This window comes from Coturnix japonica, chromosome 4, assembly GCF_001577835.2.
Source record: "Coturnix japonica isolate 7356 chromosome 4, Coturnix japonica 2.1, whole genome shotgun sequence".
Taxonomy (NCBI): Eukaryota; Metazoa; Chordata; class Aves; order Galliformes; family Phasianidae; genus Coturnix; species Coturnix japonica.
Window position 1 is genome coordinate 30,909,287 of NC_029519.1, and position 282,025 is coordinate 31,191,311.

Below are 282,025 nucleotides of genomic sequence, written 5' to 3' on the forward strand. Positions count from 1 at the left end.
CTTTTGAGCAAATCCATCAGGCATGCACTGTTTATTCATCCGGACAAGATAATCTCAGGACCCAGACCCACATCCCAGGATGGCAACCCCCCTATGTTTACACCACACATTGCTCTCAGAGCCCATCCACTGTTTGATGTGCCTTGAGAAAAGACATACAGAGCAAGTAGCTGTCTAGCAGTCAGCAAACTATGAACAAATGTTCAATGCATTTATGATTGTATATACATCTCTGCTAGGCTGGAGAAAATGCATGGTTTTTTTTCTTTGAAAAAGAAACCCAGAATTTAGTAAGCATTAACAGCCACAGAGTATAAATATGTACAGGTCAGAGTGATGTGTGTTGTTTGATGTTAAAGAAAACAGTTCCCTGAGAACTCATGAGGATTTAGAGAGCTTGGGGTGCAGGAGTGAGTCCCTAATTTGGGCTCTAAGAGTACTATACCAGCTATCCAGCGGTAATGGGCGGTTGTGGAGGCAACAGAAGTACACATCCTGACAGAGCAACTACAAATTCTTGCTACTGAGCAATGTTTGATTGCACAACTCATGTAAGTAGCTGCCTTATTTTGCAATGACAGCACTGAGAGCGTGTAGTTTGCCCCAGCTGGCCAGACAGTCAAAAGATAGCAAGTTTATATCTATTAAAACAATCCAAGCTCAGAAAAGCAAAGGACAGAAGGCATATGACCTCTGGATGCACTAGACAGTGATTCTCACATGAAGGCAAAGCTAAATTGGGAAAATGGCATTCCAAGGACAGGAGTGTGCTACTGTGCTCTTTTTTACAGATCACGTTCTCTGTCCTATTCATCTGACAATGTGCAAGTGTCTTGGGCAAGGGGTTGGCATGTTATCTGCACCTGGCTTCTTATCATCTCCACCACAAACAGTGAGGCTACTGGCCATTGCTTTTGTAACCTTGGAATGACAGAATGCCAAGAACAGAGTTCACCTCAAGTCTTTTTGCCCCTTAACAGTTAATATTCAAGCTCTGGATGAAGAACAGTCCACAGATCCCTGGCTCAGACACTGAGCATGAGAAGACAAATGCAACCACAGTAATGTTTTCCGAAGTTCTTTGGAGACTTGGGTTAACCATTGAAAAATTGTACACCCAGCCACATGAAATTCTCACAGAACAAGCATACAGGCCCTTGTAAAGCAAACAGAGATGTTGCATGTCAGCTGTTGCATAACTTGAACAGCCCCTCATTAACTTGGTGCATGTGTAACACACAGTGGATGAAGCTCTAGGTGCACATGCAAAGCTGTTGTAGAAACTGTACCCTTGGAACTACAGCACAGAACCTTTCTTGCTACCACTGGGTATCCGTCCTTACAAAACACTAAAGGATGGATCACCTTCGCACCAGTCAAGGCGAAGGCAGGATTACAGCTGAGTGTCCTGGAATATTTTTACACAGGAGCACCTAAGTGCCCCACTAGGAAGAAAGTGGCGGACTAATTCCATGCATACTACATTAGTAAGCTCTGCTTTCTCTTGGATCCTTACACACGCTGCTTTTCCACGACAGTTTTGCAGTTCTGTTTTCAGCTTATTTATCCTTGACAAGAGATACATAGTAGGGAGCTATTCTTATCTTTATTCCACTGGGGAGGAACAAAGGAAGTGAGAGATTCAGAAATGCACAGAAGGTCAAGGAGGAAGCGTGAGACAGAACAAGGAGCTGAATTTGCCTTTCTAAGTCCAGGATAAGGCTTCTCACCATCTTCTCCCATTCACTTCACTGGGTGGGAATGAAGCCAGCACCAAGTGCTCTGGAAATCCCATTGTGACTGCCTCCTTCATTTGGATATTTTAATAGTGTTTGCATCTCCAATGAAGACGTACACACTGCAGCCAAAAAAAACCCACCAGCACCCTTTGAAGGAGAAATGAAATGCTTCATTAATTCAAAAATTGTTGAGATTGCAAATCGGGAACAGAACATACAAGTCTAGAGGCATGATTGCTAATAATTCATGAGCAAAATGTTATGTTTATGCAACATTAAGGATGAGATTTTAATTGCTTATTACTCTAATTGATTTCATTCAGTTGTTATGGCAACTTTCTTCCTTTAGTATATGCACTATGCTAGATTGCTAGAAGCTTAAGCCATAAAACGAGGCTATGTGACACAACACAGCTGCAACGTGTACTGCAAGACAATGATTGTTTACTCATATGATACAGAGTAGATGAAGAACATAGTTAAGACTGTCTGGCAACTTCTATTCTAATATTATCATTTCATTACATGCTGATAAATTCCAGTTCTGTCCATCTGTCCCAGTTAACATCTTATATTCTTACCTCCAGCACTAACTATTCTTGGTTTTCACTACTTGGTGTTCTGCTTGAGCAATAACAACCCTGCCATTTTGTTAAGCTACTTAGTACCAGCAGTTTTGTCAGTACATGTTAGGTACTTAGCTGTATTTTGATGCTTATCCAGTATATTCCAGAGCTGGAAACTTGACAGTTGAGATTGTAAGTAAGTCAAGTCACACCTTTTGCCATCTAGGAGAAAGTATTAAGTTTAGTTGAACAACACCGACTGGTACAGGCTTTGCACAGCTTCCTGTGATGGTGAAGTTGCTGTTTGTGTCTAAAACATACCCCTACTCTTGTGCATTGCAAAACAGAGCTTGCTCTGTGAGCCACAAATTGCTGGTCCCTGCAGTACTGGGACTTAAAATCCCTTCAGTATCTCAGACTCTCAAAATCTCTTGTGACTTATCGGTCCCAGGCGCATCAAATTTTAAGGGAACTGAATACAGCAGCTGCAAGCCAGACATTGCTTGGAAATGGAAACAGAAACGTTTTCTTTTTTAAAGGCCCTGTGTAACGTGCATTGAATGGAGAACTGCAGAGGCTGGCTTCTGCTCTTGCCCCCAGCATGTTTCACATTTCATTGAACTTCAAAGGCTGACATGTATCACAGTCATTCATCTAACAGTCCTGTCCCTGTTCAGGGCCTGAACATACTGATTGATGCTACAAGTTTTTGCTCTTCCAGGTAGCTTGCTGTTCAATTGTGTGGTAAAGAATTGGAGTTTCCTATTTAAAAACCCATTATCATTATTAATTATTATGTGACAATTCACTAGAATAGAAACTCTTCCACTGCTAATTCCTTCCGGCCCACTCCAAGCCACAGGAGAGCGGGTGTGAAAGGTGAGCAGTGTAATAAAGTGAGATCCCATCAGAAACCAGGGCTGGTCCATGCTGCCAGCTCTACCCTTGATGTAGGTTAGGCAATACACTATTTCACAAAGGCTCAAGGCTTTGTGAACAGAGGAACGTCCTGGAGCTCATATAGAAACTGCACAGCCAGAATTAGTCCAACAGCGATGCCTTTCACACAGAAACGCTTCCTTTCAGCCTTCTGCTCCCACCCAAACCTGCCCTAGTGATAGTGCGGTTAGGAAAACAAGACTGCATTTAAACCCTTGAGGTGGCAAGCATTCAAAGCTTGATCTGATGCAAGAAAGCCTAAAACAGCATTTTAAATGTATACATTGCTCTGCTGTTAAAAATAGACCAACCACCAAAAGCCCCATTCTTTGAACAAAAGCAGGCAAACCTCCTTTGAGGGATACACCTCTATCTGACCCAGCAAAATCAAAGCGATGCCCAAATTATCAGACCACAGAAGTAAGCCTAGCAACATTCTCGAGCAAATCTCTCCTCACACTGGGGGCCTGTTTGAAAGCAGTTGTACGGCACACCCCAAGCTTTATTAAACAGACCAATCTCATAAGCTGTTGTTCACCCAAGGCCCGTGGCCTCCCACACTCACAACAGCTCACCTATGTGCTGTGTGCAAGATCTGCCAGCTCCCAAGCAAGGCGTTTGTTGTACTCAATCGACCTGAGTGGGCACCTTTGAAGTAGGAGCTGAACATCTTTGCTGCAGCAGCTTTCATGTTCAAAGTTGTCACAGCTGACAGCAAGGAAGCTTCAAGTGTTAGAATGAACATTGCCAAGATGAACAGTTCCCATTATATAATTAGCTTTTAGTGGTGTATGTGAACTACAGAACATAGAAGGGAATTTCGTACAGAGCTCTTTCAGATATATCAGGTGTCCATTCCTCTTCTATTATATGTGGGAAGTGAGAATCCTCAGCATGCTCCTGTATTTTAAGTAACGATGAAGGCCGTAAAGAATCTGAGAGCTGCCATTACTCTCAGTGGATGATTTTAACAGTAGCACCAGCCATATGCTTCCTACACACACATCACCAATAAGCATCCTATTCTACTCCAGCCCCTACCCACATAGAGCCCCAATACTGAACAACTCCAAGGTCACGTATCTCCCCCACACTCATCCCCTACAGTATTTAGGGCTGCAGGACAAGCTGCCCCACCAGAAGGAACACCTTTGTTTTCTCTATCCCTTGTACGGGAAAGGACAAAGAACAGGGAAGCTCTGGATCAAGCAGCATACCTAGATCTCAGGCTCCCCTTTCATTTCTTCCAGCAAGAGACACTTAGGGCCTCTTACCCATTATTTTGGGAAATATATATATATTCAACTATAACTTAAGATAATTAACAAATACAGCCATTTATTTTTGTTCTCAAGTGAAACAAGACCCAGTAGGTTTATTACACACAGTCAAGGTACTCTATTTCAGAAGTGAGCTTCCAGGTACAGACTTGCAGTAAGAAGTTTGAGTGTACAGTATTTGTATCATACAGAGTACACAATAAATTAATATCTACATGCAACATACCTACAAAAAGTTACATACAAGGTAAAAAAATACAGTATTTTCTGCTCATTTTTTGTTTTAAATTTTTTTTTCCTGTACATTTTTACATTTTTATTTACATTTTTTTGTAAACTTTTTTTGTATTTTTATGAAACTGAAATCATGTAACAGTTACAAACTTACGGCACCGCTCAGATCCTAAAACAATTCTTACATCTACAAGACAGCCTTTAGTTTGCTCCTTCATTTCTACTTTGGCACCACCACACTTCACACCATTATTCTGAGTTAATTCATCCGCTTACTACCTAACCGTATTCTCAGTACAGAGAAATGCAATCACACTTCAGTTCGTGTGCTTTGATAAGTTCAAGAAAACCCATTACATTAACTACTTCATCAACATCACATTTACCTGATATTACTGCATAATATCAACTTCTCCTGCACTAACTGCTTTACATAAGCATGCAAACAGGTCTGATTATGACTCAATCAATAACATGAATATACTGAAATAAACTACAAGGGTTAAATATTATAAAAGGAATGTAGACATATCAAGATTTACCGTGTCAATAAGTCTAAGCTAATAGTATGGACTGACATGTTAACACTAAGTCTAAACACACCGTGGGTTTCAGCATAAGCTAATTTGTATTAAAGAAAATATGAAAAGTAAGCCCTGTCACACTATCATTTTTAGTAAAAGTTTGTATTGACTAGAACCTTCCACTCCTACCACACACACTCAATTCAGAACAGGGGTTCCTAAAGTCCATGAGAAACTAAGTCTTAAAGAAACACTTGAAATACACAAGAACCTGCTGAAAAAGAGCACAGCACATGAAGTGTTAAAGCAGTTTCACTATTCAAAAAGCCCATTAGACTGCGAATCATCACTTCAGCATGGTACTATATATGCAATAATTCCACTCAGCCAATTTGATTTAACCACAAAACACTGAAGAGTGCAGGGACCCTCACAGGAGGGCTCTGTGCTAATAATCTGCTCAGAGAAGCACCAATACTGAACTTTGATCTTGCCACTCAAGATTTTGTCTCACCAAGTCCTGAAATCCTCCTAAGACAAAAACTACTAAAGACTACACAGAGCTCTTCTTAGTCCATTCCATGCTTGACTGTATCCATAGAACAAGTTTTCCATTGCTTTAATTGAAAGCCTCCTGTTACAATCTGTACGTGGCATTGCTCATTCTTGTTCCATGCATCTCAGTCAAAAACCCTGAATTGACCTTCTCAGCAGCCCTTTCTACTTCTATCAAAAGGTTGCTGCTCAATCCTACCACACGCTCTCTTTGCCAAGCTGCATTAAGCCCACACTTCCCTCAACCTCTCCTCACAGGCCCTGTGCCTCAAAATCCCTTGAGCATCCTGGCAGCTCCATGGCAGGTTGGAACAGGTGGCCAATATCTTGGACCAAAAACTGGACAGTGTTCCATACAAGAATGAATGCCAAGGGAAGAAAAAACCCTGCTTCCCTCAATCATGTTCACCTGTTCAAGTAGCCCAGTAAGCCATCAGCTTTCACTGCTGCCAGGACACTGCTGCTTAGGTTAGCTGTTAAGCATCAAGGAACACCAGGTACAGGACTGTGTTTATCCCCAAAGATGACAAAACTAGACATCAACTTCTGATCTTTTTTTTTTTTTTTTTGTTTTGTTTTTTGCTGAAATGAGACCTGAATGGAAGTTTTTCCTTTAAAATTAGAACACAAACCACAAGGCAGGCATTCAAAGCATTGTAGTATCACAGCAACTCTTGCTTTGATACAATTAACAGAATACCACAATCCCATTTATTATTGCCAAAAGACTAGGGTGCATTAAAAATCTTAACCTACTACAATCAAGACTTAATGCAAAGACTGAGAATTAAGAGTCTGCCACTTTGTTTTAGGTTTGAGTTCAAAGAAGAAGGTGCCTTCCAGATCACTAGGAGGAGAACTGCTAAGGCTTTCTTCTCCGCTGCTCATATCTTCACAGGAGTCTTCACTAAAAGGAACATTAGAAAAGATTAGCATTTCCAGATAATGAGAACACCCCACAGTTTAAACACCTGGAAAGTAGAACCAACCTTTCGCTTTCCTTGAAACAGCCACCCTCTGGTATTGTTGGCAACTCGGGAACACTGTAGTAACTGTTCTGTAGGTTCTGGGCTGTGCGCCTTGAAACAATCCAAACTAGCTTTTTATGATCAGGTTTGCAACATTCAGGAGAAGAATAGTCTGCCAGGCATTTTGAGACCAGTTCCCTCCAGTAAAGCAGGTCACAATCACTTATCTGAAAAGCGGAAAAAAAACCCACCAAACTATTTAGTATATCAAATCATAGCCACTCTCTCCACTTTACCTTAAGGAAGTGACTGCATGAAAACCCATTCCTAACTCTCAAAGCTGTGCTGCTTTTGAAGCTGAACTCCTATACAACTCCTAGAAATGCCCCTGTCTAAGCTTGAGTAACAGTTGGCCTGTCAGCAGTTGTCAACATTTTCATCATTCCCAAACAAAAAATATCCGATGTTGAATGGAGACCAAAAGTATTTTGAGACTTTACACTAACATAACACAGCAAAACTAACAGAAGACAGTGTAAGTGGGTCCTATTTGGAGATGTTTTACTGCCATCTTTATAAAATGCTTTAAGGAACTACTTCCATCCCTCAAGGCATTGGGTTAGTTCAATTTGATTACAACAGTTTCAGACTACGGCCGGTTACAACATGCAGCTAGAAGCTATAAATTCTGTTAGTTACTGGGGCAAAGAGAACCAGCCCAGCAGACATTCTGGTCATACAAATGGAATGGAAGCCTCTCCAGTACAAGAAAAATCAGCTGCCTGTTAGAACGTGTTGTGTATTAGATTAACACTTCTCATTTTATACATTTAACCTAGTTTTTAAGCTATAATCCTTTTACATGCCAAGTAGCTGCCAAGGTTTGCTGATGAGAAATGACTATTTGACCTTATTCACTAGTAAGCAACAGTTACTTGTATTTGGCATTCTACCAATGCAACAGTATTAGAAGAGTTTCAGACTTGCCTTAAAGGCCTGTTTTACATTGCTTGTTTCTGCTGATGCCAAACACTACCTGTTGAAGACTGCATGCTGAGAGGTGCCTTAAATGTAACACCAAATATAGCCCTACCAGTCCCAACAACTGCAAAATTAACCACAAAACATTTACCTTTGAGTGCTTTTGAACACGCAGAAGTATCTCAAACAGCTCAACAGATTTCAAAGATTGAACTTCAAGAGTGAGAAGGCACAAGGCCAAGACAGACGGCTAGAATGACAAAAAAAATGCTACTCAGCATTCTCTAATTGAAGTCCAAATGGAAGTCAAAGAAAAGCTGCTTTTACTTACTTTTGCCTTAGAAAAGACAAGACGACAGTTGCAAGCTTTTAGCTGTGCTTCCAATTTGTCAAGATTCAATACTTCTTTCCTATAAGACATCCAAGAGAAGGAGCATTCATATCAACAAGCACCAGCACATCAAGAAGTCACAACTGAGCAGTAGCCTCCTCTGCAGCCAACATCATTTTAAGATGCAGTTGAAGAGAAAAAGGCCTTTACAAACTGTGTATCGACACACAATTCAACTCACCTTTCTGAGGTATGACAGAGTACAATAGTATGGTACAAGTGCAAGAAGGTTAAGGCAGTAGTAGCTTTAAATTCAAAGTGCAGCTTTTCTGAAATTATCTTTTCCATCCGTTTCAGGTCGGACACAGTGCATTTACATTGGCTGATTCGGATAATCTCATGAGCAGATGGAATATTGCATTCTTCTTCAACCACCCGGGCAGCCAGTTGAAAACAACAAACTCCAATGCAAGACAAATGCTTCGGTTTCACCTAAAAACAAGAGGAAACACTGAGTACCTCCCACCTACCTGTGCTTATCAAACAGGTAAATAAACAGCTCACCCAGCCTAGGGTGAGTAATATTGAAATATTTACATTTCAACAGAGAGATTTAGTTCCTCATCTAAACCCGATGAGGTGTTTGAGTCGACTGCTGTCATTACTAGTTTCACCACTTCAGTTTCAACAAAACACAGCTGGCACAGCCAATAAAGCAGCACCAATCTGTTACAGGCAGATTGAAGGCAAGATCAACAGCCGAGCACCCTCTATCGAAGTTGCTCCTCCTCACTACACGTCAAAGAAATTACAGTGAGAACTGTAATACCTCCCTTCTCCAACCGGCAGTGCTCACCTACCCTCTTCTAAAGCCTACACAAATCCGGTCTGAGCTTGTTCTAGGCAGTCCTAGCCCCCCACAACTCATTCCTACCTCTATTCTCTGCCATATAAGAGGATGGTGTTTCGCACAACCTGGAAGACTGTCAGGCCAGAGAACTTCAGGCATTCAATTCTGCCAGCTTAGTAATTGGCAACTGATTTCTGTTGGAACTGTCTGCCACAAAGCAGTGCAAACAAAAGAACAACCAGAAAATTATCTTTTGGCATTAGATCCAGCTCTAAGCTAAGCACTGGCACAGTGCCTATAAGTTTTTAAACACAATTTGCTTACTTTGCTCTCCATTACCTCCTGCTCTCTTGGTCTTCTACATCTATCTGGTGAAGGCTACAGACTTAGCGGGGCAAACAAGCTGTGCTACTACTTATCTTTAAAGACAAGGCGAAGCCATAACAAATAACTTAATATGTCACCAAAATACAAGCTAACATTTCACGCAACTGCTCTTAACTTCAAACCCTACACAGAAGCACTTGGTCAATAGTATAATACAAATAAATACACAGAGCTCTCTTCTAACTCCCAACTTCTCCCCCTTCTGTTATAAGGAAAGCTTAGATGGAACCTCTGTGTCACTGGGAACACAACAGCAGGTCCTCTTCCCCCCAAAATACCTTCATAAGAGCCAGGAACCTGTCCAGGATGTTAACAGCCAAAACAAACGTTTCAGTTGCAAATCCAAAGAAGTTGGTCAGACTCCAGAGATCTTCCACCTTGGCATTCCTTTGTCTCGGACACAGAGTGTTTTCATTCTGCAGCAATCAGAGTCAAAATGCAATAGCAGTGACAGTGAGGACTGACAGACCTCCCAGAGATAAGCTTTACTTAGGTCAAAGGTAAGATTTCCTTAAAATCTGCCCGCAATTGCTTTCTATTACTTTCTTTTAGCAATAAAATTCCACTTAACTCACTCAGGGCTCGTTACAGCCCCGAGGTGCGCAGACACTACCAGGTCCCATCACATCCACACCGCTGGGCACACACTGCTTATCAGATGCCGGTTCTCACGGCTGTGCCCACACTGACTCCCAGCCTTAGGAAAAATGCGATCAAATCCAGCTTACCCCCTCCCTGTCTGTCAAAGAGCGAGAGGTTTTGCCTTCCAACCCAGCCCCCACGGCCCCTCACCTCGGCCGCGCACTCGATGAGGCTGATCCCCCTCTCCCGGGGCTGGTAGCGGCCCTCCAGCTCCAGGTGCAGGTTCAGCTGCCGGAACAGCCGCAGCGCCTCGCTGCCCATCTCCGGGATAGCCGGGCGGTCCCCGGCGACGCGGACAAAGGGAACCGGGCGCCCGCCCCTCGCCGGGGAACGATCCCACAGCGCCGGGAACGCGAACCGCGGGCCCCGGGGGGCTCCTGGGCGGCAGGGAGAAGGAGCCCGGTTCCCGTCACCGCACGGACGCGGGTGGGCTCCGCCGCGGGCACCGCATCCAGGCAGGGCGGCCCGCGCCCGGCCCCGCTCGCCGCCCCGCAGCGAGTCACGGCGCTGCCCGCGGCACCGACACCATCCCCGGCCCCGCCGAGCTGCCGCCGCCGCCCCGGCCCAGCAGCAAAATGGAGGCGGCGCGGCCCCGCCCCCGTGTTTTTGTTCTGCCGGCCCGCAGATGGCCCCGCGCGGAGCGATCCCGGCGAGGCCCGGCCGGTGAAGCGCCGCACGGAGGTAAAATAGTCCGCGGGAAGCCGCGCACCCTAGCGGAACAACGAGAGGATCCGGAGACCAGAACCCGCCGTGATCAACCAGCGGCTCCTCCGGTCACTGGAAGCTGAGCAGGACAGCTCTCCTGCGGAAGGAAGGCTGGGTCCTGGCGGATGAATACATCACAGAGCCGCAGCACTCCTTTAAAGGGCCCCGGGACCTTTATGCCGCCTTCTCTGCTTTTAAAAAGTCCGCCCGAACCTTCCCCCATCCTGATTGGCCAGCGCTCCTCCCCCTCCCCTTCTTTAGCCATGGCGTTCTGTTGTTTACCGTCAGCGATTGGTCGTCGAGCGAGGGTGGGTCTCGTCTGATTGGTCGGGAGAGTGCTACCTCTGCCCTGCCTACAGCTGAAGGCCTTAGCAACCGGCACGGGGCGGGAGTGTGGGGGAGCGGGAGGAGGGTGGTTGGTGGATGTGATGGTGCCTGTCTGACCCTGAGCTGGCGGCTCAGAGGCCTCAGTGCTAGTTTGGCTGCTTAGTAGAACACATGTGCTTGTGTAATGGTTGGTACAACAACAATAACAGCAACAAAAGGATTAAAGCTTGAGGCAACAGGCCTCCTGCACAGCAGGTCATCAGGAATAGCTGTGGGAGGCTACATACATACATACATACATACATACATACATATATATAAAGCCTGATAGCAGGAGGCCCAGAGTGTATATATATATATATGAAATAAGATATGAATGAAATGAAATGAGATTACAAACGTTCCCAATCAAGGGACATGTGGTAACTGGCTCCCCAGACAGCACATAGAACCTTCCTGCTCAGAGCCCCAGTCATCCAGGTCAGAACAAAGGGGTCGTTTGGAGCAGTGGTTTGCTCTGAAGCACTTAAACAAAGAGCTCTACACAGGTAGCAGGCAGTAATTAACCTAAGTGCCCTACTGCAATCCGTTACACTGGTAAGGGGGGATGGTGACACCAGGAAAGCAGCAGAACTGCTAAACCTGGCCAACAAAAAACATTGGAGTTGTGACTCTCTCTAAGACCAAACTGCTGCTGTTTGATGAACAGGAGCTTAGCCTAATTCCGGGGAAAAACATGCCCAGTTTAGCCAACATGCATTTTTCTGCAGTGACGCAAGAGGCAACTGCTCATGCATGACTTAGTGTATTCATCAAGCATAATTCAAGCTCATTTGAGAATATGAGTAAGGCATCAAATGCTAAGAGAGCCTGCATCAAATGAAATTAGCCCTAGAATCCTTCCCTGCCTTGAGAACTGCTTGTTCTTTCTTTCACAGTTCCTTAAGAAGCATCTTAGGAGAAAAGAAAAACCCTCCATTTTAATGGCATGGGATGATGTGACAGTTGTGTGGTTGGCTTTTTTTAGCAGAGTGGAGTAAAACAGGCCCTTTAAGGAAATAAAATACCCTCTACGGAAATAAAATACCCTTAGTGTGTACATTGTTATACATATATTAGAAAATATATCTAAACGCTTTGTGTATGCAGCTCAGAAGTAGTTTGCAGATTCTTTTACTTTGAGAATCAGTGGAACCAGTTTCTGGTGATAAAAGATTTCACTTTATGCCTTGTGATAATGGCATTTAGTCAAGCTCAGAATTCACAAATAAATTTATTCAGATTTATTACATGCTTGCCAATCAAAGCACTGTGATGCTGGTGCTAAGGAAAAAGTCTGCTGGCAACGTGAGCACACATAGAGACAAGTAAAGATAGTGATATATAAACATAGATGCCTCATTGACCCCATCCCAAATTCAAAATAGCTGCTGAAATTCGGAAGGGAGGGTGCAGAAAAAAAGAGACCCAGCTTATTTGCTCAGGAGAAGGGAGCTATACTTAGCAGAAAATATTTTGAGCAGACAAGATCCAAACACAAACCAATGGAGACAGGATAAGTTTAGAACAGACCAAATGCTTTTAACGATGGTGATTTTGTTTTGCTGCCGCAACATATGGCAGAACATCTAACAATACTAATGGCTGGATGAGGGGAACTTTCATAAGAGGAGGAAGCTTACCGCAAAGGGAAATGCAAGTTGGTCTATGCAAGAGCACTTATAGCAGCATAGCTCTGTTGTGTAGGTGCAATCGCTTTGTTTTGCAAAGACAAAGCTCACGTGTTTTTGGATGGGAGTCCTGTCATGCTTTCCAGACCCATCCCCACAGTGATTCTGGAAGCTTATTTTCTTTATTTGGCCATTTATCTAAGCTGTAGGGCCTGACATGCACGGCTGACTGCAGGGCACCTTCAGCAAATGAGCTTGCATTTCTGGGACAGACCAAATGCAAAGAATCCTACATGTATCCAGAGCTGGTCATATACACCCTAGAGCTCCGGTATACATATGCTGAAGGCCTTTGGCTATGGCTTTGCCTATGTCTGGCATAGCACTTGTAAAACCCAAGTAAAAGCTGAGTTGCTTGTAGCAAGTGCCTAGTGCTAAAATCTTGTTTCATGAAGAAAATTCAAGTCCTCAGTTTATAATTTTCACTGATGTGAAAGGGTTTTGTTCCAGGAATAACTCAGTGGATAGGTATCGGTTGTTTCATGGCTCTATGGTATGCTGGTATGGTATGACAGAAATCTGTTGTCCTTAATACTGCAGCACTAGAAAATGGCCAGACAAGGGGAAAGCTACTCAGTGATCCTGGTTCTTTCCTATGTTTCCATGAAGTTATCTCTATGCGGAGCTGTAAATTCCATACTGGTGTTAAGGAGACAACTGCCAACCTTACAAGCACAGCGCCCAGTGCAACCTACTTCTGCAGTGTTATCTAAACTCGTTTCCAGGGCCTTAAAAATGGCTCTGACACAAGAAGAGGAATGTGGAACCGCACCCACTCAGCAGGGCAAACCCTCAGGTAAAGATGAGAAGGGGAAGGCATATGATGATGACTTTACCCTTGGCCACATAAAGAGTATTTGCACTTCTGCTGCTCACAGCTGCTCTCTGCTGCCCCACCTTGTTCAAATCCCCCTCCATGTAAGAAGGAAAATGGAAGGAAGGCAGGAAGACTCCCAGTCTGTGACACATTTGATTGCTTACCCAGTTAGTAAAATTATTATTCACGATCTCTGCGCTGAGTGAGTTCAGGCGCTCTTTGTATTAGTCCCCTTGCAGCTCCTTTTTGAGCCAGCTCAGTCTCACTGATTTCCATTACAGCTATTGTCAGAAATCTATATTTCATCTGAAAGTCAATTAAAATCTTGCTTCCTGGTGGGTTTTGTTTGTTTGTTTGTTTGTTTTTAATAATAATATCAAATGCATGCATCAAAGTCCTGCAGGCAAGCAGCACAGGGACTATTTGTAATGGCAGCTGAAGATGTGGACCTGATTCTGCTCCTGCTGACATTGCTGTGCAGCAAGGGTAATCTTTCAGGAGCCAATAATTACACCGAATGTCTGAGCAATGTGCTTCAGTACTTTTATGGCAATAATTTGCCTTCAGTGCAAGTTAAATTGTCTGAAAGGAAGCAGTATGTTTCAATAACCTTGTGCTTGTCTAAGCATGACCACGTAACTAGCAGTTTGCTTAAAGGGCTCTTAATAGCAATTTGTAACTGGAAGGTGTGTTTTATTCACCATATATCCTTGTCACTTATTTCAAGTGGGTTCTTTTATTTAATTGACAAGATAATTCTAGGCAACGTTGTACTTAAGGCTTTTAAAAGTGTGGTGGTATTTTTCTTTTTCATTTTCTTTTTTCTTTAGAAAGGTGGTTGTGCATAATTTCCAAAGGCAGTTTCAAAATCACGTGGATTCTGCTTAAATGGAATTTAAATTAGTCATTACAAGTTAAGCCAAGAGAAACGAGCAGTCACCTTTCTGACTATTGCCAGAGAGTTGTTGAGTTAAAGGACTTGCCAGGAGGCACTCCGTTATAGTCCTTCCAGAGGGTTTCCTAAGCATACCTCCTTGTATGTCTTTGGCTAGAATCGAATTGTTTGAGGCAGTGTCTTCTATACTTTGCATAGAGATAACCATTAGCTGTAAATCACAGAATTACAGCATGGCTTGGGTTGGAGGGGACCTCAAAGATCATGAATCTCCAACCCCCCCCCACCACAGGCATGTCCACCAGCCTCCACATTTAATACTAGTTCAGGTTGCCCGGGGCCTCGTCTAACCTGGTCTTGAACACCTCCAGGGATGGGGCATTCACAACCTCTCTGAGCAGCCTGTGCCAGCACCTCACCACTCTCATAGTAAAGAACTTCCCCCTGATATCCAACCTAAATCTTCTCTGTTTCAACTTAAAACCATTTCTCCTTGTCCTGCCGTTATCTACTCTTTCAAAGAGTTGCCAGCAGGAGCAGAGAGGTTCCCCTGTACTCAGCACTGGTGAGGCTGTATCTTGAGTACTGTGTCCAGTTTTGGGCCCCTCACTGCAAAAAAGACATTGAGGCCCTGGAACGTGTTCAAAGGAGGACAACAAAGCTGGTGAGGGGTCTGGAGCACAGGCTGTATGAGGAGAGGCTGAAGGAGCTGGGAATGTTCAGCCTGGAGAAGAGGAGGCTCAGAGGAGACCTTATAGCTCTCTATAACTTCCTGAAGGGAGGTTGCAGTGAGCTGGGGGTTGGCCTCTTCTCGTGTCATTAGTGATAGGACCAGAGGGAATGGTTTCAAGCTGCAGCACGGGAGGTTCAGGCTGGACATTAGGAAATATTACTTCTCTGAAAGGGTGGTCAGGCACTGGAATGGACTGCCCAGGGTGGTGGTGGAGTCACCAACCATGGGAGTGTTCAAGGATGTTGTGTTGAGGGACATGGTTTAGTGGGAGCTATTGGTAACAGGTGAACGGTTGGACTGGGTGATCTTTTATGTCTTTTCCAACCTTGGCAATTCTATGATTCTATGATCCTATGACTTCCAAATAACAAATGACGTCAACCTGTATTTTCTTCCCTTTACCAGACTACTGCTGCACCTTTATTCACTTCAGGTTCATTGGTGCATAATGTCATTCTCATATTTCCCACTAATAGTTTGTAGTGGTTACCACAAGACTGACTGCTGTGTGCAAGCGTGATCAGAGATGTACAAATTTCCATGCATGGAACCACAGATGTATTCCAAGTAACAGCTGCAGGAGCATTTCCAGCATAGCTCTATCCTCAGCTTCTGAATGCAGGCACATTTCATTAACATTCTCTTGGTGCTTGCCAGAAGAAGTAATACAGATGTACAGTCAGTATGTAGCTGTGCTGGATATGTCTAGCTCAAGAGTTCAGACTGCATAAACTTGTATTTAGGATCACGTATCACACGGTCCCATCCAGCACCTTGCTTGACTGGCATCTGCTCTCCTCCTGCTGTCACCGCAGCCCAGGGCAAAGCTCCCATCGCCTCCTGTGGCAGAAAAGTCGGGATGTAGCAACTGTGGTTCCGGAGCTGGGGCTCTCAAGCCACTGCCATTAGCTTTCCTCACTCGGCACCCCCCGCTGCAGGCGGCGGCGGGCAGGGCCAGCCGAACACGGCCGGCTTTCGGTTTCCATTTCCCCATCGGGGCGGGGCGGGGCGGGCGGCCCTGGAGCTGTCCGCGGGGAAGCGAGAGCCGGGCTCCGGCCGGTCGGCATCGCGGGATGGCGGGGGCACGGCAGCGGCAGCGACGGGCCAAGCGGCGGCTGAACGGGCTACGGAGCGGGACCACGCGGAGACCGCCTGATGACAGAGATGAGCGGCAGGGTAACCGAGGGGACCGGGACGGGGCCGTGATGTGCCGAGGGGCGACTGCTCTTAGAGCCGGTGGCACGGCAGGCGGAGATGGAGAAGTGTCTTCTAGTGATCGCCGGAGGGGTCTGCTGGTGTGCAGCAAAGTAGCAGGTGAGATGCTGAAGCCCCAGGGGACGTGAAAAAATACTGCTTAGGTGGGAGCAGAAATGAATCAGGAGCCCACTGATGTGCTCACCTCTGCTTGGACTACAGAATGCGTGTGGTTAGAGGGAGAAGAGGAGGTGCGGTGTTGGAACTGTGATGAGACACATGTACTTGTTTGCTCCTGTGACGGGAAGCTTTATGAATACTGGACCACGGCTCCAGGCAAAATATTTGAGCCAAGGTAAGAGGCTCTCACAGGGCAGTGGTCAGAGAACATGGGCTACTCTTCCTAAAGGTAACATTCAAGATACTTAGGCACACTCCTACTGCAAAGTAGAAACTCTCCAGCTCCTAGAACCCAAAACTTTATTTTTGTTCAGCAAGAAGCGCTCTGAGTCTGAGTTTAACACCAAGGTCTGAGCTGACTGAGATGCAGTTGGTACAGGTTCCTCTCAAAACACAGTAACGATTGCTAGCTGTACCAGTCCCAAAAATGACATGTAAATGACACATGGCTTGGGAAAGCGGTGTATGAAAGACCCAAACTCACTGGAACCCTGCCACCATCTCACTGATCTATGAGGTTAACTAACTTGTAAAGCTGGCACAGCTGCTGGTTGGATGTTCTGTTAACTTGCCTGATGCTCTTCAAGCTTCCTCTGGTGCAAACCATAATGAAATCAGTTTGTGCAGATGAAGGGGGATGGAGTAAGAACAGAGTGAACTGACTGAGAGATGACCAATGCTTTTCTATGTAAATACTTCTAAACATGCTAGGACATGGTGAGCAGAATATTTTCTTCTTTTACTTTGTCTGATGGCACATGGTCTATTTTGATATGGTATTTTTTCCTTATCTTTGTAGGCTGGTGAAAGAACTGGGAAACCACGATATTGTTCAAATAGCCTGTGGAGACCATCACTCCATGGCACTGTCCAGAGGTAGCCTCTTTTATGTACTCTTTTCTTCCAAATGGAAGTTGAATTTGACAGGCTTGTTCAGAAGGGAATGCTTGAACTACACCAGTAGTTAGTGGCACCATCTGTGAGTAATTAGCAGCAGGCAAAGGACACAAAGTGTGATTGCTGTCAGCTACCTTTCCTTCCAAACGCTTAAAGGACTTGCAGTTCTCTCTCTCTAATTCCTTAGTACTACTTCTCCTGAAAGGTTTGTTGTGGAGAGAAAACGTGGCCACCTCTCTCTACACTCACCAGATCTCGTTTATAAGTCTGAGCTCCTCTCTGGTTGGAAACTTGTTGAAAATTTGGGTTCAGAGGTGGTAACAGCCTTTGATGAACTATATAGGCTGCATGGATCTGTCTTGAAGGAGGTGGAAGGACACAGGGAGCTGTTAATACTGCCTGTGGTCTCACCTAGGAGCTAGATCTCTGAAACCAGCACTGATTCTCACTCTTAAAGTACCAAGACTCAAAGAAAGCATGATACAGAACTTTTTTGTTGTTGTTATTGCATGCATGAAGGAGGTAATCTCTTTACCTGGGGCCGGAATAACCGTGGACAGCTTGGAGTGGGGAGCCTAGACCCAATCATCTCTGAACCACGGCTGGTGAAAGGCCTAAAGGGCATCCCACTCGCTCAAATTGCTGCTGGAGGAGCTCACAGTGTTGTTGTGTCACTCTCTGGAGCTGTTTACTCGTGGGGAAAGAACGATTTTGGACAGCTGGGACTCAGACACACGTATGGTAAGAAAAGAAAGCAGTATGAGAGCAAAGCAGTGGGAAGATCTATGGGTTTTTTTGCAGGCGCAGGAATGGTTCGGGAATGCTAAGCCTGTTTGGAACAGCAGTGGGCAGCAGAGACTTGGGAAGAAAGTATAGCTGGTGAAGTTTTTTGTTCTGAAGCTGTTGCATCCTGACCTGGAAATGCATGCAGGGATGAGGGATTTATGGGTTATATCTCTGCAGAAAATTTGACAGCTTCCTCGCAAGGGCAGCAGAGGGGCAGCACTTATCTCTGCTTTCTGGTGACAGCAACAAGACCCAAGGGAACAGTATGGAGCTGTGTCAGGGAAGGGTTAGTTTGGGGATTATGGAAAGGTTCTTCAGCAGAGGGTAGTTAGGCCCTGGAGCAGACTGCTTGGAGCTGTGATTGTGGGGACATGCTCAGGAAGGGATTACACTTTCTGATATGGGATTTGATTTTTGAGTAGTCCCATGTGGAGCCAGGAGTCAGACGTGATGATCCATATGGGTCCCTTCCAATTTGGGAGATTCTGTGATTCTATTATCATTTTATAAGGATGAGTGGGTAGGCTGGGACCATAAAACTATACGTCTCAGAGATCTCTTTTCAGGCCTATTGTATCTCCAGGCAGTCTTGTGCAAAAGAAATGTCTTTAATTTTCTGTGAATAGAAGCTGAGAGAAGAATTTGTCTTCAGACCTAGAAGACTACTGTAGAATTGCCTTAGACAGATAGAACCTGAAGTTACTGGAATATTAGTATGTCCAGCTCCTTGAAAATTAGATATTTTGAAGCCAAGTACCTTTTGACAAACAAACGTGAAAGCGCTGCATTTTATTTCAGACTTAATTGAACTGAATAGAAAAAGTGCTGTGAACAAGGCAGAACATGATGAGAAAGGGTTTGTTGTAGCGGAGGGTAGAAAACAACTCAAAATGAAGTAATAAATACATGAATTGCTGTAAGACAGCAGTGTAAAATGCTAAAAATGGATGTTCTAAATCTTTATTTGTGTGAGACACCTCAGAACACCTTCACTTTAGCTATATGGTATTTTCTTTCCAGACAGGGACCGCCCGTCATACGTTGAAGCATTAGAGCACTGGAAGGCTGTATTTATCTCATGCGGGGCAGACCACACTGCAGTTCTCTCCATGGTGAGCCTGAATTTGAAACTCAGCATCTGAGAACTCACACTGGGGGAAAGAAAAAAAGATACACTGCCAAAACTGAACACAGAGAAATTGAAATGGCAACTCCTATTTGCATCAGTCTGGAGGCAATCAACAGAGTGTGCTAGCTATGGTAGTGGGAAAACTGGCCTTTGCTCAGATTCTTGTCATCTGCATGCAAGCTCTCACTGAGAGATGATGAGTGAGAATCCTGCATTAAAGGGGTGCAGTTCAGCTCTCCATGCTTTTTGAACGTACTTTCTTTTTACATGACATGCCAGAGACTTAAGAAAATGTCAATAATAACTAATTCACTGGGGTTTACTAATAGAAGGAAGATTCTGAAGCAACAGGGAGTCATTTTCAGGAGTTAAATGGCTTTTCTGGGAAGTTAAAGGATTTGGACATATAAACAGTGTAATGTTTGATGCAAAGTGAACTCTGCTTTTGTTTGAATTAGGTATGTTTCTGAGGCCAGGCCTATATAACGTATTATGTATTGCTGGGTCTCATTTTTAAAGTTGATCGTTTGAATGCCATTAATAATGCAGTGATCCTCTTATTTGTTTCTTTGCCTACAAGGATGGCTTGCTGTACACCTTTGGAGCAGGAGGGGCTGGCCAGCTTGGTCACAACTCCACCCGGAATGAACTTAGTCCTCGTGTGGTGGCTGAACTGTGGGGAGCAAGAGTTTCACAGGTTGCCTGTGGAAGGTGGGAAGATACCTTAATAAAATGTCTTCCTAGGTCAGAGTCTCAAATGAATCACCGAAGAACCGTAGGGAGGGAAATTACCAAGTTGCTTAAGTCCCTGTAGTCTAGTAGGTCAGTTCTGTCAGTGTATCGTCCATCCTTCATGCACAGCTCATCCTCCTGTCACAACTCATGTGAAAGCAAAACCTTTAATCAAAGTGAAGTGTGGGGAAATGGTTGGAAAAAACACCAGGAGTCCTTGGCGAAACAAAGGGTGCACTGGGTTCCAAAGGACTATTGAAAAGCTGAGTGGGAAATGTCACCATTCACTTCAACACACACGGATACTTAGAAAGAACCAGAGAGTAGTGAAAACTATTATTTCATTCTACCTTTCTGGAGCTGAGATATAAAAAGTCTCTTGTAGACTTTACTGGGTTTTAAGACTCAGCAACACAGAAGTTTCACTTGGAAAAAAAAAACTGGAAGGAAGCTAGCAAGGCCTAATTCATTACTTTTGTATGCGGAGCCAGGGTAAATCACAAACATTAGCGGATAGTATAGGAAATCTAAGTCTATATTTTTTTACTGCAGAGTGTTTATGCAAGGAAGGGGGTTCTATGACTTCAGTTAAAGAGATGATAGCTGGGCTACCCCCACTTTTAAAGACAAGCCTCAGCTATCCTTTCTGAAAATGTGTCTATAAATCTTATTCTGACTGTCTCAGTGGTATGAACTTATTCTAACAATATTCTTTTACTGAACAGGCAGCACACCCTGGTCTATGTCTCATCTTTGGACAAAGTCTATTCATTTGGTTCTTATGAAGGACAGCTGAAAAGTGAGAGAAAATCTAATCACTTGGTACCACTGCCCATCGATTCACCAGTGGATAATGGGGAGTTCTGCCAGGGTAATGATGGCTGTAGATGTGTACAATCTGTATTAATTTCTTCCATATCAGGCAAAGTGAAGGTGTTTGCTCTCTTGAGTTCTTGTTCACTTTGAAAAACTGATGGCCTCCAGTGACTTACACTATATCTTTTGCTCTCTTAATTGTCCTAGCGCAGTCTAGCAATGTGTAAATCTACTGTAGTTTGATTTATCATTGTGAGTAATGGCCACATAGTATGAATTTTAGACAAACAGCTACTGTCTGAGTTGGGTTTTTTTTTCAAATATGCCACATCTGTGCACTAACCTCCATGAGGTGATGTCTGTCTTCAGGGGTTCATATGAATTGTTTTTTACACTTTCACAGAAAACACGTCACAAAACATGGCAAAAACTACTGCAGAAGGAAAGGACAGTATCACTGGCCTTCTCTTTAAGAAAAGGGTACGTGTGTATTTGTTCACAACTTCAGTTTTTTGACCACGCTTCACATTTCTGATGGAAGCTTTTGATTTTTCCATACTGCCTTTGGGGCTCCAACTGAAAATATGTCTCTTCTCACTTCTTTGCATGCTTAGGACCAGAAACTGACCAGTATTGCAACTATAAAATTGTTTTCTGCATCTGGATCATGCTGGATAACCATTAATTTTTTCATATTTAGGCTGAAATGTTATTGTGGCAATTAGCTTTAAAAAAAAGAATCTAATCTACTAGATCTTTAATCTCAATCGTATATTCATGCATTTCTTGCAGAATTCCTATCCTTTGAATGGGATTGCCACTCTGGAGAGGAAAGAAGTGAAAACATGGATTAATAATTTCAGTTCACGACACTGGGGGAATATAAAAAAGTAAGTTAGAATCCTTGTGACTTTCCCCCCCCCCCGACACATGATTTTTGATTAAAAAAAAAAAAAGATAAATGAAGTTACTATTTGTTGAAGACTTCTGGAAACTAATAATTAATCATTTAGCCAAGACCACATCTTGTACAAGCAATTATTACGTAGTTTTGGCAGTAAGAAAATGCATAAGTAATGGCTCTTCAACATTCCTTTTGCAAGAATAGAGCAGATGCACTGTCTGGTTTTGGAAGTCAGTCCTTTTCTCATTGTGTGAATTGGTTGTTAAGCAGATGAAGAGCTCACAAGTTAAACCAATGGCTCAGTCTACACTCTGGGGCCTTATGCAAAAGCTGTAATCCATAGTACCCAAGATGGATTTGTTTTTTCTCGTGTCAGCATTTGAAAACTCATGATGTCTTCTCTTTCAAAAGCAGTAGGTATTACTACTCTGGGAAGCCTAACACTTACGGGTAACATTTATGATTAGGAAGTCTTTTTTCAGACCTTACGTGGGCAGTTATTTTCTTTAGGAAAGTCTGACTCCAGGTGCTGATTCTGAGTATTTAAAAATCTTGACCAATTCAGATCTGGATATTTCTCTGACCACTCTTAGTATAGCTCAGAACAAACTAAAAGTGGGTGTTTTGCATAAAGAAGAAAAGTGAGGGAGACAGGGACTGCTTTCCAGATGTCAACAGCAAAGCTCAACAGTGAATGCTTGATTAAGAAGCTGTTTTATTCAGATAGAATAGAACTAGGAATATTGGTGATGAGTAAACTTTAAACTTTACCTCCCTACTGAGAATCCAGCTTTCATGCAGCAGCTGAATTTCCCCTTGGTGCACTGCAGATCCCATCCATGGAGAGGTTCCTCCTCTCTTCCATGCACTGCCTTTTACATTGTGTAACAAACAAAATCATGTCCTCTCCTGACCACCGCCTGTGCAGAGTGTGGACTGGTACAAGGCACTCAAGGAGGTTTCCTACAACAACTATACATGCTAACATAATGACTGTTCCTGCTGTAAGCATAAGGCCAAGTATGGGAAACACAGTTTTCTGAAGATCACTAACTCCATGAGTGAAATATCTTCTGCAACACTCTCAATACAGTGCTATTAAGAAACATTTTACATGGTCAGGTGCAGACAGACTTGTACGCATGTTTTTCGTTCTTTCAGAATTCATGAACTGAAGGTACTGCCTGTGCTGAAAGGGCTTGCTTTGGTTTATTTTTTCTTTTTCTTTTTTTAATCCCAGATATATCACACCGATCTTTTCATCCGAGGCTTGCATCAATGGAAGTTTCTTGGATAAAAGGTGTGTACTGACTAAAATTAAGTTTGTATCCCCTAGTCCTTATAAAACTTCTTGTAGAATCATAGAATCATAGAATTCTACTCATAGAATCATAGAAGCTCTTATTCTAGTAGATTATCCCACAGTGACATTTGACAGATTGTGATAATGTCATTAGGCAATGTTTCAGTTCCCAAATGGTCCATGATAGCTCTTCCCAGCACTGAAGTGCAAGGCATTTTAAGGTGAAATGCAGGAAGTCTATTATTAACTGAGCATCACTACACAAGACAGGAAGGACAGAATATTAATCAGGTCACTCCACATTGAAAATATTTTTGTAGTACAGATGAAGCTGTTCTACCCCCACTGCAGGTGGGGCTTAACTCTTCTGAATGTTTTCAAATGTTGGGATGCTTCACTGTTCACTCAGGAATTAAAGTAGCTCGTTTGTTTGATTTAATTTTTCATTTATTCTTCCCTTCATGGCAGGGGCAAACATTTCAGGACTTCCAAGGAAAACTCAGGTGTAGACATGGCAAAAGTGCTACGCTTTTATAAGAAGATCAGCAAGAATGCAGAAGTCTACCAGGAGGTAAGGATTTGATACAAGAATTCTAACTGCACAGACACCAACAAACTGTAGGTCTGACTCATTTTCTTCAGAGGTTTAGATTTTTTCCTGTCTTTTACAAACAAAGCAAAACCAAACATAACCAACAAACTTTCAGGAAACTTCATGAAGAGAAGGCACAGTTTGTTTATTGTTCCCACTGGAGCCGTATACTGAGGAGATGGGATTGTGTGAAAGCCATAGTGCGGGGAACAAGCCCTTTTCCAGAAGAGCTGATAAGCTTCTCTATGAAGGGGATTTATGGGAGAATTATCACAGCCCTTCTTCTAACTATGCAAATAAATGAGTTACTCAGAATCAGTCAGGAAACTCTTATTTTGAATTGGAATTGAATTTGAAGGTAGTATCCTGGGCTTAGTGTGTGATGGGAGGTTAGTGAACAAAATCTAGGAATTCCATACCAACCTAATTCATAGATTATTTTGGCATAATACAACTGTATTTTTAATCTTTTCCTCTCTCTCTTTTTTTTTCTTTTGAAGGTGCAAAAGGAGATTAATAATTTACTGCCATCATTGTCTTCTTCTCCTATTTCACCTGAAAATTTCAGAGTCTACTTGATCTTGCCTTTCCTCCTGCAGCAACAGAATGCTTTCTCTACTCTCAAGCAGCTAGCAAAAGCTATCCTGAGGCTCCGGCAGAAGGACCTGCAAACTCTTGGTAGGGTTTGAAGTTGATGGAATTGAATGATTTAAATGTTTGGCCACTTGGGGCTGTTGAGCAGGAGATAATACAGAGTTCAGACTGGAAGAAATGTTTCTGGTAGAAATATAAATACAGGGTCTACTACACAGAAAAGCCCAGTGTTTCTCAGCTCGAGGCTTACTAACTCTTAGTAGTAGTGTGAAATTAAGCATTTTGTTAATTTGATAAGAAGGGAAAGTGCAACTTCATCCAGGAATAGTAGTTATTTGCACGTTCCCTGTGGTGGATATCTTACTAGCTGTTGTTTTATTTACAGAATGCCTGTGGTCAAATCTAGAAACAGACTATTTCAAGAATCTGGTTGTTATTTTTAAGGAGGTTTCCCTGTACTCTCTAAATCAACTTCTCAACTGCTTTGTCCCTGAGCAATATCCACAAGAGATAGAGACACTGCAAATACTGCAGATTCTTTACCAGGTGAGAAAGCGCTTGAATCCTGAGTAATGATGTATCAGTATAATTTAGAATATTTTAATCCTTTTTCTTTGTTGAATTTTCTGGGTTTCCTTCTTACAAGGAAACATGGCTCCTTGACATTGCTTCAGGATTCTTTTTGCTCTGCATCGGCATGGCTTTGAAATAACTGAGTTGTCATGCTACCTACCCTGGGTTTTGCTCTTGAACTGTGCCTGGCTGATTGTCTACAGAATTGAACAACTGAGGCCCCAGGTGGGGATGGGACACTTGCAGGAAGGAGTGCATACTTTGATGTGCACAGGGCTATGGCTGTGCTGTTCATCACACAGCATGCCTATTCCACTTGTGAGAATCCCTCGAGATCTCTTACCCTAGGAACTGCTCACAGTATCTAAATGACAGGCCACCAGTTTCGCACAGCACAGCAATAGTGTATGATGCTTTTAGAGTCTGCTACCTGAGAAATTATGTGAGCCGGTAGAATTTTAGTATGTTTAGCTCATATGAATAAGGAGAAGACAGTGGACAACAGATGTATTCTTCTCAAAAAACATCCTTTCTCCTGCTAAGATTTTCAAAATTTAGGAAGGAACTCAAATGTACAGTTAGTAAGAGTTGTTGAATTTTGTTCAGTATTCAGCATCCTTTTGGCTGAGAATGCAGAATTGGCCCTCAATGTTCAGACTCTTGAATGTATTTATCCCCTGGATAATACTTGAAAGTGCGGGAGTGTATAGCTTAGTAAGCAACATCATTCGCAGCCTTTCATGGTCGCTGTTGCCCCCAAAATCAGATCTTTGCCTGGCAACAAATATGAAAACAAATGAGAAATTTCAGGCTCTCCTGCAAGATGACAGACAAAAAATACCTTTCAGGATGGTTCTGTTATGGGATCTGTGATGTAAATGAAAATTGCTTTCCTGCAAGTTTTTACATGTTTCTTTGTGACTTGTCACCACTGAGTGCTGTGCTAATTGTTGTGTTTCTATACTTCCGTTTTTGTGCTGGGTCTCAGAGCTATTTCTGCTGAAATCCCTGTTACTCCTTAATCCTGTCCTTGCATAGCTCACTAGCTCTGCTGCCAGTCCCATTCATATTGTGTCTGCCAATACAGGTGAACTCCAGAGCTGGTTCCAGGCTACAAGACAACCATTTCTATATACCTGAAACGATAGACATTATCCGTCATATTAGCACCATGGGCATAGAAGTAAGTATAAAATCTTAGCAGCAGTACAAAATGCTTATTTCACTATTTTGTTTAATAAATCAGTATGAATTGAAATCAACTCTAGACTTCATCCCAGTGACAGTGCCTTTCCCCACCTCTCCAGCTGTTCTAAATAAAGGAAGCCATTTATGATCTCAGTATTTTAGCAGCTACAACAGTGCTTTTCCATTGATGAGCCCCTGGTGCTGAGTGCCAGAGCTATTGCCAACACGACCCTGCCTACAGCAGGGGTTTAGAACTAGATAGATAATCATAAAGGTCCCTTCCATCCCAAACCATTCTATGATTCTGTCATCTTAAGTAGATCTGTTTGCTTCAAACTGGCAGCGAGTACAAAATAGCACCACCAAGCGTTGTTACTATGCTTTTTGTATACTTTTAGATGTGATGCCATTTATTTAACAGAATTACTGTGAGGGCTCTGTGAGGGCTGTGTGGGGATGGCAGTTCAGCCTCTACCCATACCCTGAAATCTGATTTTGCAAATGAAAATCAACATACCTTTTGCTTTCATCTTTGTAATTTCAGCTGACAATGCTGATCAAATATCCGTGCATTTTTGAAGTGAAGAACAAGATGCTGATTCATTTTTTAGAATGCAACAGACTGTCTTTGTATATCAACATTGTAAGTATGGCCTTTTTCTTCTTCCCAACGTACAATAGAGAAACACACTTCTAACAAGTCGTTGCTTTATTCTTCAGCATCCAAGCACAATACAAATATTTCAGAAACAGTGGGCTTTTCCTGTCAGAAGAGAATGCCTTCTGGATGACATTTGGGATCATTTAAGAAAGGCGAAGAAGAACCAATTCACACATTTCTTAGAAGTAAGACATCAAACCATGGTTTTTTTTTTTTTTTTTCCCAGCTCTAAATATATTACTGCAGTGTTCTGAAGTATTGTTAAGAAAGTTCTGTTGGGGACATAAGTAAATTGGGAGAGTAGTATCATACTTTCTTATTCCAAGTAGCTAATAAGCGTTGTGGGTATAATTTAAACAAAACTGGCAGTGCTATTTACTGTGAACTTGTTTTGGAAGAATGTAATAGGATTGCTCAGAAAACCAGTTAATTGGGGAATTCCAGTACTATTACTGCTAGACTCACTTTACTAGGCTAATTTGGTGAGCATGAAAACCTGGTGGACAGGTTTTTCTTGTCAGCACTAGAGGCCAGCAAGTGGCATGACCAAAAAGAGCATGGTGATGTTGCCTGAAGGGAAAGGAAGAATAATGCCCCCATGAGGGAGGAAAAGCTGATTATAATGCTGCTGTTTCTCTGTGATTTTATTTGTGGTTTCCCCTATACAAAGGTTTTGGTAGCCAGATCTTCAGGTATTGCAGTGCTTGCCCTTTCCTGCAAAAGTAATCAGGTGGCTGACACAGGATCCAGGCACCTGGGTCCCTGCCCAGAGCTGAGCTCAGCCTGGGGACCACGTGCCTGTGTTCTCTGTCACTGACACAAGGGCTGTCTGGTATCATGCCTGTGCAGCAAGATATTACCCAATTCTGGTTTTTCCCAAGTAAGCCTTCTTGCCAGTGCTTTGTCAGAGCTTTTCCTTCATTTACATCTAGGCAAAGATTCACAAATGGCTTCTAGAGCTACCTTTCCTTTTTTCTTTCTCACTAGGTCAGCTGAAATAGGTGTTTTTGTTGTTGTTTTTTTTAAAAACAGTAAGGCTTGTGCTCTGTACTATGCTCTCTATGAACCTCTCTCCACTGACTGCACGAGGAACCCTGACAGGTAACTGCGCTTACCTGGAGTAAGCCCTCCAATACGCCTTTCATGCATCCCAGCATTATCTGTGCAGCCGTAGCCTGATCAATGCGATTGCTTTATTAGTTTCTTGTCAGTAGACACTTAAGACCTGCAATGTTTCCAACACAGTACTGCAATTCTGATTTTTTTCAGCAGTTACAGGATATAAGTGCCACTCCATTCTCTAGCGTTGCTGTAAATGGGAACAGGGAAAGCCTAAGTGTTCAGCACAAGTATCTGCTGTTCCCTCTCTACTAAGGAGGACATAGTGCTAGGGAGAAAGATACTCTATGCGTACACTGAGAGTATCCATATGGAATTCTTCCTTCAACTCCAGGCCAGTTATTAAACATCAAACTAATTTATCTTACGTTCCTCTGACACTAAGACAAATGCATTTCAATACATGAGGTCAAGAAAAACAAAATCAAAGCTCATGAATCAAAGAGAGATTTGTACCACCCCATATTGCCACCGATTATTTGATGTCGTTTCAGTCAGGCTGCTGTTGTCTAGCACAGATGGTTACCCCTTAGAAGATTTTCAGTGGCCACTAGCAACAGAGCTTGAAGAGAGACACTAGAAAGAAACAGTGTTTGTTATTCCTCCTCTTCTTCCTTTGCAGTAATTAAGTAACAGGCTTGTTGCGGAGGGCTGCACACAGTTCAGACACCACCAGGAAAATGCTGACAGTCACCAGTGCCACGACACAAACCTCAGATCAATTGCGAGACCTGGCTAAATTACACAAACTGTGCCGCTCTAGAGAACCCCAGGGGTTAGCAGAGACACTGCACTAATTGTGTCTAAAAAGCTTAATTCCCATCCAGGTCCACAGGTGGAAGAACACATAAACCGGTATGGTGACAGGGAGCAGGAGGCTGTAGAAACATAAGCTGTTGGTGCTGGTGCAGCCCTGGGGGAAGGTTTCATCCACGCTGGCCGAGTAGAACAAGCCCGCTAGGGAGAGGAGGGGAACGAGCACGGTCAGCGTGGGCAGGGATGGGAGCAGGCCGCCCGCCGCCATCGGCACGGCGCCCTCACGGCTGCTCCGGGTCCTCCGCCGGGGGCCGCTTCCGCGTACTGCGGGCTGCCTCCGGGATCATGTTGGGGATGCCATCGATGATGGGGTAGGCGATGCCCAGCTCCTCGTTAATGAGCTCGTTAGTCGATTCTTCGTACCTAGGCAGCCAAGCAAGAAAGCAAAAAAGAAAGAAAGAAAGAACAGTAAAGACAAGGGAGGTGTCAGCAAGCTGGCTTTGCCTTCAGGCCCTCACCTCAGCGGCCGCTTGGAGAGCGGGCACACCAAGAAGCGCAGCAGCGACGGCTCCAGCGGCTGCCCCGGCCCGTGGTCCTGCTCGTGGCCGCTGGCCCCGCGGCTCCCAGCCGCCCTCCGCAGCAGGGCCGCCGCTCTGCGCCCGCAGCAGCGCAGCATGGCGGCAACCCCGGCCGCCGCTCCGCCTCCGGTGCGCGGCGGAGCCGTGCCGGGCTGCGCGCCGCCGCCGCAGCGCTGTGGTTCCGGGGCGGCTCAGCATGGCTGTTGTGTGTCTCGCAGGTGTACTTCGAGAACGAGGAAGGGCTAGGAGGCGGGCTGCGCCGGGAGCTCTTCACCGTCGCCGCCAAGGCCCTCTGCGATCCCCAGAGCGGCGTGTTCCGCCACTTCCCCTCCAGGCTGGTCTGGTTCCCCAGGCAGGTAAGGCGGCTCGCCTGCGGCTGAGCCCCGGACGTGCCAGGATGCTCGAAGAGAAGCGTAACTTCCCCTGTTTTTTACAACTCGTGTTTGACTAGGCGTCAAGCCACGGTGACACCTTCCTCCTGGTTGGCACCCTGTGTGGAATGGCCCTGTATAACCACTGCTGGACTCCTTTCCCCTTCCCCAGGGCTCTCTTCAAGAAGATGCGGGATGTCGAGCCGACCCTGGAGGACCTGGAGGAGCTGATGCCAGCAGTCGGCAGGTATGAAATGTCAGTGCCCTAAGCTGGGAGAATCCTAAAGCAATTCTTAATTTTCTGTGCAGCTACCGCTAAAGTGGGTATTCTAGCTGGGTGATTCATGCAGCAGTCTTGGAAGTGGTACTTTAATGTATTAACTAACAGTTTCCACTATGATTTCAAGGTAGACAGATCTTAGTGCAAGCACAGTTTGAGCCTATACTGCAGGCACATCAAATCTGGGTGCCCATATACTGGGTTTCCACTGCTGAGATATATTTCAGGCAGATATTGTAGAACACGTTGCTGCTGCTACAACATGGAGCTTGTAGGTTCCTGAAGCACAGCATTCCACACAAGTGCTATAAACAGCCCATCAGAACCTCTTCCTTGGAGCCTGAGACTGTACTGAGGGGCAAGAGCCCTTGGTAGACTGAAATGTGAGATTGCCTGCAATGCTTTGAGAGACACTGCTCAGTTCTTCTAGATCACCCCACTGATGGACGTGCGATTCCTTATTAAATGATCTCTGAAAGAAAAAAGCTGTGGTCTCAGCCCATTTGCCACTGGAATTAATCTCTGTGTGAAATCCCAATGGAGCATGGGGATAGTCTTGCTTTGCATTCTTCACTGTCAAGACATTTCCCTCAGATCATGTCATGAGAAGAATACAAAGTCAGTTTAGAGCTTTTTATGAAGGTCTGGTGTGAGTACAGGTGTTATGTACATATGTGCATTTAAATACAGCTTGCCAAAGAATGCTTTCCAGCCAATTTGAGACTGTAATGAATGATCTTTATATCCTTTATCTTTTTCCCCCTCTGCCCCCTTTCTTTTTTCTTTACAGGAGTCTTAAGAATATTTTGAAGGAAGAATCTGAGCGCAGGCTTGAAAGCCTACACATGACCTTTGTGGTAAGACTTCACTGTGTCATTCAGATGTGCCATGCATGTAACACAGGCAATACAGTATCCCCTCACAAGCGATATAAAACCTTGTTTGTAAACTCCAACTGGCAAGGGTACAGTAAGAAAAAATGATAGATATAGCTCACATATGCCTGTCACATATGTATATATATATATATATAAAGTACTGATTTAGTGTCTGATGTTTTTATTTGCGTAGCAAATGGAAGAAGGAGGTTCTGTGGTTGAGCTTAAAGAAAATGGTGCCAACATTCTTGTCACTAAGCACAACAGGTCAGTTTTATTTTTCTTATCCTGTTTCTGTTATGTGTTCATGAAATATCGTATCTGTAGAAATATCTATTAGTAAATACTGAGTGAGAACTGAGACTGTTGGTCTCAGTCCAGCAGCAAGAGCTGTGTGCTTTCAGATCGTGCTGTACATGCTGTATATATGCCAGACATTAGCAGTCTGTGCAAGCAGTGGATAAGACAGGGATCCCGGGATGTCCTGGCATTGTCATGCACTGTCATACCAGGCCTTATTTGGGAAATTCTTAACATATAAAGTATCACTGAGCAACATTTGCATCTTTGTAAAGTTTTATTTATGAGCAAAATATTTCCTCCTTAGTTACATGTATGAAACACATCTTGCACATAACGGAAGAGGAGCAGTTTATCAGTGAGGTGTTGTGTCAGTATTAACCTCAGCACACAGTACAGAAAACAAGTCTGTGGCTTGTGAGTTCTGCATGTAACAGCTCTCAGTAAAGCTTATGTGTTGGCATGAAATAAAGAATAAGGAAGAAAGCTCTCTATATTTCTCCTTTTCAAAATTCACCTCTTGTGTTGCTTGTTTGAATCAAAATATCTTTGCAGGAAGGAATTTGTTGACTTGTATGTAAATTATGTGTTGAATGAATCGGTACAGAAGCCATTTGAAGACTTTATGCAAGGCTTTTTAAGAGGCTGCCCAGCTGAAAGCTGGAAGGTGTTTCTCCCCGCTGAGCTCCAGGCTGTTCTTCTGGGACAAATGAATTATGACTGGCATCTGCTAATGAAGGTATCAGTTACAAGCAGAGTGGCCTTCTGCTGTTATGCACAAGCTGTTTGCTAAGCAGAAACTCTTTCTGTCCTGTTCTATTCTTGGATGCGTAGGTTCCAAATACAAAAATAGTAGCTCAGGAGAATGTTTTTATCAGTTGTATCATTGTTTTGATCAGTACCTACCCTAGGTACAAGAGTAGAGGGTAATAAAGATCAGTCTTTAAAAAAGCAATGAACGAGCAGATTCCAGGCATGAGGAGGATTTGAACATCTGTGAACGAGATTATGGAACTGAGAGATGAACTGTTGTTGCTTTCAATAAAAATGGAAATAGCGAGGCCAATTTTAATTATATCTCTTCAACAGAATGTGGCATATGTGAACTACGAAGAGTCACATCAAACCATCAAGGATTTTTGGACTGTGTTTCACGAGCTCCCAGAAGAAAAAAAGAAAAACTTCCTTGGTAATATTTTAACATTCTGAACTTTCTTTATAGCTCACCCTCACAGGACAGATTTAGATATTTGTGTGAGAAAAATACTGTACTTCCAAACTGCTTTTCAGTGTGCTTATGACTTCCCCGCCCCCAGAATTTCTAGTATAAGCCACAAAGAATTGGCACAAAGAACAGCACAGTCACAGTTCTGACCCTTCTCCCCTTCCCTTAGGCTTGCTTAAACACACCCGATACTCCTGGACCTTGCAATTAGTTTATTCCTTGCTTTTGTGGAGATTGGTTGTTAGTCAGAGGGCTCAACTTTAATGCTGACATGAGCCGCTGAGCTTTCTCAGAGGATGACAGAAGCTGGCTCATCCTTTTAATTGGGGAAGGTCAAACCTTGGCTTTTCTCATTCACAAAGTCTGTATAAGTAAAAGTAAAAGGTTTATACTTACTATAAATAAGAAGACTATTATATTCAGGTACAAATTCAACAATGCCAGATCATTAGCTTATATAAATAGCTGTGTTTATACTGACTTTCCTTCATGTTTTTCATCTTCCAATAGCATTTTCTTTCTTGTTTTGTTTGTTTGTTTTAAATTTACTAATTTGCTTCCCTTTCCCCCTCTTTTGTTTAGCTTTTTTAACAGGATCTGATCGAATCATTCCCTATGTAGAGTATTTTGTATTTACTATTGAAGACCCTCAGTATGAAAATCCAGATAATTTATATCCTTCTGCCCGAACCTGCAGCCGCGTTCTCATCCTCCCCAGGTACAGCAGTAAGGAAATACTTGAGGAAAAATTACTCTTTGCTATAGAGCATAGTGAAGGTTTTGGCTTACTGTAGCTCCTGGTCAGGAGCATGTTAAAGCACAAATAAGGAAGCAAGTGGTTGTTTCACTTGTAATATTTTTCCTGATTTATTCTGGTGTAGTGATTTTTTTTCTGCCTTATTTTTACTGCACTTTATAAAAACACTTGAGTGTGTGTATTCAACTGAGAGTGTTTATTGATTATAAATCCTTACAAGAAGCAACTTGGTAACCAATTATATTTATATAGATGCTCATCCTGCACTTTAGTGGTCTTGTTTAGTTGATGAGCTTTCAACAGTGAAGTTTTTGTTATTTGTATGTTACCAAACACAACCAGCACATGCTAAGCAGTAATCACTGCAAGAGGGAGCTAGGGTAACATTTCCATCTGTATTAGTTAAGGATTCTTTTGGAGAATAACCCAACTCTAGAGAGCCATGTTCCTTCAAACTGTGAATCGAGGAGCAGCCTGTACTTGCCTGAATACGGCCTTTGAATCATCCGAGGGAAGTTCCTAGGATGAGGACTTGATCATTCCTAGAGTTTGTCAAGACAAATCTGCATTAATGGATGTTCTGTTAGTCAGTGTGATATTTGTTGTATTGATTTGCATCTTCTAAAGTTGGCTGGTAATTAAATAAAACAGAATTTTAGGCCTGCAGAACAGCTCTGACTACAGAACCTTGTGAACATGGGGCTTGTGAGGCTGCTGGAAGCTCTCTGCCAAAACTGACTCCTAGCAACAGCAGGCAGGGTGTAAAGGAGGGAGGTTTATTTATTTTTCTGTATGTTTTCCTTTATGTAAATGAGATATATTTAATTAGAGACAACAGTAATGATTTTTCAGCAGTCCTCTTTCATTTCTTGTATTGTCTGTGGACATACATGTGTAAGGAAGGCTTTTACTGTGTTAAATTGATTAAATCTTCTCACTCGTGGTTGTGTGTTCCTCCATTATGTGACTGCTTATGCATGACAGCATATCCATTTTCTGTCCTTTATATAGGTGAGCCCCTCACAAGGGGAACCAAAGGCTGGTGTAAATGTGTTTCAAACAAGCGTATTGCATACACTGAACAAGTCAAGGTCTTTTACGTTTTAATACAGATTATTCTTTATATGAACGTAGAAATGCAGAGCGAGAAGATGACATTTTCACATCCTCCTCTGCCTAGACCCTGTACATTACACAATGCCCTGCTCCAGAACCAGTGCATCTTAGTGATGAATAAAGTGTTCTACTCCCATGCTGCAAAAGGTAGATGCTACAACCTCTGTCACTGTAAGCTTCTCCAAGAACACTCGGGGAACTCGCCTGTTACCATCTGCCAGACACACTGGTACGTTTGTAGGTATGGGTATCACAGCAGTGCCCTCACAGTGCAAGATCAGGTTGCACTTGGAAGTATGTCGTTTGAAGACAGGTGAGAAATGTACAGGGAATGCAGAGAAAATAACTTCTTGTTTTTTAATGCTACTTGTCAGGGGACGGTTCAAGGACACTGCTCAGAGCTTTCATGTGACAGCTCCAGCAGCCTTCCCTTCTGTACTGTCACAGCCTGTCTCAGAGCAAAATGTGCCTCCAGGCTCTTTTTGCTTCTCTCAAAGGCCCAGAGGATTGAGCCTAGGTTCAGAAAGAGGAACCAGGCTTTCTAAAGGGCCTCGCAGCCACAGTCACTTAGATGTCACACCTTTGCAGCAGAGCTTTTAAAAATACGTGTACTGATAGACTCAAAGCCATGGTCCATGTGCATCCACAGGGAAGCCTTTGCAATGAAATAAAGTACAAAGCCTGCATAATGAAAATAGGCAAAACACCATAGCAGTGATTCCCTTTGTCAGGTATAAGGATATTCAAATTACAGGGATTCCTCCAGGAACATATAATTTTCCTGAGGATACATATATGTAAGGGTGAAATATTCAGTGCCTCAATAGGCAAAAAGTACTGCTGCAACATAGCACCTATCAGTGAGACCAGTAAGGAAAAGGAAGGGCCTCTTGTACTAGGGAGACCACTTCTTCAAAATGCCTATTATATATAAAAACAGTAAACCCTTTTGGCAACCCATCAGAGATTAAATGATAATAGGTTTATTTAGAGCCTGAGGGAATTTCCTTATCACGTATGATGCAACAGCACACGGGAGATTAAATCCCAGAGTACCATTCAAGGCTATTTTTAATTTGTCCTCAAATAAGCCCTGCTTTTATTAAAGACTTTCCAGAGGAGCAGAGTAGAGCACTCTGTCGTTTTCTGAAATGACTTTTGAGCACTGAGCTGCATCTACATTTTCTCAAGCGGCGCTTATTATAAAATACACGAAGAAATACAACACGAATGAGCCTGATACCCAGCTACGAGTCTAAAAGGCTTCACACGGGCATCACAAGTATATTGAATCTGCAGTGGGGAATTTTTTAGGCTGCTCTTCTGCTCCAAACATCATCTGTAAAGACGTGCAGGAACTCGGCAAAGCAGCAGATGCAGAGTGGATATGGGATGACCCGGATAAGAAAAACCACTTCCATGGCCAGCAGCCAGACCCCACCTTGGCTGCTGGCAACTGGCATGGGCAGCTATCCCTGGCTAATCCTTTCAGCAGAAGGCTGACAGTGGCACCTAGAAAAGGGCTCTGGTGGAAAATACCTACCAGAAGAGGGTTTGCAGGACATCCATGCAGCTCTTGACACTGGGCAGGTGCCTAGCTGCTTGGGACAGGAGAGAGATGATTGATAAATTAAGATAAGCTGTAGATTTGGGCATCCCTGGATATTTTTCTGACAGTTTCACTTTGAAGGAGCTCCTTTTTCTCAGCAGGATCACCTCAGCCATTAAGGGAAGCTCCCTCTGACCTGCTGGGGCAGCCATGACCAGCAGTGGAGCGTAGGCCCAGCCCTGGCTGCCTGATTCCGCCTGTAAAACCAGGGCCGGTAAAGTCGGTGTCGGTACCAAAGGGAGCCCTGACGCAGGGACTGCGGCGGAGCAGCCTCCAGAGGGAGCTGCGTGCAGCCAGGTTAGCGAAAGCCACCAATTCACGGCGGGTTTGCCGTTGTACACCATTATGGAGGACGGCCTTTGAGCGCCCTCCGCAACCTCGAAACGTGCGCGGTTAGCAGGGGTTTTAAGCAACAGACTCCCTCGCGGGGAGGGGAAGGGCCCGGCAGCCGCAGGGAGCCGCCCGCCGCCCCGCCCGCCGCCGGCCATTGGCCGCGCGCAGCCATTACTCCCGCAGGCGGCGGCGAGGGGCCGGACTTCCTTGTGTCGCCGCGGCGGCAGCGGCGGGGCCGGTGGTAGGTGAGCTGGGGGCGGACGGGTGGTTGTGGCGTTGCGGAGGAGCCCCTTGTGGAGGGCTCGAGCGTGGGGTGCCCCAGCAGGAGCTCTGTCCCCACGGGTGCGCTGCGGGGCGGGCGGAGGAGGCTGTCGGCCGGGGCCCTTCCTGTGTAGGGCAGCCAGGAGTGCGCAGCTCCCGGCCGGCCGAAGCAGGAAGGGAGCGGGGCTCCATGGCAGCAAGCGGCGATAAATCGCGTCGCTGTGCGGCCGTGCTGGTACAGGAGCGCTGCCGGGTGAGCTGCCGCCTTGGCCGGAATGGGAAACGGAGCGTGAAGCTTCATTTGAAGCCTGGTGTTTCGGGACGCTGCCCCTCGTGAGCGTGTGGTGTATTGACTTGTGTTCTGCGTTTGAAGAGGGGGCAGTAATCCGCCCAAACGTTAAAAAATTCGTGGTTTTAGAAACGTGCTAAATCTTCGGCGTAACTAAATTAAATACATGGCACAGCAGGCCTTTGGGAAACGCCTGGGTGTGCTGGTTTTTGCTCCTGAGTGGGAAGGGGTGCTGCTTCAAGTCGTGCCTTAGCAGCAGGAAACATCTCTGTTAGCTCCCCCTGCTCAGTGCAACAGCTTCTGGTGTGTGAATTGAACACAATTAATTTAATTAAAGTATTTTTAGCGTTTTAAATGAAATTAGCAGCTGGAAAGGTGACTGGGGCGTGTGGGGAGCAGCCTGTTCAGAAACTCTTCTAGAAAGGTATCCTAAATTACTATTTGGCTCGTGATGCACAGTGTCACTGTAATGGTAGAGAGGTACGATCTCTTCAGCTCTGAGGCAGCGTCACCTTGCAAGGAGTGTGAGGTGGCTGCTCTTGACTGTGAAGCTGCTTTTATCTTTTGTAAGGTGATAATTCCTCAAGTTGAGAGGTGTCAGTCTTTTTTTTTGAGGCAGGTTATGAAGTTCTCTATAAATATAGCTATTGTGTCATTTAAAGCATAAGCGTGTGCATGACTAAAGTGTTACTGCGTCCCTATTCTTGGTGCTGGGAGTAGCGTAGCCAGTGGTGACTTCCATTTGGCTTATGTGCCAAGGGCATCTGAGCACAGCCATTGGTTTAACAGAGCCCTGTAACCTCCTGCTTTATTAATTGGAGATGCTTTGGATCTGGCAGGTGACAGTCCTGAAGTGTGGATGACTTGAGTTGTGCTTGAAAGGAATGGAGGCTGTTAGAAGTAAATAAGTTACAATGCATGCTTTGGAGCACTTAGTAAGAGACCTTAGCAAGCAGTTTGTGAGAGAAGATGGCATTTTCCAGCTTTAGTGGTTCCATTTTCTGTCTCTCTTGGTTTGGCTCTGCCTTTGTGAAGGTGAATACACCTGATGACAGGACATGGCCACAGGTGAGGGCAGCTGGTAAGGAGACAAGCACCCCTTGCTTAGGACTCAGATTACGGAAGGCTTTATGGCTAATGCAGCTTGAATTAGCATCAGGCTTTGGGAGCTGCATGCGTGTGTTTCCTGTCTGAGTGGGGAAATCTCCTTTTCCTGAGGAATCTGTGGTGATGCCTCAGAGGTTACCTCTGGTTTTAGATCCTGTGCTGACGTAGTCAGTGCTGCTGCAGTAAATTGCCTTAGTTTAAAACTTGCCATGGTGAGTCATGAGGCTTGATGTCTACAGTAGTTCTTTTTCTCCTCTGCTCTCTTTCTGCTTGCAAAATAGGGAAGGCTTATAATCAGTTCCTATTTCAAGCAGAGGAATTCTCCATGTCTTATTAATACAGCGTATTTAATAAATAACCCAAACATAATGAGGATGGGAATACGAGGAAGCATCAATAAAATCTTTCAGATGCTCATTCTGGAGCGAGGGCTGATTGCCTAGCTCTTACATATTAGAAAGCTGTTGTCATTACTAAGCTCGGTCTGTGCCATGAGATGGTCCTCTCACCTATTGCTCTTGTTGTTTTTTTTTTTTTCCTTTCCCATGTTGCTGTGTTCTCTGAAATCTGAGTTTCACTGAATACAGCCTGAAAGGCAGTGACATGGGAGCTACCAGTGTGCTGCTCCATGTGAACTGCTTCTTAATAGAAAATCTTGCTGTGGCATAGGGGTATGTGCTTGTAAACACACACATTTGGGTTGGAGGAATGTGTTGAGTTGTTCAAACCGTTTCTTAATGCGAGTTTATCAGAAATGGTACGGTCCTGCTGTACTAAGAACAGAACTGCTTGGGTCTGCAGGATATCAGGGCACTTCACTGCCTTAGAGGTGGAGGTGGCCAGTGCTTGAAGTACTTAACTGGGCTGTCCTGGGTCCTCCTCGTGCAGTGCCAAAAATGCCTTCTTATTGTCAGTTCTCAAGCAAGATGGCTCTACAGGCTGAGTTGTTTGTTTGTTTTTCTGATTGTTTGCCCCTTCTGCTCAGAGCATCTCATCTGTGTAGGATTACTTGTTGAGTATTTGCTTCATCCATGTTCCTTTCCCTGTTTCTTTTTCCAGGAAGAATACATGACTTGTTGAAAAGAGAGAAAATGCTATGCTGGGGTTACTCATCTTTTGGACAGCCTGGGATAGGTAGCAACCTCCAGGTCATCATTCCTGAACCACGGGTGTACGGATTCATTCACGACAGAAATGTCAAGGAGGTGGCGTGTGGAGGAAACCACTCAGTGTTCCTGCTGGAAGATGGGGAAGTGTACACCTGTGGCTTGAACACCAAAGGCCAGCTGGGGCATGAGAGTGAAGGAAGCAAGCCAGGTAAGTGCGTCTCTTGTGTGCTTTCTAACTGGCTGAGGCTGGTAGGCTGAGGTGATGGAAGCTGCTTTGTGCTGATTGACGTGAAGTTGGAGCAGCTGACAGAGCTGAATGTTGTGACCTAACGCAGCGATTCTGGACTGTATCTGCTGCCTCTGGAAACCTACAGCTGAGCCTCATGGGTGGGGAGACAGGTCTGCTCACTTTGCCTGGAAAATGTATCAAAAAGCAGAATGGAGATGGTGTTGGGGCATATTTTGTTACTTGACATTAGGGTGCCATACTAGAAAAGCCCCAAGTGTCTTCTGCTTTCTTTGCACTTGGGTTGCATCCTTACACCAAGGGCAAACAGCAGTTTGACAATGTATTTATTTTTTGTAAACCCAGAAGCTGTTCTTATGGACTTTATTTTAAATGTTGGCCTTGTAATTTGCTTTCTGTTAACTTACTTGTTTTGGCATGTGGCAAAAACAGAGCTATCTCTGTTTCATAATAAATATCCTTCCATGAGTAATTAGACTTGAGTAATCTTTACTCCTACTGTTGGTTACCCTTGGTAGGCTTGAGGCTTCTGTAGCCCACCTTGTTATTTTGTTACTAATATAGGAAATGTTCTAAATGAGAAGCAGTAGCTATTTTATATACTTGTAGATCCGACCTGGCTGATTCCAGTGTCTCTTTTTGGAGTATCTTTTGACCTTTCCTCTCAATCATGAGGCAGTAGATGTTGGTTGCAGGATTAGAGGAGCTGACCTAGACTTTTTGTCTTCTTGCTTTTCCTGCAGCGCAGACAACTAAAGAGATTGGGATGTTACACCAACTCCTAGTTATCCTACCTGTTTCATTCATTCTGAGAGTTCCTGCAGTGCTGGTTTCCGAGGAGCCTGTGCGTGTTAAAATGTGTTTCTCCCTCAGCTCAGCACTGCAGGCTGCATCTGTGATGGAGTTTTGCTGACTAGGGCAGGTGGGAGGGATGTGCTAAAAAGGAACAGCTTCCCATTTTAGCTCCTGGTGAACCACCACAGCAGCTTTGTTAATAACAATGAACTGGCAGAGGGTTCCATCCCATGCATGGCTTTGGGGGTCTGCTTTGGCTTGTGGCATTGGGAACTGATTATTTTTTTTCAGGTCTACACAAATAGGAACAGGAAGAGTGCATACCTCACTTTTCAGTTTTCCTTTCCCTGTAAAGAATAAAGACAGTCTGCACCTTCTGTATAGGAAGATATGCCAAAGATCACATTTCTTACCCTCTGTTAGTTGCACAGAGAGGGTCCTGAGCTGTTGAAGGTGATGGAAAGTTTCTTGTGCCCCTCTAAGGAAGGGAAAACTTGCTGGTTTTACCCATGACTTCAAGTAAGGAAGAATTACATTTGTAGTAAGTGCTTTTGAAGACTTTAGTTGCTTTTCTTCCCTTACTATGTATACCAAATACTTAATTTACTTTTCTGCCATGGCGCCTTCTATTTACATGGAAGATACTATTTCATCTGTTTCAGGAGCTCCTCTTAGTGCAGTCCTTTAGCACCTTTTGAAATGAGACCCTTCTTAATTAAAAAGCTGTGTTTATTGTCACATTTGCTGAGATTGAAGATGTAATGCTGAGATAGAATGGCAACTGGTTAGGTGTGGTTCTTTTCTTGTACCTCTCCACTGCAGGAAACAAATTACTGAGTTGAGTGCATTCCACTGAATGAGTCAGTAGAGGCTTCTCTTCTGGAAGTGGCCTTTCATCCCCTTTTACTTTTTAAGGGAAGCAATTTGAAGTTAAAGTAGAGTTGACTGTTGTGCAGAAGCTGTCTGATTCTCAGGAAAGTCATACTAACTCATCAGGTGTCAACATGTGTTAAATTTCTTGTGTGGATGCAGATACTGCAGGGTGGCCTTACCTCAGTTTATGTTGTAGAATCTCTCTGCTCATGGCTGCAGCAGCAACAAATGTTATATCAAATTTCAGTAGATGATGCAGATCACCTGGGTTGCTCTGAACTCAATGACCTTGTACTTTTTAAATGTAAGTGCACGTGAACTTCAGCATGGGGCTGAAGTGATCAGAAGCATCAACGCTCACTGTGGTATGCTTAATGGTAAACTGTGCAACAACTGAGAATTCAGATGCGTGACCTGTTTGTAAGGACTGTCCGTATGGATCTTCTTCTTTTCACCTCTTCCTCTCTGGGAGGAGGCCATGTGGGAGACCTGGATTGCTCTGGTGCAGGAGGAGAAGTGGCAGAGTTTGTGTTTGTTGGAAGTAGCCATGCAAAGGAGCAAGTCCAGCCTTTCCAGATCCCTATCGACTGGCAGCATGACCCATTGGTGTCCACTCATTGGAATGACCCATTGGAATGACCACTCATTCCAATTTTGTGTTGTTTTCCTTTTTCTGCACAAAGTTTGAAACGAGACCCAGGAAATGCCACAAAATAGATGTTTCACAAAAGATACGAGACGCTTCTGTTCCCATCTGGGCGCAGAGCTGAAGCTCAGCATGAATTTAACATCTCAGAAATCAAACATTTAGACACTTGTGGCTGCTAGCTGAAAACAGCTGCTCCTGCAGCAGAGCTCTGAAGAAATACTTACTCTTAGCACCTGACCTGCATTTTAAGAGCTGGCTGCCTACATAAGCTCCTGAAGAAGAAATGGAGATATGAGCATCTGTACTTTTCTGCATTTCTCCAGTGTGACATCACTGCACATTTCTGATCTTTCTGCCTGTGTAATTCTTTGGGCTTTGACATGCCTGTTGTGCAGGTTACCCTCTGTTAAATGACTTAATTGCGTGTCCTTGAGTGGAGAAGCACAAAATATTTCATTTTTCCCAATGTTCCCACTCCTGGAGTGTTCAAGTGGGTCACTTGTACAAGCCCCATATGAGCATGATACTCCTATTCCTTTTTTCAGCTAACGCCTTCCATTTTTATTTCTGAAGCACTCTTGCTAAAGCATATGTTTTCAGGAAGAGCTTTCTTCAAAAGCTGTCTTATGAATTCATGAGTTGGGCTTAGACTTGTGTGTACTCTGTAGACATATTATTATCCTAAAAGGTGGTATGCTCAAATGACATCAAACTGCTGTACTTCTGGAAGTTACTAAGCCTAATAATAAATAAAAATGCTTTTGTAAGTGTTTAATAGGACTGTTAATTTCCTCCCTTCCCCTATCAGCAGACTTCTCAGGCAGTGCTCGTGGAGTAGCTTGTAATGTCATTGAAAGCAAGGACAAGTGTGGTGTGTGGAGTCTGCGCCGTGCTAGTGTGACTTTGTTCTGTTCCTGTGCAAATCACTGCAGGGTGGAATTAAGCAGGAACTAAGCAAGGAACACACCGGGTGCTTTTGAACATTCCACCCTCCTTAATCAGCCTGGGGCTGCCAAGTGCACTTAGAAGATCTAGCCTCCCTTCTGGAAGAAAATAAGAAATGCTACTTTGAAGGCAAAATACGTCCTGCTGTGCAGGACTGCTTCAATAACATGAAAAGATGGGAAAATAGCACCTATCCAGTTGTGAGAGTGGCCTGCAGGATTGAGCACAATGGGTGGATAAAAATCAGCTCCTGCTGTACCTCATTTCTACCTCCTAGGGCAGTGATTTGAGCTGCAAGGATAGCCTGGATGTATTCTGGGTTGTCGAGCTTCACCAGTGTGTGTATTGCATGTGTCTGCATTAGGGTTGCTAGGAGGGAGGTGGTGCTACGTTTTGGGGAAGAAATAAACAGGTCTCTCTTCCTTGCAGTGCTGGGAGATGGGAGTGTTGCTTTCTAAGTAGAGCTGCCAGTTTTATGTTGGTTCCCCTTTCTTTTGCCTTTATAAGGTCTGTTCAGGAGTTGCCGCATGATTACAGTAACCCCTGTGTGGGTATGATGAGCTATAGTGAAGGGCTTGTTCTTCTTTCTCCCTGGCTTGCTGTCCTTGCTTACTGCCCTTGATGCTTGCCACTGTTACTACTTGTGTGGCCAACAGCATTCCTTTGAATTTCATCTGCTGCAGTCTGTACTCTGCTGTCTTTTTCCCCCCCCCATTTTTATTCAGTAAATCAGCCATGTATTTACATTCCTTCCTCTGTAACCAATGATCAGCCTTACAAGCACCGGTGCTGCTGTTGTCAGTCCCTCTCATGGAATTCCTGGTGTGAGTGTAGTAGTAACAGGCACGTGTAGGAACTGAGAAAGGCCAGATGTCCTAAGAGTTTCTCATTATGTGTTTTGGTTCTGATTAAAAAGTCTAGGTTTGCTCCTTTCTCTCAGTTCACAAAAGGATGACCTCACTATTTGCAGTTGGACTAGTAAAGCCCAGTGTCCATAGTGGATTTAGTGAACTGCAATTAACAAAAGCAATGAAAGGTTGCATGCTGATGTAAATATTTGCTTGCTCCCTATTTCGGAGCTTTTGCTCCATACCAAGTGAAAATGGAAAACAAAATGGATTACTGCACACAGGTGAGAACAGCGGGCAGAAAGGGAGGGCAGATCTACTTGTAGCCTAGAAACAAAGCCAGGAGCTCCTTGTGCATAAGCATCTCTGCAATGCCCTGTTGGGGCCAGGACAATCAGAGGGGTCTGCTCTTGTTCTGTGTGGGTGCAGAGCTGAATTCTTCCCACGCCCTTGCACGCAGAGACTTGTGCTGTCAGCATGGTAATTCCAGCTGCTTATGTGTTGCATGCATCATGCACCAAACCCCAGCAGAGGCTTTCTGTCATCACCAAGGTGTGTTCCTGAAGCTGTTCTCTAGGCCTTTCTCTAAGCCTTTCTCTGTTGTTGCTGCTGACAAACAGCAGCAGAGTTGTGTGAATGGAGCTACAGAAGCTGTCTTGACTCTTATGCTTCCTTATGTGCTGACAGGATTAGACTATACATTTGGGCTGTATTTGCAGTTTCATGGAATACCTGTTGAATGCAATAGCAGGATTCTCATGGGGATTTTTGGCTGTTGGATCGGGAGTCCATAAGTACTAATAATGCTGTTAGTGTCACCCTACTAAATGGAGGAATGTGTTACTGTTATGTATCTTCAAAAGAATCATGGAATGGCCTGGGTTGGAAAGAACCTCAAGGATCATCAAATTCCAGCTCCCTGCAACAGAAGGGGTTGCTAGCTGCTAGATCAAGTACTAGATCGGGCTGCCTAGGGACCCATCCAGCGTAGCCTTAAACACCTCCAGGGTGCACTCAATCCAGTCAACTAGGTAATCAATGAAGATATTGGACAGGACAAGCTCCATTACTAACCCCTGGGAAGCACCATTCATAAGCAGTGACCAACTGGATTTAACTTCATTCACCACCACTCTCTGGGCCTGCCCATCCAGCCAGGTCTTTACCTTGCAAAGAATATATCTGCTCAAGCCATGGGCTTCCAGCTTCTCCAGGAGGATACTGTGGGAGATGGTGTCAAAGGTTTTGCTGAAGTCTATCCACCAGGTAGGTCACTAGATCATAGAAGGAGATCAGGTTGGTCAAGCAGGACCTGCCTTTCATGAAACCATGCTAGGCCTGATCCCCAGGTTGTCCTGCACAGAGAGAAGCACTCAGGGTGAACAAATGCCTATTGTCAAGCTGGGCAGGGCATGAGAGTTCGGGGCAGGTATCTGAGAGAGCTGAAATCACTTGGAACTCTTCCATCAAGAGATCCATCAAGAAACATCAGCTTCTTCTCACTAGGGAAGAAATCCAGATTTTGCCACTGAAGCTGTCACCTCAGGGCTCTCAATTGATTTCAGACAGGAGAAGCCATCTGGTGCTGTCCATGTACATCACAGTTCTCATATGGCTGAAGGATTCTGCCACATCCTCTAGCAAAAACTTGTCTTGCAAGGAGCTGGAAGCTATGTGTTGGAAAGGTACCAGCAGTCTGATAAGCATATTAGGAGACTGCAATCAATAATTCACTGCCTATACATCCAAACCCATGCTGTGTAATTGAGTGCTTTGTGCTTCCAGTAGTCTTAGACACTGAAGATGTTGTAGCATAGCTTTTCAACATCATGGGGACAAAGTATAAGCCCTCTTCTGTAAAGTGAGAAGCTAAGGTCTGAAGATGGGTTTTTCAGTCTTTGCCTTGCTTTACTGCAGTTTCCAGTGCTGTCAAGAGCTGTGTTAGAAAAATGTGTGTCACCTGTTTCCATCTTTTGCTGGATGGAGTGTGCCTACAGTCCACAGGCAGGAAATAAAACAGCCCTTGTTTGTTGTGATGCAGAGGAGTGCTGTCCTGAAGGAGTTTTGCCTAGATTTTGATCTTTTATCTGTTTTTGTTTTATGATAAGATCTAACAAGGTTAAGATCAATAGAAGTCAAACCTTGATATGTCTGTTTATACTGACAGAAAATGGACAGAATAAAGAAGGGAAAATGGGAACTCCTCTAGACAGGAAGATCTGATGGATGATTTCTGAGTGTTGGTGCTGTACTGAAACAGCTGATGGCTTTGGAAATAAAAGATTGGGTCAATGTTACATCTCAAAACTGGTTTTTCTGAGTTTTATGATACATTGCACAGCTCCTGTAACCCTTCCCATTTGCTCCCAGAGTTTTGTTCTGCTCAATTTTATACTGAAGTCACAGTACCAAACTTCACTTGTTGTGCCTTTCCTCTGAGTGCAGTGATGCATTTATAAGGAAAGAATAACAATGCTATGACACTCTGGTAAATAACAAAAATTTATACCAACTACCAAAGCATCTCCTCTTCTTAGTTTAAGACCATGCCCCCTTGTCCTATCGCTACCCACCCTTGCAAATAGTCATTCCCCCCTCCTGTTTATATGCTCCCTTCAAATATTGGAAGGCCACAATGAGTTCACCCCGGACCCTTCTCTTCTCCAAGCTAATCAAACCCCAGTTCTCTCATCCTTTCTTCACAGGAGAGGTGCTCCAGCCCTCTGATCATCTGAGTAGCCCTTCTCTGGACCTGTACCAAGATCTCCATGTCTTTCTTGTGCTGGTGGCCCCAGGCCTGGACACAGTACTGCAGATGGGGCTTCACGAGAGCTGAGTAAAGGGGGACAATCACCTCCATCTCCCTGCTGGCCACCTGTTTTTTAGTGCAGCACAGAACACAGTTGGCCTTCTGGACTGCAAGCACACACTGCTGGCTCATGTCAGCTTCTTGTCCACCAGAACTATGCCTCTGTGGCTTTTAATTGAGTGAAAGGAAGTGCATGTTATTGTAGCATTTTGTTTGTGTAGAAAATATGTTCATTTGCTCCCCATTCACACTCTCAGAAGGCAAACCTTCCTAGGAGTGCCTAGGAGTTGTCCCCTTTAAATTGATTTATGTCATTTAAATCCATCTGTGTGCAGATTTTGGTGCCAAGTATGTTAACAATACATATCTAGGTGCCCTTGATGTGGGGTGTCATTTTATATAATGATAAGTGGGACGTCAGTGTGGGACTTTTAATAAAACTAATCATTGCTTTGTAGCACAGAGCGAATCTTTCTTGTCTACTCTGAAACATTCTTTCAGGGAAGAAAAATTCCATCTTCTTTTTGGCTTGTGAGGACTTTTTCCATCAGATGTGTGCTGTTTCCAGTGCTTTGCTGCAAGACAGGACATTTCCATATCTGTTTATAAATAGTCTGCATAATGAATAAAATTTGATGGTTGATGTTGTCGGAGTAGTTGTCAAACCTACTTCTGTTGCTTAAGATGACATAATAATGAAAAATAAATGATGGACAATCTTCCAGAGGAGGTTTTTTTCCCCCTTTTACTCTTCTGTAAGGTCCTCTTGCTTTTTATATTACTTTTTTTTGGTGAGCTTTTGACTGGTAGAAATAGTAATAGGTTGATAGGTTAGGACCTGTTCCAAGCTTAGCACCAGAGGTATTGTAATGTGTCTGTTTTCATCCATCAAGTAGTAAAGCAGGAGACAATTGGATTGATTAACTTTTTTGGATGACTTGTCTTCATTAGGCATTTGAGGTGTGGAAGGCCAAATGTATTTTACGGGGTTTTTAAATTCAGAGTCTGTGTTGATCCCTACATCAAGACGGAGTTAAAACATCACATCTGGAAAGTCTGTTTGATTCCGTGTGTCTGTGAGGCTGCATGTAGAGTTCTGTGCTTGAGGACATGCACTTGCCTTTGTCCTATGATTTACAGATCAGGTTTTGGAAGAACTCAACTGTTATACATTTTCAGTAAAGTCTGGTTCTTTGCTTCTGTAGGATAATGTTTTATAGTTAGATTGGGCATCACTGAACCTATCTGAATGGCTTTGCTTACTAGACCTGCTGTCTGCATGTCGATATGAGACAAGTTCTGTGATGGAAGTGTTTTTCTGTTTTTTCTTAGAACTAATTGGAGCCCTGGCAGGGCAGCACATAGTGCACGTGGCCTGCGGAGAGTCCCACAGTGTGGCACTCAGCGACCAGGGCCAGGTCTTCTCCTGGGGCGCAGGCAGCGATGGACAGCTGGGCCTCACCACTATTGAAGATGCAGTGACAGTACCAAGGTAAATATTTAAGTGGTTTGAGTTTCCTTATGGCACCCACTTGGAAGTGTTGAATCAGGGATTTTTCACTTGCCAACCTGCAGTTGGTGGGAATGTTGCTCTTGCTCAAAGGGCTTTTAATTGGGCACTTTTCATGTACCAGTACAAGCCTGATGGTCCTCCTTTTCCCTCTCATCACACCTTGAGAATTAGACAAGTGCTGAAGAAGTACAATTAGAACAGCCCTTTGATCTTCATTGCTTGAGGCACAGAGAAGAAAGTTAGAGCAAGTTCGGCTTCCTCAATGAAAAATATAACAGTGTTTTCTGCAGGACAGGAGGTACATGAGGGAGAACCCCAAAATAGAAGTGCTATGTGGTGTGTTTGTATTGCGTTGTATCTTAGAGATAGGAGCCTCTTTTCAAGAATGGGCAAAAAAAAATATGGACAGGTGAACTGGTGCCTTGACTCTGGAATTCTTGCATAATTTGTATCTTTTGATCAGCAATGCTGCTAAACAAGTCCATTGCAATTCTGAGTAGTGAAAGTTGCTCAGAAATGTTAGGGAAGTGCTCAGTTTTCTTCACTGACTTGCACCTTACCTGTCTCAGAGTAGTAACAGTGTTAAGAAGGATGTATAGATGGTGCTGGGGCCAGTGACAGACACCAAGACTCCTCCATCCAAGGCACTTCACGGATTATAGGCCTCAGCTCACTACCATAATAAAGATAACCGGTCTGTTTGTAGTTAATGATGCTGTATCATGCTGCATTAATAACAGATGTGTTCTGTCTCTTATTCCGGCTGCAACTGTATATTCAATGCAGAGCTAGAAGAGGAGGTCTGGGACACGTCTATGGTGGCTGTCATTCATGGGACAGTATTTAAAGGATGAGTTCCAGTTGTGAAAGAATACTCGTTTGTTTGATCCGAAGGCTCTGTAAGAAGAAAGCTTGTTATTTGCTGGCAGGTCTGATATAAAAAAGAGAGACAGGCTCAGATGGCAGTGCAATAGTGCCATTTAAAAAATAACATTTTTGTGAGCTAACTTGAACCTTGATGTGCTGTTCTCTGTGCAAAGCAGTGAAGAAGCTGTGGTGCTGTAGCTCTTAAAAACTTTTGTGCCCCTGGCATAAATGGCATGAAGAGTGTCAATGCCTGAAAAAGGATATTAAGAGAGATGCTGAGAGACCAGATTTTTTTCACCATTTTCAGATGTCTAGAGTCTTCTTTATAGCAGTAAAAATAGTTGCGGTTGGTAGTCTGATGTCTAAAGCTCTTGATAGATTTGCATCTGTGATCAGTATTACCTCCAAGATTCTGTTCCTCTTCTCAAAACCACAGGTTATGTGTCTGTCTAGAACAAATACACAAATGGAAATGATAATTTCACCTAATGTGATACTGTATTTGTAGATGATTATTCTAAAATAATGTCTTCTTCTTTAGGCTGATAAAGAAACTGAACCAACAGACGATACTGCAGATTTCCTGTGGAAACTGGCATTGCCTGGCTTTGGCAGCAGGTACTGTAGTGTTCATTATTTATTACTAAGATTGCTGCTCTTGTTTTGCTCCATGTCCAAGATGGCATATTTCCAAGGACATCCCTACCTCAACTGTTCTCAGGACAAATGGGAGACAATGAAGTAGATCAGGTACAACATATATTGTAGAACAGTGTTGCCAATACTGTCAAGAAGGGAAACATTACACACAGGCCACCCACTGCTGCACTGCTGAATGATGGCAAGAATACTTAACAGCTTTCCATCTTGATGTACATGGGTCACTCTAAAAATAATACCTTGTACATATTTTCAAGGAAACTACAACAGATACAAACAGCACAATTACTCTGTCTGATAGAGCAAATTTTCAGTTACAGAAAACTGTTTTTTATCATAGCCACCACCATTAACTATGTATTTCCAACAGCAATAAGCAAAAGCCTGCATGCCATGCTTGTAAAAATCTGCTTTCTAGTCAATGGATTATTAGTGGAAAAATACTGAGTGCATGTATTAGAATATAAAAGGCTTGCTTAGCACAGATACACAAGATGATGCAGATACACATAATGATGATAATCATCACAGTAATAAAGAAATCTTCCTGGCATGAGAAATATCTTCTTTTTTTCTTTGTTTCAGATGGCCAGTTCTTCACATGGGGGCAGAACAGCTATGGTCAGTTGGGCCTGGGGAAAGAGTGTCCCTCCCAAGCAAGTCCACAGCGTGTCAAGTCTCTTGATGGGATCCCTTTGGCCCAGGTTGCTGCAGGTGGAGCCCACAGTTTTGCCCTCTCTCTCTCAGGAGCTGTGTTTGGCTGGGGGAAGAACAGCTCAGGACAGCTGGGACTCAGTGATGAACGAGGTATTAAAATTGTGCTCCTAGGTGGAAGAAGGTTGTGGTTTTTTGGCTGAGTGCCGCTTTTATTTCCACACTGGCAGCCTGTTTTTGCTGAGCAGATGTGTAGACCTCCTTTGGAAGGAGAGGGCAGAGAAACAGTCTCTGGGGGACTTAACGGGATTTTCATTCTTAGGAAACACATTTTCCCCTGTGTTTGTTAGTGAGAATGAAGGAATGCAAATTCAAGAAGAAAAAAAAAGAGAAAAAATGTATGTGAAATGTGAATGTTGAGATGCAGACACCCAGGGAAGTGCTTTGATTCTTTTCTTCCCTCCAAAACACTGTGTCCATACTTCATTTGAAGTTGGTGTGAAAAAGGGTCTCCAAGTGGAGCAGGAGACTCAACCCATCCCCTGATTTGCCAGCATATTTTTGACTGGCGAGCATCTGCATGTGACAAAATGACGGCAACACAAATTGTCACATTCCTGTAAAATATTGTATTGTTTGTTGGTTGCACATTCTTTTGGACACCCAGGGCCAGTGGGATGCTGGCTTTTTTTGCATGGTCAGGTTCAGTGAAACCTAGTCATCAACAGACTTGAAGACTGATTCAGAAAGGCTTCAGGAGTAGATATGACACATAAACTAGACTGAAAAGCCCAAATTCCCCCAACTTGTTGTTAATATATTTGTTTCTGTTTGTAAAAGTAAGTGAAAGATTTTCTTTGAAGCTTCATGTCAGACTTCATCTTTTTCTGCGTAGTTTCTGAGTAGCTTTAGATATCTAAGCAAGTTACTGTCTGTAGATAGACATGATATACAGCATTCATGGATAATTTATTTTGCATGAGTGAGTACAAGAGGTGTATATATTTATAAATGTTAGATTGTGTAGGAGCTTATAAACACTGTGTGTTGCAAGAGAAAAGCATTACCTCATATTTTGTCTATGTATAATGAAATGATGCAAGTTGACAGCCCAACCTACCTACTGAAACATATATTTAAAGCAATTACACAAAAACTGCCTGTAGTTTAGCACAGGACGTTCAAATGTATTTAACATCATTTCACCTTGTTTTGCACTTCTGTGAATATCAGACATAGTTGTAAGACTTGTAACATATTTTGCAGCCTCTCAAAAATGCTCCAGGTCTGTTTTCTTGTGCTGTGTGTCAGCTCGAGTATTGACCTAATATATGACCACAGAATCACAGGATGACCCGGGTTGGAAGGGACCTCAAGGATCATGTAGTTCCAACCCTCCTGCCTAGCAGGGCCACCAAACATACACATTTACTAGATCAGGTTGCCCAGGGCCCCGTCCAGCCTGGTCTTTCACACCTCCAAGGGTTGGTTCATCCACAACCTCCCTGGGCAGGACCAACTGTGTTCTTTCCTTGTAAGCTGGCAGATAGATGCTTCTGATCTCAACACAGCACTGTTAGAAATGCTGTAGTTTATCTATGAGGAGGTTTACTTTGACATGGGGCTATCTTAAAAACATAAGGGGCATCTGCTTGTGGAACTGTGTTGGTCAGAGATGATACACTGATAATGCTCAGTAAGTGATGCTGTCATAAATACTTGGCATTTGTGGTGAGTGAGTCATGGTAAGACAGAATGCTACTCAGTGAACATGAACAGCAAAAATTGTGAGCATGAGTATTCTGCAGCACTGTTACTTCAACAATTATGCTGTAGAGATAAATGTAGTTCCAGTCAGAATAAAAATGAGAGTGCTGAAGTATAGAACAATGTAAATGAAAAAAATCCGCTCTCATTTCTAAATCCATGAAAATGTGACTATTTTCCTTTCACTGCACAGAAAAGCAGCACCTGTCAAATCCTTCAGTCCTAAAAAATGATCGGTTTCCATAGGAAGGAACTTTGTACTTTGTTGGTACAAAGGAAGCAGCTGTTCCCTTTATTGTCTAAATGTTTCGGGGTGCCCACTGCTCCTTCAAATGCAAATTATTTTTATTTTTTACATTGCAAAACATATAACTTTGCTTAGTGCATTCATCCTTGGGAGAGCCCTGCTGATTAGAATGTCATAGTGAAGGAGGAAAGCATCATTTAACTGATGGCAAAGATTAGCCTTTGCAAGTACGAGGATCTTCTTAAAGGGTGACAGAGGAAGGAAGGCTGGGCATTTAAATGCACCTTGGGATTTATCTGTCATGTGCTCTGCACTTGCGTCTCCCATGTCAGGATTGTTTTGTCTGAGAAAAAGGATTAAAAATGGTGTTGGAAACAAATGTTAGCCATCATCAGCAGGGAGCTGAAGTGGAGCATGAGGCTGAGCGTGGGTGTAACTCAGCTACCGTAGTCATTTGTGCCACATTGCAAGTGCAGGCGGAGTTTATATGAGATATTCAGGATTTGTGTCCTCACTTTATCCCACTTTTCTTGAACCAGGGCAAATCTGTTAAAAATGGAAGGGGAAAGCAACAGTGGACTAATTAAGGATCTGCTTTTTTTTTTTTCCGTGTTTGTTAAAACTTCCACTGTGACCCGAGTTGTGGAATATGTCTAAAATTCAGACTGCTGGTGGTTTTCTCAGGCACTTAGGACTGTATTTATGAAACAGCTCCTTTATTTTGTTCTACACAGACCGAGAATCCCCTTGCCATGTGAAGCTATTGCGGTCTCAGAAGGTTGTTTACATCAGCTGTGGAGAGGAACATACAGCAGTTCTAACAAAGGTAAAGAAATTCCAAAAGTTGGGAGCCCTTGCTGCTGTCTTGCCTGAAGGTTTCGCATTATTTTCCTAGGAAGTGATGGAAAAGAACAAATCAACATTCCTTATCTTATGTAACACCTGTAAAAGAGACTAAGTGCAAAGTAATGTTATAATTTATTCTGAGATTCATTTCCAATGCGAACCAGTGCTACTTTTAAAATGAAGATCTTAGCAATCCATGATGATGGTTTGCTTCATGACAGTGGTGTTAACCTCAGGTGAATCACTTAAAGAAATGAGCTTTGCGCAAAAAAAAAATTAACTAATATCCAATGGGGTGAACATAATGTTGTATTGGAAGATGAAGTTACTGTGTCTCAGAATAAAGGGCAAGTCAGACAGAATGCTCTATTAAACAGAGAGTTACCAGTCACTCACAGCATTTACAAGAGGTTTTCAATTCCAAACCTACTGCTGTTTCCAGATCGTATGTAGTTTAGTAGACAGAAGCTAGGTCTAGTATATGGAAGATCAGTGTTCAGTTCTTGCCTCACCCCAGCCACTTCTAGGTGTGTTGCTTCCTGGGTTGGTGCCTTAATGTTCTCTGTTGTAGACTGAACTGAAAGAGCTGATTTTGAGGTTCCTGTAAAAGAAAGCCACTGTGCAAGACCAGAGTGTGATTCTTATTCAGGGAAAATGGCCACAGTCTTTGAATGGCAGCTGACAGAGGTGGAAATGGGTGCTGTTGAACCATGTTTAAACCTTCTGAGATTCAGGCTCATCTGTTGATGGTGGGGGGAAGCTTGTCTTCTGTAGGCATACCTAGAGATAATTGTGACACTGATGAATGGCAAGGTAGCTATTCGGAAGCTGTGTTAGCAGAACACAAGTTTATTTCCTGAATCCTTTGTAATCCCCAGCAATGTCTGCTTAAGCTTGAGCTCGTAGTAACACTGGAGTCAAAGAGATACTGCTGGGATATGGGTCCTAAATGGAGAATATGCTGTTTGATTTGCTAACAGAGTGGAGGGGTGTTCACGTTCGGTGCAGGTTCCTGCGGGCAACTGGGACACGATTCCATGAATGATGAAGTGAACCCCCGAAGAGTCCTTGAGCTGATGGGCAGTGAAGTATCCCAGATTGCTTGTGGCAGGTGAGTACTGTGTGCAGTCAAAAATTTTCCCTCAATGGAGGTTAATGTTGACACCGAGTCTTGTAAATAGAAGGAATAGTCTTGCTTTCGCATCACCTGTGTCAAAATTAAGTGAATGTAAGTTTTTCTTCCCTGGAAAATTTTAAGACCCTCTAATAGAGATTGGTTTTTAACTGAGACTGTTGCCTGTGCCCCAGGCAAATGGCACCTTTCTGTTTTAATGGTCAAGACAGACTTTAGGGCTGCAGCCCCTTTTGGTCACAAGATTCCAGGCTCTGTCAGGTGGAGTTAGTAGCACAGGTGTTATGTTATTGCCTTTTATATGTGCAGGTTTAGCAAATGACTAAGCTAATTCAGTCTGTTATCCTGATGTGAGCCATGTTCTGCTCCTTGTCACTTCCACCTGAAGAGCTGCATCCTATAAAGTGGTGCCATCAAGTGGCAAAAGCTGAGCATTGGTGCTTTGTACCAGCTTCTGACCTGGGGGAAGTCAGAATAAATTTTAGTTGGGTTTTTTTTTTTTTTTTCCTTTTAATTGTTAAACATGGCCCAAACTTTATACCCATCTCTGTTACAGACATCACACTTTAGCCTTTGTGCCTTCTTCAGGAATGATCTATGCATTTGGCTGTGGAACAAGAGGCCAGCTGGGAACTGGGCACACTTGCAATGTTAAGTGTCCCTCCCCTGTGAAGGGTCACTGGGCAGCTCACAATGGGCAACTCTCAGGGAAACCTGGTATGTAACCTGAATAATTTGAAGTAGCAAATGGGCATAAGTCACTTATCTCACCCATGTTGATCTAAAACCACCTTGACATTATTCTGTAAGTTCTTGAAATAGCTAAAGAAACTCATTCATAGTTTCATAGTTTCGTGCGGGTTGGAAGGGACCTTAGAGATCATTCCCATGGCCCAAATTCACTGTGGAATTACTGTGTGACCTCTTGCTCTCTGTTAATCTGTGTGATCTCTCTCATCATGGCAGAGCTCAACATTTGGTGATATTGAGCCTTCATTATATCATTTTAATGCTGATAATGCTGATTTAATGCTTTGGTTTCTCACCTAAATAGCAACCTTGTATTGTTTTAATACTGATTTCTGAGCGCCTTGCTTTCTCACCTAAATAGCAGCCTCATTGCTATTTAGAAATCACAGATTTTCCCTACTGCCAGGTGCTATGTCTGTCTCAAACAAGGTGATGAAGTGTCTCAGTTCCTTCTCTTTTCAGCCTTGCCCTCAAAGAGCCAGGTGTTCCTTGTGGTGTAAAGTGTGAGACAGTGGCAGTGCAAATGTTGGCGGGGGGAAGGCAGAGAAGGATTAATCAGCTTCTAATGCAACTGCATTTCTTTTCTCAACAGATGCCTGTAAATATCACATTGTTAAACATATCTTCTCTGGAGGAGACCAAACGTTTGTGCTTTGCTCCAAATATGAGGTAAACCAAATTTAGTATCTTCTTGTATTTTCTCAAATCTGTTTTCCTGCCCCAAGCCTCAGATCACACCTTTGTGGTTTTATAATTTTTATTTTTTTTAAATTCATCCCCTGAAAATGAGACGGTGTTTTGGAGTCTGTTCTACCTTACAAACCTTATCAAGGACAACACTTATTTACAACATTAAGGGCATTTACAACTTTTTTAGTTGCCTTCCTTTTGAATCACATCAAAGAGTGATTGGGAAGACGCTGATATCAGTTTGCTTATCAGGGAGGGGAGTTACTTCCTTGGCACATGGGAAGCAATGGACTGCTTTACTCCTGAGACAGTGGGGTCTACGTGATGAGAGTGTAAGGAAGTGGAATACCCACTGGGATACTGTCAGATCAGCTGGATGGTGGGCAGTTTTTCTGTTTCTGACATCTAATTCTTTTTCAGTAAGCATTTGACATTTACATTTGAGGGATGGATAAAGCTGTAGAATATATGTACTAAGCCTTTGTTTATGTGCAATGTTATTTGCAAGGGCTTTGGTACATTTAAGGAAAGTATATTTTCTTTTGTTTTTTTCTTTTCCTCTTTTTTAAAACATATTTGGTGATGATCTTGGTTTTTTTTTTCCATTCCTTTCCGTGCCTTTCCTTTTGGCCTTATTAGTAATGCTGCAGCTTCCTAATCTAATCTGTTCAGAGACCACACCCAGAAAACTATCAGTTGTATATAAAGAACAGAAATTTTTAATGAGAAGGAATTGTTGTACAAGCCTTGTCTTTGCTGAAATCTGTATCTTCTCACAGAATTCCTTGCCTGCTGATGATTTCCGGACCATAAATGAAACACGTTACACCTGTTTAATAAATGATGAAACTATAGATGTCTGGAGGCAAAAGCTTTTAGAAAAGAACAGTTCTAATTCTGTCAAGTAGGTATTGTGGCACTGGACAAGCCTTTTGTTGGAAGTTTTATTTAAATAATTTTGTTGGCTTCCGTGCCATGTTTTCACTTGAAATTCAGCAGCCCTTTCAAGTGTGTGGTTCTTGGTCATATCCAATGGGAGAACAAGTGCCAGTCACAAGGATACCAGGTTAGAACTTCCTAGAAAAAACAGAGGAATTTAAGGCTGCCTCAGAATACTGCAAATAGTGGGTGGGAAAATGATTGTGAAGTTGTTCTTCATTATGTTCTTAGAGTTCATGTAAAACAGCAAAACTGTTTAAACTTCTTCCCCACCTGCTGTGAGAAATGGAGAGTAGGTGGAAAGGACTAACATCCCTCTTTTAAGGAGGAATGTTACATGATACTGAGTGAGCCCCTTAACCTCTGTGCCTGTGAATAATGGGGTGATCTTGGCATTGTTTCCCATAGAATGAAGGGAAGGTATCTGAGGAGATTTGCTTGGACATTTGTTTATACCTTCTATCCCTGTTTTCTTTTGTCTTCCTGCTGCAAACAGTAATGTTGTTCAGATACTGTCCTCAGCTGCCTGCTGGAATGGAAGCTTCTTGGAGAAGAAGTAAGTGAAAAACAGAGTCAAGAACTGTAGCTTTCCCTTGAGGCAGACTGGAATCTCTTTTTGTTGCTCGCCTGTTGCAGTGGGCTTTAATTGTTCTGATCAAACAGGAGATTGGGCAAAGAGTGTCTACGAAAGAGGTAGGTGGTGAGAGCTGGGTCTAAGAAAGTGCATGGTGAGTGTACTGTAAGTGGCGCAGATTCTTTGGAGTTGTCATGCTTGTTATTTTTCCTTGTGAAATGAATATGAACTTTAAAAGACAGGGATAGTAAGGTGACCTTAAAGGAAATTATTAATGCCAGGTATTGGTGTAGTCTCATACTCAGCTGAGCTAGCTGGTGAAGGCTAGTGGAACTGTACCTCAGCACAGCAGCTCAAAAAATACATGCAGGCCAGTATGGAAGCTCTTTCCTTTTAGGGGACATCAGTTGTGGGAAGTTTTGTGCTTTTGCTTACAAAAGCAGGAGTTTCAGATGAGTGTAACTAACAATAGGTTGTGACAAGGATGTAATATGCATAGCTGAGTCAAAGGCTGTGGGTTGGGAAGGGCTGTGTTGGCTGTGCCTGTAAATGTTGGGGAGGTAACAGATGAGATGAGGTGGAGGAGGAATTTTTATGGTGATGTGATGAGTAAATGACCTGTAACTAGGTGAAGATGACTTAGTTACTCTGAATAATCTTTTGAGTAATCTTTTCCAAGAGCAGCTTGAAAAAGAAAACAAGCTACTCATCATTCTTGCATTTTTTCAGCTGGTACAATGGCTTCTTCTGTCATGTTGCAAGAAGGCAACATGTGACTGTGGCAGGAGAGTTGTGTCGTGTTGGCTTTAAACAGTGAGGTCTCCAAGTATTTGAGTCATTGCAGATAGTGTCAGAGCTCCTTTGAACGTGGAAAAGAGTAGTATGTGTAATTTATTCACCTTAGTGCAGTTCTCTTTCCACCTCAGTGATGCCTTGGCTAGTGCAGGCTTTACTTGCGCAGGTCTGTGACCAAATGAATGATAAATTTGATACCCTACTGCATGCCTTCGTTACCCTATTGCCACGTAGGCCTGTTTGCAGTACAGCACTGTGGTACACGGGGCTGAGTAGAGAAGCAGTATTTCTGTGTCTGTGTGACTGGGCGTGCTGCAGTTCTACTACTGAAGCTGCCTGTACAGCAGTGTGACTCTGCAGAGCTATTTCCAGCCTGGTGCTCACGTTGTTATGGAGATAAGTACTCCAACAGGCTATGATTAACATCTGATTGCAGCTGCACCAGCAACCTGACAAATGCACCCCATGTTTAATAGGTGCTGTTTCCTTCAGAGTGTGTCTGATGAAACACATTCCTAGGGATAAATAGTGTCATACTTGGGATTCTGTGAGGTCAGTGGAATTGTAGCAGTTATCTTTTAATTTTTACTGGCATCTGTGAAGTTATATCAAAGAGTTTGATAAACTTTATCTGCCAGAATCCTAAATCTAAACAAGGCCCAGAGGAGTTCTAGAGGGGGAATTGTGCATCTTGTCCTTAGGGAAAAGATTTGAAACTCTGCTTTGCTTCTAGTCTGATTAATTCCGTGGGGGTCAGTCCTCCATCAGTTGCTCTGAGACAAAGCCAATATAAAGGTAGTGTTTTCTCTTCCTTGAACTTATGTCTGTGATCTTTTTTTTTTTTTTAATAGAATTGATGAACATTTTAAGACCAGTCCAAAGATCCCAGGGATTGATTTGAACTCCACCAGGGTGCTGTTCGAGAAGCTGATGAACTCGCAACATTCAGTTCTCCTAGACCAGGTATTATACTTCACAGGTTTTTGGTACTCCTAGGGGGAATCAAAAGCTTTGTCCCTCTGTAACACGCAAGAAACAACATTTTCCGAGGAGCGTTTGTATTTGAAATCTGCAGTCTGGATCCATCATTTTATCAGTGAATACATCTCCACTGACCTGGATGGATTTTGATGTTCTCCAAATCTGCCTCAAAAACTTTGTTTGCTTGAGTAATAAAGTTACACTTGCTGGCTGAGCTAGTAAGTCACACCAAATATTATGCTGTGATTTTGCTGCTGAAATCTGTCTCAATTGCTCTTTTAATACTGCTATTTCCTCAGGAGGAAATTGAGAAAGGCCTCATTATAAGGGTTCTGGCCTGAAATGGAAATTCTACTGAGTGCCAAATATTAGTAGGGGTGAAAAGCTTAAAGTAACTTAAGAAACTTAAAGTAACATTTAAGAACCGAGTATGTAAAATGTCTCTTCAGTTCATCCGATGTGCTGTACTCCTCACAGCTCTTTAGAATTTCTTAACTTCACTTTTGCTATTTATTCATTGGTCATATCTAATGATTGTTTTCAACCTCCCTGACTTCCCTTCAGCAGAAATGACTCAGTGTGTTGAGTAGCATTGTTGACTATGCAGTCCTTGTTTCAGGCACAGTGGGACCTTTGTACACTCACCTGTGATATGTTGAATCTGTGTATTATAGGCATCAGAAAGACACTGGTAGGAAGATGGTGTGTGACATTTTGCCGGGCTTGAACTGCAGCAGGTGAAATTTTACGTGTTACCTGTCTGCTTCAGACAGAATTATTTCTGGAGAGCTTTATCTATAGGGTTTAGTGTCTGTTTTGCTACGCTTTTAGGCGCATAAACCACTATTTCAGAAGTGTTTCCAGATTGTTAAATTGACTGGGCTTCCAAAGAAAGGATGTGACCTTGAGCAAGAGGGGTTAACAAACCTAGACACCCCTGGAAAAAAACATACAAACATTTATGCATTTTGAGTAAATGAGTTTAGTTGTGTCCTGTGGAGTGTTTAAGGGATCGGAGGCAAAAGCTGATTTTGCTCTTTGTGTGCTGTTTACAAATCATTAATTTTGGAGGATCTCCGTCATCCAGGATAAGTTGCCTCATTTTGTCTTTTTTCCCTCTAGATACTGAAGAGCTTTGAAAGCTTTTTGATTCCTCAGTTGTCCAGCTCACCACCAGATGTTGAGGCAATGAGGATCTATCTGATTCTCCCTGAATTCCCACCCTTCCAAGATTCAAAGTATTATATCACATTAACGCTTCCTCTGGCAATGGCTATTCTGCGCTTGGACACCAACCCTAGCAAAGTTCTTGGTAAGAGACTACCATTTAGATGCATGTTACACTCACCACCCAGTCGGGACGCCAAGTACTGTCTTCTGACTTTTCAGTCACATTTCCATGTTGATTTAGTTTTGGTGATTTTGTTAACTGTGGCTGCAATGGTAATGATAGATTAAGTGTCTACCCCTTCCTCTGCTCGCTTTCCTATTACAACAGGCAGGAAGGAACTAGGGAGGTGTTTTTGAAACTGTTTTCTAGGTGTGTTCCTCTATTTTCAGCTTTAGCTTCCCTATTTTCACTTTTGTTTAAGGGAGTGCCCCGAGGCATCCAATTCCAGATTAATTTTGATGTTCCTCTTCTTTCCAGATAACTGGTGGTCTCAGGTGTGCCCAAGATATTTCCTCAGGCTGGTGGATCTCTATAAAGGTGCAGTGGTTTACCTCCTCAGTGGAAGAAAAACGTTGTTGATTCCAGTCTTGTTCAGTAGCTACATTACAGCTGCTCTCAGGCTTCTGGAGAAACTCCATAAAGTAAGCCTGGGTGTGTGTGTTGGCTCAAGATGATTCAGTCTTGTGTGCTCTTTGTCATTTGGGGAACAGCTCTGGCATGTTAGCTGTCTCACTGTTCATTGAAGCTCCACAATGGCGAGGATGTTACCGGTTATTCTGAATTCAGTGTACCTTAAGGCTGCTTAGTTGTGACTCAAACACTAAGAAAAATTCACTGTAAAGAATGCTGCAGCTGAGCCACAAGACCACATGCACTGCTGTGATGCAAATGCCCTACTACACTTCTGTTCCCAATGTATTTGTGCTCTTTTGCCTGGATGAGGAGAAAGAAGAGCTAAAATAAAAAGAAGTTCTTCAATTTTCTAGAGCCTTTTTGTTGCAACCTGCTGTATTTGATTTTATAAAAGCAAACCTGCCTGTTCTAAGAATGCTGAATGCATCCAGATTTTAAAAACTGTCTGTTTTCTTCCCTAGGTAAATCAGAAAGTTAAACATATAGAATACGATAAGTTTTATATCCCTGAGATTTCAAGCTTGGTGGACATTCAGGAGGACTACCTCATGTGGTTCTTACATCAGGCTGGCATGGTAAGAGCTTTCACATGTACGCTGTCCACATCTGTGTCTCTGATGAAAGAGGTCTATGTTTTTAACATCCTCTTATTAGAGAGCATACGTGAAGGAGCATCTCTGCATTAAGTCTCAGATTTGGACAGTTGGTGACTTGATGAAGAGCAAACGCTGACAATACTTAACTAATTTTTGCAACAGTTTCTGTGATTATCATTTCAGTTCCTTCACAAACGGGTTGATTCAGTCACTGAATCCTTTTAGTGTAATCTATACCTTGTGAGTGAAATAAAGTGTTTCTAAAGTTACAATTTTTACCCTTTGCTTCTGTTGTTTAGGCAATATTGTGCATAAATGCAGATGATGATCTCAAAATATTGCTTTGTTAGAGTGGGCAGTGTAACATGTAACTGGATAAGGGACTGAACCAAGACTCGAACCAAGACCATCCTAAGAAATGCACAACACATTCTATAGAGAAAAAGATTTTCATTGATCTCTCCTTTTTTTTTTCTCCTTCACAGAAAGTAAGACCATCTATCATGCAGGTAAGAAAACTGCTTTTATGACTCTTATTTGAAAAAGTGTTTATAGAAGCTGTAAGTGGGCACAAATCTGTCTGTCTGTCTGTCTTGCAGGATGCTGTGACTCTCTGTTCTTATCCTTTCATCTTTGATGCTCAGGCTAAGACCAAGATGTTACAGACAGATGCAGAACTACAGATGCAGGTAATCATTCTCTCTTCCAGTTTTCCTGCCCTATTACTTTTTTTCTTGTCTTTTGCATTGGTGCCTGCAAGGAAAGGAGTTTACAGGAGTTACTTTGTACCTCGTTTTATTGTTTCTGTGTTACAAGAAAGCAGATTAGTTGGAGAAGCTGTTTGCCCATGGCAGACACATTGCTTAGTTTTTTTGAACTTCAAGAAGTTTGGTAACATCAGAATTGCAGATGGTGGGAGTCTAAACTGTGTAGAGAAGGAAGTCTTGTGTATTATGAGAGTCCAAGCATATGAATTAATCTGAGGTCTCTGTTAGAGGAGCTGGTGGGCACCTTTTTGCAGCTTCTGCCTGGCAGAGGAGTGGTGGTTGTCAGAACTTGAGAGTTAAAGTCTGACTTCTGGTTCTACCTGCAAGCTTGGCCTGCAATCACTTAGCAGCAGGAGTCAGCTTCTGATGCTCTTATTTTGCCACTTTCTTCTGTGTATTTCCAACTCCCCAAAGTGCCATTTGCACACTGCTGTTAGGAGTGTGTCTGCTGCGTCTTGGCAGAATGGCAGGCTTGCAGCAGTTGTGTTGTCCTGTGAGACAGAATCTTTATGAATACAATCACTTAGAGGTCAAAAACAGTACTTCTGTTAGTGCTGGAATGGAAGTTTGGTTTCCAGTGGATTTCTGTCTCGAGGTCGTTTGAGTTTTTAACTGAATTTACTGTATGAATTTGTTGCTTATAACAGCAACAAACTCTAGAATGAATGCTCTATGGGTGGTCAAAACCTTTGACTGGACTTTGTATCTTAACTGACACCTGAAAATCTACATAAATGAGGGCTTTCGATTGCCTGCAGTGAATTCCTTGGTGTATTTTCACCCGGTGAGTTAGTAACACAATTTTCCTTTGTGGACTGTATGATACCATTTCAAGGCCATGTTCACGCTATTTTAGAAGCTTGAGGAAAGTCCTTTTCTTCCATCTGCCTGTCACTAACATCAAATAGTGTCCAGGAATTTAATATCTCTGCTTAATATCTGTTTCTTAAGTTTGTGAACTGACGATCTCAAAAGGTGTGGGTGTGGAAGATGAGGGTTCAAGCAGGCACGCATACACACAGTCCTGAATAGTGCTCACACAATCCTCATACCCTGAGGAAAACAAACTGAAAGGAAGAAATGAACATCAGGCATATATCTGTTTTCCTTTCAGCTGTTTCTCATGCCTTTCTTGTTTACAGGTGGCAATAAATGGTGCAAATTTGCAAAATGTCTTCATGCTTCTCACCCTGGAGCCTCTGCTGGCCAGAAGCCCTTTCCTGGTCCTTCATGTTCGCAGGAGTAATTTAGTTGGTGATGCTTTAAGAGAGCTGAGTATCCATTCAGACATTGATTTGAAAAAGCCTCTTAAGGTGAGTTTGCCTTAAACCTTCTCATGCAGCTGACGCTTCCATAGCCTCACTGCCCTTTGCATTGCCACTTCAGAACTGTGCTACACCTCTTCAGTGGGGGAGGTGAATCTTTCTCCTCTCTGACTCCAGGAGTCTTTTGGCAGTATTTAGTTCACAGGAACCCATTTAGAGGGTTTGCTCTCTTTTCCTGGTGGCCCTTCTAGGAAAGGGGCAGGAGGGAAGTAATGTCTGTGATAGGATGTGTTTTCTGTTTTGCCATTCTGTGGGAGCAGGGCACTTGTAATAAAGTTTCTTTTATCTCCGAGCAGTTGCTGTGAGGTTCAGTAGCTGCTGTCATGCTGCTTCTGTTGCTGAGGAGGCAGTTGATCATGACTTGATTGCTATCCAACAGGAGAAACATAAGAAGTTAGTTTATCTAAATATCATATTTGCCACTCTGTGATCCCTGTCCTTCCCTGCAAGCAGAGTGCTTGAAATTGGCTCAAGAACTGTAGCAGGTTGGGGCGTGTCAGGCAAGTTGCTTTGCGTGGTTTTCAGTCAGAAAAGTGTGTGATTCGTTCTGTCTCAGCTCTGCATCCTTGTTACTGACCTTCTGTTTCTGCAGGTCATCTTTGATGGTGAGGAAGCTGTTGATGCTGGAGGGGTGACAAAGGAATTTTTCCTCCTGTTGCTAAAAGAGCTCCTCAACCCCATCTATGGCATGTTCACTTACTACCCAGAGTCAAACCTGCTGTGGTTTTCAGACACGGTGAGCCCTTGCCCCCTGTGCACACAGGTTGAAATAATGTACTGCTTTAAATGATTATGAAGCTAGTGGCAAATGATGGGAAAGAAATGATTTTCCTCCTATTTTCCACCCACGGCATAACGTGAGCTTTATTTTCAGTCCATGTAAATTAGTATAGGTCCATTAACTCTAATTATGCCTGTTAAGAAACTGGCTCTTTATTCATACCCCACAATAAAGCTTGAATTAAGTATCAGATGACAGTTAATAGAATGCTCAAATAGCATGAATGTGATGATCATGTGCTGTTTTACACAACCAGATGTTTAGGTCATACTGGCATTAAAATTCAGTACTTCCGTTGCTGTTCACGTAATTGCAATCAATCTACTTATTCATGCATCACTATCACCTTCAGGTTCAGAACTTGTTAATGATCTATGTGTGGAAGCTCTTAAAAAGCAAGAATGGTGTTGTGAACACTGGTTGGTTTGGGAAAGATAGGAAGTTCTCAGTCTCTCAGATAGCTGGAGGTGATTGTTTTATCCTTTTTCTTCCTAGTTAGGAAATGTCCTAAGATGGAAAATGATGTTATCAATGTTACCCTGAGGTACAGTTGCCCTGGTGGGGGGTCCTTTTAGTTGATTAATTACGTTGTTGAAGGAAGGAAATTACATGGTGCCTTTTGTAATTTGTAACAGTATTACAGAGCAATTACTCTTTGTGTTAAAGCTGTAAAAATATCAAATCTTTTGACACTTAAGAATAATGACAACACGATCACTGAAAATATCTGAGTCATGTATTCATTTATTTACAACATTTAGCAAATCCAGGTAACGAGTCTATGACTGACCTGGCAACGTGAGAGTAAATACGTGAAGGAATGAAGCCCTGGGTACCAACAGCTGCTTGTGTTTGCCTGGGTGGCACTGTGCTTATGCATAAGCTTTTTAATAGACGATAGAGTGGGTGACAGGGAGAGAAGTGCTAACAAATTTGCTTGCAGTACATAGGTGGCAAACGCTGAAGCTTTGATAATGTCTGGATGTGGCTCTGAGCAGCCTGGTCTAGTGGCTGGCAGCCCTGCACATAGCAAGGGAGTTGAAATTAGATGATCTTTGTGGTCCTTGTCAACCCAGGCCATTCTATGACTGTAACGTCTAAACGCAGAGGTTTACAGAAGTAATAGGACTCTTTTTCTGAAGCTTCATTTCTGTGCCACACTCCAGCGAGGTTAGGATCAAGGAATTCACCACCAGACTGGGACCTGAGGCACTGTGTTTTTGTCGCAGTTGAGATAGCAGGGGCTGGCTTCTTCATGCATGGGATAAGAGTGCAATGCATCGTGCCAGAAATGCTGCATCTCATCAGGCTTTCTCTGTGTGGTCTTAAAGTGTTTTGTAGAACACAACTGGTTTCATTTGATTGGCATCATATGCGGTCTTGCAATATACAACTTCACGGTGGTAGACCTTCACTTTCCCTTGGCTCTGTACAAAAAGCTCTTGAATGTGAAGCCATGCCTAGAGGATTTGAAGGAGCTGTCCCCTACAGAAGGAAGGTAGGAAAAACAAAATTTGCAGCCTGTCTGGGAAGGGAAACCATCCATCTGAGACTGAGAAATGCCAAGTGGTGAAAAGCGCTCAGCACATCACCCACCTCCTGGTCCTTCTGAGTGACACATTATTTTTGGGGCACCATGTGAATAGCAGACTGCTATGGTGGATGTCACATAAGCCTTCTCTTCCCTGGGCTGTCAGGTCTGTCTGACCTCTGTACCCACCTTGCTGACCCCCAAAAGCTCGACATCAACACAGCCAAACACTGCTGCTCCACAGCCCAGTTGTGTGTATGATCTCAGATCCTAGCCTCAGCTTTTTTCCTCAGGCTAGGCTTGGGCTTGGCCCTGAACCAACGTAACTCTGACCTGCTCCCATTTTCCCAGAAGAAAGGGAGCTTGACTGGGTGAAGGAATGGCTTTTTCTAAAATATGTTTTATCTTTTCTACCTAATTGCATGGGGATGTTTGTTTTCTTTGACAGTGAGAGGTTAATATCCCTCTGGGTGACTGCTGTCTTCTGTCTCTTTTGAGTTACTGTCTTGTTTACCAGCACAAAGCTGCAGTTGTATTTCACTAGAATTAAGTAAAATGCTGTGAAGACAGCAAAAGGACTTTGAGGGATAGGAGAAGAATATCTACTGTATAATGGAGATAAAGACACAGTTTCCCTGTTTTCTTTCTATCCCTCAGACCTTTATGTCTAAATATCTAGCAGCCCTTGAAAATTAGCCACGTAACTCTGTTCTGAGGCCAGGATAATTACAGGGTATCCATGTACTGGGTATGCATGGACTGCATGGATACTTTGTGTGGACTAGCTTGCTTCTAGCAAAGCATCTACTCCCTTGAAGCACATTTCTTACCTTTTCAAGTGACTCAGAGGGCCTCTTTTCTTGCTATCCTCTATACCCAGATATATGATGCTTTTTCCTTTTGCCAGCTTTCTTTTTCTTTTTAAATGTATGGCTTTTTGAATATGTTTTTCTTTCTTTCCTGACTCAAATACAGGAGTCTTCAGCAGCTTTTAGATTATCCTGGGGAAGATATAGAGGAGACATTCTGCTTGAATTTTACAGTAAGATGTATTTAACATACAAGTGCTGTGTGTGTATGGCTGAAGCCCATTTGTGTGCATTATGTGTTTGTTCTAAAATATGCCTATAGTGAATACCCTGTGTTAATGTTAAGATGTTAAAATGCTTTGTTGTCAACTCTTGTTCTCTTATATATGGCAATGAAAACTAAGCTAGTAAGCAGGTTAAATAGAGTGGTTTTCATAGCAGCTGTGTTGTCACCGTGGTGTGTGCCATAATGCCAGTGACTGACTTCTTATAGAAGAGAGTAATAACTAGATTCCTTGCTTGTGAGCAGCTTTCCTGTGCTTTTAGAGTAATATGTATTTTTTTTCTTTTCTAGCTAGTAACCTAGAGACAATAATTTCTATTACACAGTGGAGGTTCCCTAGAATTAAGAGTTAGATCTTCATGTACATTAAGATATCAGGTAGGACTTTCCTCATATGCAAACAGATCAATACTCATGAAGAAATGCAGCATCATTGTTCTCCAGTGGTGTTTTCCTCTGCTACCCTCAGGCAGGTTAAGGGTTTCCATGTTTCAGTGCCTTTGCTTTGAAGTCCTGTCACTTTAATGGACTGTGAGTGGTAGATTGATCTTGAGTGTGATTTAGATTCTCGGCTTTCTGTTCAGGTCCAGCCTGGGGCAACAGCAAGGTAGCAGGAAGCTCTGCTACTCACTGTCAAGCTGGGAAAGTGTTGTTTATTTCTTGTTTCATAAATGAGAACACAAAGCTTCTTAAGTCCCACTTGTCTCTTGCCTAAGTCAGACCTGAGTTTGCCTTTATGTCAAGCAGATAAGAGCTGCAATTTGGGATGAAGTAATACACCCATAATTATGATCAGTTTGTATTGGCGCCATCATAGGCCAAGCAAGAGCTGCAGTTTGTTTGTGGTCATGCTGTCTTGCAGTGAGAGCAAATGAATTAATCTACTGCTCTTCCATTATTACAATATTGATAATAATAATAGTAACAAAAAGTAGTCCTGTTCATTGCCAAAGCATGTGGGCTTAATTAAATATCCTTCTTACAGTTCGCAGTCTTGTTTTTTAAGTTGACCTAAGAGGAGAACTTTTTCCCATTCTGAACTTGCTTTTAGGCTTAATGTCAGTTCTGCAGCAAATGTAAATGATAGAAAGCGGTGACATTTATGGGATGGAGAAAGTGTTCTGCATATACGCTCTTCTCTGTCCCGCCATTCAAATGCCACTCATCAGCTGTGAAAGAGAGCCCTGTATCTTTCTGCAGGTGCATGGTCTGAGAAGTACTTCTAGTGAAACTAATTTTGTTACTTTACATAGATCTGCAGGGAGAGCTACGGTGTGACAGAGCACAAGAACCTGATTGAAGACGGAGACAAAATTCAGGTGCAGAAGGACAATAGGTAAGCAGGGTAATATGGGGGGATGGGCTCACACTTGTGCTGAAGCCAGATGCACTGCCACAGAGAATTTGGCTGAGATGAAATGTGCGGGACAATTAGAAGTCACTGAGAAGTCATTTGTGAAGAGATTCTAACACCAGTTGTTCAGGAAATTATTGCATGCTGTGCCATTCAAATACAGAACGAGGTTTGCATCCACCAGCGTTTGAGAAATGTCCCACAGCTTTTTGAGTGGGTATCTTCTCTACGAAAGGCATTAATGTAGTCCTCTGTCACAGCTTTCTCATGGTAAATAGGGATCACAACATGATTTTGGCCCTTGGAGGTTAATCTCCATGGATGGTATAGACAGGAGCTATACCCGAAAAAAGTAAGAGACTGGCAGACTTGTTTCTGCTGTTAATTCTGGAGCAGGAAACATTCCCTTAATATGCCTGGCAGAGGACCACCATCCCTGATCAGAGCCATAAGGCCCAGCTGTATATAAACAAATAGCTTTGCATTTGTCTGAAACCTTCAGAGTTATTCAAGTACTGCTACTGTTTACCCCCCCTTGATTTTCTTCCAGCTGCTAAAGTATTTTCTTCTCATAATCCTGTAATTGGATTTCTACAGATGCCTTGATTACTTGAAACAGCATTCAGATTCTTTCCCTGCTGGCAAAATGGTGTGATCCAGTGATTAGTCAGCAGGATGGTCAGGGGCTTGTGCTATGACTGCTGAAGACCTTACTGGCAATTCTGGAGATGAAATCATTTCCTATTAATCTGATTATTTAAAATGGTTCTGATTGCGTCTAAAACCAGGGCTGTAACAAAAGCTCTGTCTGTATTAACTTCTTAGCTACTTCACTGCAGTTTTACAGCTAGGTAGCTGTCTCCATATGAAACTCAGGTAGAGGTGGAGCAGTGTAAATCTGTCTGTCTTCCTCCCTGTAAAGAGAAGATGGGCAGCAAGATGAGCGTGGGTGAGTTTGAGACAGTGAAGATGAAAATGCCAGTGCTGGTCTTCAGTTTGCGTAGGCATGTACATTCAAAAGTAAAATAGCCTTTTTACTGCTGTGTGCTGCATTGGCTTAGGGGAAGGATCTGCTGTTTTAGCTCAGAGCAAATGCTTGGGAAGAACATCCAGGTTAAATCCTGTTTGTTTAGTGAGGAAAGGCAACAGGAGGAGTAGATCCTTAAAGAGAAAGGCACGTCTGTGACTGCACCACCTGAATGCAATCCACAATGCAGTTGCTTTGTCATGGCCAGAGTTTTGAACTCAAGCTAACCTCTAAATCCAAGTCTAGACATGGCTGTCAATTCATCCACCTTACTGCTTAATGACTTCCTCTGTTGCTATGTTTAGAGGGACCAAATTGCTGCCCTGCTGGCCTCAGAAGTGTGTTGTGTTTATGTCTTTGGACGTTGCCCTTCTCTTTGAGCAATGTTCACTGGCAACTGGAGGGTTCTCAGGATTGCTTTGACTGAACAATGCCGAGTAGGAAATGTTTGCTTTTTCCCCTTCTCTTTTGAAGTTCATATCGGATATCACGGCATAAAATGTTTTTGGTAAATGCTTTGTGACTGTAACTGCCAGGGTGGTATTAAGCAACAGTTAAGTGCTTAATCAGCTTGGGTTTCCCTAATGCTCAGGTGACCGTCAGCAAAATGATGGTAAAACAAATGCACGGGAAAATAACCCCCCCTTTGCAGCATGATGTATTTTTCCATGTTGTCATTTTTGACAATCTATTTCCTTGTTTTCTTTTTTGAATTTCTTACCCACATTTTGCTGCCTTTACGTGGCACATGCACTGAGAATGCCTCTGCCAGAAGGTCACAATGCTTCTTCCAAGTGTGGCCTTCTCTGCTAATGGTTGATATACCAGACTCTGCTTGGTTGCTCCATCTGCTTCTGAGTTGAATTCTATTTTTATGTAACCGGAGTGTGAAGGCTGAATAAGAGATTCCTAGGTTTATTTTCTTGTTCTGTAGTAAGAGAATTAATTTGAGGAGGAAGTTAATGGGCCACGTAGTTTCAGATCAAGGCTTTTCAGCACAGGATTTCCTCAGTCTGGACTCAGCGGGGACTGAGTTTGGAGCAGCTGCCTCTGCAGAATCCCATTGTGCCTGGCCAGACTCCCAGTTGTGGAAGTGGTAGCGTCTCAGAGGTGAAGCAGACACTCGGTGCTACCTGCTGCTTTGGTTCTTTGTTTGCGTTGTAGTGATTGAGCTCGGTGGTGGTGGGACAAAGTTGCTGAACGCTGATTTTAGTCAGATGCACGACAGGCAAAACCAGGTAGACACACAGGGCTGCTGCTCTGGCGTTTCTGTAAAAGTGCCTTTCTCTGTCTCTCAATGTCTTAGGGAAAAATTTGTTGAAGCCTATGTGAATTACATCTTCAACTGCTCCGTCCACGAGTGGTACACAGCTTTCTCCACTGGCTTCTTGAAGGTGTGTGGTGGGAAGGTCCTGGAGCTGTTCCAACCCACGGAGCTCAGGGCCATGATAGTTGGAAACAGCAACTACAACTGGGAGGAACTGGAGGAGGTAAAGCTTCCCTTGTCTCTTTTTTTGTCTTTTCAATGAGCACCAGGAGGGTGAGCACAGTGGGACATGAGGTGTGGTGAGCCACACTGTCCTTTTGTATGTCTCTTGTTCATCTTGTTGCCATTCACACAAAATGTCTCATTGTCCTGTTACTAAATACAGCTCAGGGAGGAAATCAGGGATGAGAAAGAACAGAGGAGAAGGACTTCAGTCTGGTTTTTATCAGTGTGAAGGCTAAGACTGTAGGAAAGAGACAAAACCTAGAGAAAAACTCACTCCAGTTTACAAGGGCAAAAAGCCCTACTGAAAACACTGACAGAGTGTTCAGAAATGGTTGGGAAAACGCTTTGCTGCATCTTTGAGCCGTGCTGTTGCTCACGGTGCTTCCCATGTTCCTGGCACTCTGATGCTCCGTTTCTTAACTGCCAGATAGCAATGTGATGTCAGACAACAGGAGAGATCAGGGCTGGTTTCTGCTTGGTTTTTGATTTCTGTTGCTAGATGCAGTGATGTGACCTTTTGCTTTCCTAATAGAGCGCTGTTTATAAGGGAGACTACACTGCGACGCATCCAACTGTGAGAATGTTTTGGGAAACCTTTCATGCATTTCCCTTGGAGAAGAAGAAGAAATTTCTCTGTAAGTACTTTGCAGTGGTGCAGGCTGTCTGCTGAAAGAAAATAATTGGGTGAGGAGTGTCTAGAGCTCCAAGGTTGTGGCACACTGCAGTAGCAGTTAGTGACCAATGTGCTGGGCTGGCTCCTCAGTTACCTGTTCATCAGATAATCATCTGCTTTCTCCCTGTTAACCCCCCCAGCCTCAAAACCACTGTGTGATTGAAGTGGGTGGTTATCCCAGGGCAATGTCTGCAGTGGGAGTACAGTATCCATCTGTTTTATTGCTAGGTGGTGGGTTGTGGCAGCCCCCAGTACCAGTTCTAATCTGGTTGCTTCTTCTGCAGGCATTATAACACTCTTATGAGGGGCACTGGGGCAATTTGGGGGTGACAACCAAGTAGAGAAGCTGACATATATTATGTGGGAAAATGAGGCCACACTGGTGTGAGAAGGTGTTGTTTATCACATCTCCTGATGGCTTTCTCCATGTGGGAGGGGAGTGGTGTACTGAGAGGAAATGCCATTGAGAAACAGCCTTGAGAAATGCATCTGTGTGTGTTGCTTCAAGCAATAGATGGCGTTGGACTAAATGACCTCCAGAGGTCTTCTCCAGCCTCAAAGGGAGGTGCTTGCCCTGACCAGCCTCCCTTCTCTCTGCTTCCAGTGTTCCTGACGGGCAGTGACCGCATCCCCATCTATGGAATGTCGAGCCTCCGCATCGTCATCCAGTCCACCACCAACGGGGAGCAGTACCTGCCTGTGGCTCACACCTGCTACAACCTCCTGGACCTGCCCAAGTACAGCAGCAAGGAGATCCTCAGCGCCCGGCTGGTGCAAGCCATTGATCACTATGAGGGCTTCAGCTTAGCTTGACTGGTGTGGGGGAGGCACAGACACTTGGGTACGCAGTGGGCTTGGGTTTATTTTTGTATGGGAAGGGATTGGAGCATTTTCTGGGGAAAATTAATAAGAACAGATTTGGACAATGCAGTCTCAACCTGACGCTGCCAGTATTTTGTGAGGCTTTAGCAGGTGGGAACTGTTGCTTTGGATTTTCTGATCTGCTGAACACAGTTCAGTGAGCTTTTCTGTTGTTTCCCCTCCAGATTCACAGCAGTGCCCTACCAGCAACTCCTTGTAGTTTGCTCTTATTGCCCCTACACGCACTGACTTCTCGTTTTAGATCAGTTTCTGTATTTGGTGTTCCTTGCACTTAGGCTATGGTGGTAATTCAGGATGAAATAGCCATCACCTTTTAAAAAAGCTGTGATTCCCCCCCACCCTTTGTTATTTTTTCTTCCTTCTTTAAATGCAAGCTGGTTCTTGCTTACTTGGAGTGAAAGTATCCCCTCTACCCTTTGGTCCTTGGCATATGGTACGGGGTTGAGGTGTCACTTGTTATCCCCAGGTCACTTATGGTACGTGCTTTGTCTTTTTGCACCAGTGTATCTCATGGAGGATCTCCTGCTGGTTGCAGGGTTGGTTTGTTCTTCCTCTGTTGCGTCAAACTTTGTTCCCAAGCAACGTCTTCTTAAAGGATCATCGGATTCCTCTGTGTTAAGGCTGGTGGATGGACAAACCGTGCCGTTAACAACAGGTTTCTTGGTCTGTGTGTCTCTGGTGTTGCTTTTCTGTCCCCATGTTAGGCAGGGGGGCAGAGCCAAGTCCAGTGTTTCTGTTCTATCAGATGTGTTCTTCATTACAAGGAGACTTGGCAGCAATTACCACTGCTGCCTTTCTCCAGAGGAGTCCTGCGTGTGTGAGGGTGTGTGTGAGCTCTCCAGCCTCATCAGCTCAGAGGAAAAGAAAGCAGCATTAAATCCCTGTTGGTGCAGCGTCTCTCTGCTTGGAGGCTGGTGTTATTACTGCAGCTCACGGTTGGAGTGGAGCCTGTGGCATCTGTTGTGTTCAGCGTGTGCTGGGGGGAAGGCTGAAGGACAATCTGTTATGAACTGCAGTGATAATGTAAAGTAACTGTACAGTAAGAGTTGAGCAGGCAAAAGTGTGAGCTGTATCCTGTAAGGTTGGAGAGCCCCCATCCCATTAATGATAAGTAAGTAAACGACTACCCCATTTTTAAGGTGTAAATCTCATTTGAAGCCTAAGGTTGTTTTGCAATTGAATTGTTCTTAGGACGTACCCTTTATGCACCACGTTCGATATATAGTATTGAACTTTGCACCTTGTAACAAAAGGTTATAGGTTTTGTCTTGGCAAATGGAGGAGTGGAGCGCTGGTAATGGAATGCAGCATTGAAGAAAAATAAAGAAGCATATGAAATGTTGATAATGGCTGTTTCTATCAGAGGGAGGGAAGGAGGAAGGAAGGAACTCCATGTCTGGAAGTCCAAAGCTAATGTGGAGTTTTGTCACCCCCTTCTTCTCCCTGCCCATCTTTCTTACTTTCTTTGCAGCGGTGCAGATGGTGGGTTTGCTTTTTACCGGAGGGAAAACAGCACTGCAGAAATAGACAGGAGGCAGCCAGGAGTGTCTTCGTTTCTTTTTTCATTTACAATTTTATTGAACGGATTCTGGTAAGCTCAGCTTTCAAAGTTCAAAAATATAAACTCTCTAAAGTGCAGAACTGTACTTACATCTCATAGAAGCTATCTGAAATTCTAGCAGTGTGCCACGTGAACTGCGGTCACTAAGCATCAGGAAATGCTACCAGCTCATCAGTTCAAACAGTGCAACCGACTGTTCCCTACGTGTCCTTTATCAAGATTTGTTAGGGGCAAACCTCAGCAACCATCGTTTATTGGTAACACAGTGCAAACAGGCTTGGAAAAATCATCAGAGAAATCAATCACACTCCTGGGAAGCGGTCGGCACACTGCAGCATGAGTGAGGAGGAAAAAGGGGCAGGATCTACACCAAGAGTCCCTTCCGGTCAGTCACCTTCAAATGCAGTTTCTGAGCCCAACTATTATGCTCACCTCCCTCATGATGGACACTCAGTGCCTCCTGAAAGCCACACCCCAGTTCATCATATGAGCCCTTTGAACCAGGGAATTCAGCCTTTACTACTGCTCTATAGGAGCGGGCAATTCTGCTGTCAGTAGAAAAACTGGCCCCAAGCTCCCTCCTAACAGAAGCACATCAAGGTCTTATGAGGCAGACTGCCAGTGCAGAGCCCTGGGGGAAAAGGGGGCAAGGCAGCCTCCCGAGTAGCTGGGGGGTGCCAAAGAGACCTGCCCTCAGCACCAGCTTTGGCAAGAATCAGCACAGACAGCACGTGAAAGGGTGCACCCCTTTATGGACCCTCCTGCCCACAGAGAGAAAGGAAACGAGGAGCTTTTCTGTGGGCCCTGCTCCTGTATGAAGCCTGGCTGTGATGAGGTGCACTGCATTCATCCTCAGCTCTTTGGCTCCTGTACTGAGATAAAAGACAGCATCTCCTTGTGATACCAGGGCCAAGACCCCATAACCGAGAGCATCCTGCCCCAGGGGCAGGGGCTACAGGGCAGTGACTGCCTGCATGTGCTCCTGGAGTGCACAGGGCTGCAGAGGCGTCAGCTGCTCACTATGTTTCTGAGCTTGCTGCCTTTCACTCCTTCAGGCAGTGATTGTCCAATGCAAGAACTGGAATCCAGTGTCCCAGGATCCACTTTTTTGATGTGACAAAGTTTAATTGCTCAATCCTGCACCTGAGACGCATGCGCAGCACTTCCCTGCAGTATCCCCTGCCCCAGCATACAAGCTACACCCAACAAAGCCACAGGGAAGAAAAGAACATCCTCTGCTGCTTCAGCCACACTCAGGCTAATGGGTGTGCATGACATCCATGTGGACTTTCACCTCTGGCTCTTACACCCATTATCAGAAGTGTAAGGGCTAATGTGGTGTGTCTTCCAGATGCTTGATAGCCGACACTTAGCTGAGCAGCTACCAAACTCTCAAGGCATTCTAACTTAACTTGAAGCTGATAAAACCTCTTCCCATTTGCCCAAACATTGTCATAATCTCACAGCATCTCCTTCCAAGGGGAACAAGCAGGCACAAACCTTGCTGCACACCTCTTGTGCTATCCCAAACAGATGTAGGTACTTTCTTCTTAATTGAATTGGCAGTCAAAAAAGAAAAGTGGGAAGAAAACCCAACTCAATCCTGTGCAAAACTGTAACTCAAACAAGTACTGGGCTATGACCAGGATACTCTTCCAACATTTCATAAAGGACTGGAAGATACTGAACTCCAAAGAGACTGGTCAAAAGTCTTAGCAAATCTTTACTGTAGCTACAAGAGAACAATCTGGGTGCTATCTGACCTGTGCCGTCACATGAGATCGGGTCAGGTCTGGTAAAACAAAGTGGAAGCTGTTGATGATTTAATCACTATTCATGCTACTTTGCCTCTTGCTATGATATCCTGGAAAAAAAAGAATAATAGCATGGCTGGCTTTCATATTCTAAATATTACAGGATCTGTAAGCAAATCAAAACAGAAGGAACCCTTCAGTGCAGTCACTGAGGACAGCATCATGTCTCCTACATTGGCAAACTCCATTTTGGGCATCAGGCCTGGAGAAAGAGTGGACAACAGCAAGTGGAGAGAGTGATGGAAAAAGCCACCCTTTCTCCCCATCCTGCCTCCGGTAATGGCCCTTCAGTTCCCAGGGAGCTCCTCAGCCCTCCCCAGCCAGGCTTTCGATGCATCCACTTCACGCACTTGTCCGCTTGGTGCTCTCTCTTCTTAGTGTGTTGGTAAAACCAATCTCCTCCTTTACATGATCTTTGAGCTAATATCTCTTTTACTGATCAGGACCTCCAGCAGCCTCAGCTTGGCCTTAATCTGCTTGTATTCATTGTATTCTTCAGCCATAGGAGTACGGTCTTCTTTTTGCACATTCCTAGTGGGAGTAAAAGGAGACATGAAGATTTTTGTATCAGTAGGTCTTTCCTCAGAAGCTACTCTAAAGCAAAGCCCTTGTTGGACTTCTGTCTAGATACCTCACAGACATGCAAGATCAGGACAGAGAAACATATGATGTCACTGGGGACAAAGACCAGATACTCTATCCCTAAGGAAATATCATTCCATCATTCCTGTCAGTGTTGCTGGAAGCAGTTGGATTTTCCATACTTATACAGCTTTCCACAGTTAGCAAAGGGGTTGTGGTCCCTCAAGATCTTTGGGGAAAAATATAGATCATTCATTTCAATGGGCAACTGTAACAAATGTGACAAGAGATATAACGATGGCAACTGAATATACAGCAGTGAATTCAGGTAACTTTCCATAATTGGAGGTGCCAAATTGATTAAGAACAGTGGAAAGACAGAGGAAGAGCTGAGAAATTACCTCCCATTTTGTCGGAAAAAATTATCTTCAAAGTCTCTCAGTTTTTTTCTGATCCGCTTTTTCTCTTCCCTGACTTCTTGCAGCTGCTCTAACAGTTCAGGGCTGTTGGGTTTAAACACAGACACGATTATACTTATGAGCACAGTTACAACTGGGAACATACAGTACGTGTGCAAATGTAGTGTCATATGGATGCCAAGCAACTGAACTGCTCTACAAGCAGCCCCGGAATCTGGAGTTAATTGCAATGAAAAGGTCTCTGAATTTACTTCAACAAAAAGACTGGGCATGTAGGCTTAGGTTAAGTGTGCATTTCACAATTGATCACTAACTACAGTGAAATTTACTTGCTGAAGGTAGATCTGGCTTTGGTGACTTTTATGGGATTGAGGTTGGATGGCCATGAATGAGGTCTGACACCTGGGTTTGTACACAGTGCATCTGGGTGCTTCGACCTAGAAAAAGGAGTTCAATGGGTGCCTCCAAAAACAGAAAAGCCTTGGAGAGTACAGGGCTTGTTTCAATGGTAAAGGCTCACCAATGATGGCAGCTCGAGTGGAGGTACTATTTAGCCCAAGATTCCAAAGGTTATAAATGTCAGATATCACTCTGAGGACAGGGGAGTTTTCTCCCGTACCCTTTCATACAGGGGGTCTACTGCATTTAAAAATGAAGTGCAAAAAAAATTGGACAACATACATGGATGCTTCATGGAGATTTGAAAGCCCCATATCCTGGTTGCTCCTTGATGGTATCTTATCGTCCACTGGGGAAACAAAGCCGTCGGCATCATCTTCTAGTTGATCCAAGAAGCTACGCACGCTGAAATCTGTTTTCATTGTAATTGTGAAGTCTGGTTTCACATTGCTGTCCTCCTCAGAGCCCTCCTCTTCCTCCTACAGAGAGGGACAGAACACCCCCATCACATAGTAAGTTGCTTCTCATCTCAGAAGCATCTCCTTTCACCGCATGCACTGGGAACAGATACGAAAAGAAGTGAATAAGCAGAGCAAGCAAGCACTTGAATTGCTAAGCAATACAGTACACCAGGATATCACCAGGAAGACGCGCTGTACCCAGAGCATATCAGAGAAATCAACTCAGATTGGTTACGGAGACCCAAAGCAGCAAAACAGAGTAGGAAAAGAGATCTAGCTTTCTCAGCAACCTGTTGCTTTAATTCTTATATTCTGATACAGGTAAAACCAATTACAGCTGTAATGCATACAGTCTAAAGCATACCTGCCATCCTCTGCTTGTCTCTACCAGGCAGCATACGGACCATCAGGTTAAAACAAGCACTCTTTCATAAGATACATCTCAACAGCTCTCTCTAAAGGCTGAGTTCAAGACCCCAGATCTTACAGTGCTACCAATGAGCTCAGAGGGGTCTTTTTAAAGCCAAATACTGGATATAATTGACTATAAAGGCCCCCTGTTACTAACATGGTTCCAACTTCAGATCTATGCCATATAACTGCAGCACACTGAAAACTGGAGTGGAAACACTTTGTCCAGAGTCATTTCCCCAAAGTACATGGACAGATGGGTCACGTTCAGTTTTTTTCCCCTACAATTTAAAGGCACAACTTTTGGAAGTCACGTGCTGTTTGCTAATCTGTAGAGTTCTCAAACATAGGCCTTGTCATGTGATACCATCCAGAAATCATTTGTATTTTCAGAAAACAGGACCCAGTTTTCTCTTCCTTTCAGAAAACTTTCTAAAAGGCAGATTTCAACTTTAATTTAAGGCATGAGGTTGGAATAAAGTAATAAATCATTGAATGGTTTGGGTTGGAAGGGAGCTTTAAGACCATGTGGTTCCAACCTGCAGCTGTAGGCAGGGACATCTCCCATAAAGCAGGTTGCTCACAGCCCCATCCAGCCTGGCCTTGAATGCTTCCAAGGCAGGGGGCATCCATAACCTTGCTGGGCAACCTGTTCCAGTCTCACCACCCTCACAGTAAAGAATTTATTCCTGACATCTAGTCTAAATCTACCAGTTTAAAGCCATTTCCTCATCCTGTTGCTACTTGCCCTGTAGAATTTCTTCTTGTTCCTCTTTGTGTCCCTGTCTAGATTTAATTCTGTCAGGGTTTTAGCTCGCCCACCCTGATCCCTGGCTGCTTGGACAACTTCTCTGTAGTCCTCCCAGGTAACCTGTTCCTGCTTCTACTCCCTATAGACTTTCTTTTTGAGCTAAAGTAAGTCCAGGAGCACCTTGCTTATTCATAGAAGCATATTTTTCCCAAAGAGAGAAGCAAAGCATCCACATAACTTGAATCTGCATATCTGGTAGTAGTCTCTTCCCCAAGGACACCCATAAGCCCATGGCAGCCAGCCAGGGCTGGCATAATAAGCTGGCTTGCTTGTCTCGCTCCAGGGCACATGGCCCACAGCTCAGGAATGAGCCTCCTGCCAAAGAAAGCCCACGGGAGGAAAAGGCAGTGCAGAAATCTCACTTGTTTAGATAAAACAAAAACACATCTGGCCATTACAAGATCTCTTAAAGCATTTCACTATTTAAAATGAAGGAGCAATTAAAAACAAAAATCTCATCGAGAACCATTGCTTAGAAGGTGTCCCATATGGAAACCTTATTTTAAGCCTACAGTGCCATTTACATTCTAACCAAAATTATCTTCATAGACTAGCTCCGTTTGGCTTGCATCTCTAAGGTTCTTTAGGCAGTTGTGAGACATATAACGCTTCCAGAGCTACAAATATAAAACCTCCAGAGTAACCGCACAGCACTACTCCCAGTCTCTAAACACAGACAATACGCAAGATATTCGGTCCAAACATACATACAAAGTGGCACCTCACACCGTTGTTTAAGCTTTTATCCAGCTCTCCCAAATGCCTTACAAAACACACCAGGAAAACAACAGAATCAGGTGCTCCTCAACACCGGCAGTGCTCAGTCCATGATGGACCCATAGAGGGGGAAAGTTTCCTCTGCTTAATTCCGAGTGAACTTCAGTGAAAAGCTGCTGCACGCAGCTACACAGGTCCCCCAGTAAGTGTTAATTGGCATTTCAGCGTTAATGGGCTTAATGAGAGCAACACCACAGCTCTCCACGTTTGTACTCTCCGTAGGAAACCAGTGAGTTGCTGCCCTGCTGCAGCATTCACCTCGCTAGTCACCACAGATCACCACACTTGAGAGCTTTGACTCCAGTTGCAAACACAGGTGAAAGACAGGAATACCGCAGTCAATCAAATAACCCAATCCAGAGCACTGCTGCAGACTAGAGAGAGCTCTATGTTTGTTAACCAGCCTCTGAACAGCAGTTCTACGTGCTTCAGTCTGCAACCCAGCTTCAATGAACACAGGCCTTGGGTAGTCCACTGATATGCAAACTGCTGTAACTGCTTCATCACAGAATCATCTTGGACGTCCTCTTCTGCAGTACCTACACCAAACACCACCTATGTTTGGATAAGCCAACTCTACTGAAGCACTCCTACACTGTAGTGGTAACAAATGCAAGGCAGGGCCCAGCCCCATGCTGCCTGTCTGGGCTGACAGCAGGACATCCCTTCTCAGAGGAAAAAGAACCAATATTGTAGCAGATTCACCGCCACAAGCTCTCACTACAGTGGAATAAGAGCATCACAACAATTCCATCATCCAAATCTGACAGCATTAACAAACATGACTGTGTTGTTCCTTCCATCCTTGTATGACTTGGTTAGAAGTACTGCCTACAAGGTGGTGGAAGAGCCCTGGATAAAATAAGTATGTGAGCAGCAGAAGATACAGAACCTGTAAATGCCTGGTTGGCTCCATGTGTGTGTGTTAGTTTTGTGAGATCTCATTCCAGCCACGGTGTTGTGTGCAAGCCACAGAGCGTTGGAGTGAGAGAAACTATTGCAAAATAAGTTAGTGTTGTTAAAGAGGAAGGAGAAAGCAAGGGGAAAAAAACAACAAACCACCAAGCCAAAGTGCAAAGGATAAGTGTGAGGTTTTTAGCAAAGTAAAATACATTATGTGCAAGGAAGGGAGAAGGGAAAGAAGACAAAGCCAAGGGAGTATTGTAGTCTTATCTACAACAAGGGAAGAATTTGATCAGAACTGGACAGGCTTAAAGCAGCTACTGATTTTTCAGGAAGACACACTGCAAAAAAATCAACACTGATGGAAAAAAAATAAAAATCAATCATTCTCTTTCATTGATATAAGGGGAAAATTGATGCAAACTGAGCAATTAGTTAGCAGCTGGAGGTCTTCACCTTTATCTCCTTGAAGAAGGAAGCAGTTTCGCCCTCGATAATTGGTTGCAGCAAAGGGCTTCTCCGCTTGCTGGAGGGGGAACCCTGTGACAGGTGTTAACAAGTACGTTACATTATGAAACCCTTTCTCTTCCGCCACCTGCTCTCAGATCATTCTCACCCGCTCATTCGCTCAGCTCACTGCCAGACCATCAGGAGAAATCCATTTCTTAAAGAACAAAAATACGCCTGGCAAACACTTTGCATCTTGGACTGTTTTCCCTCAAGATGTTGCTTAGCAAGGGACATCACTGCTAAACACGCAAGAAAAAAGCTTGGATGCTGGAATACTGGCTGGGCAGGAACTACAAAGAAAATAACCCCCCAACCCAAGGCCTTTGCACAGACACGCACACACACACAGACTTGCTTGGCTCTCCAGAGCTACCATGTAAGCCCAGCTGGACTCTCCAGCTTTGCTTTCCAGGAGGCTGACTTTCCAATCAAGTGCTTCGTGACAGACTTTCAAATGTATTCTGCCTCTGTGTGTGAATCTCTCACTCTTCTTATTATAAGGGACTGGGGAAAGCCAGTCTCATCTCTCTTGTTCTAGCCAGTGTGCAACTTCAGTTTCGTGCCTAACAGGACATGAGCTTTCTTTTGTGAGCTTTGTCTTAAACTGCCAACACACAGATGAAGGGTTTCTTCCATCTGAGAGACAGCACCATCTTTACAGTTCACATTTTGGGGAGTACTTTGCATATTCAAAGAGGAGCAGCTTTCGTTTTAAATGCAGGACCACCTGCCACCACGTGTGCAGAAAAAAACTCACATGTCAGTGTGACTGACTGCACTCAAGTAATGCTCTGCCAGTCCATTCAGTTCAGGAAGCAGCGTACAAAAAGCAGCCAGGACATCAGCAAGAACAGTAAGAGATCGCACATGACAGGGTAAAAAGGAACCAAGATCAAACAATTCTCTTTCTTTAGACAGGCCAAGAAGATTCTTGGTATATACTTGGGTTGAAAAATTCTTTAAAAATGGCCTACACAAGCTGTCCAGAATTTGAGATACCGTGTTTGCTCCCTAAAGGAGTGCTTTGGATTCCATGCTGGTGTCAATATTACCTTGCCAAAGCACCACCTGGATGGAGGGGGCATCCACTACTTGCAGGATCTCTTCAGTATCAGCGTATTGTCCCTTTCTCTCAGCCAAAGAGACTAGTGCCTGCCCTGGGACTCACACAGGTCTGTACTCCCAACATACAGCCCCAGGTAACCAAAAAACATGAAGACCCAGAGTTCTGAATAGAGCAGTAAGGAAAGGGAAGTGATGCTGTAGCCAAACATAAGATGATGAAATAACAGCAGCAGCCCAATGGAAAAGTGAGAAACAACAAAAGGTGAGATGTGTCTCATGGCTCATGAGCAGGCACTAGAGACCCCTGACCAGCGTTATCTGACTGTAGTACGTCACCGACCCGCTCCTTTGCTTGGTCTTTGAGATGTAAGGGAGGAATTGGCCTTATTGATTGCACCGTATACCTCAGCTCTAACGCTAAGCAAGACCTCCTAAAAGAAAGTTCTACTCACAATGATAGGGATGGTGTTGGCTCTGGAGAGGATCTGCTTGACCAAGCGATACCTGTCATACAGTGGCTTCATCACCTGTCGTTCATTTTTGGTAACCTGTAAAGAAAAAAGAAATGAGAACCGTGAGGGCTGCAGCAGATGCTCCATTCTACAATGTACGTGCTTGTGATTACTGTTAGCCAGAGGACTTAAGGGAATTTCATAATGATTACATGCTAACAGCACTAGTACGGAAACTGGAAATGCAGAAGTACTTGTGCTCCCTCCTTAGTCTGAGTGCTGCAAACTGCTAGTGTTGCTTTCTGGTTTTCATTCAGATCCATGCTAAGCCAAAAACCTCAACAATATTGTGCAGAAGAGAAGGCTTAACAGACAACAGCTAGTGTGGGAAAGCAAAGGCCTGTCCAGCTACGTAGCAGCTGTAAAGAAACTGGGATCTTACTTCTTCAATATACAATAATTCCTTAATAAGAAAATAACAAACAAACCTTCACTTCATGACATTTCAAAGTAGGTAAATACATCTGTTCTGTATGGGGAAATAAACATGAGCCTTGGAATGGATGGAGATTCCTAAGGCACGTTTAGGAATAGGAAAATATAAATGACGGGCTTCTGACTCTGAATATCACTATGAAGGAAGAATACAAAGAATTAATTTAAGCAAGGAAGTTCAGTGCAAGGGGCCTGAGTCAGCCTTGCGGACGTGCACCAGAACATTTAACCAGAAAGCAAACTGAGAGCAAACATTTTGCACATGGGCAAACTGTCTCCCTAGTTAAGCGTAATACCAGCAAAACCTGAATGTATTTTTGGAAAACATCAAAATGCAAAAAAAAAGCTGTCAGAATAACAGAGCCTTTGACATAACTGTGGAGCACGCTCTGTGCGGCAAGCGGCAGCAGCCAAGGAAGAGATCATTGCCTGCATTTGTGAGAGCAGCTCAAGAATTTCTGCAGAAATGAACTTTTTGGCTTAACTAAAGCAGTTCAGTTCTACCTCTCCAGGTTTGCCTGTCACTGGTGCAGAAAGACCCAGCTGCACTAAATCTGAACTCCATTGTTTGTCTTGTTTAGTTAAATATCTTAAAAAAAAAAAAAAAGAAAAAGAAAAAAAAGCAACACAAAAAACAACAACCCAACTTGGCTGAACTACACCCCATTCTCCTCAAGCTTTCAGTACTTTTCCACTGCTGCAGTGCCAGGAGCTGGGAACAGCAAAAGCTGATCAGCTGCAGTCTTTCTTGTTACGTGACTCCATGTTGCTTGGTATAGACTGCTTATTTAAAAAGCAAATTAAAAAGTGGCTGTATAAATAAAGCATCAAAAAGTGCTGGGAGGAAGCTATGCTGATGTGACAGCCTTTTAAAAAAATATTTAAAGTGAGTTTTTAAGCAGATTTAAGTGAGTTTACTTTAACAAGATGTCACCTGTTGATTTACATCATTGTGATACTAAAAGCAGACTTCAGCTCTGGCTCTGCTGGACAAGGTTAAGTGGATGCGCTGGCCTTTTGCTATTTTATACTGTAATAAAATGTCACATCCTCTCATACAACCATGCTGTTTTCACCTACTGGCATATGTGCCTATGCAATATTAGTACTTCATGAAGAATGTCTGCTAAGGCAAAGAAAATCTCAACCTCTGTCATGGCACTCAGGAGACAAACTGTTTTGTGAATCCTCTGGCATAAAAGGATTGTGCAGATACAAAAATACAGGTGCCTCCTCACAAATAGTGTGGTACTTAGGGAACGATATAGCTTCTCTGAGAAGGTGCAGTGCTTGCACACCTGTCTTCCAGTTAGTCATTAATAGTAGCAAATGGACAAATTTTTGGCACGATGGGGGTCCATGCAAAGCCGTTCCTGATTATACTGGATCCCTGGTAAAGCTGGTGAATCAGCTGGGCCTCAGACTGAATGTCTGTGGATCCTGGCAAGCTTGATGCAAAAATAATGCACATTGAGCTTCATTCAGGCTGTAGACTCAGAGGTATCTTCCACATCCAGCCCTGTGTGCAGGCACCACCTTGCCAAGAGTAACATGTCAGTGGTAATGACGTGGTAATTGGGTGGTAATTAAATGATGTATTTATGTTTAGAACAGCAAGAAGTTTAGAGTTTGTGACAGTGAAGGAGCACTAGGGCAGTCATTTACAACAGATAAAGACACACAAAGATGCATTTTGAAAAAATGCTGCTGTACATACCGGTCTGCCATGAATGCTTTCATAATACAGCAGGGCTTTCTGAAGAGCCACTTTCTCGGCTGCTATCTGATCTCTTGTCATGTCCTATAAAACACAGTGCAGAGAGAGGAGGAAGAAAATGTCAGAGTTCAGGACACAGACAATACTAATTTACAGCCTAACCAAAGTCATTATCATTTTGTCATTAATGTTTTGAAGACTCATCTCTGCTTTCTAGTTCCTCTTACCCAACAATATTGCTGGAAAGACTTACCATGAGTGGAGCCCTATATACAATGCAGGCAAACTGAAACTAAATAACCTTTGTGTGTGAAAATGCTGTAGGTACATAAGGGGGATTCATCTTTTCTGTGTGCTTTGAACAAACAGTGTTAAATAACTTCTAGTGACGGTGGCTGTTCTTCACTTAGAAGGATCTGAGTCGTAAGTCCAGCAACAAAATGCATGCTCCTCCTTATCTTCCAAACCTGAGACAAGCTCCAGTACCTCTTGCAAAGCCTGTCGTTTTTGCTTTGACTACTACAAACACACTTAACAGAAATGAAGCGCAGTCAGACAGTTTCTTTCTGCCAAATTCTGCTATCAAGTGAAAAGCTCTGGCTGACAGGCTGAGGGGATGAAGCCAAAAAACAACAACAACAAAAAAGGGCAGGCAGACAGTTGGAAGACACTTCCCTCAGTTTTCCAGAGCTCATCCACCAAACATGACTGATACCAAACCTTCTCTCTCTATTGCTGCACCAAATACTTTCAGAGACCTTAAAAAGCTCAGGCTGTTGATTCTTGCTACCTTCAGAAAACAGCCAAACACTTCTGTAAATCCAATAAACAATGATATTGCTGTCTGCTCCTCTTTCACGGAGTACTGCACAATTCACACGTCAGCAGACTCAAGGACTTCATTTACAAGGCTGCCCAAAACCAGAGAACCAGCAACATCAGACACAAAGAACTCTCTGCCGACAACCCTCAGAGATTACAGGAACTAGCTGAGCTCAGTGTGGCACTCAGAAAAGCAATGATAAAATGCAATAATAAAAAATGATTAAAAAAAAACAAAACAACCCACAAGAGCATTCAGCTTTGGAATGATCTAGAAGAAAATCAGTGACCTAATCTTGAGAACCTCTGGAAGACTCAGAACTATGCCAAAAGCTTTTGGGCATAACAGCAGTTCAGAACTGTTACATGGAGTCTGTGAGAATCAGAAAAAGAACACAGTGCCATTCTGTAGAAATAGAACTGTGGGAAAAAACCCAATATAGATAGCAAAGGCACTGGGAAAGAGGTGAAAGCAATTAAGCCCAGAGTCGAGGTTGTAGACTTTGTGATGAAACGTAAAAGATCACAAGACTTTCACAACTGACAGGGCAGCCATGAGTTACAGGCTTGTACTTGAAAGGCCTAAATCTGATCAACATATATCGTACCTTTATATCCTCGGGTCGGTTTGTCTCTGTTCGTTTTTCCTGAAGCTTCTTCTGGATAGAATCGAGGGTCACTTCCACAGCAGGTTTGGTGGATTTATCTGACAGGTCTTGTTTCTTGTCATCTTCCTTTTCAAGCTGAGAACCAAAGCTCTTTGGGAGCGTGTTGCTTCGCTGACGCACCACAGGACCCAGGTCTTCCTCCGATATCTTCAGCTTAGTCTCTAAAAAGGGACATTTAGGGGAAGAGAAATAATTTCTCTTCTTAAAAATGTGAAAGAAACACTGCCTACCATCAAATTTAAACAAGGCCAAGTCCAGGTGCCCCCAGAAGGTACGTCAACAGTGACTGCTCACCTTTAAGTTGCTTTCGGAATTTGGCCAAGTCATTTGTCCATTTGAGCACTTCAGGATTAGCTGCTTTGTCACTGTGGGAAGGCTGGGAGGAAAGAACAGTCATGCTGAATCTGTATTAAATCAACAGGAGTGACCCACTGAAACAAGCCTGTGTCACAAAACAGGGGCTGAACGGGACTGGGACACCGCACAGAGCACGAGTACAGGCTACTGACTGGTGCCTGCACACGTCTGACCTATCCAGTTCAGACCTTGCTTTGATTGCCCTCCCTGTCACAGCATTGTCTCTCAAGGCACTGCAAGACTGATGCAAGACCCTTTCATTACCATCCTTAGATCACCAAAGATACACACATATGAAGCTTTAGCTCCTTTAAAAGCTTTCTGTCCCTCCGAAGGGCACGTCAAGAATAAACAGAGTAAAGAACATGGCTACTGCTCAGCAGCACTTGACTATGGTTCCTTGCTGAGGAGCAAAGAAGGCTGCTCTTCTCTACTGTGCAGTGTGCTGGTGTCCTGGAATTACCATCATGCAAATGAGATGCACAATTGTTCCTCTTATTAAGTAAAACTTAATAAATAAACAAATGCAAAACTTAACATAGCTATTCCTACACCCTCGCTGTATAAAGCAGTGATCAAAATCCCATGAGCTTGTGAGACTCTCTTGTACTGCACTGGCCGTACAAAAAATGCCATGAAAGTTAATTTGCTTGGTATGGATGCACGTTGTCATTTTTGGAGCAGCATTACATTTTCCTTTACATTGTTTAAATACTCCCAGGCTGTAAGGTGGAACGATACAAAGGTGGTAACAAAGATGGTAACAGATATTCAAAAAGTTATTTAAGAGGAAAAACTCACCAATACAGATGCATCACTGGGAAATGCTCCACCAGGGAGCAATCTCCAAGAGATACTGCCTTAGTGGTGGTCAGCCCTTAAATGAGGTCTAGGAGCACAGCTGAATTACCATCACCTGTGCTCCCACAGCTGACCCAACACTTGCCTCAGCTGATTAATCAGAGGTTCAGGCTGTGATTACCAATTTCCCATATACAGACTCTCTGTATATATTTGACAGGCTCCCCCAGCGTCTCCTCCCTTTCTAGCCACCTTACACCTCTCCCTACGAATGCTTGAGTAGAGACTCACTCTGTATTTCCTCTCCTCCTCGAATTTGTCCTCAAACTTCCTGATTTTTTTCTTCAGTCCCTGAATCCTCCGGGTAAGCTGTGCAGGGGTAAGGTCTTCTCTGTCATCTTCATAAGATCCCAAAGAAGAACTCCGCCTCCTACCAAGAGCAGAGATTACAGAAAGAGTTTATCCAAACAGCTGCAGTACATCTTCTCTCTCAGAAGGACACTTACACTTTGTGTAAATAAAGGCAAATCCCACGGAAGTGAGAAACTTATGTTGGTTACTGTCTAATGACAGACAGAACAAGAGGATGCTGTAACAGTCTCTTTCAGGAACAGCAACTCTCTAGATATTAATTCAAAAACCCTGAAATGATCAGTTACCAAGAACTTTTCTTAAAACAGCTGTTTCCTGACAGTACGATCAGAAGCCAGATCAGACTCACCACAGAGAAATCACAACCCACCTCATAAACGAATGAGAATTGGGAGGGGAAGGAGGCACTTCTGTATCATCCAGGTACTGTTGGCTCTGTCCATAGGCATAGAAGCGAGGAGACAGCATAGGATCACTGTCCTCATCCAGGAGCTGGCGAATTAATCGACCAGCCTGTGGGGAAAGCCGAGCCTCTTCTGAGTCTAAGCCATCTCGCTGCCAGGAAGAAAGTGCAGGGATGGGCTCTAGGAACAGAAAGACAAATAGTGGTCTTATCATTTTTGTTTTACAAGTATCGTAGATTCCAGACTACATTTCTAATGTCATATCATGACCCCGCTTTCCTAAATGATTACTTGTTGTCAGTGTCAGGTATTCACTGGGTCATTATTCACAGCTGCCACTGCGCAAAGTAATGCAAAACATTGCCTGGTCACAGTGGATGCTCTATACAAGCATAAATAATCTGCTGGGTGCAACACAAAGCTGTATCCATAATCTGGCTGGAATTACCATGGATTGACACCAAGAGAAGGTATCACCAGCCACTACCTTTAAGGAAATAACTCTGGGATAGAACATATTTATTGGTACACGGCAGGATAAAGGAGGCAAGCTTGCTATAGGAAGAAGCTTCTCAGTTTTAGGCCATACAAATGCTGCAAATGAGCAGCACAGTAATTGTCCTCCTGTTCCCCAACACAACCCTGCCATACATGGCTGGAAATTCAAAGACTAGAAGGAAGCATGTTTTTCCAGCCTGTAAGGGAAGATTGCCTCACTGTGCTACCACCAGTTCTTTAGTACACCCAGCAGTCATGTGGGCTGATTTTTCCTCTTTTTTATATGTAAACCTGCTGCTTTATCCTGCTGCATGGCAGAAGAATGAGGAAATGCTTAGCTGGAAGTGAAAGCAATGCTGTACAGGGAGATGGTGGGGTGGGAGAAAAATGGAAGCCCAATTTAGTGTTACTGCTTCACATACTGGAGCCCACAGAAAACAATCGCCTCAATCTTGTGACAGCTCCCTCCCGATGCCATAAGGAGTCGAACGTTTTCTGTTCAGATAGTTTACTAAGCTGATTTGCATGCTCCTACTTAGCACCACGGGATTAAACAGTTTAAGAGCCAGGCCTTGAACTTATAAACTTAACAAAGAGTTCTAGAGTCAAGTAACAAAACAAAAACCTTATAGAAAGCTCCCAGACCAGTCTCAGAACTATGGACTCAGTATTTCCTGTGCCTAGCATGTCTGCTCTTGTTTCACAAAGAGAAGAGGCTTTTGAAGCCAGAAATGTTTTGAACTAAAAGCAGTATTTCCTTCTGTTGAACAAGGTTAAGACTTTCATAGCTCAGAATGGGGTCTGTGGGGACTCCCTTACAGAATCTTGCGTTGCTCTCCCCTAGGTACAGCTCAGGCAGCATGAGATCATCCATAGCTCAGGAATGGCTGTCTTGGAGGCATTCTGCTGCAATGAAGGTTACTGTCCTCCTTTTCCCTTCTTCTTCAGTCCATGAATTTAAGTGGAATGCCTTGGCTTAGAGATTGGTGCTGCATGCAAACCGACATCTTATCCTGAAAGGGATGGCTGGAGGTTTTTGCACCTCTCAAGCGTTATGATAAGTGAAGCACATTCTTGGCACATACAAGTGCTCACAGGGGCTACATTAATGAGGTGTGCAAAACTCAGATGGACATAGGTCGCATTGTCATGGATTGGAAAGCTTGTACAGCCTATATTTCCCCCAGGTAATTTCTGGAACGTGAGCCTTTTTTAAGCTGTGTTCACCCTGATGGTACCTAATAACTGAAAAAAAAGACTTCTCAAGATACCTAATATGACCAAAGAGGAAACTAAGGGCAAATCATTCATCCAAATGGTGATATTTTGGCCTCCGACCCTTTCTTGAATCTCAGAATTTCAGGCCCTCGCATGATATTGTGCAGCAAATTAATGGCTGATAACAAGAAAGGAACAAATCTGATACATCTGACTAGCAGGAATGAAGTAAGTGACGCTTGCAGTTCTTCCAGACATTTTTCATTGCCAGTTTTTGGAATACCCTCACACCAAAACAGAATTTGCTCTTGGAAATCATTAAATCACACCCTCATGGGATTTACGCAGATGGAATAAACTTAGGAGAAATCAGGATTATATTTAGCAATAACCAAATAAAGCTTCTACCACACCAGTTAAAAAAAAAAAAAAAACACAAAAAAAAACCACACAAAAAAGCCATTACCAAGCATGCACGATGCATGTGATTTTATCCTAAGGCGAATGTATGTAGTGCCCAAAAGTTGAATCCAAAAGGATAAAGCGTATAAAGGGATAAGGAAAAAAATATCCTAAAAGGAGAAGTCAAATTTGAGACTTGACATAAGAAAAGCTTGCTATAGAAAATCAGCTGGTTTTAATTCTCATTCCTAAGACTCTATGGGCATGTTGTTTCCTTTGCTGATTATATGTGTTTATAAGAAAAACCTCATCTGGACACAGAATGAGTAACGATGCTTCCCTCCTCCCCCCCGAACATATAATTGAAGAACATATAAACACGGGAACAAAGGGACATAAACAAAAGGAACAAAGCAAATAATAAAGAAACATATTTAGTTATTTAGAATTACAGATCTTATCTACATCAGACCATGAACTGGATCAGAGTTACAGACTGGCTGTCCTGTTCTTTATATGGGTGAGGTGCCAGAAACTTGGACTGCACAAACAAATAGAAACCCACTCAGGGGAAAAAGCTTCCCTTTTTGATAGTGAGCAATCAACCCCAACCTGCCCAACAGAAGCCACAGTCTCTTTTGTTATTTATTTACAGAAGATACATACATAAAAGTTTTAAGCCCTTTCCTAAGGCTGCTAAATTCCTGGACTTCACAGTTGAGGTTTGAAGTACTTGTTATTAGTTTTAATACTGTGTCTATTTCTGCTAAGCGAATACGAATCTCAGTAAAAAATGTACATGCTTTGCCTTTTCTTTGCTGCTGACTTGACCCACACTCTTTCATCTTGAACAGATCCCTCTTGCTGAGAAAGTCTCTATATTCCTTCTATGTACTTATTTTATTCACAATAGTGAAATACACCGGTATGAAGCCTGCATCACGCTCAGCAGTGAAGCACTCCTCTCCAGTCTCACAATCAGCTAATCTTTTAACAAAGCTGTCAGCCATCTGCCAGGTGTTGCCCTACAAAATTCTGTAGGCATTCACATGTCTGTTGCAGCACACCTACCTGCCACACAAAGGACAGGCCTTATTAATAAGCCTCTATCAAGCAAGAAGAAAAATGGATGTTAACAAATTCAGTGGGGGTTATTATTGGTCAGCTCCATGCCATCCTGCTGTCAAGACTGACTTTCTATTTCTTCTTTAATAGTTCTGCTCTTTATCTGTGACAGGCTTACTGGGGGGGTACAGCCATGCGCATTTGCCCAAAGGTACAGCCAGCAAAAGGTTCATGCTCTCCTCTCTAGCCATACAGCTGATGTATGACAGCCCCAGGAGGCTAAAATCTTCACTGCTGTGAACTGAAGTAGGTCTGGAGGGATTAAAAAGCCTAAACTAATTACAGCACCTGAGGTCCTAGCACTAAATAATGGAACGAATATAGCAATTCAAAGCCTCAAAACACTCGCTTGGTCAGTAACAATGTGTTTTACATCCTTAAACAGCACTGTCCTATTCTTCTCTTAAGTAAATTGAAAAGAATGGCCCAAACAAGGAGCTACCTTACTTTGTCAGTGAGATGAACCATTTCCTAGCTATCCAGACAATTCTGCAATTTGCTAATGGTGTTGCACCATAACAAACAATGTATTTTTTTTAAAATACTGCTGTCATAAAATGAAATCCGTAAACAATGCAATTATTCATTTCTACATACGGTGATAAAAACGCAGCATGTTTCACCACCTTTTGATTTATGTCTGTTGCACACAAACACACTGACCTAAGCCTACTGTCAAAAACAATCCTACAACGTTGTTTCTCTTGCTGTACTCTTTTCCTTCTCATTACCCTTCTTCTTTTCATGGGAAAGCATCAATTAAATCCGTCTCAAAGCTATTTGGAGATCAGCTTCACCCCCAGGGTCTTAGTGCTACAATTCTGGGGTTCTCAAAATTGAGGAGAATGCTTATTCATGTTAAACTTCTGCTTTCAGTCTAGAAAGAAAAACGATTGCTGATTGTCTCGTAAGTGCTTGTAGCTGCAAACTTTGCTTCAAATTTCATCTACAGAGCTCTTAAAACCTCAGTAACGAGGCAACATAGGCAGCAATCACACATCAGATCAACTTACTCAACTATCTGTTCAGCTCTGAGCTGGTGACAGGGCCAGCCACTGTTAGGAGAGCAACATACTTCCAGATTTTTCCTTGAAGGCAGGATAGCAAAATCTGTTGCTTGAATTAGCAGCATTTGGTAAGAATTCTGCACAATAGCACTGGATTCTGAGAGAACACTGCGTCCTTCCCACTCATGGCATTCAAATCCAACACAATCCTCAGCAAAGGGAACGCATCCTGTATAAGTATAGCTCATCTCTCCTCTTGTGTACAAGTCTGGCTGTGTAGTGAATCTCAAAAATAATCAGGTAAAAATTATTTCTAGAATAACCCTGCCAGCTCATGTGAAAGCTATTGCAGTTCAGTGCCCCTGAATTAGTGTTCTTTATGACAGCTTTGGTCTCAACATGATAGGAAGTCTGCCTGAGTGAAGAATAAGAGCTAGTCAGCAGACAAGGCTGCCTTATGTAATTCTGTGCCCATTCTCCAGGGCTGCTCCTCAGCCTGTGTGCAGAGGCAGTGACAGCTACAGCTGATGGTGCCACCCCCTCAGCATGCAGATGCTTCTTGCCAGGGGCCTGCTCACACCTCACCCTGCATCTCCTGCAGTAGTTCTTGCAAATGAACCCACCCCAAAGGCAAAGCAAATAACTTGTCATTACTGCAGCTGAAGACACAGGGCCTCTCCCTTTCCACCAGCGAAGGGACAGAGGTGCAGTAAGGACCCAGATTAGATGTATAAAGGCCTGAGTGATGCATGCTGGCAGGGAAGGGACAGTGCCTGGCCTGTTGGGGCTGTGCATGAGCGGCACAGCCCCACCTTGCATAGGCTGGCTCACTGACAGCCTCTGCCACTAGCAGTAGAAATGCTCCCAAAGTTGAGGTAAGCACTGATCCCCTTGTGGCTTCAGAAAGCTTAATTTCACACCCACAGATACAGAATCTTTCCTACCTCCTTGCTCAGATATACAAGCCACCGTTTTGCTGCATTCGAACCTGCATCAACCAAACGGTGATTCTGGTAAGCAAGTGTTCTAGGAGATCACATCTCTCTCACTCTAGAGCTGATTTGTTTGCAGCTGCCCACCTCTTCCTCTTGTGAAAAACATTCAAACAAAATGGAGGAAGAATCTGAAAGAAGCACTCTCAGATGCAGTCACAGGCACTCATAAATCCTGTTTCATATTTGCAGTGCAAGAAATCTGGGAACCAAACACAAGAGCACACCTACAAAGAGGGATTTGTACTGAGGTGCAACGTATTTCACACTATGGGAAAACCTCTGTCAGACAGAAGAGAGCTGTGTTCTGCCCTTCACATGCTCATATGACTCCCATTAGTAACACTGCTTGCCACAGGCGTGCACGGAGGAGAAAAAAAAAAGAGTCTTTCTTTCCAAAGGTTCACATGATGGCTGCAGCCACACATCACCTCTGGGAACACAGACGTGCTCTCCCGGCCCAAAGCCCTGCGGGACCGTGCTGATTGGCACCTCACCAACACCAGGGCAGCCAAGGCCCCGCGGGAGCCCTTCCGCACTGCTTTGATCAGCTGCGCCACACGCCTGGTGATATCACCCAGGGAATCCCCGCTAATAAGCAAGCGGAGCAACTCTCTACTGTCCATGGTGACTGGCTGCCTGGATGCATCAAAAGCAGCCAGGGTGTGTGGCTTTTATTTACACATGCTCAAGGTGTTACGACTAGGCAGAAAGTCAAAATATATCAAGGTATGTGCTTTGTGAAGACAGGACCAGAGAACTTCTCAGTGCTCCCTTTTAGATTAATAAACTACAGTTATACATTTTCCCCTCTTACTTTGACTATTACAATACAATGCTTGCATCTTCCCATTTCTTCCCTGTCAAAGCCTCTCTCTCACTGCAAAAACACAAACGAGCACAACAACTCCTGCTTGTAGAAAGGCAATTAACACTCAGTAAGAGAGAAGGGCTCTGATCCCAGACATACTGGACTCCTTCAGTTCCCCTCCATTTCAAATGGAGTTCACAACACTCATACTGTGCACAACAGATTTCATTCTCTAACCTAAGTCAGTGAAAAAGACAAGTAAGCATACACTCTGAAGATGAGTGCTAATGAAATGTATTAAAGTATTTAAATCACAAGCAATTTCACATTGCACTTTGAACCTATGATCACAACTTTTTCACAGCATACATCCAAAAGATATTGTTTGTAAGAGTTATCAAGGTACAAAGTACTAGATAGGCAGCCATTTTTTTCCCCAGCTGTTCTTTAGACATCTGAATCTTTACTTCCAAATAACAACCAAAGTAAAAGAATAGAGAGAAAGAAGAACGTTCCTTCCTGACTGTGAAATATTCAGTTTCTTTGAAGAAAGCACTATTACTTAGAGCTCCAGCTTAGCAGTCAAGCAACCAGCCATCAAGAAATATTCTAATCCAAAGCACACAGGAACTTACAGTACCAAATAGTACATGAATGTTACTTAAAGAATAAAACAGTGTATTTTCTTTCTCAAAGGGACAAGTGGAACTAGTAAATATTTAGAATTTCACTTCCAATTTCTCCAAACTTTCAGTTCCATATTCAGGACAAAATTGCTTTCCTGTTGTTTTTGGCAAAGGAACTTCAGCACATAAAGATATATCCAGCCCACGGAGGTTTCCTTCTCTCTTTTAACTCGTCTGAACAGCCATGAAACAAACCCTACCTTCCCAGTTGTTGTCATCACACAGCGTTGTCAAATCCAGCCGAGGCACTTCTGACACAAAGCTGTTTTCCTGATCATCAGAATCTTGATTTCTTTGCAGCTTGTTTTCAGGAATGCTTGGGTGTTCTTGAATCTTCATACTTGAAGGCTGCTATATTCCCACAGAAATGAGGAAAGAAAGAAAAGAAAAATATTTCAAGATGAAGAGGAAGGGAAAAAAATCCCTGCAGTCACAGCAGCAGTAAGCTCACACTTTTAAATAAAAAGGTCAAAATAAAAAGAACCTGACGTTTCCAGTTCCAAATTCAAAGCCCTTTGCAGTGACCCCTACGTACCAATCTCTCACATTGATAAAAACATCTGTCTATTTGCCTTCCTTGAATTTTCCCTTCTTCAGAAAGCCACAGCAAATTCCCGAGGCTGCCTGCCCTGACAACCGCATGCAGCTGAAAAAGCCTCTGCTGATTGATTGGGGTGAAAAGGGAGGGAGGACTGCAGGGAGGAAGGGAGAAGGAAGAGGAGGCTGCAAAAAGTTCCTACAGGAGCAACTCCTTGGAACGGCAACAAAAATGCTGCTGCAAGGCTGAGGCAATACGTGGTCTCCTAAAAAGCAGGCACTGGAGCTCCTGTGGTAGCAGCTGCAGAGAGCAAGCAGTGCAGGCTACGTACACAAATGCTCTCATGCAGGCTGTGCTGGCTCAGATCAATTAGTGCCAGCTAAGCTGTGCAGGCTGCACATTCCCCGATTTCCTGTGGTTGTTTTCTAGCTGGGCGTGGGGAGAGCAGAACTATTTATGGAGGAGCTCTGGGTATTAAAGCAGTGTTGCGCAAATCCAAACGGCAGTGGGGTTTGGCATCTCAGCTGGAAAGCAGTGCGGACTCTGGGAATGAGCCAAAAAATTCACACAAGCATCCAACGACTTGAGAAAAAACAACAACAAAAAACAAACGGTAGAATGCTGTCAAGTAAATGATTCATAATTTAATGCTACCTAGAGGTAACTGCTGTTTGTCTCACCGCTACTCATCCTGACACACCACACGGTGTGTGCTTTTGTGGAAAAATCTCAGCCATCCCCATAGCCCAGGTACACTGCGTGCACACTGGAACGGGGCTTCGTGACACAGACAGTTTGACCACAATAAAATAAACGAGCTGTAATGGCTTGCAGAGGGCCGTGGGGAACAGGAAGAGTAAAGCATGTGCATAAACACGTAGTGGGACACGTCTAAACTCGGCAGACACAGAGCCATGCGAATGGATAGTATTACACTTGAACGTGAAGCGTTTGGTCTTGGTAAGGACAGCTGAGGCGTTTCCCTCCCAAATATAGTCTAGCAGGTAAGCAACACACAGACTTTTTCCCCATAGGTATTTTGATAATCCATTTACAATCTGCTTGGGATGATTTGTTTAGAAAATGTGTCTAAAGAAAGTAACTTCAACATTTGAACTTCTTTTTCCTGTAAACCCTGAAGCATGGCCAAACTGTACCAAATCAGTATTCTTAGCAGATGTCAGTAAGGCACATGTCAGGTTTTTTTTTCCCCATATCCATAAAGCTGGTATGCTGTTTTCTTTTTGCCCTCTGAGCTGAGAAAAGCACATAATCTTCACGCAGAGAGGGAAAAAAAAAAACCTGCCCAATTCACACATTGCATGAAGAATGTTTTTATCTGGATTCAGTCCCATCTACCTGGATGATGAACGCTGTTCTGCGTTGTATTTGTATAAGGTTTGTATTTCCTTTTCATTTCAATAAATCACCGTTTTAAAACATTATAACAAAAGGAAACACCAAATGACAGCTTGCCAAGGCACTAATAACTCGTACAGATTGACGCTAAATCTGATTACCAATGTGGTTATTGTGAAAGCTGTACATGGAAAAATGCTAATTCACCACTCAACAACTTTTAAGCTGCTTCTAGGTTGGGAGGACTTAAATATTTCTTTAAGGTTCAGTGAAATCTTATTTCCTTTTCCTGCCAGAATCTAAATAGTCAGTGTACATTATAAACAGAAAGACTGGCCAGTGGCCAGAAACAGGCAGTATTTTGCACTTGCTAGAGAACAAACTGTACCAGTTTATAAACTGCATTTAAATTGCCAGCACAGTTCTTTAAGGCTGAAAGAAATCAAGAGATAAGCTTCAAATTGATGCTATTAAGAACAGCATGTAACAAGTGTGAAGAGCTTACCTACATTTTAACTATTTCAAAGGAAGAAACCTCAAAACATTCTATCATTACCACCACTGATATTAATTACAGAACTAAATATCTTTCTACAAAGTGTACAATCTCCTGACTTATCGTGACCCTGAAAAGATGTTAGTAGCAGATAAAAGGACATTCTTCCAGATGTGTAAACATTTCCACTACAGATATATTGGGAAGGTTATATGCACGTCTTCCTCGTAAAGTCACTTCAGTTGTCAGAAATGTTTTAAATCAGGCCTGTGCTGTGCCTGCAGCCAGTGACTGTCCTTTCTGTGCTCACTTGCTCAGTGATGTAGTCTCTAATACAATGAATAAATCATTGGGTGCTCCAAAGAACAATGCTGGTGTAAACCCAGGAGACACAAGAAGGAAGATGTTAAACCTTTGAATTAAAACTCAGAAATTGGTAGGTAATTCAGGATCCTCATTGCTTACTTTCCTATTTGATTTCCTGATGCCACCAGTTCCCAACCTCCAGGACAAAAATCAAGGCACAGCTACCTTGCTTTAGGAAAAGATGTGCCACCGTTTCTCATAGATCAAAGGGGCAGCGACTTAATACTCTCAGCAGCAGTTGGCAGCCATGCTGCATTGCACATATTACATAAGTGACTACAAGAAATGTTAAACTAGGCACCTGACTATGCTTTTTAGAAACTGCTTCTGTAGCCATGCTTTGCCGTTACTAATAACTACAGATGTAAATAACCTGGGGATAATTCTGCTGCTTTCATTATCTCTGCTCCAAAGGAGATTCAGCATAAAGAGTAGCTCCAGCAGCTAGAAATAAATGGAAGCAGATCTTTGAATTCAGATCAGGAGGAGGTTGTGTTCTGTTCAGTTGTGTGCGGATTTAAACAAATTTTATACAAAAGATATACTTCCCCAACATCTGATCATCCATTGCAACCACCAGCAAGAACTATTCTTAAGCATCTCCTGATAATATAATTCAATGCAAGAATTTAGTCACTCTTGCACCTTAATCCTGAGTCATGCCATCTCTCACCTACACTTGTTGCAGTGCTGGGTCAATCTTGAAAACTAAGTACCTTGCTACATTAACAAAGACAAGAATAACCTACCCTCAAGTATTTTCTGAAAATAAGTGCAATTTAACTCTCCACAGTGTGTACTCTTGTCTGCAGAAAAGCTTGGTAATAAAAGTGGATTCTGTGGCCAAAGTTATCAGGTGGAAAACTTCTGCAGTTGTCTTCTTGCTTTGCCACCAGACAAAGAAGTACAAGTTTTTCTGGTTTCCAGACTATGTACATTACCTGAATGTCATCAACAATTAACAAGTTGACAAACATTTCTGTGTTATTACATTCAAAGTACAGGCAACACTGTGGTAAACAATGTTTCTTTGAGTGTGGGTCTCAGGCTTCATGCAGACTTTTACTGAGTAAGTCATATTCAGTTCTGTTCAGGACAATTTCTCTAAACAAAACTTGGGTATTAGAAACTACTTATTTTCATACTGGAGCCCAGCAGATAACGAGGGCAGGGTAAGGGCAGATAACGAATGCTATAAAACCACTCAAAACTCATTCAGGACTTATGTTTCAAGGTATTTTTACTGCCCTAGGTCTGCATAAACAATAGCTAGAAGAGATTCCAAATACCTCTCTTATAATCTTCAGATCAAGTGAGAAAGAATTAACTAAGTCCCTTCCTCATTCCGAATATCTGTTACAAAAGGTCTATTTTTAAGCTGCCCTAAGCAAAAGGCTTTTAAGGGACAAGGAATGTAAAACTACTATGCCGGAACGTAATGTTTTCTTGACCTTGTAATTCCTATAATAATGCCATCTCCTATGAGATTTATGGGTTATGAGGGTTATGGCTACATATCCTCCCACAATTAGTACTGAATTTTAAACTCTTCCTAATGAGTTTATTTTTAAGACCACAATTTCATATCTATTTAAACAGATCTCCTCCAGACTAATTAAAAGTTGAATGGAAGCACTCTGTGGTGTGGCATTAACAGCACCTTCTTCGTATACAAGAAGAATTTGGAGGTGTTGCCGAGTTTGTATTCCGGGAAATACAACAGTACATGAGTCTGAGCTGCCAGGAATTAGCTCTGCCATGTGCAGGAAACCTGGGGATTAATGACTCTCTGGGAGCAAAGCAGAAGATCTGGCTAAGCCTAACCAAAGCAGTGATCAAAGCAAGTGCTGAGCACCCCTTCAGAGGGGCAGCTACTTGATTGCTTGTCAGAGCCCAACATCTTGTACCTTCCCTGCTAGAAAGAAAGGAAGGAAGGAAGAAAAAAAGATTACCCCTGCAGCAACAAAAAACCAACCAGTCAAAACAAACAAGCAAAACAAAACACCAACAACTCAAAACAAAACTTGAGAAGGCCAGTTTAAAATTACTCACAGCCCTCCATTAACTCCAGCTGGTCAGAGATGACAGAGCTGTCTACAGCTGTTACAGAGTTCTCCTCTAAAATGGGTGCACAATTGAGGCAGAGGTGCCTCAGGTAACTTTGCCTACTGTTTTGAATGTCTAGAGGTATATCAGGCAAAGATAAACTGGTGGCTTCAAAGGTGCTCACCCAAACACAACTTTAGTCTTCTCTTTAATGAGAAGTTAGGATGGAAAACCACCAAGCAGATGCAGGAGGTGAGTGCTGAACAGAAATGGAAAATCAGAAAAAAAGTTGTTGACACAAATGCCAAATTCCCTTTTATTTCCCTCCTGACATTCACTCCAACCACCAGCCCTCAGAGAGAAGCAGGAGTCAATCCAGTTTTGTAGGACAAACAATCAGGGACACCTGCATTATCAGATAACAAGCCACACTGGAGAAATTGTAAATAAAAGATGAAAATTATTTTAGATACATCAAAAGACACAAGCTAATCTTGCTACCCTGAGAGATAATCAGTTACACACTCTATTCACAATGACTGCAAAGGAACTCATAGTCACTCAAAATCGTACTTGACTTCAGCTCATGCTTCTAGTTTTGGCAAGGAGGGATTGAAGGGACTGAAGCAGATGCTTTCAGGCTCATCAAGGGTTGAGAGCCTTTTATGTAAGTAAAAAAGGAGAAGGAAGGGAAAGAAAAAGCAAACACTAACTCCACTTCTCTGGGAGCAACAATGTTTCACTGGGAATATAGAACATGCCTAACTACTTGTTTCTACTCAATAAAAAGCCCATTTAGAGTCCACAAAACTGAAATGGGGAAAAAAAAAATTACCAACCTGAGAGTGCCTGAAAAAACCCTCACCGCTTTCACTTTCTTTGCTACAAAACAAAACAAAACAAAAACAATCAACATATTACAAAACAAAACCATGCTTGTCTTATAGTAAAAACAACCATGACTCCTGGACACCCAAGTTTTCAGATATTTCAGATACTCCACATTTGCTGATGCATTTCATTAAATGGGATGCTGGCTTACAGCACTTCAAGATGCTAAGCTATCTGTTTTGTTTCTTAGGAGCTATTTGTACCTTTAATACAAACAAACACACCTTTCACAACAAGCATATTTGTGGAGAGAAATGTCGTACTAGGAGAGCAAAGTGCAGCTGTTATACAGCTGTCATAGGAGAGTGGAGCAAAAAGAAAGGGGCTGACTCCCAATCAGAAGGCCAGGTGAGACATGCATGATTGCTGTGCAGTCTCCTGTGAGGAGCATGCAGGTTCAGATGCCTGCAGCTCAACTTCTTTTCAAGTCTACACCACCAGCAAATTCTGTGTTGTTCCTTATAGGCTGGGAGAAGAGACTTGCTGACATCATACGGTGTGGGCTAGAGCCCACACAGTGTGAGCAGTTACTCCATACAATTGCTATCTCAATTATCAATATACAATCTCATATACAATCTCAAGCTAACATGGTAACAAGTAACACTGTTCTTCAGCATAACTAAATGTAACCTTCATATTCTGTCTCTGAGTACTACAATCATGGGGGAAATAAAGTGTACATATATTTAATCAATTTAAAAGAAAAAAAAAGGAAAAAGAAAATCACCTTTCTTCAGATAAAACTTCCATGTCATCAGGTCCTGTTCTGTCTATAGGCCTGGATGAGCTAAAGCTTTCCATACTCTGCAATACAGTAAATGTTAAAGCAGTGAAATACATGAGAGAAACAGATTCAAACCACAGGCCATTAATCAAATACAGAAATATCCAACAGGACTGCTAGAAACAAGACAGCAATCAGACTACTGCCTGTTGTACACGTATAATAAGAGAACCTGCAGTGGAAACAACTACTCACTGCTTCTTTTGTCTCTTTCATCAGTTGACCTCAAAATGCTGAATGATATCCTACAGTTCCTATTTTACAAACACTAAGCAAGTGAGAAATTCTGGGTTATGTAAAAGTCCTGCCAGAGCAGGTACCAAAATCCAGAGCATCTTCCCAGCAGCATTAATTATGCTCATCTTAGAAAATATTCCTTCTTAGACAAACCCTTCCGTAGTCTCTTCTCAAGTCATTAGGAGCATACAGACACTGCTGTCTGCACAGAGGTAATGTTAAACTGTGCTAATATGAACGCAAGGCAAGAAATCCAACTGATTACAACAACATGCACTGAAATTGTCTTGGTAACCATTAGCAATATTAAGGCTGATGTCCTCTGAGTGCCTGAGAAAGTACTGCGAAGACAAGCTGGACTCTGGTATGTCCTTGATGAATATACAAAGGAATTATGCTGTTGGTTTCACTCTTCCACAAATTTCAACAGTGAAACATGCTGTCAGCATGGATTTCTCTGTCTGCAAGCTCAAAGGTGGTTTTCTGTTCTATTTTGATATTTTAAAGTTGCTGAAGAATGGGGACACAGAACTGTCACTCTGGAAATATGAACTGAAATGCTGCACAAAGAAGCAGCAATACTCTTTGTGGCTTACTGATGGTGAAATTCACAGGAAAAATCAAACCCATAATCTGAATTGATAGGAATATATATATATTTTAAATAAACTGTAACAGACACTATGTTTGTATGTAATAATTCTATTTCACTTTCTGCTGACATTGACTTGGTCATAGAGCATCTACAAAAAAAAAAAAAAAAAAGAAAAAGAAAAAAAAAGAAAAAGAAAAAGAAAAAAAAAGAAAAAAGAAAAGAAAGAAAAGAAAAAAAAAAAAGAAAGTAAGCAGAAGTGAAGTGATTGGTGCTGAGTTCTTTCATATTGGAAATACACTTCAAAACTGCCTCAGTGCTGTAACTAGAGTGCACTCCTGAAAAAAGCCTTAAAGAAATAAAACAGTGCACACCACACCAAAGGTACAGATGGAAAACAGAATGTTGCCCTTTTGGGCACATGAACAGGAGGTTTCGTACTCTGATATTCTTAAAGAAGAGGAAGGAAGTGAGTGGAGAGGAGCGTGGCTGTTGGGGCAGCCACAGCCCCCCCTCACCCACTGCACCTCCAGCCCTGTAGAATTAAATGGCTCAGTTATTCTCGCCTTGCTTAATGAAATTCTCCAAATCCTAGTGGAACCTGGCTACTGTGACTCAAGTGCAGTTACAAGCTTTTAATGTTCCTTTGCTTGGAACCAATGGAACTGACCATTTTTCCACTGCTGACTTTAGCTTTTGAGTCAGATTTGCTTAGACAGCTAAGAGAAGAGCTTCTACACACTGTCCTACATATTCTTTCAGGCTTTGTTGCTAGAGATGGAAGATTAAAGAAGGTGAGGAAGAAACAACAACATCTCAACCTTGTTTTCCTGGGAAGGTCCTATTAGCAAAAGCAGGTTATGTCCTGTTATACCTCAAGTAGCTAAACCAACCTATTATTTTAAGGGTAAAGATATAGCCAAAAGAAAGCTAAGCCACCACACATTGCATCCTGCTGGCAGTCTCAGATATGTGAGTATTAAATAAGCGCATTCATGAAAGCTTAAAGAGCAGCCTGTGCTTTTATTTCATAAAGAGTAACATCATACTCTCTGCAGGCTGTTTCATAACCATGCTCCTATTTGACAATTCCGCTGTGACAATTCTGGCAAAGCAAGCAAGGACAATACTGACAGGATAATCATCTTAACCAAAGTGCTCTTTGTGCGAGGTCAGTCTGTTATATGTTGCTTTCAGCCTTTGTCCCTCCAGAATTCAAAAACGACCCAAAAAATGAAGGTCAGGGCAAAGTCCAGTGGAGACAGGTAAGGACATTTCAAGACACTGAGGACATTTCCTTCAGGAACTTTTGAAGAATTTAGGAATGTTTTTCAGGTCCTCAGTGTACACTTTGAATGGAAACTTTTGATGGTCTTTCTTTCCCCGGACACTGAATCAAATTGTTATTTACACTGATGCTGCTGTGCATTGTGTGGGTGCATAGTAGAAGCACAGAAAAGAGTATAAGCACTTGATGTACACCTGCCTTCAAGCCCATAGTACAATCAAAGACACAAAGTAAGAAGCACGTGCTCTTTTGTGAAGCATCACACACCAGTAGGTTACTGATACTGACTTAATCTAAGCACAGTCCACAATTATTGGCATCTTGCCTTCTTTTTATCACAGAGAGAAGCCAAATCTGCCTCTCCTTAGGATCTCTGCACAGGGCAGAGCATTAGACCATGGCAGTTTTGCAACCTAAACAAAATGAGTCACAACACAATATTACATTAAGAAGGAACTCAGAGCAGACTAAAACTTAAAAGGAACTGCTCTGCAGTTCAGAATTCTGATATTTGCACACAGCTTTCACTGTTATCAGTAGCTGCATGACCAATGCGTGGTACCAGACACCAGGATACATCTACAGTAAGCAGAAGCCACACTCAAGCAAAATACAGTTTCTCAATTGCTGACGCTATGATCAGCATCCAGTTGGCTGAGAGGGAAGGAGGCCACATCAGTTTTATTCTACAGCATGTAAAATTTGGCAAACTCTCTTCTACTGTGAAGGTCACACAAGAATAAGCTGCATAAATTTCATGGTATTCCAGATTTTTAGAGCACTATATATGTGCCCACTATACCTTCCCAGTAAAGTCTGGCTAGAAAAATAATCTTGGGGACCCACTCACTCCAAAAGTGTTTTGCAAACTGCAAACATGACAGTAACATGTAGGCTGCAGGGAAAAGGAATAAAATGCATTTTATCATCTTATCAGAAAGACATTTGGGATCTGTGGTTTCATAACTTGACAGGAACATAAAAATAAACTCAACCTTAAAACATGACCCTGTATCTGAAGTTCCAATCACCTCATAAGGGTTTTGAAAGACTGGGAAAAAGAAATTATATCATTTTTCTTTTTCTATGATACTTTCCTAAATACAGAAGACATCAGAAAAAAAGCCATGCAAAGAGAATATGACTACAATGGAGTAAGAGGATCACAGTGGAAAAATAGATTCTTGATGCCTCTTTACAAAGATTACAAGTGCAGAGATCAGTATTCCCCATAATCAAAAAGAGGCACTTATACATGTATTATTAAATATGCAGCTACCAGAGGGAACAAGATGTGTACTGAAATAAAAAAAAAAAAAAAAGACTTCTTCCCACCCTAATACAAGGTGTCAACATAGTGCAGCGTGCCAGCTTACCACAGGACTATCCTGGTTGTCATTAAGCTCTGAAAGTTTGGTGCTGGATTTCTGTCGTTTTGGTTTATTCCTTTCATTAAGATATCCAGAGCTGTTGTCTTGTAATTTTTCTACTTCTTGAGTAGTTAGAATACAGTCTTCGAGACTGCTGAAACCAGATGGAATGTTCTCCTTGTTGATGACTTCCCTAAAACAAAAAATGTCATTGAGAAAATGTTTAAAATGCTCTCCCGCTACATTTATGGTAGCAATACAGAAATGTATTATGCTGACTGGTGCAGTTCCGGCAACATCTTCTACGCCCTATGAAACCAGTATCTCTGGTTCTTCCAACTGCAGCAAACAACATACACTGTGAAATATTAAATCCTACTGAGGAGTGAAAGCCAGGTGTACAGACGTCTGGTGAGAAAGCTGTCAAGGTCAACACTTGATTCCTATCTGACTAAAGCCAATGCAGAGAATCCCACTGGCTTCAGATAGAAGCTAGTCTAACTCCTAGTTGTCTGTTGTACTTTTATAGAGAATATGCAGCATATTTTCCTTTGAGACGCATGCTTTTAATATAGAAAACTGATTCACAGTTGTGTTGCAGGGAGCTCCTTTGGTCCATGACACTGTATAACCGTCCCTCTTACTCATTTTCTCAAATGCAAGAACAGGACAGTGGTGCTTTAGTCAAATGCTTGATTCTTGTTTGGAAATTACGCAAAATAAAAAAGGGAAAGCATACCTGCAATAGCAACACAACTAGGACAGAGGACTGTTCTGCTGCATTGGAAAGTGATAGGACAACTACCTTGAAGTCCATCATGTGACAAAGTAGCTGGGGCTTTCTGTGCTTGCAGGGTTTGCGTATGTTTTTCATGGGCTTGGCATACAGTTTATCTTTCCCTGCACAATTATCCTACTGGGTCCTTCAGCATGCAGACTTTTCTTCACAACCTGTTAGTGGTCTTCTACTTTATGCAGTAATGAGCAGGCACATATGTAACAGATAAACTATTGTATGGCAACAGAAGAAAAACAATGCATCCCATTCTTCACTAATACTATCCTGCCCAGGCTAAAGACTAGCTGCTCACACTTGACAAAAAACTGGAATATTTGCTAACTACTTTATGTGCAGCTGCCTTATAAAGTGCTGTGCAAGTCCAAAGCCTGCTTTCACAGACAGGAGCAGAATTTCTCTTGACTTGCAGTAGTGTGATAAGAAAACGGTTACTCTGCAGTATCTGGACAGTGCCAGCATGACAAAGTACTCAGAATTAAAACCAAATAACAAAGTTCCTGTGATTTTCTAGACCTCACATCTCTAAGGTTGGCTACTGGAAGAGAGATACAAAGAGATTATAGGATTAAAACTTCTCAGATAGTCCATTTGCCTCTCTGAAAGTTTTTACAATGTTCTGAGTGGATTTATTACATTCATGAAAGCCTGCAGAAATCACAGTCTGCAAAGCCTGGAACGGTATGTATGTATTTTTGTGATGAATGCTCTTCCGAACTGTACTAATTCTGCAGTCCCATCTTGTGACATTACAAATCCTCTTGTGATCCATCACAAGGCATGAAGATGAAGTCACTGGCAACCAAAGGGGTGTGTGTGTGGGGAGTAGTTTTGAAAGGATTTCTGAATTTTGATAATCCACCCCCAGAAGTGCCAGCACTCAGAACTACAGGAACCAGGGAAAATTATTTGAAACCCAGCCAACATTCAAAACTTCCAATGTGTTAAATTCTTGGCTTGGGCTTTAGGGGCTGAACGTGAACAACTGCGTCAAGATAGGCTTGAGTGCTCTAGGCAGCTCTGAAACGCTCTGTAACACAATGTAGAAAAAAACCCCGCAGTACTGTATGCTTCCAAACACGTACACTAGCCAGTCTTTGACCTACTTACCTGTGAAGCCTGTCAACAGGGCTACTAAACAAGAAAAACTACTGCATAGCTGCTGCCAGCTACTTAGGTGACTCGCAAGTGCTCATTTCCCAGTCCATCTTCACAGCACATTTTCATTCACTATGGAAATACCTTTTCTATTTTGTAACTATTGGCTTTTGTCAGTGTTGCCATATACTGGGAAATAACATAGCTGCAGTATTCACCTGAGGTACTAAAGGTTATGGTTCTGTGCAAAAGTGGTTTGGTAAAGAAAGGTGCAGATCCAACATGATTTGGAGAATTCAGCATCCAAGAAAAACAACAGCCTAGTTCTATATTTCATAATCTAATTGAAGTCCTAGCAGTCCAATACTACAGTCAAGAATACACAGTCTTCAGAAGAATTAGCACAGTGTTTAAAGCTAGATGTATCTGTAAGCACTGATTAGATGATGTGCTTGCAAAATCTCCAGTTACAATTCCTCAAAGATATCTATGTCTTGGACATGCATTTTTTAAAGCTGTGGTAGTTTATATCATGTTTGTACCACCCAATACATGCCACAACTAGAGAAGGATAAGAGGAAGACAATTGTATTATTTTTACTCTTTTATAGACATTTAATGAAAATTGCCACTAAATAACATTTAATATAACTTATGTTCTGATTAACCAGAAGGATCATTTCTACTTTCAGATGAACTCCTAGGGCTCTTTAATAGACCTGACCGTAAGCTGTGCCTACACACACAGAAGGAGAACTTAGTCCCATTCTGAATTCAGAAAAGCATTTAGAAGCAATGGTTTTTACTGGCTCTAGGGTCAACTGCTTGGGTATTTCCACTGAAACAATAAATACTGAAATGAAACATTTCAAGATACTTTAATTAAGAACACAACTACACTGCTATGGCTGGTTTCTTATCATGCTCTAGCCCACTCAATTACCTCTAACAAACTCCACATTTCTCAGCTCTCCCTGATGCAACAAAGCTCTGCACAGGCACTGCAGTCTGTACTTTGAACAGAAGGCAAGGACCAGTGCATTTCTTAACAGAACTACCAAGCAGTGCCTAGATAGAGGACACAACTAGGGTACACTTAATCAGATATACTTTCCAAAACGAAGAAATCAGGATCGTACATGTCTCTGTTTCTCCGGGCTTCCTCCTGCTCTTTGTGCTGTCGCCTCCTCTGCCTGGCAGACCCATTAGAAGAGGCTGAAGATGTTCCCGATTCAGAGTCCTCTGAACTCTGGCCGCCTGAGCCATGAACATCAAAGAGATGCTGCTCCACGGCTGAGCGGATTGTCTTCTCTAAATACCTGTCAAGCCGAAAAATAAGGTCAATTGAGCTCAAATAGTTTCTGGAGCCCCTTCTCTGCAACAGTACATAAAGGATGAGCGTCAGAGGGTTATGTTTTATTGCAAGGCAGTATAAAACGCACTAGGGCCCATGACATCTGCAAAGAACTAAGCCAAAATCTTCAGACATCTTGATGCTCAGGTCCTTCAGTGAAGCTGAGTTTTTCCAGTTCACTTTGCCCTTGAAAATTTCTAGGGTTCCTTGAACCTTCTGTAAAACAGCTGCTTTACTACAACCATCAACACTGGTGTTTAACTTTTACCCTCCACTTTAACATTCCTTGCTCTGACAAGAACTTTTTTGCCACCCAACCACGATGGCACTGATAAGTCTATGGTGCAATTAGAGCTCGGTAAGTCAACAAGTCATCTGCAAGGTGATTCAGTGCAGTCTCACAGGGGGATGAAAATATGCTAACAACACCTCACTGTACACTCCACTCAGTGACTGAATACAGATCTGGCTCTGAGCTCATGCTGTTTTTGCATTGTTCTTGTGCCACAAATGCACACACCCGCAGCTACTCTCAGAGTACTCTGGTGTGAGATTGCTATCATGCCCCCTGGCACTAAGAGAGGTTCCACACAAGCCACAGCAGGGGAGCCTCTGAAGTTCCATCAATTAAAGTTGTCAGGCTGCACAAACTTCCAACACAACCAAATCTGCTCCATTTTGGCACTTACATTTCCTTATAATATTTCCTTCCTTCCTTAACCAGAGGAAGTTTTAATGGGCAAAATCTAAATAAGGCACTTTTTACTTTTTAAGCATCTTTAGGAAACACATTTCTATGCCTCCTTGCCCCACCCATGTTTCTTGTGATGCTTTAAGTAGTCTGCTGAAGAAAAAGTTTTTCAGGCATGCCTGACCTAATTCCCTGTATAACTTCAAGTGTTTTTTCCATAATTAAAAATATTTGCAAAATATTCTAGTTAATTTTCAACTTGGTAGTTGTAAGTATGTGAATCTACACCTGGGCTGACTTCTTCAGGGGACCTGATCCAGGTCTACAAATATCTGAGGTGTGGGTTCAAAGTGGAGAGACCAGGCTCTTTTCAGCAGTGTGTGGAGACAAGGGGAAATGGAACAGAAACTGGAGCATAGGAAGTTCTGCACAAATGTTCAAAAGAGCTTCTTTACAGTGAGGGTGACGGAGCACTGGAACAGGCTGCCCAGGGAGGTTGTGGAGTCTCCTTCTCTGGAGATATTCAAGACCTGCCTTGACACCTACCTGTGTGATCTGGTGTAGGAAATACGCTTTGGAAAGGGGCTGGACTTGATGATCTCTGGAGGTCCCTACCAACCCCTGCGATTCTGTGATTCTCCAGAGGATTTGCAAAAGCTGTTGCTAAGCTGCTACAGATTTAAGTCTACCGAGACTACATTTCCTGAAAAAGTCAAAAGGTCTCAGCAATTGCAGAAAAATCTTATGGTTCAACTTGAGCACATCTGTATGTCATGTATTGACAAGAATCAGTCCTACAGTCCCACCAACCTCTGTCAGGGGCACCAACTTGTCAGCTCTGCCACTGGAATTAGTGCAAAGAGATCAAGTCCTGTCCTTTGCTGAGACAGGACTGGGTGCAAAATAAGAGCATGAGGACAGCACAAATAGCTTCTCTATACCTGCAGAATCTGCCTAACCAAAACATCACAGGACAGTGCAATGGAAAAAAAGAAGGACCTGAGAATTTTTCAGGAGGAGGAGATTTATGATCATTGCAGATGCTTTGTTTGGAAACAAAGTCCTTTTTGTTTGTGGAAGAACAACCCTTATGGAGAAATCAAAGAATAACCAGCAATACTTCAAAAACTTTAAATATATTAAAAAAAGAAAACAAAACAGCTAGAAAACAGTAAAAGAGACACTTACTCTCCTGTAGCAGGAATGTTACTACTGACTTGTGATACGTGGGTGCTGTGTAAAATAAAAAAGAGGAGAAAGTTACATCTACTAAGTGCAATAATGCCTTGAAACATTTGCTCTTTGCAGCACTAAGAAAATATTTAGAGATTGCATGCACATGCTACAAGTTTTCCCCTTCAGGAATTTTGGCTCCCAGTGTTGTGGCACATTTTGACAATGCCAATAGCCTCAAGAACTCATTTGCCCTTCATCTAATGGAAAGGATTTTATCTTCAACACATTGCAGAGTTTGCTTTCTTGCAAGATTTCTGTGGCAGCAGGTTGCTATAATCTCATCACAAAAGTTCTTGCTTTTTGAGGCTGACTTGAAAATGTATGACAGCAAACTTAACATTGAAGAACTTCTAACTATTAATTGAGGAGTAAGGAAAGCAGCCTCTTCGCTTCAAAATAGTTCTGCAGCTCTCTGGTGTTAGTGCTTTTAAAAATAAAATGCATGCTTCTTTTCCTTTTCCCTTTCAGGCTGTGCCCAAGCTCAGAAGAGCTGACACAGCTCCAGGTGTCACTCCTTGCTGCTGACGTGCCACCTCGCACAGCTGCCGCTGCTCTCCTCCCTCAGCACAGGGCCAGACTCAGCTTAACCAAATCCTATCCCAGCTGCTACTCCAGTGCTGACTCAACTCTAGAGATAAGGTGGCACATGACCCCTGTGACCATTCATCAGCCCTCTGATCCAAGTTAAGTCAGACACGTTACAGGCCTAGAGGGTTCATTTTGGTTTCTCCCTGTATCAGCAGAATTAGTAGTGTGACTGCTTGATGAATTCCAGAAAAGTGCGGACAGGTTACAAGACAAAGTGCTTTCTGCCAAAGTGGTCATTTGCTGCTTTCAGCCTCCAAGAGTTTCTCACAAACTGTTTCAGTGCAGAAGAACCAGTAACAGCCAACTTCCCTTCACTAGCCAGAGGCTTCCTTTCTGCTTCCCTTGAGTACAAACCCACAACCCAAGCTGCAAACCAGACACACGTGCTTTGCTCTCCTCTGCTGAGCCACTGCCTCCACCTCAGTTAACCAGCATACCCCGACTGCACACTCATTCCCTCCAGGCCTTGCTCACTCTGTGCTGACCTCTGGTCCAGACACAGCTCCCTAGAGCTGAGGCACAGCATGAAAGCTGTCACGTATTTCCCAGTGGATTCCACATTGCCTACACAACACCTGAGTAGCTGTGTTATTCGAATGAGATCATGAATGGGAGACTCACAAACAGGCATTAAACTGCTGTACTTATGATTTCAGACATGTAACCTACATGTAGAAAAAAAGAATTGCACGATCCTTCTCTTCTCACATGCAACACCTTGACTATTAACTATTACATGACTTTGCAATTTGAAGTTCATATTTCAAGCATCCTCCTTGCTTTCCTGCTTACTTACACAAAGTACTCGGCCTCTTCTGAACCTGAAACTATGTCTTAAGATCTGGCTTTCCATGTGAGATGGTTTAACAAATAAGCTGCTAGTGTGGAAGGCTAAACCACATTATTATATGAAATTCATCTTATGGCTACAGCTCCTACACGTGGGTTAGTTAATACTGTATCACCTTTCTATAATGCTTACATGCAATCCATACTGAGTGGGATATTCTTTGCATCACACCTTCTTACTCTGTTTTGCTGTCAGGAAGGTGGTGAAGAGAAAGGGAGATAGGATTGTTTGGATTCTAGTCTTTTGAAACGTTCCTAAGATGTAGGCATAGCAATCCATCAGACAAAGCAGAAAATATCCGGAAATAGCTTTTCCTTCTACAACTAACAGGTTAACAGTGTGTGAAAACTCAAAGCCCTATTTCACATAAACCTAATGAACTGCTATGAGAGTGAGAGTTCATTCTGTTAACCCCATGTGCAATGTTCAAGGCCAACCAACAGCCACTATCAGCAAACAACTCGCATCAGGACCTTCTTAACACAAAAAGAAGAATCAAATGATAAAGCTGCCAAAAAATGCCTGAACAAAATGACAAAAATGTTTGTGATTCCCAAATACATTCTCAGTTTGCCACATGTTTTACTAACATCAATTTAGTTTTAAATACATTATGCTTCCTAATTCATAATGACACCTACCTGCATGACAATTGCTTTGTGGTATTTAGAAGAACAATATTCAAACTATATTCTGTCAGAGAGCCAGTAATATGGTGATTTTTAAACTACTCATACAAGGGAAGTACATACATAGTTGCAGGCCAGCTTAGCAAATGACAGCAAGTGAAGTTATCACACTCTCCTCTTACTAAACCTCTCCTAAGGTGCTTCCTTATCTGCTGAATGTGACTTTGATCTTAGACCTATGATATTTTAAGCCCTCTTATTCTCTCTCTCTCTCTCTCTCTCATATGGAGATTTAATTTAAATCAGAGTTTTCCCAGATGATCTAAATTTCACAACCTGTAACTTTCCTTGTTTCATTTTGAAGTTTAGCTAAAATGCACTGCTAAATTGGCATTGGCATAAACCAGGCATGCAGGATGCATCCTGAGGCATTTTCCAATCTTCCTGGGTGGCAAAAGTCAGTCCATCATTAGATTTACGCTTCACAGAACAGGCGAAGAAAGCCATGTCCAGAAGAGCCCTTTTGGCATGCCCTATTATGCTGGGAGCTGCCTCAGATGGACTGCTTTGTTCATGAAATCATCTGGACAATGAGAAAACACGTTCTACTTAGGTTAATTATTTTCTCCTCTTGTCTGCTCCATTTCACTGATGGATAGGGCCAATCATCTCCACAGCTAGATTACATTTATTAAATTATGCACCTGTTGCAGAACACACTGAGAAATAGAGACTGTTGACATGAACTAATGGTTCTTCTACTGCCTGTACCATGAAGTAGCAGGAAAGAACTCCAGTGCTGGGGATTTTTACTTTCAGAGAGCCAGTAAAAAAAAAAAAGCTATAAACTCTTGGATTCTTGCTACCCTCACGCTTTTCCTTTCAGGAAGTCTGACCTTTGTCACTTCTCAGTGCTTTTTAGCTTGTTTACTAAGGTCTTTTGTTACTCCCACATATTCAGGTGACCCCCCCGGATTATATCTTGCTTCACACACAAGGTAAATCCTTCCTTTACAGATTCTTCTTTCATTCCATTTCAATCTCAAGTACATGAAAAGCTGTATTTTCATCATTAAATCTCTGCCACCCCAGCTAGTAACTGTAGACTTAAAGACATACACTGGAGAATTATGTTATGCAATAACTGCAATCTGCTTGGTCTGTATTGGGCATCTTGTTACAGCAAACAAATAACTGAATTGGATATCAAAATCCCTCTCCTGTTTTTCCACTCAAGGTGCTATTGAGCAAATCCTATCAGCATTCATGTATTAAAAGAGCACACTATGAATCAACCAGAACAAACTGACTTACTGGAGCAGCATTTTCCAAGATGGGGTTTTCATTTATGAAGCGAATAAATTAATTGCTGGACATATTGAACTGCCTAAATCATAAGCTGTACTTGCAATCTGAAACAAAGGCCACCCACTGCTGACATTTATGTATGATCCATTTGCTTTCTTTTTGGAAAGTAAAAATACTACTTGTTTTGCTTTTAAAAAACCAGGTATAACAATAAGAAATTCTTGGAACAGCCATAAAACAAATGAACATTTTGCCATTCCAGCAGAGGAGACAATTCTTATTTAAATTCCTTTAACATTTCAGATAGGAAACTTCTGAAATCCTCCCTAATACAGAGTTCCAGCACATGACCCAGGAAATTACTTTTTTTCCACAGTTACTACTACTGTCTAAGAATGGTTCTTTTTCCATGAGTGTTGAACACTGTGAGATGTAATGTTGCTGACCCACACAGGATCCATCTTAAGGCAACCATTTCATCTGACATATGTTCCTCAAAGAGAAGGATTGTGTTGGCATGAAGTGTGAAAATAATGAGATGTAAAATAAAGAGATGTGCTCTAAATTAATGGGAAGTCCCATCAAACAGAAAATATGCTTTCAGTGTTTCTAAGTATCTTTACACTTTTGCAAGCTCATATCCAATAATCTTCCTTTTAAACGTGGTACATTATATTTTACATTATTTCCTCACTATGCAGAAAACTAATCCCAAGAAAAGTAACTGCCTTGTTTAGTTCAGTACTCCTGCTGTTTTCATGCCCACTGGCGTTGTACTTCAGGTTGGGTGCACGCTGACACCTACTGTTTGAAGCAGAGACAGCACTGAAGGGTATTCAGATACGCTACCCAATCCACCTCTGCAAATTTAGACAGCTGTGTCTGTGCACAATCCTCTCCAGTCAACATTAATGTTCCTCTGTGGGGTATTCACAGCCTCCATATTTGGCTTCTGATTCAATCTGGATCAGATCACCTCCTTCCACTGAACATATAGAGTTCTCAGTGAGATGGTCCTCCTGATTCATGGTATGAAATCAGGACTCCCAGTTTCCCACAGCTCCACTAAATGACAGGGGTCCCTGGGTCTGAGATCCACACAGTAACTGGACGAGAACAAGAGCACCTAGCAGCCTCCTATCTATTTTCAGCCAGTGGTTGTATGATGAAGGACTATAGCACACAACCCATAACATAACCATTGATAAAAGCGTCCCACACCTTTAGGACTTCAGGAACTCTTAATGCAGGTCCCACAGATAAGGAAGTGTTCAATAGAAAGCCAAGCACCCTTCTGATCAGCTAGATTTAGATGACAGCAAATTCAGTAAAACATCATACCTGATATACTAGGAATGCTTGACGTGTAATATGTAAAATGAGTTGCCCTATGTAACAACTGTTAAAAGGGTAAACAGCTGTATGAAATACTTCCAACAGGATATCAGTACTTACAGAGAAATGAAGTACTGTAACAGGTGAAACTGCCCAGTGTCTTGCCCTGAACTCAAGGGTATCTAATGCAATTTTGACCTTGCTTGTGATGTCAGCTCTCATCACAATTTTGGTTTAAGACTCTGCATATTAACAAGGATGCTCCCACACTTCAAAGTTTTTTCCTTTTTCTCCTTTAATATGACTCTGCCTTACTTCAAGATGTACTCATTAGGAAACTGCCCTGAAAGCATCTATATGACTCACATCAAAACTAAGGTTTGATATTCAAGCACAAAGCACGTCTGTAGATTCTCTGTCTTTTAAAACTCATTGCACATGTTGAGCAAAAGTGTGCTAATGGGGAATTGCCTTTGCCAGATGCTGTTTAATTACATGAAACTGCATACTGTTTCTCAGTATAATTACTCACATTCCCATTCATATAATGGAATTAAAAAATCCATAGTACTCCTCATATAACTATCTTGACTCCCTTTTCCACAAGGTTTAATTACAAAAGCTTTTGGAACATAAATGCCCTTCAGGCATGACTCCCTAGAACAATCAATCATCCACCAAGGTTTTCCTCCTGTTTCAACAGTGCAGAAATCTCCTTGCCTAGTACTAAATATAGTTGAGTAAACAGTCTTACCAGGGAATACAGAAAAGGAAAGGACAGCCCTGCTCACCAGCAACTGAATGGATTCAAACCACAGAACTCCATCTCAAAAACTGACCAAACTCTCCTCATCCTCCAAACGCCTAACAAGAGAGGGATTCAACTACGAAATTTCTAATAATGTACCTCAATTTATTCACTGAGTAATTCAATTAATTTTTTATCACTACAGATTTTGCTATTTAACAAACCTGCCTTCCCCTCTGTCTAAAACCCAGATGAAATACTTGCACTCTAGTTAATTTCTTATGGCACATAAGTCTTCCCTACTCTTTTTTCCATTTTGTAACAGGCTTGCTTTCTTCCCTAAGGGTCTTCACAAACCTAATACCTTTAAAGTATGTTCTAGTGAAATTCCATGAAGCCTCATCTCAGCCTTGTACAAAGACATCCCTATTTCTCCACGTATGATTCCATTCTTTTACACCAGTGGCTATAGAATAAAAAAAAATCCACCACCATTTCTACAAGTGATCTCCTTCCTCTTCTCACAAAATACGTATAGGCCTCCTTCATTCCTTATTGATCTTTAGGGTCTCATATTTCATGGTAGTTTACCACAGTTCTTGTTAAACTTGCATCGTGTTTTGCCTCATTTACCACCTTTGTACCTCTAACAATTACTTTCTTTCCTATAGAGTAACAGTGATAATTAGTTCAGTTCTTGGTCATGACAAACCAATGTCTAAAGAGAAAACACAACACCAAAAGACCAATTCAGAATCCTAAGACAGGGAAATTTTAAAAAATCATGTACTGGTGGTATTCTGACAATTCTGAATAGGAGATAAGTCAAGTATTGGTGGTACACATAAAAATAACATCAAGGGAAACATCCCCATTGCTAGCTGACATGGTACAGTACTGCACTGTGTGGGATCAAGTCTCTGGTTTGGAGCTGGCAAAACTCATCAACCAGGAGACATAATCCTCCTTGAGTCTGGCAAAAGCCAAGCACTCTGCAGTGTCTGAAATATAAAGAGCTCTTGTTCCCATCTGATTAACTTGTTGCAAAATTACCTCTACAAAAACGACTGTATGAACAGGCTAGTGGACTAACTCATGATTCACTTGAAGAATTACTTAGTATTTCAGACTTTGTAAGTAATAAATATATTCAATCATCAGATGGATAAAGCAGACATTCAGAGAGGTCATTTAACAACTAACGTTCAAAACTGAAATAAACACATAAATAAACAAACAAATAAATAAATCACACACTTGTTAAAGTAGCATAAATGGCCCAGACACTACTAGCTTTCCTGCCAGACTGACTGCACTTGGCAGCTCAAGAGCACACATTTCTAACATGTGATAAATACAACCAAGACCTACAAGCTGTTAGCTTTATTTACAAGCAACTGTATCTCAGCAGTGCTACAAAAGATGCAAGCTTGTCCTGAAGCCTCATGTTGCAAGGTATGCTGCTCCTTCCCTGATCGTGCTTTGTACATTTTCTATGGTTTATATTAGAAAAAAATCTCTCAGAGAGAATCCAGCCTACGATGATAAAGAGGAATATATGCCAGACAGTTAACAAGAAATCACTGTAAGAATTCTAAATCTCACTGCTCTCACAAAAAGCACCACAGGGATTTCTTTTTATTTGTCTCAGCTCCATAGAGATCAAAGAAACCAATTATAATATCTGGCCCTTCTTTCTCTGCATCCCTTCACTGTTAATTGCCCTGGCTCCTGGACTTTCCCTCAGTATAAATGAAAGCACTGGATTTGAGCCTGCTACTGAAGTAAGCAGGGCAGACTTTCACTGTTGTCAACAGAATTAGTCCACTTTTTACAGGCAGTGACTTTGCCCTGTAGTTGGCAAAACAAGAAACTCTATTTGTTTGAATGCAGGCTGGCTGCATTCCCTCCAGGCAGGCAGAACTGTGGACTGAGGGCAGTCCCAGCTTTTCCATGCTGTCTGGGCTGCATCAGAGGAACAGTTGCTGTATGGGCTGCTGACTCACCATCTGGTTCCTGGTTTCTTTCTGAACAGCACATGATGTCAGTTCTTCAAAGCTCATGGCAAGAATCTCTCATGCCAACATACTGTAAGCTTGTAAATACAACTGTATTATGAAATGAAGAAAACAGGAAGCCAAAGTCCATCTTCTAATTAAGAATTTACAAGACTGGCACTGAAATCTGAGCCTCGTCTTTAAATATACAGTCTGCAGAAATTTTTTGACTCTCTGAAGAGTCATTCATCCCTCTAGCTGAGCAATAATTGTAACAATCGATCTTCAGTTTGATTACAGCCTGCTCAGACTGTCTGGCATCACTCCCCATATTTAATCCTAATAACAAGTCAATCCTATCCAGAGAAATAAATTAAAACAATTGAGTAAATACCTCACATAGAAGGGTGACATAGGCCGCTCATCCTCTTGGGAGCTAAAAACAAACAAACAAAAATGTTTTATGTTAGTACACTGCTCTCTTTTGTATTTGCAGCTCATTTACAGCTAGTCATTCACTCTGAAAAAGTGATAATAAAAGTGAAACAGAGCATTGATTACAGAGGTAACATTTACATCTACTTGGTCTGGTACCTGTACTCATGGAAGACTGCTTTAAGTTAAATTATTTGAATCCTGAGAATTACATTCATTTCTCAGTGTTCACAAACATATAACAGACCCACTGCTAAATGGTCAGGAGTCATTCCAGCTCTACAGGCATGCAAGGGCTATTCCCATAGCAACGATAAAGTATTTCTGCCAGCAGAACCACCCAAGCCTTTTGCTGCCTGTTGTTCCAGAATTAAACAACCTGCCTGCTGAAGTAAAATTAAGAGGAAAAAAAAAAAAAAAAAAAAGACATATTAGGGATCAAAGAAACAGTTATGTCTGTACGCATACAGTTAATAACTCCCTGGTTTCCTTTTTCCTGTTGAAAACTGATTTGATGATGCTGAAATGTGGCTTGGCTGCAGAGCTGTGAAACAACTGAAAGGCTGGTCTGACTGTAGCAAGGCAAGTCTGTATCTAATTCAACAGAATTCAAGAGAAACGTGTGTTCCTTGAGGACCTGAGGAAGCACCTCTTGGCTTGAGGTCAAGAGCTGTCACTGGCTACTATGGAGCTCCCCTGACAAAAAAATAACAAACAACCACACAAAACTGTTTCAGTGTCCAACTGGTCCATCTGAAGCGACTACTCTGTGCATGGCCCATTCAGCCTGCAGACACGTAACTCCCTAACTCAGCTCACTAGGTAGCTGCATGTGCCTATGCTAGCAAAAGGATAAGGATGAGTTGTGGAGTGGAAAGGCTTCAATGTAGAGTGGCCTGATGATCATTTGAGGCAACGTTAGGCTTTCCACTTTAAGAAGGGATTCAAATATAAACTTCACCAAACAAACAGTTGGACTCACAGGCATTTAGCCCTTGTATCTCATTCAATTAGAAATCTTGCTTTCCTCCAAGCACACAGGAAATGCCGCTGAGGTTGATTTGTCCCCAAAGGCCTTTTAATTGGGTCTGCTGAAGAGCAGAGTTACTTTCAGAGAAAGTAAAAAAATGGGAAGCTACATAAATTACTTTAAACAAAAGCAGAAAGGATAACATTTCACAGGCACTGAGAATCATGCATTAGCTTACTGGTTTCCCACTGTTTCAGAAGCCTGAGACTACACCAGTGATCAGCAGTTTAACATGAGTAGTCAGTCACTCAAACTGACAGAGAAGTCTAGGGATTTTCACTGCTTTTCAGTTTATTCAGAGGATGAAAGAATATTCAAGAATGCTCTGGGTAAGATGAACTCAACTTTGCACTCAAGTTACTTGGGGGCATCGACTGTCTTGAAACTCTGACCAACTTCAACAGAGATCTGAAGAAAATCAAACCTGAATATTGTTGAGAACATGGCCCGAGTCCACTAGTCTCTCAACTTTCAAAGCATTTTATTTATCAGTCTAGAAAAGCTTTCCTAAGCACAGAATAAAAGCCAAAGGAACATCACCATGCGTTTTGTAGCTAGGAGATGAAATGCTCACACACACATTCTGCAGCTTCCACTGAGTCAGGAGGAAGCTGTCTAAGCAAGATGAGCTGAAACTGGCCTAGAGCCAGGTAAGCACTGTGCTCTCACAGTGAATATAGCCAGGGGCAGATTTCACCACGGCTCATTTCAAATCCAGCCAATGTTATAACAGATTCACAAATATGAATGCTAAATCTATCCCAGGGGATGGGAGGTGGCAAGATGCAAGGGATCAGAAAGGCCAGGAAGGCAAACAGAGCAAAAAGTGAGAGCTAGCCAGCACAACAGAGAAATCACAGGGGTTTCTACTGTGTTGGTTGATTCCCCACTATGCCATAGATTTGTACATAGTTAGAGAGATCTACAGAAAAGACACTCCCATTCACTGTGATAGCATATCACACTGGCAGCCTGCTGGAAACATCGAGAAAAGCCTCATGGGTAACACAGAATGCCATAGAGTGGAAAGAAGAGAAGTAGCTTCTGAAATCGGGGCAGTCTGCCTAAGCTTGCAAGGCCTCTCTAACGCAACACTGACTGAATGGTTTTCAGCAGCTCCCTGAGACCACCAAAAGCACAGTTGCTTCTGAAAGCCATGCTACAGCTTCCACAAGCCTGTCTTAAGCTGCTTGAGCAAGCTACAGCTGGTTGCTGTTGAGAAACAATGATGGTCAGAGCAGGCTGAAAGCTGCTGCAACCAGGGCGGCACAGTGGCCTGCCCAAAAGCTAAGGAATACCTGGAGGATCTTTGTGAGATATAGTTATGGCTTTGAGACTGCCGAGGAGAAGGGAAGAGAGCATGTAAGTACCCCACAGGGCTGCTTTCCAGAAGATGACATGGACACAGGTAGGAACCTCTTCCAGAGCCAGACTCTCTCCCTTGATGGCATGCACTCTCTCAACTTGTATGCATAAGACGATCTCTTTAATTTAGCAAAAACAGAATATAAAAAGCATTTTTTTTTCCCCTTTAAAACCACTTTAAACTCACAAAGTTGCTGGTAAGTGTTTTGCTAAATTCATGGCAATGGCTGACCTTCTGATCTGAATGCAAGCAGGTCGTAATGGTGCCCATGAAACATGAAAAATCAACCACATCTGGAGAAAAGTCTACAGAGCCATCAGGATTTCTACCCATCCAGACAACTCCCAACAACCACAGAAAATGCTGTTTCATGTACAAGTAGGTGCTGTCATATCCACAGCAAATACCCTTTACCATGGTAAAAACCCTTCTGTGTCTCATGGTTTGCAATTAACTTGCAAGTCACAGAAACACGATACTGAAAAAGCCCAAACAACTTCCTTATAGTCATCCTCTGAACTAGTTGCATAACAGATCAGATGTAGTAGCAGCATTCAGCAGGGACTCAGAAACCTCTTGCCCTTCCTTCCTTTTCCCCCACAGGAAGGGTGATCACTGCTCCAAAAGTTCAGGTATTTTGAAGCTAAACAAAAATCATTATCCATGCATACAAAGCAACTGAGGAACAATGAGTACCTTACAAACATTAGCTGAGGGTTGGGAAAGGGGGGTAGAGAAACTGTAGACAACACAGAAAGTAAGAATAAATTTCATTTACATTACCAAAATTCAAAATTTCCAATGGTTTACAGTGATTACAGCTGTGCATAATCTTGTAGTGCTTTACAGTTTTACACACACAGCAGTTATGTAGCTGCATCCGGGATGAGATCAGCAAGATACAGATTTTTGAGAAAAACAAAATAAAATTTAACTTAAAAAGACCTTACATATCCAAGCAAAGCAGGTTATCCACTTCCCCCACCACAATCACCAACAACAATGTACCCCAAGCATCTTTCCCTAACTTCATACTCCTTAGGCAACTCCCCTATACAAGCTGGGAGCTTAGAGCTGTGTAAATCACAAACATATTTTAACCAGCTATTCCACAATCAGAATCCCTCCAGTTAGATGTTAGATCAATAGGCCCTACTGCAATCACATACTGCACAAGGATTCCATTTTGATTAATGTAGTTTATGAAATAAATAAGTATTAATGCTGTAAGATAATAAATGGATGTGCTTATGTTATACACACAAGCACAGCTAAGTTTTAAGAAAGGAATTAAAAATGTGTGTGAAAGGTTTTAAATCTGTGTATATCTAATCACATAGTTTGTGATATAAGAGACAGGGAAGCAAACAAGAATGTAAAAGATATGAATCATAAATGATCATCAGTTGATATTATGCAATAAAGATACTAGAAATTGGTTTAAAATCTTCCTTGCAGGACTCTTACTCATCATCACTCACACAACACTTATTGTAATAAACCAACAATGAAATAACTGCTTGCTCATTTTTAAGGCACCTTGTACTAAAGGGGATTTATTAGTACTACTAGATAGACCTTTCCAACATGCACTGTGTCCCTTCAAGAGAAAATGCCAAATCGTTAAGTCATACCCTGCATTCACCTGTACTTTACTCTGGCTGTGTAATTCATCTTTGAATACCTATGCAGAAAGAAATGCCTAATATCTGACCTGGTAAAACCAAGCCAGTTGTCCACAGTAAGGAGGATGCAAGTTATTTCAGAAGTGCACCTCCTATACCTACCTTGTCTGGTAAAGAACTGATCCACTTGACAAGCAGGTTTATAGAAGTAACTTATTTATTTGTTTGTTTTAAAGAACTTGTATTTTATGGCCAGAAGTCACTGAATACACTTGAGAAAGGAAAAAATAATTGAAAAAGGAATACATCAGCTACTTTATCAACTATCAGTGCTAAGTTAGCCAGGCAGGTGAATGCCAAACATAGCTCTCGCCGTCTTCTCAGACATAAATACAGCTCCTCTAAGTGAAGGGATTAAACCAAAATGGATTGCTCTTTCATGCAGTATGTGGAAGATCAATTTCTCACACTGCTATGGATACCTAAAAACCCTCCCTTCTTGCTAAAACAAACAACAAAAAAAGTAAAAAAATCAATCCTACTAAATTGAAAAAGAAAATAGAGGTTACTTTCTTTAAAAGTTTGTTTTACTGCTAATGGAGTAATATTGTTATGTTTGTGATCTTCAGTGAGCTAACAGAAAAGTCTGTCAGACTGGAAAGAATGCCAGTATCATCCTCCAGTTTGCTTAGCTCATCTTAGGCTTTTAAGGCCTGTGTGTTTGACAGCATTTATGCAAGGCATCCTTTCTGTCTCTAAAGTAGGAAACAGGAAAGCTTTGGTGAAGCCTAACAGTTAAACCAGTGGACATCCCCACCCCCTGTGACTCATGCAGCTTCACAAATGCAGATTTTAGAGAGGGCTTTATTGACTTTTTATAAACAACTAAATTGTTGATTGTTCCCCCCCACCCCCTCAATAAGCCCTGTTTTTATAGGGCTTTATTAGCCCTATTTTGCTTGCTCCTAATTATCAGCAATTCTTCCATCCTCATTTCCTGGCACTGCCTTACTCTTCTTGTAAAGCAAATATTACTTTCCTACCCTTCATTTCTTTTCAAAAGTTAAACTGAGCATTTAGTTAAATAAAAAAACGTGTAACTTTTACAACCCTGAAAATGTACTTTGACTCAAATGTCAACATTTTGCACCAGAGATGAAGGGCCAAGACACTGGCGGGGTTATGCTGCTCAGCCAAGGTCATGTTTTCCTACAGCCCTGCCATAGGCTCTATTTGTTCTGTCCTCAAAAGTTAGATAAAGGAATGGCTCTTTCTAACTGTGCTACAACAATTCTGGACTTCAAAAGAAATTGATTATTTTTTAGTGAGAATACTTTCCTCAGGCAATTAAATTGCTGCTTCTAATTTTAACGTGATCGATCAAAAGGCCACTGAAAATTCAGTGATTTTAAATTACTAACGATATCAGAAGATAGTGTAGCCTCTGGGAGGAGGAGAAGGAAGGTTAAATTTGGGTTACCTATTACAACTTGAAACTTTCTGTTCTCTTTTCACCATTCAGAACCACCATGCCACCTTGCATTATAAGACGTGCCATTTTTGTAATTGTGAGGGATTTTAACAATATTATCTATTTATGGGTTTTGATACTCAGCATTAACAACACTAAAAACAACTTCAAGGAACACCCAGTTCTGAGGTCACAGAAGTACATTCAGCTGAACATCTCCACTTATTCATGCATTCTTCAACTTTTTTTTTCTCCCCAAAGTTACTTTCCCATAAAAGTTATTTCAAGCTTGTGACAAATCCAAGACTGAATGTGTCATGAAAATTTATTGCATACATAATTTTTCATTAGACTGACTTACCCATAGTTTGTGCTTCATAGCAGTGGGTAAAAGGTAATGTTTCTCCACATGGGAAATAGAAGGGAATATAAGCTACTTGCTGCTATAAAGCAAGTGCTGAGGCATGTCATGCAAAAGAAGGATAAGATCGTGTCTAATGAGTGAGTAACCATAAATTTAATCACATATGATAACACTGCAGTGACACGACAGTCATCATTAAAAGCAGCACTTACCATCAATTGTTGAACAATGCCACCCTTAATCAGAAGGCGAGGGAGGAGAAATGCAATATACAGTAATCATGGGGTAGCACTAAGAAATGTGTATAGCCATTTCCCTATGACTGCCATTTCCATGCAAAGATCTTCATTTTCTCTGAAGTATAATTGTCATGGTAAAAAATAGTCTTCAGGCAGTCACATTTATATCCAGCCAAGCTTAAGGTAAAGTCATGCTGAAGTACCTGCTTAAACGTAAGTTACTCATCAAATGAGCAAAATGTCAAAATACAGGCTTATAGTTTGGCTTATTTATTCTTAATTCACACACTCTGCAAAATTTCTTCAATAACTATTTAAACATTGATCACCAAAAGATTCTTGTATCTTCCGTTTTCTCATCAGGCTTCTCAACCAAGTTGAGAGATCATGGCAAAATCACAGCAGAGCAATGTGACTGCAGAGCAGTGGAAAACAACCTCTTAGCCTTGCTAAAAGCATGATCTTCTGTGTCCTGTTTTATCTGGCATTCAACATGCCAATAGAGACAAGCTGAGGTGAATACGAATGAGCACTCTGTCACACACATGAGGAGTATGTTCCACTTATTCTATTTGCCACAGCTGAAGTTAAATCATTGGTACTCAAGCCTAGAATGGGAGATTTCAAATGCAGGAAAAGCTAACATGCAGTACAGCCATATGCACTGACAGTACACTGCATTGTCCACAGATATAACCCTGTGCAGTCTGTATGTGAGGGGAAAATGAGGTTGAGGAACATAGCCCGAACTGAAAAGAAATGGACTGGAGACATGTTACACACACTATCTCATTCTGAAGCAACACCAGGGAAGTACAGGCTTCCCCACAACAAGACAAAAGAGACACAATTTCTTGCTCATAAATGCCACTGCAAGAAAGAGCAGAGGCTGATTTTACATTTCTATTAACATATCTGAATCCAAAGCAATGCCTGACAGCATAATTTTGCATAATTATTTTCTACTCACTATCCTCCTGGATTGCAAATATGTTTATCTTTTATAAAATGACGTCAATGTTAAACAGCTTGCTTTTATTGTTTTACTTCTTAAACTAGTTGCGGCTTATTATGAAAGACAGGGCAGCATCTTTTCTTCTTCATGTGGTTTGGCAGCAGTCCTCACTAGGATAAAACTAGAAAATGGGCCAGAAAGAGGCAGAAGGCTCATACCAGCCAAAGTCTCACCTCTTGTGTAAAGCTGCATAATGCATGCATACCTGTTGCATTATAATGGTTAAGAACTGTTACCAGGTAACCAGTGATTTCTGTTATTTGTTAAAAGCTCACAGGCCTCAAATAAAATTATCTAGCAGCTCATTTTTTTTCAGTAAATATTCACATTTTCTTGCTTAATCAAGTGGCCACCATATAAGAAAACATAAAAATAAAATAAAATAAATAAAAATAAAAATTAAAATTTCCACTTCTGTTTCCTTTTTCAGCCAGAGGCCCCTCTGCTGCTCATCTGGTAGTGCCAGGAAAACCCACGGGCTTCTGCATACAGCAAAGTCAGAGCTGGGAAAAGCCAGAACCCAACTGATCAAAGGTCAGCCTGGAAAGCCAAAAATTTATACAGCGTTTTGTCATAGGCTACGGCTACTATCTTCATTCACGAAGATGAGAACCACTGGATTGAATTTCTCTTAATTATACCACCAGAAAACCAAGCAAACACACCTCACAAGTTCCCTCCACTCTCAGCAGGGGTAATTCCAGAACATACTTCAACGGTGTTTCTAAAACACCCCAAGTACGTTGGAAAGAAAGTGATAACAAAGTCCAAAGGCTCAGACTTATTTACAATACAGCTTTATACACAGATGTATTCCCTAATCTGTTTGAAAGAATACAGTCTCCACTACAAAAAGAAAGAAAGTGCAGTGGAAGAGATGTGTTCTCAGGCTAAAACATTCTGTATTTGTGAAAGAGCCCAAGGAGACAAAGCACTTAGGTGAATTCCACAACCCCAAACGCTGGCTGCATATGAGGCAGCTCATGCAGACAACTGCTGTTGTACAAATGAGAAACAGACCAGGCACACTCCCTTACTTGTATCAGATGCACAATGTAGAAACATTTGTGATGGCTTCATTTTCCCCAGCCATCAATTTGAGCAAAGTGCAAAGCAAGAGAAGCACTGGACACAAGCGAGACCTCAGCACGTACCTGGATTCTTATCTCCTACAGAAACTGACAGTGCAACTGGCAAAGGCAGCCACAGGTTTCAGCTTCACACGGCTTTTGTTAGACCTGCAATACGCTGAGCTAGAGTAAACGAACTCAAACACTCATTAACAGTGTTACTAAAGCTCTAACTAGGAATCTAGGTTATTAAACAAAGCTAGCTGCCATTCAGAAAACACAGTAATCTATTAGTAACAAAAGAGACAATTGCTGGTGGAGAGGTTATTGGAAAAGCAGGAATGCAACCAGAGTGCCACTTAGGGCACCTTTCACAGTGCTTAGGCAACATAGTACCTATTTCAGGAAAGAGTTCAATACATTTGGCCTTCTGCCTTTTCCTGTGCAATGAAACACAACCCTGAAGCCCTATTGTCACTCCCTCGCAGCTGGCTACCCTATCCCTTCATGTGCCATTCCACAGGCGTCTATATAAAGAATAAAATGACGCGGTATAGTGCATATGGCTCTAGGCAAGCACATGATATGATTTTCAGGTAGACAAACTCACAGCTTACAGACAACGTGGTATCTGCCTGTGCACTGTGCACAGCCAGCTGTCAGTGCAGCAGCACCCTACCTGTCTCAAGGAACCATAGTGACTGACAAGGATCTGCCCTCCTGAAGCAGAGAAAAATCCCCAGAGCAAGAACCTCCTCAACAGCAAAAGGGTGCACTCAACAAGGAGTAGACAATGTTCTAAGAGAAAGAATGGGGTGCTTCACCTCCAACAACAACAACAACAACAACAGTGTACTTATACTGAAAATAATCAAAGAGACAAAAGAGAAGGCAGTTTTGTAAATCTATTTCTTTTTAGCTGCAAAGTCCTGATAACTCTGTACCACGATTAAGCTTTAATACAAATCTTCACTTTCGAAGCAGTGTGCATTTCTAATTGATCAAGGGTTGATGCATGCAACAACAAACCCCAGTGTTTAATTAAGGCTGCCCTGGGAAACTTATCTCCCCCTGGGCTGCATACATGCATCTGAGAGCATGGTAACAACCACTTGTTCTGCCTCTGTGTATAGTACCCAGAGGATCTGGAACACAAAATGGTTAAAAATACGATGTGAGCTGGCCCTGCAAATAGGCACGATGGGCTATGACTGCTTCTTTAAGACATCTGAACTGTATTTCTGCTCCTCTGCAGTCATCAACCTGGAACTCCATAACAGCACTCCCACAGAACGGACTTTCTCCACATCCATCTGCAGAGGACACCAAGATATCAACAGTTCGGGCAGCGATTCCAGCTGTTATTTTATGAGTAAACAGCAACTTCACGGCTCTGTTGAGACGGCACGGCCGTGGTGCTGAAAAGGCGTGTCGAAGTGCTTACGGACCGCTCTGAGGCTGTGGGGAGATCGGTGCTCACCATGCGGCAGAGAGGCTCGCGTGATGCTGAGAAGTAAAAGAGCAATAGAAGGCCACGCAGGGTCTCTGTGAGAGCCCGGCGTACTATGCCCCGGCCCTGGGATGGCTCTGGGCGCTGCCATGCCAGCACCCCTCTGCAGCCATCCGTTCTCGTACGGCACATGCCGGAGCAGCTCGGCGCTCGCAGCTGGTGCTGAAGGGAGGCGTGTCCCAGCGCCGGGGAAACAAAACAGCCTTTTCTTCCAAAAACCGAACCTCCCTGTTGTGTTTTCGACGCACACACAGACCGCCCTACGTGGGCGAGACCCCCAGGGGCTCGCGACCCGGGGCTCCTCCGGGCCGGACCGACCATCCCGCGCAGCCCCACGGGGAGACCCGCGGGCACCCCGAGCCTCCCACAGCCGCAGCCCCTCGTTACACACTCTCCCCAGCGCCTCACTACGACAGCCCCTCGTTCGGCACGGCCGGCTCTCCCCGCAGCCGGCCGGACACGTACCTTTGCAGGGGCATGACTTCGCAGGCCATGCTGGCCATGGGGCTGCTCCGCCGTCACTCTGCCGGCCGCGCCCGCCCGCAGCGCCTGGCCGCGGGGAGCCGGCGGCGCGGCCCGGCCCCGGGGAGGGGCGAGGGGCCGCCGGCCGATGGTTGGCGCTCCCGAAGCCCGCCCCGATGCGGAGCGGCCCGGCCCGGCCCCCGCTTGCCGCCGGGCTGGCCCCTAGGTGGCACCGCGCCGGCGGAGGCGAGGCCCGCATGAAGGACCGGGGCCTGGCAACGCCGCTGCATTGCGGCGTGGGTGGGAGAGCTGCCTGCGGGATGGGCCTCTGCCCGGGGGAGCGCGTACCGGGGAGAGAAGCTCTGTGTGAATGCCGTATCCTGGAGGGGGATAAGTTGCTTCTCTGATAAGACGAGTGTTGTTATCACAGTTTGGGTTATTCCTACTCTCCCGATAACCGAAGCAGCAATCGCCTCTTTGAGCTGCTGTGCCGGCGCTGCTGTTACAAATTTGATCCATTCAGCACAATTGCAGAGGAAAACAAACTCATACACATATTATTCTAAAGATTTATGACGTTGGCTGCTCTCCATACACAAGAAATGTCCCATGCAGAAGCCTAGTTACCACAGCATGCTGCCTTCTAACAAAAACACCACCGAAAGCTTGGGTATCAATGTTAGTTGATGTGACCATCATGCCCCAAGCACGTGAATATCCCCCAGTAGATGGCTGCTACTCCCATGGATGCAGCATTCTGCACACACCATGCCACGCTGCTGTGCCTGTCTTTGCTGTGTGTAGGCATTTATGGGCACTGTGACTGTAGTGTCCCTTTATACTGCAGGAGGTACGACTGGAGTGTGACTGTTATGGAGCAGCTGGCTGATGAATCCCAACACACACTGAAGGAATGTATGAGAATGCTTCCTTTACTATTTGAAATTAAGTGGTAGCATTGTAGAAGTAGAATTTACATTATTGATGTTCCCTGTGGGACACCCTCAAGAACTACTGTCTCTTCTGTATCTGTGGCTGCTGACCAAATACTGCTCTCAATCAATGCATCAGACCATTTTACCTGGTAGAAATTTGTGGAAAAGAACACTACACAATAGCGTGCTACACTTCATTTCTTCCATGACATAGCAGCCTTGGAAAGCACACAGTAAAAAATCTGCAAGGTCTTGCACTGAGATATCTGATGGATTCTAAAGGCACATACCCAGTGTTTTAAGTTTAACCTTTGAACCTCCTCTGCCCAAAAAATCCAAGGAATCACCTTCAATTTTCTCTAGCATCAAACAAACACTTCTGCTGCTGAACAATGTTATTTTATCAGTATCGGGGGAAAATCCTGAACTGATGAGGGGGCACAAGAAAATGGAGCCTTTTGACATTTTAGGTGGTAAAAGCCCGGTGGTTAATTCCCATATAGCCAGGCTTACCAACTTTCTACAAGTCAAGTCCGTATTAAAAATACACCTGCCTTCAGTGGCAGACCAGGGAGAACTAGCACTGGTTTGGGGGAAAGCTGTGGCAAGAGCTAAGTCCCTGTACATTTATGATTTCTATACAGATGTAGGTCATGAGAATGATGCAAGAGCCACAGCAGCTTTCTAGAGAAACCACAGGCACTCACAGATTAACAGAAGGACATTTTACATGGACGCCTAACAGATCTTGTCCTTTCTCAGCAGGAGGCAGGAGTGTTCTGTATCTTCAATGCAAAAGCAGCAGGTAGCTGCAGCCTCAGAAAGCGGTGGCATGGAGTGGAAACACAGAGGTCATTTGAGAAGTGGCTCTGCTTCAGTATGCTCAACTGTTTAATATTTGCTTCTGTCAGCAGGCTTGCTGGAAGAAGTGCATTAGTAATGCTTCTGTCCACTGCCTCAGCACAAGCCTGTTCTGCTGCAGCATGGTCATGCCAGGCACAGCAAAGGGCCCCTTTATTTTTCTGGAAAGGGAGCAATGCTGATGAAGCACTCTGCCTTCAGAGATCTGGCCTGCTCTTATCTGTGTCAATTAAATGAATATCTTCATGACTTCCTGTTAAATTAAATGTGCTATAAGCATGCTTAAGCAACTGAAATCATGCAAGGAAGATTCTACTCTGATAGACAAAAGTGCTTCAGTATAAAACAAAAGCACCTTGTACTGTTTCACGGTTTGATGATAAATCAAATTACTCCCTTCCCGTCCAGCCTTTTTTTATATACTCAGAATTATTCATAGTTTATTACACTCCTGTAAACTGAATGTTACCATGAGGATGCCAATTAAAACAACAAGAAAAAAAATGAATTCACATTTAATAAAGGACTCATCTACATAGGGAAGGAAGCAGGGTTCTCTGGAGCAGCTTGCTGAACAAATGCAAGTGGGATAACTAATAGCTGCTGTGCTCTCAGTTTATTTCTTAGCTATTTTGCTTCAACTTCCATGTGACTTGCTTGTATAAATGAACTTAGAAGTGCTAACATCCACAACAAAGAATTCACTAGCAAAAAGAAGCACTGTAATGACCAAAAAGATTAATTTATGAATTAGCATCTGTGAAGGTCAGTTCCTGGCCATATGCTAAGATCAACCAGATGCCTTGGGAGAACTATGACATTGCTCAGTGCACCCTGTGCCATCAACACCATCAAATCTACCTCCCATTCTTGTTCTCTTCTTTTGGAGTTCCCTTCATAGGCTTCCAATTTTATCCTCTTTCCTTATTTGCACCTTCAATATTGATGAAAACATCACGACAAAGTAGTATTGTAGCAGACCCTTCCCTGCACACCCACAGGCATAAAACTTCAATACCCATTAAAAACAAGATGAAAAATGCATCTGCTGGACTTTTGGTAGCCCTGCTGGTTTCCCAGGGTTTAAACTCTTTCTGGAAGATCTGCAGGTATTACAATAAAAGATTCTCAATATCAAAGGGAGTGAAATGTTAAGAAATATTTTGAAGCACAAAGGCCAACCACTCATGACATCAGTGCTGCCTGCACCTCAAACAGCAGGAAGAAGCCTGAAAGAGCTCATCACCTTGCATCAGTTCCCTCTAAATCTGCCACCCTGCTGAAACAGCACAAAACTCCTTAATACTTAATCTGTGCCACTTATGTGTACAACCACAAGCAATGTATTTGTGGCACACAGTAAGCAGATAAAAGCTGTCAGAACATTGTAGTCTTATCTCCAAACAATTCCATTTCCTTCTGCAGATGTTCTTATGCCAAAGCCAATGTGCTACTGGACATAGGTAAAGATTACTACCCTTCCCCCAGTCCTCTTGCATAATTCAAACAGGATTATCACATATGAAACCTCGGATTGTGCAACATTTTGTTTGGGATTTGGTTATACATACTCATTAAATCTATTTTCCCATGTCAAAGATGGAAAACAAAGCCTCTTCTGCAAGTTGTATGCAATTCTTACATCCCTACTGCTTGCTCAGAAAGCCAAAACCATTTGTTGGCAGCTACAATTCACTGCAGTGGCTATTTATGGTACCACCAAATAAACACGTGGAGGATACAGCCACATACCCTTCTCCATCCCCACTGGAGGCTTTTAAACCTGGACTCAACCCAACTGTGTATCATCAAATGCTTATTAGGGAAAGAAGCCGCCACTTCTATGCAGTTCTCATCCAACCACAGAAAATCATGTTCCAGAAAATAAAGTAAGCATGGTGGGTGACACAACGGTCTCAGGACAGGCATAGCATCTTCTCCATGGACTCTACATTCCCGAATGTACTTTGACTATTTCAGAAAAACAGACAACAAATAGTAGTAAAAATGATTAAATTCCCCCGATGCCAACACATGCCACTACACTTCAGCACCTGGGCAAGGCACCATCTGGGTTCACACCACTTGATCTGAAGATTTATTACTGAGATTCAAGAAAGAAAAAAATATACACTGGCTGGAACTAAAGATGAATAATCTCTTCTGTTTCTCTTCTGCTATCAATGAATGAACACACATTTGGAAGGGAAGTGTCCAATCAATCACCATTATAGAATTGCTTTCTCTTCTTTCTTTCCTTTCCACACACTGCTGCACAATGAGTAACTTTCTCAGCATATAAAGCAACAAAAGAAGAGAATCTGTGATCAGCAAAAACTGGAAATATACCTGATTTAGTTAATGGACTTTATGAAGATGTAGCTGTGTCTGCCTTCTGAAAAGCAGTTATCCCTTGGCTCACTTCACTGTCATTCACAAATTAAATATTATTATTAAAAAATCTTGCCTGGTCTGGCAAAATCATAAATTATTTAAGGTGCAGGAGTTCTGCTTAATGCTACTGATGTACTGTTCTAGTACTTACTAAGGTACATTAATAATTGCCCCCTTGCAGAAACACGAAATCCAAAGCAAAAAACAAAGATATGACCACATCTTCAACAGGTTGAAAATTAAAGAACATTTCAAATTACCACTGATTCAAATTTTAAAGTGCCACCATTTACACACACATGCTTGTATCAATACATGTATTTTTCTCTTAAGAGTATCTGTGCATATAAACAACAGCAATTACAAATGCAAAATACTCTGGAAAACTTCACATAGACCAAAAGATTTGTGTGCACATATGGAATGAGCAAGACACAAGTAAATAAAAACCATATTTGGAAACTGTAGCTCTTCATGTCCAAACAAAGCAGACAGATGATTAAATAAACCCTGTCCAAAAGAACACAGATGGGGGAAAAGAGCAGGAATAGGAAGAAAGAGCAACTAATCTGTCAAAAATAAATTCCAGTGAATAGGCAATCCTCTGAAAGTGAGTGAATACTAACTGAATTTTCAAGGCTAGTATCCAGCCCTATCTTGCCTACTGATTTTCTCAATGAACAGAAATGAAACGCAACACAGTTCTGGTGGTTCTGTCTGTGTGCTGTGTGCATGCTTTTGTACAGCCATATAGGAGTGAAATTTGGGATAAAGAATGCTTAGCATTATCTGGGGGGTACAACATCATGCTAGAGCAGCATTTCCATACAAGCTCTCAGTCACTATTTTGCTGAAGAGATTAATGTCACCAATGTATGCATCAACATGGACTGCCACTTGGACAAGCTGTTTTAATTTGTTACTAGTGTGGCTGCTAATGAGGGCTCTGATCAGTTCAGGAATTCCCATTCACAAGCAAGTTGTGAAAACCTGAAGAGTGCTCAGAGACAACCCAGAAAGGGAATGCAAAAATGAACGCCCACACATTTAGTGCTTTTCAAATTAAACAGACCGTGTATGCAGGCAGGAAATGTTAATATTTGAACTACCACTCAAAAGTTGAATGAGATCCACTGGCTGGAAGTCAAGGATAGACAAATTATGACTAGAAACGAGACATTTTTAAACAGTGAGGACGACTAACTGCTGACACAATTTATCAAACACATTTTTCTACCAAGAGGAATTTTAGAATCAAGAATGGACAAAGAAAGGATAAAATAAATGTTATATTGCAACCACAGCAACTGAATTGAGGTGGCAATCTATTCAGAATGAGCCGTGGTTCTCTCACCTGCAGAAATCATGTTGGAATTTTATTTTGTTTTCTTTTGACCCTAAAAATGTATCAACACACAGATACTGCTGCCATTATTTCTCTTCAAATGAGACACATGCTATCAATTATGAGAACATTCTGGCACATTTTAATATATAATCAATTGCTATTGTGGTTTCTCTGGATTCTCCCTTGGGCTTTTTAGTCAGTTAAGACAGAGTGAAAGAGCTCAATATCAGCAACAGATTGCAGACAGTTATTCAGCCATCATTCATAAAGGATGAGAAAATAATGGGGTTATAGCAGACACTATTGTCTGCTGTCAAAGTAAAGGGAATCACTTTAGTCCTCATCTCTGTGGCTAATTTTTTTCCATGTAATATGGGATTCTATGGGTATAAGTAATGAGGAAGGGTGATAGTTTGGTCCTTTGTTACAGAACTATTCCTCTAAATAATCCAAATTACCCATTTCAAAAATCTCTTAAAAAAATAAAAATCCATGATTTCTACTAAAAGTATTAAATAATGAGTATAGAACAAACAAAGTACATACTTTTCACAGTCTTACATGCATTCTATCACAACATTATCTAATTGAGAGAGTTGCAATGAAAAGCTGCTTTCAAATGTGAGGAGGAAAGGACCAGTCACTCAAGGATGCTCATACTAAGACTGCTGAAACTTGCTGGAAAAGGAGGAAAGTAAATGAGAAGCTTCTCAGATCTCCTCACCTCAGCCAACCGATAAGATCGTAAGTACATTTCCCACAGAACAGGACATCCCAAGCTCCCAGGAGCCCTAGGTTAGCTGCTGTGGCAGCTTTCCATTAAGCAGCAGTGTCCTTTGTAAGCACTGCCACACCCACTGCCAGCCGCTTCAGCTTGTTCTAAAGACTCTCTCCCCATGGGATAGCCCAGAAATTATTTCTTGGCCTCCATCCTGGAGAAGGGGGAGGACTGGGAGCAGGTTCCTAAAGGGTTTTCAGTGAAAGCATCACGTAATGACTGGCTGTGCCAGCTAATGTGCTGTGGGAACACGGTAAAGTGTGCTGTACTGCAGTTCAGTAGGCTCTTCCCTTGCACCTGTTAGTTCAAGTGCCAGAGCATGGAAGACTAAGTAAACAAGCAGAAGTCTGATCTTCCATCACGTTATTTTCAATGCAGGCTTTTTCTTAAATCTCAGCTAATCTAATGAGTTGGTTCTTCTGAGCTATATCTGGGGTCCAGATAGCCTGCAATCACATCCTCATTGGGGAACAAACCTCCTTTGCTACTCAAACGGGAAGCTGTTTTCTTGTCAGATGATTAACGTGAATTCAAGACCAAGAAGCAGCTGGGATGATACTGGAGAGAGTGGGAGGGGCTGATGGATTTGCAGACTGGTATGGTACATCAAACTGCTGAGGCTGAATAAAGCACATGAGCAGTCCTCACAATTTAAGTTTTGTCAATATGGCTTTTTACTTCACTGAAAGATAAATAACCTTCCCTGTTGGCAAGGAAGGCAGTCTGGAAGAGTTACCCTCCAGAAAATCTTCTAGAAATAACTCCCCTTCTTGGACTCATGACATAACAGAAAGGAATCCTCACTTTGCAAAAGTGTCCCAAGAGCCCTTCTGGCAAGCAAGACTGGTGATAGGAAGTGATGTCTGGGCTGAGACTTGGCAGAAGAGACGTACTGGTATGGAATGAGCTAGGTGAGAATAACTTGATCTCTGTCTAGAGCTGGAAGACACATCTACCACGAAAGCAAGAGATCCTGGCCAGAGGACAACTCTGACCAGGTCTATCACAGCCTGACTGCATTTGCCTGGAGAACAGCTCTCTCAAATCCTGTGTTTCTTTTCTGTGCTCAGATACACGTATATCAATCAACATGAAATATTGTTTGTGTGCAGCATGATACAATGATGCTGGGCTCAAGTAATGTTACCAGCAGCACAGTTCTCTGTTGTACCCGTCACATGTATCGCCAGCTTTGCAACTAACCACTCCATATGTGCCCAAGCAAACATGCTCCTATTCTGCTGCAGGCCAGTCTGAATAATGATAGGAGTGGATAGCAAAGGGAATAAAAAGGTTCAGTGTAAGCCCTTATTTAAGTATGAGGAACACCCAGAACATGAGAAAGGCTATAAGCTTGCAAATGTTGAACTCACCTGCACGGGCCTGGAGGAAAAGACCTACATTGTCCAAATCAAACACATCATTAAGTGGAATGCTAGCAGGAGTTTAGAGGACATTTCCCCTATTTTGTATGATGCTCACTAGCCCTCTCAGAATGGTGAGCACTTAATTCATATTTCTATCTTTATTTTTTCCTATTTAATGATTTCTGGATTTTTATTTGATTTTTTTTAATTTTAATTTTAATTTTTTTTTAAGGAAGCATCTATAACTGTTATAAAACATAGGAGAAGTGCACCCAACAGAGTAAGGTGAGTCCTAACCCTAATGCATGACCATAAAAATGTGACCTTTATGAGATACTAATCCTTCCACATGCAACAAAAAACTCCTGCATTATGAGAACCTGGAGACTGTGAAAGGAAGTAAGGAATCACTGGTAGAGTCTCTTGTCTCCAGCAGTCTTGTCAAAGTAGAAACTGTCAACATCCAAGCAGTGCTTAGTGATTTCCTCATAATCATCTAGTGGCTTCTCTTTGGAGTTATCCCTAGTGCAATTGCATCGCTTCCTGCATGTGCAGAATGCCAAGGAATACTTTAGTGCAGAAACAGAACTATCTTCACACCTCCAACTGCAGCACTTTCAAGCCAGGAGGAAGGCACTGAGCCAATGTGAGAAAGTGCAATTTGCAGATAAGCAGTTAGTCAGAAATCCCATTCCTCACAGCAGAAAAAAAATGAAAGGAAATCTGTCATGGCTACTGACCATGAAAGAGGAGAATTTTACAACACTGAACCTGTTCAGATACAGATGCAAGCAAAGTGACGAGCACTGAATGACATCACTGCCCTGCCACCTCCAGTCTTTTCTTACTAAACAGAAAGCAGACCAATGTGATTAAAAATATACATGTGTGTAATGGGAAGTCACTGCTGAACTCCATCAGCATGCAGGGCAATGTGCTGAACACAACGTCCAAATGTAAAATTATTGGAGCTGAACCAGGAAATTGCAACAGCAAGCAAACCTGGTTGAGAACGTGCTGACCTCGGTATGCTGATCTTCCTGCAGCCTGGCTGCAGGAAGTAGGCCAAAGTCCCTTCTGGGAAGCAGCACAGGAAAGAGCACCTCACAGCTTCAGGTGACTGAAAACTGCTTGCTCTGCAAAGCTACCGGAAATGAGGCATGCTGTGATGACCTTCCTCAGCTTAACAATGCACTGGGCACACCAGGAGACAGGCTGAAGAAACTATAGCAAAGGGAACTACTCACTCATTGCACTACAAGTATGTAAAGCTGCAGTGCAGAGTTTCTACCTTTTCCCTAGATACTAGTAAAAGAGATAGTGACAGGTGTTTTTTTTTTTTTAAATGCAAATACAGAAGACAAATCAATTTCCAAAGTAGGCTTAAATTCCTTATTATCCATGGTGTGTTTTCCCATGAGAGGTTGCTGATCTTTGAGTTTGAAAAGGACCTCAAAATTGCCAACAACTCCTGTATAGCAAGAACTATTATCAGCTACCAGCTTCATGAGATGAAGGGACTTTCTTGTCACTGCAAAAGCAGATAAGAAAGAAATGAACAAGATGACAAAATAAAGAATCCTTCTAGCTGTGAGAGCAATACCTGAGATATGTAAGGGAGGCTTTTTTTTTTTTTACTCAGAGACAATTCAGGTCATTACTCAATTACTGTGAACTTATGGTAGTCCCTTTCTAGATTCTAAGGCTGCTGAATGCTGTCCCAAGAAATGGGAAGAGCTAATGCACTTTGCTTATCAGCTAAAAGAACAACTTTTTCCCCCCCTATATGTTTTATGGCATTTAAGAGCTGATTTTTATATGTATCAGGGGTCAGACCTTTGGCTTATGATTCTTGCTGTTTCCAAAATGAACCTCCACTTCTGAAGCACAGGTCAGGGGATCAGATGTAAGATGTTCTCCATCCCACGAACCATAATTTGTGACCAGGTAAATCTTGTATAGAATGGCAGAAATAAAATGATGACATAAATAGGAAGGTACCTAATGGGTAAAGCCTAATCTAAATCAGTAACCTGTGCAGGGTGCAAATGCTTGAAAAAGTAAACTGATATCCACCCAGGTGACTTGCTTGGGAAAAAATCTACATAATTACATGTTACTGTGGCTGTCATTACATGGGCAGCAGAGAAGAACTGAGGAAGAGCTGACACCACACCCTGACTCACCACTCACAGTCACCTACCTTGGAGAGAAACATAAATCACATGTCTTTGTGGCTGTGTTTTTAGAAAACTGAAAGCTTTTCTTAACAACTCATTATGTAATGCAGTTCCTAGTGCCAGCATCTCACAATGCAAGAAAGAAGGGAATTGATTGCATAGGAGGGTGGAGACAAATGTACTTTCAAAGTTAAATGAGTCAGCTTGGAAAAACTAACTCAATACAACCTAAAGAGAAAAAGGGACAAACAGCAAAAATACCTTACACTGAAGAAATCCCCAGTCAGGGGACCAAGCAGGGTGTACCAGAGACTGCTGCTAAACCATCCAGAAGGTAGCCACTCTCACCACTTCCCCACCAAACTCCCTCTAGACCTTTGTTCCTTTCCTGAGCAGTTTTCTCGAAGAATCTGGGTCTTTCAGAAGGCAATCCTGTGTGTCTTGGCTGCAGTCCTGTATGTATGTAAACCTGGCAGCAAGGCTCCTGAGTGATAGGCAAATTATTACTTTGGATAGGGACTGAATGTACTGCCATGGCAGGCTGCAGAAACCCCAAGCCTAAACCAAAATAGTCAGCTAAACAAACACCAGCCCCCCTGCTTGATTTGTTCTGGCAACAACAGGAACCCAAATTCTTATCACATGCCAGAGAATAATGGTACGTTTTGGCTTGCCTTGGTTTTAAACCGCAGCTGCTGAAAGGAAAGCCAACAAACAGGGAAAGTGTTTATAGTAAGCACAAACTTCTCAGTGTACAAATACATGTGTTTTCATAACTCAGCAATTAACAGCTAGAACATGCAGTCTTGTAAAGAAGAGTGCACAGCAAGGGTACACAAACCCACCCTTCATTTTAAGGAGGACAACACAGCATGTATTTGCAGAACACAGGACAGATATAAGCATCTCTGTGAACAAAAGGTTGATGTAAACAAAACTCTCAGAGAATCTGCACATGTTAGAAAGCCAACAAAGGTTATCTGTGCTGGCAAATCTCGTTGCAGCTGTGTCTGCAGTTGCAAACAAGAATTTATGATCTTTGGCACACAAAGAGATGGCTAGAAGGTACTGGAGAAGGCGGGTTGTTTACGGAACGGTTGCAGTGGCTGTTCTAGTGCTTCAACTCCCAGAATCTGCAGAGTGTTTTTCACAAAGTTTGTCCGCCATACATATGCAGATTTCACAGCACCTGATGATTACCAGTAAGGTAAGGTATGTGGTAAGCACTCCTTAGATCAATAGTTCCACCTAGGGAGCATGCACAGGGCCTAACAACTTGGCAAACAACAGGGTGCCCTCCCACAGATAAATCCTCCTTGAAAACAGTACTAGAACTGCAAAGACATATATAGCTCCATTAAATGCAGGAACACCAGTATGTGGAAAAGCCTATTTTAGTGCCCCTTCTGTGGCAAAAATATTAGTGAAAACAAAAGTCTGTAGACAGCAAGCATCTGGCACTTCTGAGCCAGCACTGGGAAAGCTGTTTCAGCTTGCCATCAGCAATCTCCTGCCCTGCACCTGGTCTGCAGGAAGCCTTCTCCCTCCTGCCTAAAAGCTTTTACTATTCTTTGCTGTTAAATGAATTTTAGCATGAAAGGCTAACAACAGTGTTTGTAAGAGGCCCTCCTACCTCTGTATTCACTTAAATCTTAATATATCCTGAAGTAAAATCCATTTGAACTTTTTATTCAAAGTATTGAAGTTTTAGAACCTTTAGACACATAGAATCGTAGAAACATCATAGAATCATCATAGAATGGCTTGGGTTGGAAGGAACCTCAAGGATCACCAAACTCCAACCCTTCTGCTGCAGGCAGGGCCACTAACCTCCATATTTCATACTAGACCAGGCTGCCCAGGATCCCATCCAAGCTGGCCTTGAACACCTCCAGGAATGGGACATTCACAACCTCTTTGGGCAGCCTGTTCCAGCACTTCACCACTTTCTTGGTAAAGAACTTCCCCCTGACATCTAACCTAAATCTTCCCTTCTTTAACTTAAAACCTTTTCCCTTGACATGCCATTAACTACCCTTGTAAAGAGTTGACTCCCCTCCTGTTTGTAGGTATTGAAAGGCTGCAATGAGGTCAGCCCACAGCCTTCTCTCCTCCAAGCTGAACGAGCCCAGCTCCCTCAGTCTGTCTGTAGGGGAAGTGCTCCAGCCCCCTGATCATCTTAGTGGCCCTCCTTCAGACCCTCTCCAACAACTCTCTCTTTCTTGTACTGGGAGCCCCAAACATGGACACAGTACTCCAGCTCATGAGGATAGAGTAGAGAGGGACAACATACCTCCCTGCCTCTGCTGGCCAACCCTCTTCTGATGGAGTCCAGGATACCATTTGCTTTCTGAGCTGCAAGGGCACACTGCTGGCTCATGTTAAGCTTTTCACCCACCAGGACCCCCAGGTGTTTCTCTGCAGGGCTAGTCACAAGGATTGCTCCTCCCAGTCTGTCTCTCCTATCCCTTCTTTTTTTCTTCCCTTAATTTTCTGGGATTTGCTCAAAGACAGGTATGTTTTTTTGTTAGTGCATAATTAGCAGTTTCCACTTTGCACACAGCTATAATAATGTAATTCTCAAGAGATCACATACATTGTATTCTAGTGGGGATTATGGGTACATACAGTTACTCTACCTATTCTGCTCAAAAACAACAACAACAAAAAAAAAACAACCACCACCCAGAACAAAGAAAACACCATACCAATTTTATAATATCATTTTCTTAAGATCAAGTCATGAACAGGAGGCAGATTTTATGCTCTGCAGTATGTCTTGACTGCAACAGATATTTCTCTTATTTCAAGTGACAGCAGCACTTTCAAAAGATTTCTGCAATGAGGAATATCATACCTGTAAAGAGGCATAGCACATCTTTCAACACTAACACAAAAATAAGCCATTCCAGAAGATACAGTCTCAACTGCAGCTGCTACTTAGTATGCAGAACACCTTTTTAATGTCAGCTATATAAAACACATACTGAGACATTATAAATAGTATTAAACATTGCTTAACAGCTAGAATTCTCATTTTCTCCCCGTAGACCTATTCTCTAACGTAAAATGAAAGTGACTGAAAATGAAAGACCTGTTACAGTTATTGCTGGGGGGACCTTACAGGCCTGTGTGTGGTTGGTTCCTCACTTTTACACGTGTGAGCCTGCTAAAGGTGGAGTTCTGCATCTACTGTTCTATCATAACCCTTCATCCCCTCCTAATCCACCCATATCATGGTATCTGAGCTCAGAACAGGAACAAACCACAAGCATTTTCATGAAACAGCAAAAGATTATCATTGCCAAGAACAACCTTTATTCTTTTCTAACAAAGATCATATGATAACTGAGCAGATACAGTCATTTCACTAAAACGTATCTGATAATTACATATAATTACACAATGATAACATTTATTTAAGAACTACTAGTACTTTGTGACAGACCTCCCCCCCCACCCCCCCCCAAGGGCTAGCAGTGTGTTTGTAAAGCACTTTATAGTTTAGATCAGATGCCAGAGTCCTTCTGCTGAAACAGGTGAAAACTACTGTAGCCTTGCACAGAAATATAACTAGATAATGTCATACAGTGAGCTTAGATTCCACAGGAGAGACACAAGGCTGCCAAAAACAGATTTAAAACCACTCCTGGTATATTATTGCACTACATTCACTCCAGGAAATCACGGTTTTGGATGAACAGACATCCTGCTACCCAGTTCTGTTAGACCTCTCTCTACTCTTCCTCTTAGGGGGTGACAAAGGGCCTCCTCCTCTGCAACTTGTCCAGCCCCATAATCTGCTGTCCTAGACTTTGGCAGAAAGCAGCAAGCACTACCTATTTCAGCAGCGGATTACTGACAGAAGAATACTAGAAGCTAACAGCAGTGCAGATACAAACTCAACCCAGTTAGATAAACACACACAGAACTGTGAAATGAGACAGAAAACTACAGTGCCCTTGAACAACATGGGATTACAAGAGAATTACTTTCTACAGCTTATTCATTTCCCAGGTAGAATTAGAGATCCAGACATCTTTTATTCTGAGGACTCAGCACAGAAACTGTCAGCTTTTGCTTACTTACAAAGACATCTCATTTGGCAGTTCATGTCCTGTGCCAATATCAGTCCAACTATCCCCAACTTCAGCAGTACTCTTCTAACACACTGACAGGAAAGTATGAATTCTAACAACAAATAACCTCCTTTGAGGACCATTCAACTAAAAGAATCACAATTTTTTGAGACACTTCAAGAAACACATCACTCATCAAAACCTTCCTAAACATGAGACTCGGTAGTCCTTTGTTTCACCTCTCTAGTACTTCATTTCCCTTTACACCTCACAATACACAATGGAGAGCTGAGAATAGCACACCATCTCTCACTTACTCAGTGAAGCTACTCAGTTACGTGTCTGGCAGCACTGTCACTGCTTTGTGTTCTGCCCTGGTATGCAGAGACACTGCGGTGTCATGTTTCATGACACGTACATAACACTATTTCTCATATTAGGTCAACCTCATATTTCAGTAGCATACAGCAGTTTCCCACAGTAACATGAATCCTTGATGTTCTACATTAGACACAAGAGGAAAGGGAATTAAACACTCAATTCATGGAAGAATTTTACAAGAAATCAAACTGTCAGTCACCTGTTCACCTCATTGGTAACATGTCATCAATCAAAACTATAGATCTAATCATGATATGTTACACAGACTTTGAAAGACATCTTTAGACAGATATAGATGCTCTATAGACATATTTTTATTTTCTGTCTTGTCTGAACAACTCTAGTACATCTAGAACACCATCCCAGTTAGAAAGAAAAGCCCCATCTAAAGCTCCATCCCTTTTTGCATTGAGAATGGGAACAAGTTCAGCTTTCTGCTAAAACTTAAACTAAGCAGATCAAACAGATCTAAATGCTGACATAAGACATCTACTTTTTGATTGGATCTTGTGCTCGGGGCCATTTCTACTGCCTGAATTTAATAGGCCCTACCCTCCTTCACTATTCAGATTGCCTGCATATGAGGGTAAATTTATATCTGAATGGCAAACTAAAGCAGATATCCAGTTTTGTAAGGCACCTGGTGGAATGTGTGCTTCCACAGAGACACACATGTTATTTTGCCTTATACCACACCATGCTGGCTTTGTGTGCATCAATGGAAAAAAGATGATGTGTTCAAAGCACTCAGAGCTGAAGGTGCAGCTACAGAACAAATAACGAAACAAATATGAAGACAAAAAAATAAGAAAAAAAAACCAACAAAAAAAACCAAGGAAGCACTAACCTGAAGAAAAATGCACCACTGTTAATGAAGGAGATTTCATCTGTTAAATCCATCTCCTTCAAACATGAACTACTGTCTGTTAATCGGAGGCTGACCTGAGGTGTTCCAACTGACAAGCCTGGTTGTGGCACTAGGCGTGTTCGACTGGATCCTTCCCTTGTGGACTTTGTCACCTACAGAAGCAAAGAAAAAGAAAACTGAAGCACAGCAGCCTCTGCAGATAAGCTCTAACAGAAAGATATTTCCAACCAGCGTGCAAACAGCAAATATGACAAGTTACAAACCAATGATATTAAATACACATAAATCAAAAGTTCTGCTTGTTTAAAGACTATTTAAAGAAAAATAAATATACACCTATTGGAAGAATAAGAGTAAAGGTGACACTGACTAAAGGAAGACAAATAAAATAAATGGAAACTTGTTCCCTGTATTACAGAAGACAAACTAAAAATACTCTCATTGTATCTTTATCACTTGACACCAACTAGATAAACATAATGTAAAAGAAACTAAAGACCTCTTCCCATTTTAAAAAGGCAGTTGATATCAATTTATACTCATTTTATAAAAATTCAGTAATTTATTCTACTAGAGGAGAATTACTCAAGATGGGGACTTTATGTGTTGATGATCTTTGTGGAGGCAGTCAGAACATGGCATTCATAGCTGGGCTTCCTACATTTAAGATGAAGTTCCCAAGTATTGACCCGGGCTCTTCCCTTCAGTGGAAGTAGACAAAACCAGAGAACAGATGGTACATTGTCTGGTACCAGCAGCAGATAAAGACTATGTAGGGGAGAAGAACAACTTCAGGAATCTGTCCCTAATACACTGTCCCAGCTTTTAGTACTCTATGGTTTTGGGCATTCTTTAACTTGGAAGTTGAACCTGGTTCACTGTTTAACAGTGAACATTGGACTGATCAATTGTGATTATGTCCAAGTCTCCTCAGGTCCACTTACATCTTTAGCTTTTGTAGGATCTTCAGCTGGGAGGATCTTAATATATTGATTAATAATGAATAAACAAACAAAAAACCCCAAACAAACAGTACTTTATTTCAGATATAATTGAAGTACTAGGGAAAGGTTATATTTTTCTATGAGAATTTGAAAACGCTACTCCAAACCCACATTCTCTATACGATTTTTGACTTTAAAAAACCTAGCACTACTCCATTAGTAGTCTCTAATCAGACTAATTAGTTTATATACTTCTCACTTTACAGAATCATCAGAATCGTCATCATTCTGATGCCTTTGATCCATCATACTGCTTCTTTCTATACCTTTTCATTTCTGTTAAATCCTTTTTGAAAAGAGGTTGCCAGAAATGAATATTATATATAGGTAAATCATAGATTTATTGGTGGCTTCTTATTGAAATGCAACTTTTGTTTGTTTTCATTACTGTTGACCATTGAACTTTGTGAAGTTCCCATAGCATCAAGATCTATCTTCTGAAAAGAATAATCCACATGGGGCTCATCAGTATGTACGTTTATATACTGTTTAGGTTTTATGACAGCAGTTAGCATCTAGTGATGGAAATTCATCCATTATTTTTTCACATGATATGGAGTATCTTAAGAGCCTCCATAAGTCCCTATGCTAGCTTGAAATTTTTCCTGCTTTGAATCATTTTCTGTTATCAGTGTATTCAGCCTCTTCCTGGGTCACTAATTGAAAGGTTGAAAAGTATAAATTCCATCAAATATCCTTGAGACACTTAACAGACAACCCCTCTCTACTGGGAAAGAGACGATTTATTTTTATTGCGTTCTAATTATTAATCTGTAAGACTTTCCTTGCAACTTCATGAGAACTCTGCTTCTTTAAATGCCTTTGATAATCTTATCAAAACCTTTGGAAAGATTTTGAAGTTCACTATACAGGCTATGCAGAAACACACGCTTACTGCTTTCTACGTGACACAATACCTTCTGATATCTACAATTATCCATTTGTTTATTAATTGTGTTGCAGTTTCTACACATCTGGATGGTAATTAAGTCTTCCTGGAACATTCTTGAACCGTCTGTATAACAGCCTTACCATAAGTTTTCTTTCTTTCTTTTTTTTTTTTTTTTAAATCTTTTCTGGCAATAATCTACAACCCTGTTGCCTGTAGAGGCCACTGACTGTTGACACCACAAGAACTGGGTGCACAACCTGCAGATGCCAGGCTGTGACTCTCAACTGCAAACAAAATGAATGCTTCTGTTTTAGAGCAGAAGAAAATGACTTTCATGGAGCAAAGGGGCAAACTGAGGCTGCCAAACTGACCATGGAACAGCAGCGTTCCCTAAAAAAGCAATCCATGATCAGCAAAATACAGAGCTCCTGAAAAGCAGAGGGTCGTAAGACAGGGCAGAAGGGTAGCCATGCTGTGTCCCTGGGTATGAGCCAGTAGGACAGGAAAAGTACTGAACCTGCACTATCCTTTTAGCACCCTCACAGTAAAAATCTGGATGTAAGCAAAACCAGCAACTTCTACAAGGTATCATATGTGACAGCTCCGAATGAAGACTGGAGGGCAGCAAAAAGCCAGCCATTTCCCCCTGAGCATACTGTATACGCATACTCATTTCAGGAACACGGCTAACAATGCTGAATTATTTTGCTACCAGGTATTGTATTTATACCCAGCAACAAGTGCTAGGAAACTGGAAACATCTACCAAACAGCATGAATCAACTTCCCTCCCTGCAAACTCTTCATTTCTTTTAAACTTTACACTGATTTTCTCACACTGGGGAATTCCACACATGCAAACAAAACCATTTACTATTCCAGTGCTCTGAAAAAAAAAAAAAAAAAAAAAAAAAAAAAGAAGTTTTGGTAGAGTCTTCAATTCTTCTCACCTTCTAGAAGAAAAGAAAGTTTGGATACCAGCACTCCTAAAGAAGACATGTCAATGACACATAAGATTTGCAAAAAAAAATCTGTTTGAAAGATTAGATTCAATTTTAAGATTGCCACTGCATTTCTAGGGCACTCCAAAATTAATAAGTGGAAGGAAACACTATTTCTGCTCTCTGTTCCAGATGATCAATAGCCTAGTATTTTGCTAGTCTCGGCATACAACATTATAGCACTGTAGTTATTTGTCTAACAACATATCCTACAAGTAATCATAGAATGACCTGGGTTGAAAATGGCCACAGTGATCATCCAGTTTCAAACCCCCTGCAATGTGTAGGGTTGGCAACCACCAAACCAGGCTGCCACATCCAGCCTGGCCTTGAATGTCTCCAGGGATGGGGCATCTACAACCTCCTTGGGCAAACTGTTCCAGCCTATGTATTGAAAATTAAATAAATAAAATAAAATAAATAATATCCATTTAAGTAATGCCTTGAATACTTATTAACAATAAGAAGTAAGAATATTCATTACTTCATGCTAATTTTTAGTGAGACTTTGGAAAGGCTGCCTCTGCAGCTATGGTAACAATGGAGCTTCACTGGAGTGCCATGAAGAAGAGCTGCCCATTGTCAAAGAGCTCTGTAATCTGAGCTCCTAACAAAACAGATTAAAGAACTACACATAGAAGCAACTCAAAGGCTTTCTGGATCCCGGAGCTCTCAGGAGAAAATATTCTGTTAGAGATGTGTGTGTGCATAAACAACCTGGCACAAGCAGATGTTTCATGCAGTGAAGTTTGAGAAAATAATACTTTACAAACTGAGAACAATATCTTGCAGAACAAAAACACTCTAAACTATTAATGATAAAGATAATACTGGGAAGACAACCCTAATAGTTGTTAGATGCCAGAAAAAGAAAGACCAATACTGCATAAAGGATCCTGTGTTTTTCTGCAACACAGTCATTTCATGAGCTGCAGTGTTACTGGCTGGGTGATGCTGGAGATAACTAAGGAAAACCTCCTCCCACAACTAATAGAAAGTACTTTAAAAGTACATAACAAGTTCAAGATTTTTTATTTTTTTTTTCTTTTTCCCCTGTTTGTTTGTTTTAAAGACTTTGTAACCTGTTAGATTTTGAAACACAATATTACAAGCTGTACAGACCTCTGTAGGAGATTTGTAATTATCTGTGTAATTACCCATTCGGTGATCAAGAAAATTCAAGTGAGGTTTATAAATGCTGTGTGTGGAAGGACCCCACTATTGCCCAGGTAAGGGTCATTCTTAACTACAAGGCAGTTGTTTTCATCTTTTCAGCTTCTGTTCTTAAAATATAAACCAAAAAGAGCCACTGCTTATTCTTTCAGATATCAACTTCTGCTGCAGTTGTTTTGCCTCCCTCAGGATGACTTCTGGAAAATGTCATGATTCTACTTTTAGCTCACAGTCCTTCACTTTTGATTTATGATGTTTTTAGTTGTTTTTCTTTTTCCTTCTTCAGATTTAACACCATATAATCAAGCAAATATTAATCTGATTGTATTGTTTATTTGCCTGATCATGAGTACGAAGTCTCATTAGCCTTAATGAACTGGCCAATGGGGCAGAGTGCACCCTCAGCAAGCTTGCAGGTAACACAAAACTGGAAGGAGCGAGTGATAGGCTGAGGGGTTATGCTCCCACCCAGAGGGACCTGACAGGCTGGAGAGGTGGGCTGACAAGAGTCCACTGGAGTTCAACATAGAGAACCTGAGCAGGGATTGGACAAGGTGAACCCCCAGGGTCCCTTCCTACCTCAGCCAATCAGATTTTATAACCTCACCTATGACATTCTCATCTATCCAGTAAATCAAAAGATCATATGAATTGCTGCATAACATGCTGTGGCATGTTTCAAAGGAGCATTTTGTCTCAGACAAAATCCAACTGTGCTGGTTTGTGAAGGAGAAACCAGTAAATATTTGAAAATACATAACAAGCTTCACCTCCCAGTTAATAGTCTTAGTCTTGGGAGTGAAAAGCAAATCTTGCCTCCTGAAACCTTTTAAACTGGTGAAGTTCAGCCTCAAAGTGCATAGAACAAAGATCAGATTCAGCCTCTGGCTCAACCAGGTTGGTTGAGGTTCAACCTATGTCGTGAGTTTTTAGTTACTAAGTACAACCTCTGAAAGAATAGGCTAACATATAACCAGGGGTTGTCAGCCAACATCCCTGGGCATATGCTGAAGTCTGCTACTTTGTCATTTAGAATACATCTTCATTCTCAGCTAAATGTACGTAACTATTGGGTGCTACTTGTGATCAAAGGGATCATCTAAATAAAGGGCAATCAAGATAGCAAAGAACAGATAACTACAAGGAGCTGTGTTACACCACACACTCTGCAGTGGCTTTTAACATTTGCTGTCTCAGACAGTTTAGATGCAAGGAACTGCACTTGTAGTTCTAATAGAGATCAGTCAGTTTCATGACCAGGACAAACATTTGTCACGGTGGATATTAAAGAAAGGGCAATGAAATCTCTCCCCTAGAGGCTTAAACTGACCAATCCAGGTGGCATCATTTCACATATACCACTGCTAAGTTTTTTTCTTAACTTACGGATGCATCATGACGCTATGAGGTGTCAGAAATTACTAGGTTCAAAGATAAGTGTGCCACATATTCTAAAGGTCTGATTTGGCATGATGACTCTATTATTTGCCGGTTCCTAAAGGACAGGGATTACTCCACAATCTCCACACTGGAGAGTTCTATGAACTGAAGATGAAGATACACCTCCTTAGCTCTGAGTACCTCACTCTTCTCCTCAAGGAGGAAAAAGAAAAGCTCCAACCATCCTAAGATATGAACTCATAAATAACAAGGGCAATTCATACCCACTTGAGTAAATGATTTAAAATATATACACCACATTCCTTCACTCAGTCCTCCAGGGATGTTTTGTTTGGTTGTTTTTCAGGTCAAAAGAAAAATCTCAGTCAAAAATCTTACTTAACAAACAACTGGCACCCTTAAAATTAGAGTTTTCCATCAAAGAATGGGAGTTGGTTTCATCCTATGAAGGCCCTACCAGTCTAGGGCTTTTCAGCTTACAGGATGTGTTTACTAATCAACAAAATAGTTCTGCTGAATAAAAAAAGGCACATCACTTTGCAAAAAACCAGGCATGGCTAAGTGACGCAGGTGGATTTAGAGTGTTTTCTTTTTCACTCTAGTCTAAACCTGGTTGTGACGCCACAACTAGCTAACATCATATACCTTACATTTAATCTCTTGCCACTAACTCTGCTTCATGAGCAAATGAGAAAGGGAGATCTAAGTCTTGTTTGACAACCAACTCCTACAGAACCTGATTTAGCCAATTCTGTCAAGTCAAATAACCAGGGAATGAGTCACCCGCTGAAGTTACCCAGGCTTCGTATTTGGCCACTGATAGCTCTTGAAACAAATTTATTACATTCATTCTATTTAAAACATCAACCGTTTGAATGGGACTTCTCATCAAGCACACACAGCTGTAAGCTCTCTGCCAGGGTTACATAACAGTATCTACAGAGACAATTAATTATATCAAGCCTTGCCTGGAGATACACAATATTGCTGGAGGCTTTTGTCAAACTAAATCATCCCAGACAACAAGGTGCTGTCTCTTCTGAGACAGCAAAGCCCTTCAAGTCATTCAACAAACAGCCTTTTTGTGGTTCTCCAAAGCTTCACTGCCTAAGTGATCTCTGGCATGACAGCTTCATTAAGCACTATTTCTGGAGATAAGCAAAAGCCACCTAGACACTTTCCTGTGTAACTTACTCTAGGAAAGCTGCTTTAGGAGAGGTGTTGGACTAGATGATTTCCAGAGGTCCCTTTCAATGTGTACGATTCCATAACTGTGTGTGTGATTGTAATAAGAGACAACTGAGATGAGTTTGCACAAATGAATCTCTTGCAGCTCAGAGGACCATATATCTGCCAGGTGCACAGGGCTTTCAGAGGCAGGGATAATTCTGAAGTGACATCTTCCAGTTACATTCCCTTCATACTTTCTATAATATACTCTCACTTTCTATTCCTATCCACTAAATGAGAGCCTGACTCATCATGCCAGTGACGATGGCACAGAATTGGTGCATGAGGAAGCGCTAGTGCCCCTTGCTGTCTGACTGCTATGTGTGCTACACTAGCAGGGACTAAGAAGTCAGAGAGGCTGTGAAGCATCATCATCTAAACATAGCTGAACCACAGTGACATTCTTTTCTGTAATAGTAGAACTCAAGACAAGCCCTTAAGCTTAGAAGGAACTAAAAGCAAGCAAACTGTCATCTTTAGTAAGATTGCTGTATATGTTAAAAATTGGCTAGTGCTCAAATACTTGCTGAAGCATGGTGAGCATGAAGAATGGTAAGCATCCAGAATGCAATAACTTGTTAAAAAGTAATAAAAACCATTGATTAGCCACTTCACCTAACATCCATGATTTTAAAACTATGTATTCAGAATACAGTTGAGTTCTTCAAAAAGAAAACCCTTTTCATCCTGAATTACTGACTTTGGGAGACAAAGAACAATGGCTTTATAATTCTTGCCATGCTTAGCACAGATAACAGAAGCAGAAACACATACATGCAAAAATCTAGTCACCAATTCTCTGCCGTACCCAGAACCAAGTCTTGAATTCTTGATTAACTGCCACACTGAAACCATAAAGTCACAATCAATGAAGTCATCCTTACAATCTCTGCAGCTGCCACTGCCAAATTTGGATTTCTCTTAATCTACTTTTGTTTTTAGGTATTAGATCACTAAAACACCTCCTCTGTACTCTGCCCCACTTGGATATCAAAGTTTTAAACTTGATGCGATGTGTGAAGCTTTGAAGTTCTAAAGATTTATTTGAATTTCTCCATCTTACTCTTAATAACAACAAGACCTTTTGTAATCAAAGAGCTGAGTATTATTTTCCTTTACACCAAATCGCCACAGCTCCCATATCTGAAAAGAGCCTCTGCGCACAGTAGAACTGCTTAAATACTTAAAAGCCATCAGACATAAGAAACTGCACAATTCTCAGAAAGGCTATAAAATTCAGGCACAATTATGTTAATATCACATTTCTGGCTCCAGAGCTCATGTACATGAGAATCCCCAAAATTTTGTCTCAGTAGACTTTCTCAAAGATTAAGTCTTGCCTCTTTTATAGACCTGTTAAAGCCCAGGGATATTGGACTGAATGTGAGTAACTTCTGTCAAAACAATTTTGTTATTTGTAACTGTTGTACAGAATTTTGTCTGTCTTCAATGAAGTATTAAATTATGTAGCAGCAAATTCATTACCAATAGTATTGCAGATATGGAATTCATAATAAATTCACTGTCTTTAACTGAACTGGATCCATAGAGCAGTAGACACTTCCTTTATTTAACAGGTGGGATTCTGGGGAGATTTTTCATAGAAATAGTAATGGTTTTATTCAGTTATCTCTCTACCAAAACTATTTCCTTAAAACTTAAGAAGCATTATTAATTTAACAGTCTGAAGAAAAATAAATTTGCACAACATGGCAATTCTGGTCTAAAGCCACATGAAAGCACTTGAGAAGATTGCTCCTGTGGTTTAACAGACCTGTTTAAATGATGACATCTCAGTGAATGTACTTGAGCTTGCTACTCACTTTGTAACAGCAGGTCAGGAAGAAGCTACATAGTGGAATCAGTTGCAGCTTTCTTCATCTACAGACTTGTCTGTGGGAATGGGGCATCCCAGATTCTGCATACTTTGGATACATTATTGAAATTCCTATATTAAATTTAAGAGAACATCAAGCAAGACTGATGCAGTGCCTGTCTCATGGTCTGCATACTGTTACCCTGGCCTCCTGCTGCATTCACTGGAAAATCTTTGATCAAATGTATCTTCTCAGACTCGTTTTTCAAACAGAATCAAACTAGCCTACTTAGTGAATCCCCTAAAATAGCAAAGCAAAGGAAGGGAGAACTCCTATCCATGTGTTCACCATGTCTTCAGTTCCCAGGATTTATTCTCGTTACCTGTGTTTCCATACTTACTTATTTAGGCACTTTCCATCCTAGTTTGAACAGCATATGACTAAGAAGACCAGATTATTGACAACTGTAAGCTCCCTATAAGAGTTCAGTACCACGCCTATTTTTCTCTTTAGCTCTATTCTCTAAACAATATCACCAAATTTATCAAATCATTTCGCGATTAGTGAAATAGGCTTTTAACTACAGTGCTGTATGATATGGAGGAAAACAAAATGCTACACAAAATACTTTGATAGCAAATTGACCACTGATTATAAGCTGGGACAACACCCACAATACTGATATTTTTGTCTGCACAGCTGGCAGTTCCAAATACCAGCGCTCTTGATTAAGTGCTTTATAAAAACTAACTGACCTTAGTGCTCAAGTAAAGTCTAGATGAACTGTAGAAACATAAAATGTATAATGCTGACAAATGTGTAAGTCTGGCTTTACATGCTTTACATACTCTTGAAAGGCACTGACAAACTCATTTTTTAATTACCAGAACCCCCTTATACAGTGCACACAGACATCCTTAAGCATCAGGATAGCTATGTTTTCTTCTATGCTCTAGACACCATATATGCACATGTGAACAACATCAAGTACAAAGCAGAGACAAATCAGCATCAAAGGTAAAACCAATGAATGGACCATAAACACTATTTACCTTATTTTTCCTTGCATTTCTGTTTCATATCCGGAGACTGAAAAGGTGGGTCTACTATTCCTTGACCACAGAGATAAATGATTAAGTGTTCTCACCTGACTACAGAGACTATGGTTCCTCTGGGGGGTAACTTTTGCCTTTCATTCATTTGGTTTCTGTGGACTTTATTTGCATGAACAGAAATACATTAAGAGTAAGAAGATCAAAAAGAGCCAGGTGATCACGGTCAGAGGAGAGATGTAAGAATGAACTTAAAAGGCTACAAATAATGATTTCTGTTTTCAGCTTCCCATGCGGCACACTATCTTCCATTGTCTGTATCCAGTTGCTCACTCAGAACAATAGCGTTAGCAACAAAAATTATGGTAAATTACTGTAGTTATGGAGGACATCATTCGATATTTCAACATATTCTGCCTCCAGTAAAGAATTTTTTAAAGAAATCTGCAAATATCAGCCATGCTGTTAAAGTGTTATTTGTAATAAGATCATCAATAGCCAGGGAACTGAGGTAAGTCAGCATAGAGGCCATCACATTCCTCCATCCTTCCTAACTGTTTGAGATGTAAACACATATGTGTTTGCCAAAGGATTTCTACATTAGAAAAGTGAGAAGCTGTGCCAAAATTTGAAGCTGTTCTATTGAAGTCCATGTAAGTAGGTTGGAAAGACTCAAACAAACAGTCGAGAAACCTGTCTTTCTCCATGTATGGTACTCCTCCTGCTCACAGTTTGACAATGAATTACATAGTAATGAAAGAATTTGCTGCCTAAAAGACTGTTGGCACCATCCTGGACTGTACTATATCCCCTGGAGTGCAGATAGATCCATCAAGGAAATCAAGTTAGTTTTATATCTGTACTTCTCCTGCCTCACAGTATCATATGGCCAACTCATCAGCAAAGGAACCTGAAGAAATTAAAAGAAAAATAAAACAACAACCTTCAAAGGCTCAAGTCAGCTACTCACCCTTTGGGCACTTCTGCTTCCCAATAATAAAGAACATTGTTTACAAACTGTATAAAAAAAGCAGGTTCAAGCCTTAGGGATTTTAAATAGTGAGAGAGTAGCACTTTCAAGCACATCATAAACTGCTACTATAGGTACCTCAGCTCAGCTAGCACAATTTTTATGTCCTTCTGCATCAACACAGGGTAACACAGTTAAGCTGAGACTGTACTAGAAATTCCAATAGAACAGATAACAATCCGCACAAAAAGGGATATCTGACTTCCTGTTCTTAGAGCATTCACCTCTAAACTAGAAAAAGAATTGGAAAATACATTCTGTACTTTAACAAGATCTTCAAGTTGATCTCATAGGCCTTTGTCATCACCCATTTTCACTGCATTATATCTTTATTATAAGCATATATTAATTTTAAGTACCAGTCATTGCAGAGAAATGACTCAAAGAATTGAGTCATGCAGGTGTGTTAGATCAGATTTTCTGTCACTGTTGCTAGTAAAAGATAGAAATCAACATTCCAGCAGACACTGTAGGATCAGGCTTGCTACCAATTGAATACTGTTACAATAAGCATGCAGTACTCACTGATTGCAGGCAATACAATAATCACTTCCATTACGTTGAATGGAGATGAAAAATGGTAACAAGCATGCGTGAGGTAAAAGCAGAAAATCTTGTGACAGCCCACTATTAACTGATTCATCATGTAACAGCACATGTAGACAGATGCACTTCAGTATAAAAATGTGTTTTGTTTACACAAAATAATGCTTCCAAGGGAACAAGGGAGTTATGTGCTGAAAACACAACACACAGCACTAGCCAGGAACCTGTTAAATATTAACCTCTTCAAGTCTGCTTGCTACTGGCAAGGGATCATAGTTGTACTGGGAAGGGTGCACACAGGTGTAGTTTTTAAGTTCTACAGAAAAGACTGTATCTATAATTTGTTCAAGTGCTTGCAATCTCCTTGTCCCCTCCCAGTTGTCCTCCAATCCATGCTAGTTATCACAAGGCAATAATTCGCCCAGGGTTATACAATGATTCCTATGAACTGGTTACTTCCTCTGATTTTAATTTTTCAGAGTATTTTTAAAATTTAAGTTGGAAAGAAAACACTCCACCTTTAAATTGAAAAATGCAACCTGAAAGATAAAAGTTACCAGAAGGCAGCAGGTCCAACTCATATTCTCAAGCTGCTGAGGTTCTTAGGCTAGCTCAAAAGCTCAAAACAATCAAAACAAAAACAGAGCCTCAAACACGAGTCAAGATGAGAATCTACTGCTTTCAGTACTGTCAGTCTGTTTGATGTTACCCTTCAAAATCCAGATGGCAGAAAGTACACGAGTCCACTTCTACTATTATGACACACTTCAGAAACTAAGTATATTCTGGAATATTATTTACTTTTTAAGCATCCTGCAAACTTACAGTTAAAAAAAAAACATTGAATAATTCCAGATCTCTTTGAATGTTTTTAAACTGACTCCTAACTCTACTAGCAGACATTAAATAGTTGTACATCTTCAGAAATCTGACCTTGTCTCTCTCAGAATGCTTTCCTGGTATTGGGATTCAAATCATAAACATAAGGCATGATTTTTAAATGTGAGTGTTTAGTAAGGCAGTTGCATTACATCCCCATGGACTACTAAAAGTAACAAATTTTAGTCAAAGAAGTCAAATTTCCAAAACTTAAACAGCAGATGCCTGTCTTTCTGATGAAAAAATATGTGATTACACCAACTTTTGTACTTGCATGAAAAACTATTTGTCTTGTGTATAAATGTATTTCTCTGTAACTGAATTTCTGAAGCTTGAGAATTCTCTGAGATTTCTATTCATTCAGTTTTGGTGATGCCTGCGAAATTTAAGAAACTATGGAATGAAATGTGTTGTGCTTTAAAGCCTGATTTCCTTTAAGGGCAATGATACAACTAATGTGCATCCCATATATAAGTACTAACTAAGCATCACTCTTGTAAATCATTACAGACCTCCACAGAATGCCAAGAGGAGTAGTGCTTTCCATTCCTATAGGACAAGGGGGAATGGCTTAATCTAAGATAGGGAAGGTGTAGAGTTAGAGATTAGGAGGAAGTTTTTCACACAGAGGGTGGTGATGCACTGGAACAGTTTGCCCAAGGAGGTTGTGGATGCCCCATCCCTGGAAGCATTCAAGGCCAGGCTGGATGTGGCTCTGGGCAGCCTGGTCTGGTGGTTGGTGACCCAGCACATAGAAGGGGGATTGAAACTAGATGATCATTGCAGTCCTTTTCAACCTAGGTCATTCTATGACTCTATGATTACAAAAGATTCTATATTAAAAATTAAAAAAAAATAAAAATTAAATCTTTGCTACAGCATACTGAATACAAAACAAGTTCAAGTCTCTGTCTGAAAGGTAGAAGCTTCGTTTTGCTCAACTGTGTGTGCTCAACAATTAGTGAAACCCAACTGTTCACATCTGAAAAATTACCCAAGTCCTACTCAATGTCAATAGCTGTCAGTAACCATCTCTCCATCCCACTTTAAAGTAAAAGACAATCCCACCTGAAAAAATGAAGTAATAGAGTCTCTCCAAAATCCATTCAAATTACAGTAGCTGCTCATCACTGCATCAAGTCCCCCCACTATTACCAAGGGAAAACTTCTACAATCAAGAATACTTGGGCCAAATCAAACAGTCAACATTTCTACAGGACGCCATCAAAACCAGGTTTTGAACTAAACTCTTCTGATGATTTCTCAATAAGAACAAAGAAGATCATGGAGAAGCTTAGAAATTATTCACTTACCTTCCTAATTTTGATAGGCAATATTTATCAGCAAATAGTTCTGTTGGAAATACGTCAACACCAAACAAAGATTCTTGTCAGCTTCTTCAACTGATAGCAAATTTAGAGACTTTCAGATGTCCCTAGCCTTACACTGCAATAATAGATTCCATTGGTCCATTCTGGACCATCAGCTGTTATTTCCCATGAGATCTATTACTCTCACATCAAGACTCCTAAATACTTCATATTGCTCATACAGCTCAACAAATCTGTGAACTCTTTTATCTGAAACTGTCTTTTAGCTCTGGGTTAATACAGCTGTGGATCCTGACTCATGAATGTGATTCTTAGATGACACTGCTACAAATGCTAATACTTGTCACAAAACACTACAGAACACAGTTGGTTTGTACATGTTCCCAAAACGTGAAAAATAACTTTCTTCATTCAAATCTCTGTCCAGCATTTTATACCTAGATCAGATGAATAATATTAGCCCAAGGAACACATTCTCTTCTTTAGTAAGTCTAACTTGCTAATGAAGAATTTTTTCTTCCTTTGGCATATTCTTAGCAGGTCATGCAAAATGTAGGTTTTAGAACGCGTGAGAGTCCACCTCAATAAAAGCTTTAAACCAATTAACTACAGAGACCTCAATGATTAGAAAAGATTAGAACATCCCCAGAATAATCCTCTAATGTCAAGAAGTGCTGACACTAATAAAGACAGGTGGTTAAATACTCCAGCTCCTAGCTTCCTCCCACATGGATGAAGAAACACAATAGGTCAAGGGTATGCATAAAGGAGACACTGAATCATGGACAGGGTATTAGGTACTTGACAATGTCTCCTACCCAGCAACTGCTGCTGCACTTACCCCTCTTTGTGTTTATTTCTTTGACAGATAGACAGCCCAGGGTTATTGACAGAATCAAATATCAGTTAGATATTCATTTTCAATTTCAGAGTGAAATTAATTTTAGGGACATTACTAACATCTGTAGAAAAGACTGAGAAAGATCCGGGCACAAAAGAAAAAACTTCATTTACTGCATCATAAGTGGACTGAAACTAAGTAAAAACCTTTTACAAAATCATACCATTTACATGGAACAAGAAAATACTTGCAATAGTAGTTCAGCTGTATTTATTCATTATAACTTTTCTTAAGCAGATCAAGCCGTACTATTTACTCCCTTTATCCACTTCCATTAGTCATTTTTCAGCCTCAGTCAAGTGCAGTCTTAGGGAAATCAAACTGAGCAGTGAAGGGTATTCACAATCATTTGTAAACCGCACTGTAACATGAGAGCATAAATGCTTCTCATTACAACTAGCTCAGGAAAAAAAGAGCAAGAGCAATGATCATACAGTGTGCTCTGTTTTAATGATATAGACGAATTTATAGAATCTCTTTTACATTATAGAATCATTGATTGATCACTTGATATTTCAAGATATTTTTGTCACATTATCATCAATACTGCTGTTTTCACCCTTTCCTCCCTACTTGGCTCTCTTTTTGGCCTCTTAAACTGCATATTCAGAAAGGACTGGGCTGTTGGACTTCCAGTTCAAGCTTCAAAGGCTGCTAGAAAGCATTGGATCTACTTTGTTAGATGTTAAAACCTAAGAGAAGACTTTAAAACAAACTCCAAGTTTCATTAATGTATAGCATTTTGTTAAGCTATACAGACTATTAGGTTTTGTTTTTTTTTTTAAATTGTTGTTGTTGTTTTTCATTTTCAACAGCAAGAAAAAGTTAGGTATTTTTCTGACATTAAGAATGTGTGTAGCTTCTTGAGCTTTGCTAAATGTTATCCAATTTACTGCTTCAGAGTATTTGGCCCAGTGCCCCAAAATAGAAAAGCTATTACATGATTGTTTGCTGACCGACTCTATGCAGGGGTTTTGACAGACAACAAACATTGCAGCGATTAAGGCTGCAAATGTCAGTACTAATGTTCGATTAAAAAAAACAACAACAAAAAACCCCCCAAAAAGGTCATGGTAGCTTACATAGTTTCTGATGCAGTTTTACAAAACTAAGGGCAACTGAGAGTAGATGGACTGCTTCTTCAAACAAACAAACCCACCAAGACATGGCCTTCAAATGACACTAGTAAAAAAACATGTTTATAGCAAACAAAAGGAGTCAGTTCTTCACATGACAGGGAGCAATTTATGCAACTCTGTGCCAGGTGGCACTGTGGAAGAGAAGTGTTTGCATATGCACAAAGGGTTACAGGACAACCACTTTGGACATTTCTAAACACACAAATCAAATCAAGGTCAGGAAATCCCCCTAAAATAGTAAGGAATTGGTTGAGTAACTGAAGGACATACCAGATATGCCTTACCCTGTTCTTACCCCTCTCTGGACATCCGCTTATGGCTGCAGTGGGCGGCAGGAATCTAGGCTAGACAGACCCCACATCTGTGTCAGTGCAGCCATCCTTACCTAGGATGAGCAACCATTAAGAGGATTACCCAGTGAATTCAATGCTGAAAATGATTGCAGAAATGATGCATTAGCTGATTGCAATGGGATAGTCTGTAGCAGTTGATTTTTGGCTGGGTCAGCAGCTATGCACCACAGAAAACAGTAGAAAGAAACATTCAGTTTCTCTTAGCAGTGCCCCACAAAACATTGCTACTTGGCTTTTGCTTCAGTAGGTGTTACCAGGGTCACATCTGTGACTTCTTCCTAGGCTACAGCTAAAGTGTGCAACAGTAACAGTAATGAGTAGTTCAGAAAGAATGAATTTTAAAGTTCCTGGTTCTCCCTTCATTTGGCACTGGTGCAAGGAATGTTACCCAAACCAGTACACAAAGCTATTCTGGAGCATGGCAGCTCAGATGTGATGAGCAGAAGTGCTGCCAGCGGTGCCAATGCAAAAGTGAAAGAACTACAGCAACTATAAAGCTCTTCTTTCTACTGGCCACAAATCAAGAGTACGTGGAATCTCTTTCAACCACACAAAACAGCTCCTGATTGGTTAAGACTCCGTGCATATCAGAAAGTACCAACTAATACATATTTTTAAAACTAAAATTATTGTGCATTGGATTTCCAAAGGAAATTCTCTAATTTAAGTGACCACAGATAATTTAATGAATGTTAACTGGATGAAATGACTAATTTTTATTCAACTATCAGTACACAGAGTCATCACTCAGTAGCACAGATATCTTCAGGAAAAATACTGACAATAATATATTATTAAATCATTTTCACACTATGTCTTTCCACCACACTTTAAGTATCCTTTCTACCGTGTAAGCAGAAAGTAATGAAAACACCCCTGCTAGCAGGAGAAACAATGTTATCAAAGTTGTTAAACATTCTTATATCTAAGGATTAAAGATGAACATAACAACAGATGACATATTTAGTACTACATACCCAACTTCTCCTTGGTTGCTAGTGACATTTAGAAAGGAGAGTACAGCTGACTCAGTACCTATCTGCTGTTCTACTGTGCTGTCTTTTATACTGTACTTTAATAACCCACACTTGAGCAGAGCTGTTGCAGACAGAAGCAATAAAAAGCAAAATCTCACTCTTCGCAAAAAATGCATCACTGCTTCTCAATAGGAAACTAATACCCCATTCAGTTCCCCTTTCATTTCCTTTCGTTCTCCCAAGATTATATATATGACCTTTTACCTGAGACCATCTCTCTTAATAAACTGCTAAAGGTTTCCCTGTTGTGCTTCAGTACAACCTTAACCTACTACGATTATTGCCACAAAACATGTACAAAGGTCTTGGTATGAAAGCAGCAAACACAGAAATCCATTATTTTCAGAGCAGACTGCAATATAAAAAAGGAAATGGCAAACATAGCAATAACCCTATGATATACTTCAATATTGGCTACTGCATCTGTGGAATATCATGCTATTTTCTAGGAGAAAAGTGTGTCTCCCACAGTCCAGGGGGACTGTTTACTAAGAGCTACAGTTACACTGATAATGGTGAGATCAAATATAATCCCAGAATCTGTAAAAAAGTAACCAAGATTTCAATGAGCAAAAACATCTTTCATTTCCACAATTTGGAAGTGCTCGTCATACAATAGATGTCAGAGTTAAGGGGCCACGTAACAGGTTACTGCTCACAGCTCAGCAGTTTGTGGCTGAAATATCCATAAGGAATGTGCAGAAGAATTTAAGTAAAAAAAAGAAACAAACCAAATATTTGCAAAATGAAACAGCAACACTGCTCTCTTGCTGAATGTACCCAGTATGTATGTGTGTGTTCAGAAACAACAGAGCAAAGATCATTTCCAGGGGAACATTCTGTTCTCCCTGGCAATTTTGAAAGTTGGAGTCCGATTCACCTATTTACTGTTATGTTATTCATAAACAGAAAGAAGTATGACCTAAAAGAAAAACATGATGTAGCTAAGGGAGAAACCCAGGCTCTCCAGGTTTGCATCTCATGTTACACTTCCCTTAACTCATTCTTGGAAAAGCTAAGTTGCATTTCTGACCTAAAAATCATAAAGAAAAAAAATCCAAACTTTTTCACGCATAGAATTCAGTAATGTTATTTTTAAAATGAATATCTGATGTTGCAGTAAATTACAGTATCCAATGTGGCACTATTTAACTCTACCGCTGTAAGATTTCCAGTACTACAGAAGATAGGCCACTTTCTTAATACTCAGTGATATTTACTGCTGGCAGTTAAAGCCAAATCACACTGCAATATGCTGGATAGATCAAATTTTCAAGAGCTTATCTATTCAGACACTTAAAGAGCATCTTTTCCCTTATGTCCCTTGTGCCACAGTCTCCTGTTGCTTTTATGCTTCCCTGAGCCCTACTTATTAAAGGAAGTTTTGAGGCTCCAAAAATCCTGCAAAGCAGTGGATGTTTCAATTGCACCTGGTGTACCAACAAGCTTCTCCTGGACAAAGTGTGCTCTTCCTGCTATTCAAATGAGGGCTCATAAAGAATGCACAGGACTTGCAATCAAGTCAGTGAGCATTTTGCTACTCAGTTATAATGGGAAAAAGAACTCATTCAGTGCTGAGTCCTTCTGAAATTCCCACCCTGACAATACTAATGATGAAGCCATTGGGAGATACCAGTATGAATTAAACCCCCACAGGTTGGAAAATGTCTTACGCTCCATTACTTTGGAACAATTCTGATTGCCTACAATATGTCATCATTCCAACTGAAGCATTGACACTGTTGATTTTTACAGCAATGGTAATGCTTATTATTTTGTGTAAACTGTTTAACTGAACAATTAATTAATGAGAAACAAAATATTGGGGAATCAGAATGGGAGGAACTGAGAAGTTTTGTCTTGGTAGGAAAATTCTCATCCTTCCAGCAAACAACTTTTTTTCCCTCCTTGGGTACAGTAAGGATGTACACAGTCAGAGTAGTGGATCACATGCTTATTTTTACTGTACTATGTTTCTCGGTACTGAATTCAATGCTTCCCCGTCCCCAAGGCTGGGGATGCAGGCACTCAAGGCCAGGCTGGATGTGGCTCTGGGCAGCCTGGTCTGGTGTTTGGAGACCCTGCACATCTCAGGGGGGTTGAAACTGGATGATCATTGTGGTTCTTTTCAACCCAGGCCATTCTGTGATTCTATGATGTTGTACTGACTGAGAGGAACTGCTCTCAAATGCTAAATTGTGATGTCATTCCCTGCCTACCCCTAATAAAAGCACGATGAATGAAAAACATTTGAAGTAAAATACAGTTGTGAACACACATACAGATTTCATTTTGTCTACATTTTGTTTATGTGCTATCATCAAGAGGCAATGTTATCACTGCTGAGCATTTGCAAACAAAAAGTTATCAGAAATTAAAAGAAAAGTTCCTAAGCATCTTCACTTCAAAATTTACTGTTTGGGTTTGAAAGAGCTCTAGTATACAAGAAATAGAGCAGGATAGAAAGAGAAATATGTTATATGTGTCCATTCCCTTTAAATATGCAAGAGCTTAGCAATTTTATTCAAAATTAAACAAGGAATTGTTTGATAGTCATCTGACTTTTTCACTTGCCTTCCTCAGCTACAGCCTAAAAATAACAGTTCACTTCACTTGAGGTTCCCCAATATGCTATAGGTGAAAGGTTTAGAGGCTTATAAACTTTCCCCTACAAATCTCATATTACTCATTTCCTGTCAGTTCACATCTTAAAATGTCATTCAGGATGAACCACTATATAGCCTTACTGTAAGCATGCCCATCTGCTCGCTGGTGGACAACTGTGAAGTGGATGCTAGCTAAAGAAATACTACACAGAAAAGCAATGATGGATTTCCACTGGTGATCTTTATCCTCATATACTTTCCACCCATCCTTCTCCTGTCTAAATCCACACCACCATTTGGATGAACTCTGGCCCAGGCAGGAGAGAACTGGCATGACTTGCCCTAAAAAGGCGAATAATGAATAAAACATGTATGTATGCTGAGACCTTCAGTAATGATTTCAAAGGACATCAGTGCCCAGTGTCTTCTGAAGGGAAGGAACTAATCCAGTACAAAAAACAAGCCATTAATGTGAGGCTAAAATGGTCCCAGGCATGAAAGAAGCATAAAGGAAACTATCTAGACCCTGCAGGCTCAGCCAGGGCAGTGTAATACTGATTAGAAGCAGGTGCCTTTTTTTGTGACGTAAACAAGAGATCACTTGGTCTGCTGTGTGTATAATCATAGCAGCAAAAGACTGAGGTGGCAGCAGTGTGCTGTGAGTGCAGGGCAGTCCTGGAGTTATATGGAATTATAAATTTAATTTTATAAATGGACTTATTTGCATTCCTTTCCCAAATAGGTAACTGAGCCGGGAACAGCATTACATCCTCATCACATTGTTTTTTGTTTTGCAGTGCAAACAATTATGCGCTGTCAGCTGGCTGCTTCTTAAAATTAAAAAGCATTCTGTCAAGAAGGCATTAGTTGGAAAGTTTTAAAAAAAAAGTAACCCTGTGACACTGAATGACAGGTTGTACGTTTTATTCTAAGACAATACTGACCCAAATGGTACTACATTTTACTTGGAACCAGTGAAAGTGGTAATTCCAGAAATCTCTCAAGAATCCCATAATACTTAGTCCGTCCAGATTCCACCGGACACTTAACTAAAAATAATCCTTTTCACCACTTATCTTTGATCATTAATGAGTAACGGTAATGGTGCTACTTTTAAGTCTCATTTCATTGCAGCTGTAACAGTACAACACTGGCTAGGAGCACAATATAGGGCTATATGCGGTTGCAGTTTGAATAGAACTTTAAATTATTTGGAAGTTAAAGGTCACAGTGCCAAGCTACTATTTATATTGTTGCTGTAGGTTGATCAATCACCTCGATCAATTTTTTTAAGCAGATGACAAAGTCAACCATACAGCAACTCAGAACTTACTGATTTTTATAAGTTACTGCTCAGCTTAGTGCCATAAAAAACAATCGGGACCACAACTGAACACAGCAGGAATTCTGCTCTGAAGCAAATCATAAATGTTTTATTATGATACACTGAAACTTACATTGTGTAAGTCAACAGCAGCTCAGAAATGTTAAGAAAATAAATAGGTCACACCTGGCTCTGCCCAATAAAAAAATATTTATGATCCTTCAAAGTCAGAACAACACAACACCGAGCAGATAGCTAATCAGAACACTCAACCCACTTCTCCACCTGTTTGTATTTAGTAGATCCTGTCAATCAACAGCCTAAGAATCTTCCAGACCCTCACTGGTTCTGGAAATTAAACTGAAGCTTGGAAAATGCACTTGAACAATAGCTAGCCACAAATGAAACCAGCTACATTAAATATATTACACATACACACACAGACACCAGGAACCTTGCAGTTCAATTTCCCAGGGAATCTGGAATGGAATCTGTTCCATGATGCATGTCATTTTGTGAAAGCAGTACTTGTTTTGTTTCTAAATTGAGGTTTCAAAGAAAAGCTCCCCAGCACTTCTAACTATAGTATTAACATAGGCCTAAACAGTGAGCAAGAGGAGGTTTTACAGTCCTGGGAACAAAGCAGGGCTGGAAGGCAACTTGTAGAAATTTCCTATTCCTTACATTTTGAACTATGATCCAGTGAGAAAGCGAGCAAAAAAATCCCTTTAACTGGCACTGTTTGTCTTTCCCAATGACTGAGCAATCTTTGAAACTGGTGTGATGTAACCTGTACCCCCTCAGTGCACAAACACAGCAAAAAAGATGAGTCAACAAACAACAGCCTACAGAATCACACCTCTTTTCCCCATAGCTAAAATTAACTTCCTGTAAACTGCCATAGTCCATAGCTGATTGAAAAGCGCTTACTCCTCCTGGAAATCTGTGGCATTGCGATTTTCTCCTAGACATATCCAGCACAGTAAACAAGAGGTAACATACTCCACTTAAGTGCTGCTTTTCCCTCCCAAGACACAGCTCAAAGTATGAGGCTTTCATGACTTTATCTCCATGATGCACATGTTCTTGGTTACATTTTAAAAGAGATGTACTTCTTTGAAAAAATCCACTGACTTCATTGCAAAGTGTGGGAAAATGTTAAGATACATTGATCATGATGTGTCAAGAGAAATGCAAGTTCAGGAAGGTGCTAAACATCACAGGGTAAGAATTGAAATACATTCCCATATTGGGATGGGATGCAACGATTCTAGGTATTGCACTATCATGATTTAGGGCTGATGATGGCTTTAAAAAATACAAGGTAGTAAGGAGATGATATGATGAGAATGGAGAATTCAAAGAGAAATAACAACCTCCTGTTCTGCAGCACCAGAGTCTGCAGCCATAAAAAAAAGAGATAAGCAAAAGCAGGGCTACTATTGTAATTTGGTATGCTGGAAAGACATAGTAGAGTGCTAAGAGAAGTGGATTTTGTGAAGTTTTTAATCTCTCTTTTTTTAAGCCAACTGCTATTGGGTTTTTTGATTCAAGATAACCCCTCTACGAATTCACGACATTCTTCTCCCTGTACAAGTTTCAAGATTCAAGCTGTTCTCAAATTCTCAATGAAAAATGCACCTGGATCAGCGCAGATAGCTTTGACCATCACAATATAAACCTCTTAGAAATGGAAATAATTATTTAACAATGTAAAACCTAATTTCCTCTTTTAAGTGTCTCCATCTCTGTTTTGAGACCCTTTTGGTCCCAAAAATTCTGATTAAAAGCAGCATTCCAGAAAACATGAGGCAGTACTGTTTGCCTATGAAAAGACTCATTAAACTGTAGTGACCCATTACATACACAGGTCACCATACCACAAGCACCATACTAACCTGGATAATAAGCTTTCTCCATATTTAAGAAAATTATGAATATGATGACAAATAAGTACGGACTGTAAATGGACTACAGTATGCATGTGCAGGGACTGGAGGTGTACTTATGATTGCCAGCCTTTCCCCTGGCGTGGGAAAGAAGATCCAACAGGATTTGATTACAAGAAGAAGAGTGGGACAGGTCTGTGAAAATTAAGGACACAAATGTAAACATAGGAAAGAGAGAAAGGAGAGAGAGTACAGGCAGTCATGGGAAAAGTAGCAATGCAGCAACTCAAGATGAAATGCTGGCAATACAGCAAGTGATCTGGGGGTGGGGGGTGACAGAAATATCCTTACTTAGCCAGAAGGAAGGCAGCAAGTTCCTCACTCTCCTGCAGCTCACAATACAAAAGCTGAAAAAGACACTTAGGTAAATGCAGATGAGCTTGGTAATGAGTCCTCATTTACTTCCCTCTCCTTGCTGTCTGCTCCTCCACTCCATCACAGCTCATGCTTCAATGTGAAACCCATAAAATCAATAAGGCCTCAGTTTATGGAAGTACTATCCTGAACATGCTACATTTTTCATTCCTTCCAACAGGAACAGCTTTAACTGCTTGAAGATATGAATTCATCAGTGGCATCTCCAGAAGCAGTAACTCTGCTTATAAATTACCTGCTATTTTTAGACAGTGACCCAGGTCACCTCAATAATTTTCTGAAGTATTTGTTCTTTTATAACATGGATCAGCTGGCTCACACTATATATATAGGACAGCTCACGCATTAGCAAGCTGGCAATCACTTTTCTCTACTGAATCTCATTTATTGCCACTTGGTTTTCTCCTTCAGTCCACTATTTCTAATTCATTATACAAATTGGCAAGGTTGAGGGATATCTGCTAGGATACAAGAAAAGTAACATTTAGGAATGGTATAAAGAATCCTTTCAAAAAGCCATCTGACACATCTCAACAAGCACTTTGCTGTATAAAATTAGATGCTTGTATTTCTTGTGTTTGAGTGTTTGTCTTGGTTAAGCTAGAAAACTCAACCAAATTACATGGACAAGGAACATGGTGAAATTTTTATAGCAGACTGCCAGCAGGATTTGGAAACCATCAGCAAAACCCAAAAACACAAGCACAATGCAAGCCTTTGTTTTTAGGTATGGCTCATTCCACTCATCTCTCTTCTAAAGCAAAGAGCTGGGCAACATTTTTCAACTAATTTGACTAACTTTACCTTTCAGACTATTTTGTTGGAGCAATTTTGGTTGTCACCATACCTTCTGATGGCCACTGTGGGAAATCACCAAGGTCTCCATCTTTGGGCATTTTCAACCAGGTATAAGCCCTTAGAAGTGTAAGATTATCTTGACTTTTGCAACTGGCTTGAAGGAGATGGTGACATACTTGAAAAGCCCTTTTACCAGGCTCCTTAAAGTATCCTGGCTTTTAAAATGACTTTCTTTTTAGTTTTGTTTCATAAGTGATGATCAGCAGCTAAACTTTCATATGTCAGACCGATCACTTCCATTACCCAGAAGCCACTGTATCTTCAGTAACAAACATTAGGGAGAGAACTGCAAGGGTCATCAGACATTTTATCTCTTTCTATAGAATGATTTTACATGACTACTAGCAACAGCTAAAAGACTAACAGGTTTACTCTTCCCTTACCTATTCATCATGAGAAAGCAATGAATTCTGGAGGCAGCTGGTATTACTTGTACAGATTGCACTGCAATTGTGACTCACTAGACTACCTTAAAACATACTGTAAAGGCACTAAAGATTTCAGCTGATTTCACTTGACTGGCTGTAAGGCATGACCTGTGAGGAGAGGCTGAGGACATTTGGATTGTCCAGTCTGAAGAATACAAGGCTGAGAGGTGACCTCATTGTTCTGTGCAGTGAGGAAGGGAAGTGAATGGAGGTGCCAGGCTCTTCTCCCTGAGAACTGACAAAACAACACGGGAATGGCACAGAACTGTGTCAGAGGAGATTCAGACTGTACATCATGAAAAATTCCTTTATTGTGAGGGTGGTGAAACACTGCAACAGGTGTTTGTGAGGTGGTTGATGCCACCTGGCTGTCAGCATTCAGTTTTCATTCAGCCCTCCATAAGATGCTTTAATTTTTGGTAAACTCTGAAGTGGTCAGGCTGCTGGACTAGATGATTTTTCTTTAAAAACTCCTTGCAACTGAACCATTCTATTATACTTTAAAGCTGTTAAATAGAAACAACTTTCAGACTAGTAATAAAAATTGGCCTATTAGCAGTATTAAACTGTAAAACTATATAGCAATTATTAACATAGAACATTATCATGACAGCGTTTACCTACCACTTACCTAAAAGATTTCTGAACTGAAGCAGCAATGAGCCTGCACTACTGATTTCCTGCAAGAAAGTACAATATCAGAGATACTCACTTTAACCAGAATAATTCTTCCTAGCTCTTCACATACTGGCTTTTCTTCATCCTTCTTCAAACCTTCCAGCTCAAACAAGGTATTATAACTCTCCAGCATCTTAGTCATGATCTTGTTGCAGATCTCTTGTTCTTTTATGCCTTCAAATCCAGAGGGCACACTAAAATTGGATGGAATTTGAAGCAGAACGTTAGATACCCAAAGGGAAATATTCCTGCACAGCCCCTGTGTAACACTTCAGTTGTGGATACAGGTTGGGTTGCAGGCAGAGAAAACTGTCTGGGAGAGAAGAAACATATCCATACTGGTAACAACTATTATGGTTGTTTGCAGTTTTTTCTTAGCAATATTAACTTCCCTATCTGCTGGTCAAACAATCTACTCCACATAGTCTAGGCAGAGATCTAATTGAGACAACCTCCAAATGAGATACCACTAGTTTTGTTAAAATTCGGTTCCAAGATTGAGGCACAAACAGTATGAGGCATTCAGCATCTCTGAACTGTTAATGTGAAGGATCAGATTCCTTGGGGAAGTGATCTGTGATGACCTCAAAGGCATATGATTAGTCAGAAAAATAAGAAAATCCACATGCTGAGTAGCACACTGTTAGGCAAGGTCTCTGTAGCTTAAGAAGACTCCAGAATGCATACCATGTTCCTTCACCTAATTTTTGAGGTGCTTAAAAAATATTCCAGAGAACCATTTCTGTATGGAGCTATTGGAGCTCAAATACCATTTGGTTTTGCACAGAGGGCTAAGGTTGGCAGTGAGTGGAAGCAATAGCTTTAAACAGCCCACTGCTTCATATGACTGAATGTGCTCCCCTGTATGAGACCCAGGAGGCCAAAGTACAAGAAACTGTGAATTTTGTTTCCTTGCCTGTCTCAATATAAAAATTGTAGCTGTAATACAGATGCAAGAGTGAGATGGAAACAGCTTACTGGAAGGAGGACTTTAACAGAGACTTTACCAGGGCCACAGTTTGACAAAGTGCAAAAGCATTATTGCTGTTTTTTCCTGTAAAACTGTTCTTCCACTTAAATTCTGAGTGTATGCTTTCTTAATTCTGAATCAAGATCTGAAGACAGACCATTTTCAACCCAAACCAGTAAGGACTCAGGTAGGTGCATAAAGCTCTTCCCTCTGATCTCCTCATAAAGTCTTCTGTAGGAGAAAAGATAAAAATACTCCAATACTATAAATCCTTGTAACAGAAATCCTTGAAATCCTTGTTCTGCCATCAAAGCAGAGTACTTTGACTACTACACTCCCACCACTCAAATGGAACAACATTGGCAGATGTAAAGCAAGCAGTGCATTTAAGTTGCATTACTTTGGAGGGAACTTTCACTCTGATGTTGGGAATAGAAGTATCTCCAAAGCACAACTGCTCCCCAGCATTTTCTTTCTGCCACAGTTCCAGAAGTTGTACTTCATGGCCCTTCTTCCTCAGTGACCAGAGCAAGGGGATCTGGGAGATAAGTGGGCAAACAAAATGCTTGAACTCTGCAAAGGAGCACTGAGAGGAAAGCTCCTCATCACTAAAGATACTTTGCCCTTTGCAGCCCAAATCAGCAAAACTCCCAGGCCTTTATATGATCATCCAACTGCTGCACAACAAACAGCAGCATTTTATCAGACACTTGCATTTGCCAGCCCCTTTTGAGGGGCAAAGCAAACCTTCAGATCACACTTCTGCTGGAATGAAATACCATTACGCCAGTGAAAACTTGAGAATATGGCCTCTCTGACAACCAGACCCAACAGAGGAGATAGAAGGAGAGAGAACTCACCTGGTCCTACACTTCCTCTTCAACGCTAACTGTGATGATTAACTAAAGATATGGCTGTATGAGCAATGAAGTCTGGGTCAATGGACATTTTCCTCTAAGAGTAGCCACAGTACAAGCATTAATCCTCCACACAAATTAGCCCAATAACAGAAAAGCCAATAATTAATGTTCTTCCACATTTGCTGTCTCTCAGGGTTGATATTTCTCTCACTTCCATCACAATAAATCTGAACAAATCCAAGTTGTGAGAAAACAGTGCACTATATCTCAAATCATCACATTTTCCTTTTTTGAGCTGTCCGACCTCATTCTTTGTTTTCCCATATTGTACATCACACTTCACTACAAGGACTGCAAAAAGACATTTTCTCCATTCTTCTATTCATTATAAATACTGAAAACAAAAGATAACCTTTCATTAGAAGAACATAAGTTTGATTTATCAAACAACAAATAAGGAAGCAGGAGAAGTGCTGAATAAGACAAAAGTAATAAAAGACTGAAAGTTTGGGAATTTAGAAAAAATACTGAGAAGCTGATGTAAAGAAACTGAATGAGATGAAGGGAATTAAAATATAACCTAAATGTTTGGAAAGCTGCCCAGCCATGAGGTTTATACAATTGCAAAACAGGTTCAGTTACCGAGTCAGAAATAATATATCTAATAGCTAAAATGTCACTAAGAACATCCTGTAGAAAGCAAGATGGACTTTATCCTCTCTGACTCTAAGCATTAACTACACAGACATTGATTTTGGACGTGTGAAGTGACAGAAAAATCTCAAATCTTCCTTCCTCAGCAGTGCAATTGCTGACAATTGTTGGCTTCTAAGCCTTATTTCCTCATTCCAGCAACTCCATGCGCTGCTCTGAACAAATGATGCAAAGTTAAAGTTTGGTTCAGTCACCTCATACTCAGTATCTTCAGCTAATCTCTCTAGGAGCTGCCTGTAGTCAGTGGTAAGACAGCCCCTGAAAATGCAGACTTCAGATAGACTCACTCTGAACTGTGTTCTGAAAATCTCACTCCAGAAGTGTAGCTAACCAGCAGGCTAAGCCAAGTGCTGAAAGTTGGGTGCTGCAAATTCTTTCCCTCCTCCTGGCAAATCTTTATTGATTTGGCCACAGTATCATCAATTTAAGAATGCATTCATTAACACAGGAGAAAAGGGCATTTCAACAGTTGCTCACAAATGTGTCTAGACCACAATCCTCAACTGCCTAGAAAAGATCAAGATCTGACAAAACACACAGCTGAATTACCAGATGGTGGAGCATAAACAAAAAATCTACATCCGGCATTCTGAAATATTTGGATTGTGTAAAAGTACATGACTCATTTGTTATGTGTCAAGTCTTGCCTCTTCTGTTGCACGTGCATTTTGATGCATCACAACTGCAGGGCTGGCTGCATTCATATACACACACAAGAGATCTTGTGTCTTCAATCTTATGAGAACTCTGCCTTTTCCAGTCTTCTGAAATGGAATGATGTGATGCTTTGCCTCTTAGACACAGGCCTATACCTTACAGAAAGTGTTAAACCTTTTCTGTGCAATCTTAGGAGCAGAGATAAGTTGAGGCAACAACTATGCAGCTTTTGATAAGTATGGTTTAATCTTAAGAAAGCCAATTGCATTTCCAAACTGCAGGGCTCTGCATTCTACACCAAAAAGCATTCAGAGCTAATTTTCAGAGCTTTCCTCAACCAAGTGATGAGTAATCTAACAATTATTCAAATAGGCACTTGGAAGTTCAAATCACAGAGATTTGGCCACTAGAATTAGGAACAAACAAATTAAATGAGATAAATCTAAGCCCACTAATACATCTAGATGGAAACTCCCTAACTTTAAAACTCTACCATGTGTAAATAAGACTGCTCATACAAATGTGATCTTTACCAACTGACATTTTTATTCTCAAAAATCTCTAATGCTGTTTCCAGTAACTCTTCTACTTGTATGTGCCTGTCTACACTACCTTGAGTTTTCTTTCTTTTGGAGGGAGAGACTTTTTTTCCCCTCCCACAACATGCTTTATGGCTTTGTATCAAGACAGCAAATATATCATATCTTGACACAGTCATTTTAATCATCTACAAGAAAGATGAGGTGGCAGTATAGTCAAAAGGACAAACTTTGGTTTCACAGACTCATCTTTTCAGTCTCTCCCCCCACTTGATAGAAAAATGTGTGCTCCTTTAAAAAAAAATTGCTCCCTTAAGAGAGCAAGCAGCATCTACGTGGAACTGGCTCAATATGTTACTAGGAACCTACCTTCTATTTCCTCACTTTAAAAAAGCCTATTTCTGGAGGCTGCAATCTTGCTTGAGTGCATTCTCACATCTGGAAATAGTTCTTCCTGACACTGCTGCCAACTCCACCAGCACGTACAGTGCATCATCTTCAACAGAAGCAGCAAGAAACTGAGTACTCTAAAATAAACTAGTAGAACTAGTGAATCCAGTAAAAAGTCTCAAAAGGCCAAGGGCTCCCCATAACCTGTAGACCAGTTTCAAAATAAACTAGAATGATAAAGAGCCCTTTCCATATCTCTGGTGTTGAAGACAATCACAAGTCCACAAATCTGCAGAGCTAGAAAGCATACAGCACCCTGAGTGCTGCATCCAAGTCCTTTTGTCCTTATAAGCACCTTCCTCAAATCCTTCCACAAAGAAGCATCCATATTATTCAATGGCAAAGGAAGAAAGCCGTAGGAGCACAGGTCTCTTGCTCTTAAACAATCTGGAGGCCAGCCATTGTATACAACTAGTCTGCTGTTAACAAAGCAAAGGAAACCTTGCTTACTGTTGTACAAGAGGGGATGAGTGAGAAACTCAATTCCCTGCCAGCTCAAATATTAGTTTTAGTACCAACAATTACCACAAAGGCATCAACATTGCCTCTGTTTGATCATTGTTGTTAGGGTTCTCAGCTACATTTTCCATCATTTGCTTCATAACATTCTATCTACATAAAAGGAAAAGAAAAAAGCCTGACTTACTGAAAACAGTTTGGTCCAAATACAGTGGCAAGATTGCAAATGTTCATCCTGTTCTCCACATTATGTTCAGCAACTTTTATCAGGAACTGGCACAGATACTTCAACAGGGAGTAATGAGCATCAGGCAGTTCTTTAAGGAGGTCTCTCAAGTTTCTTTCCTTCTGCACTTCATTTCTACCATCTAGAAAACACAAGAAGAAAAAAAACATATGGAAGTATGCATATACATATTTATCCTGCATATAGTTAGGGAAGAAAATGATTTTCTGTATATACGTACTTCACACAGTTTACATTCCAGGATTTTATCTGCTATAACCTTTTCTGCAGCAGCTAAAATATTTGCTCATTCAGAGAAAGCAAACATGCATGAAGAAAACATACAAAAATCTTGTCTATTTAAGTATTTCTTTCAAAACTGTTTTGTAATATACAGAAGAAATTATCATAACAGTGAATCATCTGGTAACAGGAGGAAATCTGATTCATTAACTTCATTTCTGCAGCAAAATTTGAAGATGGCTCCTGAGGGTTTTAATACGTGGAATAACAATAGGGAATTTAATTGCATTTGTGTTTGCACTGATCAAAGTGTACTGGACTGTCTCTGACTTGATTACCAATTACTTTCCTTTTCATTAAGCTTAAAGAAAAACAATATATGACAAATTTCCACATAGAACACTGAAATTCACCTTGTCACATACTTCTGTTTAGATAACAAAACAATCAGCACATAGTGTATTTTCAGTATAAACTGATAGCAGTTATGGCAAGGAATGCCCAAGCCATCACTCAGAAAGAAACATATCTACCACCATCACTCTATTACCTAATTAGGTAATGCCCTTGAGAACTAATTGCCTCTCTGAACCTCACAATGGGGTTTTAGATTGACAGGTACTTTTCCGTTTACTGAAGGATTTTCCATTCCTTCCAAACTGGAAAGATGCTAATAACCTCCACAGGTCTGCACTCTGACTACACAGAAAGCTGGTAGCCTCATGATATCAGTTGTATTTATGGAGTTTGGTGTCCTTTTTCATTAAACACGATATATTATGTGGTGTGGATTAATATCAGGGACGTTTATTACTTGGCACAGCCAAACCTTTGTTCCCTCCTCATTACTGCCTTAGTATCAGGTGCGTTTTGCTTTCACTTCTGTTCGTCTAAGAACAAAGATGCACACCAGGCCATAAGATCTTCAGAAATTACCTCAATTCAATGTCACAGAACCACTGAGCAACAGGAGACAGAAAACTCCATTTACGGAGCCATGAAATTTTTTTGTCCTGCTGAAAACAGAACAAGAAAATACGGCTCTCTTGAGCTTTTTACCCCCCAGTCTCCAGTGAAAAGCAGAAGGAAGGAAGTCAAATCTTCCCCCTAATACCATTCAAAAATCAAAATTAATTTGTTAACTGTTCTGTTGCTGAGATTTATTTCACAGGCTTCAGCTCTACTTCAAAAAGTTATTAATTAAGCTGATGATTGTGATGAATTCAGAAAGCAATGTACACACGTATTATTCCATGCACTTTGTTCATTTTTTTGGGGACAAATGAAACTTAGCTATCCATAACTACAATACTTCAAATAAAACAGGTTTTCAACTTATTAGAGAGCAAGAATATTCATGAGTCATGGCAGCTAATTGCCTGGATCTCTCTTTCTTCTCATGTCCACCTGCTAGACAATTTTTCAGCTTCAAAATTAATCACTAAGGTTTACTCAGCTGGTACTGACCATCAGAGTAACATTAGAGCACCAGAGCTGTTTATACTATTATTCAGACAAGCATCAAGTGTGCCAAAGCCCTAGGCTTATGTACTTGCCTAATTTTGTGAGGTACAAGATGTCCTGAGGAAGACAAGACCGTATCAAGAGCTGTCTTACTCATTAAGTAAGATGACAGAGGGTGGCACAAAGCTGTGTATGTACTTCGGTCTCTGCAGCATCTTGAGATGAGACAAATGTGCTTGTCAGTAATCAAAACTGCAGAGTGCCAGACTTTCAAAGGCAATTCAAGAACCTATATTTAAATAATATTTCATATTAAATCATAGATACGTAATTAAATCATATTAAAAATACCCTCAGCTATCAACACACTTGTTATTGTCAAGCACAGAACTTTGCCTGGTATGTGGATCTTTTGCTAGGGACTCTACTGGGGGACAGTAGTCCAAGAGGCAACTGAAAACAAAATACAATCTCTAAAAACATTAATTAACTGGAAACAGGAGCCTCAACAGTGTAGGAGGCAAAGACAAATTTGCAAGGGTGTTTTCAGTTTCATTCAATTTCAGCATACACCCACAGATCACAAGAAGAGGGACATATTTTCCAGTGGTCCATCCTATTTCTGTACATATTGAGTTTCTTTGACATGCTATAGACACTATCCAATTCCTCAATCAATCCATCTGCATCATGCTCTTTCACCCTACAGAGCATGCTGTCTGAACATCATGTAAAGGTACAGATGTCAGCAGACAGGTGTGTGTAATTGCTCTGTGCATGACTCAGACAGTCTGACCCCCAAAAACTCCTGCCTAGTACTGACACTGCATCAGCATGGTGCCACGCCACAGCTAATTATCTCTGTTGTGATCCTGCTACCACGTCTGCATAGCTTTCAGCTGCCTTGCATATTACCAACCAGCAGGGCAGAATGAAAAGCTTGCATCTGTCTCTAGCTATCAATGTTCCCCTGGAAGTCAATCCTGGGCACACAGGCAGCAGGTTGCACGCAGCTAGCCAGGCCAGGTTGTTGGAGGAATCAAAGCCTTTATTTTCTTCCTCTACAATCTACGGAAAGTAGGACTGATAGAGTGATCTGCCTCAGACAGGGCTCTGCGGCAGAGGGAAACAATATCACACTTTATTGTCATCAGTAGCAGAACTGATCAAAAGTACTCATCAAAAAAAGGTCCTCATCACAATCCAACCTGAGACCCTTTGCTCACAGTCACTAGTGCACTTCACAGAGCTGCATTTATGTAAACATATGTGTTACAGCCTGGGGAACCACAGACAACCAGGGAAGCTGATCTGCTGATCAAAAGGTCAGCTCTCATTTATTCATTTTTTATACCCACTGCTCAGGTTGAAGCTTAACCTCTAAAATTCCCTAATACAGCCTTTATTTTGGGTTCTGCCTGCTCATGTAGCTCCAATAGCTCCTGGCTACCAAGCATTCCAGAAACCAACCTGTTGATTCAGGAAAAAGCTCCTCCTTCCCTCCCACCCCTCTCCTTGAAACTTACAGAGCACTGGCACTACGTAGACCCTCACCAGCCACAGCAAGCTGTAAAGGGAGGGGAATGTGAGACAGAACTCACATCTATCTGCTGCATACTGTAAAATACGAGCTCTCTCAAATGGAGCAACATTGAGAGCTCAGAGAAATGAAACAGCATTCAACTTAATTAGACTGAGTGCCAAAGGTAGCTATAAGCCTCAATTTTGCTCCTTGCTAGAGAAAGGAATTTATCAAGAAACAAACCAACCAAAAATCACATAAGGGAAAAGCTTTCTGCATGCCAAAAAGGAAAAGTACAACAGCAACCTGTCTCACTAAAAGCAAGTGACCTGTGAAAGGGGATAGAGTTGAGCATACAGAGCTGGTTCCAGTATGTACAAAAGTCTTAAAAGTCAGTGACTATGTTGTAAAAGATAAGGAATGAAAAGCCAGAAGGAATAAACAAGCTCAAACAGGGATTGCTGTATGGGAGCCACTGATTAGTTCCAATGGAGATTCATGAAAGAGATACCTTTCAATCACCCAGGGCTCTCACAGGTTTGCAAGCACAGCCCATTTTGCTTGGGCAAGCACAGCCCTGCTCTCCAGCAAAGTTACAGCCTCTTTGCGATGGACATATTTTACTCCAGGACTCTCTGCAAGGAGCAGCATTCATATTTGTCAGGAATGTTGGGGGGGCACTCAATATAGAGATCACTATCAGCATGTCCCTGGCCTGTGCATACTATACACATCTTTCATTAACACCATTTGTAGACAGAGGCCCTTCTCAACACCTTATCACTGCCCTTCTCCTAAGGAAGAAAGAGAACATGAGGACACACCAGACTGCCTTCAAGATACACTACGTGACAGCTTCAGGAACTGCATAGTCTTGAAGTTACTCTGAATATTTGTATAGACAGCAATGTGTCAGATCTGGGGGCAGTGTGTGGGGCTCATTTCATGCTGTGTAGCACAGGATTCTGCTAGCATGCCAAATTAGCTGTGTGGACTTCCCAAAAGACCAATAGATCAGGTTTCTCCTTCTCAGTAAAGCGCAGATCATTTATTCTTCAGCTTGGTAATAAGAACAATATACTCTGTATTAAAAAGGATTACAGGTTCAGGTAAGATCTGTAATTTTTACTCCAGCTATTTTTAACTGGAGCAAACACTCCCTAACAAATTTTATAGGAGAAAATGTAATCGTGTATTATTATCAGGCCAAGATTTTAGTTGTCTTTAAAGACACTGATATCAATTCCTGAAAATATTCCAAAGGATTTCTAACATAATTACAAAAACTCAATTTCCCACTCAAATTTCAACATGAGGGAGAACAGAGGCTACAAGGGAGCTTGTAACTGCCTTCACTGTGGCCATACAGTGAAGTGGCTCCAGATTCAGTTATATTTTAATAACCTGTGGGCTCAGAAACACCTTGACCCACATTCTTCATAGTTCACAACAAGAACACTAAGGCAGGTTTGCTGTTGGTACCATTTTGCAACAAATACCTTTGCACATACTTTGATAAGTGAATAGATAATTCCTCCAGTCCTGCATAGCTGGTTGATCATTTAACGGTAAACACAGGTTCACCTACCAGTGAAGCTAATTTGAACCCCACCAAAGTCATTAGTTTCTTTCAGAGAAACTAATTTGAAGCTGCATTTTCTAGGGCATGAAAACAAAACCAGACAAAATCCAGCAACTCATTTTTCCTCAGACTTTACCAAAGCTTTCCCCTTGCCATAACACCTATTTAAAAACAAACAAAAACCAAAAAACCTTTTGTTTCCTAATCAAAATGATAGTGGAACTATGACCAGAGATTATTGTGTAATACATGCAAACTTAACTGTGAAGATGCATCACAGCTGGATGACTTTGAGAGACTCGGGCTTGTGATTTACACCAGTAACTTCTATTTGAAACAACAAATCTTGGTCTGCTAAGTAAGAATACACGTCTCTCATTTCCACAGAAAGCACTGGGGAGATTTTGCATTTCCTGTGGGAAGCAAGAATGGATGAAACTTTCCACAATCAGCACAGTTCACAAAGTTCATCAGTAGTTTCTGGCGCAATACAGAGACGTGACCTCTGGGAGGGACATGAAGTAGAAGAAGGAACACACAACTTAAACAAAATTTCCACTCAGACTGATTTAAGAGAAAGAACATAATTAAATGTATTTCATGAGTCAAATATAGTTAAATCTAAAAGACGCTGCTATGCCAAAAAAAAAAAAAAAAAAAAAAGGGACTTTCTTAAGCAACAGCACCTTCCTACCCAACACTTCCTGAACCCTTTCCTTGGGCCCCAGACACCTTTACTAAATGTTATTTTACAGTGAAAGTTCCCCCCCACCCCACCACAGCCCTGATATGACCTAATTATAGTTTTAATGGCTGTGCTCAGGAGAGACAAAGTTCTTCAGTGCACCCTCAACTGGATGTACAGTCCCAAACAATAAAGGAAGGAAAGATGTGGTGATGTGGTTGTGTCCTCCCTGCTCCAGGCAACAGCTAAGCTTCATTTCCACTGCAGACAAGAAAAGTGGGAGAGAGACCCAAGAGCAACAGAATGAATACTTTGTGCTGTTTTCCACTGAAGACATTTGTCAGTACATTCCTCCTCTACACACATCATGTTTGTCTGCTTTACAGTAAAGAGCATTTCTCCAGCAATACGTACCCATGCATTTTGCATCTTCTTGGGAAGAGAGCGAGAGGCATCAACTGCCTGCAGCAAAAGAACTTCCACTGACTCAGATGGTCCAGGAACAGACAGTCTAGTCTGCATAGCAGCAGTCTGGACTGCCCAGTACAGATGGATTAGTTCAACAAATCATCAGACAGACAATTGTGCAAGTTACAGCTTTCTAAAGCAGGTTATCCTCTTGAAGGGGAAAAAATAAAATAAAAAATCTTCCAGGTTGTATGCCATCAGTGGGATTAAAGGGTAAAGTCTGTTCTAATTGCAGACTGGCTTGTGTTTGATGGGCAATTACATCACCTAGTGAGAAGTGGAAATTTAAACAGCATATTCTTTGGGACCCAATGGATATTAAGAATGATTAGCAGATTAAGTTGTCAGAACTTTTCAGAGCCCATTAAAAAGAATGAAATTTCCAATAATCTCTCTAGCTGAACAGAAGCAAATCTGTGTCCAAAAGTCTGCAGTTGTTGTCCCCAAGCTTCTTCCAACCATCTAACTAATCACTGCAGCTCCTATTTAGCAGACATAACCAGATTATAAAAGCATAAATAGTTCAGATTGCACCAAACGCATAAGATGACAAGATTCAGAATTTCTATCTGAATGCACTCTGTGAGCAGGTGAGAGCTGAAGTCAAAGGAACTGTGGAACAAAGTATGTAAGTTAAGAAAGAGAATACTGCTTATGCTGTCTGTCTAAAATTTTCCTGAAGGAAAGCAAGCAGAAGGATGGGGACTTTTACCTCTCACTTACCCTGGTAAAGCTGAATGAACTTGGAATGTAAGGCAGAGGTGATAATCCCATCTGGCAGCTCTCTCAGAAACAATTTCAAAAGACTGGCTGCTGAATACACATCACCATCTTTAATTAGATCCACCTCTTCTCCACGTTCATACTGCAGACGCAGCTGTTCCACTGTTTTTATGCTTCCATTTACCCTGAAGAGACCTTCCTGGGTCATACCTGTAATTATATGTTATCCATGAGGTTGATCTGAACTAAGACACCCCACTGATATGATGAAACAGACATTCAAGTGTGAATAATACAACATTAATACAAAGGACAATCAATACCATGCAGATTGAAAAGATACTACTTTCCCCTACAAGCCCTGCTAGTCAAATAATTGGGTTCAGATAATTAACAAATACCAATGACCAGATCCTGAGGCTTGGGATACTCTATGAAAATTCACAGCACCCAGTGGCATCACTGTAACCTATAACATATGAAGGCTGCTCCAACAATAATGCCTTCTATTTTATTCTGTTGGCCCACAATGTCAAGAGGCAGATGTTGGTGGAAGAGGCAGCAGAGGCCAAACCTTCCCACCAATATCTCCATTACATTTTGTTGCTGTGTGACAGCTGGCAGCGGAGGGGCAGTCTGACAGGATGGTATCTGACATGGAAGTGCGTATGAAGCAAAAGTGCATCACTGAATTCCTCCATGCAGAAAAAACAGCACCCATTGATGCCTTTTGAATGTTTATGGAGCCCAAACAGTGGATGTGATCGCAGTGAAGCAGTGGGTGGCGTGCTTTAGCAATGGCCACAGTGACAGTGGGTCAGCTTTGCTGGTGCAGATTTTTTGCCAGTGTGGCAAGCAGGCCCTTGTTAATTGCTGGTGAAAGTACACTGCCATTGGTGGTGACTTCGTTAAGAAATCATGTTTCATGGTTGAGAATTTGCTCTACCAAATCGTGTTATTGTGCTCTTTGTATCTGTTGTAGTTTCCAAGGAAACAAACAGGAAGCATTACCTTCAGAGTGATTTACGTACTTCATACCAAGCAGAAAACAACTGAGATGACTGAATCTTGCATCAGTACACTTCAGCTAAAAAGGAACCAGACTCTACCAAACAGTGTTTTATCTCACCTTTGCAACCAGCCCTTTAGCTTTAGTGATTTTGCCAAGGTGTGATACTACCCACACAAGTATTTCCAGCTTTGCTCTTTAGGTTAGCCTTACTTGTGACCATTGTGAAGCAAAAACAGTAAATTTACTTCAGAAGAAAATCTCTGAGAGCAAGTGTATATTTTTAATTACACAAAGCCTAAAGATTTCACAATGAAAAATAAAAGTATCCATCACTTCAGGCCAGACAACCCACACCCAGTGAAGGTTTCCACAGAGGAAGCCAGATGAATCATACTGTATCACTTTCTAGGCAGATGCTGAGATTCAAACAAGGAAAATAAGTGCCTAAAGCTGAACTCAGTAAATTTGTTTTTCTCTAAAACACTTCCATCATAAAACAGAAAGTTTTTTCTGCTTTTTTCCTGATCCTGTGTGCATTGATCTGCTTATTCTTCTTTAGCAGCAGCACACGAACAGGATCAAAATATATGATGTACTGTTCTCATTAGTTTAGAGTGGTCATTACTAAGCAGGAGTCAGACAGAACATTTCCAGTCCCAGAAGCCAATATTGATGCAGCAGAGTTTGTAGAAAGAAGTAATCTTTTTAATCAGACCAAGAAACAAGTTGATCTGGTAAGAAAAAAAATGGAAACACTTAAAATACTGAAGCATTTTACTCGACTAATGTACGATACAGCTTACAGACCCTGAATTCCTGCAGCTACAATAAAACACATGTAAAATGCTATACTGCCATCTGGGGGGCAACAGGAAACACCACATCTCAGTCACCCAATTCTGCAATACAGATTGAACAGGGCAGAGTGCCCATGCAGATAAAACTTCCTATGGAAATAAAGAGAGGCTGGAACCTACTAGGAACATTAATCAGATATTTCCAAATTCAGCATAGGAAAACTTGGCTTCACCTACAAATTTGAGAATTAGTAGCTCAGCACAAACTTAGTCGAGGATGTAGTTACCCAAAAATTGGGTCAGCTTATTCTAATGGGTAAAATCAGTCGCCCATGAACAGTGAGACTCTGAAATGGCCTGAGTATAAAAAGCCCTACAACGTCTATTACTGCGCCTGTGCAGAACAGGAGGCAATGCTGAATAAACAGAAAACATGGTTCACAGAACACTGTACCGCCAATTAGTTTGAGTTCATAAGTAGGCATCTGTTAAAAACATTATCATGGTTAACTTTCCTGTTACTTCACAAAACAAACTGTAGGAAAGCACAGAACAGTCCTTTCAAAATATTCCTAAGTAAGACGGCATCCCTGAAACCTGTCTCAAGAAAGAGAGTGGATTATATGTTTATCAAGGCTGGATAATCACCTTGGCATTTAGAAGCCCAGCTAATCTTGCTGCAGATAGGAGATCTGGCTTGTTTTGTTCATATTTGGAAAACACTTGAGTGGGATGCAATCTTTTTATGGAACACAAAGTACAGTCCACAACCTCTTGCAATCAAGAGGGTTTGTCAACTTCTGGTTTTGATTAAACCCATGTGACTGAAGGCATTTTCCCATCCTTGCTCTTTCATTGTTCTAGCAGTTTGCTTTAAACAAAGTTGATGTAGATCAAGAAAGATACTGCTGTGAAATAAAGGTAGGATTATGCTTCAAATTTTCATTTAATCTAAGCTAACTTTCAAGCTGTGTTTGCATATAACAGCTTCTATGGACCATCATGATAAAATCACAGCATCTTAAGACACTGTAATAGGATTACCATTATCTAGCAGCTAAAACAGAGAACTGATGGTAAAAACAGATGCAGCTTCTTACAAGATGAAGTTACCTCCATGAAATCTTTTCTAATGCTGAATACCTGCACAAGATACATCCGCGCACCAATGTTATTATGGTTTTCTGCAAAGAGATGAATTTCCTTAACAGAGACTAAAATCTCATTAAATGAATGCAAAGAAAAGCTGCGAATTGGATACCTTACTCCCTGAGGAGATAAATAATAACTGAAATCTAACCAAAAACCTGTGAGAACATGTATTCAACAATGTCCTCTCATGGGTGTGTACATGCATATGAATATAACTATAGATACTTGCATATTCTCACTACCACAAGGTGAGAGAAGTCAACTGTTTTGCAACTAGAGAATTACACCAAGCTTGAAAATGAAGTACATTCAATTGATAAAACTGAACAGCTTATCAACGAGCATGTGCTGCTCCATAATGCTGTAGTTTATAAACATCCTATAGCATAAAAAGCATACTGAGCAGAAGGAAAAAAAGAAGCAACAGTAACATTCTCTGCAAGTGGTTAGCACCAACATATTATTTCACCCTCTGTACCATGAAAAAACTTCTCCTTTGGAAGACCTTCACAATAAAACATGTTACTACACAGAAGTGATTTCCTTCGGCTTACCGTGCTGGGTCAGGTACTCAACTATATTCCACACAACGATTGGAATGCCGTTCTTGCTCAGTCCCTGCTGCTGGAGCTCCAGAAGACTCACACCAAACACCTTTGGATGGATTGCATCCTTCTGCTTGTTCAGTGGAAGCAAGGCTATCTTTTTCATGTCCTCCTTCAATCTCACAGCTGACTTGCTTTGCTGAAAGAGGCATAGGAAAAGAAAGCATTAATCACATTTGCTACAAAGTGTTGCACAGTTACAACATGATGGTATCCATCAAAACTGGCTTATATACTCCAGAATAAGTTTTTGGTCTTAGTTCCTTTTAACTGACAGGAAAATCCCTGTAAAGTGTTGAAGGTGGGGGAACAGAAAACAACAACAATAAAGCCTACTAAAGAAAAAAGAAGAGCAACTAACAGGAAGAGTAGTAGTAGTCTGTAGTTAAGATAAAGGAGAAAGACACACTTCTGTATGCAAGTATGTTACTAGAATAACAAGGAACTGGGATTCACAAGAGTCTGCTTTTGTAACTCACACAGTTCATGTAGGTTATAAAAACACTCAGACAAACACACACATCAAAAATCCCCGTATGCTACAATCAGTTTGAGATGTCTCCAGGACACCTGTCAGTCTCCGAGCATACTCAGGTTCACTGTATCTTTCTTCCAAATGGTGTTTCCTAAAGATTCGTTTTGGCCACTGTCAGGTGAGATGGACCCTTATGAAAGGTTTTATGACATGTTTACTATCGGATAAGTCTGAAATTTAATTACAGAGGTTTCAAGGTTAGAAAAGAACAAGGTAATCCAATCACATGTAATATCAGGGGCAAATATCAGACTGCAATGAAGCCTTAACTTCATATATCCCATAGTTTCTTCTGGAGGCACGACATACATCTGGAAGATGTTCTCACAAGTTTTGAGTTGCAGTGGCAGAGAGAACATGAAAACACATCCAGTAAGTCCCGAGGGAATAACATAATTCAGGATTACTTTCGCAATGCAGCAATCTAAATGAGCATATGGTGCTATGGTTTGGAAAGACCACCCAAGAGCAACAGCACAGCCCACCAGTTACCACTTCTGTATACACCTAAGCATCATTTCACTAATGCAGACAAGCAGAAATCCTCACATTAATGACACTGCACTGCTGGAACTGTAGGTCACTGATACCATAGAGTTCAGTCTGTTTGTTTAAGAAGGCCACCACCTGCCTGACACTTAAAATCAATTTATTCCTACAGTGTTTTATTAATGAACAGGTACTAGAAACCTTACTGAAATTTACAGTATTCTCTGTATGTATCACAAAAGACTGCTCAGACTCTCATCTGCATCTTGGCACTTGACCACATAAAGGCACGCTTCCTCTTTGAAAAACAAGTGCTTGAAACCTCTAAATGTGTGGAGCAGTATGTTTGCTGTAACGAAACTCGGTGTCTGCATCAGGGCTGCCTTTGAGCCTGTCCTACAGCTATAACACAAATGGGCAACCCGGTGCTTTCTGTATGCTGTGCTTTTCCCACTGAACACGGATACTGGGAGCAGAAGTGTGTTCTAAGGCCCTAGGTACCTATCTGACCTTTGTGAAACGCGTTACTAGCATAAATGTCATAAATACACATCATTATTTGCAAAACAGCTATACAATCAATACATAAAGCCAGCATTCCTGTGAGCACCTCCTTACTCTTCACAGTAAGCAGCACGTGCATGATTGAACTAAAGGCTGAACGACGCGTTAAACACGGCTTTTCGCTAATCTCTTTATGAAACAGATGCTTCCATGGAAGATTAAAAGGGCAACGCACGATTTTCACTTCAAAAGTCGTAGTTTAAGTTAACTGCACGACACAGCGGCGGAAGGGCTGCCCCTGCACGGCAGGAATGCGCGGGCAGCCAGTCGTACACAGGCCCCGGGTACGGGCTATACAAGGGCAAAGAAAGTAAAAAAGAAAAGACAAAAAAAGAAAAAATAGCCCAGAGCGGCATTTATCCATCTTCATTTTCCTCTAACGCCGCCTCGGAGAGACGCTAGAGCCGAGCACTGGGTCCGAGTGCAGGCAGGGCCCAGGCCGCTCTCTCCTTTTCCTTCCCTTCCCCTCCCCACGCGGTACCACCGCCGGTTCCCGCACTCCTCAACCCGGCCGCTCCCCGCAGCCTCACCCCGGCCGCACCGCCCGCTCCCCGCCCTACTCACGCGGATGGCCAGCGCCCCGGCCCCCATGCTGGCCGCCAGCCGGGCCGGCTCCCTCCGCCCAGCCCTGCCCTGCCTTGCCCTGCCCTCCTCGCCCGCCTCCTCTGCGCCGCAGCCCCGCAAAAAGGGGTGGAAAAACCCCAGGGTGCCTGAGCCTCCCAGCGGTCACGTCACACTCGGAGCCCACATGCCGGCAAAAGAAAGAACTCATTCCCCTGGCATCCCGCTCCCTCCCACCTAAGCTGGGAGCGCGGCTGGGGCCAGAAATTTAAAGTACGCTTCAAAATACCGCCGCGGAGTTGTGGTATTTCAAACGTTTGACCCTCATTGTCAAAGAAAAGCACATAATAGATGCGCGCTTCTGTCTCCTTTCAGATGCAAGTGTTACCATCTGAGGAGGAAACTTGCCTGTCAGCAATACCTAGTCTGTGCGGGACAAAAGAGCATGTGTCCAGCTAGAGAAAAAGGCAGACAAACATTTGAACATTTTCCTGGAGGCAGATGGGAAGAGGCTGAGCCGTGCGTCAGATGGAAAATGTTACCTTGTAGATCTGAGTGTTCATTCATAATCCATTCTACCAGGTATTGTGATCAGAATTTCCTTCATAATCTGTTTCTCTTTTCCCGTCTAAGCACAGTTAAGCAAGTCGAACCCAAAATGATTACTTTCCAACTTTGTACGGTTAGACTTTGGCCTCAGCGTTCTCCTAGTTTCCTTTTACACACACTATGGGACTCAGAGTTGATGTAAAATCCTCCTCTATCCCCCTCCGTATTGTAAGCCACTAACATGCTTTTCACATGAATTACACAAAGCTGTCTTTTTAGTCCTAATCACAGCTCCACAGTAAAACCCAATTACATGCTTCAAACTGTAAGCTGGACAGTGAATGATGAGAAACTGATAATCTCTGGAGACTTGGGGTGAAGGGTTCAGACGTGAATCCATATCAAATAGCAGCCACGGCATAAAGGCTTTCATAGATGCATTTTCAGAAACAGCCTGTAGATTCTTATCCTTTGTAACAGAGAACCAGAAAACAAGCAGCAGCAGCAACAGGGCTGCTGTTATTTTTTTCAGGCACATCTGAAGCAAGTTGTTCACTGAAGTTGGGAAATTCCCTTCTGTTCAGTCACTTGGAACGTCTGGGGATGTATTTTCTCCTAGTTAATAAAGAAACCTCTGAATAAAGAAACATCTTAATAGTGCTGAAGTGCTTCTTCCTACAGAAGAATGGAAATAAGTAGAACTTCCTCATTGCCTTTATCTCATCCTAATTTTTCCTAATCAGCACCATGCAAGGCCAGTCTCTCCCATGAAGGGCAGACTAAGATTAAGCCGAACTTTTCCTCATCCACAGCCTAGATTTTTTTTTCCCTTTATCTCTTACATCTGTTTACAAATAAGACATTCAACCTCAGCTTTTGAAACAGCATTCCTAGAGGGAAAGAACAGCTAGGGTGATGTTAGGAGTTCTAAGGAACTTCATGCCACTTCTGTGAATAATTTAATTATCTCTGCCATTGCAGTATGGTTCTTTAACCCGACTGTTACTCATCATTTCCACTGTGACATCAGAATTCAGCTCTTATTCCGCAACAGCTCACAAAAATAATAAAGCAGGCTGCTGTGAAATAAATTTCTGCTTCCAGCTTTGAAGTCTTGGAGTGTAACTCTGTCCTCTTCTAGCTAGCCCAAGTAGCCTGCTGCAGGATACTTGCTGTGACCTTCCAGGCCACACAGCAGAGGGCCAATCTAACTAAATATGCTTTGGACTTCAGCATGCAGTTTGAGATCTGCCCCTTCCACCTGAGTTCATGCAAAACTCCTCAGATACTCAAAGCGGATAGAGGTGTGTCTGTGATGGTCTAGCTAAGGCCGTGTGTAGAGGTGTAGTAGTGCAAAATGGGGGCACAACATTCAATTCAATAGAGATATCTCTTCAAATCACTAAAGCATTACTGAAATGGTCTGGCTCAATAAACTTCTAACTATAACTATGTGAAGACAAATAGCTATCACATAACTGAGTACAAAATTAATGCATAGTTAAGAAGCAGGCTTACAAGCCTCCTTAGTCAATGGGATGGAGACAGTCATACTAATTATAAAATTATTAAAAATATTATGAGGCTTCTTTGGGCTTACCTAATTACAAAGTTAAGTGTGGTAGTGCAAAACTGCTTGGCATCCAAGGATTTGATCATCTAAGTAGTTTTGCTGCACAGAGAAGAAGCATCATTGCAGAACAGCGTCATAAATGAGGTTACTTCCCAGGGAAAGGTGGAGTTGAAGAACCGTACTCTACCATACTCACCCATACTCATAAGACATTAATGACCTAACAGAGTCATGCCCCTCCCCAAACCGAAACTATATCACAGCAACTCACTTTTGCCCAGACAGATCACTAGGCCTCTTTGAAGTCGTACTAAAATCAAGGTGGTTGCTAAATGTCTGTGGGAGACAAAAAGCATGAAGCATATTACACAATTCCTGTCCAGATGCAGTGCTGCCTGGCAGCCTAACTGCTCCTCAGCATTTTACTCTTAAGCAATAGCCAAGAGGGAAAAAAAAACCAAAATCACCCAGGCAGGACCCTAAGCTAAAACCTGCCAGAGCACACATGGGCAGCCTCTCATAGAATCATAGAATGGTTTGATTGGAATGGACCTTACAGATCCATTCCATCCATCCATACAGATCCGTCTAGTTCCAACTTCCCTGCAGGGACACCTCCCATAGACCAGGCTCCACAAAGTCTTTTCTTGACTTTAAGCAAACTATGAAGAATGCTGAATACAGATATTTTGATATAGGATTTGTTTTGGGAAAGATTTTTGTTAGGGTTTATGACTTCTGACATTTGAATGGCTTTTTTCTTTAAAGGAAAAGGGGGGAGTGATCAAATGACTGTGTGGGGCCGAATTGCCTTCCACACTAGACCACAACACTCCCTCTCTTTCCTCTTTCCTTCTGCCCCAGATAACAATAAACACGTCTTTATCAAAAGTGATTTACCTCAGTAGAGCTCTCACTGATACTAGTACATCCTGGGGCTGACCTGTGAGTGATGAGACCCATTAAAAAAAGATATCAGTGGTTGGTGGTGGGAAGATGTATCACCACTTAATGATCCAAGATGGAATTGTATCAATCTGTTGTATAAGTGGTGATAAGACCCAAGAAAATGCTGGACAAATGGAAAATACAGCTCAGAATGGATGGGAGAATTTGTAATGGTAACATACATACAATAAACATGCGCACTATATAATGTTTTCTACTGAAAGTTTTAAGGGGCTGCTCATAACCATACAATGAAACGTAGCTTATTACTTATTTCAGCCAAGCTGGCAACCACATTCAGCTGATCATCAGATCTGCAGGGTAACTGCAGATAGCCTGTGCCAATCGTGTTTTGGGATGGATTTCTTCTATTGGCCACATGGGACAGAATACTTGGGACTCTTTAAATAGAAAACAGGCAATAAAGCAGCTCATATAAGTTTAGAATTGCTTTCTGTTATTGTAAGAAGGATACTAATCTCTTCTCAGTAACAGGAAATCACAAATGTATTTTTGGAGAGAGGATTGTTTCTCTCTATTGCTGCAGTAGGTTATAACTTGGCATCAAACTGAAATGAGATCTGATGGATTATGGTCAACTGCATCGTGGAGATGTTTTAATTCCAACATAGATAAAAAATGGATTTGTTTTAGACAGAATAATCCCTAAATAATAGCAAAGCAGACTACCAGTTATTACCTACGAATGAATATATCTTGGCAGAATGCACACTCCAAATAACAGTGTGATCTGTTTTTGGTCAACAAAAATGGCGACAGTTCTGACATCTGTTCTGATCTCCCTGGGGAAAAAAAAAAAAAAGAAAAAAAAAAAAAAAAAAAAAAAAAGAAAGAAAAATAAGAAAACATGAAGCTGGATATGTCCAACTACATACATAGAGCTGTTTGTTCACTAAAGTGGGTGTTCCAGACATCAGCTGTACACATTGTAGTTCCTTAGTATCCTCAGTTATATTACAGCAGGGGAATTTTCTAGGCATTCTGTCTGTCCTCACTAGACCCACTACCAGGCAGCAGGAGCAGATCTAGCTCTAAAGCAAGAGTAACAGTGTTTCAGCATTTCTGTCAAGGCAACTGTTTCATGCTCTCCATTTCCAGCCACAGCACTGAGCATGCCTACACCCACGCAATGACAGGGAAGGAATTTACAGACCACAGGAGCTCTATAAAAATGAAAACCCTGAAGAAACAATGCCAAATTCACTATTTTTCCTTCATTTATCTTCACCCTGGTAATTTGTACATCTTCTGGGTAAGGCAAAGTTGTTATTCTGTGTGGCTATCAGAAAGAAAATAGATGAGAATGCACTGCAATTTTGAAACCCCACTGTTCCGTTAATGGTGTTTTGAGTAGAACTCCTACCCCTCAACAGGTTCCAAGATTAATTCACCATCAAAAAACAATGAAAAATACAGTGTCTTAGTCTAGAATTTCTAACAGAGGCAGCACATTTATCCTGGCCAAACTGCTCATGGAGATAGCCTATTCAATGCATGCCTTACATCAAAGTAATAGTTCACATCATAGATTCACACAGAATCACAGAGTTGGGGTTGGAAGGGATCTCAAGAGATCATCAACTCCTGTGCTTCTGCTAAAGTAGGTTCCCTACAACTAGTCACACATGCAGGCATTCAGATGGGTCTTCAGTATCTCCATAGAAGGAGACTTCACAACCTCTCTGGGCAACCTGTTCCAGTTCTCCTTCATCTTTACCATAATGATGTTCTTCTTAATAAGAAGATATCCTTTCTTCATAAGGATATACATACATTTGTATGTAATATCCTATGTTCAAGTTTTAGGCCATTGCTCCTTGTCCACTGAGATGAGCCTGACCTCATCAATTTGCTTCCCACTTCTCTTTAGATATTTACAAACATCAATCAGATTCCCCCCCTGGATATAAGTCAGGAGTGTGCCCTCACAGCTCAGAAAACCATCTATACCTGGGCTGCATCAATAGAAACATGGCCAGTAGGTCTAGGGAGGTGATCCTGCCCCTCTACTTTGTGCTGGTGAGACCTCACCTGGAGTACTGTGTCCAGATGTAGAATCCTCAGTACAGGAGAGACATGGACCTGTTGGAGTGTGTCCAGAGGAGGGCCACGGAAATGATCCAAGGGATGGAGCACCTCTCCCATGAGACCAGGCTGAAAGAGCTGGAGCAGTTCAGCCTGGAGAAGAGAAAGATCCAAAGTGTTTTGATAGTGGCCTTTCAGCATCTAAAGGGAAGATACAGAAAAGAAGGAGACAGACTCTTATGCAGGGACTGTTGTGAAAGAACAAAGGGAAATGGTTTCAAGCTTAAAGAAGGTAGATTTAGGTTATATATAAGAAAGAAGTCTCTTACACTGAGGGTGGCGAGGCACTGCAACAGGTTGCTCAGAGGTGTGGTGGATGTCCTGACCCTGTAGACTTTCAAGTCCAGGCTGGACAAGTACCTGGGTTACCTGATCTATTTGTGGATGTCCCTGTTCATTGTAGGGGAGTTGGATGAGATGACTTTTTAAAGGTCCCTTCTAGCTCTTGATGATCTGATGATCCTACTTAGTGCACATGGGGCACAATCCAGGCTGTTTATTATCTTTGTGGTACTCCACTGGAGTCCTTCCAAGAGATCTCTGTCTTTTTTCGAACTGGCAAGCCCAGAACTGGATACAGTAGTCTAACTATGGCCTCACCAGGGCAGAATAGAGGGAGAGCTCATCTCCTAACCTGTCTTGATGCACGCAGTTATTCCTTCCCAGGTGCAAGCCTCTACACTTGCTCTTGTTAAACCTCATCAACTTCCTCCCTCTCCAACTCTCCAGTCTGCCTTGAACAATAATTGCTAAATTGTTGAAAATGCCGAAGTTGGAATCTGGGAATAACGTCTATCATTTCCAAGCAGTCTGCCAGACACAACAAGGAAAATGAGCACATGAACCTTAATGCCTACTGCCAAATCCTTTTTTGCTTAGACCCCTGTCTCTCCTCTATGTATGACCATCCACACGCTCTTTGAGCATCACAGAACCGCGAAGGCGGAGGTGTGATATCACAGCGTGATATCCTGCCTGTGATGCACAAGCAGCATACAAACCCTTCTCAGTTCGGCCTTGGCGTCAGAGCGCCTGGGACTCAGCTCGTGGTTACATCTCCATCTAGTGGCAACAGTTACCGGCTGCTAAGATGAAGAAGATGGCTGGTAGCCAAAGCAACACAGGGAGGCAGAGATGACCACCCAGAGCAGCCCAGATTTCCCACTCTTCAGCAGCTTTCTATTTTTCATTACCCATGAGCACTACAAATGTAGCAGCCCATGCTATGCCTTCAAGAAAGCTATTCCACAGCTCCCCTGGAGACTTACCTGAATCGCTGACCCACCTAGATCTTAACTGCCCCACAAAATCTATCTGATTTTGACTGGCATTTGCACACTTCTTTGTTGGGCTTGTTCACTGCCCTGAAGGTTAGTGCCTAGGAGAGATCTGGAACTCATCAGAGACAGGCAAGGAAAAAGAGTTTCCTTTAGAAGACTTTTGTGGTAAAATTTTAACACACACCATTTTTACTGAAAATCAATTATTTCAACTCTGTCTCCTCAGCATTCTGGCTAGGTGACTTCTACTCCTAATTGTGTTAGCTGGAAGTCCAAGACCCATTTAGTCTTCACTGTGTTAATGATGAAAGTCCTGAAGTGTGCCATGTGTGGTGTTTCCTGCAGAATCAAAGAAATGCCTGTTCTGCTGGTTGAGGCACTGGCCCAAGCTTAACTGCAATGCTGTGTACAGTTTTGCTTCATGACAGATTATTTTGAATGAAGACAAGTGCATAGAAGAGCTAGAAAGACAAAATAGGGATGGGAGAGCTCAGCTTGGCACTGAAAAATGAAGAATGAAAACAAATACAATTGTGCTCACCGCTGCAACACAGTAAAGTGAAACACTAGAAAGAGGAAAGAGCTATAATGTGTGGGATTATATTAGTAGAAGGCACTGAATTGGCCTATGATTAATATAGGGGTGGAAATAAGATTAAAAACAAACAGAAGAAGTTCTGGAGTAGCTTTTTGAATGGAGCAGTAAAAACAAGAAATCCAGTTAGCCTGAAGATGGATTGTGATAGAGATGCTTAACAGTAGGATGTGGCCCTGGGGAGCCAGCAGATATCTTTTTGTACTCCATCTAAGGGGAGGTTCAACAAGCGAAAGACACATGACACAGTAACCCAGGTCACAGGGATTTACGGGAAATTACTTTCCAGGCTGCCAGTTTTTAAATCTGGGACTTTCCCTTTTTCAGCAAAAGAGGAATTATCCATGGGAGGCAGACAAGCCCCATGAACATGCTTTTCTAGACAAGAAACTCAGTATCCCATTGAAAAGTAGTTCATTGGAAAATTTCAAGTAGCCCTCAGCCTACCATGTGCTTGGACTTGAGCAAACCTTTCAAGCAACAGCCTTGTCTCCTTCTTGTCAGTTCACTCACCTTGCAAGTCACTGAGAACTCTGTACATTTTGCGCATCTGGAATAAAAATGTCTTTTTTTAGCATCCCACTGACAGATATTTCGTATTTTTACCATCTACGAGCACCTTTGGAAATGTATTTTAGCAAGCTTGAGTTAGCACAGAACTCAGCTTTGCTCTTTTCAAGTAACTTTTATAGAACCATAGAATCACAAAGGATGGAAAAGACCTCTAAGGTCATTTATTCCAGCTTTCCACCTACCACCAATATTGCCCACTAAACCACCTACTCTTTCCTTAAACACCTCTAGGGATGGTGAATCCATCACTTTCCTGGGCAGCTTGTTCCGGTGCCCAACCACTTTTTCTGAGAAGGAATTCAAATCCATTGCAAAATGATTATTGAAGCCCAAGAGGATGGATGAATTTAAGGTGATCATGAATGCACGTAAGACATCTACAGCAACTGGATAAAAATTAGTCCTGAAAAAGCTGAAACATACTGAAATGAGACAAATGGCTTCAAATTGAGAACCTTTTCCTAAACTTCTCTATGCATAGGAGGTGCACTAGAGTCCATTCCATTGAGCTGCCTACCAGAAATTACAGTTAGGGCTTCTGCATGGGAAGCTGTGTGCAGTCCTTTGAGCCTGCCAGTGGTAGTGGGGAGCCTGCAGGGTAGACTCTAGGTCTTGCTGGAGGTAAGCCTCTGTTCTGAGAAGGTATACAGTTCCTGAAGGCAGGTGGGTGTAGTGGTGGGCTGGCAGATAATCATGTGGACTAGGGAGACTTAGAGGCTGGAAATGAGGGGGCCTGTGTCTGTAGCTTCTTGGGTTTTGAGGAGGTGGCAGTGGGCCAGGAGACAAATCAGGAGACAAATTCCTAAGCGTGAGTCAGGGAAGCAATCCCTTGCAGCCGGTGGTGATAAGGGAGAACCACAAACTAGAGGCACAGGAAGAGGTGAAGTCCCATAGCGCCCACGGAAGGAGCTTGTGATGGCCCAAAGTGAACAGGCAATGGAGGTCTTGTCACTGGAGAGGTCAAGACAGGTGTCTCAGTGAGAAAAAGTGGGTCTTTGGGACTAACGTTAACCACCCTATCTTTCGTTGTGGAAAGGGAGGTTATCAGCTCACTACTGATCAGAGATGCCCACATTTGGCTCAAGATTTGGAACAGACATCCTTCCAGAGAGCTCTGGTGGCCTTTGGAGCAGAAGAACCATCTACCACTGTACCAAATTTACCTCTTTAGCCTTCTTTATGAGGAGCAGAAAGAGGATGACTGACCCATGTTCAACTGCTGTTCACATGGAACCCTTCTCCACTTCGGCCTTCAAAGCTCTCGTTTGAATAGTTGCTACAGGATTCTCCATGCCTGGGAGTTTCTGTGGGAAGCAGCAGAGACAACAGCTTTCTTTCAATGCATCCCTGCTTATCAGATCCTGGATGAACAAAAAAAGACATGCGCAGATCTAAGTCAGATGTGATTGATTGCTCTGATTTATCCTTATGTTATTATTATTATTATTATTATTTTCCCACAGCCTTCTTTTCCTGCCTTAGCTGCCAGTTGATTTAGTGGCCTGTGCTGGCTCAGAGAGGATGTAAGGTCATTTTTATTGCAACTCTCCCACACAGTGCCTAATGACTTGGAGTCACAGCACTCTTGCCTTTAAAAGGGAACATAAATCAGTGGGAATCATTGCCACTTGCTGTGCCTGTGCTGTTTACGTTTCACAATCCATAGGGATACTGAGGGTCATACATGCAACAAACAAGGTCAATGGAAACAGTATAGCTTGGATGTCAATGAAACACAACCATCTCCTTAATGTACTGCAACTAAAAAGCCTACATTTTATAACAGGCATATCGACCACAACAAAGGAGCACAGTCTTCACTGGATGGTAGAAGTATCAGTCAATTCTGCAGTGCCCTTCTAACAAAGATGCTGTTACCCTGCTCCCTCTGTATGCTTCATTTGAAGCTGAGAGGAAAACTAGCTTGAAGATAGCTTACTCTGTGAAAACCCAAAGCAAGGGACACTACTGGCTCATTGCCAATGAACTGAAGACATTTTCACCTGTCCAACAGTAAAAAGAAAGGGCCCTGGGAAAATCGGGCTGATCTTTGTCATCAGTTGCTTTTTACAGAGGTTGACCATAGACAGTAAGACATCACTGCTTGGGTCAGAACACTGAAAGCAAACTTTCTCCTCAGGAGAAGGGAAGCAGATCTGTATCAGCCAGCTCAGGTCCAAAGGAGGGAAATTCCCCTTTTAAAGTCTCCCTGATAAACAGGCATCCAAATTAAAGGCATGAGGCCTGACTGGTACCAGAATAATTACAATTAGAATTATCCATGATTAATGGCCTGGCAATATAATGGTAGAGGTTCTAGAGAAAGGCACTGAGCTGAAAAATATTATGCATATGTTGATGAGGGCAAAAGGGAGTTGAAATGCAGGGAAGCAGGTGAGGTGGAATCTTACCAAGCCCAGGAATTATTCAGTAGTAAAATTGTCTCGTTGCCTGCAGTGAACGCCATGGTGCTCCAGTAGCAGTTAACAGTACTGAAATACTACTTCATGAGTACCTGCCAGTGTTTCAGCAACAATGATGCCTCCCAAGTAACAGTGATAGGATAAGAGGTAATGGCCTTAAGCTGCACCAGAGGATGTTCAGGTTTGTTATTAGGAAAAATAACTTCTTAGAAAGAACAGTAATGCATTGGAACAGGCTGCCCAGGGAGGTGGTGTTCAAGAAGCATGTAGATGTGGTGCTGAGGGAAAATAATAGGTAATGGGTTGATGGTTGCACTTGATGATCTTGGTGGCCTTTTCCAACCTTAATGATTCTACGATTCATAGGTTAGCCAAATAACTGACTAGTACAGGCAGTACCTTTAACCTTCTGAGGAACTAAGGTGCATCTCTTCTGCCACACCAAGCTGTTATCACAATTAAGCAAATAGAAACATACCCACAGAAGCATCTCAGTTATCAAGTCAGGTTCATAATTAATATTCAAACATGGCCTTGAGTGTCTTGTAAGTACTTGGATTTTTTTCTCCTGTCTGACATTAGCTATGAAGCTACTTAATCTTCTGTCTGTATTTAAACTTACACGCTCTTCAATTTTTTGTTTTTAAGTTAGGTCTTGCTTTTCTTTTCTGTTGAACTTTACACTGGTGTCATTTATTGACATTCTTACGGCATAAATTTGTGCAACACCCCCAAATCCTGCAGCAAGAGAATATAATTTAATCTGCACAGCTGAATACTCAGCAGTGAGGAGGAACTATAACGAGAACTATCTGTTAAAAACCTTAACTTGACACTAAAGGTGGATGCATCATTTTACAGCTCTCATTACATGATCGTAAACTACTTTTCACCAGAGAACCACCGAGTAATTTGCCACTTGAGATTTCATTTTTGTTGCAAAGTGTCTGACTGTGAGCATTATATCAGACTGACTTATTTGTTGTGCAAGATTCAGATGGAGGAGTGTGGGAAGACAACCTTTCTCCAGGCCAGAGCAGTGGCTTTGTGAACACTAAAAGCAGTGAGAGGAATTGAATTCTTCTTTAAAAAAAACAAAACATTTTTTTATGTGTTACTGTTCCTATCCCAGAACAGTATAAAAATGGGCAAAGCAAATTCCTTTTGACAAGAGACTAAATCTGAAGTGAATAATAACATGGTTGCTTCCCATAATGAAATACCAGGGGTGGCTCTGGCTCTGGGGCCAGAGCATACAAGAATCTTCATAGCACTCACTTTGGGGTAAAGCTCCCTCCTGATGGACTAGAAAAGGGATTATGACTCTGCTCAGCATAGAGGTCCAAATACTCATGATATTCTGAGGAGGCAAAGCAATTAAGATTGAATCATACTCTCATCAATGTATTTGCAAGGGATGGGGATCTTGTCATCCCCAGGTACTCAGACAGCTTGTTGGGCTCTGATATACATTATTTTCTCATTTTTAAACACGGATAGCTAATAAGACCAGCAATGCCTGCTCTCCAATCATTATTTTAGTTTGGGCAGGGCATACCCATGTTTCTTCAACCATATTCCCTTGCCTGACTTAGTCAGTCTTTGAGCAAAGGTTCAGGAGCATCTACAGCTTATATCTTGGTGAGAGGATAGAATTAACATAGTGACTACCTTGCAGAGAGGCAGATGCAGAGCGTTGGCAGCAAGCAGAAGGTGATTCTGGTTTTGATAGAGCCAGGCCAGAAAGAACTCCTTGAGACAAGGGGACCCTTCGCCAAACTCCCTGCAGACTCAGAGCTCCTGGTGTACTTCTCACCAAAACAGCATACACTGAGACTCGCAGTGGACTGTAAGGCAATGGCCCTCAAGCTGAGGATGAGAGAGAAGGCATGGTTCTTGGATGTGCTCCTTTGCTTATACCCTAAGACTCCTGGGTTTTTAACTCTGTTCCTAGTATGATCAGACCTAGAATGTAGTTATGACATGAATATATGAATAAAACATACCCCAAATATTATTCTGATTTGATTAGAGCTTCCCAGAACTCTCTCTGGGCTATTATCTCCCAGAAGAATTTAATCGAAATAGCAAAATCTCTCAGATTGAGCTTAAAGACTGGCAAGGGCAAGTGGAGAACAGGCAAAGTGCTGGAGGAAATAATATTGCTGGTGTTTATTGCCAGTTTGGATGGTATGCTTTGGAACAGAGGGCTGTGGCAACTTGAAAAGAAGGCTACAAAACCCTGGCTGGATCCCAACAGGTTACCTGCATTGCCAGTGCAGGTGAATGCAGCAGCTCCAGCACTGCAGCTGCCAGCAGGAGAGGAGCAGGGTGAGCCTTATTGGCTGCCTTCATCTCATTTCACTCCTCATCTCTGCTGTTATAATGCAGAGCTTGCATCCTACTGTCCTAATGACAGGAGATGGTGCTGTTAACAGCATTATTAATACATATATAAATAACTGTAAGTATCTTTTGGCTGAACAATGTTAAATTTATGTTTTCCATGCATTCCTCATGGCAGGGAATCTCAGGGCACTTGCATAAATTCAGAAATAGTGCTTTTGTGTCAGATCACGTTTAATGTTGGTACAACAACTATTCTCTATGTCTCTGTAAATCTACTCCAGAGAGAAAACAAAGGAAGGCAGCAGGCTGATACTGAGTAGCAAAGAGACTTGTTACATCAAGTCTTACTGAGATTTCAAGGATACTTGCAGTAAGCAGGATGCCAACAGCTGGTTCAGAATCTGACAGGGCTAATTGAAGTGAAACCAACCTCTTAGTTTCACAAGAGTCCTTAGCAGCTCGAGGTCAGGCTATCATCTCTGTAATCACTTGGGAAGTGCTGTTCCCAAAAGCTAGCACTGATTACTTTTTTTGGTACACGACAGTTGCTCTGCTGCTTTTTAGAAAAGAGACTTGTAGTCTTGGTCTCATTACAATAATCGGCTATTATTACACCCAAAGTAGCGGATTAAGCAAGAGCCTTAGGTCCCAGTGAAGCAGAGGCTATGAAAAGTAGCAGTCTTTTTCTGGGAACAACTTACAAAGGCAAGCCTCCTCCCAGCCCAACCCTAAGAAGTGAAATGACATCAGCAATATCACAAAAGTTGATAACAGTCCTTTCTGATTCCCAGATCAGTCATATTTACAGGAATCAGATAAGCTTCTTTCCTACCCTGTACAAAGTTGTCATTACAATCAAGATCTGTGTGTCCTAGCTAATAAAGGCTTGGGCCAAGATATACACAGATAATTGTCCCCAGGGGCCCTGGAACAGCCACACAAAGCACCAAGGCTCTCGACAATGTGCTTTGTATTGACATTCTTAGAGAAAGACATGCAAGGACCCATGAAACAAACCTCCTTTTTCTCCAGCTAAAATTGTCAGAAAAAGCAACACTTCTCTGACTGGGGGAAAGAGCTGCTAAGGGCTGAAATAAGTTTGCCTGTGTATCTTAAGTCTTCTGCCTTCCAAAGTCAGTTCTTCAGACTTTATACAGCCCCTTTCCAAAAACATTCAAATCCAGACACACTCAGTGTCTTCACACACTTTGTGAACAGCATAATGAGCAAAAGATGGTCAGTTTGGTCCAGCTCCTAGTTCTTAAAACCACCACTCTTAACTATTCCTTTTTTGTACTTTGTACATGTCTCTGAGAAGATTTAAATAGCAGCAGATTGTGTTGCAAGCATTTTCACAGTAATGGAAATTAAAGATCTGTTCCTCAAACCTTTTACATACATGCTTAACTTTGGACACATGATTAATGTTACAGAAAACAAGGGTACAATTCAAATGCTTTGCTGTAATGATGCCTAAGAGCTGTACAGACAATATAATGATATCCATAGAATTATAGAATCACAGAACATCCCAATTAGGAAAAAGTCCACAAGGATCATCAAGTCCAACTCCTGGCTCCACACAGAACCATCCAAAATTCAAACTCTATGTCTGAGGGCATTGTCCAAACAATCCTTGAACTCTGACACCTTGGTGGCCATGCCCACCACCTTCTGGTGAAGAACATTTTTCTAACCCCCATCTGACCTTACCCTGATGCAGCTCCATGCCTTTCCCTCAGGTCCTGTGGCTTCCACCAGATAGCACAGATCAGTGCTGCCCCTCTGCTCTCCTTGGGAGGAGCTACAGGCTACTTCCCTCAGCCTCCTCTGCTTTGGGCTTCATTTTTCCATCATGCTTCAACACCAGCTCATATTTCAGCTATACTAACAGCACAAAAAAGGGTGCTGCAAACAGCATCTCTCACTCATACACTGTGTAGAAGATTATCCTAAAATAAGTGCAAGTTGATCTTGTTTCATCAGCACAAATGCTCTGTCTGTTGCACCATTACCCACACCACTGTTTTCTTGTCTGACTTGCAACTTTAAGCCACTTTTTATTTAAGAAGATATTCATATTCATAAACACTGTCCCCACTTCTTAGTTCAAAAAGAGATGTGAAAATTGGAGACAACTCCCATCACTCTTTCCCCTCTGAGTTCCCAAGGATAGAAACAAACCAGAACTAAGAAAGGGCTTGGCCGAGCCCCAGCTGAATCATGGCACTTGTAAACTAACTTGCTCATTAAAAGCATGCATTATAGCCCAACCCTACCAACATCACGGAGCAAAAGCTGAACGATAGCTGAGTATGACTAGATAGGGGTTGGGTTTTATGCAACATACATTAGTGGAGTTAGTCCAGAAAGGTTAAGCCCATTTTCTAAAGCTAACTGTCACAATTAAGCAGTCTGAATGCTGCAACCTTCCAGGTCCTAAATGAATGTAGCGCCACCAAAGCTAATGGTAGGAAATCAATTGAGTTTCTGCTCAGTACAGAGATTGTTTTAGAAGATTCTTACTTCAATTCCAGCTACTTGTTTCTACAGAAAGATGAGCAGGAATTGGATTTGTTTGGAGAAGTTAAAGAAGTACACAAAGCATACGAGTCACCCATGTGCAAAACATGAGATACTGAGTGCACTGGAAGAATTCAGTGGCTTTGCTGTTACAACATTTTGCTTCCTCCTAATTATGTGTTTCTGGATCACTTAACAAAAATCCTAGAGGCACAAAAGTTTGAAAACAGACATAAATGGCTTCTATACATTATCATGGAAATGTAATATTTCTCTGATCATAGTTCAAGTATTTGGGGCGGACAATACTCTCACAAAGCAATTTAATGGAAAACAATATAGGAATAACTTTACACTGGACACCCTTTTTGCTTTAGCCATGATGCTGATCTCTGCAAAGCTACTCAATCTTTTCCTATTAGAGGTTTGTTAAGATTTTTGCTCAATGTATGGCATTGAACCATAAATCACAGTAGTTCGTATCTCTTTTGCAGCCAAGCCAAGGTGCAAAATACCATATCTGGATTACACTGACCTGACAGAGCTGCTGCCAGGTATCATGGTCATCTGAAAAACAGGCAACACAAGGGGAGGGAGAAAAGCCTTGATGACTTCGTAGAGTTTTTGAATTAATCACTTCAAAACGTTAAATGCAAATGTTTGAAAATGTGAAATGAATGTGCTTGCACAGCCCACTGGAGCCAGTGCCTTTGTGGCAGCATAAATAGGAAGAGGTTAAGTAAAGCACTTAGAATATGCATGAAAAGAGTGACAGCACTTAATGAAGTGAAGAAAGCTGCTTCAAAACAATGCTGAAAGAGCAGAGTTCATATTTTTCAGGGGTGGAGACAAAATTGAAGCACCAGGAGGGTACTTTTATATTCTTTTCAGAAAACGATCCCTAAAGAACAGTGTTTCTGGGGAATAAAACAGTTTTGATGAGATTAATGAAACAGGGATTTCAATGAGAGCATCACACAAGCACACACTCACTGTCCTGTGCAGAGTTTGGTGTGCCTCTTAGAATCAACAGTTTACAGAGCACACCTTGTCATTAGGGTCAGGTATGGTCTTACAGTCCTTCTTAGTGACAGATGTGGAAACTGATGGGAGGATTTAGGAAAGCTGAAGGATGCGCTCCTCATTTAACTGAGGTGTACAAATGCTTCTGCCTAGGAAGGCAAGGAAGGAAGTAAGGATGAAATTAAGGTTAACACATAGGTTTATTGCTTCCAGCTGAACAGCGTATCTCATGCAAGTTCAGGCTTGTCTGGGATTTTACCCTTCCTGCAGTCATGGTCTTCCAATCCATTTACGATTCAAACCACACATTGCTGTTAGTGTTCTCCACAGTGGTGTGGATAAACCCGCTGACACCACCAAAGAGAAGGAGCACTCAGCACAGCTGGAGGTGCAGTGTGCTTACCCACAGCTGCATGCTGTGCTAGCTAAAATATAAGCCTAATATACATGCATGGGAACAGGATTTAAAGGTCATTTGTTGGAAATCAGCAAGGCACCAAACATTCTGTCTAGTTAGAAACCCGCTGTAGTATAACTATGAGATGCTGCCCTGTGGCTTCCTGTCAGAGACTGAAGCAGTGGTGTGGACTTACATGAAGACATGAATACCTTAACCACAACTGCAACCAGGTCTACTGCATTTCCCCAAACAGAGAGGAAGGAACAGGACTGCGTGCCACTGTCACCAGGCTGCAGTAACAGTTTGAGGCCCTGCACATTGCAGAATTGTGGGGCAAAAACCCCTGGCTGTGGGTCTGCCTAAAATGGTTTTAAGATAGAAAAGCAAATTGAAACAATGCAGGGCCAGAAAGTAAAAAAATAGTCACTAAGATGGGCTCCACTGACTCTGAACACAGAAGATAAAGATATATGAAGGTTCCATTACGATTAATTTCAGAATGTAGCAGTGTAATATCTTCACCAAGGCTTGGTGTCACTATCTACAGGACAGCAGCTGTGCAATTTGGATTCAGGTCATAGATGCATTGGTGTATGGAGTTATTCAGAATCAAAGTTCATCAGCCACTCTTCAGTGAGTGACGGCTTTGCTGCAGTCAGTTGTGCAGTGTTCATTAACAGCAGCTGATCTTCTGGCCCTCGGGGTGGTTCATGCTGACACAAAGCTTCAATCAGCAGAACACCAACACGAGAAGCTACAGATGCATTTGTGGACAGCCCATCAATAAGAACAGAAAGAGGGGTGATTTTTTTCGTGCATGTTTAACAACTATGCTGTTCTTATTTCAAAAGCAACAGCAGCCTACTACGCTTCTTTAGAGCAAGCTACATAAACCAGAGTCCCTGAATGCAGAAGCAATGCAGTGCAGCTGAGGAGTCCAATGTCTATTATTATTCTCGGTGTGCTTCACTCTCATTACATTCCAGGGGAGTCATCTGAGTCAATTGCAATGCTTGGAGCGCTAGTGATTGCAGCACAGGGGCTGCCTGAACTAAAAGCCAAATAAGATGCTGGGGAATAGGTAACTGCAGAAAGCAGAGACCCTCTGGCATTCAGAATGAAATTAAAGCACTTCATTTAGTTTCCTGATAATAATCTCCCCACTGAGCAGAGTTGCTCTGTGCTTGTGACAGAGATCCTCTGGGTGTTCCCATAGTTCAGGAATTTCTTTAATCTGACCATTTCTCACTGATGAGCATCAGGAGTGGTAAGGCTTCCAGAGGACAGCTTTACTGAGAAGTTAAAGCACCTGTGGGATTATTCTGAATGGAAAACCATTCTCTATGACCTCTCTACAAGTCGCACAGGAGAAGGCAGGTAGAATATGACACACCACCTGGCTGGGGCAGGAGAAAGCTGGGGCTCCTTGGGTGAGGTGATAACTCCAGGCAGAGCTGCTGCTGTCCAGCATCCGGGCTGTTTCCATCTCACACAAGATGGACAGCTTATCCAAAGGCTGGTGTGAAAGTATATAGAGACTGGAACCAGTGAGCTTCCTACAACTTCAGTTTCTCTCAAGAAGAGCCTTGGCCATCTCCTTAACTCAGTGACTCAGGTGACGCTATAAGTATCAGCCACAGAACTGCAGAGGTGGTATTGTGCAGTAACTCACGCAAGTACTGCTAAGAGCAGCCTAGCCATTACAAAGCCAGTGATGCAAATGCTGTGCTTTGTTCACTCTTATAAGAAGTCATACTGCAATGTGTCCCTACACAACACTATCAAAAATAGATTCCATAGGCAAGCCTGTGTAATACCTATCAATAATGCTAGTGCAAATTTGGTTGGAAGATACCATCGCCTGGACAGATTTGCAGACAGGCACTGATTTACAAACTGTCACAGAATGCAGCATCATCTAACACTTTTAATTAAGAGGCTCCCTGCTCAGCTTGGCAAACAGATGTAAGAGCTTCTTGCCTCCATTTACTAGGGACTGGGCCTGCAGCACTTTCCTCCCAGCTGAACTCTGTAGGTGCTGAATAAGCTCAGCTTCTGGAAATGAGTGCTTTCTGCCAGGCTATGTCCTTTGAGACATGGAAAACACAAGTGCCAGTATTTTTCAGGCTCTGTCACCAGAACGGAAAGTGTTGGTCACCTGCATAGATCACCTACCTCATATGTCAGATAAATCTGTTAGCTAATTTTTGCATCCAGCTGACAAGGCCAGAGCTTGCCTGCAATAATCTCAGGTGATTCACTTGGACCACATTCCCAGACATTGGCACTGGCACTATTTGATATTTGCCAGCCAGCATCGCCTCACTGTGGTTCCCTGCATCACACTGCAATCATGCTGCAAGCTGATCAACAGCCGAGTGGCTTTAAGAACACTGTAACCATATCTGAGCAGTTCATATGGTGAAGACAACAGGGTTAAAATGCTTGGGATCAGTAGGGAAGGTGCAAGATGGCATGCAGTGTGACTGCTGTGCGACCTCAGCTACTGGCTCATCCTGAGCATCACAGGGAGAAAGACTCCCTTAGACATGAAGTAACAGAAAGTGCAAATGTTTTCTAAATGACATGGAAGGAAGGACTTTGTGCGCTGCAGAGGCTTAAGGAGCCTTTCAAAGGCTCTAAGGCCAGAATTTAGAAGCCCAGTATCACAAGTTTAAACCTACATGTGCAGCAGTGCCCCAGATTCCCTGTTGTTCAATGGCTTTGGGATAGCCTGTAATACAAAAAGGTGTCTTAGTACATAAGAACTGAAATTATCTCCACCGTTGCCAAACAAGCCATTTTGCTGTCAGTTTAAATGACACCCTTAGGAAAGGTCATGGTCCAAGACCGACAACTCCCTTGCTAGAACGGCAGGAGAAGAGAGCTCTTCTGGGGGTTTGGAAGTTACCACAGTGAGATACAAACCCACATTCACTCAACTTACTGCAAGCAGCTGTATTCAAGCACTGTATCACTACAAGCTAAGTCATGCTTGGCTGACACTCCCTTTGGTTTTCAGTGGTTTCCTCATGATAAAGCAATCCACTTGCAAAATTCACCAGAAAAGCCATCTTGGGGAAGAGGGGGAGCTCAGCCATTCAGTATGCCAGCAACAAGCCATGGCAGCAGGTACTCAAGAGTACAAAGTCAGTTCCTTTGATTGAAAGCACATTTACCAGCTTGTACTGATCTGCCACTTGCAACACATATTACATATTATGTGACACCTCTGATTCCCCTGGGCTGTAAGTACAGTTTAGTCAGTTGTGTTGCTGAAGTGGTTTAATCAAGCAGGAGGTGAACTTGGTAATTGTGCGCTGCATAGCTGTGCTGGCACAAAGAGGGGAGCTCTCCCCACTGGAGACTACTAGCTTTCTATGCAAGAGTCCTGCCAAGACTAGCTGTTTCCTCTCAGTTTCTATCAAGATTTGACAGCTCACTGAAAGTTTAGAAGAAGAAAAAGATTTGCTTGGAAAAAAAACAAAAGTGACCCTCACTCTTACCAGATTTCCTATGCTAAGCCATAGCTAACAGCAGGGAAGGACCATGCTCTGTGCATGGTTATTAGCAATAGCTTTTCGGGGATTTAAAGTTGATTCTTCAATGACATACTGATTTGCACTGCAATAAAAGATTTGGAACTACTTGTAGATTTAAAGCACATAGCTGAATCAGTTCCAGCAAAGGCACAATTTCAAGGTAGCCTATACAACTTGAAGAGAGATGTCTGACTTCTCCCCCCCAAACAGGAACAGAGACTGCCAGGCCAGATTCACCACATCAGGTCCCACACAACAAAGGCACACAGTCCATAAGCAAGAAAGAACATCACAATACCGTGGCTAGCACTGCTTGTGAAAGTTGTTAGGGTGTCTGTATGCAGTGAATTAGTGTGATGCTAAAATATATGTGTGCTGAATACTGCCACAGACAGTATTTTGTCCCCAGCAAACAACCCAGGCGTAAGGTGAGAATAATACAGAAATAGTAATAACACAAGAATGATGGTGATATATATCCAAAAAGGTTATCTATAGGAAAAACTCACCAATATGGATGCCTTCAGTCTAGCTGGAAAATGCTGAGGCTGGTTATCCAACCTCCTCGAAGGAGTGATCTCCAAGAGATGCTGCCTTAGTGGTGGTCAGCCCTTAAATGGAGTGTAGGAGAGGTGGAGTCAAGCTCCACACCTTCTGGGAGCACAGCTGAATAACCCTCACCTGTGCTCCTACAGTTGACCTGACACTTGCCACAGCTGATTAATCAGAGGTTCAGGCTGTGATTACCAGTTTCCCATATACCAGACAAAGCAAGGATAAGAGCTATGAGACAGAACTCAGGAGTTCAGCTCCATTTAAAAGATATCTTCTTTAAGACAAAATGGCAATCCCATATAGCACACCAAGAATGTCCAAATGACCAAAGCATGTTTTATTCCTCTACTGGAATCCTAATACATACAAAGAGTCTGCTGACAATATCTACTTTACATGTAAGTGTTTTTGCTTGGCATTTTTCTTGTACTCTGGGATGTTACCCACTCAGTAGATATCTGCTGTTTCTATATATCAAAACAGAGTCAACACAATTTTTCCCCACTTAAATCAATGCAGACTTACAGTAAGCCATCTACCAGGAACTTCATATTATTTTTCTGCAGCTATGTGCATCTTCACAAGAGAAAGAGAGAAAAGCAGTAAGACCTCCAGGTCTTCTTGCTCTAAAGGACTTTGTGCACTCTTCTGATAATCCCAGGTAGTAATGTTACTCTTTGCTCTCCCTAAGTTCCCCTGACTGGTTTGGGCACAGGAATGTGATTGAACTTTTCCTTTCCTTTCTTTCCCCTTCCCTTTTCCTTTCTTCTCTTTTCTTTTTTCTTTTCTTTTAAGGATAGAGTCTTTTAAGGTTTAATAAGTAAAGAATGACAGCTCTTCTGGAGCTGGCATTGGATACTTCACAATGGTAGAAAAGTGTATGATCAGTGCAGACCATCAGCAAGCAGCAATGTGCCTCTAGATGTGCTTGGATGAGTATGGAAGAGAAGTGTGCCAGTAGAGGGAGACTTAAACTGTAGAATCACAGAATGGTTTGGGCTGGAAGAGCCTTTAGAGACCATCTAGTTCTAAACCTCCTCCCATGGGCAGATTTTCTCTCTGCAGCTGCATCTAGCTGGAGAAACGGGTGAGGCTGGGAGGAGAGAATAAAGTGTTGCTTAAGATAGATGAGTGAAGGAGGTATTGAAAGCTATGCCATAAGCTGGGTGACAGGGAAGATAGGATGTGTAGCAGGAAAAATTTCCCAGCAGAAAAGTATATAAGCATGCCATGACAGTAAATTCATAACAAAGAACACTTCACTTTAGTCAAAACTTCAGCTATTCTGGACCTTACATTCACTTCAGTTAGTTGGTAGGACTCCTCTTGCAGTTTTATTTAGAACTACGGTGTAGCTCCTAGCTGTCTTATTCAGCATTTGTCCTTAAAGAGCTGGCAGATGTCAAGATGTGATGGTCACACTGGGAGATATTTGGATGCAACTTGACCCCATTAGTTGCCCATTCCTTCTCAGCTGGGGTTGCAGAGCCAGGGAACAAGAGAGAAGCCTGACTACCAGGCTCTGCTCAAAGCAGCCATAACTTAATGGAGCCTATGTTTTCCATGAGGTTGAGTAGTAACTCAGTGCACAGGTCCAGAATCTGCACAGAGGCTTCTCCCTTACTTTAAAACTTGCTAACCTAAGCAATCTTCTCATTAATTAATAGCCCAGTAAGTCTCCTTAAGAAGAGACATAAAAGGGAGAGAAGAAACACAAGCATCTCCTTAATCACAGAAGGAACAACTTAGTGGACAGCCTCACCTCTGATGCTTCCTGGGTGGATTTCATCTCTTCTCCTTCCTGAACCCAGGCTGACTCAGCCCTGTAGTCCCAACCTCATGCAGGTGCCAAGGTGTGTCTGACTTGCAGAACCCAGCAGCTGTACCTGTGCACAAGCCATTTTATAATAAGCGCGGAGGAAAGCATGGGTACTCAGTGCCTGTGCCCTAATTGCCAGAGTATTGTCCACTGGCCTATGATAAACATGTTGTTAGCTGCTCGTCTTGCTTATGCCTTTCTGATGTTATATAAGTGGATTTAGAAAATGAGCACTGCCATGAGCAAGCTCCTAGCTAGGAAAAGAAATAAATAGAATTATGGAATTAAGGCAATACCTCACCATGAACAACCCAAATCCCCGCAGTCCACTGCAGGCTATTAGAAAACATCTTTTAAATTATATCTTTTAAGTTAATCCATCATGGAGATGGAAAAGCAAAGGCAAATTCCTTTGCAGACTGGCAACCACACTCCCAGGCTGCTGGTTCCACCTAGCTTGACACTTCTAAGGGCAAAGAACAATGCTTTATGAACAGGGTGCTCTGCCATACAGCTGGACCCTTTATTGTACAAACACTGCTGAACTATAAGCAGCAATGGTGCGTACATTAATGTTTCCTGATTTGCTCTGGCAACTTTCTGTCCATCCATGCATTTTGCTATTAATAGTCACAGCTACCTACTGCTACTTGCCTACTACTATGCTGGCTAACAGATATCTAAATAACAGTGGCTTTCTTTGCAGAACTATCAAGCATCCATAGGTCTCCATGGCCTGACCTCAGCAGGAAAAATGAACACTCCACATTTTTCATGGATGAGGGTGTATTTACCTAAATACTTGATTGCAGATTTAAGTGCCTACATTTTAAATCATTGGCTTGTGAAACTAGTGATTTGTGGTTCTCAAAGGAGCACTCTGAAATTTGATGAGGAAGCATTAAGGTTTCCACTCACAATTCTACTACTTACTGCAAAGTGTTATTAATAGAGTTTGAATCCCCAAAGGTGTGACTGTTTCCTTGTTTGGTTAAAGAAGCTGAGCAGGTATTCTGGGATCTCATGCTGCTAGTCAGAAATCTGACCCCCTCAGGAAATCAATTTATGTATGAACCAAAAGCTAGACATATCCTTTACATTTGCAGGCACTACCTCACTGAAACAAATCTGTTATATGGTATAAAATCTGTATCAGATGGAAACTGTGATACTGGGCTTGATGAGGTGCTAGCTCTTCTTCTTTCACAGGAGTGAGAACTGGTCTGTTTTCTGCCGGGTAGAGGACGTGACTTTTCCTTGCAGCAGTAAGACTAGAAGGATGAAGCAGAAAGAGCTCTCAGATGTTTTCCTGCCTCCTAGGGCAGCCTGCCAGTTGCAGCATGCAGATGATGAATCCACCCACTGCAGGGAAACACCATGCTCCTGGCAGGCTGCAGTCAGGACAGATCTTTGGCAATCACTGGCATACAGGAACCTGAGCCGTATGATGAGGAATCCAGCAAAGCTCTTTAATAAAATACCCTGTACAGGGCAATGAGCTGAAGCAATTGGAATCCTCACAGCCAACCACAAGTACGAGTTCAGAAGCACATTTAATGAAACAACTAATCATTATTTTGGGGAAGACAGCTCCAACTTTGGATAGAGAGCCACAGTTTGCACTGCAGAAGAGTCACTATGTAACCACACTTCCCAAAGATCCATTTCACTTCTTTCACTTCTCTGAGTGTGGCAAGGTAGGAAGGTAAGTAATTTTCTATATTCCCCAAGTTATAGCCATAGAAAAGATTAAGCCTGGTTACAGCAGTCATGTCTTCTAGCAGTAGACAGGCATGTGAAAATACTGCACCTGTAACATCATTGGATCAAAATACTTTGCTGCCATTGTCTGTTATCTTATACCATTTTCATACCTTGAGATAATACTTCTGTTTCTCTTAGGTGCAGAAGAGGGTTCAAGTTATTCTGATGCTCCTGGCACCTCACACCACTTGGTGTGTGTATGCACCTTGGATGTGGGGATGTCCTTTTCTGTCCATATGCCAGCCTACAAACAGAGACCCAGAATAATTAAGACAGTGTTCATTTTATTGTACTCAGCATGGAAACCAGAATGTGTAAAACAGCAAAACATTAAATTCCTAAGGAACTCAATCAGGCGAGCAACATTGCTTTATATCATTGTACGACTTCTTCACATGCAGACTTCTGTTGGTATGTCTCAAATAAATGCCACAGTACATCTGGAAGCCTAAAACTAGCTTTACTTCGTACAGTACATCACGTTCAGTCAGTAAAACTATAAAAATAATAAAGCCACGATAACATTAGTCATCATTAGAAACACCAAAATTGTTTTTCTTCTTCTGCTGACTGATTTATGGCCATCCTTTTTGTGGTGCTTGCAATGGCCAGGAATTCAGAGTTCACTCATCCCCTCTCCCTTTAGCTCTGTACACAAACTCCCATCCCTTTTCAGTGTGCTACTGAGACCTTAACCTCAGACCTGAGGCTTGATTGTATATATCAGGAGCATTTGGACTTCATTTTTCCCCATTACCGAAACTTCTCATGACAGCATCTAAACCTGGGTTTAATGTACTTGAAACTACTTGTCATGAACTGAGACATAGCATGTGTTTTGGGGAGAATCCGCTAACAGATGGATCAACTGTTGTAGTGGTGTTGCTAAGAAGCATCTGAGAAACTTGTATTTTGCAGCATACAACTGCTGGGGACTTTGCTGGAAGAGCTGTCATTTATTTCTATGCCAGAGGTCATTACTCTATGCAGAAACTTAACAAAACCTCAAAGCGACTCAGTTCATATAATTCTGTCCCTAATGAGCTCCGACGCCTGCTGTCACCCACAGCCTTTGTGAAGAAACCCATTTGTATATCCAAGTATTGGTTTCCACAAAGCTCTGAAGTCAGCCACTCTGCTTTTTGTTGACAGTCTCAACACGGAGATTGGCCAATTGACTTTTGTTAGCTAGAGCTCCGGGAATTAATTTAGAGACCGGATAAAATCTTTGTTTCTATTCACTACTGCAGAGCGATCTAAACTTGCCTTAAAGTTGTGGGAAACGTTGAGCCTCCAGCATTCAATTAGAAACGGCAAAGGGAAAAAAACCCTTTGAATATGAGCAATGCATGAGCCCTACACATATGTACAGCTCTTCTAAATGTGTGCACAGAAGTACATGAGCACACACAAGCTACACCTACAGCAAACTTTCTTAGAGGAAAAAGTATTTCCTCTCTGTGCAGCTGGGCTCTACCAGTTTCTTCTTTAAAGAATCCTGAATGATGAAAGATTCACATTGCAAAACCTTTCTTTCCAAGATTTGATTCAAAATCCACATCATAAATGCTGTGAAAGAAGAGGTGCTCAGAAAAGAACACAGCAGACAAATTAATAAATCTCAGAGCTTCAGAAAAATGAATGATGTTCATTTCACTTTGGATCAGTTCAGCTGTTACACTTCTTTCTTTTAAATAGCTACACTAACTCCAGTGGGATAATGAGATTTAGGCCCTTACGAGAACATTTCAGCCATTCCAATGTACAGGACTTGATCTTCAAGCCCACTGGTCACTGCAGTACTCCAAGACGCCAGAGATACTTGGTAGTGTGCAGAATTTGGATAGGAAGGTATGTGTACCCCTTTGGGATTACTTTGAAAACAGTGACCACTCACACAAGCATCAACCAGACTAAGAAAAAGCTTAAAAAAAAGAAAAAAAGCAACCCTAAAAAATAAACAAAGGCTGAGATGCTACTAAAACAGAAAAAGATTTAAAAAAAAAAGGAGGGGATGGTTTCTTTCAGAGCATAGACCTTACCTTTCTAAACGATGGAACTGAAACACTGAATGCAAGAGGCTCTCTATTGCTCCAGACCTTGGAACTTGATGAACGCTTATCTTGCATTCAGAGCTGTCATCTCCATAGGCTTACTGTGAAAGGCTTACTATGCCTTGGTAACCTTCTGCATTCATTTTTAAAAGGTGTAAAGGAAGAGACATGGAAGAAGGCAATGGAGAATCAGCCTAATAAACTTGCAAGATTTTCAGTTATACACTTTTACACTTATAAAAACTTTGCTAAGTAGTTAAACACTGATATGGTAGATTCCACCAAACTTCCAAAAGGAATTTTCCATCAACTTCAACACCGATTTTCATTTGCATTTCTGTTTCTAACTGTAACACTTCAAAGCAGTCATGACACTGAAGATAAAAGCCAGCATTATCTTTAGAGCATATATTTCCTTTTTCTGAATCCCCTGAAGGTACTTCTCCAAACAGCACATTTTCCAAGCTCTTACGTGGTAGTAGTGGTAATAAATGGAGGTTGTTCACCTACTGATATCACCAGTTACTTTATAAGATCAGTTTTATTGAATCATATTTGCATATATCTATACACACTAGCAAAATATACAGCTTTTCCAATAGTTCATTTTCCTAATAGCCATGGAACACTTAGAACATAAAAAATGTGTGAGCTCAGAATGAACAAGTGGGATAACTGCAAAAATTAAGCAAAACATTTAAGGACACAGAAATATCTCCATGAGGAACACATAAAACTAGTTTTTAGTTGTCATTTGGTCTTTCCTTCCCCACTTTTCTCAGTAATTCCTTCTTAACTGTTCCAAGGAAGGTTTCCTACCTCTGAAATGGGGAAGACAGGTATTTTCCTCCTTGTCTCCTTATCTTTCCTCACTCTGTTTTTCTAAGCCAGCAGAGGTCAGGAGAACCAACGGAAATGAGGCAAGACTTTGACACTTGTGCCCAAGGCAATGTGAAACCAGCAGACATCCACCAAGTGCACAGACAGCGGGAGTCATCATGGCCTCAAACGAAACCTGGGCCACACTACAAACTGCCCACAACAGGGTTCCCCTTCAATTCAGCTTTTGTATTGGAAACACTGAAACACAGAAGTAAACATTGTATTCTCAGTAACTGTTCTGGTCTTGGTTCTGGCCACACCAGTCTCTCCAGAAGCTCCGACAGAGAAGTTTCCTTACAATTAACTTGTTTCCCTTGTCTCATCTTCCAACAAACTGAATTTAAGAGTTACTTCATCTAATCAGGCTGCAACACAGTTTCCTCTGGTTTTGTTTTTCCCTATATGGATTTACACACGGGAAGGACAAAGTAATCTTTGTTTCATACCCTTTTTTTTTTTTTTTTTTTTTTTTTTTTTTTTTAAATTATTATCCCAAATGGATTTCCTTGGTAGTTAACTATTCAATCAATGCTCTGTGATGCTGAGTCACAGGGCCAGGAAGATGAGCAGGATGAAGGCACATGGATCATCTCCCTTTATGCTCTGCCATATACTACTCCAAGCACATTTTTGATGCTGATACGACACCAAGAACAGTCTTCCTTGGCTGCTAAAAGGCCAATCACACATGAACTTGCAAATTGCTACCCAAAACATGGTTTTGTTTTCCTTCTGATAAACATACACCATCCATCTGAGTGTTCACGGCATCATCTAGATATTGTAAGCACAAGAAACCATAAATTGCCAGTGTTAAGCTACCAGGTTGCCTACAGTCTGCCCTAGGAGGGCACAGTAGAAACACAAAGTATTTTACATGAGATGTGCTGGTGATTATCGATTCATTTTTGTGTGTTTGTTTTGGCACATTATTGCTTGGCTTCAAATGCAGGAGCTCCGTGTTGCTGACATTTTGCAGTTTGTCTGCACACAAGTATTTTCACAGAGTGCAAAAGCACAATGCTCTGCTGACCAACGTGTTTTTTCCAGCTATGCCCATGCAGTTGTTCAGATGCATCCACTTGGTTATCTAACCAGCAACGTTTTGCTGTACGTCTGTATTGGTGAAATTTTCCTGGAAGAAAGGTTGCTTGGTGGGGAAAAGTGGGGGTGGAGCGACTGGTGAAGACTCCTGGCTGGAAGCAGCCGCAGGGTATCCAGAGATTCTTCCTGAAGAAATGTTAACTCCAGTGCTCATGCATTGCTAAGCTCAGTTCAGCCTCAATCAAATTATTCATACCCATATTCTAGAAACATTTTGGAGAGCTTGAGCTAAAGGATAAAGTTCATGGAAGTTGGTCAGTGAATGACAGATGTTTATTCTCCTCTAGAAGAGGACATTTGTACAGGGACAGCTCAGAGCATGTCAGATCACAGTGCTGTAAAAGGAAAGGATGTGAGCTCAGTCAGAGGACATGGTTTAACAGGAGGACAGGACTGGCAGCAGCTAAAAGGGAGATGGCAGAAGGTAAAAGCGTAGGAAGGAACTACACAAAGCCTTGGGCCTTGACAGGAGATAGCAAACACTGCCAAGAACTCTGGGAATCAGAGCCTAACACAGACACAACGTGGTAAGAGACACTGAACTCATCAACTAACCTTACCTAATGATGCTGCTGCAATTAATCCCACACAAAATCTCACATCTCAGACTCTGCTAAGAAGGTGATGTGAACAGCAGCACTAGCAAAAAGACAGAAGAATTTCATCCTAGTAGACAGATGCGGGAAGACACTCTGATGCGGTATTTCAGATTCAACAATTCAGCATCAGATGGGAGATGAAATAACGCACAGAAATGGAATGAGGAGGTGCCACAGAGACCCAAATACACACCAGAGGAAAATTAGGAGCCAATTCAGTGCCAAAGCCAACAGCTTTCACTGAATGAGTTTAAAATATTGTCTAATATATATACTTTACAGTGTTTTACCCCCTACATAGGGAAAAAGGTGTCTCAACAGCTGCTTTGAAGTCTTGGCAGTTGACACACTCAGAAAATCTAGTCTTCTAAATAAAAGATGACCACCTCAGGGCTACTTCACAGACAAAAAGATAAGAAATTATACTAACACTTGTGAGACCTACAGAACAAGTCTGATGTATTATACTACAGACAAATAAATTATCATTATGATTTGTGAAAAAATTCTTAATGGAATAAAAAATAACTCCTATTTAACTGCAGTACTCTGCAGGATTACAATACCCAAATCCCCAGTGCTCTGCAGAACTGAAAACTATATTTCCTACAAAGTGCAGGAGTTCCTCAGCCTCCCCTGAACTCCAACAGAACAAAAAGCTGGTGGGAAACACATCTCCCAGGCTGCAAAATACTAAGCTGAGAAATGTGACATACGTACATTTGAGACATTATAATATAGCACACTCCTGGAGAAATAATCACTAAGCTACCTCTTATTAGCAGAATCTACAACTTCTCTAATATTAGAAATACACTAAAAATTGTCTCAAGATTTTGGTACTTCTACAAAGTAAATGTTTCAAGTTATCAATATGTTTGTAATATAGAGAGCATTAGGCAAAACAAGGAAAGCACAGGCTAATAAATGGTATCAAGTTTATGAAAGGCAGCAAGAAAAGCACCAGAATAGTGGAAAAAAGTAAATAAATAGATTCAGATAAGGACTTACAAGGACAAAAAAATGAGAACAGCACAACACACTAAACACTTCAGTTCATGGACCTAGGCTCACAGCACAGCCTGCTCCTACTCTAACATATTACTATGCATCTCTGAAGTGAGCAAAAAGACCCACACCACTTTAAAGAGTGCTTTACAGGAACAGCGTTCTGCACTGCTGGAGGCTGGGAGTGACACAGGGCTGCTGGGCTGGCATGTGGCATGCCAGGTAACCTCGCTATGCGTGCTCTCATGTCTGGCCCAAGCTGAAGGCACCACCTGCTTGCAAGCACACTCACACCTCTCTCGTCCCCTCATCAAAATCCCATTCACTCAGCTTCTTCTCCCAGAGAAAATCCTTCAGCCCTGACTGTCACTCTTTCCTCAGTCCTCCACTTCAATGGGAAAAGAACCAGCTCTGTCAGGCTCACCTAATCTGAGCTCCACTGAATCAACAGGAGTACGCCTGCCTAGTGATCAGCATCCGTAACCATCTCATGGACTTGCCTCAGCGTAGGCAACTTAAACAAGGAAGGTTGTGGTGCTCCAGGTGTTTACAGCTGTTAACCTTAGTTTCACCTCATCCAGCTCCCCCCAGCATTTTCCCTTGCATAAGACCTTGTGATGTATACCAATAATTTCTGACAGTCAACCTGATAATCTCTCTGCTTCTAGCTTTATCAGAAGGTGCTGCATTCCCTGCAGCAAGGTGGTAATTCATATTTGTGCTTTATGCTAAGTGCCTAGCTTTTATCTGACAGTGATCGGGGATGGGGCATCATGTGGAAATACACCAGCTGTGGCAGTGATGAAGGTGTGATGGAGAGAGTGCCTACTCAGAAAACAAAGGAGAATAATTTCCACTGTTGCTGCATTGCAACCCCAATGACACAACTGAACAGCAGGACTCGGGAGGAGGGATTCTCACTACCACTGCAGACATCTACCCACCCCTGCAGACTGCTTCAGTCTAACACAGATGACGGAGCAGGTCGTACACAACAATTGGGACGCCTAAAATTCTGCAGCATGGACTGGAATACGTTATGCTGCCTCCCTTTCAGTTTCTTATTTGAGGACGTATCTGAGGAAATGGATTTCCGGTTCTGACTGTTCTGAGCCTGGATCAGTTTCTCGTGTTCTCGTATCTGTCTCTGTAAGTGGTTCTGGATAGCGATTCCCAGCGACTCAGGATCAAGGGAAGCACCGTACACCTCCCATGTCATGCCTTGCTCATCCCAGACAACATCCCTGATGTGCTTGGATTGCTTCACCTGCACTTTTGCCTCCGTGGCTGGGGTGGGCTGCTTCTTTTCCTCATGTTTTGGCAAGGCCTGAGCCGAAGAAGGACAAGCTGTGACATGAATCTCAGGCCTAGTCTCCTTGGCCTGAAGGCCCTGCTGCTGGGGAGCTGCTGAGGCTTCTGGGTGAGGGCTAACATGTCCGGAGCTGCAGCCTGGCATAGCCGTCACTCCTGTCTGCAGCCCGCTAGCTCCTGAAATCTGCTTTGCTTCTTCTTGGCCTCTGCTCTGCTGCTCCCCACCTGCCTTCCCTGTGTGAGCCTTTCTGCTGGCGGGCTCACTGCTTGTGTTTACCACTCCCTGGGTATCCAGCACCATCAAGTCATCCTCCTTTTGTCTTGCCACAGATTGAGGAATCACCTCCGCTTTATTTGCACTCTGACACTGCTCAGAGCTGCCCAGGACTTCATTCTGCTTGGTTTCACCCTGTGTGTGACAGAGTGAAGGTAACTGGCTGCTTCTTGCCTCGTGGACAAGGCACTGCACCTTGTTCTCAGTTCCAGCAGCAGAAGCAGTGTTTTCTTTGCCAGCTACAGGCTGATGATGGGGGTGAATGGCGAGCTGCTGGGCAGGCACTGACTTTGGCAGGGCTGCAGCATCCACCAGCAGCACAGTGTTGCCCTTACCACCACTGGCTGCATCCATCCCTTCAGCAGCACTCACAGGGGTCGCTTGGGAGGTGGCAGCTGCTGAAGATAAGGGGAGGGTGGGCTCTGCATTGTCCCCAGCTTCAGCAGACAACGCATCAGGTGAGACTGCAGGAAGCCCAGCAGGCTGGCTTTGGGCTGTAGCAGCCACAGCCATACCAGTGGTTGATTTCAGCACAGTACCAGGAGAACGTGGGGATTTCTGTTCTGAGGAGAAGCTGTCAACAAGATTAGACTGTCTCAGTCCCCCACTGGCTTGGTAAATGATGTGCAGTTCTTCCTTATCCTCAGGAGGAGGATTCCCTTTTAAGAAGGCAGCAAGGATGCTGGGGCTGGTAGAGGCCGATTTGCTCTCCACAGTAGCCACAGCCTGAACCTCGGCATCTCTCCATGTCCTGCTTGTTGCTTCCTGAGTTAAAGTGCTGCACTCAGACTGAACTGTCATTGTACCCGTTTCTCTGAATTTGGAGAGATGGGTTGTGCCCAAGTTCCCTGGCTCAACACTGGCATCACGTACAGGATGCGTCCCCTCATGGCTGAGCTGGGCTGGTGACTGGCTGCTCTGCCTTGTCTCAGTTTGATCAGCAGGATGCAGCTGCTCAGTGCCTACAGCCCTACTTTTTGCATCCACAGCCTCCTGTGGGTCTCTCCCAGGATCAGTGGTCATGTCCTTTGCTGGAGAGGCAGGCTGAGTACCAGCTTCTTCTGCTTTCCTGCCTTTTTCTCCTCTTTGCAGAAGACTTGCCTGAGAAGTAAGACAGGACTCATTACCCCCAACTGGGCTGCTTGGTGAAGGACACTGGGTCACCTGAAGCACTGGCTGCTCCTCAGCCCTCTGAGCCTTCACAGCAGAATCTTCCACCTGCACCAGAGCATTCACCTTCATCTGGCCACCCTGCATGAACTGCTGGGAGTTCTGTGGGGCTGGCATCATGTCAGGCCCACACCCTGATGAGCAGGCCACTGCAACAGGGTCTAGCTCTAGAGCTGCCTGAGGGCCCCCTGCAGCCTTGCTAGAGAACCCAGGAAGAAGGCTGTCATCCTCAGGCCTCTGGGTGTCGGTGCGCTTCAGGTCACAGGTGCAAGAGGTTGCAGAACCAAGCGTTGTGCAGGGGAAGCCATTGCTGGCCCTCTCTGCAGTATGAGCCTTAGGCAGCTGCTTCACAGGTGGCAGGTCTCCCAGGTGGTCCTTATCTTCAGGAGCAGTGACCAAGGAGAGTGTGGCAGGTCCCAGGGGATGTGGTACAGTCCCCATGGACTGCCTCAGGTATGGGGCTCGCTGCTTGCTTCTCCTGGGAGCCTTCTTGCAGGACAGTGGGTCCAGCGGGCAGGCTACCAGCAGTATTTTGCTGCACAGGAAGGGCTAACCTGTCAATGAAAGAAATACAGTGTTAGCTGTATTCAGATTTAAGAAGAAAAAGTACTAAAAATATTTATTTGACAGCTTGTAAATAAGCACTAGTAGGTAGGCAAGAAAGAAAACACCTAATTCTGCTTTAATGCCACAAAAAACCCAAACAAACAAAAAACAACTCAGATTTCAATCTCTCTCAATTCTGAGGTCTGGATGTCTTCTCCATCCATTAGAACAAGAGAGAATGGTTTCAGTGCAGCAGGGAACAATTTTAAACTAAAAGATATGAGATTTAGGTTAGTATGTTAGGAAACTGCTCCACTCAGGGAGCAGCACAACTGGCACTGGCACAACTGTCCAGAGCAGCTGTGTATGCCCCATCCTTGGATGTGCTCAAGGCTAGGTTGGATGGGATCTTAGGCAGCCTGAGCTGGTGAGTGGTAGCCCTGCCTGTAGCAGAAGGGCTGGAACTAGGTGTGCTTTGAGGTCTTTTTCAACCCAGCCCATTCTGTAATTCTAACACAATGCTAGGGACAAAGAGAGAGGGATGAGCAGAAAGGGAAGCAGAATGGACGGGGAAGTCTGAGGGAAAATACTTAGCTACAAGAGGCCACAAAATAAACTCTGAGGTAAAATCCTCTATAAATCTGTCTGTGGAAGGTGAAAAATAATACCTCGCCTGCTGTGAGCAGGTGAAGATCAGATCTGTTTCCCTGGACCCCTGGGACCTGAGCAGTCTCACTCCTTCATTGTCCAATCTCACCCCCTTCCTGTCACAGAGAGTTCTTCCCTCCCTCCATTCCCTGTCACCAAGGGAATGCTAACACCAGGCAACAGGCCAGCTCAGACTAACATGCACAGAGTTACTCCATGATAAAAAGAATACAGAGGGAAGATAACCTGCTGAGTAGTATGGATGAATGAATGCCAAGAGAAGCTACTGCGCCGCAAAGCCAATGCCACAGCCAGTGAAACAGTGGGGAGGGACTTAAACCAGGTGGAACAGAGTTGTCCAGGTTGAAATCTGGCCAGGACTGCAGAGAAACTGTCACTTCAAGCAGAAGATGACCTCAAAGTGTGCTTCTCAGCTGGGGGCTTCAAGAGCACTCAGCACTGCCTGGCTCAGGTCCTGCTAGAGGTCAAAGTACCACCCCACTCAGTGTCTGCAGAGAGTGGTGAACCAGTAATCAAGTTCCACTTTGTTCTTATTATAAATTGCAACCATTGTGTGGGGACTGGTTGGGCACTAAGCAGCAGGTGGTGAACAATCGCACTGTGCCTCACTTGTTTTGCAATATATATATATATATATAATTGATATTTTTTTCCTCTTCTATCTTAGTAAATAATTTTTATCCCATCTCACTAGTACTACTTTGTTGCTTTTTCTTCTCTGATTTTCTCCCCCATCCCACTGGGAGGAAGGGGGAGTGAGCGAATGGCTGTGTAGCACCAAGCTGCTGATGGGTTGAACAACACTATTTTTTTTCCTAAGAAAAGAAAAACACTGCAACTTATTACTTATTCATTAACCTTTATGTCTTCCAGATATTAATAATTTATTATTTTTATCCTGTATCTTTGGGCTCTATCCAACCACAGATGCACACAGCCTTCCAGGGAGCTGAGATCCTGCCGAATTACTTAGTTGCAATCTGTGTTAGCAGCCCTGTATCACTTCAAAGTGGGTCTGCTCCAAGGCTAACACTTGCTAGGCTATTTGAGATGCACTGAGTTTATGTAAAACAGACTGCAAAGTTGCACAACTTTGTGACTGCCTACAAGACACGTTTGCTTCATTCTATGCTCACTGTGTCAGCCAGGGCAGTCCTGAAGAAGGAAAGCCATCCAACTTCATGCTGTTGTACCATGACTGAAAGTCAAATGACTGCGAGCAGAGCAGCAGATGGCTCAGGGCATCTATTTTTCTAAATTCTAGTACCCTCTTCTTTCCTTTTCCAAATGTCAATGCAAAACAAACCAGAACATACAGTTGGGTGGGTCACATTATTTTGTTCTTAGGTCAAAAGTTTCTTTAAAACCAACTAAACAAAATCTGGGGAAAAATTCAAACCAGTTCTTAGGATGAGACGTACGACTTGAGGAATAGTTTCAGAACAAATAAAGAATGTAGAGCAGATCTGTTTGGCTCTCCACTATATGAAAATCTCAGAGAGGGGGGTACATTAAAATCAGACACTCCGGATGGAAGCAAATTGCCTGTGTTCTCATGTGCAAATCCCACAGCAGCAGAGACACCAGCACAGGTCTGTGTGCTACAGCTAGAGGCAGCTGTGACAGGAATTCCTCATACTGGAAGAGCACTGTCTGTAACTGAAACCCACTCGAAGGAGGAATAATCCCTTGTTTTTCAGTTAAGTAAATCAGTTCTGACCAGAACTCCCACATGAACCCCTCATCTCTTTTTAGAGTCTCTTCAGCAGCATCACTAGAAAGTATGTTTAAGAAAGCTTATTTTTGATGTATACACTTAAATGACTGCCACAAGTGCTAATTACAAGTGATTCTGCTACCCATCTCCAGACATATAGTGCCAAGAGGAATGTCTGCCCTAATAAACCCACATATTCCTGGTGCGGGGTAACAGAGCATGACCCAGACATTTCACTTAACATCAGAACACAGGGCAGGGAGCCAGGTCACCCTCCTGAAATATAATTTTATGAGAACAAGGTCTTTGTAAAAACTTCCTTGTCAAAGTCACGGGAGCTTTGTTATGATTAGACTCTTTACTAAACTAGGCTGATGACAGGAGCCAACAACACTGTAGTAACATATGTAAATGTGGTAATTATTGTCCATGTTCATTCTCAAAATTAGTAAAAATCAAAATGCCTTATGCAAGAGAAAAACCAGCAAAAGCAGTTAATTACAGAACTGGAAAGGCATTTTCATGACTGCCAGGAGTGAAGGACAACAGTGAGGCCTGTGGGCACAGTGTACGCATGCTGTTCCACTGCCAAAACAGTGAGGATTCAAACAAACAAACAACACTGACTGTGAGCAAATACCTTGAAGAAAAAGAAATAGAAACCTCAGAAGCTGGTCAAAATAATATGTCAAGACAATTCAAGATCACTGGTAAATTTTGCAAGTGTTACATGCCTGACCTGGAGCAAACAACTAAAAATTTCTTTTATCAGAAAGAGATATTAGTATCTCCACAAAGGTCAAAATCAGTTTTTAGTAATAAGAACAGATTTTTGACATGAATACGTCTCTCCTCCTCCTTGTTCATTCAGATGAATGAACACAACCACTAGTGCATCATGCCCAGCACAAAGCTGTTGGCAACCACACAGCAGAAAATGTGCACGGATTTCAGGCTTACCCAGGGGACTGCTCTGGAGATCACAAAGATACGGAGGCCATTTAGATATGGTCACTGCATCCCCTCTGTGATGCTGCTGCTCCAAATGATAGTCAGACCACACCTACAAACACAGCAGGAACCTGCACCTGGGCAGACAGGGATGCAGATGGTAGAGGCAACACATTAAATGCCATCAGGCTGCAACACCCTCCCTACAGTTCTATTGTTATAGCATTTGGGCCCTGGGCTGGTTGTTATGGGCTTGCTGTTATATAAAAGTAACACTAGGACAGCCCAAAGCTTTGTTTGGCTTATCTACGCTTTACTTGGACAAGTCCATTCCCTGAAAAGCCTCTTTAACTTTGCAAAGTGCAGAAGGGCAAAGCACAGCTCAACCTGCTGCTCACAACCTGCAAATGAAAACAGGAGTAAAGTCAATCCTGCCAAATGCCACAGAGGTCTCTGGGTCTAATCCAAAGCAATGCAAACTGCATTGCATCCTCCTTCACTCGATTGAGCTGCTGGCCAGAGCTTAAACACATACTTCCAAAAAGCCACAGAAACAGGGAATGCTACAGTCTACTCAACTATATGCAAACAATTCCAATTAATTTGAAATACAACTTCAGATCTAATATTTAAAATTAAATATCCACTCACACAAAGCAGGTAGCACTGTCAGATTTTGTTTCTGAGTGTAGGTATTGTTTGCTTCATAAATCTACAGTCCCTGTACTCTCTAGACCCTTGTTGAAGTCCTGGGGGTCCAGAAAGTGTTGTGCCCAGCAGGCTGCAGAAGCAGCTTGCAGCAGCTGGATCTCAAATACTCTCTAGTACTTAGACAGGCAATCCCTCATGTTCACTACTGTAATTTGGATACTGCAATCATTACCTTAGTTCAGAAGCAAGCATCAGTCATAGCGACCTCAAGACTGAAAAATAAAAATAATAAAAAAAATAAATCAGTATCAGAGTAAGTGGGCTGGGATTGAGATAAAAGGATTGTACTCAGGAAGAGCTCAAACAGATCTGAGCACACCTCTGCTCTAACTTCCTGCCAAAGGGACCAAATCAGTCCAAGATCTGTGGCAGCGTGAGTGCAGTAAGCCCAATTCAAACTCCACCATGCTGCTGACAGCAAAATAATGACCTACCCCTTCAATTAGAAAGATTTCCATCTAAAAGGAAGGATGACTGCAGCCCTGCTCTAAGACTCTGTGTTCCAGCCCATGACCCATCTGTTCTCTGTGAGCAGCACCCAACTTGCTTCTGCCAGGAGACTCATGCAACAACCACTTCCAGCCCAGTGCACATTCACAGGGCCATGATAACAGCTGCTAGCAGCATCATGATATAGATTTTCTGCACACATGTCTGGCTCAGACTTCATTTCTGGTTTCACTTTGTTTTTAATCTCTGTCAGCAAATAACTGCATCAGAAGACGTGCAATTATGGGCTCTTTACCTCGATGACTGCAGCTGTAGGAGCCATACCAGCAATCCTCACTCAGAGGTCCCCAGCACTAAGTTGCAAGGCTGGGATAGCTCTTCTGAAGAGGAGCTTCTCCTGGCCACCCCTCCTCAGCCTCTCACAAAGGCAGCAGGGTGGCAGCACAGAGAGAATGGCCTGCTCTGTCCCAGACTGACCCACCTTTGAGTGCTGTCTTCTGTCTACTTGCTGTTCTGCCCTTGCACATCCTCCCTCACCCCATGTGTGGCCCCATGGGCAGCTAGGCTCTTGGCATGTCTCCTCCAAGGGCTATAGGACCAGGTGAAACACTTTCTTCTACCAGGCATGCGCAGACATAAAACTACCTGCTGGAAAGCAAGCTTGTTACAGTGCCACCAAGAGCCTGGCAGCCCTTCTACTCCAAGGTGAAAGAGAAGGAGAAACGGGTTTGTGAAAACAGCCAAATCAAACAGCAGCTACCCTAGCTGGCAGTCAACTGTAACAGTTATATAAGCTTCAGCCACACTCTCAGCTCATATCCTGGATCACTCCAGAGGGGACACGAGATGTTGACAAAACCCACAGGGCTATATGTTTTCCTTTTTTTTAAATTGCATGTTATTATGTTTAATCTCATTATTTATCAGAGTGTTTTTTGAACTTCAGTATCTGACACCAGAGGTGACTTTTAAGGACATGCAGCCTGATTTCAAGGGTAAGCCTTGTTTCACAAGGAATGAATGCTCCTGACACACGTGCAGGTGGAAGGAAGCCTGCAGCCTGCTGTCCATGTCAGGCAGGTGACTGCATTTCACACAGTTCACTGCCACTCTGAGCTTCTTCTACTTTCTTGTTACTCAACGGTAAGCTGTGTTTGAAGGACACCAGGAAGGCTGTATGAACCTTCCAAACACCACTCCCATGTTTGATATTGAAAGTGACATGACTGTCCATCATTTAAGGGGAAATTTCCATCCTCAACTATCCTGCTATCTTTCTTTCTGCCTGATAAAACCACGATGAAAATCTAACCCCTCATTAATGTATATCATACAACTGACTGCCTTTGAACACTGACTGCTGCCAAACAACAGCTCTGTGGTTTTTTTTGAGAGAGCAGTTTAACAACAGCCAATGATAAACACCTTTTCCCTACACAGCAATACAAATGTGACTTCGTTTCAAAGCAAGATGATCACCTTCAGAGGGGAAAGCATACTGCTGGCTCAGCACCCATGCAATTCTTGCTTTCTCTGCTATGATTTCCAGTTAACAAGTGGCAACCAGGATGATGTGGTTTATGTAGATATACATCTACTGGGAACTGGCTCAAACCAAACCCACATTTTGTGCAGCCAGGAAAACATAACTACTGCTTAGCAGGCCTGGCTTGGAGAAAGGGTGGCTCTGTGAGACAAAGGATATTATCCAACACACTTTTGGTTCCTTGAACGCAAGTTTCCTGAATTTCATGATGACTTTCTCCTTAAGAGCACTCCCCCAGCACACTGCATGCAAACACCATCGTTGTGGCAGAAGCAGCCCCAGCAGTGGTGGCAGCACACTGGTTAATTAGGCCTGATTTGCTGCTGATTAACCATATTATTGGCATCCAGAGAAGCTTATTGTAGTAGCATGGTTATTTGCCAACATAGCAAGTAAGGAAATTTTGCCTTGGATGAGCCTACAGAAGGAAGAATAAAATATATATATATACATCCATAATTTAAGAACCAACTCTAATTTTTAATTCTCATCCCCTGGGAAATTAAGCTCTCCTCATATACCATATTATTTTAATGAAGGCACTGGGCTCAATATAGGAGAATAGTTCTGTACATAACAGGAGCTGGCAAAAGGATATACCCATTGCTGTTTACAAGCATTATCCTAATGGAAAAGAACTACTCCAAATGGCATGTAATTAGAGAAGAAGGATGCAGAGTCTAACCAGTCATTACAGTAACAGAAATTTGCTGTAGTGTGTGATTAACCTAAGAAAGGCATGATGATGATCTCACCATATCTACTCTTGCCTCCTGGCTATAAGAACACAACTAATGTGAACACTGAGGCTTGCAGCCGAAACAGCAATTGCTGTGGCTTTTTTTTTCAAGTTAAAAATACCTTCCATTCTTCCTGCCTCCACCTCCACAGTTGCTTCCTGTTCTTTTTTGTGTTCTCACTCTACTGTGCTGCTGCCTGTCCTGGACAATAAACACAGTGAAAGGAACAAATTAATCTCTGTAGTAAACCACCTCCTGCTAAACACCTTCTGAAAAATCACAAGAGGAGACACTGTGCTACAGCCACTTCTTGTCTGCTGTATGAAGGCTCTGCAGGAAGCCAAACAGTGGCAAGTTGGAAGCCTTTGGATATTGAGAGAGAAAATAGGAGCAATTCACTGCTATATTTTACAATGCTGGTAAATGCTCTTCTGAGGGCAGTGACACAAACCCATACATCCAGCTGAGGACTGTAAACTGCTTACCTCAGCCACATGAGCTCACAGTACAGCTGCAGGTGGGACTGTTACATGAGAAACTGTTGTCTAAGTCTCATACACCTTTACTTGAGGCTATATACTTTAAAAAAAAACAACCAACCAACCAAACAAAAACTGATTCAGGTGAAATTGGACCAAATCAGAAAAGAGCAAGATAGCCTCATTCATTATTATCACTTTAACCAATGAGGTACTACTGCATTCAGGACATGGGGAAGGCAGGTGGTATCAACCAGCCAGACATGGGATGACACACACTAACTGACACCTTGCAATGCCTGGGAAAACAACATTTGTCACATTCAGCTGATTGTCAGTGACACCATTGTTCTTTATACCAAAAAAAAAAACAGTGGAGCAGCCTAACGTCACACACAGCAGGGCATCTGCAAGGGCTTCCACTCACCTAACCCTAATAAAGGTAAATGCTGGATAGGAACACGGTGGTAAAATCTTACACCTATAAAAATCACACTGTGTTTTCTTGAACTTCCAAACAGAGCTGACAGACAGCGTTAAAAGGCACATCTGAGAAACAACCCAGGTTACAGCAGCTATCACCACAGCAATTCTGATCAGGTAAACCTGAGAGAAGAACTTTGCTCTGGCTCTTGCCTTGTGAAAGCAGAGGTTTGGGTACCATTATAATCTCCATAAAGTAAGCCTCAAACCTCACCTCACTAACTTAGAATCCTGAAGTTCTCTGTGTGACCAGAGAGTTCCTTAAGACTGAGAGATCCTTAAACCTTCTCAGTCTACCATCTGGATATGCTTGAACAAAGGTTCAAGCATATCCAGACTGCAGAGTGGTTTCCATAGATGAAGGAGCCAACATGAGATCTTTCCGCAGCAAGAAAAGCACCAACAGCTGTGCTGCACAGCAGCCTATTTTAGGAACAGCTGATTATAGATAGTTTGTCCCACAGGTGTCTGACGGTAATAGCTTTTCAGAATTGCCCTTGCAGCCAACACAGGTGTGTGTAAAATTCTCTCCCACTAACAATTTCAGGAATTGCCCTCCTTTCTTCTATTAGAATTGGTCCCTAATAAAGGCTTATTCAAAACATGTATTTATATCCTTAGATTCAACACTCTTCTATCCTTCCAGCCCCTTTGAGAGTGGCTAAGGCTGCATATCATTTTTATACTATGTTTTAAATGTGCATTATCTTGGGCTTAAGAATAATTTTATTCTCCTCTTCTGAACTCTCAGAAGTCACAAAGTTTATAAGATAAACCCTGGTGTCCAAGATTTGGTAAACCTCATCTGTCAGAACCCAACTAAAACCAGAAATGCTTCCTTAACACAGCTAAACTCAGACATTAGTTCAATAAAAACTCTCCTCTCAGCTGTTTTACAGTATTTCTCATTTAACTACACTGGAAACAGAGACACAGCATGTCTTGCTTTGTAATTCCATTCAAAGCTAATAATAATATCAGGAGTCAATTACTGGAGCCATACATAAACCAAAAATTTGTGAGTGTAGACCTCTGCAAGGACATAAGTGCATACATGAGCTGTTATGACATTCCTACTCTTGCTGTGGGCCAGGGGCTTCTAGGGCTAGAATTCTGGACTTCTCACTTCTCTAGATTTAAGACAGCTGCATTTACCTTTTCATTTATCACACAACTCAAGCAACACATACTGTAGGGGAAGCACCAGTAAAGGACGTTAACTTTGATGTGAATTCTTGAATTACCATTCCTCAGGATGATTGCAAAATTACTTAATGACTATCATTAGCATTAATTGCAATGACAGCTCAAACAAGATATATCTTGCCTGGGTTTAACAGAACCTCAGGTTTACTGAAGCTGATGCCGCAACCACCTGCTCAAGACCAAGTTCTGGGTAGCTGGACTGGCACTGACAATTGCACCTTGCCCTCCATGTACAGCTCTACATTTCATGCTGCTACTTCACGGTGAAAGAGCAAAACATGCCTCCAAGCTTTGAAAGGAGGAAAAAAAACCAAACCAAAACAGACTGAGCAGTCCCAGACAATTACTGAATTTATCACATATCACCCTACTCCTCGCATCAGTCTGTGCTCCTCTCCCTTCCTCCTCAGGGCAACTTCATCTGCCCTTGCTCAGGCTGCCAGGAATTTAACCTGCAGTTATTAGAAGCGAGTGGAGGTCAGGTTGTTCCTTTCCAGGGCACAGCTGTGTGCAAGTAGGGCTCTGCAACAGCTTTGCTCTTGTTTCCAAGTCATCTGGAGGGTGTGAAAACCCATCACTCACAGCTTAGAGCTTGATTACTGGACTCGCATTGAATGCAATGTCTGATGCACAGATGTCTACTTGAGGGAGTGAAAAAACACATGGCAGCTTTTCAGCTAGAATGAAAATCCAGGCAATGTGATTTATTTCCACATAGGATCTCCTTGAAGATAAGCACTGGATACTTCACCAGCTGTGGATGTATGGTTGGCTTCCTACCACAATTTATTTTCATTGACATCCTATTTATGGACACAGTTTTTACTGTTTCAAACTATGCATACATACAGGATTGCAGACAGACATACAAACATAAATAAAATTGGATATATGCTAATGTAATAATAAGCATCCTGCATAATCTTGGTAATTAAAGCCAGGCTCTGAAATCAAATAAGTCTGAGTCTCTAAAGTGCGGGATAATCAAAAATGCCAGCAAAGCCAGTTGGAGTCAAAAGTTGCCCAGTACTTCTGAAGACACAATTCCTTTTTTATTTCCCATTCGTATGCAAGAAATGCCAGGAGGACTCAAAATATTCTCCCATTTTGCTGGATGGTATATGTAGGCAGAAGGATACAAAGAAAAAAAGAAGGATACAGAGAAAGAAGGATACAAAGAAAGAAAGAAGGATACAAAGAAAGAAAGAAGGATACAAAGAAAGAAAGAAGGATACAAAGAAAGAAAAAGGATACAAAGAAAGAAAGAAGATACAAAGAAAGAAAGAAGGATACAGAAAGAAAGAAGATACAAAGAAAGAAAGAAGGATACAAAGAAAGAAAGAAGGATACAAAGAAGGATACATTTACAGCTCAAGCAGGCAAAATACAGAGCAAAGGTAGCAACTAAAACTTTTTCTACCTCTTTAAAAGATACTGTTAATGAAAAACGCAGAGAAAATGATACAGTCAGAGTATAACACCAGTGGTTCAAGTAGAGAAGAGATTTTTTTGTATAATCTCATCATTACTACTGAAAATTCTTTGCATCTGTTAGTGTAGGAATCTGGCTTTGAAGATCCACTTTTTGAAAGACTACCAAAAGGTATCAAAAGGGCTGTCACCTTGCTGGATTACTGCCATTTAGCAAGGCCTGAATCTATAAAGAGGTGAAGGACTTTGGTATTCTTTGCTCAAGCAAAATCTATAAAAACAAACAAGTATAAAATAGGCTGCTGCCACCATTTACACAAAGCAAAACAAAATAATAATAATAATAATGGTGATGAAACAAAAATAAAAGAAACCCCCAGACCTTAGCAAAAATCACCACTTTATAGTTGAACCAGGCTAGGAAGGTTACCTATTCAAGGAAAGAACTTGCAACCCTATGATTTCCCCTCCAGACCAGCTCAGCTGCTGTTCGGCTCCAGCCAGATGATTACTACAGCTTGATCCTCACTGCCTCAGCTCTATTCACTTTGCTCCCTAATCTATTAATTTATTAACAGCTACAAACCACAGATCTCAACAGCCAATGGAAAACTGTTGGGTTTATGCTATTACAAGTCAACAGGAGAAAAAAATAATCATCTTTGCAAATGCAGTCTGCCACAGAAGGTGGTTAAAGAGAGACAGATGTTCAGTCAGCATTGCAGATGGGCTAGAAAATCCCATAGCACCACCCCAAACCCCTTACCCTTTTCCTCTCCCCAGAAGGCAGAAAACCTGCTCTTTTTCTCCCACTATGCACAGACTATATCCTAAGTTTACAGGTGAAGGCTGGAACTCTTAGGAAGCAGTTACCTGCCCCACTGATCTTTTCCCCGGGCAGCAGCTAGCTCATGTTGTTCAGGTGTTAAATTTTAAGGTTAGTGTACTTCAGTTCCAAGCTTCTCCCACAAAAGTGGAGAACAAGCCTGGTCTAGAACTGCTCATTCTGGGAACAATTCTTCCACATGGACTCAACTGCTTTATTTGTTACATGGGATTATTTCTAGAACCGCAGAATAAATTCCAGTTTGGTGGAAAAGCAGTAGATGGCAAGGTAAGGGCTGCTTGCTTAGGAAAAGATGTACACGGGGAAGTGAGGTGGCTGATCCATGTGATAAAGAAGCGCGCTGGCCCTCTGCCTCCTCGACCTAGGCTTGAATGCTCTTCCAGCACTGATTCCCCATCTGCTTCTTACTGTGTGCTCTGTGCCAGAGTATTTCACAGCTTCACATAGCTCAAGGCCAGGAAGCTGTTCACAAGAAATGGATGTTTTTAGCAGTGTTTTGCATCATGTCATTTGAAAGACAGTTTAAGCACTGTTTAAATATTTGTGAAGGTGGCCATACTCATACTTCTTACTGCCTCACATTGTACATTCTTCAGCTTCAGCGTTCTAAGCATTTTCCTGCTAAGCTTCCAATGGGTGTTTTTTTCTGTAATGCAATAATGTGATGGAAAGTACAGCAAGAGCAGGGCAGCAAAGTCTTTGGCTACAGCAAATGATGACAAGCCCAAATGCAGCAGCCATAGACACAGAAACAAAGTGAAGAAAAAAAACAAAACCCTACTTACTTTTGAAAGGCCTTGTGTAGGCAGGGTTCTTCAGACAAATACCCACAACCTCCACTGCCAACCCTTAAATGAGGTCTGGGAAGGGGAGGATCCTGGCTCCACCCTTCCGGTCACTCAGTCACACTGCATGCACCTGAGCTCCCCTGGGTTGGCTCTGGCTTACACCAGGTGCTCCATCACTGGATGAGGCCATGACATAGCATTTCCACTACATTTCCATTTTGTGATTACTATTTTTTTATCGTCTGTTAGGGCTGTCTCTCAAAACAGATGACTGAATCATCCAAAAGCAAAACCATTAAAAAAAATATACACTCCTACTCTACAGAAAGCATATTTCTGAGCAGGGCAATAAGAATTAAAAAAAAGTGTAGACATAACTGAAAAGTGCGTGTGAACAGAAGGGGAAAGCACCAAAAGTCTGTCTTCTTTTCAGTCACAAACAAGAAATCTTTCCTCAAGAAAGCCAGAATTAGTCATGAAATATATATAACTGACTGATCTTTTCAACTGTTTAAAGTGAAGAATTTCAAATAAAAACTGGGTGCCTATGGAACATTTATGCCTGTTAAATCCTAGTCATGGAGTTCATCTTGGGAGCACATGGACAAAATCCTACATTGAACACATAAGGTCAGCCTTGAAGATGGGGGAAGAGAAATGAAAGAACACTGTGTTACTTCAGGGGTAACATATATGGCCATGTACATCTCTTCAAAATACTGTTCAAGACTAAGCTAATGGGTCTACCCTTAAACACATTTAACTCTTTCTTTAACTTCACTGTACAAATCTTATGAATAGCCTCAGTATGGCCTTCTAGAAAAGAGGCACTTCTGCAGTTTTTTCACTTAAGATGTGAGAATAAGCTGAATCATTAACCATCCAGCAAAAGGATCAAGAAAGAATGCATAAAAGTGATTGCAAACAGACAGAGTGGAGAAAGTAATAACAAGGCCTATTCGGTATCTTCTTTGCAAACTTTTACCACTCAGCTCTTGCACTAACAGTAAGTTATTGCAAAAAAACCCACACTGAAATAATTGGTCTTGAAGCTTACACACAGTGTAGTCTATCCATACAAAGCCCACTGGAGACTGGCTCCAGATTTGCAGAATTCACTGGCACAACCAAAGTACAGAAGCTAGAAGAAAGAGTGTTGACCAAAACCCCATGCTCAAGCAAAAAAACATCCTGAAAGCTACTCTGTACAGGCAAATCCCTGGTAGATTTTATGAAAGAAACACCTTGAAGAGGCAAAAAACTGTTGCAAGGAAAATGCTATCATACTGTTTAATCAACTGATGTTTCTGCCACAACTTATTGTGAATAACTCCTTCACAGTTTGTTTCCCCACTCCTGTGGTTTCTTGCTGGCCACAAGCACCTGTGCATTTTAACATTTCTTTTTTTGTGAGTTCATTGCCATCATTATCTGCTCTTTGGAATAGCAACATTGCTCTGTACAAGCCAGGAACACTTCAGGACCATCACTAAGGAATGGAGAGCACAAGTATTTAGAAGAGCATTCTGCTGGCTGAATGAAGCATCACTGCTAAATTTTCTTCTCATTCATTTCCAACTCATCTGCCCTAAATTCATTCTGAATCAGCTGCCTACAGACTGGATGACTGAAAGGATGTTGTTGTTTGCCTTCCTGTCAGAATGGCAGCTATAGTGCCTGGAAAAAAAACTGCAGCAATTTTACATCTCTGGTTGGATACTACTGGTAAAAGGCCATATTTATATTTCATATAAACTACAGCAGTTCAGTTGATGGGGTTTTCATCAATGAAATTACAGCCTTTTACTACGGGGTCAAATTTCACCCATCTAATTCAGGTTTGGTGTTTTTCTTTTTTCTGAGCAGCATGTAAGCCACTGACTAATGTACTTCCCGCACTAGCAGGTGTGGCAGCGATTGCTGACCAGTTGAACTCGTGTGGCGGTTACAGACTAATTTGATTGCAGATGTTGGATTATAAACCACACTGAAAAAGATGAAAGGTTTAAGCAGACAAAATAAGAGACAAACTGAGAGACTCATTAGTCACTAGAAGGCAGGCTGTGTTACTGGAGAAGCGACAGCACATGGGTTGTCTTGGAGCATCAGTACAGATTCAACTGATGAGTAAACAGTGAATGGCGTTGGTTACACTGCTCACTATTGTTATAGTGATTATTATATTAAAAATTGAATAGCTAGCTACTTAAAAAAAAAAAAAACAAACAACACAACCTGTTATTAGCTTTTCCTTCTTTTTAAATGTTACTTTACTTACACCTAAGATTTTTGAGGAGTGGCTCAAACACAACTGTGTGGGCTCTCTACCTGTCATCTGCCTATTTGGGTTGGCTACTGATAGGGACATCTGCTCATGTTCTTGCAGGCATGTTGCTTTTGATGTGATAGGCACCTACAAATACCCTGAATGTAGGAACTTAGCTGAACCCCCTCATGTGCTGATTAATACAGTCAGTCCACTTGCTTTCTTGTTTGGGAGCAAATATGAGTGTGCCTATTGTCTGCCTCTTTGGCAAGCCCTCTGCCACCTTCCAGCATGGAAAACTGTAAATCTAAAATAGGTCATTTTGTTATAAAAATACATTTCCCAAGCAATGTTCCCCCTAGGCCCTTCATAATAAGAACATCTTTTGAATTGAATAAATATTGTTCTGCTATTTCCCAGTATCAGCTGCACGTATTTCTGTGATAATGCACAAGCACAGTCCAGCTGGAAGCAACTCTTAAAGTACACAACTTAATTCAGGAATACTTCCAGTGGAAGCTTTCTATGCCTTATGATAGAATTCTATTATGTGGTTGACTCTGTGGACGGTGTAAAGTGTCCCCAAGACGTGAGGTATGAATTGTTCCCCTGATGTTAATGTATATACCAAACCTAGCCAGCGAGGTAAAGGCTTCTCTCCTCACCGAAACAAAGACAACCTCTGTGTTAGTTTGTATGTCTGGTAAATGCAGGAGGAAGCTGCTTATCCCTCCTATTTCTTAGGCATCAAGCTAATCAAGACTAAGACAAAATAAATAAATAAATAAAAAAAAATAAAAATGAAGGCTAGATTCATTCCTGAGTTTCAAAAAGCCCAAGAAGCTAAATTAATGAAGTTAATTCTTCTGTAATCCTCATCTGTTAAAACTTTCCTCTGTATTTCCTGATGAAACTTGCCTGACTTCTCAGGAAATTAAAAAAAAAACAAACAGATTTAGGTCCTCAGTCATATTTTGCAGCACATCCTTATGCATTTCTGGCATCATTAGTGCATGGCCAGAACTACAAACTGGATTTAGCCCTATGAATCTTAGGTTCTTAGGCATGGGATAAACAGGACCAATTTTGCACAGTCCTAGCTTGAAGTCACCATGAGCAGTTCAGCCCCCTGCAGAGATAGATGAATGCACATTTGCAATTTGTAGTACTTATTCTTATGGCATAACCAGGATTATTTGGAGGTCTGGAAGGAAGGAAGAGGCCTGGAATTCTGGTCACTTCACCACGCCAGTGACTGGGGTAACCATCAGAAATACCATTTACCCTTTATCTGAAAATGTCTTTGTTGTTCTGAGAACTGTCAAATGTTATCACTGTTGCATCTGTAATTGGAATACCTGTCCCTGTGGATTAGATGGAAGTTATGTTACAGAGCACTCAGCCAATCTTGTAAGGTTGTTGCTTAGCTTGAGCAGAAATCTGGATTCTCATAAACGTATGCAGATATTTATAGTCTGCTCAGTGGCTTTTAACAGATAGTACCTAATTATTAACCCCAGGGGGAGGATTAACATTTTCTTGTAATAAATATGGAGATTTTGTTGTGTGCTGCAGTGTTATAAAACTTTCAGCTCTTGTTGTGAAATACCAGACTTTCAGGGTGGAATAATTCTGTCATCTTGTTTCCATACAGCTCTTCTCAGAGTATCATCTTTCTGACAAATGTTTTGTCACATTATTTCTACCCCTTCCAATGCCACCCAGCATGCTTCTTATGTTTTATCATTTCCCTAATGACTCATCTCTAGAGCTAAGCCTATTGACTGTGAAGTTTTTCATGAAACTGATGCTTCAGAGAAAAGAGAGTGACGTTAACATCAGAGACCCATAAATTCAAGAAGTTAAATACTAAGGACTGATTATCCTTCTGTCTTTTCTAGCCTATGGGCTAGACAACCTTTTCCAGGAGAGCTAAGCTGGGAAGACTGACGGGACTTTTGTACCTCTTCACTTTCTGAGCTTGGGACATGGTGATATCCAGTTTATTCCTTAGCACACAAAGGCCACCCTAAAAACTGCTCTGACCTGCAGCTTTAGTAGCCTAAGAAAACCAGAAGTTGCTAAAACACAACAAGATCCCACGTATCATCTTTGTTACACATCACTAGGGTGGAACATTTCCTATCTAGTCCATTCTACTAATTTCCCAGATTTACTCTGTTGTTCAGTGCTGCCTTGGGAAATAGTCCACGGCCAGAGTCCCGAGGCCTTATGTGAGCAGAAGTACCATTCCTCAAGTACTTGGTGGACACACTGCTTTGTGGGCTAAGATCACACTGACAAAACAAGAGCTTACCAGAGGAAAAGAACTAGCCCCTCGAGTTCAAAAACATACAGCTTCCTTATAAAAGCAAAATGATTGCACAAGAGTAGAAAGTTGTTTTCAGTCAGTCTGGCTTTATACTAAGAGATTCTACTGTTTCCCCAGTATCTGAGTAACTACACTCCTACTCCCTACACACAGGAACACCCATCCCTTCCCAAAGCCATGTGAGATCAGATTAGTAATGAGCCTACTCTTATTTTCCTTTTCTCTCCCATCCAGAAACAGCACTTGTGTTCACTATTTGAGTCTGCTGCCTTTTTCTTTTTTTTGGTATGAAGAACCTTGTACAGGTTGCATATTCCATCTTTTTACCTTGAGATCCCTTTAATAAACTGAGCTCTTTGGTTGCACATTAGTACCACAGGTTTTGAACAACAACAACAAAAGACCTTTCATCTCTAGAAAGCAAATATTTTTCCAACTTTCTTCAAAACAACATGTGAATATCAAAAATCATCCTGATCTTCACGACAAAGAACCAACTGCTGATAACTGCATGAAGATTCTGAAGAGTTATTAATACTGACTACTGCCAATAAGCTGCAGCAGAATTTAAAGGTAACAGAGAATTCAGGCAAAAATTTAGCACTTTTCAAGATTCTAGAAACATTGGGCCATTCAGCAGAAAAAAAGGGGCAAACAATGTGATCTGCCTTTCCAAAATGGAATCTTTAGTCACTGCTTTCTGCCCATGATATGCATATATATATATATATATATATATATACATGTATTATTTTTTCAGACAGTGAGAACACATTACTTTTAATTTCAGGCACTTTCAAGCAGCCTTTCATGTTAATTATTTTGGTCTTATTCGATCTGTGCTTCATCTGAACAAATATGTACGTAGCTGTAACTAACTGAGCAATTGAAATATCTTTGTCAGTGCTCATCAGACTTTGCCAGTCTACCAGCCCTTCAGAGAACACTGATATTTTTGTCATTCCATTCATTCTACAAGTGAATCTATGTATACACTGTGTAACTTTTGATGCTTTTGTATTATTTAGATATGAAACATCACTGATATAAAAATTAAATCTATAGATATGATCAATGTGACACGCCATGGCTCAACCTGCAGATGACTGCTCTCTTGCTCTCTCTTCTTTTTGCCTCTGATGTTGGCTGCAAAGTCATGACAGATGTGTTTCACACTACAGAATTGGCAGACACTTGACCACATGCGTTAGCACAGATTTACCTGAAGTAGGTGGCTGCTAGCAGGTAGGAAAGCATTAAAATCAAGGCAGAAGAGGAAGCAAGCAAACCACTGTGCATTTTTAATGTTGTTACCATGAAACTAACTGCTAATCAGGGGTGTCTGCACAAGAACTGGAGGGTCTTAAACTTGAGAGACTGGCAGAGTGCTAACCCTGCAGCTCCCTCCTCAGTGCTCTTCACCCCATCATGCAATATGCTGATGAGTCACTCTTGTGCTGATGGACTTCTCTGGTCTGGCTGTGGAAATTCCGCGTCCAACAGATTGGACCTGTGATTAATCCATGTGCAACACTAGCGATTTTAAATTAAGCAACGCTACTTCTTCCTGGATTAGAACTTCATCATTCTGCAATTAAGATTCCTGTCTAGTGACAGACAATATCTATAAAATAGATTATAAAATAACCATTTTCTTTCTTTCCTTAGTAGTGATTTTGAGTGTTGCCTATGGAGGTAATGAGAAATAGCTCAGAATACACTTTTCTCCATGCCCTCAGGAGAACAGTTTCATCTCCAGAGCTAAACAGTGATATAACTCAGTTGGAAAAATGAATTATCATCATTTTCCAAGTGCTACAAAAGTCTCATCTGAGAGCTGGTCTGCACTGTGCTAGGCATCATATTTGCAGATACTAACAGATTAATAAAGAACCAGGGCTTGTGTTTTCTTCAGTTCCTGCCCTTCTATGAGGAATGAGGGAAGGAGGGGGCATGAAAGCGAGCAAACAAACCATGCCACACTTCACTAACTTACAATAAATAAAAAACAAAATGAACAGTAAAAATAACAGGAATTGCTGACAATACAACCATAGATATTACAGATAGAAACCCTTGGTTCTGGGTCATTAAAAAAATAATAACACAACCTTCTTGTGTGTTTGTTTTATGTTGGCTATGGTAATAGCTTCCTTACCTGCCACTAAGTTTGGTAATGTAAGATTGTGGAGTTGAGATGAGGAGAAAAAAAGAATCCACTTTGTCCTCTGTGGATATTCTTTATAGAAGGTACTACAGTAATTCACTGTAATATTTCTAATTGTTGGCATTTTCCCCTCCACTTAATTATTATTATTGTTATTTTTTTTACATGCATCCACTGCTGGCAGAGGACAAATCAGGGCTCAAAATGATACTACACTCATTTCTAATCATAACTGTTTTGGTCTCCATCCTCCCTGTTTTCTCTCACACTCACACACTGCATGCAGTTGCAAGTGTCAGTGATGTGCTTTTCTCATATTTACTCAGCAGCATTTTGACACTTCTGCCCTTTCATATGTGCTGCTGATTTACAGATGTGAACACTCAGCCACTGCCTCCAAGAAACAAGGCACTCAACTTTAATAACTGATCTGTGATTTAAAAATTAATCAGTACAAATCTTTCTTTCTGTAGAACTGTTAAAGAATTCAAAGTCCATGTATATAACAAAATACATATGTAGCCATTTTCTTCTTTTACTGTTTGTAGAAATAAACTGTGGCCAGAAAGACTCTCAAAAGCTCTCCCTACAGGAAGGTAATTTAACTCGATTCAGAATGTATACAGAACTTTTCTTTTTTTCTTTTACCAATAAACACTATCAGTCTTTGCTTTGTTCTGTCTCTTAAGAAGTTGACATTTACCTGAACGGACTGATGTATCCCCAAATATGAGAGTAGCTTAAAGTAGTTCAGTGCTTACAGACAGTGCATCCAACTCCTATCCATGATTAATAAATAAACAATAATGGGTGAATTTTGGTACATTTCTAATCTTCCATAACAATGCCAAACTACTGCCAACAATCTCTCACTGGCCATCTTTTTTGGCCAGTTATGCCATTTACACATGCACAGAGGTGCAGATTGAGGAAAGGGCTAATGCTTCTTTGGCTCTTCAGCTAACCTTTTCCTGAAACCTAGACAAGCTGTGGTTTCACTTACCGTAACTACACAACTATTTTTGAAGTATTTTGCACCAGTTCATAACCCTGTAGGACAGATGGGAAAGTTTTATCAGATCTGAAATCATTACATCTCATAACATCCAGGACTGCTCTCAAATCTACAGTCGCAACAGATTCAACCTACGTGCCACCTCTGCCTTCAGTGTAGTTATAAATTAAGGAATGATGCATATCTAGAAGAGTCATACAATAGTTTAAAGATTTTGCTCTATAGCTGTAAAATTGCAAGCATGTTGTTTTTCACACCTGCATCACTTTCAGAAGCAAACCACTGGCCAGGTACAGTTCTTAGTATCATCAGCTTCCCCTCAATTTTGATTGCATTTAATGGATGTTGTTCGTGTTCGAAAACTGCAACCACATTTTTCTTATGAAATCAACCTAGCTGTAACCCACCACTTGTCCTTCCTTGCTGAGTGCTCTTCAGCTGACACTAACTGTGAGACTCACAAAAACGCCATAGTCTGCCCGTCACCGACTAGTAGGGCTGATCATCATGCACCATGCCAAGCTGGTCATCATAACTTAAAGACATATGAGTTTTGCGACCTACCACTCTATGGAGAGGTCTATATGCTCTTCTAGTAACAAAACGAGTTGAAGATGCAACACTGAGAAAAGAAAGTTTCCTATAGGCAAAAAAACCCCAACCAACTAACCAACAAGCCTAGCCCAGTTTGGGAGAAAGAGACAACTTCTGAATGGGTAGGAAAAGCTACAGTCCAGGTAATAGAAAGTTAGAATTTCATACTGGAGAAATATACAGTTAAATCCACAATAAACACTTTCTAAGATGCTGACACCAACATGAAAACAATTTCCTGCAGTTCAAGGACTCACAGGGTTCTGCATTTCATCAGCTCTGATATCTTAGCTCAGTAATTATTTTTATCCTTTTAATAGGCACATCCCTCATCCATCACTGTTAATGCCTCATGCAGCATTTTGTATAGGCATATTTTCAAAGTCTAGGAGAAAAAAAAGCACCAAAAATCCTTTGTGGAATTTCAAGAGAGCTCACTGTACTGATACTTAAGCCATGACATGATCAGAATTTACAGTTTCTTTATTCTACCACTGAAGAAATTCAAACTGAAACCTGCCATATTTATTCATGCAAACAATGCTACTCATAGAAATCACCTCACTTAATGGAATGCTTTGCCTGTATAGATAAGGACTTTGATTTTGCAAACTGAAATGCCTCAAGGGAGGAAATGATGGGGCAGTATTTAACCCAAGGATAATTTTTCTTTTATCTTACTAAAGTCTGTAATGGTATTATCACCATGCTCCACAACAGTGAACAGATGACATATTGGGAAACTATGTTGATAAGGGGCCTTATCTACTCCTCTGCTTGCAAAAGGGAAAATACCCTGCTTTTCTGTGCCACGGAAGTGCCACAGGCATGCCTGGCAGTAGCTTTGCAAGCACTGCATTTGTTTGTAGTCCCACTGTTTCTTCATGAGGCTTACAGGAAATGATTCTTGCACTTTCTAAGTGGTGTTAGTTAGAAAGCGACCGACTCAGCGCTGTGTTCAGCACAGCTGCACACACACCAACACCCGCACAGCGCTGCCTGACTGTGCCTCTCTGACACCGCCCTCCTTCAGGACACACTGGTAACCCCACAGGCAGATGGCAGTTGGCTTTACTAAGCCAACTCCGCCCCTATAGAAACCCCAAAAGAACTCACTTCAGAAAGCATCTCCCACCCACATCTTTTCAGTCCCCTTTGGGCTATTACATGCTATCAGACATGTTGACAACACCCTGCCAGAAGCCTCTGGCCCATGCTGTCAGGCCCTGCGCTTTCTAAAGAAAGCCATCAACCCAGGGTGGAGTGCAATCAGGACAAGCAAAACTCAGACAATTCAAGTTCAAGACTTGCAACACAGTGACCATGCACACATTGGCCCTGGCATCACACTGAATGAGGGCTTTACCGTTCTTTAAGGCAGGAAAGCAGATCTCTCCCTCACCTGTGCTTGGAGGCACAGCTGAATGAAAGAAGCTATGACACCAATTCACTGCAGTGGGCACTTTCAGTTCTTCATTTGTGCTTTACTTAGTATAACTTCTCCCTGAGCAAACTTCAAATAACTTAAAAGTTACATGGACCGAGAAGGGAAAATACACTTTTAAGCATGGAGGAAAAACTCAGTTGACTTGAAGAAAACGAAACACCAGCACTTGACTATTGTTAGTACACTGCAAACTCCCTGGAAGTGATAGAAGGGAGGGAAAAAGCTTGAATACGGGCAGATCCAGAGTAGGAAAATTTAGTTTAAATACTCCTTCCAGAACAGGCAACCAACTCCTGAGAAAAGGCCGGCTTGCCCAGAAATGCAGGGATCACAGACACACAAGTTCCCACCGCGTGGTCGTGGGAAAGCAAAGTTTGTACTGCTGGGTGAATAGACAGGGGAATACTGCGCCCGATGTCATTCTCTCTGCAGTGACATTAATGGCAGCCTTCCTGGAAGCCGCTGTGTTGTGCCTGTGGCTGCGCTTTGCGGGCAGCCACTCTGGGGGCTTGGAGAAGAGCGACCGCTTTTCCACTGGAGCCTTTGTATTCCTGGGAGAGACCAAAGGAGCGCGGCCTATTTATCTCATCAGAGACAACGCTAAGTGGCTGTTTAATTACCGTCCTTAAATACTTGCAGAGAGAGACTATCTGAAACTAGAGAGCTATTTAATCTGCCAGACAAAGACACTGTGAGATCTCATAGCTAGAAAATGAAGTCAGAAAAGTTCAAATTGGAAATAAGATGCTAACGTTTGACAATGAGATTAACAATCGGAGCCAGTTACCCAGGAATGCTGTAAATTTCCCATCATTTGAAGTCATTAAATCACTGCTATTTGAAGAAGCTGGTGGGCCAGACCTCCAGCTCACTGGGGAGCACTTTGTTTTGTACTACACAAGAGGTTAGGCTATGGGATCACCACCAGAACTCCATTAAGCCCTCTGGCAGCACTGCTGTCTTTCCCTGGGAGAAAAGGAAAGGATGAAGGAAAAAAGTATTAAGGAAGCCAAGGCCTGCATGGAGAAAACACAAAAGTAGGTTCAGCTGTGGACAGCAGAAGTCACACACTTGGTAAATTCACCGAGTCTGGCTGCTAACTTCATTAGCAGAAAGAAGAGGCCTGTCGGGGACACTTATGACCCCAAAGCAGGTTGCTCCAGGCAAACTCTCAGCAAACCTATGCAGCTGGCTAAAAGGGGTGAGTGGCACCGGCCAAGCCTTTAACGCACCCTGTTACCCAAATGCAACCCAGCAGGCGAGCCCCCGGCTGGCACTCCGACAGCAAAGCTGCAGGAGCCCAGTGCACGCCGTCCACCTGCGCTGCGCTGCAGCCCACCACTCGCTGCGGCCCGGCGGCAGCTCGGAGCGGGCCGTGGGGTCGCCGCCCGGCGCTCAGCCCCGCGGTGCTGCGGCAGGTGAGGTGGCCGAGCTTCCCCAACCCGCTGCGGAGACTCGCGGGGTCTTCTCCCGCTGCGCCACCGCGGGCCGTTGCCGTGGCGACCGTGCCGAGCATCCCTCCGGCCGGGCCGGGCCGGGCTGCCGCAACCCGGCGCGGCGGGTGGGGCGAGGGCACGTCGTTATTATTATTAATTGTTATCACCATCAAAGTTTTCCGCGCTTTTAGGCGCGATAAAAGCGCGGGAGCCAAAGCGCCGGTAACAACCAGCAGAAGGTGGGAGCGAGCCCCCAGGGTTGCCCGCAGCCCCGCTCCTCTGCGGAGGAGGGCACCCGGCCGGGCAGGGCTATAGCAGGCGGCCCTCGCCACGTCCGGCAGCCCCGGGCACCCGTTCTCGCTCCACGCTCGGGCAAATCTACGGGGGGGTGGAGGTGCTCCCGCTCCCTCCCCGGCTCCCCCCGCCCCTTACCTCCGCGGCAGCGCCCGGGGAGCCGCGGGCGAGCCGCCGCCACGGGCAGAGATGACCTTGCGGAGAAATTCATCATCCGGCCGGGAAAACAAGCCCTTCCTCAGGGTGCGCGGCGGTGGGTGGGAGGGCGGGCGGAGGGAGGAGGGCTGCGCCGGGCTGCCCTCCCCGCTGCGAGGGTAGGGAGAGGCAGCCGGAGCGGGCGAAGAGGAGGCACCGGCGGCTGGAGCAGCCTCGGGCACGCGAACCGAACCGAGCCGGGCGGGCGGCGGCACCTCCGGGCGGCTCGGAGTCTGCGGCTGCAGGCCGGCGTCCGGCGCGGGGAGGCGGGGAGCCGGGCCGGGCAGCGCTCCCCCCCGCGGCCGACGGCGGAGCGGGGCAGCCCCGCGCTCCTGCCCTGCCGGCGCCGGTAGTGGGGGACGGGCGGCTCCTTCCGAGCGGGCACCACCCGGCTCTCACGGAGCCCCAGACACCGGCCCGGGGCGCGGGGAGCTCCTGCCCTCCGTCGAGGGAACGGAGCTTATCGAGAGGCCCCGGGGTCGTGCCGGAGTCCCCGGGGTGCTCCGGGGATTGCACCGCATCGCCTCCTCTCCGCCTTGCGGCCCCGCGAGCCGGCTGGCTCCCGCTCCCAGCCCGAAAGCAGCCGAGTGGCTGCTCCGCGACAGAAGAACCAGACCTGCACGTAGGAAATCCACCAGTCCCATCCACCTGTGCTTGTCCTGCATGTGTCAGTCGAGGAAGTGTGCCTCCAGACAGCTATCTAGGCACCTAATGAGCCGTTTGCTTGCGGGGTTATACACATTTGCATGTGGGATCTTATCGTATGCAAATACTGATGGACTCTTGTCACGCTTTCAGCTCGGATTGTTGTTTTTGATAGGCAAATTTAGCTGCCACTGTGAAGCGCTGTCCGGTCTGCCTGCGGCGAGCCAGCAAAAAAAACCAAAACCCCAACAACAACAAATAAAACCCAACATCCCCACAAAAATACTAGCAAGGAAAACATTTTGTGTTAGGACTCATCTTTGCCTGAAAATCTTTGATCTAATTGCAGTCTGTTCTCACCAGTGTGGAATTCTATCTGCTTCAATCGCAGGAAATGGGTCTGCAGTGCCAGGAGATTCGAGTGAAGGTTTTCATTCAAAGAGATTTCAACTCTTCCAGTTTCCTTTATGGAAATACTGTAGGAGAAGCTATGAGGAGAACTCCTGTTTTTACACTGTCTTGTAATGTGGAAAAGATCGGGGAACAAAAAATAAAACACAGAGGGCTAAAAGGCACAACACACCATCTTTTGATATCTAATCATCCCAATCATCAATAAATCATATACCATTTATCCGTATTAGCGGATCCATATGTTATTCACTGTGGAGCAAAACACCCTCAGGCTCAGTTATTGATCCTAAATCTCTTTAAATCTCTTTAACTCATGGGTTTTGTGATGGTAGCTGATTCATGGAGTTCCATAGGGCTCCATTTTAGGATGAGTTCTTTTTAATGTTTTTAACAAATGACTTTGATGCAAAACTCAAAGGTATAATAATAAGTTTGTGAAAGACATTAAACTGGGAAGAACTCTTGACTCTCTTGAGAGTAGAGAGGCCTTACAAAGAAATCCTCAACGTCTCAGAAGTCTGGGCAGTCACCAGCCATATGAAGTTTAAAAAGTGCCAGATTCTGCATCTAGGATGGGCCAACCCTGAATACACATATGAACTGGGGGCAAGAGGATGAAGAACAGCTTCAGAGAAATGGATATGGGGGTTCTGGTTGATGACAAGTTGCATCTGAGGCATTAGAGTGCCCTGGCAGTCAAAAGGGTCAACCATTCCCTGGAGTGCACCAGGCCCAGCACTGCCAGCTGGGTGAGGGAAGGGATTGTCCCACTCTGTGCTGGTGTGGCCTCACCTGGAGCACTGCATGCAGTTTTGGTCACTGCAATAATAAGAAGGACATAAAACAATTAGAATATCTTAAGGGGGGGTACAAAGATAGGGAAAAGTCTAGAAGGCAAGATGCATAAGAATCAACCGAGGTCCCTTGGCTTGTTCAGTTCAGATAGAGGAGGCTGAGGGGAGGCCTCATAGCAGCCTATAGCTCCTCACAGGGAGTGGAGGAGAAGTGCTGAGCTTTGCTCTAGTAACAGAGACTGGACCTGAAGGAGTGGCATGGAGCTGCATCAGGGGAGGGTCAGGTTGGGTGTTAAAAAAAGGTTCTAAACCAGAGGGTAGTTGGGCCCTGAAACAGGCTGCCCCAGGCAATGGTCAGGGCCCCAAGCTGCGGGAGTTCAAGAAGTGTTTGGACAGAGGTTGGAGTAGGTTGTGCGTAGACCTAGGAGTTGGACTTGATAATCCTTGTGGATTCCTCCCAACGTGGGATATTCTGTGTTTCTACAATTCTTATATTTCCTACTATGGAGTTTGCAACTTATTCCCCAGCACTGGCCAGAGGTCAGCATATATTTATGTAATAACCATGACTGAAAGTGGCTTTCTCTCTTTAACCATGGAAAATCTTCAATAACTGCCATCAAAAGCTTCTTCTTTACATGTGCCAAAATAAAAAAGAGCAGTAGTTTTAAGAGCCTGAACATCCAAACACTGGGAACCTAATTGGAGGGGGAGAGTGGGGAGAGCATCAAACTTCATCAGGAAAAGCAGACGGTATTGGCACAGCTGATGGTTCCTAGGCGTCTGACTCTACTTTGTTACAAAAATTCTTGTTACAATCTTGCTACCTTTTTGGTACTTCGGAGGACTGTTACAGAGCCTACTCTTTACCCTTGTCATCTCTCGAGTCCAGAATCAGATCAGGCTGACAAACTCATCTCGTTATTCTCTTAAATGACATAATTTTTACAGAAACATTTCCAGACTTCCTAGAATTAATCCTGTTGCCATTAATATTACTATAGAAAAGTTTCCCCTTTTTTGTTAAAGAAGAAGAAAGGCTGGATGATGCAATTTCCTTTATTGGCAATTGGACTTTTAGGAAGAGAGGCAGACAGTCAACTGCCTCAGACTGCCTCTCTTACATGCCTTTGAAAATCTTAAGGAACAGTCTGCCTGGCTTCACCAAAGGGAAACCATGCTTGACCTACTCGAAGAACTTCTTTGATGAAAAAACTGAAGTGAGAGCAGTGGATAAGGTCTTCCTTTAATTCAGTATGGCTTTGAGGCATTTGACACTGATTCCCCTAAGATCCTCATAGAGAAGCTGATCGAGTATGGGCTAGGTGAGTAGGCACTGAGGTGAACTGGAAGCTTTTTTGAACAGCCAGGTTTGACAGTACTGATCAATGGCAAAAAGACTAGTTGGAGACCAGTAGCAAGTGGTGTACCCCAGGGGTTAATACTGAGTTCAATCCTATTCATGGTCTGGATAAGGAGCAGAGTGCACCCCCTCCAAGTTTGCTGATGACAGAAAGTTGGAGTGGCTGATACACCAGTCAGTCCTCACCTGGGAGGACCTGGACAGGCTGGAAAAATGGGCTGACAGAAACCTCATGAAGTTCAGCAATGGGAAATGTAAAGTCCTGCATCAAGGGAGGAACATCTCCATGCATCAGTATATACTGGGGCTACTCAATCAACTAAAAAGCACCTCAACCACTCTGTGTTTCTTTGATTCATTCCAAATGACAGGAAGCTTTTGGTCAATGTGTTGTGGTACTAATATTTTCACCCTTAATGTCTGTGTAGTACATTTGGGTATGATTAATTTCACACTCTCCTATTCCCATTTCACAAATATTCTATATATTCATTACTGTCATTCTAAAAGCGAAACAGGCCATGCAAAAAAATAAAATAAAAAAATAACCCTCTGCCTTCTCAACAAATTAAAACTACCATTTGATGAGTCAGTAATTTATACTGTTTACCTCTTTTTATGTCAACAAAACTGAGATCTGGAACAACACATAATCATAATGATTATAGACATAATGGGCTGATTTATTATGTACTTACCACATGGCATTCTGGTGCATATTTCAACAGTAATGATGTCAAATAATACAACTAAAAAAACCTATCTGCTTGGATAACCAGAGCTTACTGTGAACAATAAATTAAGCTAATGTGGTACCAGATACAGGGGAGCTCTGGATTCAGAGCCCTTTCTCCAGTTATGTTTTATGTTAACTGTGTATACCGAATATCTTTGGTATTTTCAAAAGTTCAGAAAATAAGAAAACCAGCCAGAACATCTTTTAGGGAGTGGCTGTAAGTGCTGCAGGTAAATGTAAATTGAAATTAAATAATCTTATCAATGCATTTCTGTGAAGCAGGACTGCTATATGTTGCTTCTACATTTGTACAGATTTTAGGTACTCGTTTGTTCTAACTGCCGGTCTAGTTCTGCCTACTTCCCTGGGTTTCATCAGCTGGCTGTAGAGAAACACCACTCCAGAGGGAAACATCCTTTGATAATGTTACTGCAGCTGCTTTTGTGCTCTCACATTTTGTCAGTCAAGATGACAAGCTTCTCATAGAATCACACAAAGAATGGCTTGGGTTGGAAGGGACCTCAAAGCCCACCCAATTCCAACCCCCTGCCATGGGCAGGGCTGCTCCCCACCAGCTCAGGCTGCCAGGGTCCCTTCCAACCTGGCCTTTAGTGCCTCCAGGGATGGGGCATCCACAGCTTCTCTGGGCAGCTGTGCCAGGGCCTGAGTAAAAAAATTCCCCCTAATTTCTAACCTCATGCTACCAAAAAGATTCTTTCCCAGGTTGCTACCAAGGCAGTTTATAACTCATGGTAGCCTTCTCTACAATGTGGGTTTTTATGCTGATTCATATTACAGGGGAGATAAAAAGCAGACATAATTGATGCTGCAAGGTTAGCAGATAAAAGATATCTAGGTGTCAACACAGAGAATAAGTACTGTGAGCAGAAAGGAGTGAAAATGAAAAAAAGCAGATGAGAAGCAGAATATCCTGTTTAAATGTAAAAAACAAACAAACAAACAAACAAAAAAAACCATAATAAAAACAACTACATAAACTGTATATCAGTCTAGAACCAGCTGCCTGAAGAGAAAAGAAAAAATCTGGAATTAAATGAGCTATAAGTATTGTCTCTAAATTCCTCAATGCTGCCCTGAAACAGAAAGCTTTACATCCATTCAAGACAGTTTATAAACTGCAATAGAAAATGTTCCTGTTTCCAGTATGTATTTAGTAATTCTCACCAGAATCCTACAAATGTATGCTATTAAGTGTCTGTGATGTATTTGTGTATTGTGATGTTCCTTGGTATCATTAAATTTGTCTGTGTGCAAATTATTCTTGAATTATTAAAGAAAAATTGATTTACTTTCTCTTGGCTATTCTCAATGTTGTTACATCTATTATCATCATCTATCTATAAATCATCTATTATATTATTTTATCTAAAATAAAGACGTCCAACCTTTCCAGGTTTTTTTGGCTTTTTCATGCCTCTATTTTATCTTATACCCAGCCACGGGCCTAATAACATTACTGATACCAGACACTGGTAATAACTTCAATTTGTCTAATTAAAAAGGAACTAAATATTTGGGGGAAAAAAAAAAAAAAAGAAAAAGTTTAGTTGTAGCTCAAACTTAGCTCTACGTAACTCTGTATGGAAGCCAAGCTTGATCTTTCAAAAGGCTTGTTTTGCTTGTTTGCTTTTTCTCACCACAGAAGTAACTATCTCCATTTGATCAAGCCAACTCATTTTACATTTCCTCAATTTGCAATAGCTCAGGCCTTTTCATCTCTGTCTCAGGACTATCTTTTGCTAAAGCATTCATGCGTGCTGTAAGCAGCTCAGGCTGTTCAAACTGGACATCCTCATCCCCACATGCAGCCAGTCTCTTTCCACAGGCTGCCCAAGTGACCTCAGTGTACCTTCACTGTGGACTCCTCCACCACAGCATATTCAACCATAGAGTTTACACTGGTTTAGTTTCACTTGAATGCACAAGGTTTTCCTGTGAGTTTCTCCCACACTTTGTCCTTATAACTCTTTCTGCTAGGGTGATTTTCCACTATTCCTTAGTTATTTGCTCCTTTAAAGTCTTTCCTTGCTAGAGGCAGCATCCAAAATCTATCACTAACACCAAAGAGTCAGACGTGACCTGTTCAAGCTAGGACTGAACCAATTGCTCTGGGATATGTGCAGGGTCCTTTCTGTATATTCTAGCTTTTTATGACAGGCAGATACATGCAATGCATTTTGAGTTGAATTTTCATCACCATTCTCTGTGCAAGTTCCAGATAAAAGTGTATCCTTTCTGGTTGTTTGAATTGTATTGGGAGTATCAACACATGCCTTCTTTAAATAGTATGGATTTTGTTGTATTTGTCTGTTTTCCTTTGGAATTTGGGACATCCCTTCAGAACATGAGATAAGCCAGGTCTGCTGAATCAAGAGTAGCCTAGCAAGAAATGGTTGCAGTTGCAGAGCAAGAAATCATTTTCCCTTCATTTCTAAGGAAATGCATAGGTACTAGAAATAGTCTTTCCGTTCAGTTCAACTGGCATTACCATCTCTAAAATAGCTGTAAAACCCCCTTTTTTGCTCTGACCCCACTATTAAACATACAAACAGGCCTCACCCTTATGAGTCTCCACTGAATCACATTTCCCCAAGCTCTTATTGGGAATGATCTCAAGCCTCATGTGATGGTATTTTTCACCCTCCCATCTTTTCTGTAATTGTGCTAAATATTTCCAAGCCAGCTGCTACTTCTTCTCCTGTGTGATGGCATCCTGATGGAGAGACTACAAACTTAAAGCCTGGGGCTGATTCCTGCTCATCATCACATTCAGCTGGTGTGACATCCCAGATGTGGTCACTGAATGCAAAGCTGAAGCTGAAAGAAAATAAGACAAATCAGTCTTCTTTCCTCCATTACTTCCATATCTCAGATGAAACTCAGTGAAGTCGTTATAGTCAATGCTTTCTGTGGGTATACACAAACAAACTCAAGGATATGACCTGGGCTAAGTTTTTGCACAACTAACTTTTAATGCTGTGTGATTGCTGTCTTCAAAAGATCTGGATCCCCTCTGTTTCTTTAGTGCTCAGTCCCCAAACATTACTATGTTGGATTTAAATGAGAGATCTGTACACTTTTTTTCCTGAGCTAAGCTCTTGAACAAAATGAGGCCAACTGGTAATGCAGAAAGAAGAAATCTGAAAGAAGTAAACTGAAATCAGTGGATCTCTGGCAATTTACAATGGATAGGAATCTGCCTTCAGCAATAGATAAAACCTTAAAGCTGATCTAAAGGGTCTACTATGACACATAAATCTTCAGTAGTCATAAAGCTGTCAAAACAAAGTTAAATGGGCATTCTGGGGACTTAGAACTAGGCAGCATTGCCAGATAGAGCAGATGCTGCAAAAAGCCCTGAGATACAAAGCAAATGACTGCAGTCATGAAACTACCCCTCCTTTTGCTGATTATTGAGAGCTGCAAAGACCCTGAGAATTAAGTAATGACACGAGACAGCCTAGATCTCAGAAGACACAGAGTTCAACCACAGAGAAAAGGTTTCTGAGTGTTCAAAAATGGCTAGAAATTTTAACTCTCACTTGGTGCTGCCTCTGGAATACATGGAAAAAGAATATTTCTTATTTCCAGTAGAACAGTGTACTTTTATGTCACTAGAATAACTTAAAAAAAAACACAGAAGCACTTAAAATTTATAGGGGTCTTTTTATATCAGCTCTTTGTCCACATATAAATCATTTTTACTTCTTATGGAGGAATAAAAGCAAAAATATGGCTTGACATTCTTATCACCTACTTAGCCCTCAGTCAAAAGATTTACTGCATTGCTCTCTGGGAAACTTTTGGTAGTTGAAGGACTACAGAAACAGAAAAAGTCATCTTACTGTATGTACATGAAAGATGTAAGTCATCATAGGCATCTCCATAATGCTATAGTATATTAACTGCCAGGTTGCAAAGGGTGGATAAGACTCTGCTCCTGCTCACTTTACTTTGACATATCTACCTACAACTCATATTCTCCACACAAAGTTATCATGTTTGAGAGGTTTGTGGCCATTTAAATTTACTTGAGTATGGTTTACCATTCAAACCAGAGGGATTTCTTAAGGCAGTTCTCTGCCTTAAGAAATATCTGATAATATTCTCTGAAATATCATCAACCTGATTAAAAATACATATATTTGGTAAATGTCTGCTTTGTTTATTAATAGATTTATTATATTTAAATTTGGTAAATTGATTTATATTTGGAATATATAGTATTTGCTCAGCTTCTTTTTAACTCTCATGAATATGCAGAAGGACCCCATTCCGAGGATACACCAATACCCTGTTCCAGGAGGCACCAAAGCTGTTTTTTCCACTGGGATGGCTTCTATTTTATAGGAGCACGCAGTTACTTCACATTATTCCTGCTTTTCTTTAAAAAGGGTCATGTTGCTCTTTGGGAAAGCAGTTTGTGAACTCTCTTCAGCATTTGGTTGTGCCTAGTCTTTAAGTGGATTGTGCTAACGGACACAAAGGCAGCAGACTATGATGGATGTTGTACTGCCATTTCAGTGGTATAACCAATAATAAAGTCTCACTCATTGCAGGCCCTCCAAAGGAAACTCTGCCTCCTACATATCTTGTCTTGAGCCCTATACAGCACCAATCTTTAACACAAAGATAAAAATTACTCCAGTAATTACCAAGAATGGTTACCAAGTATTTGTCTAAGTAAGTCTTAACAAGATTAACTTGAGCTGAGACAAAAGAGTTTGCTTTTGATTCTACTGGCAGTAGGCTTATTTCCTCGTACATGTAAACAATTGCCTATTATGTGTACACATGCAAAGAATTCAAATTGCCTAGATGAAAAAAAAGATAGAAATCCATACAGTTTTTAGCTGAAGAACACTTTGAATTTGTTACACATGCATGGACATATACATATGGAGAAAATCTACTTCTTATCTACTTACCTATTTATTCATATTACTCAACTTTTCTCTACTTTCCTTCTACTTTCCTTTTTCAGCAAGTAGGTTCTGGATTCTTTGCCCTGGAATAAATTGCAGAATGCTTGACAGTTTAATAAATGAGCCCTGATAATCCTTGTTGAGAGACTAAAAGTGAATCCCTCCCAACAGGAATTACCATCCTCAGATCCTCTTGCGTTGTTAAGGTTTCTTTAAAGGCCACAGTGCAATCTACACCTTTCTTTTCCTCAGGATAGCATGCCAGATTTTGAGCTGGCATCCCTTGATATTCCTCACCTTTTTGGCCCTGGTTTGCCTTAATCTTTCCCAGTGAATTCTCATCAGATCTCCCCACAACCAAGTATCACTGTCACAGCAAGACAATGCTGATCAGAACTTCCTATTTTTCCTGCTTTCTTAAGAAAACAGCCTTCTGAAGCATCTCAGCTAACATGTAAGTCAAGCACATCCTGTTCTTTCCCTGCCTCTGGTGACTTTTCAACATCACAGCCCATGAGTTTCCACATATACACCACTAGCTAAATAATTCAATGGCTGCTCAGGGATATATTGGAAAGATTCAATTAGTCATTGAAAAAGTTGATATTAATGAAGTGTGTCTATTTATGTAACAGCTTTAATAGGCAGCAGGAGAATTGTTAAGAATTCTGCCAAGGGCAGAGGGTGCCATTTATACCACAACTAGAAAAATAAATTGGATATCACTGATGCACTGAATGGGTCTCTTGAAATGCAGGTAGGGAACAGAAGAAATCATAAAATCCTGATTGCGTTAAGGTATCTGTCAAAGAATATTAAAAACTGTAATCAAAGCTGGATCCCATTGTGCTCTCAGTCTAGGTTAATGGTAGATGATACTTCTCTGATCTCAGTGCCATTGCTAGGAAGGGACTCAGGTTCAACTAAACACAGTGAGAGGCAGGTTCTTCTTCGTTTCATTTACTTATGTCAAGAGAAAAGTGGATTGAAGAGAAAAACCTGCTTATTTACTGAGATTGATGAGAAAAGGGTAGAGAAATGAAAGTGATTTTCCCTCCTGTGTTCATTTATATTGCACAACTGCACAGATTAACCACACCACCTCCAGTGATATCTGTGGCAGGGAAATTGTATGCACTTCCTCATTTACCATGGGCTGCCACATGACCATCATTAAGGGGCACTGCAGTGCTGATAAGGACTTCTGCAAAATGGCAAGTGTCTTGACATGCATACCACCTTCCTTGGCTACATATGACTGAATAAAGCCAATACTACACAGCAGGACTTCCTCAGCAAGGCCAGCCTTGAAAGGCTTGTTTTCTCCTGCAGTTTGAGAGGTTTCTCTGTCTGGCTTCCACAAACTGCCTCTTGCTCTCCAGAACAGGGAACCAGGTTGCCTTCTCCCTTTTTGGCTATGCGTGTCATGGTATCAAGAGCATGTCCTGGAACCAGACATTTCAAGCAGTGTCCTGAGTCACTCTGTATCTCTTTTTTTTTTTTTTTTTCCAAAGAAAATGACACAAATAACCTAAACTCAGACACTGTGACAGTGAGGGTAGAGAATTCTCTGACACTAGGGATGCTCCTATAAGATAAACAAGTCTTGATACTGTTAGGCTGGGTAAACTGCTCTTTGGATCATTGGTCAAAGTTGAGACTCCTATTTCTTTTGGTCATCAGTGGTACTCCCCAGCAGTTGGAACTGGGGCCTGTACTAAGGGACATGGTTTAGAGGGGAAATATTGGTGGTAGGTGGATGGTTGGACTAGATGATTTTGGAGGTCTTTTCCAATGCTGGTGATTCTATGATTCTTTAAACTGTTTGACACAGGCCAGCCTTTGGTAAGGGATGGAGACTGAAGGGAAAAGAAGATGCAAAAGAAAAAAAAAAAAAAGGAGAAAAGGAGATCCCCATGGTAGGGAGAGTTGAGACAAAATATATTCCTCTCTGAAAGTCACTGGGAGACATGTAGTATTCCCAAAGGAGCAGAACTGATTCTGTGCTTGAGAAAAAACACCCATCCTCTAAAAAATCCAAACTATTGGAAATGTCTCACAACATTAGGGCACGTATGTACAGTTTTCAGCCATACTTCCCACATGCTCCTAGTGAGGATCCTCTATGCAGTCAATTATATCTGTTTAAGAAAATGTTGTATTTGTATGTGGGGAAGTAAACTGGAAATATTACTTGGGCAGTTCTAACAAATAGTCCCTTGCATAGACCATGTCTTGATATACCATGCCCACTTGATCTTAAAAACTCTTTACAAGTTTAGGAGAATTGTAAAATGAATCGAGACAAATGAGTTCATTTCAAATCTCTCATGCAAAAGAGAGATGCTGTGCATTTGTAGAGCAATTGAGACATTGCTTTTCCATATAAATCAGCAGTGTGTGGATTTTTCTTGTGATGCATGTGCTGTTTACTGACTTGTTTTAATCCTGTTTCCATAGAGGACAGCAGTATTCTTGTTCTCCATAGCCACTGAGATCAGGCTTAGCCTAGTCTCCTGCAGGACATTTCCCTCAGGAACTTCATGCTTTCCCTGCCTCCTAAACCACAGGCCTTCCATCACCTGAAGTGAATTGTGGGGACAGGAACAAAGCCCTCAGGTCATAGACTTGGCCTAAGCTATTGTGGAACTGCACCTAAGTAACAGATAAAATCTCATTAGTTCTCTGTCACTTCTCTTTGAAACACTGATGTAAAAACCAATTGTTTCTCAGTTCTGCTTCAGAAACAAGAAGTGGACCTTCCAGTTTCTATAAATAAAACCAGACCCTTCTTACAGTAAGACATGGTGCTCTGAGATTTATTGAAAAGGAAGGGTATCTTTTTCAGGATTTGAAAGATTCAAGAAATATTTTCATGGATCTTACTGCATAGTGGTTATTGCTGCAGCAAGACACCAATAAAACCAGTGGCCTGAGGAAAATAGACTCTCCTGGAAAGACTGAATGATCCATACAGTTTGTGATGGATACTGTAAACTCATTTGGCAGGCATTCCTTATTCCACATCTGTGAATTTGCACAAGGATTTAAACAAGGATGCTTTCTCTTTCACTGACTCATTGATAATTCCACAATATGTTATACACCAACAGAATTACTGTCAGGAATCTCACTGTAAGGAGACTTTGGGTACAGGTTTCTTGCAAATAAAGTTTGTGGTGAAGTTAGGATATACTTAATGTAGCCATTTGTCATACAGATATATAAGCACACATCTAAAGATAGGTGCACATGCAATATAAGTGAAACATTTACGTATTACAAATAAAGCATGCTATATAAACATATCCAGCAGAACTGTGTGGTAAGAGATTTTGATTCTATTTCAGTATCTGAGGGCTTGTACGTTTTGAGTTTCCTCTGACCTGTAAATTTGAACTGACTTTCCCATTTAAGAAGAAATTCAGATGCCGTCCGGTTTTCAGACTAATAAAACTGAACTTCGGAAGTCCTAAGAACCTCTAGTTCCATGAGGGGTATGTACATAAAGCATGCCCATTATTCACCACTGTGCTACTTCAGCTGAATTCCAGATCATCTCTGTAACTGGTTCAAAACCTGACTAATGAGGTGCTAAATCAAGCTCGGCAAGTGTAAGGATTCAATTCCTTTTTGCTTAAAAGATTTTGCAATTAGGAATAATTATGATCCAACATTTATACTGCTTCTGTTTCAGTTGTCTTGCAGATGGCTTTTGCACACATAGTACTATTTAGTTTCAATAAATATTTCAGTAATAATGCAAATGCATAAATGCTCCATTACCACGTAGTAAAAGTCTGCTGCAACATTTATATACTAATAGCCCTGAATGGTTCAAAAAGAAAAGAAAAAAACAAAAAACAAAACCAACCAACCAACCAAAAAAAAAAAAACAAAAAAAAAACCTAAAAAAACCCAAAACAACCCAAACAAGAGTAATAGGTTTACAAAAGCACTGCTTGCATTTTTTTTTTTCTTTTTTCTTTTTTTTTTTTTTCCCTGCAAGCTTCTACTGCTGCAAGGAAATTTGATTTATGAAGCCTTGATTCCATGCCTGCTACAGACCCTGGCCTATTGCTTAATTTAGCAATGAGGCATTGACTGTGTATTGGCTGCCCTGGAGCAGCACAGTGGTTGGGCTCACTCTTGCTTTCCCCTTCTCTTGTGTAAGGTCGCTTTCACCACGAACATGAACGTGTGATGTGTCGCATATAAACATAAAGGAGAAAGCAAAAGCCTGTTTGTGAAATATGTCTGGCTTTCTGGTAGTCATCAACAATAATCAGCCCACTGCAACTGAAATGATTATTCCTTAATCCTCCAGACTTATACCTCAAATCTCCCTGTAGGCCAATTTGTTTCTGTAAGTCTGCCCTCTCCAGCCCCCTATACTTTCCATTTGCATTATTATTTTATAGTGCCTTTACCAAAGTGGTTTTATCTTGCAGACTTTTTGGAGTGGAGACGGACCAGACGAGCTCCATATTGTGTGGTTCAATAGAACAAATGGAAGGTGATGAGACAGCTGGTTCAAGCATTGTCACTAAGTACATACAGTGAGATGTAAGGGATTCTTAGGTCTTAGAGCTTCTCATGCTGAGTGGCTGGAAGGTATAAGGTCTATACTAGGTAAAAAACAAGTAACAGGAGGGCTAAATGGGTATCTACATGTATATTCTTCCTAACATATATCCATTTAGATCTGGAGTAGATGCAATCACTACTTGGGATCAAATGGGGAATGTGGGCCATCGTGAAAATTTACATTTATAAGATGTCAGAGAACAAAGATAAAGCAATTCTTAATGAACAAACCTCTTCTGTAATCTTACTGTAAATCCAGAGCTAGTATCTCTTTAAAAATCACTGATTGCTTTGGTTAGATTGACATTCTGTTCTTTCCTTTAAGAGGAGGCCTGTTCGACCACTACCTTTCTGGGTGTGCAAATCATTCCCATGGACAGAAACTGAAGAGGGCTTCATAAGCAAAGCAGAGGCATCCTGCAGCCACAGGGCAGTCAGTCCTTCTGCAGACATCAGGCTTATTCAAGCAGAGAAGTCTCAAGAGCCCATAATATAATGAGATCTATCAGACAATCTAAATATAGACGTTTCCATCAGTTCCCTCACAAATCACAAAGAAGAAAACACAATTGCTGCGTACACAGGAGTCAAATCAAATCACCTGACCTTTACTTAGCCTTAGTTTCTGCTATGATTTTTTTCCATAGTTGACCTTTTCTGCTCCACAGAGCTCTTCATAAAGGATAGAGATGGGGGGAAGGAGGCTGAGGGGGGGGTGGGGGCGGGGGGGAGAGAGATGAAATTATCTTGCTGAAGTGATAATTAAGCAAGACAGGGACCATGAAATGTCTTTTCATGCAGCTTGCAAAGGTCTGTGCAAACTCAGAGTCGCCTTGGGCAACAGGACAAACTGTGTGGTTATCTGCCCCACCTTCCTGCCTCTGACATCAGCATGGCACTGTCATTACATCTGTTGTAAAGAAGCAGACAGAGCTGATGGGCTGCCTGAGAGAAGCTGTGACAGCTGCCTCATGCGTGTCGCTGTGTTTTATCACTCCCTTACAAGATAATAACAGTGATTAGCCTTGTCCTGTTCTCAGAATGGAAAGATGGAAAGATGTACTTTTGTTTAAAGAAAATATGAACTTTCTTCAGGCATAATGGTGAGATTTCATGAATCAACAACATCCCTCAGTGCAACATGAGTAGTTATTATAATTTTTGTTACACTAATGCCCAGCTGACCAGTGTGCAACACAACTCCTAGCCTCGAGGGCTCACATTAAAAAAATGAGGGACATGAGGTGGAGGATGAATCCAGCCTCTAAGCCATGCAGCTGAAATCAGGGTCTTCCAGTTATCTGTGTATGAAATCAGAGTGTCCCGGTCTGCTCCTATAAATCAGCCTTTGATGCTTCACTGCCAGTTGCACTCTGTCTCATATCAACTGCTAGTTCCTAGGTTGATCAGAAAAATCTGTGGAGTGCTAACATCTATTTGCTGTGACATCCTTCCTGCTTTGACGCACTTCTTCAAATTCCTTCTGCGGCCCCTCTCATCAGCTGGAGTGCTTGCAGATATTGCTTCAACCTCCTTACAATCACCACTTGCAACACATCAAGATATACACGATACTCTCACTTAAAATTGTCAATAGGGTAGCTGAATAGACAGACGATAAGTGTCTCTCTTCACATTTTCACCTGTCACGCATCATCCGTTGCTCTTGTTGGCACTGCCCTTCTTGCACTAAGTCTCTGTTTAGAGCTAATTCTCTTCTCTCAGAAATTTTGCATCAGTCATCAGTTAGTGTCTGCCTTCTTTGATGAGAATCTCTCTAGTTACTTACACAGCATTTTTTAGATTGTGCTAAACCATGAACATACAAGCTAGACAAACTGATCCAGATAAGGAAGCTCGATAGTCGAATGTCCTTCTGAATCACTCTTCTGAAGTGCAAAAAAATATCTAAATGCTGGTTAAGAGAATGAATTGTCCCACTCAGCTCTGGTGCAGCAGTGTGTGTAGTTTAGGACATAAAACTGCATGAGAGTGTCCAAAGGAGATGGAGAAAGGTCTGGCACACAGGATGTGTGAGGAAGGGCTGAGGTCCCTTTGGTCAAGTGCAAGCTTCCTATTTGATGTTTAGAAATGATATAGACAAGTAGGTATTTGCATAGTTCTTAACATACCTCTCCATGCTCACACTTACATAAGTAGATATGTGCAAGTACACCTACACTGAATTACCTGAAACCGAACACCGATGCATGGATCATATTTTTTTTGTGCTAGGTCTTGCGATTTTCATTTACTGCAGGACACATCCATCTAATGAAATAGTTCTGATAGTAACAGTAATTAGGATTTCCTCTGATTTAAGAGCAAATGGGCTTTTTTTCTATCAATCAGCTAACATGTCACTGACCACAGAGATCCGGAGCAAGATGGTTTCTATGTCTTTTGATTGTATCACTTGGTCAGCATCTCATCTTGACTGTTTCATCCAGTCACCCTTTTTCTGATCTTGGGACAGCAGATAGTGTCACAGTATCTGCTGACAGTTTTGTTGTTTTTTGTTTTTTTTTTCCCCTCCTTTTGTATGGTAAGTAACAGCACAGAAAGAACTTGAATCTTTGCCAGCCAGCCTCTTACACATCTTTTGGGGTTAGAAAGTCATATAGTCCCTATATGCAACTCATAGCCAGCGAAGTCCAGGACCAGCTGTTCTGAAGGTTTCATTTTATGAAATGAGAAATTACCCACTCCTTTCCAGCCAAGAGAGAACTGGAGGTGGGTTAAAACCATGAGGCAGGTTGCTTGTAAGGAACTGAGAGCAAGAGATTACATCTTCAGAGCATACTAGCAATTCAAGATCCTAGAAAAGCCAGCCTGTTATCCACAGGATCAGTGTAGGACCTGACCACACTTGCCTGGTACAGATGGAAGCAGCAGCACTCATTCCTCTGTGAGTATGCAATGAAGGCAAAAAATCTGGGAGTAGTCCAAAGATATCAAGTTAATTGTTCATTGCTACATGCGTGCTGTGCAGAGGAAGGAAGCTGCAATTTCATTAAGCTTTTTGTGTGAGCAATGCATCTCTTTGTCTAGTTCAGTTCTTAAATGTTACTCAGAATTTGTTGCCTTCTTCACGTTTCATTTGTAAAAACAGAACTACCTTTTTGCAAAAGGATCGCTAGTTTTCATCAGCACTGACTGGCACATTCTATTCTTAACAAGACAAAATGTTTGCGGTCCTCGTGATTTGGTTTTTGGCTTACAAATTAGCAGCATGAAGTGCAAAAATACACTACTTTATGACTTCCAGACAGTCATGGTTTTATAAAGCATCATCAAAAGATAACATAAAATTCTGACCTGTAATTACTTAAAAATTATAATTTGTAGTAGGAGAGCGGAACATTTTGCAACCCAGCGACTTTTTAATAGCAGTGGATAAATTCCTCTGGGTATGCTTGAAGAAGCATCATTTTTAACTGTCAGACTCTCCCACTGATAGAACACAGATGGTTCTGTTGTGGCAGAGCAGCCACAGTGAGAAGCAGAGGGATAGCTTGGATATTTGGACAGAATCTGCTTGTATCAAGAGCCACACAAACACTACAACTGTTTCATCCATAATCAAGGCCACCTCTCTTCATCTTCCCCACTTAAAAGAATATAACTCTTGCTTAAGTTTCATTATCTAAGTGCTTGGTAAAAATCCCATGTAAGCACATTTGCTATTTAAAAATACTACTGTATTTTAACACAGACCCCATCCAATTGACTGTCACCTACTGAGGTAGGTGTCCCAGGGTCTGTTGCTGCCTTGGACTTCACTAGGAGGGAAGATTGAGATTTGGAGGCAGGCAAGAGTATGTTTTCTTACAGGACTGCTGAGATACGCAAGGGTAAAAGAAACTTCTGGAATATGCAATAACAGCAGTCACTACAGCTCCAACCTCCTGTTCTGTCCTTCCCAGGCTGATCATCTCAGGGTATTTCTACCTGCTAAAGCTGTTCTCCCCTCTCCACTCTGTATTGTTTCAAGTCATTGATGCCTCCATCAAGTGTTCCACTTTGGCCAATTGCTTGTTTATTCTTGCCAAAGCATTAGAGGGCTTCAAGATCACTTTAACTCTTGACCAACACTGACACTCCATGTTTGTCATTCACTTCATCTTCTAGAGCAATGGCTGCTACACACTAGATTTGTTTGGAGAGCAGAAGAAAATCCTGAGGGATTCCCAGTACTTATTAAAATGAAATGGAAGTAAGCATCCATATCACCTTCTTTAAGTACCTCATCTGTCAATCTGCTTTGACTCACTTGTCATGAGCAACATTAAAACTGCAATTTTAAATGGTTTTCTAGCCAGAGAAAATTTTTATGCTTTTCTCTATAAGCACTCAGAGTTGCAACTGCACATATGCTGCAATTTTCCTTTACCCTATGCTTATGGGTTTTCCTACTCCCTAAACATTCATAGATAATTTTTAATGTAACCAGTTTCTCAACATGGAAAAATCGGCACCAACTGGCATTCTTTGATGCTTGCTGAACGCTGATGGAGACCAAGCAGTGGATGTGAGCACAGTGAGGTAGTGGGTGGTGCGTTTCAGCAGCGGTAACTGTGGCTCACCTCTGCTAGTGCAGATTTGTATGAACTCAGCACACAGGCTCTTGTTCATTGCTGGTGAAAAATGCACAGCTAATGGTGGTGACTATGCTGAGAAATACTGTTTTGTAGCTGAGAATTTGAGTAGTGCTTATCATGGGGCAATGGGATCATTCTTTTGAACCTCCACAGTCTCTCTTAGCTCATCCATCCTTCTGCCTTCCCCTCCAACTAATCCTGTGCCACTTGCAACACAGGCTGCAGATGACTGCACAGAAAGCTGACTTGATGTAAACTGAGGGAGACTGAGGAAACCCTTTAGGCTTGCTCCTCTATGCTGCAGATCACCAGCACAAGGCAGGCTGGGGCTCAGCTGCAGTGCGGCTCTGCAACAAGCAACGCCTACAGGGCCAGTGATGCAGGGAGTTTCAGACATCTCTCTGCACACCTGCACCAGCTATCTGCGGCCCCCATGGAACACACACTTTCCTTTGGTGCGGCTGAAACAGAGCCAGCCAGCCAGGCTTGGGTGCAGTGTGGTTTTGACATGCAGTTTTCAAAAGGCATGAGGAAAAGAAATGAAATGCGCAATTTTGCTTCTTATTTCTTGCTGATGTTGTCCCCGTTAGGGCAAAGAATGCAAAGCTGTTTTGTGATGTCCCTCATCGCTGTGGGCAAATGAAATAAGAACAACAATGGTGTGCCTTATTGCAATTCAGAAGGAAACTGTATAACATTTCCAATCATATTAGATTTCACCTCCTTGGCTCTGTTTTTCTATTTTCTTTTCTTTTTTTTTTTTTTTTTTAAGATAGTAGGCAATGTTACTTTTTCATACTTGAACATGAAATAAATCACTGCTGAAATACATAACACTTGGTAGCATTCACCTGCAGTAAATCCATACCACTGCCACTGACAAGCAATAAATCAAAACACGATGCTAAAGATCAATAAGGCAGTGGGCACTAAATAAACATGCACATCACACATGCAATCGCTGGAAGCAGGGCTTCTGCCTTTACATGCCATGAGCTAATATTTGCCAGCTTTTCCCCCATTTTTATATATAAGGATACAAACAAGGGCATATCAGTTTTATAATAGCCTCATCAGATACAAGGCTTAAATTTTGGCTTCATACCAGCCGCCTGTTATTATTCTGGCTATGCACCAGAGCCTGCAAGAACAGAAGGAGGAAAACGTTTCAGTTCTAAAGCTTCTCAGAGAGGAAGGGCTTGGTTTGATCCCATTTTTCATTTAACATTAATTGCATGCTTATGTTTTTGGGCAAGGGCCCAAACAGCAAAATAACAGCTTCTACCAAAAGCACGACTAGGGCTGAGCAGCAGCATCTAGGGCCACCTTGTTCTTACAGTTTTTGGCAACAAAAACCCCTAACTAGTTCAGTTCCTCTCTCATCGTCTTGGGTAGGTATTACAGAATAACCATACATTTCTCAAACTGCAATGTGAAGCAAAGGTGCAGCCACATGTAGTACTTGAGAATATTAAACTGTTCAACAAGTCACGAGTGGCATTCAACAGGCATCAGTATAAGGGCCTGTCCTGTTTAATATCTTTACTGGTGACCTGGATGAGGGGGTTGAGTCCACCCTCAGTAAGTTTGCAGATTAACACCAAATTGAAAGGAAGTGTCAATCTGCCTAAGGGCAGGAAGGCCCTTCAGAAAGATCTGGCCAGGCTGGATTACTGGGCTGAGGTTCAACAAGGCCAAGTGCTGGGTCTTGCACTTTGGCCACAACAACCCTAGGCAATGCTACAGGCCTGGGGCAGAGTAGCTAAGAGACTGTGCAGAGATGTTGGTCTAAGGGGCATAGTTTAGTGAAGAAATATTTGTGGTATGTGGATGGTTGGACTGGATGATATTGGAGGTTTTTTTCCATACGTGGTGATGATGGTTCTGTGATTCTGTCTACGGAAATATAGCTGCAGATGCTGCAGTTTACCCTAACTGCATCTGTAGTTCTGCCATCTTCCTTTCCTTTTGCACCTCAGGTGCACCAAAGATAACCCATTGCCCCCAGGCAGACCAGGTGGACCCTGTGCCTCTGCATCTTCAAAACAGGCTGTGGGAGGATGCTGTGTCACAACCACAGTCTCCAAAGCATGCTTCTCAGTTTACTTTGGGTATATTTATTACAGGATAAGCTCTTTCTTCTAACACAAACATTACAATAATTTATTCAGCAGTTATCCAATTTCCTTCTTTCCACTGATATTAACATCCTTAGTTCTGAAGTCATTAGAGAGGCAATTAACACATTTTTGTGTAGCTAACAAAAATAGGAAGAAATTTATTTGTTTGTATGTCTTACCTCAACATTAATAAGCAACAACTTAAGGAAAAAGATTAGTTCTTTCAAACATGTAATAAACACACAGAGAAAAATAACAGTAATTACCAGCTAAATGTCAAATAAGTACAAACTCTCCATTACTCTATTTCTCATTCCTAAGCTGTTTCTGTATATATAAAAAAACATTTTAAAAATAAATTTGGATAAGCGGTTCCTAGAAAATACTGTATTTGATAGCAGTGTTCCTTTTTCTACCCTGCTCTTATGGCCTAAGGATTACTGTTGAGTTTTTAGCTGTCTAAGCAAACACAAAGGCATCCCAACCTATAGTTTGAACGTGTGTTATTTTCTCCACCTGCTCTGTGTTTGCATGATGTGAGTCAGTCCCCTCTGTTTAAATTCCCTGGTCATTTGGCAAAAACACCGAGAAGTGAAGAAGAATGATTTTGAGATAGCCAAATATCCCTTCTCCTAGTTAAATACACAGGTCAACCACCACCTGCCCAAAAAGGTTCATAGAGTTTCTGAACAACATATCTAGGGTACAGAAAGAAAACAATGGTGTTAACACTAATGAGACTTCATCTAAGGGTGAGTAGATGGGATGGGGGAGGTTTGAGGGTCTGCTTCTACATTTTCACAAGATCTTTATGCCTTGTTTTTTTTCCTAGCCTCTCTATTAGGGAAAAGTATGTCTGTCTCTCTTCTTCATAGAATCATTAAGGTTAAAATAAACCTCCAAGATCATCTAGTTCAACTGTCAACCCATTACTATCATGCCCACTAAACCACATCCTTCAGTGCCACATCTACACACTTATTGAAAGCTTCCAGGGATGTAGACTCCACCGCTTTCCTTGGGTAGCCTGTTCCAACATGTAACTACTCTTTCAGAGAAGAGATTGTCCATGCCTCTTTGCCAGGTTGTTTAGTCAGCACCCTGAGCCTCCAACACTGCTTATAAGGGCCAACAGTATTAATCTGGAAATAAATGTTAGCATGGTAAAGTTCTGCCTGCTGAGAAATTCTTGTAGAAATATGATGAAAAAATTCAATGCTGAACAGGTACAATGCACTTCTTTGCTGGACAATGGAATGTAGTGGCAAGCTTTAAAAGAAAATCATGCTCATGTGTTAAGAATTGCACAGTCTATGGGGGGGGGGAGGGATGGAACGGGATGGGGGACTGTTTTCATCCTGGCTGCACTAGTCTGACATCATTTGTTGTCAGATAATCTGTAATACCACAATATGGCTATATGGAGCAAAGCCAAGATTAGAAGAAAGGGTCCAACATGCAGAGCATGTACCCAGCTCCATACTTGCCTCAGGTTCCCTGAAGTTCTGATTAATGCTCATCCTAAAGTGTTTCATCAGTTTGTTTACCAGCACCAACATGGAGATAGAACACATTGACACAGCACTAAACATCTTGAATAGAACAGGGAACGCATCTCTAGCTCTCCTGGCATATCTATTTGAATTATGGAGACCTCAGTCACTTTGGAGAATTTGTCTTGGGAAAGAGATATGCTTATTTGAGACACTCTACACTTGATCCACAAGAGAGCTGTGCAATCAATAAAATTACATGCAAATTGCTATAAATGACAGTTACTTGGAAGTGTAAATTAAATCTGGATATGTATGTTGTCAGACTGGTAGGCTGCTATGGGACAGAAAGTCTTTCCCCCTTGCATGGTATTTGCTTGTAAGTCTGCTTTGTAGCACAGCCTCTCTCTGCCAGATATCTTGTGAAGTGAGCCTTTAAAACCCCCAATTCTTCACCTTTCTGGGGAGGAACAAGCTTGGTCCTGTACTGCTGCAGTAACAGACAAGGAGATAGCCAGGTTGTCCTGGGCAAGCGGCATGGAGCAGCCCAGCTGAGCAGCACCAAGTCACACACCATGCTTGGCACTTCACAGCTAGGAGCACAGCTAGCTGTTGCCAGCAACCATCTCATCTTGATCATCTATCTGTATATTATGCAGTGTGTACTCAGCCCAATGCCTACTTCTCACAGCATTTTAAAGTGGTTTGCTTCTCACACTCCATGTGGTAGGGAGAGCAAACGACTCCATCATGTCCCAGTCTGCTTTGTCTAAACAACATGGACAAGCTACTGTTTGTCAGTGACTCTGCAAATGGTGAGACAAGCATGAGGTGAAGCAAAAAGCATTTCCTCATAGCTGTGTAGTGCTGTCAGTCCTCTGCTTCCCCCAGTGCTTCAAGCTACTGGTGCCTCAGCCATCTGGTGTGTGTTCGGGACTTTCAGCTGATAACTCCAGCCAGCCCTGGCAGCACTACACACTTGGCCTGTGAAGCTGAAACAGGCTTTGAAGTGTTTATATAAAGCTGAGAAAGCAGAGGAAAGGCTACAGGAAAATGAGGGGGAAGGTGTGAGGCAGGAAGATGGCATGCTGATGATACAGGAGGCTCTGCACACATCTCCCTTTCCTAGGAGGTAGAAGATGGGGCTTCGCTCTTTGGCTTTACCTGTTGCAATCCCTCTTGGCACTCAGCCACAGGAGAATAAGGTGGTAGCAGTCACGGCTGCTTCTTATTCCCTGCTTAGGAATGGAAATGCAGATTTTCAGAGAAACACAACAACATGAAGCCATTTGGATGAATGAAGGTCTGAGTAGCCCTGGTTTCCTCCATCTCACCATCCCATAGCACTCATGTGTGGCAGTGGGAAAGCTAATCTTTGTGTTATGTCTATATTAGTGTGCCAGCAACCAGCATCAGAACCAGGCTGTGCCTATGTAGTTCACATAGAGGAATTTGCTGCTGTGTCAGCTCACCCATGCAGCTTTCTATGCTGCAAGCCGCTCTGACCTCACCTTACACTGATTTCCTAATGCAAGAAGCTGTAAATTAAGCATTAGGCTACTTTGTTTATGCACTTCTATATACGACTGGCAGACATGAACCTATCATGGTAAATAAATGATTAATTTGGCCTTGTTAGAAGATGTCATTTTGTCTACAGATACAGTGCTAGTGTTAGGTTATCCATGCCAACATGAATACCACCTTGAGTGATACATAGGCAAGACTTCCTAAGAGCTACAGCAGTCATACTGAACTGTCTCGACTTTTTTGTAATGGGAATAACAGGATGCCAAACACTGATAGCATCTGAATTTAAGTACAAGTTGCTAGCTCAGCATCAAGTCAGAAGTACCTCAGAGATAAAAGAAAGTTTAAGCAGTTAGTTTTTATCAGTCCCTCAAGTATTTACTGTAATATTTGTACTGAATGTAATAGAACTTACACAAAACCCCAAAGAAGTTTCCCATCTTTTCACAAGCCATCATGCAAGTTCTTCAAAGCAATCAGCTGGAAATATTTTCTATTTCACAATGAAATGTTGATGAAATTACTGCCTTCTCATGGTTCTAGTTACTACCTGTGTGTTCTTCACAGGTTCTTTCCATGGGAGGCCTTTTCTTCCTGCATCTTCACATAGACATAGACATGTGCTTGTTGGCACAAGGTGGTTTAGCCTTGACTCCTTATCTGCATGTTCACAGAAGCTGGAGATGCATACTGTGCCACATGCCTCCTTGTTAACTACCATCTAAAACACCACCAAAATGAATGCCCTTGCAAACCAAAGCATGCTCATTCATTTGAATGCTATTTCAGTCAAGCTCTAGCAAACCTTACAACTTCAAATCTATTCAGGCAACAATGCACGGACATCACAGCATTTCCTATATAAAAATCAAATACCTGCCCCATTAGAACTGCAGTAACAGCAGCTCTGGATAGTACATATCGACATCAATAGCACAGAAATATTAGGGCTGCATAAGGTGACAAGGCCATATATAAAATGCAATAGTCTCCTCAGGCATAAAATCAGGCTTATGACTTGATCAGCCCAAGCCTTTTTGCACACTAGCCCCTTAACACTGCAAAAGCAAGACAGGGTTACTTTTAAAAGTACCCTTGCAAAACCATGAAAGGAAGACATGAATAAAAACTATGTTTTGCCTTTCTTTGCTGCTATTCTATTCACATTCTTCTTTTACAACTCTGTCAGCTGATGATGAAGAAAAAACAAAAACAACAGAACACCAACACATAAAGCCAACAGCATACTGTTAGGCTTTAGCTTGAAATGCATACTAGTACACTGCTCTTAGGCTTTGGTTTGAAATGGGACATGAACAAGTTTTACACTAAAAACAAGCAGGAAGAATCAGCTCCATAGAGAGGATACCAAGACATCCTTTCTCCAAATGAAACTTTTTATTACTCCGTACAGTCAACATATAAGTTAACATACCTATCATAGCATCAAAGTGTAAATTCAGAGGAACATTTTTCTGTGAGTGAAATCTGCAGATGAATAAACACAACCTCTCTGTTAGCCTACTTTTCTCTGTTGTCTTCTGCCAATTTGGCCAGCAAGTTAAAAGAATCAGCTGTACACTCAGCACCTTTAGAAGCTACCTGCCTAGCAGAACAAAAGAGGGTTGCAACTGTTCCAGAGTCACTCCAGTAACACCATAGAAAGAGCCTGAGTTTTATTATCAGCTAGAGAAGCATATGAAATTACACCAGATCTTTCAGATATCACAGAATACTACAAAGGTAACTTACAGGTATGTTTCAGGTGATTAATTTATATTAAAAACTCTATGATTTATCTAGAATAAAGAGAAATCTGGTGATTTCAACTCATTCTGGCTGAGAGTTCTACATAAATAATCTTCTTATTGATTTCAGAAGGGACAGGATCTCATTAACTGATATTTTATATTTCTTGAATTTGAAAGCCCAGTCTGACTGCTGGGATTAGAGCCCATGGAATTTAGGGTCAGTGATAAAATGAGACTGCTGGTTTGTTCCAGCTTTTACTCCCAAGTGATCTCCAACATGGTGGCAGATCAAACCTTGACCCCAAAATTCTTACTAACACACAGCTTAGATATACTACTGTTTTTTCCCTTCAAAAGCTGGAAATTGGTCTCAACCTACATAGCAATTTTCTTTCACAACTGTTTTTGGCACCAGGCTATACTTAATTTGAGGGCAGTAAGAACACCAGGAAGTACCAGCACAATGAAGAAAAACCTAATATTTCTCAACAATTCATGGAGGATATAGTTTTACAAACATGACTTTCGGTCAGCATATCCTTACTCCATCTCACTCTTCATCTTCCTGTGATTATAAGAACTCACAGCTTGACCTGCAGCTCAGTATCTATAAATGGCTATTTCTAGATAGTGATTATTAAATGCCTGCACTTTCAGATCTGTTACATATGTGGTGATGTAAGACTCCTATTTTAAAGACAACATTCTAGAAAGGTTATATAAGTAAACAAGAAGCACTACTGAACAAAGCAAAACATAAATAGTCTGTTTACATTCAGCATTGTATTTTTAATCTCATTTCCTCGTTTTGTTACAAACCATAAGGGAAAAAACAATACAGAATCCATAGGAAAACAATCCGGAGCATTGAGTATTGGAAATAAGGAAAAAGTGCCATCCTTATACACATTTGCTTTGTTACTGACAACAGTTTGTTCCTTGGTAGAAACGCTGGTAAAAGCAACAAAGTTTGCACTGAGCTCTCTTCACCCATTTATAGTCTAGCAAGTTTATTAGAGGTGAAACTGAAGGTTGAAGGGAGGACAGGAAGGAAAGGAGGGTTTTATAATGTGTAGGCTGCCCATTCTACAGTAAACATCCCTAATCAGCCCACTCAAAGAAGGAGAGGAGGAAACTGACTGAAGGTCCAGGCAGTTGTTATGAGATGACTATGGAGCACCTGGAACCCTATAAAGCCCATGTTCACAGGCAGACATGCTCCTCTGGGACATAACCAATGCATAAGGGGACATATTCCACTTCAGGTTCCTTATCATTACAGCTCTGGAGGCAACCAATAAATGAGGACTGGAGAAGCCAGGCAGCACATAGAGAGAAAGATAATGAGAGGTTAACTTATCCTAAAGGGAATGGGAAATCAGACTTAATTTCTGAGTTTTCCATGGATTTAGTACAACCAATGTGAGAAAGTCCTCACAGAAGAGATGTGAGAAGAAAGCTACAAGCAATACTGACCCTACTGGGAAACCCGAAAAATAAAACATTCATGTGAATAGATTAGGAGGATGTAACATGTTAAACTAGTTTATAATCCTCCTTAGCATCAGACAGAGAAATTAATCCAGCAGTTTCCACATCAGACCCAACAACATTTGTGTTATCCATGCTAGAACTTTTAGAAAGCCAGCTGACCTTACTTAAACATCCATTTGACAGTGACTGTCAAGCGTCCTGTGCAAATTCTCCCTTACAAGAATTTCCTGATTTCAGTGGACATCCATCTTGTCTTCCCATTTGTTTTAGTATGTGCATTTAACTACAGGATTACCAGGTCTCATTATCTGTGATCCTTCTCTGGATTCCCCTCCAGGTGTCTGTATCCTTTCCAAATGATTCCAGAGTACACCCACAGAAAAATCTCCATCCTCCACTTTGCTACTGATTTTATCCCTAAATCTTGTGCTAAGGGCAGCCGTCTTAAGAGTTTTACATTGTATTGCTGAGGTTAAAAAAAAATAAATAATGATATGATTTTGTAATGGCACAAGAGATAAAACTCCTATTTTGAAAAAGGAAGGTTAGGAAAACAAGGAAGGGGTAAAAAATCCTGAAATAAGATTTACCAAAAAATCTCTGGACAAAGTAAACTTATGTGCCTTTGTGCACCTCAGTTGCCACAATTCTCTTAGCTTCATTTTTCCAGTGACAGTCCCATAGGCAGACACACAAACATTTTTATAAACAGCAAAAGTAGCACAAAGTAAAGAAGAACAAGGGAAATCAGAACTGACTACTATTGATTTTGTGATAAAGGCTCCATGGAGACCAACTGTTAATTACCTTTCCAGAGAAGAATCTTGTTTGCTTGGAGCCAGTGTTGTTTTTCCTTTCCCCTTCCCTATCACATATAATAGTTCGTATTAGCACAGGATTTAAAAAGTAAATGTGCATTATGAATGAATGATTATTATTATTCATCAGCTTTATAACAGCACTGCTAAAGTCCAGACAAGAAAGAAACAACACAGAAAATAAGCGCACCTCATCCCAACCCCTGTGGTGAAGAATAAGCCTTCCTAAGCAGAACTTAGTATCAGTCTGGACCTTTTCCAGCCAAATTAACACACATCTGTCCATCTTGTTTACCTTCCCCTACTGCACTTGCATCACATTTCCATTAATGACCTACTCTGCCAGATAAAGGGTTAGGCTTTCAGCATGAGGGAGAGGACACAACACAGTGTCACCATGCTCTGCTCCCTTCCCAATAAAGCCACTAAGCCCAGGCTGCACGAGCTGAGCTGTGCGTGGCTGAAGACTAGCTAGTTGGGACAAATGAGGCTTGAAAGCCATCTGTTCTCTCACCAGAGCCTAACATGGGCTGATTCAGCCCAGGGCATGGCTGCTGCAGCTATGCTGGCCTGCCCATGTGATGTGAGCTGTTACTTATGGCAATAACAGGTGCAAAGCCTCCTGACAGAAGTGCTGTTTTTTTAAGACCTGATTCTCTTTAATAACCCAGAGAGGTGGTAGGTTGAGCTCTCCAGAGCAGCAGCCTGATTTTGTACATGCTACCTAGGCAATTACAGATGCAAAACAACACGTGCAAGCAGCATTGTGCTGTTCCACAGTTCTCAGAATTACTAGGAATCATGCACAGAAAGCAGGAGTACACACAGCAGCAGGATGACATTGTTAAGCTCTGCAAACAGACATGCTTTTCCCTGAAAACCTCCCTGCTGTTGCCGATGCAGTTTTGCAGGAAGCCCTGCTGCAGGGACCTTACCAGTTGTTTTTTTTTTAAACCTATATTGAGGAAGAAGATCAAAGAGCAATGACTTCAGCAGCCACACAGCACAAACAAGCTGAGCACCTGAATGACTCCTTTTAACCAAGGTCTCCATTATAAGATTTAAAACAGGTGGTGCCTCCAAATACTTTCTAATTTCCAGCGCTCTCCCAGTTGCTAACTGTGAGAAAAAAAAGCTATTAAAAAAACCCAAAACCTCTGTAAAACTGGTCAGTAGTAGAGACCATACAGGTCACCATTTGAAGGTACAATCTGTAAGCATGAATGGAAATGTGATTTTGACCCAAAAGGAGGACTGAGTGCAATAAAACTTAGAAATCTTTAAAGAGTGCACCTGCTCAGACTAAACAGTTGCTCTCTTTCTGCCTAGCATGCATTTCTTTATATATTCTTTGGACCTGTGTAGTTCAGTTAGTGTGGAAATAAGTAAACAGTGTAAGCTAGAAGCAATCAGCATGATGATCTCAGTTAACATGAACTGCCTCTCTACCTTAGCAAGGTGCCACTTACAAAGAAGTAGGTGCAATCACAAGTTAATGATCTCTGCTGGCTTTTGATTCCAGATCTATTGTGCCTTGAAAAATATTACATCTAAAAATACCCTGTGTTAAGATCCCCAATGGGCTTTGAGCACAGTGTTCTGGAAATGATCTGTAATATTTCACACATTAAAAAACCAGCAGTGGCCTTGGTGAAGAACAGTTTTGCTCATTTGTATTTATACTCGCTCCCAGCCTTGTAAGGCAGCCAAGGTGACTTTGGGGGAAACACTGCTTGAGTACAGCTGGTGCAATCTGGACCCACAACTTTCCATGCCTGTCAGAAGTAGTTTGTATATTCATTATCTTGTGATGAGCACTGTGTTGTCAAGGGAAATGTACCAAGGGAAAACATACCCCGTTGGTGTATATCTCAATTTGCTCAGCCTTCTGCAAATCTCCTGTGTGCTATGTCAGTCTTAGGATAATCTGGCCCATTTACTGTAAGGATTAGGCCCTTCTCCTAGATTACTGTTGTTTTAACTGTATACAAAATAACTGAGGAGGCAGAGAGCCTAGTGGGAACTTTGCTGGGGGCAAGAAAGTACAAATGTTCTAATTAAATGTTTCTAATTAAATGTTAACCATTTAATCCCTAGGACAAGAGGCAAGAGAAGATTCTTATTCATTGGGGCACAGTGGCCCAAGAAAGTCTAGCATCAGCATCTGTCCTCAGCTGAAGTTAAAAAGCACAGGTCTTCTGAACTCACAAAGAAGGAGAGCAGTGTATGAAGGAGAGAGTTGCAGCAGTTTGTGATCTGATCCTGTAAACAAAAGAGAATCATCAGCAGAAAGAGGTGGGATGTAGCAGATGAGCAGAACTACTGCAGGTTCATTAGGCCCTTAAAAGCTGGGCATACTTGGTCACGTTACATACTTGAAATAAATTCAAGGAACTCCCTGGCTTATAGCTCAGTAGAAACAGCCCTGTAGCTCTCTCACAGGGCACAGGACAGCAGTGCCACTTAGACACATTAAAAGATCTGTCTGCATTAGCAAAGGAACCGAGCAGATAGTAGCTCGCCATGGAATCTTGACCTTACAGTTGCTTGCTTGCAAAGTGAAGCACCCCCCACCATGCTGCAGAATAAGAAGCATCAGACACCACCCATGCTTTCCTGCTCCAGCTCTCCTGTGAGGCTTGCCCTCCACTTCCCAAGCTCCACCCTTGGGTGAACACCCAGAGCAGACATCACACAGCCCTTGGTATCAGCAGGTGAGGCAAGGCTTCAGACACAACAGCCCACCCTGCCTCAAGAAGGAGCTTTGGTAGAGCTGTTGAACTTGAGTGATTAACTACAAATAAGAAGGAGAAGAATTATCAGGAAACACCACCCCATCCTGATGGGCTTTCTCTTATAGAATCACCAGTGTTGGAAGAGACCTCCAAGCATCCATCTATCACCATTATTTCCCACTAAACCACATTTCTCTGTGTAACATCTCCACATTTCTTGAACACCTCCATGGACAGTGACTCCACCACTTCCCTTACGGCATGTCCATTTCCTGACATGAAATCCTGAAACTTCAGTGGAGCTCTGCTGGTCTGCATTGATGGACCATCACCAACTTGTTCAGTAACCTCTAGGGAAGTCACTCTCCTTTTTAATTCCTGTCCTGAGTATGTAGGGATATACAGTAGGGCAGGGTGGAAGTGTTCTCCTGCTGCATTTCCTTTCCTGCCAGGACTCAGTATACTCAGAATGAATGTTTGTTTTTGGCAATGTCATACAAACCCTGTTCCTCTCTCCCTGCACAGTTCCTGATCTCAACCTTTGCAGGAGAACAGAAATAATTATTCCAAGGTATGTGTGATGACTTTAGAAACAGTGCATAAGCACCAAAGCCCTTCATGTTTCATTCTAATCCCATAGTATCTGAGGCTTTCAGAACAAAGTAGAGAATGTTTTAAGGCATAAAGGATTATACTAGGCAAGTACTGCAACTACAATCATTTCAAAATCAAAGAGCAGATAGTCTATGCACGTTCAGCTGGATTCAGCCCTGAAAAAGCTTATAAATCTCCTCTGACTGTAGCTATTCCTGCTTTCCCCAAGCCAAATACAGCCATGCTTATTAGCTATAGCAGACTAGTAAACAGGTTCAAGGCAGTGCTTGGTAAGGAGCAGCAACGCTGAACTTGGAAGTCAAATTAGAAGAATAGTATATATACACACACATTTAAATATATATATATATATATTTATATATATATATATACACACACACACACATATATATATATATTAGCCCATGCTTTGAAGCATCATATACTAAATGACTTCAGTGACTCTAAAAGAGAACGAGAAACATTTTTGCTCTGATATTCAGACCTTGCTTGGAGGCCCTGTCTTGCAGTGTTACACATAAGCAGGGACTTCCCCAGCTCTGCCACAGCTCCCTGTGCAGCCATACATAGCACTTGGATGCAGCTCTTGTGTTTCTGGGCTGAAGAGGACACTGGGGGGAACCTATTTTCAGCTAGTGTTTATTTCAAGAAGGATGTTTCATAAGTAGTTACTTGTGGATTAACTGCTTTTAGGAGAGGGTTAAGCAGAAAAATTGATAATAGAGGCAAGCTTTAGCTGGAGGTACCATTCTAAATGGCCCTCTGCTTCACTTACTGGTCTGCATTGTGCACCTCTCTGCTGACCACTGTATTTAATGCTTCTCTGCAAGCAGTGTTTAAGAACAGTTTGGCCAAACATATGCTTCTAGAGGGCATAAGAGCCCAGTTGAAAAGTGATTTATACAAATTATCCTGTTTTCCCTCTAGTAAAATTCAGTAATTCTTGCCCAGACTTTGGTCACTGTTTGTCACAGTTTTAAAAGCTGTGCTACCTGTAGCATCCTGCAATTCAACCTATCTGATGATTCACACTTTCTGTTTGTTGTGTGACTCAAAGAACGAACTATTTTTGGTACTGATTAACAGTTCCTATAACTTCTACACCTGCAATCCAAACCCAGAAATTCCCTCCCTGCAACAACACCTGTGTGCTATCCCCTAAAAGGACTGTTGCCACGTGCCTTGTATTTGCCTGTTCTCTTTTTAGACTATTATTCCTGCTAATCATTTGTTTGCACCTAGAAGCCCAGATGGAGATAAGGGCTGCAGTATGCCACATGCTGTACAAACATGCAAAGCAGCATTGAACGTGAGGGCTTTCAGGCTGAGCAGACAGTAGAGATAAGTGGTGAAGCAAGCAGCAAAGAAAAAGGCATTACTCAGTGCCAATTACATTTTTTGTGAAAGCCAGGGATAGTGACAGGCTTCCCAAATTCTCAACCATAACCACATCCTGTTGGCTAAACTTCCTTCAGCTGCTACAGAGTTGCAGAGTCTTTCCTGTTTTGTGACTTACTATAACATGATGGAAAGCACAACAGTAACAGCAGAGCTGCAAGACCCCAGGCTACAACAAATGAGGATTCACTCAAACACACAGGTACAAAAATAATGGAAAGAATCTACTTACCTTTGGAAGGTCACAGATCTCCAGACAAATACCCTTGCCTCCATTGCGAACCCTTAAATGAGGTCTGGGAAGGGATGGATCCTGGCTCCACCCCTCCTGGTTACTCAGGTACATTGCATTCACCTGAGCTCCCCTGGGTTGGCCCTGCCTTCTCACCACATGCTCCATCACTGGTCCCAGCCATGACTTAGCATTTACACTACACTTGCCTTGTAATTGAAAATAATAGGAAGGAATGAAACCAGTAACTACATGAATCATGATCACAGAGCAAGACCATCTTGCTTTGAGAAACGAGGGCAACTGCAAGATGTATGTTGCTTGTTCCAGCCTGGAACATCTGTTCTTGTGCCCTGATATCTCCTGCTGTCCATGTACCAGAATCATTAAAGTTGGAAAAGACCTCTGAGATTGTCTTGTTCAGTCCCTACCATACCCTCTTAACCATGTCCCTCAGTGCCACATTCAAGCATTTCTTGAGCACCTCCAGGGACAGTGATTCCATCACTTCCATGGGCAGTCCATTCCAATGCTTCACCACTGTTTCAGAGAAGAAACTTTTCCTAAAATCCAACTTGAACCTTCAGCTGCACAACTCAAGGTTGTTATCTTGTGTCCTAGGTTCTTAATAGCTGCTTATTTTCACCGTCTTTCACTCACACACCATCTTATTTGTGTGTAACACACACATAGGAACCACACATATCCATAATTAAAGATCTAAGTAATGAAATCCAAGGAAGCCTTGGAAGTAACCACTGCAAGGAGTAGAGAAATTCTAGCTTGCTTTGCAGCTCTGAACAAACAGTGCTTGCCCTTTATCTAACCCAAAGCTCAGCTGCATGGCTCCTGGAGGACTAGTGCTCCTTGGAAAGCAACCTGCAGGTTTGACCATGTGCTGCTTCTCATTCTGCCCTCAAAGTGAATCAGCAGCTTGTGTCCTACCACCATAGAGTTGAACTGTATTGCTGTTTCCAGTGCCATTTTCCCCTTAACACTGCAGGTGTCACTGTGAAATAGAAAATCTGTGTTTAACAGCTTCTGCTCTAGTTGCTTTGTATGGGGAGAAACACAGCTAGGATTTATGGTGAGCTGGCTGTGAAAACATTTGACGATTTTCTCCAGTAATGACAGATTAGAAGCTACCCTCTATTCTAATACAGGTGGTTGGATTGTATATGGAGGTCGTGGCTCTCACAGAACATGCTGATGTTGTAAAGGCAGACTTTTCCCTTTCTCATGTTGTTGCCACTTGTGAGAAGAACGCATAGTATTCCTGGTCTGAAAATCTGAAGTGCTGCTTTGTATGAGCATAGTAGAACTGTGACAGCTCAGTGATGTAAAAAAAGCAATTTTGTCCTGTCTCCATGGGGACACAGGGTTGTTCATGGAGCTGTAGTTTTCAGGGATGCCTCAGTGATTCCGTGCAGAAGGAAGTTCAAGGATTTTAATTAGGGGGGGGATATCCAGTCCACAAAGTTATTAGAACCATAAAAATGGTGTGATTTATCTCCAATAAGCCTGATGGGTCCTGAAGTATTATTGTTCCCCAGAGTCCCAGACCTGCCACGCAGAATTAAATTACAAGCCATAACCCACAGAAGTGGGTTATTCCAAGTGTGGAATGATAACAGCCAGAGATGCAAACTTGGGCAATTTCCTTCACCTCTCTTACATTTGCCTTCCCTTTTCTAAATAGCTCTTGCTTTTTGTTTCTGCTCACAAATCAATAAAGAAGCATGGCTGCTTGTGATAGCCAGCAGCAGGCTCATTCCCAGCTTATTATGCCATTTTGGGAAATAGTCAATTATTGACATACATTTCTGGAGCCTAAATACCCTTGAAAAATCCAGTCCAGGACTTTGTACTCAACCCCCCAATATTTTTTTAGTAATAAAATATTTTTTTAGTAATAAAATATTTTTTTTAATTATTATTTTAAAATTATTTTTATTTATTTCATTTGTAATCATCTCTGCCTTTGAGACAGAGATGTCCCTAGGGACATTTTGTTAACATGGATTTTGCTACATAAATGGCTTAGTTCCTTTAAATGTTTTGTGTAACTTTAAATCCTAGAGCCAGCTTCTGACAGCAGGTGGCTCAAAGAGATAATATTAGGAGCATTTATGTTTGCAGTTAAATTACCTTTATTCCATTTGTTCTTTTTCTTTTAACATGAACATGTTCTTTGCAGCATTATGGGTTACAAACACTATAGGAGGCACTAGAGCAATGGTGTCATGTCCTAGTGTTTCTCTTTCTCCACCTCTGCAAAGCCTCCCTTCTGTCTAACACGAAGTTTCTAGCTGCATTTTAGCCCCACTATTTTCTGTCTGCTTCCCCCTTTTTGCCTTTTCCAAACTCAAAAATGACTTCTAAAACCTTTTCTCCTCACATGACTTATTTTCTAAACATGTGCTCTGGATTATACTCAGTTGCCCTGCATCTGTCTGCATCTGAAAACTGGACCCACGCTTCAGTTACTACATTGCTCTAAGTAGAATGGCAGAATTATAGAATCACATAATGTCTTCAGCTGGAAGAGGGTCTTAAAGACACCTCCAGGGATGACACATCCACAGCCTGCTCCTCTGCTTCACCATGGTCTGGGCAAAGAATTTCCTTTCCCTAGCCAACCATGGAAGACGTCACAGAAAGCAAAGTAAAAAACCTTATTGCCTGTGAGCCCTCTCTGTGGAAAGTCAATTGCAGCAGCAGATAAAGCAGAAGCTACAGATGAGCCATAGAAATTTGTTTCCATCTACTCTGCATCACCTGTGAAAACTTCACATCTCCTGAATATAACCAAGGTAAGCAAATAGTAGACGTCTGTGTTTTTCCTGGGCACTGCCATCCAGAAGGGAGCTGGTGGGTTTTCCTTCCCAGCAATTCTTTAGTGAGATAGCCCACAAAAATTACAAGGTGTTGGGCTGTGAACTCTTGAAGCATCTTTAATTACTGAGGGTTTCCTCCTTTTAATTTTTTTTTTTAAACTTTCTGAAGGCATAAGGAAGTTCTAGGAATTCATGGATCTCCTTACGCAATTCTGATTAAGCACTGAAAGATAGGAAAATAAGAGTAGCCTGGTTTTTAAAGGTGCTAAGTGGTCCCAGGTTCCCACAGAGAACATAACCTGGCTATAGGCATCAACCTACATGAAATATAACGTAGAACTGTTGTCCCATAAGTGGAATTTTGTGCTTGCAGAGGGGAAAACATCTAGCTCAGCCCACTGCACAGAGATCTTTTTCCTGTGATTAAATTACACCACTTCACTGCATCCTCATCTCTGGAAAGAAATCTAACTGCTGCAGTTGGGGCTACCTTAGCAGTTGATTAGTCCTTACAACCAAGGATGGGCTGCAGTCAGGTCTTATGCACCTGTGAGCTCCTCAGAATCACTGCTTCTCTCTCAGACATTTACACATTTTTTTCAGAGAATTTACCAGATGTCCCTTAGTTCTTTTTTTCCTTTTCTTTTCTTTCTTGCTTATTTTTTATTTAAACAACAATTCTTGTTTCACAGCCAAGAAGAAAAAATCAAAAGCATTAATTACTAGTTCTACACACACAGTTTAAATGGTGAGCTGCAGTGCCATGTCCATCCCTCCAGCAAGTAGATGATGTTGGTAGGGATCTATGCTGAGTTTGGACACTCAGCACAGGAGCCCAGCTTTTGGTGGTTCTTGAGTCAAATGAGTCTACATTAATCAGAATAAGTGTGAAAGACATGCAGTACTACCTCAGATGTGGCAAATATCTTCATGTACCAGTAGATGGTGATCCTACCATTAGCAGCCAGCATTACGCAGGGATACCTCAAATAGCATCTCTTTCCCTCCCTGCTCTGTAACAAGGTGAACCCAGCCCATGTTCCGACCCAGGTCCTGGCAGAGGCAGGGTGTTTCTTTAGCAACACAAAGGCTTGCTCAGTAGCACTAGTCACTTGGAAACTGCTCACTTAACCTCAGTTTTGTGACTCAAAAAATGCTCTATTAATTCATCTGTTCACCAGTAGCCATTTTACTAATTTTGTGGTTGACCTCGATGGTCTGGCTTAAATGAAAAGGGAGAACCCTATTTAGCACTTCCCTAAGGCTGACCTACAGCAGCCCATCATTTGATATGAGAAGGTGTGAGCTAAAAGGGAAAAAGTGAGAGGCTGTCAGAGTAGAGTCTGTTTTTCAACATTTCCTTTACTACAATTACAAGGCCAACCTTACTTTACTTAGCCATTACCAGACCAAGCTGAGCTGAGCTAATGCTGAACAGCTGGTGTTTCAGACAATTCCTTCCTGCTCTTTCTACTACATTTTTGTTTTCTAAGCCACCTTTTGCATACCACGTAGTAGTTTCACTGCTTCCCTTCTCACTTTGCAAAAAAGATCAGCTGCTGAACCATGGCAGGAAACAAACCATGCCAGGTTTGCTACAGGGTACTATCCAGGTAGCAGACAGAGCCAGTTAGAGAATGGCAATTTAAAGATGTGCAGATATGCTTGCTGAAAATATGTACATATGTAGAATCCTGAGCACAGGATAGAGGTTAAAGGAGACTGGTCAGGAATAGAGCAAAAGGCATCCTAGGACCAGGAAATCCAAAGACTTATGGTTGCAATAGCCAGAAATTGCCTTACAGATCCACACTTGTGCTTAATCATTTAAGACAAGATTTTAAAGATTTGTGGGTTTTTTGTTTGGCTGGTTTTGTTTTGCCTGTTTACATAGTTGTGTGAACAGTCAGTCAGGGCAAGCTGGTTGATCAATTCAGGAAGACAGGACAAAGCTATGCCACAACATACTTCTGCTTGGTGTGTGTCTATGCATGTTTTCCTGAAGTCAGCTGGGGACTGGAGCCTCTGAGTTACTGTACTGTAAAAAGAGCATCACTCATATCAACTGCTTTCCTACTATCCAAGGGTTCTACCAGGATTTTAAGCAGCATTTTTTAAGGATAAATTAAGGACAAGCAGTTTTAAGTCAAACACCATTAGAAACTCTGTGTTTCCAGTTCCTGGCAAAGAGCAAACTCCTGGCAATACATGTATTTATACTATGTATATTTGATGGAACATCTTCTAAAAAGTTCTTGAAGCCTCTTTTGAGAGTGATGAAGGAATCTCCAGAAAAAGGAGACCTTTTCAAATGACATAAGCCACCATTTTAATTTTTTATTGGGACTGATAACTGAAGCTGTGAGCCATAATGGAGTCTTCCAAAAGGCTGCAGTCCTTGTCTTTCTATTCTGGATGTATGCTCTTCCAGCACTGTGCTCCTTAAGTTGTGAACATCTTCATAGGCATGACATTGCTAAAACTACCTACGCTTCCTTTGGTTACATCAGTGAATGCTTTGCAGAATCATTCAGTCATACTCATGCCAAGATGCCACAAGAACAGCTCAAGCTCTCAGCAGCTGCAGTGATAATATGAAGAATGAAATCTTATTATGAACAAAATCCAATGAATAGTTTCCAAATGCTTCTTCCTCTTTTTAATGGTCTGTTACTATCTGAAGGGAGCTAATGCCTCCTACCCCATTTTAACAGGCTTTGCTCAGCATGTAGGTTCTCAATTCACTCTGGGTTCTGCCCTGCTGGCACAGAGGGAGGGCTTACGTACACTTAATTTCCTGTCTGATTCCTATCGAAGCATTGCTGCTGTTCTTGCTAAAATATTTTAAGGGCTTTGGTAGCTTCTATAGGAGAAACTTTGTTTTCCCTTCTCCCTAAGAAAATGAGCCTTAGTACATAAAATGAGATGAGGTACCCTGGAATGAGTAAGATCCTAACTTGCTCACCCAAGCAATACTGCATGCTAAATATACTTAAATAATATCTTTCTAGGAAAATCTAAAAAGGTATTTGCCAGAATAAGGGAATATCGATAGTTCCATGCTTTCTACTTTTCAGGGTGGGCAGTTTATCAACAGGTATTCAGCCCAACATTAGCTTCTGCAGCGTGAATTGTTGCTGTGCTCCACTATAATCTTGACCTCTACCATTCAGCTCATTTCTGCTTAGCACTCAGTGCAACGCAGATGTTGGGGCACTAGAGTACGTGTATCATTTTACTCACTTTTCAACAGCATGTGGAAGTAACAATGGTTTGAACAGGATCTAGAAAACACATCCTTACAAACCTGCAGGAAAAGAGACAATGTGCAGGCACTCTTCAGCCAAAAACTTCTGTGCCAGTATTTAAATAATACGTCAGTGCAGGACAAAAGTTCCCACCTGCTGGTATTTCATGTTATTCTATTGCTATAACCATGAATGCTTTTCTCCTGAAACAGAATTAACATTCCCTTTCCAATAGACATTCTACAATGCAACTTCCAAGCAGAAGAAAAGTTCTGGCATGTGTAAGAAGCTCAAAATAACTCAAGCTGGGAAGTTAAATATTTCCTTAATTAAGCAGTGGGAATGATAATTCATTGAGCTAATTTCTCCTAACTAGCTTTCGGATATAATTACGTTTACTTTCCTCTAAGTAGCTTAAAAAAATAAAAATCAGAACTCTGCACATTGTTTTCCTACGTGGCAAGTGACTGTAAACAATGATTTTACGTTCAGTGAATTACTAGTCAAGACCATTTGACTAGGCCACCAAGGTATAGCTTACTGGAGGCTATTTCTTCATTACTGTTTCTGAGAAGTAGCCTCTTTTCCTTTCCTGTAGTTTAAGTATCAAATCATACGTTCACCTGAGTTGAATGTAGATGTTGTACTTTGTTGTACCGTTTATTTGGCAGTATGGGTGGTAGGTGATCAGTTGAACTGGACGATCTTAGAGGTCTTTCACAACCTTAATGATTCTATGATTCTATTCTATGTTCACCTTTCCAGTGACAAAATATATATAATATTAAAATAATTTATTAGGTTGCCTTTTTTGACTTAAAACATAAGTCAATCACAATTTGTACTCTTTAGCACAGAGAAGAATGCAAAATTAAATGTTAAATGAGAGCATATATGTTATGCAATTCCCTTCAGGTCACAGACTTCAAAACTAATTATTTTCACAATGCTTTTTCTCCTCCTGGTAGCCTGAAATGACACTCTTGGTTCATAACCAGGATTTTCAAGCAAGCAAATAGATTGCAGGGTTATGAAGTAAGTAGATCTTTTGTATTCCTGAATCACTTTTAATCCCTACAGTTAATAAGAATTAGAGATTCTTCAACGAGTGTAACAAAATCTCTGTAGTCTGCAAATGGTTATCCATTCCTATCTCATCCTCTGTTCTAAGAAATATTAGTGCAAAATCTATGGAAGAAAAAAGTAAAATCCAGAATCTGCAGATGACAGCCATTCTTAAGTGCTTATATTAGGATGACTGATTTATAGTAAGTGGTTCTGAAAGAAGGAGAAAAGGAAAACAGGCTTTTGTAAGAGCCTTCAGGTATCTGAATTATCTTCATGAAGAACAGAAAGCTCATATTTGTCTTTCAAATAGTCTGTGAAAATAAATGCATAAACTGTAACAATTCAAAATACATAGTATGCACATAATCCAATAATTCTAAAGAAGCCTAGTAAAATTTAAAATGTTTATAAATCTTACTTTTATATGCAATATACTAAATGCATATTTGTATATAATTTGTATAAACAAAAATGGTCTCAAGAAAAGTCCTCGCCTGTTTTGGAAAACATACCTATTAAAAGAATGGAACTCAACAGCCATTCCTATTCCATCTGAGACAGCAGAGACTTCTACAACACACTGCTTTGAACATCTTCAGTGCTGGAGAAAGAGTTACAAAACTCAAAGGGATTTTGTTCTTTCTTTGTGTGTGTCTCATAAGCTTACAGAATAAAAATCCTGAAGCCTGGGAGAACACATAAGGCTTCTTCATAAACGCACATCAACTCCTTAAAATCATAGAGGGTTGTATAAGCTGAATAAAATCCAATTCCTCTGAAAATTCAGGTTTAGGAACTTCAGTAAAGAGCAATCAGTGCTCCTCTGAGGACTTTTTTATTTGTGCAGCAGAATGTTGCTAACTGCAGCTCTGGTTCTGCAAAACAATTAAATGTGTGCTTAAACCACTATCTGCACATGTGCT

The 282,025-nt window shown here is 41.9% G+C and overlaps 6 protein-coding genes across 28 annotated transcripts; 2 read left to right on the top strand and 4 right to left on the bottom strand.

Moving 5' to 3' along the window:
- Window positions 1-4,560: 4,560 nt before the first annotated feature.
- Window positions 4,561-10,545, bottom strand: CCNG2 (cyclin G2). The gene is made up of 7 exons (XM_015861328.2): window positions 10,147-10,545; window positions 9,633-9,770; window positions 8,359-8,609; window positions 8,118-8,196; window positions 7,938-8,036; window positions 6,827-7,032; window positions 4,561-6,744 (listed from the first exon to the last, which is right to left on the bottom strand). The coding sequence occupies exons 1-7, from the start codon at window positions 10,255-10,257 to the stop codon at window positions 6,606-6,608; spliced, it is 1,023 nt and encodes a 340-aa protein (XP_015716814.1). The 5' UTR covers window positions 10,258-10,545; the 3' UTR covers window positions 4,561-6,605.
- A 5,661-nt stretch (window positions 10,546-16,206) lies between these two features.
- LOC107313192 (probable E3 ubiquitin-protein ligase HERC4) lies at window positions 16,207-33,959 on the top strand. Of its 2 annotated transcripts, XM_015861224.2 has the most exons (23): window positions 16,207-16,517; window positions 16,620-16,752; window positions 17,377-17,453; window positions 17,994-18,215; window positions 19,281-19,372; window positions 19,970-20,100; window positions 20,847-20,992; window positions 21,341-21,417; window positions 21,730-21,827; window positions 23,082-23,141; window positions 23,613-23,715; window positions 24,237-24,414; window positions 24,716-24,876; window positions 25,991-26,086; window positions 26,636-26,734; window positions 26,812-26,937; window positions 29,424-29,561; window positions 29,657-29,823; window positions 30,647-30,713; window positions 30,928-31,001; window positions 31,590-31,773; window positions 32,124-32,223; window positions 32,842-33,959. In XM_015861224.2, the coding sequence occupies exons 1-23, from the start codon at window positions 16,277-16,279 to the stop codon at window positions 33,051-33,053; spliced, it is 2,982 nt and encodes a 993-aa protein (XP_015716710.1). In that variant the 5' UTR covers window positions 16,207-16,276; the 3' UTR covers window positions 33,054-33,959. The 2 variants fall into 2 exon arrangements, with proteins under 2 accessions (XP_015716710.1, XP_032300319.1); XM_032444428.1 differs by lacking the exon at window positions 25,991-26,086 and having other exon boundaries at window positions 32,842-33,202.
- On the bottom strand, window positions 26,783-29,358 carry LOC107313193 (phosphatidylinositol N-acetylglucosaminyltransferase subunit Y). 2 transcript variants are annotated; one of them, XM_015861225.1, is made up of 2 exons: window positions 29,146-29,358; window positions 26,783-29,050 (listed from the first exon to the last, which is right to left on the bottom strand). In XM_015861225.1, exons 1-2 carry the CDS (start codon window positions 29,301-29,303, stop codon window positions 28,909-28,911), a joined length of 300 nt encoding a protein of 99 aa, XP_015716711.1. In that variant the 5' UTR covers window positions 29,304-29,358; the 3' UTR covers window positions 26,783-28,908. The 2 variants fall into 2 exon arrangements, with proteins under 2 accessions (XP_015716711.1, XP_015716712.1); XM_015861226.1 differs by having other exon boundaries at window positions 29,146-29,228.
- A 2,237-nt stretch (window positions 33,960-36,196) lies between the features above and the next one.
- On the top strand, window positions 36,197-73,087 carry HERC3 (HECT and RLD domain containing E3 ubiquitin protein ligase 3). Of its 5 annotated transcripts, XR_001554861.2 has the most exons (26): window positions 36,198-36,319; window positions 38,791-39,048; window positions 47,339-47,498; window positions 48,928-49,004; window positions 49,632-49,853; window positions 52,449-52,540; window positions 53,541-53,671; window positions 54,249-54,409; window positions 55,035-55,111; window positions 55,912-56,036; window positions 56,568-56,627; window positions 58,292-58,403; window positions 59,544-59,733; window positions 60,070-60,233; window positions 60,687-60,800; window positions 61,307-61,330; window positions 61,421-61,510; window positions 62,731-62,901; window positions 63,506-63,649; window positions 65,026-65,192; window positions 66,201-66,267; window positions 66,609-66,695; window positions 67,571-67,653; window positions 70,005-70,188; window positions 70,723-70,825; window positions 71,468-71,634. XR_001554861.2 is itself a non-coding variant. In XM_015861210.2 (25 exons), the coding sequence occupies exons 2-25, from the start codon at window positions 38,823-38,825 to the stop codon at window positions 71,674-71,676; spliced, it is 3,153 nt and encodes a 1,050-aa protein (XP_015716696.1). In that variant the 5' UTR covers window positions 36,197-36,315; window positions 38,791-38,822; the 3' UTR covers window positions 71,677-73,087. The 5 variants fall into 5 exon arrangements, 3 of the variants coding, with proteins under 3 accessions (XP_015716696.1, XP_032300317.1, XP_015716695.1); XM_015861210.2 differs by lacking the exon at window positions 66,609-66,695 and having other exon boundaries at window positions 36,197-36,315; window positions 71,468-73,087; XM_015861209.2 differs by lacking the exon at window positions 66,609-66,695 and having other exon boundaries at window positions 36,199-36,319; window positions 71,468-73,087.
- A 203-nt stretch (window positions 73,088-73,290) lies between these two features.
- Window positions 73,291-185,521, bottom strand: FAM13A (family with sequence similarity 13 member A). 12 transcript variants are annotated; one of them, XM_015861213.1, is made up of 23 exons: window positions 185,486-185,521; window positions 182,744-182,933; window positions 179,229-179,438; window positions 172,503-172,683; window positions 167,701-167,860; window positions 142,643-142,815; window positions 117,280-117,321; window positions 109,383-109,427; window positions 107,289-107,468; window positions 104,262-104,448; window positions 100,712-100,788; window positions 99,930-99,972; window positions 94,486-94,636; window positions 87,513-87,726; window positions 87,062-87,200; window positions 85,907-85,988; window positions 85,553-85,773; window positions 84,123-84,206; window positions 81,911-82,006; window positions 80,340-80,423; window positions 76,803-76,999; window positions 76,104-76,205; window positions 73,291-75,651 (listed from the first exon to the last, which is right to left on the bottom strand). In XM_015861213.1, the coding sequence occupies exons 1-23, from the start codon at window positions 185,504-185,506 to the stop codon at window positions 75,525-75,527; spliced, it is 3,006 nt and encodes a 1,001-aa protein (XP_015716699.1). In that variant the 5' UTR covers window positions 185,507-185,521; the 3' UTR covers window positions 73,291-75,524. The 12 variants fall into 12 exon arrangements, with proteins under 12 accessions (XP_015716699.1, XP_015716698.1, XP_015716697.1 ...); XM_015861212.2 differs by lacking the exon at window positions 185,486-185,521 and adding an exon at window positions 184,947-185,026 and having other exon boundaries at window positions 94,486-94,633; XM_015861211.2 differs by lacking the exon at window positions 185,486-185,521 and adding an exon at window positions 184,947-185,026.
- A 23,708-nt stretch (window positions 185,522-209,229) lies between these two features.
- GPRIN3 (GPRIN family member 3) lies at window positions 209,230-242,736 on the bottom strand. 6 transcript variants are annotated; one of them, XM_015861315.2, is made up of 4 exons: window positions 241,621-242,283; window positions 222,134-222,173; window positions 221,260-221,387; window positions 209,230-217,921 (listed from the first exon to the last, which is right to left on the bottom strand). In XM_015861315.2, the coding sequence occupies exon 4, from the start codon at window positions 217,806-217,808 to the stop codon at window positions 215,571-215,573; it is 2,238 nt and encodes a 745-aa protein (XP_015716801.1). In that variant the 5' UTR covers window positions 217,809-217,921; window positions 221,260-221,387; window positions 222,134-222,173; window positions 241,621-242,283; the 3' UTR covers window positions 209,230-215,570. The 6 variants fall into 6 exon arrangements, with proteins under 6 accessions (XP_015716801.1, XP_015716803.1, XP_015716804.1 ...); XM_015861317.2 differs by lacking the exon at window positions 221,260-221,387; XM_015861318.2 differs by lacking the exons at window positions 221,260-221,387; window positions 222,134-222,173; window positions 241,621-242,283 and adding an exon at window positions 242,326-242,736.
- Window positions 242,737-282,025: the final 39,289 nt, after the last annotated feature.

Coding starts and splice junctions, on each gene's coding strand:
- FAM13A (XM_015861211.2), bottom strand. CDS start 184,973: ATGGGGGCCGGGGCGCTGGCCATCCGC. Junction 84,207..85,552: donor ACCGACCCGAGGATATAAAG/GTACGATATATG, acceptor TGTGTTTTATAG/GACATGACAAGAGATCAGAT. Junction 77,000..80,339: donor CCTTCTTCAAGGAGATAAAG/GTGAAGACCTCC, acceptor CCCTCTCTGTAG/GAGGAAGAGGAGGGCTCTGA.
- LOC107313193 (XM_015861225.1), bottom strand. CDS start 29,303: ATGCTGCGCTGCTGCGGGCGCAGAGCGGCGGCCCTGCTGCGGAGGGCG. Junction 29,051..29,145: donor CTCTCCAAGCGGCCGCTGAG/GTGAGGGCCTGA, acceptor TTGGCTGCCTAG/GTACGAAGAATCGACTAACG.
- LOC107313192 (XM_015861224.2), top strand. CDS start 16,277: ATGGCGGGGGCACGGCAGCGGCAGCGACGGGCCAAGCGGCGGCTGAAC. Junction 19,373..19,969: donor ACACTGCAGTTCTCTCCATG/GTGAGCCTGAAT, acceptor TTTGCCTACAAG/GATGGCTTGCTGTACACCTT. Junction 23,716..24,236: donor ATGCAGAAGTCTACCAGGAG/GTAAGGATTTGA, acceptor TTTCTTTTGAAG/GTGCAAAAGGAGATTAATAA.
- HERC3 (XM_015861210.2), top strand. CDS start 38,823: ATGCTATGCTGGGGTTACTCATCTTTTGGACAGCCTGGGATAGGTAGC. Junction 60,801..61,306: donor TCTTACATCAGGCTGGCATG/GTAAGAGCTTTC, acceptor TCTCCTTCACAG/AAAGTAAGACCATCTATCAT. Junction 67,654..70,004: donor CAGGTGCAGAAGGACAATAG/GTAAGCAGGGTA, acceptor TCAATGTCTTAG/GGAAAAATTTGTTGAAGCCT.
- GPRIN3 (XM_015861318.2), bottom strand. CDS start 217,808: ATGGGGACTGTACCACATCCCCTGGGACCTGCCACACTCTCCTTGGTC.
- CCNG2 (XM_015861328.2), bottom strand. CDS start 10,257: ATGGGCAGCGAGGCGCTGCGGCTGTTCCGGCAGCTGAACCTGCACCTG. Junction 9,771..10,146: donor TCATCGAGTGCGCGGCCGAG/GTGAGGGGCCGT, acceptor TGATTGCTGCAG/AATGAAAACACTCTGTGTCC. Junction 8,197..8,358: donor CTCTGTCATACCTCAGAAAG/GTGAGTTGAATT, acceptor GATGTCTTATAG/GAAAGAAGTATTGAATCTTG.